At 39.0% G+C, this 204,351-nt stretch overlaps 4 protein-coding genes and 1 long non-coding RNA gene across 16 annotated transcripts; 4 read left to right on the top strand and 1 right to left on the bottom strand.

The window, feature by feature from the left end:
• The first annotated feature begins 5,897 nt into the window (after window positions 1-5,897).
• LOC106972286 (uncharacterized) lies at window positions 5,898-21,844 on the top strand. The gene is made up of 3 exons (XR_001429834.3): window positions 5,898-7,821; window positions 15,924-16,066; window positions 16,144-21,844. It is a non-coding gene; the product is annotated as an uncharacterized LOC106972286 (long non-coding RNA).
• Window positions 21,845-46,058: 24,214 nt separating this feature from the next.
• CCDC80 (coiled-coil domain containing 80) lies at window positions 46,059-80,700 on the top strand. The gene is made up of 8 exons (XM_015069200.3): window positions 46,059-46,199; window positions 46,628-48,534; window positions 56,436-56,592; window positions 68,512-68,648; window positions 70,323-70,471; window positions 75,998-76,101; window positions 78,583-78,663; window positions 80,197-80,700. Exons 2-8 carry the CDS (start codon window positions 46,639-46,641, stop codon window positions 80,541-80,543), a joined length of 2,871 nt encoding a protein of 956 aa, XP_014924686.3. The 5' UTR covers window positions 46,059-46,199; window positions 46,628-46,638; the 3' UTR covers window positions 80,544-80,700.
• An 11,165-nt stretch (window positions 80,701-91,865) lies between these two features.
• Window positions 91,866-112,695, bottom strand: SLC35A5 (solute carrier family 35 member A5). Of its 6 annotated transcripts, none has more exons than XM_015069198.3 (7): window positions 112,453-112,695; window positions 111,529-111,705; window positions 107,535-107,633; window positions 105,896-106,029; window positions 103,222-103,289; window positions 94,964-95,744; window positions 91,866-93,355 (listed from the first exon to the last, which is right to left on the bottom strand). In XM_015069198.3, the coding sequence occupies exons 2-7, from the start codon at window positions 111,689-111,691 to the stop codon at window positions 93,287-93,289; spliced, it is 1,314 nt and encodes a 437-aa protein (XP_014924684.1). In that variant the 5' UTR covers window positions 111,692-111,705; window positions 112,453-112,695; the 3' UTR covers window positions 91,866-93,286. The 6 variants fall into 6 exon arrangements, with proteins under 6 accessions (XP_014924684.1, XP_014924685.1, XP_014924682.1 ...); XM_015069199.3 differs by having other exon boundaries at window positions 111,529-111,677; window positions 112,484-112,695; XM_015069196.3 differs by having other exon boundaries at window positions 105,896-106,026; window positions 111,529-111,677; window positions 112,453-112,694.
• A 468-nt stretch (window positions 112,696-113,163) lies between these two features.
• Window positions 113,164-140,099, top strand: ATG3 (autophagy related 3). Its single transcript, XM_015069193.3, has 12 exons — window positions 113,164-113,296; window positions 115,999-116,040; window positions 119,952-120,001; window positions 122,921-122,991; window positions 124,557-124,664; window positions 129,352-129,401; window positions 131,690-131,771; window positions 134,973-135,007; window positions 135,258-135,413; window positions 136,408-136,535; window positions 138,214-138,282; window positions 139,830-140,099. Exons 1-12 carry the CDS (start codon window positions 113,225-113,227, stop codon window positions 139,909-139,911), a joined length of 945 nt encoding a protein of 314 aa, XP_014924679.2. The 5' UTR covers window positions 113,164-113,224; the 3' UTR covers window positions 139,912-140,099.
• Window positions 140,100-165,099: 25,000 nt separating this feature from the next.
• Window positions 165,100-203,984, top strand: BTLA (B and T lymphocyte associated). Of its 7 annotated transcripts, none has more exons than XM_053220850.1 (7): window positions 165,100-165,189; window positions 170,995-171,177; window positions 187,793-188,116; window positions 194,847-194,882; window positions 196,043-196,201; window positions 197,669-197,715; window positions 201,374-203,975. In XM_053220850.1, the coding sequence occupies exons 2-7, from the start codon at window positions 171,090-171,092 to the stop codon at window positions 201,647-201,649; spliced, it is 930 nt and encodes a 309-aa protein (XP_053076825.1). In that variant the 5' UTR covers window positions 165,100-165,189; window positions 170,995-171,089; the 3' UTR covers window positions 201,650-203,975. The 7 variants fall into 7 exon arrangements, with proteins under 7 accessions (XP_053076825.1, XP_053076827.1, XP_026933532.1 ...); XM_053220852.1 differs by lacking the exon at window positions 165,100-165,189 and adding an exon at window positions 186,544-186,667 and having other exon boundaries at window positions 169,542-171,177; window positions 201,374-203,984; XM_027077731.2 differs by lacking the exon at window positions 165,100-165,189 and having other exon boundaries at window positions 169,542-171,177; window positions 197,672-197,715; window positions 201,374-203,982.
• Window positions 203,985-204,351: the final 367 nt, after the last annotated feature.

The following is a 204,351-nucleotide window of genomic DNA, read 5'->3' as shown; positions in this document are numbered from 1 at the left end:
TGAAAATACTTAGAGGAATGTCTATCTAATTGGTTAGCCATTATATCCATGAAAACCTATCTGTCTTTTAACCCATTCCTACAAAGGACTCCTCAAAGCCGAAGTGGGAGACTAAAGGTGGAGACTTCTCTAGGTTGTAAGCCCTCTGTAGGTAGCACTGCTCAGTAGAACTTCCTGCAATGATGGAAATGTTCTATGTGTGGTCTAGTATGGTAGTCGTTAGCCACCCATTGCTACTGGAGACTTAAAGTATGGCTAGTATGAGAGACTGAAGTTTAGATTTTATTTATTTTAATTAATTCAAATTTAAATAAGTTTTGTGCCAGTTGCGACTGTATTGGACAATGCAGTTCTAGAATACAAGTTCCATGAGGCCAGGGAATTGTTCTGACTTGTCCTTTGTATCCTCAGTGCTCAGATTGGTCCTGGGACATAGTAACTGCTCAATTAATATACAGTGAATGAATTTTAGCCCATGAAGAAGAATGTTTTTTAGGGGATACCTGTTTCCACAAAATGTAATAAAAGCAAATTATTACCTGGATAAACCATTAATTTATTCCTCCTCATCCTCACTGAAGAGCTCTTTGTCTCAGATATGTGTTACATCACTGCTATTCTGGATCCCTAGAGTCCCTCACAATAGTATCTGTATAGAGAAATAAACTATTTTAACCTTGACTTTATTGCTGCCCCAGGTGCAAGATACATCTTCCAATGGGCCAGTCCTGAGGTAGGTGCCACTGACCTACTTTCTTCCCCTCCTGTACCTTCCGAGAGAATAGAGGAAGCACCTCTCAACATTAACACAAGAGAAACAGAGAAGATGGCAACTGCTTCCCAGTGTGAGCCTTCCTGATCTAGGCTAAGCAGGATCTCTGAAGCTATCTAGCCTTATTCAACACCAGTCGAAATCAAGATGATGGTCATTTGTCTACAATTGTCTGTAGGGAGGGCAGGAATGAAAACAATGGCAATGTGGCATCCCTGAAGACTGGAGTCCACAGGCCTAATGTGCTGCCAAGGTCGAGACCTGCTGATGCAGACCCTTGTTTATAAATATTAATAGATAGCATGGAATCATGCAGCATTTGAAGAAAACAACAACATGGGTGACATCAAAGATAGGAGAGCCAAACATTGAGAAAACATAAAGTTTTAGAAAAATGTAAGATCTTAAAAAATATATTCAGTTCCATTTAAGAATTTTGAGAGGCCATAACATCTATGAAATATGAAAGAAGAGAAAAACATTTGCATATAGCATCTAGGAGTGTTTTACATATTTCTCCCCACACTTTTTCTACCTCAGAATTTTTCAACCTTATTACTGACATTTTAGGTCATGTAGTTTTTGTACATTGTAAGATTTTAGAAGTATCCCTGACCTCTACTCACTAGATGCCAGTAGGAAGGCCCTGTCCCAGTTGACAACTAGAAGTGTCTCCAGATATCCTCAAATGGCGCTCACCCTGCCTCTGCTTCACAAGAATCAATTCTAAGAAAAAGGAAATAGCATTTAAAAAAAGAGAATCCCAAAGAGAAGGGCCAATCATCCATTTCACCTGGAAATCTCGCTTTGGATGAGCTTGCCAGCCCAAATTTTGGAGATGCTGGTTTTGTTTTAAGTTGTGTTCCTAGGTTATGTGGTTTTAATATAGACCTAAAGACTCTTCCTAAAAGTGATAATAAGAATAAATGTTTAGTGGTTGTCAAGGACTGAATTTTCTCATTTTGCCTGGATTATCTCATTTAATGCTTAAAACAGCAACCAGTCGGGGCGCCTGGGTGGCGCAGTCGGTTAAGCGTCTGACTTCGAGCCCCGCGTCGGGATCTGGGCGGATGGCTCAGAGCCTGGAGCCTGTTTCCGATTCTGTGTCTCCCTCTCTCTCTGCCCCTCCCCCGTTCGTGCTCTGTCTCTCTCTATCCCCAAAATAAATAAAAAACGTTGAAAAAAAATTAAAAAAAAAAAACAGCAACCAGCAAATAAATTGGATATTATTATTGGCATCTCACATAGGGGGAAACAGGCAAAGAGCTGTTAAGAAACATGGCTAAGATCAAGCAACTAGTAAGTGACAGAACTCCAATGAAAGACCAGGAGATCTGACTGAAGTTTGTGCATCGTTCACTGCATTCCCTTTCCAAAAGATTAATTTTAACGTAAAGACTGTCTAACCCTGGAACCTGAGGGTTGAAGTGAGATTGAGATAGTTGGTTCTCTCTTTACCCCTCCAACCACATCAGTACCCCATTGCCTAACCTACTCATGCCTTGGGCAGTCCTTTATATGAATGTATAGAAATGTGTGTAGGGAGTCTAGAGCAGCACCCATCTTTACACAACCATTGGACCATTTTTCCTTTGATAAGAGTATCCAGATCCAGATCATCAGAAGCCTATCCAGTAAAGGAAACCAACGGGAAGAGGATGGCTTATAGTCACTACACATTACCAAAGTGCCATGCGGCCAAGGAGCTTCCATTTCTGAGCTTTGGCATCTTCATCTGCACTTTAGAGATCAATAGGCTAAACCCTGCAGAGTTATGATGTGTATAAAGTCTCAAGCAGAGTGTCTGGTACATGGTAGGTGTTCAATTCAATGGTAGTTACTCTAGTAGCTGAAAGGACATTCCTTGTGAATTTACCTCTGAAATTGGGCTCATGGTTCTCTGTACTCCTACTTTGAACCCTGTCTTTAGCTTGTATTTTTTTTTTTTATTATTTGCTGTTTGTTCCTGGCTTTCTCATCTGGCCTATATTCTACGAATCTAGCTTAGTCACTTGCCTCATGCTCAACCCACCTCTGGGGCCTTTGTGTTTCGGGTCTTCCTGTTCCCGTGTGACCTCTGGACTCAGCTTGCCCTACATTTTTAGTTTTTGTTTGGTCCCAGGCTCCCCAAACCCGTCTAAGGCTGCCCCAAAGCTGGAGCAAGTAGAATTCAAAGGAGCAGGAAAGAGAAGGTACGAAGTGAAGAAAACTAGCTACAGAATTAGAGAGTCACAAAACGGAAGCAGAAAAACCACTAATGCAGAAACAACAAAAATGGAACAATTTTGGTGTGAAAGGAAGCCAAAGGTCTTTTCCTTCTGCCATCTATGTGGTTTCTGCTCTTAGGGATGATGCCTTACCGAGACCTCCATGGGTCGGAGAACTTGCACTGAATGAGGAATCAGAAGGAATCCTTTGAAGCATGTTGAGTTGCTGCTACCCAAGAGCAAACTGCTTGCCTCCTGAGGGCAGGAGCCTACAAAGCTTCGGGGACATGTGTTTGTAACGCAAATGCCGGCTTTTTGTTGGTTTGAAAGCTGCCAGGAACAAATTCTTCTCTCCTTTTGTACGAGGCTTCTTGCCAATACTTGCCAAGCAATTTCAGGTTTTAAAAACAAAAACAAAAAACCGCCTGTTTCAGGTTGGCCTTGCAATCTTCAGCCACCACCTGCAGGACCAGCTTCCTCCTTGAAGCTGACGGTTTTGAAACCCAAGGTGAGGAATGTCCCCTGTGATGGAGCATTTGGTACAAAGAAGTCAGGACGCAGTGCATTAAAACGGTTGACTAGAATAAAGGAAACTTTAGACCCAGGATTAACAGATGAGAAGTGATCAACATACTGCCGGCCCACAAGACTGGGTGCAGACCATTTATTTTATTTATCTGAAACAAAACCTAATCTGTTTAATTTGTGATACATTTTCACTGGAATGAGAAGAAAACACTTTAGGTTTTATTGGTGCTTATAAAGCAGATTGCCCCCTCAGGTCCAAAAGCACAAGGAAATAGGGCTCCTCAGCCCTCTCTGTTCCCATCATGCCTGTAAGAGAAGGAAATCCTGAGGAGAGAGGGAGAAGGGAATCAGGGGAAAAGAGTGAGGGCAATAAACACATAAGCATAAGTGTCTGCTTGTTGAGCATGATCTTTCACATCCTACCTGGAATGAGTCACAAGAGAGTTCCTGGCAACACTTGAGAGAAACCTTTATGTTTCAACTTTGGTGGGTTCAGTGTGCTAGAACTCCTGGTACAGCTGACTCTCAGAGGAAGAAGCACACAGAATTCACTTGCCCTGGACTTGACCCTTCACCTGTCTAATGCCCATCCTGTTCACAGTTGTGACCTCCCCAGACGTCTGGCTACCTTTGACTCCTATTTTCCAGCTGAGCTCTTATTTTTAGCATTAGTCTTGACCAGCCCTGTTACCACATCCAACTTCACCTACTCATAAATGCTCTTTCCTCTGGCTCTGGAAGTCTCCTTGTGTTAAGAGAAGCAGGAGTTGAGGATTAGGGATTGGTGAGTAGACGAAGCAAGGAAACACTCCTAACTTTATTCATGCAACAAATATTTATGATCTACCCTGTGTCAAGAGCTAGGACTTCTGTGATACATTGGGTAGTCACCAGCTAAACTTTAAGGATCTTGTTCTTATATGTGCTTGGGTTCCATGTGTTACCACATGCAGGTAACATCTACTGATGTTACGTGATCTATGCCAAGCACTGTGCAGAGACCTTTGTCCTACAAAGTACCCACAGAAGCACGATAAGGAGTAAACTTGTCAGTTCTGTTTTGTAAGCTGAACCTCCAGATGCTGAGTATATTGTCTAGGCTCATAAAGCCAGTAATGGGTGAAGCTAGGATTTTACCCAAGCTCTAACTCCTATTCCACTGCCCTTCTTTTCTGTGCTGCACTCTGCTGGCTTGGAATCATAGATCCTTGCACACTGTCACAGTTAAATGTTTGTAGAATTAGACTATTTGTTCAAGGAAGTCCTGCAGGGTTAACCCTGTGAGTGAGGAGAAGGTGGTGACATAGGTGATGATATGTGATTGATTGTACATAACTTTAACTGGTTTGGGGATTTACTGTGGGAGATGACTAATTACCTTCTTTTTAATTCCCTTCCAAAGACTGCATAACTCTGGGGTATGATGAAGGTTCACTTTCAGTGCTGAACATCGTAATGAGAATTATTTTATGTCTTCCCCCCACCCCCCAACCCCCAACCTGGAGATAATAAGCATCCTAAGAGAAGGGGAATTTGAAGAGTGTTTAGGATGCTTTGATGGCAGCACCATTCGAATCCCAGGGATGTCCCTAAGACTGTTAGATGGGTGTTTCACTTGAAGCCAACCAGACTCCTCTGAGACCTTATGTTTGGTGAGGCATCTATCTCAGATCATAGCATATCCCCTGGCAATTACTCAGCATTTCTGAGAAACTCTCCACCCATCTGAGTTTGCTTGTTTGGTGGAATTGCCAACAAAACAACATCACCATCCCTAGTCTGGCATGTTTTTCCTAGCAAGGTGGAGTCAGTTCCCACTGATGTCACACAGGGGTTTTAGAGGACTGTGATTATAGTTATCCACATTGTACTAGGCACTATGACAGGGAACCTACCTTCCCCATGTGGGGGAATTCTCTACTGTCAAGGGAAAGACACATCACAGTAAAGCAAAGACCTGAATGATTGGTTTCAAAGACACAGCCATTATATTGTCCAGGTCTGCAAAAATGAGCATGATCTCTTCTGGGACAGTGCCCTTGTAATTCAGCTATTGTCTACACTCCAAAGCCCTAGAAGTTTTGTTTGGGTTTGTGGCTCAGTGGTGACACAGTTGCAATCAATCCCTAGGCAGACACAATTCTGTCTGGTTGGCAGGGTAAAGCCCATCTTCACTGGGAAATATGGGCTAGTTCTAACACTGTTGGAACCAGTAAACCTCCGTAAGAGAAGGAAAATGTTAATTTCAGACCTCTCAGTTGCTTTCTTTCTTAAGCAAACCCAAGGGTAGAAAAAGAGAGGCACCTAGTGATTAGTAACCATTTGTGTTGAGTCTACTTTTTTTTCATGTCTTTTTTTTTTTTTCCATCCATAAAGAAGTAGGTAGCTACATCAGATGAAGTCCAGGGAGTAAAAGGATTAAAAATTCTCCAAGGAAATACATTCTAAGTCTGACAATCTTTTAAATAATCTATCCAAGGAATTTTATATCTTACCAGTGAATTTGCTCTTTCAAAGTTTGGTATAATAACAACTGATATTTACATAGTGCTTATTTGGGGCTAGGGACTAGTCTAAGTGCTTTTAAAAAATTATATATTAAATCCTCGAATTCTCATAGCAACTCTATTAAGTAGGTCCTATATTTACTCCTATTTTAAAAATGAGGCAACTAAGGCACAGAGAGAATCAGTAACTCACCTAAGTTTTCACAGTGAGTAAAGGCATAATCAGGAGTTGAATTCAAATAGTCTAGCTTTGAGGCTTAAGATACTTCACTTTCATCAGAAAAAAGAGAGAATTTAAAGGCAGATAAAGAAGGATCAGTCATTTTTGCCCAATGGTTTAGGTGACCACACTTCATGTCTCAGTGACAAAAATGAATCCAGTGTTCCAACCAGCACTAATACTCTGTGGCTCTGGAATCCACTTCTCCTTCCCTTTATTCTTACCATGGTCTCCTCACCTGACAGTCTGCTCCATATGCCTGCTGGTGTCTATGGGCTGATTATATTTGAAATGATGCTGAGGAGTGTGGCATAGGTCCAGTCATAAGAAAGCCACTCCATCAGAGTGGAGCCCTCAGCTGGGGTTTCTAGATGGGTTGGAACAAGTCACTTTCTTTTTAGATCTGTAAGGGGAACCCACACATGGACTCTGGTTAAGCAGTATGTCATTTTCCACAACTCAGCTCGTGATTGCCAAATTTCTATGCAAAGGCGACATTGTATGAAAAATCAGATGCTTTTTTGTCTGATTAAAGTTAAGCATAAAAATATTATGGATCCATAAGAATAGAATAACAGTGGTACCTGGGCGGTTGAGTTGGATAAGCGTCTGACTCTTGGTTTCAGCTCAGGTCATGATCTCACAGTTTGTGAGATTGAGCCTTGAGTCAGACTCTGCACTGACAGGTTGGAGCCTGCTTGGGATTCTCTTTCTCCCTCTTTCTCTGCCCCTCCCCCACTCAAGTTATCTCTCTCTCTCTCTCTCTCTCTCTCTCTCTCCAAATAAATAAGTGAACTTTATTTATTTTTTTTAATTTTTTTTAACGTTTATTTTTGAGACAGAGAGAGACAGAGCGTGAACAGGGGAGGGGCAGAGAGAGAGGGAGACACAGAATCTGAAACAGGCTCCAGGCTCTGAGCAGTCAGCACAGAGCCCGACGCGGGGCTCGAACTCACGGATCGTGAGATCACGACCTGAGCCGAAGTCAGACGCTTAACCGACCGAGCCACCCAGGCGCCCCTAAATAAGTAAACTTTAAAAAAAGAATAGAATAACAAACTTCAGGAAAATTTTCGATCTGAGATTACGGACTAATAACGGAGTTGAGCAACTCAACTAGATGATAGTGCTGCAGAGTGAAGAGAATAGACTATAACAGGAAGAGATACTAGCTAGCTGAGCTCATCCAGGTTGCAAAACAAATCTTTGTCATTAACTTGTTTATTTTCTGTTTCACTTTATGACTCTTTTTCTTACTATTTTAATAGTTTTTGTTTTGTATTCATTATTTAACATTTTGCATCATTGATTCATGGTGATTGTCTCTAGTTCTAAGATCTTTGGGTCTAAGACCTTGAACCAACATTAGGACCCCCTGGGCCAATCATCTTGTTTTGTGAGTGAAAGGGCTGAGACCAAATCAGTTAAGGGACTTTTCAAGTGTAGTGAGTGAGATGATGGGAGATGCCTGAGAGCTCTCGTGGTGGTTGGAGCTCAGCTTCCTCCAACCAAAATTGGTGTTGGGGCAGAGACAGAGGAGAGCAGCAGCTGTTTGATCCTGGCTTTATCCCTTCTCCAGACCCTGTGGTAAGTTTCCCTGTTATGAATACCAGGAGCCATACTGATGACTTTAGAAGTACAAGGGTGAGACAGGGTGGTATATGGTCTATTCATTGCAGAGTGACTACCTCCAGATGTTTTCTGCCTCCTCATGGTTTTCAGTTCTTCACTTCAGGTCATTTTTTACCTAATGCTTTTTGCCGTTGAGATACCTACACTATATCTTCCTCAAGGGCAAGGGATGGGGTAGAGGCTTACAATAAAACCTTCACAGGCTTGTTCACAGGCACAACAGATTTTTACTCTTTTCCTTATCATTTTGGTTAAGGGCAGCTAGTTTTTACTCAGAAACAGTTAAAGGATCTAAATGACATCTATAATTGCATATATTCTGTTATTTTCTTGTTCTTACCATAGGACACAGCCACTATGTGTGCATGTGTGTGCACATTTGTTTACTTGTATTTATATGACTGAATCTAGGATATCAGTTTCTGAATCTAGGAAGGAAATAGGGTGAGATTGATTTTTAGGCCTCAGAGTTTGAACTAAAGTTGGATTCAGTTAAATGCTTATTGCAACAGTTGAATTTACTGGTAAGCAACAGTCTACATGTAGTTGTAGTCATTTGTGTTTCTACTTTATACAAACCTTTCTGATGCAGTGTGTAACTAGGTATTAATTCCTTAACTTTATATTTAATAGAAAGTTAACTTTTCAGGAAACATTTAATTTATGTTCTTGGTTCATGAATTCAGGGAAGTACTATGGGTCAAACATAATCATAACTATGGTATTCCCATTTGCTGGGTGACAGCTGCTAAGGAAACACAGTGAAAAAAGAATAGGGTCTTTTTATCTGTGGCAAATGTTATACGACCCTTAGAAGCTGGGTTGGATTTTCCTGTTTCCAAGTAGTGAAAACAGAGCCTCTAAGAGTTCCTTTAACCTGACTATGATCATGTGGCATGCCAAAGGAGGAACCTGCAGACTATTCTAGGTACCAATGTGTTCTCCTTACCTAGTTTACTTCCCTTCTATTTGCCAAACTCAATTTGATCTCAACTTCATTGGCTTAGATTATTTCTCCAGATAAATAACCCCAAAGTAGACTCTAAATTGTACTTGCCTCAGCATATTTGAGTGCACTATTCTATGAACTCCTACATCTAAGGTCATCAAAGAATAAGGAAAAAAAAACACCCCCAAACATGCCAATGAGTTGGCAAAGTCCAGGAAATACAGCCTTGTTATGAAGGGAAATCTCATTGATACTTCTAAGGGAAAGGAATGTTTTATTGTTCTAATTTCAACACAGTCAGTGAAGAGGATGTTGGCTGGCTGCCAGGTATAGAAACAAAACCTGTAATGAAAAAAAAATTCAACATCAGAAATACAACCACATCTATCTTGACACACATTTAAATTTTGTAAAACACTCTTACAAAGTAACCTGGTAAGTTTAAATATGCCATTCATATCCACCTAGTGCTCAATATGTCTGGAATTGGGATGCCTTTTAGCTCCACCAACCAGAGAAAAAAGGACATTCCTAACTTTATCCCAGCCAAATGATTTGTGGTCTAAGCCAAGAGGAAACCCAGATAGGAAAGCTGAGCCCAGCCCTCATAGGCTACATGCTGCCTGCAAAAGCTGACTTTGCTTCGAAAGAAATTCCAAACAGCCAAGAGCAAAACTTGACAAAGTCCATAGGGTTATTGCAGGAACTTTAATTTAGACCTGCCTTAGTGGGTACACCCACTAATACACCCAGATCAAAAAAAATTTTAATAATTTATGTCATGCAAAATATAGTCTCTGACTACAGTGGAATAAAATTAGAAATCAATAAATTCTGGAAATTCTGGAAATTCGTAAATACGTGAAAATTAAAAAACATACTCCTAATTAACCAAAGGATCAAAAACTAGCAAATCTGACTCAAGAGGAAATCTGAATAAAACAAAATCTGAATAAATCTATAACAAGTAAAGAGATTGAGTCAGTGATTAAAAGCTTTCCAGTGAAGAAAAGCTCAGGATCAGATGGCTTCACAGGTGAGCCTACCAAATATTCAAAGAAAAATTAACACCAATCCTTCTCAAACTCTTTCAAAAAATAGAAGAGGAAGGACTTCTATTATCCTGATTCAAAAACCAGACAAAGACATTACATAAAAAAGAAAACCACAGAACAATATCCCTCATGAATACAGATGCAAAAATTCTAAGCAAAATTTTAGTAATACGAATCCAACAATAATAGAAATAATAAAAGAAATAATAGAAAAAGAAATAATATAATATATTATAACCAGGTTGTGTTTATCCCATGAATGTAATATTAGAATTAATATTAATTAATTAATCTATATTAATATTTAGAAATCAATTTATTAACCATATTAACAAATTAAAAAAAGAAAAACAAACCATGCTGTAACAATTGGATACCTTTATGCAAAACAAACAGAAAATGAAGTTTGATTCATATCTCATACCATATAAAAAATTAACTGAAGATGGATCATAGACCCAAATGCAAAACCAAGGCTATAGAACTTCTCAATAAAACATGGAAGAAAATCTTTGCTACCTTAGATTAGGTAAAATTTTCTTTTATCCAACACTAAAACCATAACCCATGGAGGATTAAAAAACCATAAATTGGCGTTAATAAAAATTAAGCGTTTTGTTCTTTGTAAAACACTGCTCAGAGAATGAAAGTTCAAGCCACACATTTGGATATAATATTTGCAAAGCACATATCTGAAAAAAACAACAATAACAACAAACTTGCATTTGGAATACATAAAGAATTCTCAAGCTAAGAATATGAAAGCCGACTACCCAATTTTTGGGTAGGGTGCCTGGGTGGCTCAGTCGGTTGAGCCTCTGACTCTTGATTTCAGCTCAGGTCATGATCCCAGTGTCTTGGGATTGAGCCCCATGTCAGGCTCTGCACTGAGCATGGAGCCTGCTTTAGATTTTTTTTTCCCTCTGCCTCTGTGCCCCATTTGTGATCCCTCTCTCTCTCTAAAATAAACATGAAAAATTTAAATAAAATAAAATAAAATAACATAAAAATAAAAAGCGGGAAAAATACTTGAATAAACCCTTCACTTCACCAAAGAATATAGGTGACAAGTAAGTAACTGGCAAGATTAAGTTGACATTTTTACTCATTAGGAGAATGTAAATAAAATCCTAATGAGATAATACTACATACCTAATAGAGTGGCTAAAGTTAAAAAGACTGACTATATCAAGTATTGATGAAGGTATAGAATGTAAAAGTGACACAGCTCTTTGGAAGAGTTTGGCAGTTTCTTAAAAAGTTAAACATGTCTGTACTTTATGATCTAGCCATTTGTCTCTTAGGTATTTACATTAGAGAAACAATGTCCGCACATAGATTTGTACCCACATACTCGAGTAGGTATACTTGTAGTAGCCCAAACGTAGAAACAATCCAAATGTCTATCCACAGGGGAATAGAGAAATCATGGTACCTCCATACAATGGAATGCTACTTACTCCGTAATACAAAGGAATGAACTACTGATACAAGCAGCAACATGGATAGACATCAAAATAATCATTCTGAGTGAAAGAAGACACAAAAAAGAGCTCCTAGTGTATGATTCTATTTATATAAAATTCTAGAAAATGCAAACTAAACTGTAGTGCAGAAAGCAAATCAGTAGTTTGCTGGTAACAGGAAGTGGAAGGGAGTGTGAAGGACTGGGAAGGAGAGACTACCAAGGACCACAAGGAAACTTTTTGTGGTGATGTATATGTTCACTTTCTTGATTTGGATGGTTGTCTTAGGGATGTATATTATATATATTCTCAAAATTTATCAAATTGCCTATTTTAAATATGTGTAGTTTATTATATGTCCATTATACCTCAGAAACAGATTTTTTTTAAATAAAAGAGAATTATGACTGTAGATTGAAATTTTAAAAAGGAATTCAGTGATCAAAAACATGAAAGTTTTTGTATTATGGCTAAACGTCCTTATTCCTCCCAGTATTAAGTAGTAATAAACAAGTATACTTAGTGAAAGCTTCCCACGAAGTAGGTATAATTTTAAGTACTTCACATATATTCACTTGTTTAATACAACATTCCTGTAAGCTATAGAACACATTATAACATTCTATAGTTGGGAAAACTGAGGCAGTGTTAGCCTTAATCAAAGGCTCACTGCCAAAACTAGCCAAGCCAGGATTTAAATCCAGACTATCTGGTCCTAGTATGTTTACTCTTGACCACTGCACTCTGTGACCTCTCAAACAAAATTCTCAAATGGTTGTGAACTGAGCTAACTAGCTAGAAGTAGAACTGTTAGGACAAGAGGGGAGACCTCCAGGGACCCAAGGGGAAGGTCTGCATGACGTCCGGAAACAAGGGCCCAAGACATCCAGATCTGGCTGTGTGCCTGTCCTGAGAGGGTCCACCTGGCTCTGTGCATGATATACCACCAAAGGGTTTAGCCAAGACCTTGACTCCTCCCTCATTTGTGCAGGTTGACTGTTTCTGTCCCAGGCCAACCTTGATAATCAAAGTCCCTCACCAGCTTTCACAAGAAATTCAATCACACTGTGAAAATCCAGAATTTTTTTTGTTTTGTTTTCAGGAAGATCTGGGGATTCGTGGGAAAGAGTGACACCTCCCGACACATAGCATTTCTTCAGTTCCTCACATCACACAACTACCCAACTTCTAAGCCTCTCCTTCCTTCCCTAGCCAGTCTCCTGTCCTTCCTCATCTCTGTTCTGCAACGCTTGGTCCCAGCTTTCCGTTTATTTTACTTCTCCACTTAAAACTTAATCCATGGCTCTTACCCTCCTCCCAAGCCTACCAAAGTCATTCTCATGTTAGTTGCTAAGAAGATAGCATCGTACCTGTATCCTGATAAGAACTCTTGGCCAACTTCCCGAGGCTGACGTGACTATGTGCTGCTGCTGTGACCATATCTAAAAGAAATGCATGGAGCACAGGCAAGGACCTTCTCCCAGATAAAACCTCAGCTCTTGGGTACTGCAGCAAAGGCCCAAGCTCAATGCAACCCTCAGGAATCTCACTGAGATTTTCTCAGACTGATACTGAATATCTCCTGGTGGCTAGTGGGCTTCAGTTTGTATGGTTCTGTTAAAGAGGAGATAAAAAGGCTTGGATAGTCCTCCCCTCTCCATAAGCTTTGGATGGCTGCCCTACTTGGGCTTACAAAACAGTCTGCAATGTGAAGGCAGCATTGAAAGAGGAAGCATTTATAACTCCCAATCTCAGGTCTCCAAGGGTGGGAAAAACAGAATGAGGAGGATCTCAGCCACTCCACCAATTTGGACTGCCCTGCCACCCCCCCCCCCCCCCCGTCTCCGTGACTGCATGTGGGAGAGTAAGGGGTGGAGAGGGAGGAAGAGAAAGCAGATGGGGCCTCTCTCCAACAGTATGTGCAGAGTGAGGTGTGGGAGCAGAATAAACACTGTGAAAGGAAGTGAAATCCCCGATGGGACAGTCATGCTATGCCTCTTCTTTGCTGTGTCGCCCCCTCACTCCAGCGATGACTAAGCTGATTCATTCAGGGCACATCCATTTTCAAATGGAGAGGAACAGTTAGGGCTTGGGAAAGAAGGAGAGAGTCACAGGCTGCAAGGTCCTGTCCTGTAAGAGCAGAGATGTGTGTGCAGGGCAGACGGACCTGTAGATATGTCTTTTGATTAGCGATCACAATGTTTTACAAAGGCCTGAACTAGTTGCCAATGTGCTATAACGGGGTGGCTATTTTATATGAAAAGTCAGAATTTGGAGCACCCGGGTGGCTCAGATAGTTGAGCAACAGACTCCTGATTTCAGCTCAGGTTATGATTTCATGGGTCGTGAGTTCAAGTCCCATGTCAGGCTCCATGCTGACAGTGCAGAGCCTGCTTGGGATTCTCACTCTCTCCCTCTCTCTCTATGCCCCTCCCCTGCTCGCGCACGCACTCTCTGTCTCAAAATAAATAAACAAACATTAAAAAAAAAATCTGAATTCATGAACATCAGCTCATCTGGGCAACCTCACCATATCACTTTAACAGCTTCCTAGCAGGTCTCTCTGCTTACAGTCTGTTTTAAACCCAGCAGCCAGAGGGATCCTTTTACAGTGTGAATCAAATCATGTCACTCCATTGATCAAATCTGCCCATGATGTCCCATCTCACTCAGAGTAAAAACCAGAACCCCCGAAATGCTCTGCAAGACCCTGCAGGGTGTGGCACCCCATTTCCTTTGTTCTCTCCTCTTCCTCTTTCTCCTCCTCCTCCTCCTCTCCCCACAGAGTACACAGATTCAAGTCCTGACTCTATTTTCTCTGTGTCTTTGGGCAAATAATGTAACTGGTCTGTGTCTCAGTTCCTCATCTGTAAATGAAGCTAATGATCATAGCTTGCTCACAGGAGTGTTGTGAGGACAAAATAAGTTAATATTTAAAAAGCCCTCACAGCAGCCTGACACATAGTAAGAACTGTGGCTCCTCTGCTCTAGCCGTGCTGGCTTCCTCGATTTTCCTCAAATGAGCCCCGTTTGTTCCTGCCTGAGTGCCTTTGCAAATGCTGCTTTCTCTGCATGGCCCTGCTTCCACAGGTACCCATGGGATTTGCCCCTTCACCAGCTTCAAGCCTTACTTACCAGTATTTGAGAGGAATCAAATTTTAACAAAAAATGGACCAAAAATAGAAGGGGGAGGGGGGAGCTAGTTCAGAGGAAATGAAATGAGTATTGATTGAATTTAGGAAAGAAATGGAAGAAAAAGACAATTATCTCAAAATGAGGATTCAATTGCAAGATGGCTAAAGGAGAAGAGATTCAAATAAAAATTTAACAAGGAGCATTGGAGAAAGACTGAGAACTCAAAAAGGCAATTAAAACGTGATATTTTTTTTCTAGAAAATCATGAGGACACCTAAAGTTATAAACTAGGTATGGATCAGCACTGTCTGGTTTAGGATTTACTAAACTATCATTCTAGATATTCTGTCTGAGCATCCAAGGCCAGCTTGTCACTACCCCTGGCTATCGAAAACTTTTTGCCGTAACTTCCACTCTGCTTCTTCTGCTAATCCAGGCTGAACTGTCTTGTCCGACCCTGTAGCCACCCAGGAAGCAGAGAGCTCTCACTCCATGTGCCCATGTCTGGGCCTTGCATCACAAAGCTCCCCAGAATCTCCAAGTGGCAAATTATGCCACATGCCCAGCTACCCTATCCCCCCTCCATTCTTCTCCTTCCTCTCTAGTCTCTGGGATCAGGGTTAGGGTTAAGGTTGGTTCCTGTTGACCCTTTCTCTTCTCTGGAGAATCAGTTTCCATTTCTATGTGGCATGCCAGCAGCAAAGACTTTCATTCATTCGTCAACAATATTTATGTTGAGCAATAAGGACTTAGTATTGCCTTTATTTCCAGAGAAATCTGAACAATTGTTTGGTTTTCTTTTCTTATTTCCAAAGAACTCTGAACCATTTTAAATGGAGACCTCAGTGTGAGTGCCTTAAATAAACATGACCTATTCAGAGACAGTAGAGGATGGGAGAGGGGCACTGTTCATATTCCTGCTTTTGTCCCAGGCAAGGGAGTCCCGGCTACAGAAAAGGGTCTCTTCTAGGCAGTTTGAAGATTGCTTGTAGCAATCCTGCCCTTGACGATGCCTCTTCTGGGCTCTCTGGCAGTGTGGGGCTCTGGAAGGAAGCCTTGTCTGAACTATAAGAGAAAAAGAGAAGTTTTCTCCCACTCCTGGCATGAGTCCCTCTGCACATTATCTGAAAGAAGCGAGGTTGACCTCTGGGAGAGCCAAGTGCACTAAAGTGCACTCGGACACATATGAGCTGTCAAAAGGGTGCCAATGAGTGCCATAGGATTGAAAACTTTTCAAAATACTAACAGCTCAGGGTGCGAAAGGGGAACAAAAATAGAAGGAAAAAAAAATCTCAATACATGTGTGAAGATTTTGTCTGATGTCCTTTGAAAGAGAGCTGGAGTTGGAGTGGAGACCCTAGTCCCTGGCCTTTCCCCCAAGAGACTTCTTTTAGGGGAAGAAGGCAGATTTCAGGATCTCAGATGTTGACTAATTGTTTTTTTTCTTTTCAGGAAGCTTGTCTGCTGGAGTCCTCATCTAACTGCTCTCTGCCCCTTGGAGTGAGATCATTGTTTTGCTAACAAGTTTTGGGGTGGAAAAGAGTCCTGTGGATTTGTCCCAGAATATTGTCCGTTTAACTGAGGCTCACTCATTGGTTAGTGTTTATCTTCCACCTGAAACAAAACCAACTTCCCCATTCTGCTCACCCCTCTTTTCTCCTTTCCTTTTTAGGAGAAACAGGGTGCTGTGGCCACACTGGGGAGGAAGTAACTGGCCCAGTGTTCTCACCTCAGCAGGACAGCACGGAATGACCCAGAATGACCCCGTTCGGGATGATCCTTGGCATCGCCCTCTGTTTCTGACCTGTGGCAGAGGAAAGAAGGAGCAAGAAACACGGTGTCAGAGAGAGGGATAAATTAAGAGGCCAAACATAAAGAACATGAAGAACACTCATGATTGTTTTGTTATTAGAATTTGGGTTTACATATGTGTATGTATCTCGGAAGGATATTGTAAGGAATAAAATCAATTTATATGTATAAAGTGCTGAGAATGGGACCTGGCAATCTGTGAATGTTAGCTATAGTTACTCTTTAATCCTAGACTTCACATTTTCTTTCGGTGAGCCCCTCCTGGCCCATTCCTCTCTGTGATAATCTGAACTCTTCCTGTTCCTTTTAATCTCAGATAAATCTCCTCTGTTTTATGAAACCAATGAAACCATTATGTGTACCATGCACTTAATCCATAGCAAGCCCTACTTTATTGTGTATTAGTTTTTCCTTATGTACCTTTTGTCTGCCTCAATTAGACTGAAGTCCTTAAGGACAGCAATGCTCCTGTATGAATTCTTGTGTCTTCTGTGTCTTATTCAGTGTTTTGTGCACATAGTTCCTCAAGTAATTTTTGTTACTGGGGCTATGAAAACAGTCACCAAGAAGAATTTGGAAAGAGCATGATGTAAAAGTAGAGAAATCATATTTGGGCTATGTTGGCTCCTACTCTGACCCTGAGGAAGGCAGAGCTTTCTTGGTTGGAAAGCTGGGATGATCACAGTGCTTTTTGTTGCTACCATGTGGCTTTTCTTTGAAATGTTATCTCTGGAAACCACATAGAAATTTTCACTTCTCTTCCAGTTTATCTGATAAGGAAAAGATGCTGACATGTATTTGCCAATGCAATTCCAAGGAAGTTTTTCTCCCACAATCATCTGCAAACCCCTCTGCAGAAAGTTCTGCAGGGTTTTGGCATGAGGGTTGCCCAGCGCCTCATCACCTCATCGCCACACATGGCTTATCTGGAAGGCGGGCACTCTACGTGGGTCAGCGTTCCTGTGGTTGGCATTCCTGCTTGGATCCTGGTGGTGAGATGGTTGCAGGAAGGTAAGTGCAGAGGGAGGGCAGAGAGAGAGATGCATGAATGCAGCCCCAGCTTCTCTCAGCCTCAGGTGGAAGAGTCTGTCTAGTCTGGCTTAGCTTAAAGGATGTGGGTTTGTCCTGAGGTGAACTTGATGGGAAAAGTTTGCTCTAGTTCTGAACTCAGTTCTTGGAAACTCATGCCAAATGAATATCTGTTGAATGAAGAAATGAGTCAGTGAGGGAGGGAATGGCCTTAAGAAAACCGAGGTTGGTTCAAGCCCTCAAATTGAAAATGTGAAAAATGGTCTGCGTGTCTATCATAGTGGCTCAAGCCACATCTTTAATGTCTCCCCAAGTTTTAGAATAAAATGGCATCATAAACTTACACAATCTTTCCATCCAGAGCTCTAAGCCTTATGCCATCCTCTAATCTATTTCTAGAGCTGTCTAAGATGCAAACGTGATCACGTTATGCTCACTCCTTCAATAGCTTTTTGCCACACTCAGAAAACATCCAAAGTCCTTGGGCATATCATGCAAAGCACTCCATGTTTCCCCCTCTACCTTTTTTCTTTTCTTTTCTCATCTTATCTATTGTTTTTCAATTCAGTAAAGTTCCATTTCTCCTCCTTTGACTGTGGAAAGCTATTTGTTGTCCTCCAATATGCAAGACACTCTCAAGCCTCCTCACCTTTGCATAAATGGCTCCTCTGCCAGGCATGCGCATCAGCTTTTATTCCTCGACTAATATCTATTCATCCCCCAAGGATTAACTCAAGACTTTCCTCCTGGATGAATCTTTCTCTGATCTCTTTCTAGGTAGAGTTAGGGGCTCTCTTCTCATATTATCCCAGCAACTTTTGCCAATTTCCATTATAACATACTTTCTTTTCTCCCAACACACCTAATCAATGAAAAGTATTCCATCATACACATGAGCATAATTTAGGTAGAGAGTGATTGTTGTCCATAAGTATAATTATGAAATTGTAATTTAGTATAATGATGATATTATGGACATTGAAGTTAATATTGCCTGAGTTTCCTTTACAGAGCCCCCATTTTTTGAATTGGGCTAGTTTGTAACCTCTTTAAGCCTCAATTTATCCATCTATGAAACCAAGATAATAATCATATTCACCCCTTAGCTTCATGTGAGTATTAAGTGAAATGTTGACGGCCAATGTCCCAGCACAATGCCTTGAACACAGTGTGTATTTAATATTGTCGTGCAGACACAGATGAAGATAAAATTTATTTTTGTGTTCCCTGCTTCCAGCAAGAAAGGAGCTAGAAAAGCAGTTTGAACTCACCGAGGCTAACCTTTCCTAGAAGGAGGTTGAGATGAGGGATATTCTTTAGAATCACTCTAGATGGCTATCCTTAGAAGGTTATTGCTTCATTATCTGGGGGAAACGGATGGCATAAGACTGTTTTGAGACCCAAACCCTGGGCTAGAAGGGAGAAGAGGAGGATGGGGTTCTGGGTGCCTGCACTGGCAGACTTCTGAGCCAAACCTAACTCTGTGCTCTAGGTCTGACATGCAGGTAGAGTGGGGTGTGTCCGTACAAGGAAGAAACACTGATGTAAAAATGCTGGAATTGAGAATTGGCCCTGACACAGAGTGCTGGGCTCAGGTCTCACAGCAAGCTTCTCCTTAGCTCTCAGTGGCTTACCACCCAGAGGTAGCACCCAAAGTGGAATGCCCCTGGGCTGGAATCCACCTCCTAGCCCAAGATACTCTTAAACTGGAACAAAATAGAGTCCACGATCTTAGATTGGTTCCCATTACTGGTAGGTAGAAGAATGGGCTTGTTCATCAGGTATCTGGATTGAAACTGGATTATATTAGTTGCATAAGGAAACTTAGAAAGGGCTTGGGGACCCTCACATTATGATATCACCATTAGTTATTAAATGAATGGACTCTGTAAGATGGAGTTGATTTTGAGTTCCCTTGCTGTGTCCAAAATGGGTTGGATACACCACAGGCTGTGCAAGACAGTTCACTGAAGTGTGGGAGGAAAATATTAGATCTTCTATTTGTAATTTTTAATATATGTATAAAAATGTATAAGTGTACTTACAATATATAGTGTTTGGTTTCACGCAGACAAACCCCAATAAAATAGATTAGTAGCACAAAAAATATTTTTGCAAAAAAAAAAAACACAACCCCCAAATCTCTGCAATGCTCCACATCCTGAAGATAACACTAACAGCATAAATACAAGAAAATCCTAAAACAGGTCAAAATTGACTCTTTTCTTAGTTTTAGTTGTTAAAAGATAAACTGAGGCATATTAAAAATGTTGAGTTTATTTGAACAAAACTTGATTTGCATTAGGCAGCACCCTAACAGATTGAAAGGAGCTCTGAGGAGCAGTACAAAATGAAAGACTTTGGTAGGAAGAAGAGAACAGGAATGAGGAAGTTGTACTAGGCAAAAGGCTGGGCTGGTTATTGCTGTTATTTTCCCTTAGGCAATGGCAGGAATCTATCAGGCAGATGACCCAACTAGTGTTGATCAAGTGGTTCCTGACCTACTGGTTTAGATTCCTTTCTGGGAAAGCTGAAACTGTAATTAGGTCTCGGTGTGATGATGGGGGGGAGGGATAAGCATCAGCAACCCCTTTTGGGGCCTGTTGTCTTGTTTTTAACATAGTATAAACTTGTCAACCATGAAATTGTATTAAAACAATGATGATCTAAGCAGATCTGACAGTATGCTACATTAAAGGTATTTTTTTGTGAAAGTAAATTCAGTATCTTCTTTCAAGGTCAAGAAAGTATTTGATCAGTGAGTGAGACAATAATTGCTTTTCAAAAGAAACCCATACTGTGAAAAATGCTTTATGAAAATGATGCTTCCATTAAATGTTGCTGTAAATGATTTTATGTTATCAAGTATTAATTATTCTTTCTCAGTACACCAACAAAATTAGAAAGTAGGGTTTTCTGAACTATTTTTCAAATCTTCCAAAAAGATTTAGTGTAGTTTTGACCCATTTGCTTAAAATACGTAAAAGTGCAACACCTTGCAATTCACTTACAAGAATAATTGATATCAGGACAGATGTTAATTTGCTAGTTAATTTCATTAAAAGTTTTAGCCTAATTTGTAATGACCTAACTACTCAAATTCTAGCAGCAAAGAAGAGTGAACAGAGGTGTTATTCCACTCCACTATCTTTACATTAGTAGGTATCTTTCAATGAGGCAAAACAGAGTCCATCTCCCAGGTGGAAGATAATTTTGTGTCTACATCAAATAATTTTTTCCCGACAGATATTAAGTCACATAGAAAGTATGACCACAACCGGTCATCCTGTTTTTTCCCAAATCGGAAGTTTGAGCCACAACTATATAAATATTTTTTTTTCTGGGACTCCATGTTTCTGGGGAATTTGCCTTCAAAAATAAATAAATGGCCATTATTCAGTTAAAATTGAACACAGACCCAGGGACTCAGGTTTTAGGATTTACTGTGGGTAAGTCATTTAAATGAAAAATACTAAAACTGACACTTTATTTAATCTTCATGAGAAAATCAGAACTGTGATATGCTCAAAATCATACACACACACACACACACACGTTTGGAATTAAGAGAAAAAAGGAAAAATTACACTGATATTATTTAACTATGTTTTTATTTATTTATTTATTTATTTATTTATTTTTATTTATTTTTGAGAGAGGGAGAGAGACAGAGCATGAGTGGGAGGGTCAGAGAGAGAGGGAGACACAGAATTTGAAGCAGGTTCCAGGTTCTGAGCCGTCAGCACAGAGCCCAGTGCAGGGCTCAAACTCACAAACCATGATATTATGACTTGAGCCAAAGTTGGATGCTTAACTGACTGAGCCAACCAGGCGCCCCTATGTCTTTTATTTAATAGGGTAACAGGGGCTATCTCAGCGGGTAATCCAGAAACTGCTTCAGTTTCTAGGTAAATTGCTTCTTGTTCAGTTTTTCTCCAGAGAATTGTGCCTATAGGTTGCAGCTCAAAAGAATGCCAAACCTTCCAACTATGGGCTGTCCTGATTACTGCCCCACTTACCTCCAGCTGTCCCCCAAATCCAACACACATTCCAGCAGAGTACTGGGGAGGGGAAAATAAAACCTATCAGTTAGGATTAGGTTCATCTGAGAATAAAATGGACCACTTTTCTTCCCATCCAACCTCCACAAACACAAAAAGTGCCTTAAAAAGATAGAGGTATCATTCTCTCATGTAAAACAATTTCAGAGATAATAAGTCCCGGAATGATGACAACCTCACAGTCATCAAAGAACCAGTCTTTCCCCAAGATTCTGCTTCAACATGCTTAAGAGTTGGTCCTTGTTTTTATGGTTCAACATGGCTGCTGGAGTTCAAACCATCACATCAGCAGGATGGAGGGAATGTAGGGGAGGGCTTTTTAATCTAAGGATTTGAAGTGTCCTGAAGTGTCACACAATGCTTCCACTTACATCATATGGCTCCAAATTAATCACATGGCTAGTCCTAGCTGAAAGGGAGATTGAAACATATTTTTTACTACATTCCAAGCTAAAAGGTATATTTCTTAATACTAAAAAAGGAGGGGGGAGGATAATGAATATCAAAAAACAAAGCCCTTCTCAATTGTGTAAATGGGACCCTTTTGTACTATGGAGTAGAATTCCTTTTATTCCATTTCCCAAAGAATTTTAAGTTATTGGCCCAGCAACCAAACTCCAGAAGGCTATACTTCCATATGTCTGTGGTCTTTCAATGCAACTCACACTTTTGCTCCAATCCAAAGCTCAGAGATTCTCCCAACCATTTTGTTTACTGATCCCACTCTCCCATCTTGTTATTAATAGCTAGAGAAACTAGAGCATCTCAAATATATTCAGATCCACAAGATGTACTCAGAAGTCTTGGAATTCTAAGTGGTCCTACTCAAATTATTTATTATTTTTTTTAAAAAAAGAGTGAAATTATAGGGCCAAGTATCCCAATATTACCAAATTTCTAGATATTAAGGCATTGTAAGATCCCAGCAACTGAGAAATCAATCACTTATCTCTTTATATGGATGTTTTGGCCTCTTTTTAAAAAATAGTATTTTCTTTTTGTCCAATTACAAATTTCGAAAAATAATCTTTTTGGTATTTTAGGTTCTTCTGTAAGGATTTTGTGACCTATTTAAGATATCTACTATCTTTCATTTGATACTTATTAAATCTACTCCTTTATCATCACTAACTTCCTAATTTATCTCCTTAATATTTTTAGTATTTTCTTAAAATCGTAAGCCTTCTTCTCAAAACTTCTCAAAATTTCTAGAAGAATTCCTGATAATGGAGAACACATTTGTATGAATAAACATACTTCTCCTGTTTCAATTCCCACAAGAAGATTTTTTTTTTGTACCAGTGAGAGATGGAAAGAGCATGGGGATTCCTAGGAAATCCCAATCCTACACTGTACTCAAATGTTTTCCTCACTTATAATTTGTACACAACATTTTTGATGTCGCCAAATGATCAAAGAAAAGTACAACGTTCTGTGCATGGTCTTTGCAAGATGTTTTATAAAACCCACATACTTTCCAGGCTCTGTGCTGACAGCTGAGAGCTCAGAGCCTGTTTTGGATTCTGTGTCTCCCTCTCTCTGCTCCTCCCCTGCTCATGCTCTGTTTATTAAAAAATAAAATATTTTTTAAAAAATTAAAAAAATAAAACCCACATATTTTCTGTTAAAATAGTTAGAGGAGTTAAATTAATTTACATGTTTGTATACAATTTGTTTATTATTCTCAACTGGTCCTCGTGGATTTTCTGGCTTCTTTCTTATCAGTTGAAGGTATCGGTATGTGCTTGTACTCTTGTCCTTGTGGTTTTGTATTATCTCTCCTCTTTCTTCATTTTTTTAACGTTTATTTATTTTTGAGAGAGAGAGAGAGACAAAGTGCAAGCAGGGGAGGGCAGAGAGAGAGAGGGAGATACAAAATCCAAAGCAGGCTCCAGGCTCTGAGCTGTCACCACAGAGCCCAATGCAGGGCTTGAACCAACGAACTGCAAGATCATGACCTGAGCCGAAGCTGGCTGCTTAACCGACTGAACCACCCAGGTGCTCCTATCTCCTCTTTAACTCATTCTGATTATATTCCCATGAAGAAGAAAAGTACAGCATAAAAGAGAGCTTGAGGCATATAAAGAATGAGAGAGAATGACAGAGGTTACAGGGAGTATAGGCTGTCATATCATATTGGTTAGGCAGCTAATTCCTTTAAAACCATCACCTCCATTCATTATGCATTATGTATTCATTACGCACTGGGTATGTCTTGCCAAAACCTGAAGGGTGAACTTCCCCTGGGAAAACCAGCTGGGAATATACCTGCTTGGAGCTGGAGGAGGCATTAAATAGCTATTCTGTGGGAGAACGGGACTAGAGGAATTTACAGGTGAGCAGTAGGGACTGAAGGTAGGCTGGAGCTCTACCATGATCAGAGTCAGACCCCTACAATGAAATAATGTTAAACTTCATGACAAAGAAAGAAATAACAGTTAACACCAAGGTGTATGATAGTTGTAAATCCCAAAGGGGTCAGGACTAAGGACTATGGTAAATAAAGGGAACTGTGTACAAGTGGCAGGTGAAATGGAAAGAGCTTTTGAGGCATTTGCAAGAATGCCTTCTCTTCTCTTACCTTGTTGTTCTTGAAGACTTCTGATCTCTCTGGATCTGGGAACTCTACAGAACTGACCTGGAACCCTGGAGTATATATGTGGATACAGGGGCTTATCAAAGAAAAGACTACTTACTTCCCTATCTTCAGAAGACAAACTTCTATTTCTATTTAAATTGATGCAATTATTTAGAAAACCCTATTTGGGAGGTGCATTTTAATTTTTTTTTAAAGTTTGTATTTCATTGTCCCTAAGTCCCTCTGCAGATATCTCTTTCGAGGAGGCCATGGCTGTAAAGGGGCCTGGCAACAAATTTGAAGTGAGACTATGAAGACAGTAGTAAGAAGAAATAGATATCTTTCCAATTGTTGTTTTCTTTTGAAAAGTTTGGGTTCACATAAATATGTTGCACCACAAGAGTAGCCACGAGAACAGAAATTTTTACAAAAGATTCTGTGTGATGTCAGTTTTGGATCACGTTGAGAGTAATGGTTCCATCCAAGGAATTTTAGATGTTACTAATCTGCTGTTTTTAAAAGCTTTCTTTAAATCCATATCACAATGATAGGAACATGCTGTGGGTAACAAGAAGGGCTCATGGGAATGGTATTGGAGCACAAAACTTTGGCCTTAAGGTGTTTTGTTTTGATCCAATACACTTTGTAAATGACTAACTGCATACCAGTAGTTTAGTATTGAGGTCTTCCCAGAAACAACACCAAAAAAACACATTGTTATTAAAGGCACAGTAAGTATTAAAGATGCAAATTAGATGATGAGTAGTAAAAACAGATTTACACAGATATATAAAATATTAATAAAACTGGACTCCCTCTTAGAAATCATGTTGAAACATGCTACATTTCAAATGAGGTAAGTAGTTTCATATTTGGCTTTCCAAAAGCATTTGAGAAAAAGAAGTCAAAAAATATATTGATCTTATTATAAAAAAAAATAGTTAATAATAATAGAGCTGGTCAACTTGGTGGAGAAGTAGGGGGACCTGAAGTTCTCTCGTCTCTCAAACACAGCAATGTTGAGGCCGGAGGACTTGGAATTCCAAGAGTCCAAGCTTCAGAGTGATGGAGACATCTCCAGGGTACCACTGGGACAACTTGGTTGGCCATAGGTGTGTGATTGAGAACTGGAAGAGATAAAACATGCAGCATAGGAATGGAGGGGAGGGATCCCCTTCTGTGGAGAGACAAACCGAAGAGAAAGAGAGGCTGTGGAAGTGTAGGATTACATATGAAGAAGAGAAAACCCACAGACCAGGGATTGGAAAAAATGGAGAAAGATCCAATTTCTAACTGTGGGGCTTTCTCTGGACTGGGGCCAGCTGCCCTGTTCATGCACCTGGGAAGGTGGGGAGCCAGTCCTGGGCTGGGTAACTAGCTCAGAGGCACAGTCTGCAGTGGGAGAAAGCAATCCCCTCTCTTGAGTGCTGTGGGAAGAAGGCAAAGAACCGTTCCAAGGACAAAAGACCCTGCTTGCAACCACCAGCCAGAGGCCTTTTGAGGGCAGGGTGGAGTGGCTCTAACCCAGAAGCGGGGTGCTCAGAGCAGAATCCTTTAAGACATCAGGGTTTGAATCCCAGTCGAGTGCCTGGGAGGCACAGGAGACTGTGGAGCAGGAAAAAACGGCCAGTTCACACCGGTGCAGCATTGTGAAGATGGACTGAATGCAGTGCTTTGGGACACCCAGTCTGGGGAGGAGATACTGGGGTGTCACAACTTTTCTCCCCATCATCAACAAGGTGGGGCTTCAGGGAATGGACAAGGGGCCCACAGTGGAGGCAGGATCCACCTATACCAAAGCATGCCCCTCTGTGCCTGGTAACTGTGTATCTACTAGAGGAAGACTGACACTGATCACCAGTGTTATATATATGTGATGTATATATGTACATCATATATATATATGGTATATTTTATATATACATATTTTTTTCCTGTCTTCTTTCTCTTCCTCTTATTTCTTCCCTGGTTATTCTGGTTGTTGGTTCATTTAAGTGGACATATTTAATCTATTCCTTTTACACCTCTTCTGTATCTTTTTCTTCTTTATTTTCCTCTCTCTTTCAATGGATTAAGTCATATAGTTTCTCTGCCTGGTCAATTTTCTTTGATTTTTCCCCACCCCTGTCATTTCTCTCTTTGTATGGGATAAGGCTTCTTTAACCACCACCCCCCTTTTTAAAAATTTTTCCAGAGTTATTTCAATGAACAAATCAAAGCACACCTGGTGGAAGGTCCAAACCACCACTACGAAGAGGGAGGTAAAACAACCAGAGTCACAACAACAGACAGAACATAACACACTCCAAAAACACCTCCTGTAGGGCCAGGCCCTGTACAGTGTATGACCCCTTTTTAATATAGTAGTGCTCGCAGGTGCAGGACACATAACAAGCTATTAAAACACATAAGGGACAGAAAACTAGCAAAATGATGAAATGGAAGAATTCTCCTCAGAAGAAATTCCAGGAAGAAATGACAGCTAGAAAATTGCTGAAAACATGTATAAACAATATATCTGATCAAGAATTTAGAATAATAGTCATAAGATCAATTGCTGGGCTTGAAAAAAGCATAGAAGACAGCAGAGAATCTATTGCTGCAGAGATCAAGGAACTAAAAAATAGTCATTATGAATTAAGAAATGCTGTAAATGAGGTGCAAAATAAACTAATGCAGTGACAGCAAGGATGGAAGAAGCAGAGGGGAGAATAAGTGAAATAGAAGATAAAATTATGGAAAATGATGAAGCCAAGAAAAAGAGAGATAAGAAAATAGTAGACCACGAGGGGAGAATTAGAGAACTAAGTGATTCATTAAAAAATAATATTCGTTGGGGCGCCTGGGTGGCTCAGTCGGTTAAGTGTCCGACTTCGGCTCAGGTCATGATCTCACAGGCCGTGAGTTCGAGCCCCGCATTGGGCTCTGTGCTGACTGCTCAGAGCCTGGAGCCTGTTTCAGATTCTGTGTCTCCCTCTCTCTGCCCCTCCCCTATTCATGCTCTGTCTCTCTCTGTCTCAAAAATAAATAAACGTTAAAAAAAATTTTAAAAATAATAATAATATTCGTATCATAGGAGTTCCAGAAGAAGAAGAGAGAGAGAAAGAGGCAGAAGGTTTACTTAAATTATAGCTGAGAACTTCCCTAATTTGAGGAAGGAAGCAGACATCCAAATCCAGGAGGCACAGAGAATTCCCTTCAGCTGTAACAGGAATATGTCTTCTCCATGGCATATCATAGTAAAACTGGCAAAATACAAAGATAAAGAGAGAATTCTGAAAGCAGCCAGGGACAAACAGGCCTTAACCTACAAGGGTAGACACATGAGGGTAGTAGCAGACCTGTCCACTGAAACTTGGCAAGTGAGAAGGGAGTGGTAGGAAAATATGCAGCCAAGAATCCTTTATCCAGCAAGGCTATCATTCAGAATAGAAGGAGAGATAAAGTCTTTCCCAGACAAACAAAAAATAAAGGAGTTTGTGACCACTAAACCAGCTCTGCAAGAGATCCTAAGGGGGACCCTGTGAGTTGAATGCTGCAAAGACTACAAAGAACCAGAGACATCACCACAAGCATGAAACCTACAGATAACAATGACACTAAATCTATATCTTTCAATAATCACTCTGAATGTAAATGGACTAAATGTCCCAATCAAAAGACATAGGGTATCAGGATGGATTAAAAAACAAGATCCATCTATATTCTGTCTACAAGAGACCATTTTAGACCTGAGGCCACCTTCAGATTGAAAATGAGGGGATGGAGAACCATCTATCATGCTACTGGAAGTCAAAAGAAAGCTGTAGTAGCCATACTTATATCAGACAAACTAGACTTTAAAGGCTGTAACAAGAGATGAAGAAGGGCATTATATAATAATTACAGGGTCTATCCATCAGGAAGAGCTAACAATTATAAATGTTTATGCCCCCAATTTGAAAGAATCCAAATATATAAATCAATTAATTGCAAACATAAGCAATCTTATTGATAAGAATATAGTAATTGCAGATGACTTTAATATTCTACTTACAACAATGGACAGATTATCAAGGCAGAAAATCAATAAAAAACAATGGCTCTGAATGATATACAGGATCAGATGGCCTCAACAGATAGATTCAGAACTTTTTATCTCAAAAGAACAGAATACACATTCTTCTCAAGTGCACATAGAACATTCTCCAAGATAGATCACATATTGGGTCACAAAACAGCCCTCAATAAATATAAAATAATTTAGATCACACCATGCATATTTTCAGATCACAATGCTATGAAACTTGAATCAACCACAAGAAAAAAATTGGAAAACCTCCAAATGCATGGAAGTTAAAGAACATCCTACTAGATAATGAATGGGTCAACCAGGGAATTAAAGAAGTAATTAAAAAATATATGGAAGCAAATGAAAAGGAAAACATGACAGCCCAAACCCTTTGAAATGCAATAAAGACAGTCCTAAGAGGAAAATACATTGCAATCCAGGCCTAACTCAAGAAACAAGAAAAATCCCAAACACAAAATCTCACAGCATACCTAAAGGAACTAGAAGCAGAACAGCAAAGAAACCCTGAAGCCAGCAGAAGAAGAAAAATACCAAAAATTAGAGCAGAAATAAACAATATAGAATCCAAAACAAACAAAAACAGTAGAACAGATCAATGAATCTAAGAGCTGGTTTTTTGAAAGAATAAACAAAACTGATAAACCCCTAGACAGACTTCTCAAAAAGAAAAGAGAGAGGACCTAAATAGATAAAATCACCAATGAAAATGGACAGATCATAACCAACACCACAGAAATACAAGCAATTATTAGAGAATACTATGAAAAATTATATACAAACAAACTGGACAACCTGGAAGAAACGGACAAATTCCTAGACACTTACACACTACCAAATCTCAAATGGGAAGAAATAGAAAATTTGAACAGACCCATAACCAGCGAAGAAATTGAATTGGTTATCAAAAATCTCCCAACAAATGAGAGTCCTGGGCCAGATGGATTTCCAGGGAAATTCTAGCAGACATTTAAAGCAGAGTTAATACCTATTCTTCTCAAGCTGTTCAAAAAAAAAAAAAAAAATAGAAATAGAAGGAAAGCTTCCAGACTCATTCTATGAAGACAGCATTACCTGATTCCCAAACCAGACAAAGACCCCACTAAAACGGAGAATTACACACCAATATCCCTGATGAACATGGATGCAAAAATTCTCAAGAAGATACTAGCAAATCAAATTCAATAGTATATTAAAAGAATTATTCACTATGACCAAGTGGGATTCATTCCTGGGCTGCAGGGCTGTTTCAATATTCACAAATCAAACAATGGGCTACATCACATTAACAGAAGAAAGGATAAAAACTTTATGATCCTGTCAATAGATACAGAAATAGCATTTGACAAAATACAGCATCCTTTTTTAATAAAAACCCTCAGCAGAGTTGAGATAGAAGGAACATACCTTAACATCATAAAAGCCATATATGAAAAGTCCACAGCTAATATCATCCTCAATGGGGAAAAATTGAAATCAGGAACACAGCAGGAATGTCCACTCTCACCACTGTTGTTTAACATAGTGTTAGAAGTCCTAGCCTCAGCAATCAGACAACAAAATGAAATAAAAGGCATCCAAATTGGCAAAGAAGAAGTCAAACTTTCACTTTTTACAGATGACAGGATACTCTACATGTAAAACCCGAAAGACTCCAAGAAGAAAACTGCTAGAACTAATACATGAATTCAGCAAAGTTGCAGGATACAAAAACCAATGTACAGAAATTGGTTGCATTTCTATACACCAATAATGAAGCAACAGAAAGATAAATCAAGAAATTGATCTCATTTACAACTGCACTAAGAACTATAAAATACCTCAGAATAAACCCAACCAAAGATGTAAAATATCTGTATGCTGAAAACCATAGAAAGCTTATGAAGGAAATTGAAGAAGACACAAAGAAATGGAAAAACATTCCATGCTCATGGATTAGAACAAATATTGTTAAAATGTCAATACTACCCAAAACAATCTACACGTTCAATGCAATCCCAATCAAAATTGCACTGGCATTCTTCTCAAAGCTAGAACAAACAATCCTAAAATGTGTATGGAACCACGACAGACCCCAAATAACCAAACTAATGCTGAAAAAGAAAACTAAAGCAGGAGGCATCACAATCCCAGACACTAGCCTCTACTACAAAGTTGTAATCATCAAGACAGTATGGTACTGGCACAAAAACATAGGCCAATAGAATAGAATAGAGACCCCAGAAGTAGACCCACAAATGTATGGCCAACTAATCTTCAACAAAGCAGGAAAGAGTACCCAATGGAAAAAAGACAGTCTCTTTAGCCAGTGGTCCTGGGAGAACTGGACAGCAACAGGCAGAAGAATGAAACTGGACCACTTCTGTACACCATACACAAAAATAAACTCAAAATGGATGAATGACCTAATGTGAGATAGGAAACCATCAAAACCCTAGAGGAGGAAACAGGCAACAACCTCTTCGACCTCGGCTACAGCAGTTTCTTGCTCAACACATCTCCAAACACAAGGGAAATAAAAACAAAAATGAACTATCGGGACCTCATCAAGATAAAAAGCTTCTACACTGCAAAGGAAACAATCAACAGAACTAAATGGCAACGGATGGAACTGGAGAAGATATTTGCAAATGACATATCGAATAAAGGGTTAGTATCCAAAATCTATAAAGAACTTACCAAACTCAACACCCAAAAAACAAATAATCTAGTGAAGAAATGGGCAGAAGATATGAATACACACTTTTCCAAAGAAGACATCCAGATGGCCAACAGACACATAAAAAGATGCTCAACATCACTCATCATCAAGGAAATACATATCAAAACCACATTGAGATACCACCTCACACCGATCAGAGCGGCTAAAATTAACAACTTAGGAAACAGCAGATGTTGGAAAGGATGTGAAGAAACAGAAACCCTCTTGCACTTTGGTGGGAATGCAAACTGGTGCAGTCGCTCTGGAAAAAAAGTGAGCAGGTTCCTCAAAAAAATAAAAATAGAACTACCCTATGACCCAGAAATAACACTATTAGGAATTTATCCAAAGGATAAAGGAGTGCTGATTCATAGAGGCACACACACCCCAATGTTTATAGCAGTGCTTTCAACAATAACCAAATTATGGGAAGAGCCCAAATGTTCATCAACTGATGAATGGATAAAGAAGATGTAGTTTATATATACAATGGACTACTACTTGGCAATGAGAAAGAATGGAATCCTGCCATTTGCAACAACGTGGATGGAAATGGAGTGTATTATGCCTAGTGAAATAAGTCAGAGAAAGATACCATACGTTTTCACTCATATGTGGAACTTGAGAAACTTAACAGAAGACCATGGTGGAACGGAAGGGAAAAAATAGTTTCAAACAGAGAGGGAGGCAAACCATAAGAGACTCTTAAATACAAAGAACAAACTGAGGGTTGATGGGGAGGGAGCGGGGGAGAGAGGAAAATGAGTGACGGGCATTGAGGAGGGCACTTGTTGGGATGAGCACTGGGTGTTGTATATAAGCAATGAATCATGGGAATCCACCCCCAAAACCAAGAGCACACTGTATACACTGTATGTTAGCTAACTTGACAATAAGTCATATTTAAAAATATAATAATAATAATAATAATAATAATAATTGGCATTATTTAACTTTCATTGTGGCATGCTTGTGTTAACCAAACACGACATATCAAGCCCAATGACTTGACCACCAACCACAGTAAGAAAACACTATGAACGAGGACTCAGAAAATTACAAAGTTAAAGGTTCCCCTTTTGACTTTAGATATGAAGAATTTGGTTAAATCAGAAGAAAATCTTTCCCCAAATTTCACATGAAGAAAAAGGAGAAGATTTGGACAATTCAAAGATACATTTTTCATTTCAAATTAAGTAGATGTAAAAAGAAGACATTCTTAAAAATAATGTCTTCCTCTGTAAAAAATTGATAATAATAATACCTACTCGTCAGATTATTCATCTACATAAGTCCTGACATGAGGAGATTGCTCTGTGTATGTTCATTTTCTCTCTTCAGAGACAGTGATCAAAATGTAACTATAAATATAACTATGATCATCTGGATCATTTAGGACAAAGTAAATTGTGATGGGAACTTAATTATTTTTTACTCTTAGATCAAAACAGCTCTTTCATTTCAAAGAAAGCAGGGAACTACAGTAGAGGTAGAGAAGTCCTTAGAAAATCATTTCCTCCCTTCCAAGAGTGCACCCCCATCTACCCTCACACAATGATACTGTTGGACTCTGTAACTATGACTATTAACTTATTCACTATTTTGTAACTATGTTATCTATAATTAACAGAGATAAATATTTAAAAGTTAAGGTAATTCTTGAAAATTTCTTCTTATAGAATTATAAAGCAATTAAAAGTGAAAAACAAATAAAGGAAAGACAAAGGCCCTTCATAGAAGGTTGATGGTGTGATGGAAAAGACATGATATCTGTAATCATGAAAACTGGGTTTCAATTTCAGCTACACACACAAGCACTGTGTGGCCTAGAGATTATATTTCCTTGCTTGTAAAAAAGAGATGACCCCAACTGTGAGAATAAAATAGTATACACAAAACATTCAGTCTACAGCTTATCTTGTAGTATTCACTCCATTCAGCAATGTTTAATGCTTTCTTACACTATGTTTGGCAATGTGCAAGCACTGGAAATACATCAGTGAAAAAACAGACATGGTTCCTGCTCTCATGGGGTTTCTAATATGGCAGAAAAGGCAGACATAAGAACGACACAAATAATGGTTTGATAAATAAGTAAAAGTTAATTCTGACTAAAAATTAGTTCCCTTTCCTTTCTCCTCATTTGTAATAAAAAGAACACCTGTTCTTTGTACTTTCATTTATGAGAATCAAGTGAATTAATGAATGTGAATCCACTTTGGACATTATAAAGCTCTCTACAAATGTCCATTGCTGTATTTATAACAAAAGTTGACCATGCACCTGATATTTGCAAGGCCCTACGGCAAGTACAAACATTAACTGGACACAGGTTTTGCCTGCCTGTGCTGGGGGAAGGTAGGACAACTGGGCACTGTGGGCTCTTATTCTGGGCAGAAAGTCCTAAAAAGTGCTTTGAGAGAGGGAGGAGAAAGTAATTGGGTATTTGGAGAGGGCAGAGGTGGGCTTGATTGAGAAGGCTCAGGGAAGACTTTATGGAGCAGGTGTATTTGAACTGGCCTTGACTGGGAGTATCTGGACTTGAGGAGATCAGGAAACAGAATAAATAAAAGCACAGAAGTGAGTGGACAAGGGGCAACAGAGAAACATCATGTGCTATATTTTGGCTAGATTGAAGGAAGTGTTAATGGCGGTAGTTGGCAATTAAGAGTTTTGACAAGTAGTTTGAAATCAGATCATAAAGGACCTTGAACGCCGAGCTATAGAGTAATGACCTGTATTTTTGACAGCTGCAAGCCATGAAAGCACTTTGAGTGAGATCATAACATGACTGGAGCTGTGAGTAAGGAAGAGTAATCATCTTGTAACAGCATGTCAGAAGGAGTGTTATGACTATTGATATAATTTTGCTGAATGGCTTGGAGAGAGAACTTTGAAGTCTTTTATTTTGTCTTGAAATCCAGGGTCCTGAAGCCATCAGAGTCAGAGTGGTCTAGGGAACTTGATGTATTCTTGTAGTTCATGGTACTGAGACAGGTAAAAAAATAAACTTCCTTCTCCAAGTAATATAGAACTCATAGATCCAAAGAACATTTTTCTTTGCTGAAAACAAAGCACTCTTTGCAACCACATTTCTCATTTGCCTTAGCATGGGTCACATTATCTATGATCTCATGTCATCGAAATAGATGAGAGAGACACCAGGAGGTAAAAACAATTGCTCCAAAAAATAAGCTGCTATGACTCACCATTCTAAAAGGTACACACCGGACCCTGTTTCACACCCACTCAGGGTTGTGAATTTAGCATTCAGTAATGGCTGATCAGAGCAACTTAATGAAATATCCCTGCTTCTGGAACTCCCATGGGGCTACGAGCACAGAACAAGCTGACCCTGATCCCCTCCCTCCACACCCAAGAGCCTTTCAGAGCCAAAACAGCTGTGGGAGATGAGTGGCAGCTGGTCAGCCAATCAACAAGCAGCTGACAGATGACAGGCTCCATGTGTGGCTCTGCAGAGGTGGTGGAGGCAGCCAAGCTGCCCTGCCCAGCTGGGTTCAGAACCTCTGGACTGAAAGAGAATAACAGATGTTCATTTAAAAAGTCCAACTGCAAACCCCAAACATAATTTTACTGCACAAATACATGCCAGCGAATATTTGGAGAATAAGAACATTTTTTGCCAGCCCTCACAGGGTGTTTGGAAGGCGGACACAGAGAAACGTCTGCATATTTCTAATCTTTATCACATTTCCATGATGAACTCCAGAGAGTGTGAGACACTGTCTTGGTATGTCCCACAGAGCTCTCAGAGCTTGCACTGGGTTTGTTCAGAGCCAGGGGCAAACATGGGGCTGAGCTTCCTATTCCCAAGGCAAGGAGAATTAATTGAGTAGGAGCAAGATAGGTAGCAAGAGGGTAATACTATTACTTCATACAAAAACTTTCACATTAAATTGACATGACTGGCATGAATTTACCAACATAGAAGAAAATGACACTAAGCCATCTACATAACCTTTTAAAGAATTTAAAAAGATTTAAAATTCTCTTCACCCAAATAAGCAACCAGCAGCTAGGGTTGGGCCTTGTGATGAACAGATTATGTAAGAAAGGGAGGCAGCCAGAGGTTAAGCCTTTCTCCCAATGGTGAGCAAGGAAGTGGAAATCTCCTACCATGGAGAAGACCACCTGAAGACCAGTTCTTCAAAAGCTTCACCTTGCTGCCTTGGTCCAAAGGCCAGTGTGTTTAGAGCCAAGGTGTGAAATTATGAGCTCTGTAAAGGTCAAGGAAGATGCCAGAAAAGTCTTAACAGGTTGTTTGGACTGGTCTTGAGGCTCTAGTCTATATTTGTGTCTCTTATCTTGTCTCAAACTGCCTCCAAAGTCTTTCTAGCTCAACTATGAGAAGACTTGAACCTCCATCTCAGTATCAGGATTACTTGACCTCCTGGATCTCTCCTGGGGCAATACTCTGTAGTGAGGGAAGGAGCAAGTTGGCTTTGAGTAAACGAGAGGTTGTGCATGTCCAGGACAACTTTTCCTGGCATTTCACTTGGGGTAGAGTTAATTTTACTTTAAAAAACAGATAATACCTGTGAGGACTTTTAGAGTGGAAATGGATTCCAATAGGCACTCAGACTTATGTGCTAGACCCCAAAACACTAGAAGTAGTTCAAGAGACCGAGGTATGATTCATGGAGCGGACATCACAGGCAGAGCTGGCATAGACCTCGTTTAGAAGCAAACACCTGAGTCTTGGTATGCTGAATCACCTAAAAATGTCACCCATAATTGCATTCAGTGACAGAGATCCCAGGGTATGCTTCCTGCCTTGTATAAACTGTTTTTTTTTTTTTTTTTGGTATAATTGATTAGTCGAATTATCTTAGACATCTACAGAAGCTTATGACACAACAGGCTTAGACTTTTTCCCTTTAAGTTGATATACCTCTGCTATTTCTACCATGGATTTGTGTAGGGTGGAAAAGTTTAAATAATTTCTTAAATTTTATTAATACAGCGCCTCTCATTGTATATGTTTGTTTTCAGATTCTTTTGAGGAGCTCCCTTTGAAAATACAAGAAGTCCTTATGGCTCAACAAAAATTTAATCCTGAAAGAAAATTAATCCACCCAAATTAATCTACCTCAACAAGTACTAAATGTCATAGCAAATAGTTCAAAGTTTGTTTGCAACCTTATCTTGAAATCTAAGAGAAAAAACATATAGTTTATTTCATTTTAGTTTTCAATTGAGTTACAATTGCAAATGTTCACTACATTCTTTGGATGATGAATGAATGACTCAGCCCTTGATTTGGGAGAGAGTAAAATTTCCCAACCAAACTGCATAACGTGACCTAGTACCCATCACTTCACAGTGGACTTTTATAGCACAGTCCCAATGAGGATCACACTTTTAAGTCTATTCAATGACTTTTAAATGGCTTAATTGATTTTCTGAAAGACCTATTTCCAAATAATTTTCATATGAAGTACCAATCATTTTTTCATGTTTGTTGATTTTGTCTTCTGCCAGATTCATTTATTAATATGTCTGCATGGAGCTTGAGTAGTTCTTCAGTATTTCTTGTTAGATAAAGATGGTAATTGATGGGCAAAGTTGTTATGTGGAGACGAACGTTTGGAAACTAACTTTGTAAGTGGACAGTCCACTACTTTTGTGTTATTATGACACTTCCTTCTCTACCTCGTGTCTTTAGATAACAATTCTGATCATAAGTATTTCACATAATTTTTTTCCCCAAAAAACAAGCCAGGGAAATTACTGCTTCAATTTATACATGGTCATTATAGTAACCATAGACTCCCAGAGTCTTCAAGGCTAAATATCCACCTGGGTTAGCCACTTACCTAATGTTTAAATGCTTGGCTAAGGAGCCCTTATTTTAACACTTTGTGCGGCAGGGAGCGTGCTGCCTCCCCAGGCATCTCTCTTCATGATTGAACAGCTCTTGTATTTAGAACATTTTCCTTATAGTAAGCTGAAATCTTATCTACTATTTGGGCATGTGAAAGTTCAGCTGTCAGGATGCTGGAAAAACACAGTGGGGAAAGGGAAGAAAAAACATCAACTGGGTTATTTTTTCCATGGACGTAAATTGAATAGTTGGGTGAACATTTAGCTGGCTATACTACAGTTGAAAACACAGAAAAAAAATTGTTCTTTTAAGCATCTGTTAGACTGTCATGCTCTGAATATCTACAAAACAAATAGTTTCAAATCTCTAAGTAATCGTGTCATTTCAATAAACTGGGTGAATATTAAACACTTAAATATAATAAAATATTTGTTTTTCAAAAAAACTCTTAAAAATAACCTCCGGATTTAGGGGTGCCTGGGTGGTTCAGTTGGATGAGCATCCACTTCGGCTCAGGTCATGATCTCACAATTCATGAGTTCGAGTCTCTCATTGGGCTCTCTGCTGTCAGCACAGAGCCCACTTTGGATCCTCTGTCTTCCTCTCTCACTGCCCCTTCCCCACTTGTGCATGCTATCTCTCAAAAATAAATAAACATTAAAAAAAATAACCTCTGGATTTGAAACATTTTTTTGCTGTATTTTCACTATAACCACTCACTGATACAGAAATCCTGGTAACTTAGACATATTACCATGGACAGGTGTACATGTGTCATGTTTTAATGCCCATCTATTTTGACACAATGTTTAAATTAAAGATAAATTGAAGCTACAATATTTTAAAAATCAAATAAATTATTTCCAAAAATAAAATTAAAGGCATAATTTTCTTTACTGCCTTTTTCCTCTTGTTAAGTTTTAAGTATAGCCAGGTTAATTTAGGTCCAACATAGTATAAAATTATTTCCATCTTATTCCAAGTTTACACTCAGGAATACTTTTTTATAATTTTAACCCTTAAGTAATGGAATCACTGCTCAATTTCCAGTGCAACTGCACTGGTCTTTAATTGGAAGCAGAGGCTCTGGGGCTCTTCTGTCCCTTCGTACATGGGGATATTGACTATTTACTGTCCTCTGTAAGATGTGTCTGGAGAGTTTCATAAATACTTGCATTTTGTGCAGCTCATATTCAAACCATCAAGTGGTTTTCTTCTGAAGACCATGGCCATGAGGTCATGCATTCCTCTTGCCCATGTAGGGCACCTTCATACTCATCTGTTGGTTAAAATTCAACACCTTATTTGCAAAAGGAAATCTCAGGGTCCCAAGCTCCACTCAGATATCATACTGCAGTCCATACAGTCTCACGACTGCCTCCAGCTTGATCAGATTTCACACCATTGGCAGATTTCCATTGATACTGCTAGAATCAGTGCCCATCAGCAGGTTTCTGTGGTTACTGCTAGAATAAGTGCCTATTTTTCAGCTCACTTGTAGGCCAGGGGAGGCTTGAGTTTTCTCACTAAAGTTCTCTGCTCACTGTGGAGGAATTTGCAGCAGAAATGAAATATTGATGCTTGAGGAAAATTATAGTTACAACCACTTATGGGATAGATTGGAAGGATGAACCTGGTGGCCAGAAAACCAACCAGAAGACTTTTGCTGCTGTAGAGGTGGAAGCCAACAGGAGACACAAAGTGTACAGGCTACTCTGGCTTCTGATTTCACAACAGATTGGCACAAAATAATGTGAGTCCTCTTCCAGTGTTTAACCATTTCTCTTTGTGTTTGGTCCTTAGCATTTCTGTCTGACCCTTTAATTCCTTTCCACATCGTTCTAGTAGCCCTTTGCCTTAGGCTAGAAGCCTGAGTTTATGGCTGTTCTTGTGTGGGCACCATTCCCTGTTCCCCCCAATTAGCTGAGTATTAGTATTGTGGTAGGCACATCTCATACATTAAAAGCCATCCACAGTTCAATTCATAGAGTCAGAAAGTAAAATAGTGGTTTCCAAGGACTGAGGAAAGAGGGGCAATGGAAAGCTATTGTTTAATGGGTAGAGTTGCAGTTTGGGAAGATGAAAAAGTTCTGAAGATGGACGGTGGTGATGGTTGCCCAACACCGTGAGTGCATTTAATGCTACTGAACTGTGCACTTAAAAATCGTAGCAATGGTAAATGTTATGTTGTCTATATGTTACCATAATGAACAAACAAACAAACAAAAAATTGAGAACTCCTGGGGCAAATCAACCCAGAAGATTGCCCTACTTTGAGATACTTTATTTGTGTGAGCTAACAAATTCTCTGTGGTTTACGGCAGTTAGCTATGGATTTTCTGTTATTTGAGCCACAAAGCATTCTAATAAAATCATTATTAGAAAAAAAATTAACCCCATTATTTATATAAAAAATAGCCTTTCACATTTTTATAGGTGAAGACACTGGGGTTCAGGGAGGTTGACAGCTTGTCCACATCACATGGTTAGTGAGCAGTGAACCAAGGATTCGAATCTAAGTTTTGTTTGGCTTCAAATTTTGTACTACATTTTCATAGGCAAAACAAATCTTATCCAATGAATGTATCAAATCTCCTTACACTCATACATTCATACATCTCCACCTAAGAACTGTTCTCCAACCAGGAATTTGGGGGTGAAAGGGGAATCTAAGTCATTTCTCTTGTTTTTGATGCAGTTGCTTACCAACATTTATTTGCACTGATTGAATTTTCCCCATAGTTATGCCAAGACTTCTGTCAAAATCCACCATTACAAATTACTTGTAAAGGGACCACACGCTTTTATTTTCCATACTTAACTTTTAAATAAAAATAACATGTAAAGCTTTGGAATTTTACCTATTAACATATTCAGAATGAATTTTGCTTTGAACTTTTTAACTCACTTTGAAGACCACATTGTATTTGATCTTTATCCTGAAATTTTTTGCAACAGACTTTGGTTAAAAATATTTAAGCCATAACAACATAATTTTTAAACAGAGATGTGACTAGAAACTAATGTGACTTTTTAGAAAACAGTGGAGTCCAAATTCATATTATTGACTTCAAAGCAAACATCTTGGGAGACTATAGATAGTGATATTTCAATTATTTATTCATTGAAACACATAAGAAATACTTATTCTATGTCAGACACTCAGAGAATTTTTAAAATTCCTTTTTTATATTTCTTCCAAATCCAGTTAATGAAGCACGAAGAAAACATTTCTTTTTTTTTTTTAATGTTTCTTTATTTGTTTTGAGAGAGAGACAGAGACAGAGAGCCGGGGAGGGGCAGAGAGAGAGGGAGAGAGAATCCCAAGCAGGCTCCACACTTTCAGTGCAGAGCCCAACACAGGGCTCCATTTCACAGACTGTGAGATCATGACCTGAGTCAAAGTCAAGAGTCAAACACTTAACTGAATGAGCTTCCCAGGTGCTCCAAAACTTACTTCTTTATAGTCATCTATTATTTTGACCCCAACCAGAAATATACAATTTGGTCATCTACCAAATAGACTATTCAATAGATTTGGCTTCTAGAATCTTCAGGCTATAACTAAAAGTCAATTCCAACTTCAGAGGCTGAAGAATTGATCAAGTTGAAGATATACTAAAGATTCCTTTATGTGTAGCATACAACCACTTCAATAAGGCTAGCAGTTGGTAATATCTGATCACCCCACCTTAAATAGTACCTTTTTTCCTTTATATGCTACTACTTTTCCCTACATTATTTTTCTCTACTTGAGAAAACTGAATAGAATCTCTCACTTAATAGAATGTGAGTTTCATGAGAGCAGAGACTTTGGCATGTTGCTGTATTCCTAACATTGGAATAATGTTTGACACATAAAAGGTGCTCCATAAACAGTTTTTGAATGAATAAATGAATGAATGAATGAATGAACAAATAAAATGAAGATTTATATTACTTCACATAAAATTTTGCTTTAATTTCACAATTCCATAAGTCAATGCAAGTATAAGGTTTCAATTAATGACTTATATAGTTCAATGTTTTCTGTTTCTTCTATTCTTATTCAATAAATAGAGATAAAGTGGTCCTCTGGTTCATTAGCAGTATAGATTATTTTCTTCTGTTCTTTCCTACTTCAAGGGGATAAGTTACCATTGGATTGCCTTCTGGAGTCTTGCTGTCTCTCCCTTTCACTGTATTATATTGGTACAATTTTTGTGCCATAACTACATGCAGGGTGCTAAGAAGGATGCAAAATAAGTGTAGGACTACTCCAGGTTTTCAGGAGCTTAAAGATGTGCTTGCAAGAACAAGAGCCCATATTTAAAGTAAAAAACAATGAGAAGAGTGACGTTCTATGGAATACCTTCTCAGAGAGAGGAGAGTGGTTTGTGTTGGAGCTTCTCAGAGGATGGTATAGAAGACAGAGTACAGCACCTTGACACTGAGAAATGAGCTGAATGTGGACACGTGAGGTGAGGACCTGTAGAGAAAGGGTCAGAGGCAACATGTGATTCAAGCTGTGGGGCAGCAGAAAACAGCACCTATCTATCAAATACAATGCCTTCCTCCTACAGCTGCCCCTCCTCTATGACCTTGACCCCTCATCTTTTAAACATTGTGCTCTGCCTGTTTCAGATTCTGTGTCTCCCTCTCTCTCTGCCCCTCCCCCGTTCATGCTCTGTCTCTCTCTGTCTCAAAAATAAATAAACATTAAAAAAATTTTTTTTAAATATATGCCAGAGAGGGTGATTTTTCTGCACCTGTACTCCTACCAGCAGCCTAATTTAAGTTACCACACCATCTACTTGCTCTAGCGCAGTATCTTCCTAACTGGTCTCCCTGCTGCCATTGTCTATTCGCCATGTAGCCCCCTAGTAATCACTTCATATTATATGTTCAGTTCTTGTGACATCCTTGCTTAAAAGCCTTCAAACATTGCTCTTCTGGGATACACTTGTGTAAGAGTCTGCTTCAGCGCCTGTGTACCTGCTGTTCCCTCCGCTTAGAATGTTCTTCCCCTCCCCCAACACTTGAGTGACTAGCTCCCCTAGCTTCCCTTAGGACCATTATCCTCGAGCCCTATTTAAAAATGGCCACGCTCCATTCATCACCTTTTACTCCCTTCTCTTTAAAAAAAAAAAAAATCTCTTCCAAGCACTTATCTGGGTACATGTTTGTTTATTTATTTATTTATTCATATCCTTATTGCCTGTTTCCTACCACTAGCATATAGGTTCCATGAGGTCAGGGAGTGCTCATTGCTATACCTCTTGTGACTAGAGCAATGCCTGGCATTGAATAAATATCTGTTGAATGAGTGCATTGCCATCCTCTTGGTTAGCCCCTCCTTATGTAAGGTGGTATCCTGAGTGATGTGATCAAAACCCAGAGTGCAGGCACAGTATAGAGAAAGTACAAGTGAAAGATGGGGCAATCTTAGCAGAGCCAGTGCAGAAGACAGAACTAAGATGGGGACTGGAAAACGAGGATGAAAGGGCGGTCAGGCAATCCAGCACCTCCTGCCACAGAGAGTATCTAGTATCTTGTAGACTCTAGGGGACTCTAGAGCCAGTGGAACATACCAAGCAAGATTTTCCAGTGGCTGCCATGGGAAGCCTCTTTCTGGGGGAACTGAAGGAGCAAAGTTTCCAACAGGAATGGACTCTGTGCATATTGGCTGTAGCCATAGTCAGCACTGAATCTTTACACGAAGAGGAAGTTGGTGGTATTGCTGTGCAAGTATAATTGAAAATTGTTTATCTTTTCCAACGGGCTGTGAGTTTCTAAGGGGAAGAGACTGCCTGGTCCTGTATCACTCCTGATACAAAGTCTACACTCTTGGCAAATATTTTAGAGAATAGCTGAAAGAAGGGAGAAAAAAAAAATGGATCACTGATCTCTTCTTCGCTATATACAAAGGTGTGAAGAGCAGCATAACTAGAATTTGCCTCTTTAAACCTGATTGCTAGAAATCTTTTACATGCATTACATGGCCAATGGTTAAGACTTTTAACAAGGTACTGTCTATCCCTTCCCAAGCAGCAAATTGATATGCCCACAAATTTACACCTCTTGCACAGACAGAATGACAATCAATATGGACCTAAATTTCAAATCATTGACCTCAAAGATTTAAAATGAGCCATTAGGTGATTCACATATTTCCTTAATCTTCCTTAATCTTCCTTAATAGCAAGATCTTTCTACTTGTTCTTATTAGGAGTTCAACATTCTCTTAATTAAATAACCTTCCACTTGGGGAAAAAAGTGCCTTTAAGTCTCCCCCAACAAACTCTAAAGCAATTTAAAAAAATGAATAAAAAGAATATTAATAACCGTTTCCCAATAGTTTGGGACATTATCTTATCAAATAATTATTTTTATTTTACTTTTTTAAATACACATATTCATCAATTTTGGATCAAACATGTGACCCTGTTGACATTCCAGGGACAATTTTAGAGTGTTTCTTTGTTGGGAATTACCCTGTCTCAGAGCCTCTCTGGACTGGCAGCATCCTGAATTAACACATCCCTGGCTTTCCCCTGGACCCTGTTGTTTATTTCTTTCATTGTCCTACCCTTTGAATACTGAGAAAGAGGAGAATTCCTTTGCATTCTGAAAGACACAAATGTGGTCTTCATTCTTAAGACTGAACATTTGATTAAGGTCTGCAAATAAAAACGAAAAACACCCAGCAGTAACCTCAACGTGCCATTCCATGCCTCTGACACAAAGATGTGATAAAACAGCTCTGCTATTTTCCCAAGTCTTGGTCCCAGGTTGCTGAAGCTTTAGGTCAGTGTGGGTCTGACCAGTTAGCACACCTTCTTCTGGATGCCTCCTTACATTCACTCCCACATTCATCAAAACACTACTCCCAACCCTGTGTCTCCAAAGCCATTCTGTTTTGCTCATTCATTTCCTTTCCTCCCTCCAAATTACTGTGCAACGGGTGTCAGGCAGTTTCAACACAGTGAATTCCCAAACTAGCATTTCTAAAGTCCACTTTAAACTTGTATTCCTTTTACCCCCGTCTGCCTCAGCATCCATCTCTTTCAAATCTCTCTTCTCAGTTAATGGGTCACTGTTTCTTTTTTAGATTATAGAAAAATGGAAATATCTCTGTGGAAGACTTTTTAATACAGAGCTCTTAAATCTTGGACTAGAAATTGAGAATCTTTGCAAACCACGTATCAGTACACGATTCTCCAGAAAGCTGTGGATTCTCACTTGTTTCCTAATTGCTTTTATTAAGTATGTGCTCCCTGGACTCTTAAGGTCTCAGGGAAGGCTTTAGGTATTGAGGTTGAAAACTTCCTAACAGGCAGGAGAAGCCCCACTCTGGCAGTGCGTCTGTGCGGGAATGTGGGGGGCAGATAGCTCTGGGGAGGCACGGAGTCGGTCCTCCTCCACCTACGTGGTTCGCGCGCCATCTAGTGGAGCTCACAGAAGGGAAGAAAGCCCCACGAAGACACACACACAGCTCAGGGTTGGGCTGGCTTCCCCTCTGGGTCAATTCCCCATGGCAAAACTGACTGTATTTCAACTTTACCAGTGCACAGGGGGCAAATGTGGTACACATCGTTAGGAGGTTGCTGAAAGGCATGGGATGTTTAAGGAAGAGGATAAAAGACTTTGAGAACCTATTAAGAAAGTCAAGAAGCACTGTTAGTTATTCCAGAAAGGGGGAGTCTTCCCCGACCCCAGTAGATACAGAGTCTCTGTCTGAAGTTCACCTTTGTTACTGTACTCACAAGTGTCAGAAAGGGCTTCACAGGAGAGCCTTCCCTCTTGGCACACCTTGGTCTTGAAGCTGTGGGCTGAGAACCCTACATTCAACCCCCTACAGGTCTTTAATTCAGTGCTGGGAGTTTGTGTGAAGGAAAGGTAAATGTGACCAGTCGGAGACGGGACTGATCAAGGGGGTGGCAATTAGGAACCAGTGAGGGTAACCATTAACACGACCTAGCTTGAAGGAGGCTTCTGAGAATCCTGGTTCACCACTGTCTATGGCCGTTAATCCCGATTGAATGGTGCTCTTTCAGAGACTGGGCTAAATATCTGTATACCCCGAGGCGCCTTCTCTCACCACCAAGAGCTAAATCCCCCTGGCAGGTCCAGGAGGTGGATGCACAGAGCTGTCTCAGTCTCTCCTTTGGAACCTGATATGACAACTTCTAAGGATTGCCTAAAACCCTCCAGACAGCAGAAGCCTCTGGGAGCACAATACTGCACTACATCCCCCCCCACACCCCCAGACACACGATCATGTTCTCCGAGGAAGCTCTCTCTTAGCCTAGCGTCTCTAGCCAGAGCCCAGAACTAGAGATCATAATGCCCTTCTCCTGATGTAATGACCAATCACAATCTCAGGAGAACAGCAGCCATTGCTTACATTTCTAACCTTTTACCAGCTTCCTTCCATGCCAAAGAGAAAACTAGGAACAAGAACTCAGTAATATGATCCCCAATTAGCATAAAATAAAAACAACCCAGTCATGTTTTCCACGGGCTTTTCCAACCTCAAACTAAACACATGAAACAGGGAGAAAGAGATAAAAATATACACATGGAACTATAAATATATATACTGTCTGTGGATGTGCAGCCAAGCACCCTGAGCCAAACGAGTATCTGTCTCTAGGAAAGCCAAGCAGCCAGATGCAGAAATCTGAGAATTTTCCCTTTCCAAAGGACAATGTGAGTACAGACAGGAAGGGAAACTATCCTTCCTGGCAAGGAAGGGGTTAAGTCCTCAGCCATCCTATTCTAAAGTGATTTATGATGATGGGTAGTGTTTCAAAACTCTCCCCCACCCCAAAGAGCAGCCCTCCCCTTCCCCACCGAGAGTCCACTCTCAACGTGCTGAAGTGAGAAGGAGGTGGTGTTTTGCTGATCTGTTAAATTCTTAGTGAAGTTTCCTTGATTTCCAGCGGCTGCTGTTGTTTGAGTTTGGTTTGGATCAAAACTGAGGTTGTCCTGGCATTTCTGGGACCGAGTCCAGGCAAGAGGAAGAAGAAAAGGAGAAGGAAAAGAGGAGGAAAAAAAAAAGGTGGGGAGAAATAAAGGGAGGAGAGAAGCGCAGGAAAAGAAAAAAAAGTCTTTTTCAACATCACATTCCTGTGTTTTCCCTCAGCCTGGAAAACATATTAATCCCAGTGCTTTTACGCTTGGAAACAAAGGGACTAAGCCAGACTGTGGGGGAAAGGGTGATAAGAAGGATCCTGGAACTCTAAAGAGAGAGCAAGATTCAGGACTAGCTGGGACTCCACTTCCAGGGGCGCCCTGTGTTGTCGGCACAGGGGACTGGCACACACAGACACACAAGACCGAGCAGAAACTACAGACAAATGGAGAAGCAAAGACTTACAAGGACAGCTCCTTTCACCTCATTCTACTTGTCAAGAAGGTGAAAAGACAGCCAGAGGAAAGAAGAAAGCAGCTCAGCCCTCAGGTCAGGACAGGCTGTGGGTCGGTGGCGCCTTTGGGAGCTGGAGTTGCAGCACACCCCCCTTTGTACCGCTCAGCCTGCAAAGGAGAAAGAGGCTTGGGAGGAAAAGTATTTCATCTAGAAAACTGTCCTGGGACCACACTTCAGATTGCCTTTTAAACCCTCTGCATTCCATCTCCATGAGCCACCATGTAAGTGTGTAATCTTTTCTGTCTTTGGTGTGTTTGTTTGTTTCTTTGTTGCTTATTTGAAGAAATGAAATAGGAATGTTGTCATCATTAGCGTGCTCAGTGTGCCTTTTCTCTGGAGCATCAGAGAGCCCGTGGAAACGGTGCACGCAGGCTGAATGGGGGAACTGAGCTGGGTTTCCTGCTTAATGGAACTGTCTCTGTTAAGCACTAACAAATTGCAGGGGTTTAAAAGCAACAGGATCTCATCCTATTTTCCATTCCCTGACCTCCTTCTTCTCTCACCATCCCTTCCCCCACCCCTTGGCCAAGATAGAGAAAGAAAAAATGCCCAGTTCTGTTTGCAATTAAATGATTTTCTTTTCTTTCTTTCTTTTTTTTTTCACTCCCCCTCCCCCCTCTCTGTCTTTTGACCCCGCTGCCTTTCAAAGTGGATTGCACAATGACATGGAGAATGGGACTCAGTGTTACCATGCTGCTGGCAATGTGGCTGGTGTGCGGATCAGAACCCCACCTCCATGCCATGCATAGAGGGAGCCACGGAGGGCGGAAGGTGCCCCTGGTCTCCCCCGTCCACAGAAGGCCAGCTCGGCTTCTGAGGCACACAGGGAAGGCTCAGGGACTTGAGAGAACCACTGTGGAAGAACCAAAGCTTCTGCCTCTCCAAAGAAGGAGGAGTGTGCCCGTGTTGAGGGTGGCCCCCGCAACAGCCCCGCCAGCCCGGCCGCGCGGCAGTGGAGCCCCGGCGAGACCGAAGCAGAGACCAGGAGCCCCGAGCTCTCCGCGTGACATGATCCGAGATGAGGGGTCCTCAGCCCGTTCCAGAGTGTTGCGCTTCCCCTCTGGGTCCAGCTCTCCCAACATCCTCGCCAGCTTCGCAGGGAAGAACAGGGTGTGGGTCATCTCGGCGCCGCACGCCTCGGAAGGCTACTACCGCCTGATGATGAGCCTCCTGAAGGACGATGTGTACTGCGAGCTGGCCGAGAGGCACATCCAGCAGATCGTGCTGTTCCACCAGGCCGGCGAGGAAGGAGGCAAGGTGCGCAGGATCACCAGCGAGGGCCGCGTCCTGGAGCAGCCCCTGGACCCCAACCTCGTCCCAAAGCTCATGAGCTTCTTGAAGCTGGAGAAGGGCAAGTTCGGCATGGTGCTGTTGAAGAAGACGCTGCAGGTGGAGGAGCGCTACCCGTATCCGGTCAGGCTGGAGGCCCTGTATGAGATCATCGACCAGGGCCCCATCCGCCGGATAGAGAAAATCAGGCAGAAGGGTTTTGTCCAAAAATGTAAGGCGTCTGGGGTAGAGGGCCAGGTGGTGGAGGAGGGGAACCATGGTGGAGGAGCCGGAAGGCCAGGCCTGAGCGGTGAGAAGAGAAAAGAAGACCAGAGGCGAGCACAAGTCCCGCCGACCAGAGAGACTCGGGGGAAGGTGCTCAGGAAGCCGGCCACCGCCACGGCCGCTGCTCCCCCCGCTCCTCCAACCCCAAGGGCCGCCACCACCCTGTCTCCTGCTGCAGTGCCAACAGTGACCCGGGCCACCTCTCGGGTGGTCACCGCGGCTGCAAGACCGACAACCACCACGGCCTTTCCCACCACCCAGAGGCCCTGGACCCCCAGGGCACACCCCTCCTCGGACGCCCACCGGCCCCCAGCAACTGCTGAAGTGGCCACGGCCAGGGAGCCCGGGGCCTCGGAGAATCTCTACCCCCAGCCCAGGAAGGAGCAGCACAGGGAGAGGCTGCAGGCCACCAGGAGGCCCAGCAAGGCCACCAGCTTGGAGAGCTTCACGGCGGCCCCTCCCACCACCGCCTCGGAGCACAGCACGCGTGCGGGCGCGGGCCGTCTCCGGGACAACCGCACCGACCGGCGGGAGCACGGCCACCGGGACCCAAACGTGGTGCCAGGTCCTCACAAGCCAGCGAAGGGGAAACCTCCCAAAAAGAAAGTCCAGGACAAAATCCTTAGCAATGAGTATGAGAGTAAATACGACCTCAGCAGGCCAACTGCCTCTCAGCTGGAGGACGAGTTGCAGGTGGGGAATATTCCCCCCCAGAAAGCAAAGGAATCCAAAAAGCACGAAAAGCTGGAGAAACCTGAGAAGGAGAAGAAAAAAAAGGTGAAAAATGAGAAAACAGACAAGTTACTCAAGAGTGAAAAGCAAGTGAAGAAGGATAAGGCTGAGAAAAAGAGCCGGCAGGAGAAAGAGAAGAGCAAGAAGAAAAAAGCAGGGAAAACAGAGCAGGATGGCTACCTGAAACCCACCACAAAACACTTCGCTCAGAGTCCCAGGAAGTCTGTGACCGATCTGCTGGGGTCCTTTGAAGGCAAACGACGACTTCTTGTAAGTAATCTCCCCAGCAGTGTTCTGTGGGCCGAAGCAGGGCACGTTAATGTTTGCTTTGTTATTTTCCTAAAATCATGTTGCTAGACGGCGGGCTGTGGCTGAACCCAGGCCATGTGGAGAAGATCAGGAGGTGTGCCAAGAGAGGGTGGCCAGGCCGGTGCTCTGTGAACCTCTGTCCACACAGATTCCTGGCCCTAACGTCCAGACTCAATGGCCAGAGGACCTCAGACCTTGTGCCTGGGGAGGCACCTATGCTCAGCTTCTTCCAAACCTGTCAGTGCCCACCCCCCACCCTTAGCTCTCTCTCAAGGGATAGTTCTGGGTATAGTTCCTAAAATGGCATGCTTTGACTCTGGTGACAACTTAGGAAAAGGACTTATCTCTTCATGAGCTTAGGAACTAGATGCATGTGTGTGGGGAATTGGTAAAGTTTTTCCTTTTCCCCCTAATTAGGTCTGTATCAACACATGGAAGCCTCAAAAAGGAAAGTAAGGCAGCCTGGGTGGGGAGTGAGTGTGACTGGGAGTGGGGGAGGGTCCTTGTTGGTGTGACCCTCACAAATACTTTAAAACCAGCTGAAGTCTTCTCCCCTTAAAGATTGCCTCCCTCGTCACTGCCCAGCTTCCAGTAAGAGGCCAAAAAGGTAGAGTGTGAGGAACTGGGTTGATTGTTCGAATTTCCAATACCCTAGAGACAGATGTCAGTTTCTCCTGAGCCCCTGTCAAATGAATGTGTGTGTGTGTGTGTGTGTGTGTGTGTGTGTGTGTGTGTGTGTGTAAGGAGACAAGCAGCTCTTTCTCCTACTTTGTGGGTGTTTCTGAAGCCACTGATGTTGAGCAAGCTGTAGGTCCATCTCAGGAGCTCTCTCTTTTGGCCATTACTTGCCTCCATCCAAAGAATGATAAAAGAATCTAGTCAAATCCAAGGAAGCCTTTGGACAGAAATGAATCCCATCCTAAATGTAAGGGCAGTTGTCATCAGCCGTGTGAGAATGGCTCCTTCCCCTCTCCATGTCTCCTTGCCCCTTCTTTCAGGGCCCTTCCAAGATTTCTACCCCTTCTTAATACTGTCATTTTACTCCAAGCTGTCAAGGAGGAGAAGGTACCATACAATCACTTCAGAGAAAAGGGTCAGAAATTAATGTTGGGCAATGTGGGTCAGGGATGAGTTTTTTCAGATACCCAGGTGGGAAGGAGACCTCTCATGCCACCGAGGACAGCATCTTTCCTACCGAAGGCACAAGGTGACTCTGCACCTTGCATTATCCCCACCAAAGGAGACAGGCACTCTTCTCTCAAGGCATCTCTCAAAGGGGCTTTTAGTTTTTCCAGACTAATGATGGATTAATTGGTCATTAATGGATTAAGAATCTGAGCAGCGGGACTCTGGTGTCCATTCATCTTTAGTGGTTTCAAAAAAGCTGAAAGACGCATTTGAGCAGAGTCCCTAGTGGTGTTTATCATGGGCGAGACATGTCCCAAAATTCTCTTAGCTGTTCCACAATAGTGTACCTATGTATTAGAACAAAACGTAAGTTTTCATTGATTGTACAGGTTTGTGTGGTGTGTGTATGTGTGTTGTTATGTGTTTTTTTTTTTTTTGGTATATTTTACTCATTTTTAACTGAGCCTTAAAGTATATAAATTAGCTAGTAGAGGATATGCTGTCTGCTAGAGTACTTTAACAGCTACTTGGTTATTTTCAGAGGACATAAATTTAAATGAGAATATTTTAGTCAGAACCAAAGAATCACTATTTCAGAGAAGAATTACCTGGTACTTAAATGTTTATTAGAGAACCCAAGGGAGTCAATTGCTGTCTTTGGGGCGTGGGCAAGCATTGGTCGTGTGCTCCTCCTGAGTACACAGCACTTAGTCCAGCCTGTGAAAGCACATCACCCAACCCTGGCCATTTAGCCAACAGGGCAGGCGAAGTGTTCCTCGTGGGCAGGGTTCAAGCAGGGGAGAAATAATCCTGGGTAAAATGTCAGGATTGTAATTGTGCACCCGGCTGGCAAATACTGCCATTGCCCCTGGTTTCTGAGTCAAAAGAAAGAGGTTTTCATACTCTATCCCTGATATTAGTCATGCCTTTCATTTCTCCCCCTTTCTCTCTACTCCCTTAGTCAGGGATTTGAAAGTCCAGCTGGCTATTTTCTGCTTTAAACAGTATCCCTGATCATAAATTTCTAGCAAATGAAAATCAAGCGACAGTTTGTGCTGATGTCATGTGAGGCAAAACAGAAACCAGCTGGGATTGCTCACGGCAGTGTTGCTCTTTGGGGCTGGTGAACGAACCAGGTTTGTTATTAGAAAGAAAGTAGCAAGAGGAGGCAGTTCAATCTTGCCATCCCACATGTGCCCAGCTGATGATCCTATCAGAAGTGTGTGTTCTGAAGAGCTAATATCTAAAATAGGAATGGGCGAGAAAAGACAAGATGAAATAAACGTGACAAAATAGCAAAAGATGGAGAGAAAAGAAATTCCATTTCACCAGGCAGAGAGGAGACTTGTGTTTCTGGGCGAAAGGGCTTGTTGGTGCCATTTGTCTTTTTCTACTCATTTTTCCCATTCGACACGCCGATGTTACTCGGGAGGTTCGGTGATTCAATTAATATTCACTAAGGCTCAGCACGCTCTGAGTTGTTAAAGACTGCTGACAACATATACCTCCAACTGGCCTCAACCTAACCCAGTGTGCTCGGACTGAAATAAGGTGTCACTCCCAGAAATCACGCAGGACTTTGAGCTCATCTTTCCAGTTTTTCCGTAACCTGGTGCCCAAGTACAATTTATCATAAAGCCCTAGTGCTTTTACACTTATTTATATCATTCTTTAGATGTGAAAACATCATGTAATCACTCCTTATCCAATTTTTTAGAGAAACGGTGGCTGCAGTGGTATGAGTGAACATCATAGTAGGGACCTTCAAAGGAGCTGCAAGTAAAAACAGGTTTCCTACTCTGAGGCCAGAGGTCAGCCCTTCCAAGCCCCTGCCTGTCAGCCTGTGAACAGAAAAGGGCACATCCTTTGGCAACGTAAGGTGCTTCACCAAAACCGTGTGGTTTAATTTTCACAACAACCCCATGAGAAAGGACTGATTAACTCTACCATACAGCCAAGAAAAGAAGCTCAGAGAGGTTGAGAAGTTTCCCAAGGTGTGCAGCTAATATGTGGCAGAGTCAGAGTTAGAACTCGGGTCTGTTTGATTTTTCTTAAGTTTATTTATTTATTTTGAGAGAGAGAGAAAAAACATGAGTCAGGGAGGGGCAGAGAGAGAGAGGGAGAAAAAAAATCAAGCAGGCTCCGCACTGTCAGCACAGAGCTGGTTGCGGGGCTCAAACCCACCAACTGTGAGATCTTGACCTGAGCCAAAGTTGAATGCTTAACTGACTGAGCCACCCAGGCACCCGGGCCTGTTTGATTTTAAAGCTCACATTCCAGCCTCTCCCTCTGTTCTGCCTTCCTATGGGTGTGAGCTTCTAGTGGGCATAAGCAGTAAAGTGAGGGGGAAACTAAGGATTCATCCTGTTAATCAATACAGATGTTTTAAAATTCACTTTCAACCTTAAATTACTCAGGTAAACAGCCAGGTATATCAATTGTCAACATTTTTTTGCTAAGCAACAATGTAGAGTTTCCGCCTTTAATGCCCAGGTAATTCTCTGCACCTTAGCTCTCTGGCTTTCCTGGCCCTCAGTCAGTGGAGAACAATAGACTGAATCCCTGTTAACCTAATCCCTCAGACCGGTTGGTGTCAGTTTGGGACTGACAACGTAAGAACACAGTTAAGCCTTTTATCACGAAAACATTGGAACTATGTGGAGCCAAGCTCTAAAGCCACCACTTTGTGCCCCAAGATGTCCCTACTTGTCAATTAGCAAGAGGCCTCATAATGTGGGACTGCATAGACTCGAGATCAAGTTTAAGTACTCTTTGGAGACTGAATCTCTTCTAATGCAACTGGGTTCACACTTTTAGCCTTACCTCAGAAATCTGGGTATTGGGACAACAAGCCACTTATTTGGTTTAATTTTAGAAAGGGATACAAAGCTCTGCTTTACTGAGACGACTAGCTTGAATGTCATTTTTCAGAATCCTGTAAAAATCTCGTGTTTTGATCCTAGCACAGCACTTAGAAGAAGCTGAGACTTAAAATATCTTCCCTCTGGCATCCTCCCATTCCTGTTTGCTCCCTTTACTTATGCAAACTGGCTTCATGACATTCTGAGGCTCCTTGTGCCAACACACCAGTTGGAAACAGAAATGTAAAAAAGAACACAACACAATTCTCTATTCATGACACATGCCCTGATTTATCACCACCAAACTGGAAAGAGGGCAAGTGTCAGACAATAATGTTTACCAAAAAGTTCTAGGATGCTCTTTTTAGGAAGAGGGGACTGGACACGGTTACCATTTTAAATACCGTTGGAAATACTGCCGAACTGAACAGTGAATGGGCTGGAGGTGTCAGTATACAGAGAAAGAGTCGCCAAAATATGTTCACATGATCAGCCTCCTCTGATACAAACTCGAGGAGCAGATTAAATGGGGGTGGGGGGGGAGGAGTGTCTTTATCAGCTGGTTTGCAGGCTGCATCTAGACATTCCTCAGCAGGGGACCACTTCCTCTCCTCTGGCTGGAGTAATCTGTGGGACCCAAGAAATGTGGGCCTGCATCTGAAGAGCAATTAAAAGAAGAAAGTGGCCATTGTGGGCCAGTAAAGGCATTAAGAAGGATCTTGCATTTGAAGACTACATGAGATGTGGATAAGGGGGAGGGGAGGGGAGAGCTTTCTGGGTGGAAAGAGTGATAGGGGCCAAGGCAGAGGAAGGAATGAGAGTGAACTCTTCAGAGGCAACATACATGTATGGTGTTTGTGTGCACACAGCCTGTAGATAGATAGATAGATAGATAGATAGATAGATAGATAGATAGAATTTTTTTCTTGATTTTCACTACTTGATGAGTGGCAGAGTTGTTCTGTTATAAAGATGCAAAAGGTAAGGTTCATAAGGTTTAAGTGGTCTTGTTGAGGCTGCAAGGTAGCCAACGGTTGAACTAGGAGAAAATTCAGGCCCTCCTGCTTTGGCTGCAGACACCCTTTCTCTGTGCCACTCTGCCCAGATTCCTTTCATTTCACCATTGAGAGCAGTCTGGCTGAAGAGTGAAGAGGTCTTGTAAGGGAGGAATAAGAGGAAAGGTTAGCAAGAGAGAGCCTGGGGCCAGGTTGCCGAGGGAGGGAGGAAATGAGTCATGCAAAATAAATGTCACCTCACTGGTGGGTTAAGGCATCCCTGGGCATAGGTCCTGAGATGCAAATAAACATCAGGGCTTTTTATTTACCTCTGTTGGATTCCCACTGGGTATCCAATGGCCTCAGGCTACGGTGTTCAGAGGTACCGAGAAAAGCTGCCAGGCAGGGGAGGATGAGGCTCTGTACGAGATTCTATATGGTCTGCAAACCCCAGTTATGCACAAGAAGGACAAAGGGACCAGAAGTAGTTTTGAGGAATCTGGAAATCCTGTCATTTCATGTCATATCATAGACTGTAATGGTTCATGGCAAAATATGTCAAGAATGAAATGTATGGATTTGAAGTTACAGTGGCAGGTAACTATCAGTCATCTAGCACATGGGCACTCCTCTAAATATATTCTAAATATAGAAAAAGGAATCCAAGATCATTACCAGTAGAACTTACCCTTGTTTTTGACGGTTTTGTGTTTTCACGTAAACATTCATTTATTTTAAAATAGTGTGTTTGTGAGCAAAGAATGGCCAGAAAGAAAAACCTAAAACATACCAACTGAAAATAAAACTCCAAGATTTGGGCCACCACCAAAGCTGAAGAAATGCTTTCAAATATCATAAAGCTAATTAAAAACTAACAAACAAAGCAAATATATCATCACCGTGTATTTTTTATAGCCACTTTAAATCTTTTTTTAAGGCTGAGTATGAATCAAGGAATACATTTGGGGAAATACTATTTTTCCTTTGGGAAATTACATTTCTAAAATAAGCATTTTCCACCCAACCCTGTCTGTCTGAACAGGCATATAAACATGAAATCAAAAATAAACAAAATCATGACTACTTAAAGTAAATAACAACCTGAGGGGAAAAAAATTTAATCCCAGAAAAATCTTTGTTAATGTTCCACTCAAAAGTGTTATTGAACACATTTTGATATCCACGAGTGATAGAATTTGGCAGACACAGGAAATCTTTAAAAGGGAAAGCCTACAGGCAACAATTAACACATCTGTGACAGAGAAAGATAAATACCAATATCAAGCTGGGAGCAGATTTAGTAACCATTTTCATAAAGTGTGAGGACGAGGTTTAGCAACATGGTGACTTCCTTTCTGAAAAATGCCAAGCTAATTAATAGTCACAAACTTCAGAAATATTTTGTAAGTTTAGATGGGCAAGTAGCAAAGTGGCTGATAAAAGCATAAGAGACTCTTAAAAACTGAGAACAAACTGAGGGTTGATGGGGGGTGGGAGGGAGGAGAGGGTGGGTGATGGGTATTGAGGAGGGCACCTTTTGGGATGAGCACTGGGTGTTGTATGGAAACCAATTTGACAATAAATTTCATATATTGAAAAAATAAAAGAAAAAGAAAGGAAAGGAAATACCAAAAAAAAAGAAAAAGAAAAAAGAAAAGTGGCTGATAAATTTGAATGTGGTCAAGTTCGAGAAATGTGTATAGAAGCTGGTCTCTAAGCTAAGTGACCAGTTAGCAAAAGATCAATAGAGAGCCTTCACTGCAGACACCAGCCTAGTGAGGTATGGGGGGTCAAAGAGCTCAACAAAGACCTGGTCATCCTCAGAATGAAATTTCACATCAGTGGGCCGGGTGAACACCACCACCCCACTCACTTGTGGAGTGAGGTATACAGTTCTGGTTTCTGCTCATGAAAAATGTGGTAGAATTGGAGAAGGCTCAGGAAAAGGCCACAAAAATAATCAAGGAAGGAGAAAAGCTTTTATATCCACTTAGATAGGAGCATTGAGACATTCTTAGAGCATTCAACATGAGCCCTAAAAATAAGGATATTCTCTTTTTCTACAAAATTACAACGTATGTTGTCCCAGATGGCTCCACTGACTACAGCATCTCTCTCTTTTGCTCTATTTTTCCTCTTTTTTCCCCAGAACTCAGGGGTTCAAAGTGAGCTTGAAAGACACAAGGAGTTAGGTGAAAAATACCAGGTCTGAATTAGAAAGAAGGCTGAAATGAAACAGTAAAAATCCATCCTGTTGGGGGATTCGAATGTCAAAGAAGTCTGCCACAAGCTCTGTATGGGCCCAGTGTGACAAAACATAGGCGAAAAGGCCATCCTAAAAACTTTCTGCAAGTTGCCTACTAAAGATACTGAGTCATTGAATGTTCTGTAGTGCCCCCAGCCTGGTTATGAAGCTCTCTCAACCCTATGGGACATGACACAAAAGAGTAAAAACCACTGAACTTACAAATGTGTGAGCTGCCAATTAGGATTATGAAGACCAAAAGGAAGGAAAGGAGATAGCATTTATTGAACAATAATGACATGTCAAGCATTCATGTAATGCTCGTAACAGCCTTGCAAAACAAGTATTCCTGTGCAGAGTTCACAGATGAGAAAACTAAGGCACATGGAGACTGGTGATAAAGATAACTGGTGGGAATAGAAAACTCTAAGGTGTCTGGAACCATTGAAATAAAGAGGGCCTTTCCGAATGGCCTGTTTTGGCCCTAACTATGCTAAGTGTCCAGGGGAGCGCTTTAGTTGACTTTAGTGCCAGTCACTGCCAGCCCTCTATTCCAAATGTTCCCTTTGGATTTTGCCTCTGTGTACAATCATCACTGTGAATTAATATTTGCTTGCCTCCGCCTGCCTTTAGCTGATCACCGCTCCTAAGGTTGAGAACAACATGTATGTGCAACAGCGAGATGAGTATCTGGAAAGCTTCTGCAAGATGGCCACCAGGAAAATCTCCGTGATCACCATCTTTGGCCCTGTCAACAACAGCACCATGAAAATCGACCACTTCCAGCTAGGTTCTCTTAAACATTTTAATTACATTATTGTTTTTCTCATACGTAAGGTGGGACAAACTTTTTGGGAGAGGTCAGTGGGAAGTTAAGAGGAAAATTCAGATATTCAGAGGGCTCTTTCCTTGTCGTAACAAAGGTCAGCTTACCTACCTACTTATGTTAAATGTTCCACATGGTTCTGGTGTAGGTTTTTGGCACTTTAAAATGAAAAAAAAAATATGCAAGAATTCTATGGTTTGCAGATCAATAAGGTAGAGGAAAATGTGAGAGGTAATACAGTGGTGGGGCAGCCAGAAAAGTATGTAGACAGTTTCTTCTGGATCTGGAGTCTTCTTGCCTGTGACTAATACCATCTGATCTTCCTGCTGCCTTCATGCTGCAGGTGACTCATTCACAGATGGGGACCTGCCAGGCCCTTGGAAGCACTTGACTCTGGCAAGACTGGGGAGGGCTGAGAGACGCTGTTCAGCTAAATGAAAAGTCACTGAAAGTGTGGACTGAACTGCACCCAAGTCCTTTTGGAGAGCAGAAGAATTTGGCTGAATGTAGAGTTTTCACAATTTTTCATATTAATGGTGCATGTGAGGCTCAGGAGGTGCACAGCTCAGTGCTGGGCAGCTGTCTAACTTCTTGCAATTCTCATGGGAATGTCGCAAGACTTACTGTGAGTAGTTCAGCCACAAAGTCAGAAGCCCCAGATCTGACCCACCCAGTTTCTTTTATAATTATTACATCTCTGGGGCTTTATCTTTAAAAAAAAAACTTTTACCCTTCATGTATTCTCGACTTCTCAAAGTTTTTATTTTAACTATAATGAAAGTCCTTCATATTTTACCATGTGCATATCCTGCCTATTTTTCATAAAATATATTTCCTCTGAAAGAATATAAAACATATTTTCCCCATTAGTTAACAGTTAGCTTCAATATATATAACACATTAGCTCACAGATTTTTCTGTCATGTGATCTTGATGTAATAGAACACATAGTAGTCATAATTATGTCATGAGAATGTCATTTGGTTTGAATATTGTCTGGCTTCTAAATCATATTTTTTAAATTGTGGTTAAAACACAACAGAAGACTGAACTTCTTAACTAATTTCTAAGTGCACGGTATAGTGTTTTTAACTAGAGGCACAATATTGTATAGCAGGTCTCTAGAATTCATTCAGATATGGAATTTCAGATATGCCTTCTCTCTTTTTATTAACTCACCTTCCACTGAGATAGCTCCAAAGGAAAATAAATTCCATCCTTTCCAATGTCCCATCATAAATCATTGTGGATTGGTGATTGGTTTGTGGACATTAATCCCTGTGCGGTGTGTGTTTGGGAGAGAAAACAACAACAAGGTCCTTTACCAAAACAACAATACTCATACATACAAACAGAAGATACGACAGAAGGTCTAGAGTCAAACAGACCAGTTCAAACCAACAGTCCCAACTTATTTCTTGTGTGACTTTGGGCAAATTACTTCCTAAGCCTCAGCCTTGAAAATAATTATATCTCTTTCACAGGCTATGGTGAGGATTTAGTAAGATAATGTGTATAAATATGTGCCATATAATAAGTACTATGGTGTGGTCATCATTACCACCATTTTTTCTGGCAGGCATCTGGAGATCAACGAACTGTCACAGGGACTAGAGCACCTATAATGAAAAGGGACTTGTAATTGCTTTCTGCTAATTACAGAATGTTAACAGTGAACCCTCATGACTGCCCTTCGAGGTCACAAGGTGCATTACTACTCCTGGTAATAAAACCAAAGCCCAAAAGACTAATACTACAAAGCCACATATTTAGTGTTTAACTGAGATTCAACCATTAGCTTCCTGGATTTTTAAATAGTAGCAAGATCCAGTAAGCTTAATTACAGCCCAGATGTCTAGAAAGGAAGTAGGTATTCAATCTAGTGCAGAAGCTGGTGCTGGCTGGTGATAAAAGGCCTCCTCCACCAGGTGTTTCCAGTGTCAAATGTGTTGCCCACCAACCCTTACACAAAGAAACCTCATTCCTTATTTCAGAGAAGTTTGGAAAAACCATTATATGTTCTACTTCAGTCTCTATGTGGTCCCAACTGTTATAAGCATCTGGTGTTGCCTTGGCAAATTTTTAGCATTAATCCTGCTGTTTTTTAGACATCTGGATTAAATATGAGCTGTAGAGGCACTGAGGGTTTTTTTCCCTGCCCTATTGGAAATCGGGTATTGTGCATTGGTGTTTGCCTCTCACTGAATGGCAGTTTGGACTTGATCTGGAGGGGGGGGCCTTTTATTTTGTTCCTCATTTAATTCCTGGAAGGCCTTTCTCTCCTCGTGTTATGTCCCAGCTTACCCTTATGGGAAAGGCCGTAGAACTTTCAGCCAAGACTGGGAGCCAGCCATGGGAAAACAGGAATTGGCATGCATCATGGGCTCAGTGAACCAAACTCTAGCCTTGACCAATTTTCAGCTGGAAATCTATCAGATGGCCTTACTTTCCTTAAAAATAAATCAAGTAGTCTCTCCTCTTCCAGACTTTTACTGGGCCTCAAAAACAGAGACCCACATCCAACTACACTGTGGGCTGTACTCACCAGCTGGTCCATCTTGCTAAGTGTATTTGAACTATAAATGATGGACCCACAAATTCCAGGAAATTTACCTTAAGATTTCTCAGTCGTTAGCCTAATGAAAGTCACTCATGCCTGAGCAAATTGCAATGCAGGATAAGCCCATCTGGTTTTCTCATCCAAGATAATATTATATGTGAGAGTTTAGAAAGACATGGTACATTAAAGCATTCCCAATTGTTAGTGGTATTTAAAATATCAATTGGGTAGAAAAATTTGTATCTATGTCAAGAGGAGGGATTACAGACTAAGTGTGCAGATGGGAAGAAGTTGCTGGCCTAAGACACTTTGTTGCAGAACTGAAAAGAGAAACTGAGGGGAAAGCACAGCAAACATGTTTCTTTCTTAGCAGAATAGAGGGCTGAAAAATATTTGACACTGATAGTCAATCACCGGATTTTAAGGGCCAGAACATACGGACATTTTTATGGGGCAAAGGAAGTTCTTTGATGGCCTCCTTTGAAGGAAGAAGACTCTAAGGGTAATTGATGAGAAAGGAGGTGGGGAAGTTGATGGGCTCATGGATGGAACATGACAACAGGAAAGAAAGTGATTCCATAGTCCCATGAATAAAGAATTCATGGGTGCATTTCTAAAATACCTTTGATAGGTGAAAATGATAGACTCCATTTCAGCCTAATATTCTCTTTCTGTCTTTGATCCTGTTGAAGAGAATTGTTCTTTATGGACAAGCCCCATAGGCTCCATAACAATGTAGAGTGTCACTTTTCCTCAGGAGCACCTGAAAATTTGACCCTTTGCCCCAACTCCTCCTTTCTTCCATCAGTAGTGACAGTGCCTGGCAGCTGCCTTCTTCAGACCCTGCCACTTTGTGCAGCGAGGCAAGGCTGGGGGAGTGATCACACTTCCAGACACTGGCTTGGCGTCCCTCTCTGTTTATTCCGTCTTTGATTATCAATCACGCTGTGTCCTCGAGGCGGGGGAGCCTGCCCCCAGCTTGTCCATCATCCCGTTTCACTGCCTTCTTGCCTTTCAAGTGTGTCAGTGTCAAGATCAACCTCTGATGATCAAGGAGTGAAAAGCACCTGATAAGCCAACCATACAAAACAAGTGCTTGGAGAATGTGGTGGAGGAATTAGCTCTTCCAGTTGCAGTCATTAGAGAAGGTGTAAATGTCAGAAAATTTCGAAAAGTGGGTTGATTCATTGGAGGAGCCTTGAAAATGGAGTAGATTTGTTGACAGATGATGATTCTATCAAAGTACTTTTTGTTTTTATTTATTTTTTTAAAGAGAATTGGATTTTTGGATTCCAAAGTCAAAGCTACACAAAAAGGTATCCACAGACAAATGTTACACCCATTCCTGACCCCTTTACCCTGTTGACCTCTGCCCCATAGGTATTTTTATGATTCCTTATTTATGAATTTAGTGCTTCTTTATGCAAATACAAATAAATATAAACATCTGTATTCCCTCCACACTTTTAGTACAAAATATAGTATATATAATACTCTGGACTCTGCTTTTTTCACCTAAAAAATATTTCCTGGAAATCTTCCCTTACGAGTATACAAAAATCGTCCTAATTCTTTATTAAGCCATTGTGAGATCCTATCATAGTTTGTTTAACTAGTACCCTTGTTAATAGACATTTAGATTGCTTTCACTATTTTGCTATTATAAATGGTTTCACAGTAAATCACCTTATACATATGTTACTCTATCTATGTGGGTATATCTTTACAATAGATTCTGAGAATCAGGATTATTGGGCCAAATGGAAAATGTATTTAATTTCATTAGATATCAGCAGATTTCTCTCCATACAAGTTGTATCATACTGCAATCCCACCAGTAATGTGTAAGTGTCTGTTTCCCTAAAGCTCTCCAAAAGACTGAACAACCAAGCTTGTGAATGTTTTCAGCCAATGTGGTAAAGAAAAATGAGATCTTAGCGTAGTGTGTTGGTGGGTTGCATTTTTCTTTCTATGAGTATGATTGGACATTTTTTCATGTGTTTGAGGAGCATTCATACTTTGTTTTTAGTGTCCTTTGCCTTTTTTTTTTCTTCTTAATATCAATTTCTTCTTAAGATTGTTCTTCTTAATATCAATTTATAGGTACTCTTTCTAAATTAGAATGAAAATTGAGACTCCAGTTCTCTTCCCAATTCCAAGATACTGACCCAGTTTGGGGATAAGGTCCAGGAATTTATATTTTTAAACTGTTGCTCAAGTGGTTCTGATTTGCAGCTAGGTTTGGTGGAGAGCAGACGGTTAAGTGTAGGACAGAGTGAAAGAGAGGTTGGCACCAGATTTTAAAGGATTTTAAATACCAGCACAGAGAAATCAAATTTTATTTGGTAAACCATGTGAAGTCACTAAAGATTTCTAAATATATTTTCAAATAAATTTTAAATAACTTCCCAGGTTTGGGGGAGTCAATCTGTAGGACAGAAAAGAATCTGGCAGGATGTTTTCTTCATAGATAGGACAAGTTGCTCTTTCTAGAGACCAAGAAAGCAGCAACTTTGTGATCAGGAATGGCCAGGTTAGTCTCCCCTATCAATTTGATCCAGACACTCATTTCACAATGGGTTGGTAGGCAGGCAACTGACCCATTCATATAGTAAAATAGGAGCAAGAGAATCAACTACAGAGTCCTTTAAATTAATCTGTTTCCAATCAAAAGAAAGTAAATCCCATAGCTGGAGGCCAGGGTATCGTCAGCAATCCCAGAAATATCATTAAAATAAAAGATTCAGCTTTTTATGGAGTCTTTGCCTTCAGATTTATCCATAACTTTGGCCTGTGCTGACTTCTTGAATAGGATAGTTATATTTTATTATTTAAAAAAAATGTTTTTAACATGTATTTATTTTTGAGAGACAAAGTGAGACAGAGCATAAGTGGGGGAGGAGCAGAGAGAGAAGGGAGACACAGAATCCAAAGCAGGCTCCAGGCTCTGAGCTGTCAGCACAGAGCGCGATGCGGGACTTGAACTCACAGAGCGCAAGATCATGACCTGAGCTGAAGTCAGGTGCTTAACCTACTGAACCACCCAGGCACCCCAGGATAGTTATATTTTAAATGCCATATAAATAGATTTTATCTGTGTTGTGTGTTACCCCTGGAAAGGGTTTATTAAGGTAGGTGATGAATGGTGCAGTGCAGTGGATGACACTCAAGAGATCAGAATGCCAAAGGAAAATAGAGTTTATTGCTCATGGGTCCCAGAGAGGAAATTGCAGCACGCCCCCTAGGCCCACAAGTGGAGCCAGGGTTGGGTCAGAAAGCAGCAGTAAGAGCAAGGAGGGGAGAGCCTAGGTCACTGTCTTTATTGGGGTTCCCAAGAGAAAGGTGAGGCAGGACAAAGTACATAGTTTCTGATTGGCTAGTTTGAATAATTTCACCAGGCTTTGGGTTATAGGACTGGTCCCTAGTTGCCTGGTACCTGACCCTGGATGATTAAGGAAGAGGAATATTGTTTCCTGGCGTGCACGTGTCAGAGAGAGGAGGTAGGGCATTGGGTTGGTTGGTTTGCATTTCAGAGAGCTATTGCAGGCTGCAGATTTGCTGTCTCTAAGAATTGGCTAGCTTTGGGAGAGGCAGTCTCTCCCTAGTCAGAAAGGGTTTTTAACATGTCAAAATATCATAATATATAGAAATTTTTAAATGTGGTTAATACAATTATAAGACCTCATATGTGAAAACCCAAATTTAGAAAATAAATCTATACGATGAGCTTTCTCAAATTATACTTAGACTGGCTGTGTTATAGACTCACAAGATACAGGAAGTGTAAGGGTTTGGTGATGCATTTTCTATGTGGACCCAGACTCGAGGACATAGTTTTTTCTCACGTGACATCTTTCTTAGGGGAGAGATGTCATGGTTGCCAAATCTGTACCTAGTGTCTATGTGTGCCAGGCTACAGGGATTTAGAAGACCATCAAAGGTTAGTCCTTGTTGATGAACTACTCGTATCTAGTGGAAAGATAGATGTGTAAACAACCTGTTTCAATGCAGGGTGATAAGCATTATTGCAGAAGCGGCTAAAAGTATTGTGAGTGCATAGGTGAGGTAAAGATAGGTTGCAGAAGTAATTAGGAATTCCCATGTAGACAGGGGTAGGGATAGCATTCCAGGAAGAGAAGGCATATTTCTAGAAACTGAAAATAGAAGCTGGAGCATATTGTATGGAAGAGTTAAGTGATCAGCTCGCTAAGATAGACTGAGTCCAGAGCAGAAATGGCGTTGGCTGCGATGCCTAGGATTTGGATTTTATCCTGTCCTTGTTCCCTGTCCTTAGATGGCAACATAGCGACCCAGAAAACTTGTTAACATGCAGATTCCTGAGCCTCACCTCTAGAAATTCTGATCAAATTGGTCTGGACCCAAGGATTGTAATTTTAACAAGTGCCCCAGGTGATTGTGCCCCACCTGTCTACCCAGGTGAGGGTAGACAGTGGATCATGCTTTGAAAAACTGTTCGAGGAGATAAAGAACTTCTGAAGCAGTGGGAGAGGCTGAAATGGTCCAGGAACATTGGCAGAATGCCTGAACTCAGGTGAGACAGAGTGGGAGTAGGAGATACCACAGATATCGTAGAGAAGGAGCCATCACAGATGGAAACTTCGAATGTAACGCCTGGCACACAGTTGGTGATTAGTAAGCTGTTGCTGGAGCTGAATTTTTCTGCAACGTCATTGCTGTCTGTGGTCAGACATGGAAGAACAAATACATGAAGAAATCTATTACCACCTCAACTTGGGAATTGAGATCCTTAAAGGATGGAAACCCAGGCCAATGCCCCACTTACAGGACCAGTCCCCACCAGGGTGTGACAGAGTTCAAGCTCCCTCCTGTCCCTCCTAAGTCATCTTAGGTCAAGGACAGGCTGTGTGGAATAACCAAATCCCACCACATGGGTTTGGATCTGTGAATCCATTTAGCTGGATCAAGACCATGCGGACTGTTTATAGGATTGCGTCCTCAAGAATGTTTGCTTCTAAGCCCTGCAAAGGACTAGAGAGCTTTGGCAAAACTGTTACAAAAATGTAACAAGAAGCTGCCAAATTGATGCTGCATTTTCAGACCGAGGAGAGCCCTGACTGAGACGGATCGTGGTACGTAATGGAGATCTGGGGCAGGGGCAGGCAGCTGGAGCTGGGAGCTGGCCTCACACATCCCTTCCTCCGAATTGGGCCAGAGGGGGACACTGTCTTATGGTAGAGCTGCTGTCATCCTTTGTAGGAACCACCGTTGATCAGTGCTTTCACTGTGATTTTCCACCTCAGCACAAACATTCATTTGGGATGTAGATACTCTGCAGTCTGGAAGTGTAAAATGTTTTATTTTTAATGTCAGGTCAAAATGTTTCAGAAGATCTTTTAGTTGAAAGGAGAAAACAGGCCATGAGATAGGTTTCTTGCTATATCCCAGTTAGAACGAAGGTTGGCTTAAATCTTGGTCCTAGGTCTTCTCTGTCCTTGGGTGGGATATGTTTTGGTCAAGTAGAGAGAATACTCAATAAGAATGAGGTCGTATTAACTGAGCCTTAACCCTCACTCTGTTATTAACTAGTAGGGTAAACTTGAGCCAGTTGCTCGTTTGTGGGCTCTGTGATGGGTTTGTTCTCTGGGAAGCAGGCTCTGAAACTGAGATTTGCATACATGCGGTTAATGGCGGAGTCATCTTCGGAATAATGCTTATGAGAGGGGAGGGATACGAGAGAACAGAGAGGGAGTTTTAGTTGTAATGCAATGAACCCTTCGGAGTAGTAGTTCACTTGGAGGCAATGGGGACGTTTTTTACATCTCCCCTACTGCATCAGCCACTGAATGTGGGCTGTCCCCTAGGAAGAGTGTGACTTGGCAGAAAGGCACCTCCTTTCTAAGGCCAGTGATTTGCAGAGAGGGAGTCAGCGGCTAACCTTCACAGCAGCCTTGCTTCTGAAGGCAGGATCTGGACAGTGCACCACAGTGTCTGCTTCAGTCCCTGTTTCATCTAATGCTCCATATATTATTGTTTCTCAGTAACGTGACTGGGTTCTGCTAGGTAATGTCCGTATCACTTCTCTGTTGCCACAATAAGGCTGTGTAATGACGACCCACACACTCCAGTGGCGTGTAATTATTAAACATTCAGTCATAAGCCTGTAGGGTTCAACTCACCTGGGCTGGGCTGGGCTGGGCTGGGCAAGCTTGGTGAGGCTGGCTTATGCATGTCCAGTCAGCTGCTGGTTGGCTGGGTGGTCCTGCTGATCTTGGCTGGGCTTGAACACTTTAGGGATCAACTGGTGTCAGCTGATCTCGAATCGCCCCGTCTGGGCTGAGGCCAGGGTAACTTGGTTTAGCTTATTCTTCAGAAGTCTAGCGTGCATATTGTTCTCATGGCGATGGTGGAGGAAAGAGCAATCCCAAATGTACAGGCTCATTTCTAGCCTCTATGTGACTTTTGCTAACATCACCTAGCACTGGCCGGAGCATGTGGTATAGATGAGCTCAGAATCGGGAGGCACAACAGTTTAACTCATCACTGTAAAGAGGAGCCACAGTCACTGGACAAAGAGTGTAGGTATGGGGAAAGGTGAAGAACTGGGGCCATTTTTTGAAATCTACTACATTCTCCAACTTCCTTCCATCTCAGCCATTTAGTGCTTTTTGTAACTTTCTCTGTGAGGTAGAGATAATGGTCTCATTTTGATTCTAATTAGGAATTTGAACTCTATCCAAATTACTCATTTCTGAATCCAGCACCCAGCATAGACTTAGCTCAGGACACTGGCTGCATTCCCAGTGTATTAACAGTGTGTAACAAATACTTTGTTATTTGTATTAACAGTGTATTAACAAATACTTTGTTATTACACTCCAGTGTATTAACAAATACTTTGTTATTACACTCCAGTGTATTAACAAATACTTTGTGGAATGAACAAAAGTATGCTGAGAATTAAAACTAGGAATCCTTAGATTCAAGAGAAAATCTTGCTTGTAAAGTTTCAGAATCATTAGTTATTAAAAACATTTTTAAATCAGTTTTTAACTATTTATTTTATTATTATTACTAATTGTAAAATATGCTCCTTGTTAAATTTTGCATAATATAGACATGTGTAAATAGTGGAAGTGTCCACTCACCTTTTCCATTCCCTAGAGGCGACCATTGTTACCAACTAGATGTCCTTCTGGACATTTTCCAGTGTCTATTCCTGTACAGATGTATTTTCTTTTATTTCCTTTTAAGCAAGAATATTGTCTACTATGCATTTTCTTCAGCAACTTGCTTTTTTAGCTCAATGAGACATAGTAAACAAAAACCAACAACATGAATCTGGCAATTTTTTAAAATTACTTTGTAATTAATTCATGACAGCAAAAATGTACATTTAAAAAACAGTTTAGGGATGCCTGGGTGCCTCGGTCAGTTAAGCTTCTGCCTCTGGATTTCGGCTCAGGTCATGATCTCACGGTTTGTGGCATCCACCCCCACGCTTAGGATTCTCTCTCTCCCTCTCTCTGTCTGCCCCTCCCCTGCTGTCTCTGTCTCTCTCTCTCAAAATAAATAAGTAAACATAACAAATAGTTTATATGGGGGCGCCTGGGTGGGTCAGTGGGTTAAGCATCCAACTTTGGCTCAGGTCACGATCTCGCGGTTTGTGAGTTCGAGCCCCGCATCGGGCTCTGTGCTGACAGCTCGGAGCCTGGAGCCTGCTTCAGATTCTGTGTCTCTCCATCTCTCGGCCCCTCCCCTGTTCATGCTCTGTGTCTCTCTGTCTTTCAATAATAAATAAACGTTTAAAAATTGTTTAAAAAGTAGTTTATATGTACGAAGCATATAATTTTTCACTTTGCAGAGCGCTTGGTCCTCATATAAGCTATGGGCTCCCATGCCTTTGAACTGCCTCTGTGAAGAACTGTCACAATTTGGGGGAAGAAAACAGATTCTTTGTCTTTGCATTTTGATCTGCTTTACAGGAAATCAAGTTCCTTGTTTGTGTACTTTCAGTGATCCTAGTCAAATAAACCAAAGTAATAGTTAAATTGTAATCATCCCCTTTTTATGAGTAAAAGAGCAATGGTCTGTGGTACTCAAGCCCTATAACCTCTGTATCTGTAAAACCATGGCTGTTTCTACTGTAGTACTATTCAGTGGGTAGCAATGTGGACAATAAGTGATAGAGTCTTAGTGAGATTATAGATATATCTATGATCACATCTTTGCTGACTTTATTTTTTTCACATTTTTTTTTTTAAATACAGGGAGTCATTTGGCAGATAAAATTTTTTGTAGGGTTGAGGGAAACACTGTGACCTGGGAGGAATGTAGCATTTTCATCTCAGAGATGTTAAACTGATTTCCAGACTTAAGAGTTGCCATATTCAAACTTCCCATCCACCTAGTGACATGTTCAAGAACCATTTTGAAGTATAATAATTTATTTTTAGGGCTTGATGTTTTAAAAATATATATAATGGTTAAAACCTTCTGTACATTTGGTAACACTTTGCTTGAAATTGTATTCACTTACAAAATTTGTATAATGAGGGCAGCTGGGTGGCTCAGTGGGTTAAGGTGTCTGACTCCTGATTTCAGTTCAGGTCACGATCTCATGGTTCATGAGATCAAGCCCGTCATCGGGCTTGGCACTGACAGCGCGGAGCCTGCTTGGGATTCCCTCTCTCTGCCCCTCCCCTGCTCATAGTGTCTCTCTCTCTCTCTCTCTCAAAATAAATAAATGAACTTAAAAAATTGTATTATGGAGAACTCTACATTTTTGGAGTTAAAATGAACCTGTTGGGCAGGTCTGAACATAGGCTTGTTTCTCTCTATAGCAGTGACATGGTTCACTGAGTCTCAAAGTGATTCTGTAATAAAAGTGAGGAAAAGACAGAGATTTTAGACTCAATAAATAATGAAAACTAAAAAAAAAAACCAAACATTTTTTTAAAAACAGAAACAAAAACTAAAATAAATTTAAAAGCTCCTTGGTGAGATGGGGTGATGACTCATTCCCAGGATAGAGTTGGCAGTCTTCTTCCAGGGGTGAGTCAGCAGCCTTCACTCTCACTTTGCTCCTTCTGATTCACTACCTACCATCAGGGTAGGCACAGATGGGGCTTGATTATCTGTAGAGAATTGACTTTCAAAATGAGTTTATTCATTTATTTCTACATTTACTTATTCACTTGGGGAACTTGTGTTCAAACAAAATGTTAGCTGAATGTGTGCAACTAATGAAAGCTGTTCTAATTAACTCAGGATGGAGACTCAGAGCTTCCCACTTATTTCAGTCTTGTCACACCCATATTCATTCACATTTCATTTCCTTGAAGATAATGAAAAACCCATGCGAGTGGTGGATGATGAGGACCTGGTAGACCAGCATCTCATTGGTGAGCTGAGGAAAGAGTATGGAATGACCTATAATGACTTCTTCATGGTGCTCACAGACGTGGACCTGAGAGTCAAGGTACAGGTTTCTGTTTTAGACAGTACAGTTCCATTCCTTAGAATAGCAACTTTGAATTTTTTGTCAATGAATCTATTAGACGTATGAATAAGCACAAATTATTTTATTAAGTGGGAAGGTTTTGAAAAGGTCCAGATATTCCACGTTATCTTACAGAATTTGTGCCTACAAATGTAGTCTATGGAAAGAACTGGGTTGGATGACCTCATATGGCCCAGCTGTTTGACTCAGACTAAACTCTTCTGTAACATCAATGTCATGCATTCATCACACACTGGTTGAGTAGCTATGATGTCCCAGGCCCTGGGGATAAAAGGTGAAAAGTAGTTGGCTTCTTCCTTCAGGAAGGTCAGATTTAACATGGACCCACTCTGGAAGGGCCTGGAAGTTTTACCTCTCAATCCCACATGGACAAGACAGTAGGGTTTTATACCTACTTTCTTCTTATGCTTAGGGACAGAAGTTCTGAACCATGAAAAATTGTGCCATGTAGTAATACTAATAATACTAATACTAATACTAATACTAATACTAACAAAAATAGCTAACTTTATTAAGTATCTTCCTTATACCAGGCACTTACCTCAGCCCTTTACAATCCCTATCTCAAATCTCTGAGATAAATAATGAGTATTATCTTCATGTCACAGAAGAACAAAGGCCCAGCGTGGTTAAGTAACATGCCCAAGTTTACCCACTTAGCATTGGGCTTGGTACCCACACAGGCTGACTCCAGATTGCACTGTCTTTACTATTCTAGTGCACCAATAGCATACCATGCTTACATGAAGATCATCAGGAGAAAGGTTATCTGGGCCATCAGAATAGGTCATTCAACCTGTAGTCTTCTTCTGGATCTGGAGAGAGTTCCCTTCTTTAATGCATTCCTCGCTTGCGTTGCCCCACCTATAACGTGAGGGGCTGAACTGGATGGGCCCAAAGGTCTCTGCCAGCTTTTACATTCTAGCTTACTGAATTCCCACTGGGGGCATATCTCCAAGCCATTTCCAGACTTCCCTGTAGTTTATGCTGACAATGCTCAGCCAGCCATCAAATCCATCTTAGGTTGCTGTTATAAGTGCAGGAAGCTCTGATCCAGGAAACTGAATTGCATTATCTTTAAGGTGGATTCCAACTTTTTTTCTAAGGATACCCCTAGAAACATGGTCTAATTTTAAGGTATGCTTGCTCAATAAAACAGCCTCTGGGAATCACAGAGTTTATCTAGATTCCTGATGGCCAGAGAACGGTGCTCCTTCTGGTGGAAAATTACCGTGATTGTTCAAGTCAGATATTCCAACAGGTTATTCCGTTTCCGTGTCAATTACAGCACTTCTCACCTTCTCCTCACTTGTGTAGCGAACAGGAACCAGCGTAGTCCCAGAGGTAGGGAAGTGAGCCTAGGATATGTGTGATAAGGAAGTCATGGACCCTTTCCCATAAAAGGCACACAGTTAAGAAATTCTCATTAAACATAAGGGGCAGTTGCTTCATGGATTCTGAACCCCAAAACATCAGCAGAGGTATTTTTGCAGTGGAGGATGTATAAATCAATGAACCCTCGAGACTCTGATTTCTCCAGCGCTCCCCTGAATTTTCCCAGGCCCTCTATCCTCTGAGCAGAGGGAAGAAACACCCTTAAACATTATATGCTTTCTATTCTTTCTTAAACAGCAATACTACGAGGTACCCATAGCAATGAAGTCTGTGTTCGATTTGATCGATACATTCCAGTCCCGAATCAAAGATATGGAAAAGCAGAAGAAGGAGGGCATTGTTTGCAAGGAAGACAAGAAGCAGTCATTGGAGAACTTCCTGTCCAGGTACCTCACCTTTGGAGTCCCTGAGGAAGCAGGTGGGGATGTGTTCTGAGTGAGTTAATGAAAAGGCTAAGGAAACACAAAGTAGGTGTGTGTGCAGACCTGCCCAGCTGAAAGGTCCGTCTGCCTCATGGTCCTCTGGCCACTGGACTTAGTCTTTTCCTGTCAAAAGGGCTCTGGTCACAAGGTTGACTGGGGTCAGCTCCAAGCTTGAATGTTGATTTGGTGGCTTTGGATAGGCCTTTTCTCTCTTTTCTGCTTCTTTCTTGGCACAGAATAAATAATTCTGACCTGTGAGGGTTAATTTATTCCATCAGTGAATTTGGAGGGCTTTATATACTGCATTTTTATTTTACATATTTATTTATTAGGCCCTTCTGGTTTCAAACAGGATTTGGAACACTCTGCTTGATTCTCTGCTTCCTTCCAGCTCTGAAGAAAACAATAAAAGCCCCTCTAGGACCTCAGAAGGAGAAATGCTCTTTAATCAGCTCCCTGATTCCCTGGGGAGGAGGGTTTATTGAAAACCATTGTAGGGAAACTTCAGTAAATACACAGAGAAGACTGTTAAAAAAAATTGCTCCACTTCCTCCCTTCTCCATCCCTTCCCCCATGCTGGATGGAAATTCTACAGGGCCTTTGGGGCCCTAGGAGATGCAAAACTACAGAAGTTCCACCTACAGCAAATAAATGCACAGAGATCTCTGTGTAACATCTCCCCTCCCCAACACCTCCCCCCCTCCCCCCCGCCCAGCTGCACTGTGTGGCCAAGAGGCTCCAGAAATGGAGCAAGCATTTACTTGGAGGCTCATTAACTTGGAGGCTGTGAACTTCCTTACTTGTGTCTATAAAGCATGTTCTCTAGGTGTGAGTCGGAGAATCAAGGATTCTCTGTTTAGTAAGTAGGTAGATAATCTGAACTCCTCTAGATTCAGGAGGCTTGGGTCTCTTAAAACATAACCTCATGATGTGTAAAGAGCACAGGACTTACTGTTCATCCAAGTTTGGGGTCTGCAGTTTACCAGCTATGTTGCCTCTATGGCCCTGACTCCATCCCAGGGTTTCTGGGATCACTTTTTGTATGCTCACCTCTGTGCCAAGCACTTCACCTTCCCAAGTTTAATCTTTACAACAATCCTATGAGCTGAATACTGTAACTATTGTTGAGTTGTAGAGGGGACAACTGAGGCTGACAGAGATCAAGTAACTAACTTTCGGTCATCACCCAGCTAGTGTCAGCTCTGGGACTCACGGCGCCACCCAAGGCCCGTATTCTTTTCGAATACTCCTTTTGAAAATATAACATGAATTATTTTTAGTCTTGGACCCAGGAGCCCAGAGTTTGAAGTGAAGAGAGATATCCCTAAAACCACAGGATTTCAGAGCTGAAAGTAACCTGAGGTTCTTCCTTCATCCCAATTTTCAGTGCAATGCAAGCATCTGGAATGGAGATGGAAGGTGCCTGACTTTATAAGGACTTGAGGCTCAACCCAGTCTTCAGTCCACTCTCTTAGCTGAGAAAGGGCTCTAACTCTCCACCTGACAGGTGGCTCCTTGTCTAGTCTTGGGGGCACTGAAACATCAACTTCTGATCCAAGGTCATCCCTCTCTATGGCAGTGACTTAGAAGATGGATGGTCAAAGCTTATTGTTGCCCTTGAGGTGTTTTTCTTCCTTTACCTTCCTTCCCCCGTTCTCCCCTACCCCTTCCTTCCCTTGCTTTCTTCCTTAGCTCTCTCTTAAACTTTTGAGTTAGGCTTTTTAATCTTATTATTCTATTTACAATCTAGCAAATTTTAGCCATCACTTTTCAAACGGTCATTTTATATTTAATATATATTTTTGAGTTGTTGAAATAAACAAACAAAATCTTTCTGAGTACTTTAATGATCCATAAGTTTAATTAGTTAATCTTGTAAATACAGTGAATCTAGAGTTTCTCAGGTGTTCCAATCACTTAAAACCACACATCTAAACCAATTACTCAATTATAAATTCTAATTTAAAGTTTCAAGGTTGTCATTTTATTGAGCCAAATTCTCTTAAGTTTCACAAGTACATATATTGTGTATATAAAGAAGACCAGGATCGTTCTTAGAAGTATAAATTATCACTATGATTGATTCTTTGAAAACTTGCTCTTCTTAATTCTAAATCTTCCAGGACTATAAGATGCATACCTGCTGAACCAACCTCATAAACTCAGGTTGCCCAACCTCTACAGCAGGCAGTTACCACCCAGTCCATTGATGTTATTTATAACCAAGGATTTGGGCCAGCTCTGAGAGCTGCAGCTACAGACATCCTGATTTTTCTTACCATCCCCAGGCAGGCTGCCTTTTTTATAATCACCGTGTCATGGGTTTCAAAACATGACAGGGAAAGCTTGACATTATCTCAATTTTGCTCACACCCGAAGCTTGCAGTGCTCATTCCAGTTGATAACTGACTTGAATTTGGCATATCTTTGATTTTTAAGACTTGTACCCACATTTTGCCTCTAAAGTCTTTTGTACTGGTTAGGGCACTGTGATGTGTAAATGTATCTCCTTTCTAATGTCAGAACCTTATGGGCTTTCATATTCCATACTATTTTAGGAACATGCATCTGTTGTGGATACTCAGGATGGATATGATTATAATTTAGATGTTCTGTAGCTATGCATGATTTGTGGTCACAACTCATGAAATCACTGTGCTGATGATTATCATTGATCTTAAAAATTAATGTGGAGTTGTGTATAACCTAAAGGTTTGAGTCAGACAGCCCTGAGTTTGATTCCTGGTTTCTTCATTTATTGACTGTGTGACCTTGGGCTGATTACTTAACTTCTCCAGGCTTTAGTTTTCTCGTTTGCGAAAGGCAGATAAGAAACGTATTTATTCTTAAGAGTTGTGAAAAGTAAATTCACAACAATGGCCCATGACCTAGTACAAAGTAAGTAATCAATAAATGCTGGCTATTAGTATTGGGACCAGTTAATCAGCTGCTAGTTAGAGAATTTTGTCATGAAGGAAGAGGTAGGAGGAAATTTAGTAAACACCTCAGGATTGAAACCCAGGCAAAGAGAACTGAAGGAAAAAAAAAAATTTAAATAGCAGTTCTATAAATAAATGAGTATCCAAATGGGAATTTTCCTTCAAATTTGCTGAGTTGTTGGTGAGTCTATACAGCCTGGTTTCAGCTGACCAGACTCTAAAGCCAGTCTGGTCTTTAGTGACACTCATCTGGTTCAGGCTATAATTACGTTCCTCTGAGACAGAAGCCCCAAAGACTGGCAAATGCACACTAATCTGGGAATGCCAGTTAAGGGAGTAAACACACACACAGCTCATAGAATTTTTATTTACTGATAAGTTAAAGTGACAGAAAAACTATTTGCCCGAAATAGGGATCTGGGCCACACTGACATCTCTTGTTACATCCTTTGGAAGTTATTTCCTTCAGTGTTGTGAGCTGGAGTCTTGTGTCTCAATGTGAAGATCCGTGGGAGAAAGAATCATTATTTAGGGGGAATGACCTTTGCCTGGTTCTGTCTGCGACAGGGAGTCTCAGATCCTGTCCCCATCCAATCAGGACAGCATTCAGTGGTGCACACAGGTAAACAAGCCAAACTATACCTCACCCAAAATAGCTCCTTCCAGGATACCCTACAGCTCTGTGTGAGGCCAGGAAGGCTGGCCTGGTTTGGATGCTGGCTGGGGGGCCAGAGCTGGGCTGGCATGCCTCCTAAGGAAGCCGGGAGAGTACAGGAAACCATGTTTGTGATCACTGTTCCCTTTCCCGGGAGACCTTGGACAATCTCAGACACTCCTCTCCCCTCCTCCGTGCCAGATACACTCATCTCCCTATCCTCAGTGGAGATTTTAGTTTTTCTTTCCCTTTGAAGAGAAACAAGCAGAGGAAGCAAATGTAATGTCACAGTAAGCAGTTCTTGGCGAGCCTTCCTACAGGCGTCCATTCAGAGGTTGTATTTCATCAGACTATCATTTTCTCTCATTCACCCAAACCACTCTTCCCCCAAGAGGCCATTTTCTTCGGGGTTGAAAACTCTCATGTTCACTGTGAGGCTAGAATGAGCGTAGGGAGAGAAGTCACGAATAAAATCGAGTGGCTTCCAGCTCAGTGAGTGTACTAACACCCCACAGGGGTCTGCACAGTAGGCAGAAAGCAAAACCCCTCCTCCAGTGAAGGTGGAGTTTGAGATAACTCCATACAGTTGCCCCTGGGATGCATTCCCTCTCTCCTTCGTATCTCCTTTGGGACCCTAACTGTATGAGCCAAGCCTCAGGATCCCTTAGGGGGATAAACTAGGCAAACCATTGGCCTGGGAGTCAGAGAAATCTTATTTTGGTACCACCTCTTAGATGTACTAGTTAGGCAGGTTACTTCTCTAAGCCCCATTTTGTCATCTGTACAATGAAGACAATAAGCTGTGCCTTCACTGACCTCTAATGTTGTCAGTATAGATGAACGTGAGCTGTGAAATGATACACAAACATGAGGATTGACTAAGTTATCATATGGCATGAGAGACAAACGTCCAAGGTCTATCAACGGACAAACGTCTACATCTAAGAAACCCACAGATTAAGCCACCATCTATGCCCACGTCATCACATGAATAACTTACACTGACAGATTTTAGCTTAAGTCTTATAATACCTCTTTGAAGCTGATGCTATTTTTCATTCTAGAGATAAGGAAAAACTGAGACTCAGATGAACTCAGCGATGTGCTCAAGGAACCCAAAAAGTAGCAGTGACAAAACATGAACTTGGGTTTCTAGGTTACAAGACAAAAGCTCTTTCTCCTACCCTACTGTGTTGGAGCAGCAAGTTTGTTATATATGCTACGGTCCTAGGCTCGAGATGTAGCCCCATCCCACTTCACAGAGGACTCTATAATGTTGGGTCTTACTAATGAGAGTAGGCTGTGTTTTAGGACTTGCATTTGCCTCTGGAAGAACAACTGGCTTCTGAGAAAGGCACACAGGGCTTTGTTTTCCCAGGAATTCTCCTTGGCCCTTGGAACCGCTTTGCCACTTTCCTTCTTCCTGTCACTGTCACCGCCTTAAAACTTAGTTCTCTTTTTTCTACTCTGTTTCCAATCCATACGTTTGATTCTTAACCCCCTCCAAGCCTGAGCAAACTCTATTAGATTGTGAGTTTTCTTCAGTTTTCTTTGGATTCCCTATTTCTGTGGCTACAACATAACATAACGATTTGGGCCAGTCCTCATTGCGTCTAAAACTCCGAGTCTCCGGAAGTGACTTCTTCGGGCACGGTGGCCAGACTCACGCCTGATGTTTCGTGCAAATGCCACAGTCAGCAGACCGTGAAGTTACAACGGAAAGAGAGCAAGAAATGTGGAAATGCAGTTTAATGACTTTGATGAGCTAGGAGATACTTCTAAGGGCCGGTGTTTTATATTCTGGGCACAGGAAAACCCGACAGCCGAAGCGAGCCTGCTTTCTTACACTAGCCTCTATTGTTTGAAGCAGTAAGCACGGCCTCCTGTCTGTTCCAGGTTCCGATGGAGGAGGCGGTTGCTGGTGATCTCTGCCCCTAATGATGAAGACTGGGCCTATTCACAGCAGCTCTCGGCCCTCAGTGGCCAGGCCTGCAATTTTGGTGAGTGGGAAGCTTCATCATCACCGTTTTCCCATACCACTCTCTTCCTGGTCAATTCTAAAATGGAACATAGAAGCTTAGATCATCCAAATATTCCTCAGTCCAGACTGGAGATTCCCAGACACTTACTCAATTGTGTTGAGTATAAAGTTGCTTTCAGACTCAAGCTTTAGTCCACTGGAGGTTTTTTTTTTTTTTTTTTTTTTGCTTTCTTTCTTTTTTTTTCTCAATATTTTCCCCCCTTGGATTCTTCACTGAAGTGTTTGAAAATAACTACTGTTTTACTTTCAGTGATCTGTGTTATGTGCCTTCTTGTTTGATTTGTTAAAACTTGTCTCAACATTATAAACCTCAGGTATCATCATTTACTTAGATAATACTTAGGTAAAAACATGGGGAGGGTACTTCTCCATAGATGAAATGCCTTTTGTAAAAACACGAATGGCTTTGAGAATTAATATATTAATGGAAGTAAACTGTACTATATTGCCATTCCCTCAGAAAGGATTTTGATCTATAATTGGGCATCAAAGACAGCAAGATCTCTTAAACAGAATCTTATTTTTAAGACAAGTAGGTCAAAGAGAAACATAGTTTATTATTTATTTATTTTTTTTTTTTTTGTAGTGAACTGCTTAGTGTTTCGAAAAGTAACATTTGCTTTCTTTACCAAAATGACTATCTTGGTGACCTAAAGTATCATTTTGAATATGGACACACAGAAAGGAAAATGAATGGTTATTATGCATAGACCTTATTACTAAGTTCAATGGTGAACCAAGGAGCTAAGGGCAATTTCGAAAGTGGAACTCACAACTGAAGTCTCATTTAAAATACACTTCTGCAGAGGAAGAATTTGAACAGTTCTTAGAGGGGTGGAAAAGTAGCTAGGAGCCACAGATTTTAAAAATTCCTAATTGGAACACAGGTGAATCAGCATTATTTTGATACTTCTGTTAGGAAGAAGAATCATTTATTAGTTACAAAACTGTGCCTGATTTATAAAAAGATGGGGGTGTAGGTTTTGTAAAGCATTAACAGAGCCTGGGTCCCTGCTATGACACAGTACCTAGAAATTATAAATACATTTCAATTTTAAGATGTGAAATAATAACACACACAAGCAAGCAGAAAACAAGTTCATAATAGTAAGAACAACTAGAAAAGTCGTGAATTTTTATGTATACTCCTATTATCAAATAATTTAAAATTTTATAACAATATATAAGATTTTTTTGTATTGTTAAGCATATTTTAAATTATTTAGAACCACCAATGTTGCTAGGTAAGACAGAAGTTCTTAGAGCAGTTGATGACGCTTCACAATAAGAATATAAATAAAATCGTGGATTATTAATTTTCTAAAGACATCTTTGGAGCAGTTATTAGGTGGTGTTTCATTTTTAATCTATGCACACAGAACCTAAATCACATTAGTGTAAGCAAACCCTTTTGTAATATACAGGAAATGTAAACAAGTCATATTTTCCGGGAATAATGAAATTCGTGATCTTCCCTTTAGAAAACATGACTCAACAACATGCAGAACAGAATGCTTCACTTCTCTGGGAGAAGAGCAAAGACCACAAACTCTTTTTTTTTTCTTTCTTTCTTTTTTTTTTTTTAGGAATAGCCTTTTGCTTGAATTTTAGCTCCTCCTTAAAACAGCCCTACCCCGACAGCTTTCAGTTTTCTCCCCTGAACAATGAGCACCATCAAAATTCATATTCATAGTCCCCAGTTATGACCCTGACAAGGTTGGCATTTTGTCTAACACCATGAAATCTTGATATGATGAACTGACAGCCCCCTTGTCCTCCTAGGTTTTCTCTCCTGAACCCCTTCACATGTACTTCATCTTCAAAAGAATTCCAACAAGCTACCAAGGCATGACCTTCTCTCCTTTCCTGAAACTTTAGCTGAGGGTGGGAAGCCAAGCTGTGCTTGCTTAAGCGCTTCTTTGAATCCTCTAAATAAGTGATAAGAAACTGCCCTTTAAGCTGACAAACTTCTGTGCGAGGAAGCCAGAACTCTTCCTCTGACACTCCCAATACATGGGTTCTGCAGTCTTTTCTCTAGGACAGTTGAATTATCCGTGTGAGTATTGAAACTTCAGGAATGACTCTTTTTCCAGAATGCTAATCGGCTCAGATTATCCCAGACGTTTTAATGTTCTGATGGCTTCATTTTTGTTTTGTTATTTAATAGAAGCACAGTTTAAGAGCAGATTCTTTTGTTTCAATCTACAAACCAAAGCAAACCAACCCACACCTGACCCTGTTGATAATCCTAAATCTGCAATTGGTCTTTTTCAAGGTTTTCAAAGTATCTGATTACTTTTTTATGGGGAAAGATGAATTGTTTTACCTAATCAGGTTATGTTCTATATTGTTTTTAAGGTAGAAATTTCTAATTCTCAGATGTTGGCCTTTGGAAGTAAAAGATGATTTACCAATTCTATGGCTTTCTTTTTTCTTTCAGGTCTGCGTCACATAACCATTCTGAAACTTTTAGGGGTTGGAGAGGAAATTGGGGGAGTTTTAGAACTGTTCCCAATTAACGGTAAAGTGCTGTTATTTTAAAACAGTATGAACTCCTTTTAAGTTCTGTTAGGGATGCCTGGGTGGCTCAGTCAGTTCAGCGTCCGACTTCAGTTCAGGTCCTGATCTCGCAGTCCATGAGTTTGAGCCCTGCATTAGGCTCTGTGCTGACAGCTCAGAGCCTGGAGCCTGCTTCAGATTCTGTGTCTCCCTCTCTCTCTGCCCCTCCTCTGCTTGTGTTCTCTCTCTCTCTCTTTTTCTGTCTCTCTCTCTCTCTTTCTCTCTCTCTCTCCAGTAAATAAGCAAATATTTAACAAATTTTAGGGGCACCTGGGTGGCTCAGTTGTTTAGGGGTCCGACTTCAGCTCAGGTCATGATCTCACAATCCGTGAGCTTGAGCCCCGCGTCAAGCTCTGTGCTGACAGCTCAGAGCCTGGAGCCCGCTTCAGATTCTGTGTCTCCCCCTCTCTCTCTGCCCCTCCCCTGCTCATGCTCTGTCTCTCTGTCTCAGAAATAAATAAAACCATTAAAAAAAAACTTTAAAAAAAATAAAAAATTTTAAGTTCTATTAAATTATATTAAACTATATGCAAGCAGTGGGTGTGCCTCTAAGGTGAACGCAGTTCACAAATCCACCTACCTCGTGTGTGTATGCACCTGTGTGTGCACGTGTGCACACAGGAAGTAGAGTGCACTCACTAATATTGTTCTTAATATAAAATAATTCAAAAATGACAGTAAAAATAATCCATTTTCTTGACTAGAATACTGCTTTCTGTCTGTATAGTACTTTATGATTTACAAAGCATTTTTATCTATGTAATCTCATTTAATTCCCACAATAATTTTATGAGGCACATGGGTCATATCTTACTGATTCCCTCTCAGCACATGAGGACAAATGCTTGAAAGGCTCAGAAACGCTGTAAAAAAAAATGACAAGCGATTAAAGTTTTCAGAAAGCAAATCAGTTCTTCTTTCCAAGATCAAGCTATTCACATGAGATAATGTGCATAAAGTCCTTGGCCCAGAAAGCCTCAGCACCCTCCCCATTCCCCCTCTTCTTTTCACTGACCATAATAGTTTAAATACATTTATTCACATCTTATATAATTGGTATTTTCCCCCTCTGACAAGAAAATAAGCTTTTTGTTATAAAAACCACAGTATCAAAAGGAAATCCATACTTGCAAAGAAGTAACTAAGCTAATTGGTAATAAACTTAGTAATACAAACAATATAATCTTTGTTCATGACAAACTTGAAAGAAGTTGATCTTGCCAGAATTAAATTAGAGGACTGGTTTTATATTTTGTAACATTCCTATAAAACAGACATCATGTGTCCTAAAGTTTGATGCTAATAATGTTGCAGAACATTAGGGACATTTAATTTCTAGTGGAAAACCCCGGCAACCTTCTTTAATTGGATTTTGAACCAAAGGGAATAGACTCATGTGTCCTCTGTCTATTTTCATAGTGATTTCTTCTCATTTAGATGTTTGCTTGAGTGGTGACTCTTCAATCTACTAACAACTTTTTTAACCCTCTTCTAGGGAGTTCTGTTGTGGAGCGAGAAGACATATCAGCCCATTTGGTGAAAGACATCCGTAACTATTTTCAAGTGAGCCCGGAGTACTTCTCCATGCTTCTAGTTGGAAAAGATGGAAATGTCAAATCCTGGTATCCTTCCCCAATGTGGTCCATGGTGATTGTGTATGATTTAATTGATTCGATGCAACTCCGGAGACAGGAAATGGCCATTCAGCAGTCACTGGGGATGCGCTGCCCAGAAGATGAGTACGCAGGCTACGGTTACCATAGCTACCACCAAGGATACCAGGATGGTTACCAGGATGACCACCGTCATCATGAGAGTTACCACCATGGCTATCCTTACTGAACAGAAACACGTAACCGTAGCCCCAGCCAGTTTCCCCTGCAGCTGTTAAAGCCACAAGTGGCCAGCTATGCAAAGGAGTTCTTCCACACTGCCTACATTCCCTGCCTTTTTCTTTCTGTGTTCTTCCAAGATTAAATAAATAGCAAACTTTTGCCTACTTGTGAGTTGTTATTGAAACCTTAAATCATAACGATGTTTAAAAGAATTGTTTGCTTCTCTAACTGGAGGGGACCTGGTGCTGAACGGACACTGCCCTTTTCTTACATGATAGACATTATTTGGAACACATAATTCTATATAAAAGTATTAATACCTCTTATTTACTTTTTAAAAGTATTAATTGGCAAGTAAAACTGATTGTTAAAGAAAATTAAGGACCACAGCACAGATGTTTTCAGGAAACATCTGATCACATGTAACAGAGGAAATAGCTTCTTAACACTTTTGGAAATGTCAGTCTAAAAGTGATTGAGATGGCCCTGCTTCCTATTGTTAGTTTCTTTCATAAAGCTTGATACCACAGGAGTCCAATGATATTGGCCACCAAAGCCAGGAAATGCACCAAACCCAGCTTTGCTATCAGAGCCATTTCCTGCCCTGTTTCTCTTATTGTCTTTTCAGAAATAGATGAGAGGGCCAGGAAAAGCAATCCCTGAATCACCACCAGAATCTGGCACGGCAGCCAGACATGATACTTCCAGAGTTTTAGCAGATGCCGTGAATTCCTGGCATGGAAAACCTTGACCCCCTCACACCTGACACCCCTGTACTTACTTGTTAAGGGGTCTATTACCATAGTGGCATCTCATATAAGAAAATTACAAAGAAGATTACACCCAAGGGTTCTTTCTGTTTTCAGAGAAAAAGGTTACTAAGTTACAACGGATACACGCGTAGCTGGGGTGAAAAATAGATTCTCTATCTTTGAAAAAGAGCATTTGTTTTTTAGATATGGCAATTCAAACTAAATATCCTCTCTTCCTCCTACCCTCTTTCCCCTCCTTCTTTTCTACTTTTTCTTTTTCAACAAATACAATAGTACCAACTAAGATCTATGAACTTGCCTTGAGGCAGTCAGTCTAATTCCCAGGCATTTAGCATCCTAACAGCCCCAGCCTCTATCAGTAGTGGGGATGCTTTTTTTTTTTTTTTTGCCACTGTTATTAATGACTAATCCTGCAAATCATCTTAGTATTGGTTGTTAACTCTAATGAGCATAGATATTAATAACCGCATTCAAGCCGCATGTGAATATTTGCTATTCATTTATCTGTGCCTATTTGCACAAAATCTGTCTTTACATCATCTGGACTCGGTTATTAATAATTATATTGTAAAAGTAGAATTTGTACCTCAATGAACTTGAGAAATTACTTGTTTTGCCCTTCCTTCTCCATGAAGATCCCATTCATTCTTACTTGTTTTATAGGCAACTGAGGCCCAGGCAGCTCAAGTGACTTTAGAACACAGTTCTCTTACTGTGTAAATTATGTTTCCACCTCCACCCCTCTCCCATGGTGAAGAGCTTTCTTCCTCTCTCCATTTATTTATATTTATTATTGTGTATTCCTTGTTTGAGAGAGAGACACACACAGAGCATGAGCAGGGGAGGGGCAGAGAGAGAGAGAGACACAGAATCTGAAGCAGGCTTCAGGCTCTGAGCTGTCAGCACAGAGCCCGACATGGGGCTCAAACTCATGAACCGTGAGATCATGACCTGAGCTGAAGTCGGACGCTCAACCTACTGAGCCACCCGGGTGCCCCACTTCCTCTCTCCCTTTAGAACAGTATATACCAGCTGCTTGAAGTGGGCAGGTGGGAGAAGCAGGATTATGTAATTGCTCTTAAATTTTTGCCAAGGTGATGGACAGTTTAAAATCCCCAATAAAAATGGGTGTCTTTGCCATTGCTTCTGAAATTACATAGGGACAAATTCTAAGTAAGGGGTCCACACAGTGTCAATTTCAGGAAATATAGCAAAGAGGGAGATTCAGCTCCCGAGGAAACTAAGTAGATAAGAATAATAGACAATTTACTTATATAATAATATTAATAAAGTTCTAGCTTCCACAACCAAAGAAAGACAACACTTTTTTAATTACCTGAGATTACTTTTCACTGGCACTGAAATAACAATTAACAATGTATCTAAACTTTTTCCTTTTGTGCACAGGCCAAGAAGCCATGAATCATCATTTGGAGTGTGGTAGAATAAGCCATAGCTCAGCAAAGGGACTGAGCCACGTGTAGAGGAAGATGCTGTTGGTAAATGTCCTCAAATCCCATAATCTGGAAAAACACAAAGTATATTTCAGTAAATGCGAGGATTAGAGAATTTGGTATCCTGAATCTCTGTCTTCAGGGCATATAGATCAGGTTGTTTGAAACCTGGGTGTTGTTTTTTGTTTGGTTTTGTTTGGTTTTGTTTTCATAAAAGCACTTCATTCCAAATAACAGCAACAAAGACAATATAGTTTTTGAGAATTATTATAGAATTATGGTATTTAGAAAGAAAAGCACCCAGTAGAGTTAGGGAAATCCGGAAGACTCTGAGGAAGACAAAGCTACTGGTTGTTACAATTCTTCCCTAAACTTCCAGGAATTGTTTTTCACTGGAGAAATCCCAAGGCTCTGAGGTGAATATTAATTCAGCAGAGAAATCCTTCCCCTGCTACAGGCAGTCCAGACACAGTAGAATCTGTAGAACCCAGCTGGTCTCATTTTCTGGAGTATGGTTAATATTGAAGTTTACACCTTTTCGACTTCTAGAGCCTTGGTGATAAAAACAACTCAAGACTAGGGTGAATAATGGCTCAATGGGCCGTGACTGATGATCTCAGTATTCAATAATGTGTGGAAATTCCAGAAAAAGAGAAGTGTCTTGAAAAGAACCTCTGTTTTTCAGCCATTAACTCCCATTTTCCTGCAGGATTGCTTTCCTTTCCCCCTTTCTTCTTTTTGGCTGCTCTGTACTAAATGGTTTGAGGTGTGCAGATAGTGGAGGTGGTTGATGAGTACTCTTAACTTCATGACGAAGTGAAGGACAGTTAAATGCTAACTACTTCTCTTTAGTTCTCTCAAAGCTGGTGCAAAGACCCAATGCCAGACTTTCTCTTAGTTTCAGATATGTTATTAGGAACTCAGGAACGAAGTTTAGGGCAGTGAGAGGCAAAGGGCCAGTTGTTATAGAATTCAGTAATGTCATAAAATGGCCACTGGACTTAGGAAAATAGCTGGTCCATGCTCTGCCATAGTCCGTGTGTGACCTGAGGCAAGTCACTTTACCTTTGTGACTCAGTGCCACATCTACAAAATGAGAGAGTAGGAATAGATTATATAAGTTCTTGTCTAACTCCATGGTATTTTGAATCTTCCTTTCACCTTTAGGAAGCAGGATGCTAAACTCAAGAGATTTAAACTCTTAGAGAATCCAGACTTCATAGTTCAGATTCCAGTTCCAGATTTTTATGGGAACAGGAAAACGTATTAACTTCTTTCCAGCATGGTGCACTTTTCCAGCTGAGACCCGAGGGGCTTATCACCTCTAACTGAGAAACCTTCATCATCTCTACACAGCCAGACTGGAGCTTCCAAGGACACTCAGGCTGGCAAAGACTGAGCATCCTGAACATTGAAGGAATCCCTCCAACAAAGCACACACTTGTTCTCCAACACAATTACCTAATGTGGTCACTGCATGCATCACCTCTCCGATATCCTGAAGCTTCTACAAACTGGGCAATCCCTGGACAAACTTCAGAGACCTTCAATATTACCACTTTCCTTCTAGAAAGCAAAAGAATGACCTTCCATCCTCCAATCCATGGGTTGATACATGTGGCAGAGATGCTGGGTGAAGGGGTGGGTGATTTTAAAGAGCTAAAAGTGACTCTGGGCAACATTTTCTTTGATTTTCCACCTCCAACATAAGAATTTTTTTCATCTCTCCCAGCCCTTTTCCGTTTCCCAGGCCACTTTCCCATGATCCATTCTGGCTCAGAGATGGCTACAATTGATTAGGCATAACTTATAGGTTAAAGGTGCCATCCATTCTAGGAATATCTACAGTGCAAAGGAAAATCCTTGAAGGAGAGAGGTAGGAAACAAACCACTTCTGGAAGATTGCCAATCCCTGGAAGCAAGCCTCACTTTTCTTCCCAAAAATGTAGAGAAAGAATTAAATTCTGCCTGCAGACTTCACCATCATTCCATTTGTCTCCTCCAGTCCTTTTTTCTATCTTTAGCTTACTTCTTTGTGATGAGCACTCTTTAGAGATCCAGAGTAGGCTAGGGTAAGCAGAGGCTGGAATACTCCCAAATTTGGCAACACCTGATCCACAATTGCTGAAATTCTTCATGTGTGCAAAGAACCATCTGGTCATTCTGGTTCTTAATCCAAGATACTAGCTTGTAAATTAGACTCAAGTTATATGATGATTCAAACATTTATTGTATTTTATACTATTTTCAGTGTAGTCTGCTAGAAATCAGGAACACAAAACTGAAAAAAAATTTTTTTCCCTGCACAGACGAGTAGAGAACAGTCATACACATTTAATTATATAACACTGTGTATGGATAATCGATGATAGGTCCTCATTTTGGGTGGGGGGGGGGTGGGTGAAGGGTGAATAAGAGACCAGGGAAAGATGAGTGATGATAGTTCTTCAGTCTTTTGGAGTCTAGAATTACAAATTGCTCTGTCAGTCAGGCTCCAAATGATGTGAGCAAGTGCCTCATATTGACTCTATTGTCACCAAGGTCAAGGGCTTTGGGTACTCACAGTGCTTCTCCTAGAAACTTCTTCCCTCTTCCAGATTTAAGAAGTTGTCTGGATATCCATGGGAAGATGGTGGCATTAATTCATTTGTCAACACCACCCTTTCCCTGAAATAAACCAAATGAACAAGCATCAGTGAATTTATAGAAGAAAACTTCCTCAAGATTGAAACTAGGTTAGGGAGGGAGGGAGGCAAACCATAAGAGACTCTTCAAAACTGAGAACAAACTGAGGATTGATGGGGGGTGGGAGGGAGGGGAAAGTGGGTGATGGGCATTGAGGAGGGCACCTGTTGGGATGAGCACTGGGTGTTGTATGGAAACCAATTTGACATAAATTTCGTATTAAAAAAAAAAAAGATTGAAACTAGGGAAGGGCCTTAATCTTATGCATGAACTTTGGTAATGTGTGCCTATTCACCATCCCCAACTTGGAGAAACAGGGCAGTAGGAAAGATAAGTAATACACTTGTAGTCCATTGCTCATGCAAAGGTCAGCTGTCTGAGAACCCAAAGATAGGTGATATGGCTGGGTCCTTTTTGTCCCCCTTCTGATTCACCTAGCTTCCGTGGGAGGAAGGTGGTTTGGAGGTGAGGGTGTATATAGATATGGAAGACAGAGTTGGTTTACAGCTAGGCTGGAAATGCTTTCTCTTTATCTCTGAGAACACGAGGATGTCTGTTTTTTGACTCTTGGCCAAGATTAGGGCAGTGGGATTTATGATGTGCTGTTTAAAGTCTGGAACACTCTGGTGATCCCTAGGGTTAGCTTCTTTAATGATGGTTTCCAACTGGCCTAAAGATTAAGAAAACCCAGCTGATTACATGGCCAGCGAGGCATAAAAGTGTTGGGAAATTCTGCTTTGAGCTCTCCCAAAGTCAAGATTCCTCACACAGATCTTGGTAGTTCAGGCAGGAGACAGGGGAGACAGTGTGGTCTGCATGAACAGATGAAAACCCTACAGAGCTTAGTCAAGAGCCCTCTTTTGGACTTCCAATATCTCTGCTCCCCTTTTCTTGCTACACCATATCCTTTGCCTTTAAATAAGTGTGTTCTGTGGAGTCTGATGAGTCCTTTGAAATATATGAATTTGGGAAATCTCTGCAGGGTGGTGTGCATATGTATATATGTGTATGTCTGTGTATATATATATATATATATATACACACACACACACACACACAGACATACACGTATATACATGTCTGTGTGTATATATATACACAGACATACACATATATACATATATATTTAAGTATATATATATTATATTATATATAAGTATTATAAGTATGCGTAATATTTGTATACATATGTGCCTATATATAAAACTTTACAAAATATAACATTTTATATAGCATAGAACATGTATATAAGATATAAAATAATATTAAATATTTTGTGATATAGAAGTCTGTAATATAAAAATTCTAGCAGTAAATTTCACAGCTGTAGAGAAAGTTTGTGTGCTACTTTCAAGGCACTTTGCTTAATCTGACTTTTTACCAAAGCAGGGCCTCCGTCTAAAGCAGAGGAACAAACTAAAGCTCCCCTCCTCACAGACAGGACACTTTTTGAAACTGGCCCTCAACGCAGACATTTCAACCAATACAGAAGAAAAGTACTCATCACAAAGGTCCCTTGTCGCAATTTTCTATGGTCCCTGCTTCCCAGTATTCAGGTAAAGAGCAAATAAGTAAAGGAGATTCTACCTACACCATTTTGTGGCAAGTACTTGGCTTGCTTGGAGTGTTAAATTTGTTTAAAGATGGGTACACAGAAACCTTGAAAAAGGGACTCATACAAAGGGCATTCAAGCACTTAGTCTAAGAAAACAACTCACCTACAAAAGGAGAAAAAATCCATGCATAATAAAAATAGCAGGGAAACATTTAACTTCTTGGCAACACTGAACAATAAAAAAGATTTCTGATAGAAAAAAACGGGTGACTCAAGAAATGTTTTCCAGGGGCACCTGGGTGGCTCAGGCAGTTAAGCATCCAACTCTTGATTTCGGCTCAGGTTATTATCTCACAGTTCATGAGTTCGAGCCCCGCATAAGGCTCTGCTCTGACAGAGCGAAGCCTGCTTGGGATTCTCCGTCTCCCTCTTGTTCTCTGCCCCTCCCCCACTCACTCTCTATCTCTCTAAAAAATTTAAAAAAATAGAAATATTTTCCAAGCAAGCTTTTCTTTATGTTAAATGACTATGTTTGAGCAATATGACAAGAAAAAGTGTGCAGTTAGTAAATAATTGCTAGATGCTAAAAAAAAAAAAAAAACAAAACCAAACAAACAAAAAAAACCAAGACCTCAAGAAGTGAATCAGCCAAAAACTCTTTCAGAAGAGAAAAACCTCTTTTGTGTCAGCTTTCAGCTGAGAGAAAAATCAGCATTAAAAAGTTATAAATGAGGAAATTATGTCATGAACAAATTAAGTTTAATTAGCTGTGATAATTTGGATTACAAACTAAAAGGCAAACTATGAATTCTTGAAAGAAGAGTTTTAGCCCAACAACAAAAAATTTAATAAACTTCCAAATTGCAACATGCCTATGACAGCTTCCAAAAGGAATCACTATTTTATGCTCCACTAAGAAAGCACACTGTCAAACATTCTTTTTCATGACTCAGGCGTTTTACTTTCATATTTCCTTAAAGAGCTTTTAAAGACAACATTTTATATTCTGGTTACATAACAAGGAAAGCTGTATGTTAAATACATTAATTAAGCTATTTCTAAAGAATCTTCCCATCTTGAGCCAACGATCTTTGAATCACTTTCTGGCGCAGAGCTGCAGATGTCTGAAGTTTTCCAGAGTTCTCTGCGCCCTTGAGAGAACTGATGATGATGTAGCATTCCTTAAGTTGCTCGACTGTCTCCAGGGTTTCCAAAAACTTTCAAGCTGTTGATAACCATTTTGCAAAATTCAGTGCTGACGTGTTCCTGATCTTACCAGGAGGGATCGTTGGAAGATTTTCAGACAACAAGCAGAGCTCTCACCCTCTCCTCAAATGGTTTTTAAGTGGTTTGCCGACTGAAATGTCATCTGGTCACACCAAATGCCCGCATACACAAGCAAAGACAACTTCATCACCACCGCCGCAAGGTGGCAGCTAGTTTAACCTGCCATTGTTTAAGGCATTCCAAGTTCAGAGATGCTAACGGGAAAACATGAATCTTAGAGTAGATGAAATACAGTTTAGCAGACCTAAAGAAAATTCTCGAGCTTATTAACAAAAACCGGGAATCGGGAGGACACAATATTCTATGTTCCTCAACTCTCAGTGAAAGGAGTCAATGACTGTATTTTAACTTTTGAAATTGATAAATGTGTAAATAAGGTTCTAAGGTGGCTTTTTTTTTAAGTTTATTTATTTTGAGACAGAAACAGTGTGAGCAAGGGAGGGGAAGAGAGAGGGAGAGAGAGAATCCCAAGCAGCCTCCACGCTGCCAGCACAAAGCCCGACTCAGGGCTCAAACTCATCAAACTGTGAGATCATGACCTGAGATGAAACCAAGAAGGGGACATTTAACCGAATGAGCCACCCAGGCACCCCTAAGTTTGTTTTTTTTTAACTGTAAAAGTAATTACTAGTGATGAAATAGATTAGAAAGGTGAGTGGAATAAATTTCAAATATTACAAGAAACTTTTGAACTGGTTCAAAATATCAAACCAATACCAACTTTCTCAAAAAAATTATTGCATACTAAAGGAGCAGCCAAAATATACTTAATAATACAATAAAAATATACATTTAACAATGGAAAGAATACTATTCTCACTTTCTAACCAAGTGTATGAAAACTAGAAAGTAACAAAAATACAAAAAAAAAAAAAATCCCTCAATCCCACAGCCCTTGGCTCAAAACAGATTAGTTAGAAAATAATCATAGTACCAAATTTTAAGTCTTTGGGGATTGGCCTAATATGTACTCATTCCAAGAGATGTTTCTACTAGTTATAAAAGTGTTCATTAATGAACAAGAAAGAATGAATGTATTTCAAATACATAAGATGGAAAAAGAACATAAAACAAATCTTAGAAAAATGGAACATAAAATAAACTTCAATAAAATGAAAATTAGAAACTGCTGGTTGACTTATTTAAAAAGACTCTAGAGAAACCATTCACACACACAATTAAGGAACAAAACAACTACAGTAACAGAGGAAATTAAAAGAATTCTGAGAATAATTCATAGATTCCTATGCAAGTAAATTTGAAAATCTGGATGAATGACTTTTTAGCAAAACATAAGTGACAGAGAGTAGACCCAGAAGGAGGACAAGGAATAAGTAGAGAATGTTGTGGGGGGAAAAAAGTGTTCCTCAAAAAGTGCCAAGCCTGGGCAATTCTGTGGGTGAGTTCTTTCAAAACTTTAGGGAACACATAAAGCTGACGTTTTAAATATCTTTCCAGGGCACCGAGGCCAATGGGAGTTGGCAGCTTGACCCACACCACATCCGTATGGGATTGTCAGGGACGTGGGCTGATAAATCCCGGCAGGATTAAGTGCATTACTAGCAATGTCAGCAGGCTTCAGTTATCTTGGCAAAGACGGGATGGAGCTTGAAGCAAATAAAATAGCAAGGGAGGGCAAAAGTTCTGCAGGTCTGGTGGGGGGGTTATTGTGACTTTATTTCAGCAGAGCAACACCTTCTCACTAAATTCATATTTGCATTGAAAGTTGGTTGGTTTTATAGCTACATTTCTATTTTAATGTATAAATTTGTTTTGGTTTTCATATAAAAACCATAAGCAAGTAAGTTTATACTTCATATTATGTTTGTATGAATTTAAATAACAGCAAAGGAGAAAAAAGCCAATGCTGATCTCTGTGAGAATTTTTTTTTCTTTTAAAAGAGGAGGATGTATTACTCAATTTCAGAAAGTCAGCTCTAGGGTGTTAGAAGGAGGAAAGCCAGTGTCTTTCCTTTGAGTCTGGCTTTCTCTGCCTCTTCTCCACGCTGGAGCAGTAAGAGTTGGTGGGAAAAATCAGCACAAACATAAAAAAGAACTGAGGAGGACCTGGGCTGTGTTTGGTCGAACCTGTTGGGCCCGTTCAGAAAAGTGAAGGGATTCCCTGTAGCTCCACATAGTCTAGTCCAGCTCATGCAACAGGGCTTCCACATGGGGATTTAGAGGCAAGCCTTGGAGTTATAAACAAAGTCGTTTAGTCCAGAGTCCCCTCCGCATGTGGACCATGAAAACCTACAGCAGCAGGACACAGCTGACCACAGATCTGGGATCCTGGCTTTAGGCCATCTTTCCCTCTACTACCGGCATCCACATCCTGCTTCCCCTCAGGACTCGGGTCCTAGGGCCAGTGACAGAGCTGGAACTAGGTCACTGCAAGCCACACTTGTGGTCCAACCAAAGGCTATTCAGAAACTATGAAGAAAGCAGATTCAGCGTATTAGCTGTAGGTCATAACTGCTTAGCAGAGAATCTAAAAATAAGAAGGGACTTCAGAAATCACTTAGGCCAACTTCTCTACCAATGACCGAACCTCTTCTAAAGCATCCTGATGGTACGATCTCTCCTGAAAACTTCAGAGATGGAGAATTTACTAGTACTCTCTACCACTCTTCAGGAGGGACTTTTGTACTGTTGAAGAGAGTCATTTGTTAGGAAAGTCTTCATATAAGGAAAGAATAGCTGTCAACCTATAATTTTCACTATAGTTTGGTTCTTTAGAGTAGGAAAGACTACTTTTTCCACGTGACAACTGTTCTTCTCCCCAGGTCATACACTTGACTCCAATAGCACCTGAGATGAAAGGATGTGGTTTCTGGACCTCTCACCTTCCAGTTATTCTCCTTTTAAAGCAGTAGTGCCCACAAAGTAGTACAGTGCATCCACACCAGAACCTCACATTTTAGTTCCAGCTCTTTCTCTCTCATTAACTGGTCAGTTAACACAAGTAAACCTATAATTACAGATAAAGTACTTGTAAATAAGAAAATCAAGCTCTGTGAACCAGTGACACCTACTTAATGTATTTAATGTAGGCAATAACTTTGAGAATAATGTTATAATTTTATCTGTTCCATAATATGATTCATATATTTCCCAAAAGTGAGGTCTTCCTATACTTGATTTCCTTACCTTTAAAATGAATTGCCACGAGGTGCCTGGGTGGCTCAGTCAGTTAAGCATCTGATTTCAGCTCAGGTCATGATCTCACAGGTCATGAGTTCGAGCCCCGCGTCAGGCTCTGTGCTGACAGCTCAGAGCCCGGAGCCTGGTTTGGATTCTGTGTCTCCCTCTCTCTCTGCCCCTCCACTGCTCATGCTCTCTCTCGTGCGTGCTCAAATATAAACATTAAAAAAATAAACAAATAAAATAAATTGCCATAATAGTGCAATCTCCTTCTTTGACACCATGGAGGGGTGTACTTATGATTATTCTCAGAGGTCAAGATCGACTGAAAAAGAAAGTCTTAAAAGTTGTTTGAATTTCTTGCCTCAGTACATTTTTTGTAATGAAAAGTATTCCATGTCCCATGTCCCATGACAGAGTGATGACTCAAGATATAGGTTTAATAATTATTTTATTTATAAATCTCCACCAACTCTTGCCTGTCATATTATTCCAGGTATCACAGATGGATTATATAACAGTATTTTCACATGTTCATCTGCATGAAAATTAGGGGAAAGAAGAGATGTACAGACTGCATGAAAATGACACCTTAAAGTTCACATCTATAGTGTAGTGTTCTGTAAACATAGGCCTGTGAGCTAGCTCTGTCCAATTGCCATCCAGCTGCATGATCGTGGGCAAGTCACTTCTGTTTTCTCACTTTTAAATGATCTATCATCTGGATTCTCTATCTCATACTCAATTGACTGCATGCAAAAATACCATGAAAATACCATGCACTTGAAGTATGAATATTACCATAAAGTACTTTACGTATTACTAGGCTTCCTCATTTTAGAGTAATACTATTCATAATCAGTGAAAGTCATTTGTTTGCAAGGTGATCTTTTTAAAAGGAATTCTTAGGCATTAGTCTTACTGACAATCTGTTATGATTCTGAACCAATGGCTTGATTCTTAGGGATAGGATATGATAGTAAGATATATAACAAACATGAGTTCTAATTGACAACTGATACAATGAAATGGCTCATTAGTTCTCTGAAATCTAATAATCTACGAGAAATGAGGTCAAATTGAGGGGAAAAAGTCCACCATGGCTTAAGTGACTTAAAATCCAAGTGAGAATCGTGGTAATTGGGAACAAACATTCACCTAAATTGAAGCTTATTTGTATAGAAAAATATATCAAAAAATAATCACTGAAAATCAAATTCCCTGTGAATTTTTAAAAATTAAAATTCTAACCTTTCAGTTCTGAAAAACTGCTTCTTCAGCAAAACATTCAGCATAGACTATATTGCCCTCAAATCAATGTTGTAGCCAGATAGATGGTAAGGTCCTTCCACCAAATTTTTTTAGAAAGAGTCACATTACTTTTTAATAGCAAAATGAGCTTCTCTTGGGCTTCAAAATTCAAGGGACAACCTAGGAGATATTTATAATGATAAATAAGGGAAGGCTTTGGCATGCAGAGTAGAACTACATCATTATGAATATCTGGCAAGCTGATCTATATTTGTACATGTCTATGGTACAGCTAACGTGATTATTACAGGTTTTTTTGGAACCCTGGAGGACAAGGAAAATAACCTGGGAGATAACTTGTAACTTATCAAGTACCATTAATGCAGTCTCCATACTATTTATTACTCTCGTGTCAGTTCCTTAGAACTTTTTAGCCTTTGGGTCCTCTAAGCCATGGATGGAACTGTTTAGGGAGTGGTTACACATATGCAAAGAATTTTCTACTTCAGAAATATTCGTGTTTATCAAAGTGAAAAGATAAATATGACACGTGCTGAAAGTGTGCAACAAAGTTTCTGTGAGCAGCCAATTATTTGGGTACTAATTAGAAAGTATCTTCATCTGAGTCAATATCACTTTTTGGTTTCGTAAGCCTTTCCAGTTCTTCTCCATCCTAAAAAGAAATATGAAATCAGTAATTAATTAAAACAAAACTAGAAATGTAGCATTTGTAATGATTACTAAGGAGGAGCCTTACTGGTAAATGTATTTCATTAAACTACAAATATAATCTAGTCAAATGAAATTCAATAAATACTTATGTTCTTAGAAAGTTCATTTTTGACACATAAGGAGATTCACAAAACATGGACAAGCAAGCATCTCAGGGCTTGAATTTTAAAGTTGACAACGGGAACACAGTAAAGCGCGCCCTCTGCTGGTCTTCAAGGGAAATAACTAGTGGTTAAAAAAATAGGTACAGTATAAATAAGCTAGGCTACTATCTAAATTGTTACTTTTTTTTACCTATAAAGTAGGGCAAGCAGTGTTATCAGACCACTGGAAAAGAATGCATGACTTTTGAAACTATACTCTGGCTGAGATAAGGGCATTTGGGACCCACAATTCTAATTTATTTTTTAAAGCACATTTATTTATTTTAAGAGAGTCAGCATGAAATGGGGAGGGGCAGAGAAAGAGGGAGAGAGAATCTCAAGCAAGGCTCCACGCTGTCAGCACAGACCCTGAAGTGGGGCTCGAACCCATGAATCGTGAGATCATGACCTGAGCTGAAACCAGGAGTGGGACGCAAAACTGACTGAGCCACCCAGGCGCTGCTGATTTTTTCACCTTAGGGATCTGTTGTGCCACCACCTCAGTGACATTGCTGATGGAAGCTCTGCCATGAACTCTAATGGGCAAGAGACTGTTTTCCCAAAGAGTGAAATGTTCATTTTGTGAAGTGCTTGGTATTTTGGGTGTACAGGAAAATTGTAAATTTAAAGCTAGAGGAGTTGGTTTCATCTTTTAAATATATATCTAACTCCTTACTTCAGTCTCCAAAAGATCACTGTTCATCTGTCAACACCATGCCTGACAGACCTTCCTAAAACAATTATAAGCAACTGGAAGAATAATGCTTATTCAGAATAACGACATAAGTAGGTTTCTAGAAAATATTTTTCTCTTACTTATGAAGATAGTTTTGAAAATCACCTTCATAGTGAGTTGAGGCCTACCCGTCTGGCACCGTGTGGTTTACAAGCAACTACAGATGGAAAATCAAGGAGCTTACATCTAACAAGACCCACTAATGTCGAAGATGGTCAACTTTTGTTGCCAATGAGGCATATTTCTCTGACTATGGCAGCGTGGAAAGAGTAATGGACTAGGAGTGAGACCTCATGGGTTGATCATAGTTTTTTACGTACTATCTATAACCCATTTAGCCTGTCCAAATCTGTTTATTCACTCCGCAAACCAGAAAGACTGGACAAGATAACCTGTGTGCTGTCTCCCAGCTCTGTGGCTCTATAATATTCTAAGATACAACTAACGGATAAGGTCCTCGAGGCTCTGATTCACACTCTTTCTCGACCACTGATGGCATTATCACGAGCCCTTGCACACGTTAAGTCCAGTGAATGTTTGCTGAATAATTTTTAAAAGTCACAGAAATCCAATACACCCTTTGATAAATAAGCACTGATCGACTTCTTTTCTATGAGCATGAACTGAATCTGGGAAGAACAGGAGAAAGGCAGCATCTCCATAGACTTACCCCACTGGAGCGCTCCCAAAGGCTGCCACTTAGATCTCGGATCCTTTCTTGCCTAGGTGCATATTCCAGACCTTGAGGCTTGCTGGCTTTGTAAATAAATATGGAGAGAAGAACCGATGGTGCTTCTAAGAAAAACTCCAGGGAGGGCCTGAAGTCAAAGACCAGGACAGACACCGCTGTGATGATGACAGTGGTGACCTGGGCCATCAAGACGTGGAACATGTTATCTAGGAACTTCAGAATAAAAGCCACTGAGAGGCCCTGGAATGCAGTCACAAAAATAAGGGTGACTGAAAACACATTGTGGCCATAGAAAACCCCACAGTTCTTAATCTGTTCACTGTTACTGCTCTGAAGGACCAGTGTCAGTCCATTAAAAAGAATGCCAAAGAAATAGAGTTTGCTATTCTGTATGAAGATGCTTTCAGTGAGCTGGTTCCCTTCCTTCAATATCTTTTCATTATAGATATTGGCCATTGAGGAAATAAAACACTGGACTATAATAAGCACATGGCCCAAGCCGAGACGGATGTGACTGAAAATCATAGCTGTGGTGTTCCACTTAGTTTCAGGAAAAGTCCATGCCTTTGCTGTGCAATTGACTTTTCCGGGACATTCGCTTCGGAAGAGAAGGCAGGAATTGGATGGGCTGAAGAAGGCATCATGATGAAATCCATGTCCTGCCAGGTTATGCTGTGAAGTTTCAGTCCCAGCAGTGAGAGCCACAATAGACAAGAACAGAATCAGGAGGGAAGCCCACTGTATCCAGTTCAGGTGCCTCCTGTTCAGAGAGGAAAAACAGGATATTACTACTTTTTCCCCTCCCTTCCCATATTGACTGTTTCTACTGAAAACTCTGACACGTAACTACTTGGCTGAATAAACTGTACCCAATTTTTGCTAGCATTCCCAATTCAAGTTCAAAGGAGACCTTTTGGTATCTCTGCTTCTTAAACTTGGTATTTTTATTCTTCTTTACAATAACTGTCTCTTAATACCATTGCCATTGTAAGTTTCCTTTTAACCTATAGGTTTAACTAAGTCTCTTTTCTACCTCCAGGGCTGATCTTAGATCTTTGTAAAATAACTTTTTATCTTGCTATAAAGTAAGTTATGGCAGGGATTCTCAACCTGGTTTCCCTGAACCTGAATGTGATGAGCTTCAGAAATCTGTGAGTCCTTGCAGTGGGTGCCACATCTATAGTTGAGTTCCTGTCTCTGCCCCTACCAATCCCATGAGACCCTTCAAAGCTCTGTCAAATTTCAAAGGTGTTCATGAACCAAAAAAGATTTAAGGAGGGAGCTAGCTCCTAGATCCATGGCCTAATCATAAACCATTTTATAGCAAACTCCTGTTTGGGAAGGCAAGGAAAAAATATTTTTAGTGTTTCAGTTTACAAAGTCTTAACAATGCTTTATTTCTTTATTTATTTTGTCTAACCACAAGCTTGTGTAATATAAATGACACACATTATTGTCAATCTATTTTGTGGGTTTATTTAGTTCAACAGACATTTAGTAAGCAGCTGCTGTGTGCCTGGGGAGATAAAGAAGACTTGATCTCCATTCCCAAGGAATTTTAATAGGAGAAGAGCCATGAAACTAAGTAATGACAATATAATGTGTGACAAGTGATACACAGAACAATTGGGATACAACAGGGGAGGGAACACTTAAATATGCAAATGGAGTCAGGTATTGTTTCCAAGACAAAAGGACACTTGAGTTGACACATGAAAAATAAACTGAAATTTGCCACATGAAAAGGGAGTTGGTGATATATCCAGGCAAAGGGAAGAGTCCCTAAAAAGGCAACAAGAATGTACAATGTTAACTAAGAAAAGAGGAGTAGCTGACTCAGATTGGGGTAGTCAAGGAATAAAATCTTCAAGTTTAAAGATCTATCAGGTGAAGGAGAGGGCGCTCGTGTGTGTGTGTGCGCGGCAGAAGCAAAGGCAGAAGTGTAAAGCAACAGGTAAGAAACAGAAGTTACAAGATTTTCGAGCATTTACTGAACGCCTACCATGGATCAGCAATTTCTGTTCCAAGGAAGGACTGACTTCCCTAAGGTCATGTACCTACAAAAGAGCAAAGAAGGGATCTGAGTGATGGTCTGCATGTTTCTTCCTGGACTAATGACCCTCTTAAGTATAATGAATTTTCAAGGTTCATATACAGGCAGATGTGTCTGATTTCACTAATGCTTCCATAGAGCTTCATGAGTGGAGACTGATAAATGCATAGACCATAGACCAGCCTAGATAGCAGCACCATGTGCACAGTATCATGCTTTCTCATGTACATACTTTCAAAAAGCCAGATCTAGCATTTAGTGATGGGGCTAGCATAGCCCGGAAGGTCCAAAATTGTGAACTAGTCACATAAATTTCTAAAGGTGTAGCTGGTACACATTAAGTGGAAGAAACCAAATTGATTGAAGACAGGAAAGACAGATGAAAAGTATATGCCCAATTTATAAATATCATCATGTAACTAATTATTGGACATCCAGACAAATGAGGCAATAACAATCTATAATTCCTATATTAGTTTTCAATTCTGATAGCTGTAGACTTTCCACTAACATGGACATTGAGAAAAAAATAATCTAATTAAACAGTCTTAAACAAGTTAATCAGTACCACTGCAAACATTCATTCAAGGTAATGTTCTAGAAGGTAAAAATTATTAAGGGTTAGGCTGAAAATGGTAGATTTTCAGCAAAGAAAATAAAGCTTAATAAATTATCCCATAAAGTCAGCTGAGGATAGGTGCTCTTACAAATGACAGTACGTGACAGTTTGCTCCTCAGTTTAGTGGATGAGACAGTAAAAAACTCACCTGATCCCTCCACTGCCCCAGTAAACCAACTGTAAACCGTTTGGATTGCTGCTCAGAGTGGAACATGTACAGCCAGAAGGCCCCTCTACCTGAGGGCCTCGACTCCCAAATGAACTGCTTGCCCACAGAGAGACCTGGTTCCTATGTTTTTGCCAGTGACCTCATTATTGTAATTAGATATTTTAATGAGTACATAAATGACAAATTATGAGTGAAGGGAAAGGACTGCTGTTTTTATGAAAAGTTGAATGCTCTGGGAAAATTAATTAAAGGCACACTACTCACAAGATAATCTGCCTTCAAACTGGGTACAGGTGAGCTAATTTTAAGATTAGGAAATTAAAATCTACAACAATCTACTTTAAAAGTATTTTGAAGAGCTTGCTCAATTTTTTTTTTTTTAGTTTATTTATTCATTTTGAGAAAGACAGAGAGAGTGAGCAGGGGAGGGGCAGAGAGAGAGGGAGAGAATCCCAAGCAGGCTTCACACTGTCAGCATGGAGACCAATGTGGGGCTCAAACTCACAAAACATGAGATCATGACCTGAGCTGAAGCCAAGAGTCGGACACTTAACCGACTGAGCCACCCAGGTGCCCCAAGAGCTTGCTCTATTTTAAAGAAACTAGAACCAGGAAGCTTGTATGATGTAGATTGAATGTAGCTTCAAGAAAGAAGCCAGAGCACTTGGGTGGCTCAGTAAGTTAAGCATCCAACTCTTGATTTTGGCTCAGGTCACGATCTCAGGGTTGTGAGACAGAACCCCCTTCCCCCAGCCTGCTTGGGATTCTCCCTCTCTTCCTATTGCCCTCCCCATGCTTGCATGTGCACATGCTCGCTCTTTCTCTCTCTCTCTCTCAAAATAAATAAATAAACATTTAAAAAGAAAGAAGCTAAAACACTCCAATCAGCAAATCCCACACATTCTCAAAGGCCTGAGCTCTTCAGAAGAATGATGAATGGACATTTACATATCTTAAACTGTTTAAAGTATGTATTTTTTAAACATGATTCACCACTTTGAGTACTCTTAGTAGCTCAACAATTAAATCCAAATTGTATCAGATAAGAGCATCCCTACCAAATTTGATGATAGTAAAACAGGGCACAACATGAAAATAATTAAATGGAAAGACTCAGATGACTTTTTAAAACAAAATTGTACACATTTCTTAGTAGCACAGAGTGACCAGTAGCAGATTTATAATGAGAAATTATAAAAAAGAATTATCAAATGAATGATTTTGGAGAAATGCTTGTACTACCGAGTGGCACTGTTATTTCTCTGCTGATTTTGAAGAGTAAATGTTACCATAACTTCTAAGACACCAATCATCTGTGCCAAAATGTTCTTCATTGATTTTTTCCAACAGCTTTCCTCTGAAGATATCAGAGAAACGTATATACATTTTTTTAGACAAAAATGGCTACCTTTTGCCCCCAGTTCTCAATGTTCAGGTTGATACGACCATTTCCTAAAGACTAATTAAACAATATTATACAACTTCACCAAGCCTTAAACAGCAAGCCAGCAAGGCTTTGAGGGATAATACCTGTGACCAGTCTCCACTGTGGACCAGTGGCTATTCCTCAAAGAGCAAATGCACACATTCACATGGGGTTTCTCTAGAACATATGGTAAGACATTTGGATGGTGATCTTTTGTGTACCGCTTCCAAATTCTTCCAGGTAATTCTTGCATTAGTCACTGGGCTTCTTTTTCCCTACCTTGTAGCCTTATACTATTTGTCTGCATGGGAAAGGTATTTGGAGGCTTCGCTAGAGTCGAGTATAAGACAATGGCTTTCATATTCATATTCACCATGAAAAATGAGTTACTTGTGGCAAACACATTAAGAATATGACAGAACTCGGGGCGCCTGGGTGGCTCAGTCGGTTAGGCGGCCGACTTCGGCTCAGGTCATGATCTCGCGGTCCGTGAGTTCGAGCCCCGCGTCGGGCTCTGTGCTGTCAGCTCAGAGCCTGGAGCCTGTTTCGGATTCTGTGTCTCCCTCTCTCTGACCCTCCCCTGTTCATGCTCTGTCTCTCTCTGTCTCAAAAATAAATAAAAAAAAAAACGTTAAAAAAAAAAAAAGAATATGACAGAACTCAAGCTTCTACTCCTGGGTCAAAACTTTATTGCTAAGGGCAAAAGAAGAGTAGACTGAATAACAAAAACCAAACAAACAATATATACCACCACCAACAAAAAGACCAAAATAGAACAAAGCTGATTTTAAAATATAATAATAGGGGCGCTTGGGTGATTCAGTCGGTTGAGTGTCCGACTCGTGGGATCAAGCCCTGCATCAGGCTCCCTGCTGAGTGTGAAATCCCCTTAAGATTCTCTCTCTCTCTCACTTTCACTGCCCCTCTGCCCTGCTTGTACATTCACTCTCTCTCTCTCTCTCTGAAAATAAAAAAGAAATTTTAATTAAGAAATAATAAAATAAAATAAACTGTAATAATAGATACTACAGTACTTGGAAGACATTCTCATAAAAGACAGTATTAATTATATTATTTTAGCACTATTAAGAGTAGCTTCGGTGCTAATTTGTGACTCAAATTAAGACTCCCTTTGGGAGCTAAGTTAGTGCTTGTAAAAATAGTAAAAAAAATAAATGATTTTATTGTTTGTTCAATATAAATAACTTCAAAGGATTCAAAACAGAGAGATATTAACAACAAAGCAAACACATGTCTAAGAATATTACTGTTCTATTAAGAGGTAAAATATGTGAAAAAGCTTTTTGGAACTTTAGTTCATAATGTTAATTATTATTAAAACTAGCAATAATATAATACTTATTATAACTAATAGTATCATAAAAGCAAACATTTAAAGTTTAAGTATAACTAGATTTAGATTACACTAGGAATTAATTTCCTTTTCCCCTTTCCTTCCTTCCATCCATCCATCCATCCTTTAGAGAGAGAGAGAGAGAGAGAGAAAGAGAGAATCCCAAGCAGGCTCCATGCTCTCAGCACACGGTCCAAAGCAGGGCTCATCTCATGAACTGTGAGATCACAACATGAGCTGAAATCGAGTCACTTAACTGATTGAGCCACAGGCACCCTTAACTTTCCTAATACAAATAGTTAAATGCTTAAAAATTTAATGGGCCATCTCTGCCCATATATTAGCTCTCTCAGCCTGACAGGGGCAGTTCTAGTTGGTCTCTGCCTCTAACCCTGCCACCCCACATACTCTCTTCTCCATGGTCAAAACCACCTATAAATGCTGCAAAATACCCAGTGGCTCTGCGCACAGACACCGCTTGGAACAAATCTACTTATGAATGGGGACAATAACTCCTACCTCCTGGGGTTGTTGTGGGGGTTAAGTCTAGATAGGCGAAAGGCCCTCGGATCAGCCCTTGGCTCTGAGGAGTCTTTGGTATGATTATCTTGTCACTGTCAGCTGAAAGCCTGCTCGCACTGTTGTCTACCAACCAGTAAGACCAGTCCTGGATAAGGCCTGAGAGGCCCTTCACCTCAACCTCAGAGCCACAGCTCAGGCTCTGGAGTAAACTTATAAAAAACAAAAACCAATAAAAAAAAAAACCAATAAAAAATATTATATACAACTACAGGCACAGCTAGAGCTATGGGTTAATTCCAAACCTAGCAATACATACTTTATATTTTTGCTTTGGAAAATTTCAATTTTAAATTGATACAATTTTGATCTAATACTTACGTCCTGTGTAACATAAGTACACCACTACGTGTACCCATAAACTGTCATTTCAAAGGAAAAAAATTTAAAAACCCAACATGTTTTTGAGACCTCTTTATGAGATGCCCTTATTAAATAATGAGCCTTTCATTATATGTCAGAGCCCATTTTTTTTCTTCCATGGACATGCATCTTTAATTTTATCACAGGAATAAATATAAAGATATTACTATCTATCTATCTATCTATATATATATACACACACACACACATATATGTATATATAGCTACTTAAGAATATATATATACATATATACACCTACTTATATTACTATATATATATATATATATACACACACACACACACACACATTTTTTTCCCTCAGAAATCAACTTTTTGTCCTATAAAGTGGCTTTTATGTTGATTTTAAAGACTTCAAAACATTTTTGGAATAGCATTCTTTCACTTGCTAGTTGAATTATTTTCACAATTCATAAATTAAATGAAGAACCTGATGCAGAAACAAATTTCAGGGGCACCTCAGTTGGTTAAGCGTCCAACTTCAGCTCAGGGCATGATCTCATGGTCCATGGGTTGGTTGGAGCCCTGTACTGGGCTCTCTGCTCTCACCTTTCAGAGCCTACTTCGAATCCTCTGTACCCCCATTTTCTCTGCCCCTCCCCAACTTGTGCTTTTTCTCTCAAAAAAAAAAAAAAATTCAGTGCACTCTAATATTTAACCTGGATGAAATATAATGTTCATTTTTTTCCCATCTCTCATATCAAGCATTAAATTGAATGCTTCCTCAGGGTAAAAGAAAGTCTTTCAAGAACTCCATATAATTAATGTACTGAATGCATCACGTATTCAACAAATATTTATTGAGTGCCTACATGCCAAGCCATTCACCCTTACATACACATAGATTATGAAAGCACATAGTATGACATGGCACATTGAGAATAAGAAATTAAAAGGGCAAAGTGAACGTAAAATTAAAAAAAAAAAAACAATCACAACAAATATAACAAGAAGTTAATTTTATTTTTATCATCAAGTAACAACTTAAACTGGAGTTAAGTGCCCAGATCCCATTACACCTTAGAATATTCTGGCCTTTATGTGGTGGCAGAGACTATTTACTTAAAAATGTTTACTATATTCAAAGGTCCTCCTGGCGACAGGAAACATTGGTGACAGCATTTTTAAAAGCAAAAATCTATCATTCTTATTTATTGTAATTTTGACTAGATATCTCATGTAAATCTTCTGCCAATTAGAGCTTAGATCATGTACTCAAGTAGTTTGATAAAGAATTTGCCACTCTTTACATCTCCAAACTACAAGTAACAAATGTACTAACAATATTTAGGAACTTCTTGGTTCCCTACTAAAGTATAGAGATTCTGAAAAAGATAAAAAAGAAAAGAAAAAAAAAAAACCTCATGAATTTGTTGAAAAGTTGGCACTGAAAATTAAAGTAACCTGGACAATTATTTATTTATTTATTTATTTTTGAGATACTAAGAAAAAACTTTTCATACATCTAGTTGCAATGATTTAGATAGGCCAGCACTGGAGCTGCTTTCCAGATGGGTTAAACAAGTTGCCCAAAGCCAATTAGGAATAAAATCCTGGCCTTGGGATTCAGAGGGTTCAGTGCTCCGGGTATATGATCTGAAACAAGGCTGTGCCGTTTTAAAGTATGATATATGCTTTCAGAGCAAGTTACTTACTTCAGCACTATCCTGAATAGAAGAGCTGTTGTTATAATGCTAAAATTTGAGAAGATAACAGCCATGGCCTAGAAAGAAGGAGAAGATAGAATTACAATCCAAACAAAGTAGTGACCTCAGAAATCTCCCAGCCTGCTGGTTCACCTGACAAAAAAAGCTTTTTGGTCAAAAACCTGAGGGGTTATTAGGGCAGCTACTTCACTAGAGGATGAAATTCCATTTTTATTGCTTGTTAAATTTATACAGATATGATCAAATTATTGGACAGACTTTGAAAACTTGTTTAAATTCAGCAAATGCCTGTGTAAATAATCTGTATGTGCAGATCAGGGAATACTTATCAACTCTAAATGTTTAGGTCTAAAAATAATAGTGACCTTACTTATGAAGCATACTTTTTCAGGCTCTTAAAGTGCTTTACAGACTTTTAACACCGTTTCCAGAGGTAGAGAGAAGGCGAGTACTATTAGGCCCATTTATACGTTAAGACAATAGAGGTAGAGGTTTTTAAGCATCTTTACTGTTACAGGAATTGAATCGGTTCTCTTGGTTGAACTGCAGTGATTCAATACCAGTGATTCAGTCCCAAACTCATACCTGACAGTCCCTGGATTTATTCACATTGCTCTACACACTTAGAAATGTGGTAGCCAGATTTCATAAAGATGGGTTTTTATGAAGTCAGTCATATTTCACATAGAGAGTATTAATCTGAACATGTATATAATTTGGTTCAAAAAGTATGAAATTTCATCAGTGCTCCTCCATATTTGGGTCTGACAACATTAAAATAAAATTAAAAACAAATCCTACTCATTTACTTCACTCTACCTTCTTCCTTGCTGTCAGTTTAAGTTCACTAAACTCCAAAGAGTATTTTTCACTAGTCTTATAAAACCAGCAAGCATGGCTACCATGCAGGTAAATTAAAGAAATAAGAGTGAATCCAATAAAAACCAGAATACCCTGTATTCTTGTATCCAAGAATACAACATTGTTGTTTTTCTACTGAATTTTTTATGAGAAGCACTGTTTTAGGAATTTCACTGTGTCCTCTGGAGACAAATGTTTGTGAACCCCTTGGTAAAAGCAGAGAAAAACATAAGGAGGAAAGTAAGTGGCTGGTAAGAAGAGGGAGGACACAGTAGCTCTGATCAACCACAATAATGGAGTGGATGCACCTAACCAAGCAGCCTGGCTGACCTGATGATGAATTTAGAACCTACTTTCCATGCAAGTGCACAGAATAAACAAAACACCAGAGCTCTTTGCCCCAAAATCTCTGTGCATCTCTATTTAATTCTTTCCAACTAGACTGGGCACAGCAATACACAGAAAATGCCATGTGATTTCTTTTGTAATATCTGTGGTTGTGCACAATCAGGAAGGAAGAGCAAAGTAATAAGGTGGAAGAACAAGGAAGCTGCAATCTTGCTTTCATGCTGGGGATATAGGAAAGGGATATAAATTTAGAGCTAATCTAAATAAAGTACAACAAATATGTACTCATTGATGCAAATAATTATGTTGTTGGGTACAGGAATTCTCAGATCTGAAAAACAAAGTGGAAGTAAGAATTTAAGGGAGAACACATTCTAACATTCAAAACACTTACTAATAACATGGATCACATAGCTGAAAGGAACTTCAGGTGATCGATCACCTGGCCCCAGTCCCTGCCTTTGGGTTAGTATGGTAATGTTATTCTATTTTACAGATGGTCATCTTAGAGTAGTTGGGCTTGCCTAGTTATACAGCTTCTAAACTGTGCAAAATAATCAAATACCTGTTGTCTAGTTAGTGCTCTACTGATCCTTTTCTTCTTGTCCCACTCTCAAACTGATTTCGCTATATGTAAAAGGCTTCACATGGAGAACTAGGACCAATAAAAATCCTATTTATTATCAAAATGCCTGAATTTATTCTTGAAACTTAAAATACATTTTGGCAACAATGGCAACAGAAATCTTCATTTTATAAATTAAGGGAAATAAATACACAAATTCCCCCAAACTGAGTAACAGGTAAAAGCAAAAGCCCAAATTTTAATTCTGATTACTAATGGATTCCTAAATTGGCATGGAGAACACCAAGAGAGATGAGCAACATCCCTAGTATTATCAGTCATAGATAGCATTTATCGTTGGGAGAATGTATTTTCTACCCTTAAAGAACTCGTTGGTTAAATGATAGGACTGACAGAAAAAGAAAATCATATAAACAGAATACATTTACTATATTAAAGCAGGTGCAGGAAAAAGTAGGGCACTGAGTATACAATTTTCTGAGAATGTGGGGCACCTGGGTGGCTCAGCTAGTTAAATATCCAACTTTTGACTTCTGCTTAGGTCATGATCTCATGATTTGTGGGATTAAGCCCTGCGTCGGGCTCTGTGCTGATAGCACAGAGCCTGCTTGGGATTCTGTCTGTCCCTTTCTCTTTGTCCCTCCCCCATCCCACTCACCCGTGCACTCTCTCTCAAAATAAATAAATAAACATTTTTGAAAAAACACAGTGAGCAGCAGATTGGTAACTCAGTATTCAGATGATTCTGGTGAAACCTCAGGGAGAGTAATGAGAAACTAACACTGATAAGGAAAATGATAAAAACATTAGTTTTGGGATTCATTTCTCTGTGTTTTTCTAATGCTATTTTCTATCATATTTACTTACAGGCTGAAGGTAGGAAATGACATAGAAGACAATTAAATTATCCAGGAAATAAAGAAAGGCAGGAATGGACCACTTCATGAAATTAGAGAATTCTTTCCAGGAAGCACATCTCAAGTTTCTACTTTGATGATCTTCTAAAGAAAGAAAGACAGCAATAAACAAAGAATATTGATGAGAATGCCCATATTTTTAGACAAAGCAAGTTGTATTTGATTACTGATACAATTCTTTGAAAGAGGTTTTATGAACTTACTTTTTATCAGTGACTATTAGCCTTAAGAAATTAAACACAATACAAGATTTCATTTATGGTCTCTCTTTCTTCAACTCCCCACCAGACCTCATCACTGGCAATCAGCAACACCCTGAGGAATACTGATTCTCTTAATTCCTGTTAACTTGAGATAGAAACACCACTTAGAACAACTCAGGATACTATGGTTTTATTTACTACTATGAGAGCCTAGAGCAAAGAAAGAAGTTAGAATCCAGAGAAAATAAATCAAGTATTTATGTTGGGATTTTCCCCCCCAGGGGGAATCAGGAAAAGGAGTACCAGGTGAAGATTTATAACATACAGGAGCAGAGAAAATTAAATTTTGCTAATCCCATCTCCAGAGTTCCAAGAACTCAGGAAGGTACTGTAACCAGAGAATGTAAAATAACATGCAAAAATAGAAAACAATTTAAGTCCTGCAAATTCATGAGATTAAAAAATATATTCCACCAACTAGAATCTTTGCACAAACTGACACTTTTAAGAATAAAACAGAAATCTTCTTGGAAAAGACTTTTAATACTTTGAATTCTGTTTACTTCATATGTGAAGGCAGATCACAGAACAGAGAAAGGTAAGGCTCAATAAATGGGGAACTAAGATGAAGAATTAATACACAGGAAGAGCCACAAAAGGCTAGATGCTTTAGATTTGAGGAAGGGATGAGTATCCCTGCTTGATAACTGATGAGACTGGAACTCAGAGAAGTTAAAATAATCCCGCCCTAGAATATAGTCTCCAATCCACTCTGCTACCTCCCTTGCAGGAAATGGGGGCTGTTTTTGCAATGTGCTACATATCAAATCAGACAGCAGTGATTTAGAAAATCCTGAATTTGAATAAAAATGAACTTGCTGTGTGCTCCAACAAAGGAACAAGTAACAAGGTAGAGCGATGGCCAAGACGTGAGGAAAACATGGGCTGGAGTCCTGGCTCTGCCCCCTCCTACCTACCACTACATAACATCTGTTCTTTTGAGCCTGTCCTTGCTTTTGCAAAACATGGGTAACTGTACGTATGTTTGTATCTTAGTGTCCTCATATATAAAATTACTGGGCTAGACTAAATGACATAAAATCTTCCTTTTAGTTTTCCTAAAATGTTTTGATTCTGTGATTTTTAACAAGTATGGGGCGCCTGGGTGGCTCAGTCGGTTAAGCGTCCGACTTCAGCTCAGGTCATGATCTCACAGTCCATGAGTTCGAGCCCCGCATCGGGCTCTGTGCTGACAGCTCGGAGCCTGGTGTCTGCTTCAGATTCTGTGTCTCCCTCTCTCTGACCCTCCTCCGTTCATGTTCTCAAAAATAAAAAAAATAAGAAAAAAAAATTAACAAGTATAGAGTTCAAGACTTCAAGACTCACCTTTCTTTAAAATCCATAATGACACAAGCACACAGAAAACCAGTTTCACCAATTCTGAGCACACGTTCACAGTAGTTGGAAGATAATCATACTTGTTCTCTGAAATGTAACAGGCATTTTTTAACTATAAATTTTGTGCTATATAATGCTTGTATACAGGTAACAATTTATATCTGTTTTTAAACTTAAAAGCTGGATTTTAATACTGGTTATATTAAACTTCATCCAATTGGCTTTCTTCTCTTGGATTTTTTTAATCAATTCACCTAATGTATTAGCTATCCCTACCACATTCAGTGTTTTATTATTCTTGAGTTTCTCATCTTTTCACTCAAGTTGCTGATAAATATGTTGAGGAGGCTAAGGCTATGGGCACAGAAGGCTTTGTGGTATGGCATTAGACATGACCATTATTTAGCACTGAGAGCCTGACTCATCAAAAAGCTATGAATTTAACTGGCAGAATTATGACCCAGCTTATGGTTCCTCTTGTGTCATTTGTTTGCTTTGCTACAATCAAAGTAAATGGTCTGTGATAGTCCCTTAACTTGGAATCTTCCTATCTGTTTTGCATCACGGCACATACAGAAAACAGTATTGGTCTGGCACTCTGGAATAAATGGTACGTTGGGGTAAAAGGAGCCAAGAGGCAACTGCCCAGAGCTCTGGCTACCTCTAGGGCTACCTCTAGGCAACTGCCCAGAGCTCTGGCTACCTCTAGGGCTGAGAGGAAATACTCTGATATATCAAAACCCACTGATGAGTTGGAAAGATCACTTATAAGTCAATCTAATCAGAAAATGAGGTTAGGTTTGTATGTCTTGGTCTTAGCTGTTATGTCTATTCCAAATGCTTACAAACAACTTGCTGTAAAATTTTGCCAAGGACAAACATAAACTTTAGTAGGTCCTATTTTAAGGAATGCATTTTTCCTATCATTTGAAACATTTCCTTATTTTCCTTGGCCATGATATGAAAAACCAAAACCGGCCAAGTACAGGGGGACAATGCCAACTCAACACTCTTTCTATCCAGAACACCTTTTTTCTTTTTTTTCCTGTGGTTTCCCTTGACCTTCTCAACCTAAACACAGTCAATTCTTTATTCATCTCTAATCCTTTTGTGCTACCTATAAACCTTTATAACAGTACCTGTCGCATTATATTATAGCTACTTCTTCTGTGTATGTCTTACCCTTGGAATGTAAGCTCCTTATGAGAAAGGGCCCATGTCAGTCATCTTGATAAAACTGGCAGTTAATGGTATTCTGCACTTGGTAGGCACTTGATAAATGTTCTCCTGAATTTAATATTTGCCTGTTAAACTTTCTCCATCATTCAAAGCCTAATTAAAACATCTCCTCCTCCCTTCTCTGAGCTTAAACCTAAACTGAAATCACACTCTACTATCTTCCACTAATACTTTGCATTGATCTCTATGATACACACGAGGGAACACACAAGAATGAAGGCAGAGGTCTTCAGATTAGAAGTCTCAAACTCTTACCACTGCTCCAGAACTCACTTTGACTTTTATTTACTTTTAAATCATATTTCTCTCATAGTAGATCCCAAACTATGATTCAGCATCATGTGGTACCTCCTTCCACTTAACCTTCTGCTGACACTCATACACTGAATCTACACTGCATTCATCCTTACTGATCTCTCATTAGTCCGAAGAAACAGGCCATAGCCCCAGGATGACCCATTCTCCCCTTTAAAACTTTCCTTTCTCTTCAGGAACTTTGCTTCAGTGAGTATTTCTTCTTCTGGCTTCAGTGTATCTCTTTTATCTTTCTATTAACTGGCTTGCTCCCCTTGGCCTTTAAGGATGCTCAAACTGTCCCATCCGAAAAACAAAATATACGATCCCACCCCTGCCCCAGCTACCATACTTTCTCCTTCTTTCCCTAAAACAGCATCAACATTCATTATCTCCATTGTACCTACTTTCCATTCAGGTCTTCTTCCCAAGCAATCAGGTTTCTGATCCCATCACTTTATTCAAACTACCTGGTCTCTGAGATTACCAAACATCTTTTAATTTCTAATTCCAAAGGGCATGCTTGAACCCCTATCTTACTATGATGTTGCAATTTCCTCTGTCTTCAAACTTATTTCCTTCCCTTCTATGAATCATGTGCATTTAGTTCTCTTATTTCTTTGATGATTCTATCCTAACATCTGAGTGTCAGCATGCCTCTTAAATGTTGGCTTCCTTGGAGTTGTATCCTTGGCTCTCATTTTCTCATTCTGTGTGCTTACCCTGAAAAAGCCCTCTGGCTCCTAGCAATTTAATATTCATGTCTCCAAATCTGTATTCTGGAATATTAACGCTCACTAAACATATCCACATGAAGTACTACTTCCTATTTATAAATTTAATTCGTATTTCCTTCATATATGTGATGTGCTAGATAGTGCAGAATATGGCAACGAACAAGGACATAGCTCCTGACTTCACGGAAGGTACCTAACTAAAACTGTTCAATCTTTCTGAATTCTGTCCTATCTGCTTATTCCTACTAATAGCTTCCATCTTAGCTGAGAGCATCATCAATCCACTTAGCACCCAAACAGGAAACCTCTGAGCTGTCCAATATTTCACGTCCTTTAGTCTCTACGTTCAATATTCTCTGAGTCCTGTCTTTTCTCATGTTTAGTATATTTCTTGAATCTATCCTCTCTTCTCTATTCCTACCTCCAAAGCCATGGTTAGTCTTCTTAATCTGTGGCTTGTATTTGCAATAACCCCAACTGGCTACTCTGCATCCAGTCTCTTCCCAAGTCCATCCTCTATTCAGCTAGTGTAACAGTCTCTCTTATTCTGTTTATAATCCTTCAAGCATTCCTTATTCCCCAGACTCTAGAGCCTAGAAAATAAAGTCCCAGTTCTTTAGCGTGGCATATGAAGTCCCTTAGTATCTGATCATTACTTCCCCTCTGGTCATATGCATGCGTTCCTTCCTCCTCTCCTTCAAGTCCTTAAACTTTTTGCTCAGTCATTCTGAAGTACATGTTCTTACAATCCATCCTGCTTTTCTTTTTTTTTTTTAAACATATCTATTTTATTCTATGGATTGTTGCTTCTGTTTTGAATACCACTGCCCACCTGTCCTCTTGTGGATCAACTTCACCTTCTTAGGGAAGTATTCCCTAATCCCTTTGCACTCCACATCCTCCTGTCCCAGAGAGAACATAGCACTTTCTACATAAAACTATCTCCACACCTTTGGTATAGGGCTGCATTTATTATACTGTACTTTCATGACGATTCAAATGTACAGCTCTCCTCTAATAAACTGAATTCTTGAGAACAACGACTATGTCTTATACACTTTGAATTTTGTTACTAATATTTAGCCTACTGCCCAAGACAGAAATGTTAACCGAAGTAGAGACTTATATACACATCTGACTCCCCAAGCAGACCATTAAGGGTCATGATGTCATACTTCTATGTGTCCTGAATAACTAGTGAGAGGCTCTCAATACAGCTTTGTAGAATTAAACTGTTTGTCTAAATCCAAATTCCTACATTAAAAAAACAAAACAAAACACAGAAGACTTCTTAGCTAATAATTTCAAAGATTTCAAAGCAAATAATCTGTACTGCCTCAATGATATAGTAATTAAGACTAACTCACAAATACCAAGTGACCAAATATATCCTCCTATTTCAAAGTAAGTTATAATTACACATATTGCTATAGGTCCAGAAATACCTGTTGATTAAAATAATAGTCAGATGTTATGATCTGTTCTGTAAAGGGTGTGACACTGTATTTAACCCAAATTTCACTCAGCATGAAAAATTTTTCTTGCTAAGGAATAAAAGGTTAAAGAATCAAACTTAAACACACTTTGCCCTTCACATGAAGCAGAGTACTTGCCAGGGTATTTTCTCTATTTTGCATACAAGGAGACCAGCGACAGGAGACGTAACGTGTGATTAGATGCAAGTGTTCCATATATTCCAAGTCTTCACTTACCTTCATTGGCTGAGTATTTTACCAGTAGGATTCGACTTGAGCTCAAAGCAATGAATATGGTGCCTAGTAGGAATGTATACATCGCTGACAAGGAGCACAATGTGGGATGATCACAGCACTTGCTTTCCATTCCACTGGTTTTTAATGGTCTTAAAGAGAACATATTCGTGAACAACACTGTTGGTAGATAAAGCATAGTACAAATACCACTGATTAGTGAGGAACAGAAAAGCAATTTTTTAGATGTTTGGCTACAGTTGTATCCAAACCAAGAAAATTGAGGAGAACCAGAGAAAAGGGAAAGAAAATGAAAGTGTCAAAAGCTGTTGGGGGAGGGGGAGGACTCCAAAGACAGAAAGGCAGCGCCAGACTAGAAGTGCTGCTAAAAGTAGCAAGTGAGCAACTGACATCTGGGGACTGCAGAATTTTGCAGAAAGCCAATTTTAACTTCCATTCCTATTAGCAAATTTGCCCTAGAGGAGAATTTCAGATTTCCCTTCACCTCAGTAGTAGCTCTTCCCTAGAAAGAGGGACAGTTCATTACAATAATGACCAAAAGGGGGAATATCTGAAAGTGTTGTGAATCTGCACCTAACTAGTGTTAAAAGTACAAGAGAGCTTAGAAATCAATGACTCTAGAGTCCTCTTCTGACATGTTGAGGACACTAAACTCTAGGCTGAGTAACTTGTCCAAAGCCTGCCTGTGTAAGGGATAGCGCACAGGGCCGGGAGGACTGGTGAGAGATGGGCTTGAAACGTCAACACCGACAGCCCACCAGCGCGCAAACGTAGAGGTAAAAGAGACACCTCCCCTACTGAAGGCAGGCAGGTTTCCCTCCAGGCACGGCGGGGGAGGGAGAAAAGCCTTCTTGTCACACATGCGCAGTAGGGATCTCGAGCGGCGCGCCCTCCCCTCATACGCACGCGCATTTCTTTGCCAGCCGGGCGAGGTTACCTCTGTCCTTCCAAAGGGTTTTTGGTGGAAGAGCGCACATCCTACAGCTGAAACAGTAACTGTGTAGCTCTGCAGAGGCAGCAATAGCTTTTAGGGTCCATGGTCGGGGAAGCTACGGGAGGGAAAGAAAGGCGAAAAACCCCAGCCCCTGAACCTCCTATTCCGGAACAAAAAAGCACAACTACGTCCAGACTAGGAAAGAGCGGACCTGGCACCCATTGCGCAGGCGCGCTCAGTGTTACGCTTCCGGAGGGAGGGGAGAAGAGGCCTGAGCCCGCCCCAGCGAGCCCTCTCTCGCGTCACGTGGCGGGAGAGTCCTGTGTCACGTGAGGCCCAGGTAGCGGCGGAGCTACGGCAAGAGAGAGAAGGGGAAGCCGGAAGGGGCGCGAGTGAAGCGAGGGGGAGAAGACAGCTCCCGAGGAGGCGAGGGGTGCGCGTGCGCCCGCCTCTCCCCCCAACTCTCCCCTCGTCCCCGCCGCCCTCCCTTGCGGCCGGGGAGACACCTAGGCCCGGTCTTCCGCGCGCTGCCTGGGTTGTGAGCAGCGTGCGCCCTGCCCTAGCGATTGGCGCAGCCGCCCCTCCCCCTCGTCCCGTCCGTCCCGTCGCGTCCCGTCCCCTCTGGTGCCGCCGGCTGGGTGCCGATGCGAGTCGGGGGCAGCGGGGATTTTTTCTGACTCCCGGTCCCTGCCCCCGCTGCCTTTCCCACCCCATCGCGGGGCCGGCCGCTTCTCCGGCCCCAGGATGCAGAATGTGATTAACACGGTGAAGGGAAAGGCACTGGAAGTGGCTGAGTACCTGACCCCGGTCCTCAAGGTAAGCCAGGCCGGGCTTGCCAGGGGCTGTCAGGTACACGCTCAACTCCGCAGGGACTGAGGACCCGGCGTCGGGAGGGACACCATGTTTTCCGGCGGGGGAAAGTGTAGGAAGGTGGTAAGGGTGGGATGGGACACAGGCAAAGGCGCAGCCCCACCGGAGGTGTTATCCAGCTGCTCTGTAGGGCTTTCGGGCTCTTCAGGTAAACTTGGAGCACTGCTGTCGCCACCCGTCAGAGCTCAGCGCGTCTGGGTACGTCAAGTTGGAAGGTGGTCCGCAGCTAAGTAGATTTGAGAATGTTAAATCTTAACATCGGAAGTCTTTTGAACTTTTTAAACGAGCGTATTGCTTATCTTTTTAAAAACGAAATCAGTATTTGGTATTAAAATGACATGTCACTATTCCTCAAATTTCATAGAAAGTCTCTTATGATTAGGAGTTTGAAATAGTAAATTGTGACTGAGGTCTCATCTTGTTAGATTTCAGAGAACACTGTGAAATGCAACGTTATCTCCAACAGTACCATTGAACCTACCAGGCAAAACCTCCCTTTCCTGAGTTTTTTAAATAGCCGAAAAACTATTTGTAAATCTTGGATTTAAGTGATAATAAGGAGCAGCTTGACGCTCCTAGATATACTTATTTTTTTGCATTGTCAGTACGGCGTTTTTAAAGTAAAATTTGTAGCATACTGGTTTTAAAGCAGTGACTTTATTTTCAAAGATAAATTTCTACAAGTGCGTTCAAGTTTTGATGTCTTAAAATTTAAGTTTGTTGTCATTGTTTTTCCTTTCTGAAAACTGAGCAATGAGAATAAATGAATAGGGAGTTCTTAAGTGTTTTTATTATTTTTTTAAGCTTTCAGTAAAAAGTTTACAAATCTTACGGTAGGGATGAAATACCCATGGAAATGGTTGGTCCTCTTTATTCAAGAAATTATTCTGGTATGCTAGGAATAGTGGGTAGCTTTATTTTGCTCCCTTTCCATGACAAAGGGAAATGTTAGCCCTGTACTTACTTTTTTAATATTTATTTCCAAGACTGATTTTACAATGATACCTTGTTGGGCCAAGTAAAAAAAAGGGGGGGGGGGATAAGTTTATAAATGGGAATTCTAACTCTTGCTATGCTTTTATATATGTTATATGATATATATATATTTTTTACAGTGAAATCCCTTGTAATTAAAATAACTCATTCAACTCTGAAATTGAAAATAATTTTGACATTTAAATCAAATGATTCTTTTGCATATTATGTCATTTTTCAGAAATATGTCTACCAAGGTATGTAGCATTGAAATAATACATATTCTTAAACTTTTTTTTTCCAAGGAAAAGAAAAAGCGTTCCCAAATTAAATATAAAACTACTGTTTTATTGGTCAGTTGTATTTTATTGAACTTAGAATTATATTTTGAAGAATCATTTTACTTAGTCTCCAAACTGAAAAGTGTTAACTTGTCAGAATGTACTTGTTAGTGTGTATTTTTAGTAATAAGGAAAGCAGAATTATTGATCCTTTCCTTGCCTGTCCCTGTTTACAGAGAGAATCCTGTAGTTTCCTACTAGACATAAGACGGCAAGGAAGAAAAACCAAATCCCTTGAAAGAAACAGTGACTTATCCTAGCAAGTAGAAATTAAGAAAAGTCATGGTACAGTAAAGGCCAAAGTCCTTTCAATGATCTTCAAGCCTCTACTTGATTGGGAGAGACCCTTATCTCAACTGCTACTTTATTCCTTGCTCACTTTGGCTTAAGCCAGTCTAGTCTGTCCTGTTTGTTTCTCCCTTTAATGCTCTCTTGCCTTGTGTTTTTGTATTTGCCACTCCATCTGCCTAAAATGCTCTTTTACAGCTGTGTGGCGTGTTCATTTTTTTTAAGGTCTCTGCTCAGTAGTCACCTATCAGGGAAGTCTTTGTTTTCTCACCATCCTATTTTAAATAGCCATCTCTTTTCCTCCACCCCTGACCAGTTTCCTCTCTGCCTCATTTTTCTTCGTGGTTTTCATTACCATTTGGCTTTTCTCCCTCCACTAGAGTTTAAATTCCTTATGAGGGCAAGGATCAGTTTGGTCTATTTTATTCACTCCTGTAGCCCCATTACTTCAAATAGTGCCTGGCACATATTGGTCATTCTAAAGACGTGTTGAATGAATAATGTTCATAAATGAATTCTTTCATTTTTGTAGACTGTACTACAAAATCTTACATTTAACTTAAAATTGAGAAACATTTGGTAAATAGCATCTTTGCTTTGGAGGAGAAAATATTGTATCGATATCTTGGTGATATAATAATGGGAAAGGACTAAATAATTTATGACCTCTAGATTTGGGTTCTAATATTACTCCATTGAAATGAGATGTTGGAGATGTTCACTAAATAGTAAAAAGTCTAAACATTTTTAAGACATCTTTATCGTTCTGTAAAATAAAGATGTGTACAAAATCATTGTAAGACTTAATGTATAAACCTTTGGATGCTTTTCCAAAGAGCTTTGCTCTATTATAGCACTGATCAAATTGTAATTATTTCATGTCAGTTTCCTTCATTAGACTTGTATATTCCTCTAGGTACCAGTGATACATTCTTTTTTGTATGTGCTCCTTTGCCTAGAAGGGTACCAGGCAAATAGTTGCCCACAAACATCTTTAATTTGAAAGCGAAAGTGTAATATGTTAATTCTTTTTGCTCTTTTTAGGAATCAAAATTTAAGGAAACAGGTGTAATCACACCAGAAGAGGTGAGTGTTAAAGATATTCTGAAGCTGTTATGTCTTACAATTATATTAAACTGTGTGGCTTTTTTTATAAGAAAATATCTTAAAGTTTAATTTTGATTTGATTAAAATTAGATTCTTTTGCCTATATTAGCAGTTTTATAGGGACTTCTACTTCCTATGTGAGAAGAAGATGTAACTTCCCTCTCAGTTTGCCACTTCTCATATTTCTCTGTAGTTCCTCTTGATTTAGAAATGGTGGGAGAGGGAATGGAAAATATTCTTGGTCACTTACCCCTCACTTATGTTTGTGTTATATTGAAGCTGTGCAGGGAGCTCTTGTGGTGTTTGCTGTGTCTTGCCTTTGTCTGCATCAAACATGAGATTTCATGGCTTTTCATTTGGAAACTTGGCTTACTGCTTGTATGTTTTCTTTCGGTATTTAGCTTAAATATTTTATTGCTACATACTTAAGGCTGACTTTTTTCTCACAATTCTTTAACTTTTTCTACTAACCAAGTAATGTTGAGTCTACCTAATGCTGAAACTGATGGCTATTTTATAGGCCAGTTGTGTTTTATTGAACTTTTAATATAGAATTAGGTTTTGAGGAATCATTTTACTTGTTCACCAAATCTATATAATAAAAATGTTCTCTTTTTTTAGGTAGTTTGTTTTGTTATCCTTTGAGAAATAAATACTGTCCTAAAAATCCTTTTACATTCCAGTTTCATGAATAGTTACAGTTGCATCAGACTTACTTTCTTGTCTTAATAAATGGCGAAAATTTTAAGCTTCACCTTTAACTTTCATTAAAAATACCACTCGTTGGCAATAGAACTTTACTTACTGTTTTGAAAGAAACATTTTGAATTGGGCCATGCTTTGTGATCTGGCTGTTGCTAGAAATTCTAAGACCACGCCGAAGAATTTATTGATCTTTCAGTTTTCAATTGTGATGGAATCTCTTGGGTTCCAAATCCTTGTGAGTTCTGAGAATGGTGTGCTGAACTGATCTTTTTATCTAAAATTGTCTTTATTTTTAGTGAAGACAGATGGCGGTATAGAAAGAACCTGGGAGATTGACCTTCTAGACCCATTTCTCTTAATTTCTCCTTTTCTGACTTGGGCGAATCAGTTAAGCTACTAGACACAGGCCTCATGTTTTCTCGTCTATAAAATGAGGGGTTTTGGCTAGACATTCTCTAAAGGATCGATTCTACCTTAGGCACCAAGAGTTTAATATTTTGAATACCACATAAAATTAAGTTTTGATATTCTTAACTTTTTTGCCAGACAAACGTATAATTTAGACATAGCTCTTAAAACTATCTGAAATCAAGAGCAGGAATGAAAGTATGCTATTCTTCTTCCACTCTTTGGCTTTATATATGGGAAGATGACTAATTGGTAAATAGTTGGAGTGAGAGATGCAAGTCTGTGGTCATTGGATAGACTTAAGCTAACTGTTTTAAAACAGCTACTCACCATAGAATGAATAACTAACAGTTATACTCCAACAGAGTTGTATCATTAAGTGGTTTATAAATTTCCTCCTTTAAAAAAAAAATGCAAAGCAAAACTAGGTCAGCTGGGTACCAACCACATAATGCTGGATTGAGATAGAACACAGTTACAGAGTTCAGTTTGATTAGAATGAGTCTCCAGGAGGAAAATAAGACATAATTTACTTCGGATAAATGATATACTGAGTTGATCTATGTATTTGTTTTCTCTTACTGTTTCTGGGCTTCTGGCTGTTAGTCTCCAGCTCTCTTTTGTTTTCATTGAGAGGTATTGGAAGTACTGTGTTTAAAAAGAGAGGTAGACATTATCTAATACAGAATTGTCTGACTAAAATTAATATATATATATATATATATGTGACTGGATTATCAGTAATACAATAGCTTGAAGGATAAAGTTGCTGACTAAAATGTTAATATTGGTTCCGTCTTGTTGGAATTATTCAGTACAGTGCAATTTTTTTTTTAATTTTTTTTTTTAACGTTTATTTATTTTTGAGACAGAGAGAGACAGAGCATGAATGGGGGAGGGTCAGAGAGAGAGGGAGACACAGACTCTGAAACAGGCTCCAGGCTCTGAGCGGTCAGCACAGAGCCCGACGCAGGGCTCGAACTCAAAGACCGCGAGATTGTGACCTGAGCCGAAGTCGGCCGCTTAACTGACTGAGCCACCCAGGCGCCCCAAGTACAGTGCAATTTTTAATCACTGAGAGAAACTACAGCTTGAGAAACTCGAGTCTGCCTTGCATTTTGTTTCATTTGAGCATATAAACCATGCAATAAAGGCCATTGCTAATGAGGATAAATGTGTACCTATATTAGCTATCGTACAATTCTTTGTTCCTTTATAATTTTTCTTCTAGTGTTTTTTAGTTTTTTTAATTTCTAAAAAATTTTTTAATCTCTACACCCAATGTGGGGCTCAAACTCACAAACCCAAGATCAAAAGTTGCATGCTCTACCAACTAAGCCAGCTAGGTGCCCCTGTTGTTTTTCAATAGATGCTACTGGAGGTGCCATGGAATAAAATACTAGAGTCAAGGCAATATCATTAAAGAATTAAGTTTTTGACTGTTTTTGTATTTTTGTTGAGTTAATACTTTTTCAGTAATAAATTAGTTTCTGATAACCACAGAGTTAATGGTAGCATTGATTACAGTGAACTAAAATGCTTAAAACTTTGGGGAGAGAGTATTGTTTTCATTTGGGTTTTTTGTCTTTACCTAACTAGTTTAAATAATAAAAAGATTCTTTGAAATGAAAGAACAGAAACATTTGAAAAGTTGCTGTTGGGAATATGCTGCTAAATCTTATCTTGTTAATGTATCTTCTCTAAAGAAATTACTCTTAGAATTCTTATTTTATAAAATTTTACTTTCTTAAACGAAGATAGAGTATTAATGTAGACATTGTTTTCTCAGAAAAGCACTGGAAGATTAAAGGTAACTTTTTTTTTTTGGCGTGTAATAACCCATGAACAATGATTTTAAGTTAGAGCTGTTGTGAAACAGAAGTAATTGGGAAAATATGTGCATGTGTATTGCTTGAGTTGGGACACTGCAGTTACGCTTAACAGACTTTCATTTTCTGCTCTCAAGAATAAGCCTGATTCCTATCTTATAGTAAGATCAGTTCATGCTCATGTATAATGGAAATTCTCAAAAGCTTAAACTCTTTTCTTTCTCAGTTTTTTATTTCTGAAGAAAAACAAAAACTTGTGCAGTGTTCAACCTGCCCAGAAAGTCCAAGGTGTTAGAGGATTCAATTTCTTAACTGTGTTGGTGTTTTCTGAGTCAATCTAAAAGCTTCTAACTTCTTCTGCATTGTTTGGCATTGCGTTTCTCACTCTTGTTAACATGAAAAAGCTTTCAAAATAGGCTGTTATCTGAATTTTAAAAAAGAACAAAAAAAGAGAAGTGTACACTGTGATGTAATAAACTATTCTTACATTGTAGGCCTGTGTCTATTTAGTAATTTTTCACAAAGATCTTCTTTGAGTTTTCAACCACTAGCAAGAATCTCTCTTCATCTTATTTATCCATAAAATGGTTTTGACATTTTAAATCCTGCAGTGTTACCTTTGTTCATTTCATGATACAGTATCCTTTTGGCATTATTTAATCCGAAGATAAAAATTGAATTTAAAATAAATAAAGAATAAAAAATAACACTCAATACTTTTTTTCTTCCAAAATTTAAACTTTATGGATGTAAAAATTTTGCAGTTTTAGTAATAATAAAAAATAAATCACCAGACTGGTAGAGCAGGTTTGGTGTTGTTTGCATTTATGTGATTATTGTGTAACAAGATTACACAGATGGTCACTTTGGTATTTTACCATCTAATATTCAGTGATGTTCAATTTTTCTTTTTCCTTTTTCTTTATATTCCTTCTAAATCCTAAATAGTTTGTGGCAGCTGGAGATCACTTAGTCCACCACTGTCCAACATGGCAATGGTAAGTAATCTTGAGTGAGAAATCGAAAATTAGTAAAAGGTATGACTTCATAATCACGGCAATTGGCAGAATAAATTAGGGCATGAACTTTAGAATGACCAGTTTAACCCTCTTCTAATAGATTTCTTTGTTAAGCAGTGTGCCCATGATACTTAAAGTAAAATAAAGGCTGACAAATTGGGTGTTATACCTATTTTGTTTTGCTCCATTAGAATAAAAGATATTTTTGAGATAAATGTCTTCCTTTATTAGTATTCACTTTCTTTGTAGTGTCTAGGTCTGATCTTATGGTGGATCTTTAAAAATTAATGTTCAAGAGTTCAATAAATATGACCAGCTCACTTTTTTTTTTAACTAAAATGTTTATTGAATATTTTTATAACATTAATAAACGCAGACATTTTACAGTCTTATGTTTTTTAATCATAAAACTTTGTATTCACGTTCAAAAGTATGTTCCCATTTTAGGAATTAGCCGAAAAGAAGGTTCATGATACTCATTAAGGTCTTAACTGGAAATTTGCTGGTAATAGGCTTTTTACATTTTAATTTTTTTATTAACATTTTTAATTATAAAATTAATTTAAGCAACTTAGCAGATCTCATAACATATTTTAAATATTCTGAATAACAATGTTTTAAAACAAATGCTGTTTCAGTACTTTCAAGTACTTACAGTAAAACTACCTGACTGTGGCTGAAAAAGTGATCCCAATACTGGCAAAGCTGTTTTATTTATTTATTTATTTTTTATTTTTTCCAACGTTTTTTATTTATTTTTGGGACAGAGAGAGACAGAGCATGAACGGGGGAGGGGCAGAGAGAGAGGGAGACACAGAATCGGAAACAGGCTCCAGGCTCCGAGCCATCAGCCCAGAGCCCGACGCGGGGCTCGAACTCACGGACCACGAGATCGTGACCTGGCTGAAGTCGGACGCTTAACCGACTGCGCCACCCAGGCGCCCCTGGCAGAGCTGTTTTAATTTAAAGGCTAGAATTGTTTTGGAATTACCATCTTGTTTGGATATAAGTGGCTCAACTCCGTCTCCCCCCGCCCCCCCCTTTTTTTTTTCCCCCAATGACACTTTTACAATTGTTGTTGAAAGGTGTAGTTTTGATTTAGGAGCAGGGGTTCTAAAATTAATAAAGTTAGAACTGATACTGTTTCCTTCATATCTAAAGAGCTTAAATAGTTAAAACTGTTTTAAGCCAAAGTTGAAACTCTCTTTTATCTGTGGCCTATTCTCTTCTTAATTTTTATATTTGCACATACCCAAAATAGTTGTTACTGCTCTTTGTCAATTGCTCTTTTAGAACACTGTTTCTTAATGTACAAAAAAAGGCCAAAATGTCAGGTTTATTTTTATGTCCTTGTCTTCCTTACGTGTATTTGTTTTGTATTTAGAATTGAGTTAATATCATAGCAGTTGTCTGATGTAGTAAGGGTGATTGATTTTTTTAGATTACAAATTGTCTGTTAAAACTATATTTAGCTTGGTTCTAGCCTACAATTTTTTATATTTCAAGTCAAATAGGTATATAAAATTTAAAATAATATACATTTTATAAAAGGAAGTAATTTAGGATTTTCTTTAATAGGTATACATTTTCTTTAGGTTTCTTAGTCATAGTCTTTATTTGTCTAATTAGTTCAAACATGTGATTAATAGTAGTATTATGGAGGTTTGGTATATGGTCAGGCTCTTTAGCAGGTAGTTTATAGTTTCACTTTATGAAATGTGATAGTTGAAATAATTTTATTGTAACTTAGAAGTTAGTTACTCCAGTGTCCATACTGGCCGAACAGCTGGAGCCAAAGGAGCAATTCATTTTAAACCTGTGCTAGAAAAAGATAATTTGTATGTTACAGTTTCGTGTCTGCAGGCACCATCATGACCTTGTTGTATATTCTTCACTCAGAACTTAAGGCATTGCCATTTCATTGTTGAATTTGACAGTTGAGAATGGTCTAAAGAAGCCTAGGTGGCTACTAAAAGATAGTAGGTCATTTCCTGGCTTTATTTTGTGCTCAAATGTATTAAACTTTAGACTGAAGCTCTAATAAGGCAGCAGACTCTCAGTTTTTGCAGTAAACCACATGCCGCTCCAGCTCTGGCCAATTCCATTATGAGACCCACAGAAGAATCTTTGAACCAATTCTTGATAGTCCAAAGTAGCTATGAAAAATCAGAAATGGTTATAGCTGGCTCTGACCCACAGAGGGAATAGTGTTGAAGAGCAGGAGCCCTGCTGTTCTGTGTTTTGGTTTTATGACTGTGAGCCATCTGACTTCTTTATGCTAAAATAGAGATGTTAATATTACCTCTTTGAGTTCTGAGGAGTAAATAAAAGTTATTAAGTCTTACAGTTAATAAATACTTGATAAAAGGATTTTTTCTGTTTTCACTCATTATTTTTAACATTATCATCTTGTGACTCAAAGCATCTTTTTTCTCTTAGTTCCAATTTTAATAGAGTGGAAGAAACAAGGATCTTGCCAACCACCTACTTTGTTATGTAATGTCATGCAACTATTTTTCTGGCCTCCTCTTGGTCTGAAGATGAACAATACTTTTAGAACTTAAAGTCTGAGATTATGCTCACTAAGAAACAACATTTTCTTTTTGTTTGAGGCAAACATAATAGTTGTTTAGTAATTCTGTATTGTTGTCTTTTTTGTCTCATGTGTAATATAAATTCTGTTAGGTCTGTCTGTGTCTCTTAGTACATTTTACTTAAAATGCTGTGTCTTTCCGGGCCCTAACATACATCACTTAACAACATCCTTCCCAAACCAGTCCTGAGACCGTTTTGTCAAGAGTGTGGATTGTGTAGTTTTGGTATTTAGATGTGATAGCTTCTGTTCTGTCTTTGCCTGTTAAAATAGTTCTCATATTTGGTCCTTTTTACTCTTTAAAGGGCTACAGGGGAAGAATTGAAAGTGAAGGCATATCTACCAACAGGCAAACAATTTTTGGTCACCAAAAATGGTAAGAATTACATTGTGTATATCAGTAAATCTTGCACAAAGAGTTATATTTAAAAAAATAAAACTTAATTTATGCTTGAAGCCATACTTACAGCGTCTCTCAGACAGAAATTTAAAAATTTGATGAAGTGCTGTGTTTTCTGTTGCTAGAGTATTTTTTCCTTATTTGATTTTTACCCTCTTCCTTTTTGTTAACTTCTTTTTGCCAAAAAGATCCACTTGTAAGGTGTGGAGGAAAAGGACCCGAGCAGAGTTGGAATTTTAATGGCCTTTTTTAAAAGTTGACTTCATAGTCATAATTTTTTTAGCTGTTTGATTCTGATCTCCTTTAGACTTAAACATTTGTCATGAAAAATGAAATTGATACTACCTTTGACATCTAAAAGCTCCAAGCTAAAGATTTTATTATCCATTGTGTCTTTTAAAGATTGCCTTTAGGAACAAAATTGTTTTTTGAAACAAGTGGTTTCTTATTTATGAAAACAGCCTCAGAAGGTTGTTATAGTCCCTATCTAGTCACAAAACAGCACATTGATTTTTGTTCTGGTTTATCTATTACAGCAAATGAAAATATGTATAACATACCAGGTTTTTTTTCTTTCCTACAGCATATGTTTTATTAGAGTTGATCATTTATATCCTGCTTGTTTTTTAAAGAAATCAGGAGATGAATAGCAATTTCTCGACTCTACATCATGTTTTTACCTTATAATTGTTCAGTTCTAGGTTTGTGTGAATAAAAATAACTGTTCACACATATGCTATATGAAAAACTTGGCTCCGATATTATAGAAGATAGTAAAATTTAGCAGTTAGTGACTTTTACACTAGCTTATCCTTTATGAATAGCTGGAACTTAGGTATAAATTATGAAATACATATTGAAAGTTACTGCAGCATTGCAAACTGGAGGTCACCTCTACCACCTCTGAGAATGCCAGGTGGTGCCTTCATGTTTTGAGAGTAAAGCCATTAAAATAAGGTATTATTATTCATTAGCCTGAAATTGTACAGTGTCATCTCTGGCTTTAGCTTGCTGTTCTTCACAGACCATCAGGGTAAAGAATACATAGAAACTTTCAAGTAGAGAGGCACTTGGATGGCTCAGTGAGTTAAGCATTGGACTCTTGATATTGGCTTAGGTCATGATCTCATAGTTTGTGGGATTGAGCCCCATGTCAGGTTCTGTGCTGACCGTGTGGATCCTGCCTGGGATTCTCTCTCTCCCTCTCTCTCTGCCCCTCTACCTCTTGTGCTCTCTCTTGCTCTCGCCCTCGCCCTCGCCCTCTCCCTCTCCCTCTCCCCCTTTCCCTCTCTGTCAAAATAAGTAAATAAACAAACAAAAAAAATTTTCAGTAGAACTTTTCTACCTGTGTTCTGACAGAGCTATTTAGGGAAAGATAAGTGTGATCAAGCTGAATATAATTCTTTAAACACTTACTTAAGCACTTATTAGAAATGAAATACAGTATTTCCTTAAAATGGAATAAATTTTCACTTTTTTTCTAATGGATTCATAGGAAGCAGATTATGTGCTAGTAACTGTATTTGCCACTTGTTTAATAGTGCCATGCTACAAGCGGTGCAAACAGATGGAATATTCAGATGAATTGGAAGCTATCATTGAAGAAGATGATGGTGATGGGGGATGGGTAGATACTTACCATAACACAGGTAAGAGGAGAATAAAATACTGTATTTTAGTCTAAATTGTTTTAAACTCTTCTACAATCTTTTATAACAGCATTGATTTTATAAAACAACAGCAACAAAGGATACATAAGGCACAGTTGTCCCAATACACTTTTACCTGAAAAATAGCAGGAAGACAAATTGGAAAAAAAAAGAAAAAGTGCCTTTGGAGAATACCAAATTTCTATAGTATTGCTACTTCAGTAGCAATTTGAAAATATCCATATCATTTTCTTTATTTCTAAAGAAAGAAAAAACAATTAGTATTGCTGAGTATGCATACTGCTTTGCTTTAGAGTTCCTTATTTACGTGTCATTCCATTGCTGTGTGACGAACTTTAGGACAGGAACTACGCTTGTATTTATTGTACTCAGAGACCCACATTTAAAATTATTTAATAATTATTTGTTCAGTGACAAACATTGTATACTCTGTGGAGGTAGAGATTCATTGCTGAATCCTCAGTATCTAACATAGTATCTGATACACAAGTTGATCAATAGATTTTTGTTAAAGAAATTGACTAAATTTAAGCCTTTCATAAGTGTGTTTGCAGAAGTTGTAAATCTGAATATGATTTTTTATTCCAAGTCCTAAACACCGATTTTGCTACTGTATTTAACTATGTAAACGTAGATTAGTATATGCTGCTATAGCTAACTACCATTTATGATAGGGACAGCAGCATATACTAATGTGCATTTGTGTAGTTGTATGTAGTTACATAATATACAGTTACATGAATTAATTAATGTTAGTTAATAGTTAACAATTAGTTAATTTACACAGTTATATAAGTGCCATTTTTGGCTTAGTTTTAACGGAGAAAATGTGTTCTGAGTTTAAATCTAGGTACTAAAAATAAATTTTCTAAGTCCTAGAGAGTAGCAGCTGTATCAAAAGTAGTACTAGCACAGGGTTTCTCAGTCTTAGCACTACTAACGTTTTGGGCTGCGTGATTCTTTGTTGTAGCATTTCCTGTACATTGCAGAATATTTAGCAGTATCTCTGGTACTAGATGCCCACTAGATGCCAATAGTACTTACCCAACTGTGGTAATTAAGAATGCCTCCAGACAGTACCAAGTGTTCTGTGAAGGACATATTGCTGCCATCTGTTGAGACCCATACAGTGGTCAGAGGGCTAAGTAATCTGCACAGGAAAAAGTACCTTGTTAGGTCAGTTTTTCTCTACCCTTAAAAAGGGACACTGCCATGTGTTTCTTCATGGTGATAGAAGCATAGATTCAGTGCTTGGGCTTCTTCATTTGAAACCTGTTTCTTTTTCTTTCTTCCAGGATTTTATTTAAATTCAAGTTAGTCAACATATGGTGCAGTATTGGTTTCAGGAGTAGAATTTAATGATTCATCACTTAAAAAAAAAAAAAAAAAGAGGTTAGAGTGGGAGAGAGCCAAAGCATAAGAGACTCTTAAAAACTGAGAACAAACTGAGGGTTGATGGGGGTGGGAGGGAGGGTAGGGTGGGTGATGGGTATCGAGGAGGGCACCTTTTGGGATGAGCACTGGGTGTTGTATGGAAACCAATTTGGCAGTAAATTTCATATATTGAAAAAAAAATATATATATATATAAAACAAAAATAATGATTCATCACTTAATATATAACACCCAGTGCTCATCCCAAGTGCCCTCTTTCGTGCCCATCACCCATCTAGTCCATCCCCTAACCCACCTCCCCTCCAGCAGCCTTCAGTTCTCTATAATTAAGAGTCTCTTATGGTTTGCCTCCCTCTCTGTTTTTATCTTATTTTGCCTTGCCTTCCCCTGTGTTCATCTGTTTTATTTCTTAAATTCTACATAGGAGTGAAATCATATATTTGTCTTTCCCTGACTGATTTATTTCACTTAGCATAATATACTCTAGTTCCATCCATGTTGTTGTAAATGGCAAGATTTCATTCTTTTTGATGGCTGAATAATATTCTGAAACTTGTTTCTTAACGTGTTGAGTGTTAGTCAAGGCCTTAAGAAAATGTGGTTTGAAAACCTTTATTTTTTGACCTTTCCAAAGTTGTTCAGCTGCTCTGCTTTAGTTTTCCTGTGTCTGGATGACATGAGCAGGACCTCTATAGGCAATTGTTGACTAACCAAAGCCATTAGTTGTATCAGTATGTTTCTGATGTGAAGTAAATGAGCTATTCTGTTGTCTGATTGTATTCTATTCCATAATCACTAGCTCAAAATTTGGTGCTATTTACAAAGGCATTCATTACAGAGGTAAGTAGGTATTAGTACAATTGGATTGATGAAAGTCTATTAAAGAAATTCAACAACTGAAAAAATGTTTGCCCTGCTGGAGAGATATCCTTAGAATTTTAGTTTAAACTCTGTCCTGATCTGATTAAAACACTACTTCCGATGGACTCAAAAGGCCATGTGCCTGGTTCCTTAGTTACCTCAGTTCTCTTTGCTTCATCCTTGCTTCTCATAGGTTTCTTTTATTTCTTTTAGCCCTTGTATTAGTCATGGTTCTCAGAGAAACAGAAACAATAGAATGTATATATATAGATATAGATTATAGAGGTAGATACAGGTATAGATATATAGGTATACATAGATTTATTTTGAGAAATTGGCTTACATGATTGTGGTAGCTAGCAAGATTGCAGTTTATAGGATGGACTGGCCAGCAGGCCGAAGACCCAGGTAAGGGTTGATTGCTTCCGCCTGAGTGTGAAGATAGTCTGAAAGCAGAATTCTTTCCTTCTGAGCACTTCAGTCTTTTCTTATAAGGCCTTCAACTGATTGGATGAGGCCCACCTACATTATGGGGAGTGATCTACCTTACTCAAAGTCTACTGATTTAAATGTTAGAGTCTACAAAAATCTAAAAACCACCTTCAGAGCTACATCTAGACTGGTGTTTGACCAGGCATCTGGACACAGTAACGTAGCCAAGGTGACATAAAATTAACCATCACAGTCTTTGAGAATGTTACCCTCATTAGAGTCATTTGAGCTTTTTTTTTTCTTTGTCAGTCCTACATTTAGAAGAGTCTAGTGGCATACTACTGCATTATTATATATAAATGAATTGAAGAGGTTTATTTTCTTTGTATCTATGTATTGGATTCAGGGAATCATTTTGTAATACCAATTCAGTATGTTAAGATTTGGGTCTTAATGTTATGAAATAATCGTATCTATTATATAATAATTTCTAAAAAAGGATGAAGTAAAAGCATTGTGCTAGAGCTGTGGATTGTGATATTTTCTATTAGTAAAAAGTGAGTTATTCTTTGGACATGTTGAACAGATTTCTCAAAGTTTTAGAAGATTAAAAAGGGAGCAAAGCATATTTTGTATGTAGAGTTTTTTCTCTAGTGTATCTCATCCTTCTTAAACTATCAAATTAGGGGGGCACCTGGGTGGCTCAGTTGGCTAAGTGTCCGACTTCAGCTCAGGTCATGATCTTGCGTATCATGAGTTCAAGCCCCGCATCGGGCTCTGTGCTGACAGCTCAGAGCCTGGAGCCTGCTTCGGATTGTGTCTCCCCCTCTCTCTGCCCCTCCCCTGCTTGTGCTCTCTCTCTGTCTCTCAAAAAATGAATAAATGTTTAAAAAAAATTTTTTTTAAATTATCAAATTAGAAACATTGACATGTTCTCTCTCTCCCTGTCTTTCTGCCCCTCCCCCACTCATGTTCCCTCCCTGTCTCTGTCTCTCTTTCTCAAAATAAATAAAGAAGCTTTTAAAAAAGTGGTGGTGGGGGCGCCTGGGTGGCTCAGTTGGTTAAGCAGCTGACTCTTGATTTCAGTTCAGGTCATGATCTCATGATTTGTGAGTTTGAGCCCTGCATCAGGCTCCACACTGACAAAATGAGGCCTGCTTGGGATTCTCTGTCTCTCCCTGTGTGTCTGCCCCTCCCATGCTTGTTCTCTAAATGAATAAATAAATAAACTTAAAATAAATAAACTGACATGTATTTTAAATGAAAATGTACTTAGCTGACTTGTGGTGCTGCCATCTGCTTAGTGCCACCTTCATTGAGACAAGTATGTTCAAGGTAGTTGCTTAATGGGGTGCAGTAGACAGAGCATTGAACTAAAAGGTAGCACATATGGATTCGAATCCCAGTTTCTTCACTGTGAGACTCAGCAAGTCTCATTCGTTTCTTTATAAGGAGAAATGATTACCTAATTATCTCAAAGGATAGTGTTTATAAGGATCAAATAACCTATGGAAACAATAAAATAGAAAGGTCCATGTAAGTGTGGTATGGTATTACTACTTCTGGCTCTCCTAGATTTCTGAAACAAATAACATTAATATCTTCTTGGGAAAATTTTAATGCAGGTTTAAATGAAATATGAATATGAATCCTATAGTCTTCTAATGTGTTCACTCTGAGAATGAATATATATTTGATAAAGACTCACACAGGGAAAGTAAATGAGGAATGGTAAATGAGTGATAGAATAATTCATGGTAAAATATCAAATTGGTATATTTTTTAATTTGAGAAGTGCTTTTGGCATTATTTATTCCTATTAGAGTTTATTTGTAAAAATACTGCTAACATTGCCTCCTTATTTCAGAGGAGTTGTGAGAATTTAGGTAATTTTAAGTGTTAATTTATATGTTGTTTGAATCTGGGAAATGGTAGATGTTTACACTTTAATTCAGGTATTTTTTTGAATTTTAAACAGGTATTGCAGGAATAACTGAAGCAGTTAAGGAGATTACATTGGAGAGCAAGGTACTGGTTAATTAGTTACATTTCTAAATTCAGTGTTGTAATTATTTGCATATATATATTCTTATTCAAGCTTTTTAAAATTCGAGTTATTTTTTTCTCCTCTCACTTTTTTATATGATCATATCAAAACTACTCCTTCTCAGTGCTTATCTTCCTAAATCTGTGTATGATAAAAATTTTTTTTCAGATTGTAACTGGTAAAAACAACTAATTTTCACTAATTGGGAAGGCTACTATGCTAGTTTAAAAGAAATTTTTTTTATTTTTAAGTACAAAAGTTTCTGTGAATAGAAGTTTTTGAAGAGGTTTATGTACTTAGTGATTAGTAGCTACTAATTTCAAATTTTGTAGTTTAAACATTGTCTTAAGCAATTTACTCATTCCCTCTGTAATCTCTTAATTTACTGTTGTTTTCAGTGGAAGTTTTTGTTTTTGAAAATTTTGTTTTTGAAAATTTAAAGGTAAATTTTAACATCATCCAGAATGGATTTTGACTGAGTGGGAGCTAAATCAGTTGGGTTTTATTGTATGGTTTATTGTGGGGAGAGGGGATAAAAATCTGTAACGGGGTGGAATTTTTCTGCCTGAAAATTTTCAGTTAATTCAAGCTAACTTTATTATAGAAGCTTTTCATTTCTAAAGAGAGGATGATTGAAGCTGTCTTCATATTTTTATATTTGAAATAATATGAAAAATACAAAATGCCTTTATTCTCATCTTTTCTTTATTATTTTGTTAATAGTCAGATCTCTTAGAGAGCAGAATGTTTGGACAGAATAATTGCATTTCTTTTGTCCTTAGGAAACACTTGATACAACATTTGCTACAAGTTTAAGATACTGTTTTTTGTGTGTTTTTATCATTTAGATCTTTTGGGATTCATAACTGAGTCTTAACAGGAAGGGTTAGAAACTAAAACAAGTTTTCTTTTTGTTTTGTTTTGTTTTGTTTTTTTAATGTACAGTTTTATGCTTGCTAGGGATTAAGGTTCAGTTCATTGGCCTGAAAATTCAGCCTTTTGAAATTCTGTTTTTTGGAGAGTTTGAATGACTGAAAAACCCCAAAATGGCTTTGGCTACTTTAGAAAATCTTGTTTACTCTGGCTGTTAATTATGTATCCTTCAGCCTTTGGGAATGATGAATGGCAGTGTAGTGTGGGGTAGCATTTTATGATAGGTTGATGATAATTCTTGAAAGAATTTTTTATAAATGCAGTAGTGGTTAATATGGTACTTGATATCCCATCTAACATCCTTATGTCCTACTAAAGTGTGACTACTTAGAATAATGGACAACTGGAATGTATCTTTCCTGTCATTTCCTATTTAATATAGAATTTATATTATTTTTCATAATTTAGTGCTTAGAATATTTGTTGTCCAGACCCAAATATTAATCTTTCTTGTTGATTTCTACTGTATTCTGTTTCAAGTATGATCACCATGACATCAACATGATTAAAATTTCCCTTAACAATCACTTTGTCAGATATTGGCTCTTCTAATAATTACCCAGATATTATCTTTCTTCTCTGGTTTCACATTTTGAGTGTAGTAATTATACATACAATTTAAGCTTCTAGTGGTAAATAAAATCTTCCCTAAGTAAAATTACAAATTAGGTGAAACTAGATATCCAGGATTTTTTTTTTTTTTACTTTACTACATTGACTTCACTTTTTTAGAATATTGATTTTGTGAAATAATTCTATATTAGGCTTGTCTTTGGTTAGCATTATTCTTTTATTCTAGTGCAAATATAGGTTAAAAATTGAACTGAAATCTTACATATTATAGTAACTGTAGAGTCTGATAATTTTACTAAATTCAACTGAAGATATTGTTAACAAATTAGAACATAATGTTTGATTTCTAATAAGTTTAACTTATAAATGTATTGTGATTTATAAAATATACCTTTTTTTTCTTTTAAATTATGTGTGTAAGTAAGTTATAACTATGAACCAGTTTCCTAATACTAATGAATTGGTTAAATAAAAATACAGTTTTTTGGAAGTGCAACTGACAACTATTTTTAAATGGAGAGCTTAGGTGATTCTTGGTCCTTCTATAATACTTTTATATTTTTCAGTCACAGCACTTAGCATATCATTTTTAATGTTTGGCTTATGGGTTTGTCATCTCCAGTGGAGTAGGAGTTTCTTGAGGATAAGAACTATCTTTACCACTCTTATTTTCATGGTGGTTTGCACTGTGCTGATGCATGAGTGCTCAGTGTGTGAACTAATGGACATACTTAAGTGACTTTAAATATACTTATTTTCAAAGGACAGTATAAAACTTCAAGATTGCTCAGCAATATGTGAGGAGGAAGAAGAGGAAGATGAAGGAGAAGCTGCAGATATGGAAGGTATTTGTGTTCTAGATTTGCTTTAATCACACTAGAATATGGATTTTGGAGTATTTGTAGTTGAGGTGGACAAGAATTCTACTCCATTGTGTTCTAGGTTTTAACATTTAACAGCCTACAGAGGCTTTTATTTAAACTTAAGTAGTGCAGAACTTACCTTATCTTGGACTCTTCTACTTTACCTAAGGCATAGCCTTGATAGCATTATTTCTAGTGGGATACATCTTAGTCATAAATCTTTAACACTGGGGACAGCCCTAATTCTTTTTTTTTTCTTTAATGTTTATTTCTGAGAGAGAGAGAGAGCGAGAGCCTACAATGTGGGCACATGCTTGAACAGGGGAGGGGCAGAGAGAGAGGGAGACAGAGAATCCCAAGCAGGCTCCATGCTGTCAGTGCAGAGCTGGATGCAGGGTTCAAACTCACAGACCAAGAGATCATGACCTGAGCCAAAATCAAGAGTTGGACACTTAACCCATTAAGCCACCCAGGTGCCCACTTAAAAGCTAATTCTTGAAAACTATTTCAGAGCAGAGCAAAGTGTGCTCTTGTATCATGCATTTACTTTTCTTCTTTTGACCAAATACATAGAATTTATGGTGAGATAGAAATGTTTTGTAGCACGCAGAAGTGGAAGATGGTGCCAGGGAGAGTCGAGGTGCTGTTAATAACAAGTGGCGTTTGCTCATGAGGAGATGACGCGTAGCTGAATTACCAGCATAGTCTTGACTCAAAGTACTTTTCTGTTTTGTTTTCTAAATTACTTTTGAGTCTTCATGAAACCTAGCTGTATATCTGTTACTGAATTCTAGTGAGAGTTCTGTCCTTATTTTTGTGGCAAACACCCATTCTTGGAAGAAATCTGTATGAGTTACTTGTAACCAGAATTGCTCACAGCAACCTCACATACCAATCATCCCAGTGATCGACTTCTGTATCTAAACCTCCAGTCCAGATCTCCTGAACTTCAGAGGTCCTTGTGTAGTTTCCTTTGTACCTGGATGTCTCATAATTGTCAGAACCACCTTCTTGCACAAATACTTTTGCGCATTCCATCTGTCTGAATGGTGTACAGTTATCCAGGCTGGGGTAGAGGGTAGGAAGAAAACAGTGAAGAAAGCACTGTTTTTAGAGTACAAGTTGTGGGACTGCCTTAAATATCTGACCGACAGCCTTTTAGTGTGTTTGTGACATTTCCCTTGGATAGAGCTGAAGAAAAAATTTCTGTGTGTGGAATTTTGCTTAAAAAACTGTGTTGATGGTATAGGAGGTAATATAATAATTAATATAACAGGCAGTTTTCATTAGTCAGCAAATGTTTATTGGACAATATAGTATCTATGTAGCAGGCACTGTTCTTGGTGCTAGAGATAAAGCAGTAGACATCTTATGGAGCTTATATTCTAGTTATGGGAGACAAAAAAAATAGATAAGCAATATACTTTATTAGGTGGTTATAAGTATTAGAAAATAAAGGAGGGGGAGGGGACAGAGTCTTGGGGAGGGATGAGTACTATTTAAAATAGGTTGGTCAAGAAATTCATTGAGAACATGAATTTTAAGTAAAGCCTGGCAGGAGGTGAGTGAGCAAGCTATTTGGATATCTGAGGCCCTGAGGAAGGAGCTTGTGTGGCTTATATAAAATACTGTGAGCAGGGGCACCTAGCTGGCTCGGTCGGTAGGGCATGTGACTCTTGATCTCGAGGTCATAAGTTCAAGCCCCACATTGGGTATAGAACTTACTTTAAAAAAAAAAAATCCTGTGTCCAGAGATGAGCGAGGGCAGAGAAGTAAGGCATGGAGTCAATGAGGTAACCTTGGGACCAGATCATGTAGGGCCCTGGCTTTAATTCAGTGAGATGAGAAGCCATTGGAAGGTTTTTCTAACTAGAAGAGCAACTTAGAATAAGATTTACTATTTTAACAGAATCACTGTAATTGTTGTATTGAGAACAGGCTGAAGGGGATTAGGGACAACAGGACGCTGTTTGGATAATCTAGGCAAGAAATGATAAGAGGTTGGGCTCGAGTGGCAACACTGAAAGTGATGAGAAATAGACTTCTGGACATATTTTGAGGGTAGGGTCAAAGGGATTTGCTGCTGAGTGGGAAGTGGCATGGGAGAGACAAAGTAGCCAAAGATTTTTGGTGTGAGTGTCTGGCAAGGTGTCTTGAACTGAGATGAGGAAAATTGTAGGACCAAATAGCTTTGGAGGGGGAGTTTAGGAGTTCAGTTTTAGATGTGTGCTGTTTGCCATGTACATTAGTCATTCCATTGGAGCCATAAGTAAAGAGTTAGATATTGTGAGCAGGGGTAAATTTGGGGATCAGTAGCATTTAAAGCTATTCAGACTGGATGAAATCATCAAGGGAGTAAGGGTAGATAGAGAAAAGACAAAGTCCAAAAACTGAGCCCTTGGTTACTATAGAGTTTTTTTAAAAGAAAAGAAAGAAAAAAAAGGAAATAAAGTTGAGATGAAGAAGAACCAAGCATAGAAGTTAGTAAAGGAGAAGCCACTGAGATGAGAGGCAAAGCCAAGGAAAGTGTTCAGGAAGGTGGGAATAAATCATCCAGATGGTCTTGGAAGGTCAGTTAAGATGAAACCTGGGAATTTACCCCTGGATTCAGCAAAGAGGAAGTCACTGATGATTTTAATAAGCACACTTTATGCAATTATATAAACAGCCTTATGTTATACAGTGGAGTCACTGAGGGTTCTACAGTATCATGCCATTTGGTATTGCTAATAGACAGTAGTGTGGACCAAGCCTTGCCATGCTAATGTTCTCTGGCTTTGTCAGGTATAGTGCTGCTTTGGAAGTGTGGAATTAGCCCACTCATACCTATTCAGTATCTTCAGTTAAAAACAAAAGCAGGGGTGCCTGGGTGGCTCAGTCGGTTAAGCGTTCGACTCTTGGTTTTGGCTCAGGTCTTGATCTCATGGTTTCGTGAGTTTAAGCCCTGTGTCAGGCTCTGTGCTGACAGTGCAGAGCCTGCTTGGGACTCTCTCTCCCCCTCTCTTTCTGCCCCTCTCCTGCTCATGCTGTCTCTGTCTCTCAAAATAAAAAAGTCAATAAATAAGTAAATAAAGTAAAAACAAAAGCAAAAACCCAGGTTTTGAATGATACTCTGAAGTAATATATGTTATTTGGTTTAAGAAATCTTGTACTTGATTAATCTTTTGTTGCTTTTTATAACAGAATATGAAGAGAGTGGATTGTTGGAAACAGATGAGGTTTGTAAATTGAGTTTTTAGTTAACTTTTACTGAATAAACTTGCTGATTAATATTTCTAATAGTATCTTGATCTTTCCAGTAAACTTTTATTTATATGTTTACATTGGTTATAGAGTATAACATTTTAGCTTTGACTTTTAAGTTCTATTTGTTTTTGGAAAAAAATATAAGGTGGGAAAATTACCTTTTCTAAATTGTTACATTCATACTAATTTTAATGGCTGTAAATTTTTCTCCATTATTGCTAGGCTACCCTAGACACAAGGAAAATGGTAGAAGCTTGTAAAGCTAAAACTGATGCTGGAGGTGAAGATGCTATTTTGCAAACGCGAACTTACGACCTTTATATCACTTATGATAAATATTACCAGACACCACGGCTATGGTTGTTCGGCTATGATGAGGTACAAACAGAAAATATATTTAAAATTTTTGGATTTAATTCCTTTGTCATTAGGTCCATGTGTATATACTGTGACCTTTTAAATTTTAGAAATCATTTGTTTTATAATTTCATGATTAATACTGAACTTGATTCTTATTTTAAAGAAACTATGAATTATTCAGTGTGACAATAACACTACTAAGAATTAAACAGAAATAATCTGCTACATATTTATTGCTTTGTTCTTGAGGTTATTCATTCAAAATATAAGAGAAATTGAACTTAGTTTCTTGTATTAAATTTTGGGGGTATTACATTTGTTGCGTACATAAGACATTTACAAAATGATCATGTTGCGTGTGTTTTTTTTCCTTAAGACGGAAAACCTTTTTTTTTTTTAAACTTGTTTACGTAATTGAATTAAGGGATAACTGAAATAAAATCAACTTGTTTTAACATGTATGTCATTCTTATGACTATAAATGGGAAAATAAAAAAGTAAAACAAAATAGGCCCCAAAGCTGAATTATAAAGTTATAAAATTGTTTCGACAGCTATGAACTTACTTTTTTGTGGAATCTTTACTGTAGCTGAAGTTATATAACCTTGGTGTACAGACTCCTTCCTCCTTTCCCTAGTATAAATAAATTGTAATTTCTTCCCCAAAGAGTCTGGTGATTCGAAATAGTCTGTAATAGTGTATTGCAGGTGATATGGGAGGGAGGGATATATCTATTTTAAACATTGAAGTTTAGGCCTGAAATTTTTTAAGTGTTTTTTGTTTGTTTGTTTTTGTTTTTGTTTTTTGAGAGAGAGCGCAAGCAGGGGGTGGAAAGAGGATCTGAAACAGGCTCTGTGCTGACAGCAGCCAGCCCAGCGTGGGGCTTGAACTTCTGAACCATGCGAGATCATGACCTGAGCCAAAGTTCAATGCTCAATTGACTGAGCCACCCAGGTGCCCCAGGCTTAAAAGATTTTAAACAGTGATTTCAAAACATTTTTTATCATTTCAGCAAAGGCAGCCTTTAACAGTTGAACACATGTATGAAGACATCAGTCAAGATCATGTGAAGAAAACAGTGACCATTGAAAATCACCCTCATCTCCCACCTCCTCCTATGTGTTCAGTTCACCCGTGCAGGTGTGTGTAGGTGTGTGTGTGTGTGTGTGTGTTGTGTGTGTTGTGTGTCCATAAGGATTTATTACTTGAGAGTCTGTAAACAAAGTGTCCTAACAGAAAAGTTTAATAAGCAAGTAAAATTCTCTTTTGTCTTTTTTAGAAAGGTTCTTGTGCTTAAATATGTAAGAACAAAGGAAAAAGACCCAATTTATTTTAAGTTTAATTAATAAGACTATTTTTTGTTCTTTGTATGTTTAGCTATAGTGTAGTATAGATCTTTGTGGTTTTACTGTTTTCAGCTCCAAGAATAATTTAGAAGATGCTCTTTAGATTAAAAAGTACTCATCATTTAGACATGGTTTGCCCTATTGTGATAAATCTTGCTATGAATGTGGAGTATAAAGTTATCCTTGTGTTTTTTATTTATCTCCTTTTATTGGTTAGTGAAGGAAGATGTATTCAGAGTTTCTATTTTCCTTTAGTCTCCAGTTAAGAGATATTCAGCCCTACTATTTGGGATTTTCTTTGCATCATTGTGTTTTCGTAGGGCCAAGTAAGTGAAGCGGGCTCTATATGCACAATTTACTCTGTTATTTCTAATGGGTAACTCTTACAAATCACTGAGAAATTCTGGTAACAATATTTTTTGGATGAAAACTTTGGTATTCCATTGACTAATTAGATGCAGCATTCTAGTTTTTAAAAATTCTTAGTATTCTCTTCTTATTTTTTGCAACCTCTTTGTCCTCATACTTTATCCAATAGAAAGCCTAGTTCATTTTTCCAGTTCATGTATGTCAAGAGTTGTTAATATTGCTAACTGAAAAGTAATTCAAGAGTCCTTAGTTTTAGTTTTGGATTATCTGAAAGGTTTTCATTTTATTTTGTTGCCTTCTCTGATGGTTTGAGGTTTTAGGATGGTGCTTATAAAACTGAGGCATGTCTCTTTCTTAGCTGTGTTAGGGAAAAGAGATAAGTAATTTAACTGGTAATTAATGTTAAACGTTTTAATAAATGGCTGTATTATACAATGTAATGTAAGTAGCAAAAAGTTGGGGGCCTATAAGGTAAGATTTCAAGTACATTTTAGGCCTGGCCATGGGCCACCTCAGATTATGTTTTTGGATCCTCAGGACTCTGAGAATCTTTTTTTTTTTTTTTTTAACTGTATTTTATTTTTATTTTGAGAGAGAGTGAGCAGGGGCTTATTCTCAGCTAAATATTTGAGCAGCTGAAATCCCAGCATTGTAAATATGTCTTTGTTTTTTTTGTTTGTTTGTTTGTTTTTGTTTTTTTTTTTTGATTAGCTGTTACCATGTAGGTTTTTTGAATTTGCCTGATATAATTCTTGTTTCTTAGAGCACACAGCCCTTGCTCTGCAATTATACCCTGGCATGGTTTCCCTTATCTCTAGTTTTCTGCTGCACTATCCCCCAAACTCCTTCAGCCCGCATTGTAGGATAGCTAACTAGTGCCATTGTGTTTGTGACTACCATAGCTTTTAAAATTTAGCCTGAGCTCCAGTAAAATATTCTACATGACTCAACAATCTGATTTGTTTGGGAATAGGAAGGAGAATATTTTATAATATAACTATTACATTAAAATTAATTCACTGACACTAATAAGGTAGATTCCTTGCTTCTCCTATTTTGATCTAATCTATGCTGATAAGATTTATTTATTCTTTTGCTTTTAGGCATGCGGAGGTGATGAAGAAAATCATTGAGACTGTTGCAGAAGGAGGGGGAGAACTTGGTGTTCATATGTATCCTTACCTGTGTATGTCATTAGTGGCACATTGGCTCCTAGGATTGTTTTCCTCTTTGGGACATGTAGTATAATGTTAATGACACAGTACCTATAACTTGTTTTAGCCCCTCATATCTGGAAGTCTTAATGGGAGTCTTTATTTAGAAAATGCCATATTGTGATAGTTATGCTTTGTCCAGATGATGAGCACATGTTCCTTTGTGCTCCCATCAGCCCTGCCTTATGACAGAACCTCGGTCAGTGTGTTTGTCTAGGTAGCAGCTTGCTAGTTGCTTTTGTTTGTGGAAGAGGCAATGTTAAAGAGTATGTGAATATAGAACCATTGCTCTTAATGGAAAAAAATGGGCAAAAAGAAGACTAATTTAAAGGATAACACATGAGTATCTTTTCCCTAAGTATATTTCCAGCTTAACTGTTATTAAAAAATGTGCTTCCCATCAGGTAAAAGTAAAGTTAGGTTGTGTCATTCTGAGGTCTCTGAAACAGAATTCAGCTTAATAGGTTAGTAAAAAGTAAAGCACACGAAGTATATTTCATATATTCTTAAAATATAGTATCTTTTTTATTTTAAGAGCACCCTTCTTATATCTTACTATGGTTTTCCTACTTCTGGGGTTGACAAGAATAAACTAAGTAAACTGCTGGATCCTGAAATACATGTACCCATAGCATGGATTTGGCAAAAGCAGCCAAAGTCAATAATGTAGATGCCAAATAGTTTACATAAGTTTGGTGCTAGATTGATATAACACTTGGTTCTTGCCACTCAGTGTTAGATGTAGACTGTGAGGGGTCACCCCTGTCTTAGAACTGTAAAGGACCTAAAAATTGCTAACAAAGTGTGTCCCTCAGAGGAACACTGGGCTTATTTGACACTGAAACAAACCTGGAACCCTCGGACCAAGCCAGTCTGATTCCTGAAACCCTATTGCCTATAACTTGAGCATTCATCTCTGTGTTGGAGACTGGGTAGCGACTTGTAAGACTCTGTTTAATAATTGAGTCATCCGTTCCCCCAATAAAAATTAAGTCTTAATATTTTCAGGTGCAGTGGAACATAGAAAAAAAATTCAGGATTTTATTAAACACAGTCTAGTGTAGCACAAGTACATACACTAACTACAATCAGTCCTTATGGAGGGTTTCCACTTATTTTTTTCTCTTTTGCTTCAGTGCTTTTATATTTTTTACCCTATCTTATTTTCTAACAAACTAATAGGCAGTAAAGGAACCATTTCCCACTCATTTAAACATGAACAACCTTGTTCTCACTTTTATATAAAAAAAAAAAGGGTTCATGCAAACTCATACTTATTAGGAAGTTTCACATTTAAATACTAAATGGGAGTAGGTCAAGCAGTCTTCAAGTTACAGAGAACCTCATGTTGAATAGACACAAACTTCCATGAATTATTTTTTAATATACCTAAGATTTTGTCTTATGTATTTTTTCTGAGAAATTGTTTAATAAGGATAATTACAATGTTAGCTTAAATCCTAGTATTATTTACCAATCAGTTTTCCTTAGCTAAAGACCTTTAGGTATCTTCTAATTTTCTTGAAGTTCGTACAAGCTGTCATTCCAACAATAGAATATGACTACACAAGACACTTCACAATGTAACGAAGAGAGCATAGAATTTATCCTAATTACTGGTTCTGATTTTTAAAGAATTAACCCATAGATGTGACATTGACCATATACACCAATATGTACAATTTCTCTAATAAAGGGACTTATATGTTTATGCATTAAATAAAAAAAGTTCCACTACCAGCCTTATTTGTTTAATAAAAATGAGTGTAAAGAGACTGTTTTTCTTGCTTCTTATCAAAAGATGATAGTAGTATTTTAGAACTCTGGAAATGGGGGGTACCTGCGTGGCTCAATGGGTTAAGCAGCTGACTCTTGATGTCGGCTCAGGTCGTGATCTCACGGTTCCTAAGATCGAGCCCAACGAGCTGTCAGTGCACAGCCTGCTTGGGTTCCTCTCTCCTTGCCTCTCCCCTAATTGTGCTCATTCTCTCTCTCTCTGTCTCTCTCTCTCTCTCTCTCTCTCTCTCTCTCTCTGTCTCTCTCATCTCCCTCTCTCAAAATAAACATTAAAAAAAAAATCTCTGGAAATTGCATGGTAGAATATTAGAATTTAAAGGGATCTCTTGGTTGTATCACATCAGTGTATAGATCTGGGTGTAGAAGTTCAGAAAGGTCAAATGCATTGTACTGTGGGACAACTAGGGAGAAGGACCAGAATGCCCATTAGGATATTCTCTTTGTACTTTGCCTCTTGGCTCTGTTCTTTCCATTCTGCATATAATGGAATGGCTAACCCTGCCTCTAAGGAACTTTCCTTGTTTTGTTGTTGCTGTTTTCTCATCATTCAAGAATACTCTCCTTTCTTTCAGCGCCCCTTTACTTTTCTCCTTTTCCCATTTGTAGTTCAGTTCTTTTATTGCAAGGAAATCTCCATTATAAAGATAATGTTTTGGTAGAGTTAAGATGCTGTCTGATAGGGTGTCATATGGAGATACAAAAATGAGCATCATGAATACACTTCAGATATCCTGCTTGCTCATAAAGCCAGCCAGCTCTTTTCCTTTGTTAATCTTCCTAACTGATTTTACTGAAGTGTTCTATTTTTGAATACCTTTAATCTAAATTATGTCCATTATTAGATATTATCACATAGCACTTTTTCCCAATTAGTCTTATCAATAATATAGATAACCTCAAATCTTTTCAAGTAAAGGTCATATTTATTTCAGTCACCACTAGGTGGCATAAGCCATTTTGTTGGTCAAACCTTTTTAGTTTCAGTAATTTTTTCCAATTGAAATCTTTGTATCGATCCGTAATACATACAAAATGGATGTGTTAATGGTATGAATGTGTTTTTAAACTCATGAATTTTATGAGAACAATAATTGTTTTGATGAAATTTGGATCATGGATGACAGACAGTCTTAAAGCCTTTGCACCTAATTTACTTTTTATATTAGCTTCGTGGTGGTATTTTTAAACTCTGATTTGTATAAATAGTAGCAAATGGCAATAGTTTTCTTTATTTTTTAACTTTATTTTGAAATAATTTTATATTTACAGAAGCATTACAAGTCCTGTATACCCTTCACCCAGCATCCTCTGTTGTAACATCTTATGTAACCATGTTTATCAAAACTAAGAAATTAACATTGATATCATACTATTAACTGCAGATTTTATTCACACTCCCCCGAGTTTTTTTTACTTAATGTCTTTTTTCTGTTCCAGAATCCAATCTAGGATACACTGTATTTAGTTGTCTTAAGTCTCTTCCAATCTGTGATCGTTTCTGTCTTTATCTTTCATGATCCTGATAGTTCTAAAGAGTAATAGTCAGAAATTTTGTACAATACCCCTCAATCTGGATTTATCTGATGTTTTCTCATGATGAGACTGAGGTTAAAAAATTTGGGAAAGAATACCACAGAGCTGGTGTGCCCTTTTAACATTATGTTAGGAAACAGTTGATTAAGATGGTGTCTGCTAGGTTTCTTTCTTTTTTTTTTTTTTTTTTTTAATGTTTACTATTTATTTTTGAAAGCAAGACAGAGCACGAGCAGGGGAGGGGCAAAGAGCGAGGGAGACACCATCCAGAGCAGGCTCAGGCTCCGAACTACCAGCACAGAGCCCGACGTTGGGGCCCAAACCCATGAGCTTAGATAATGAACTGAGCTGAAGTCAGACTAGGTTTCTTAATTTCAAATTCCAATTGTTTATTGCTTGCAATACAACAAACTTTCATATACTGATGTGTTCTGTATCCTTGCTAAATTCATTTTCAATTCCTGTTTATTGCAGGTCCTATAGATTTTTTATATAGACAATCATATCATCTGCATATATAGATAATTTTACTTTTTTGTTTCCCATCTATGTGTCTTGTATTCTTCTTACCTAATTGAACAGTACAGTGTTGATTAGGAGTAATGTGAGTGGACATCCTTTCCTGTTCCTGATCTTTGGGAGAAAGCACTCAGTTTCTCACCATTAAGTAGGATGTTAGTTGTAGCTTTTTGTGTTATGCCTTTATTAGGTTAAGGAATCTCCCTTCTATCCCTAGTTTGCTGAATTTTTGTTATAAATGTTAAATTTGGTCAAATTTGTCTTCTGTATCTATTGAAACAGTCATATAGTGTTTTGTATTATGCCTGTAAAAAAGGATTACGTTGATTATTGAGATAGCCTTGCATTCCTCAGATGAACCACATATTTTTATTATGGCTGGATTCAAATTTGCTGAAATTTTATTGATGAGTTTTACATTTATGTTCATAAGGGATATTGCCAATGGTTTTCTTCTAATGTCTTTAATTTTGATTTTGGTTTTCCAGTAATGTTAGCCCAATAGTATGAGTTGGGAAGTGTTGCCTCTCTATTTTCTTGAAGATATTGTGTACAAATAGAATTTTCCTGTGAAATCATCTATTTGGGCCTGGAGATTTGGGGGGAAGTTTTTTTTTGTTTTTTTGTTTTTTAATTTTTTTTTTAATGTTTATTCTTGAGACAGAGAGAGACAGAGCATGAACGGGGGAGGGTCAGAGAAAGAGGGAGACACAATCTGAAGCAGGCTCCAGGCTCTGAGCTGTCAGCACAGAGCCCGACGTGGGGCTCAAACTCACAGACCATGAGATCATGACCTGAGCCAAAGTCGGATGCCCAACTGATTGAGCCACCCAGGCACCCCTGGGGAAGTTTTAAATACAAATTCAGTTACTTTGTTTATGACATAACTATTCTTGAGTTTGGTAATCTGTATTTTTTGGAGGGATTTTGTTCTATAGTAGAGATAGAGGGGAACAATCTTGGTGGAGTTTCTGCCCCCCCCCCCCCCCGCCCGTGCATAGCTGCTGTTCCCCCACCCCGGGTCAGCACCACAGCAGATGCTTTTTAAGGCTCCTTCTGATCTCTTCTGTGAGTGCCACATGGAGTCCATGGAAGAAGAGGGTGTGGACTCCCCCCAGTATGTTTGGCCCCAAAGGTTTCACAGTATTCTGCATTCTGGAGTCTGCCTTCACTGCTTCCCAGCCATACCAGTTTACTCCCTCTGGTGGGCTTGTGCCACCCTTCTTTCTTCCTGGAGGGAAGCTTTTGGACCAGGTGTTTTCTCTGCAACCTCAGGTCTCCTGTGGGTTTACATAAATTCTTAAATTTGAAGCTAGTTTTCTTTTTTTGCCGCAAGGACGGAAGAAATACTTTTTTCAGCTCTCTACATCTTGAGGCAGAGGTCTTTATGTTTTTTACAACATCAATTTCTGGGGTGCCTGGGTGGTTCTTTTGGTTAAGCATCTGACTCTTGATTTCAGTTCAGGTCATGATCTAACAGCTCCATGAGATTGAACCCCACATGGGGCTCTGTGCTGAGCATGGCGCCTGCTTGGGATTCCCTCTCTCCCTCTCTCTCTGCCCTTCCTCTACTCATGTGTGCCCTCTATCTCTCTCTCTCTCAAATAAACTTTAAAACACTAGCTTCAAAATATACTCCTCAGCTAAGCCAAATAGAAGAATGTTTATTCTGACCTCTGCACATGAATGATTTATTCTGGAAATACATGATGATGTGATAATGACTTGAGAGCTCCTAAATAACTCTGTGAAGCTCACTTACCTAAATAATGTTTGATTTATTTTTTAGGATGTAGACTTCTATTTGAAGTAAGGACAGACAACCAAGCAACTCAAGCCTAGATTTTCCTAAAATATTAGGTAAGAATAACAGCTTGTTAGAAGGAACTCTTAAAGGCACGTGAGTTTTATAGGTAAAGCTTATTACTTGTTAAGCTACAGAATGGAAAATGCTTTGAATTTATAACTTATACTCTTTCTACTTGCAAAGATTTGAAGGGGCATATTCTTGCAGCAAAAAATTACATATGCCTGAATTGAGGTAAACCTTCCCTGAAGAGAGGATGAAGTAGGCCAGAACAGCCATCACAGGTAAAATTAAAAACTTTCTAGAAGAAAATATAGGAAATACCTTGTGACCTAGTATGTAGAAGTCTCCTTGAAAACCAGTCCTTCCCCCTACCCAGCATGAACCGTAATTCAGCAAATAAATGAATTTTACTATATCAAAATTATGAATTTGTTTTAAAAAGATAATACAGACAAATTTTCTATTAAACGGTAGTCTGGAAAAGGATATTTATAAAGTCTAAAACTGACAGGAGACTCATCTTTTTAGACTATCCAAGGAAATCCTACAAATCAACAACAGAAAAATCAGGGTGTCCGTCCATTGCATAACAAATTGCCCCAAAATGTTAGTGGCTTAAAACAGTAATAATCACTTATTATCTCACAGTCTCTGTAGATCAGGAATTTGGGAGTGGCTTAGCTGTGTTTCTGGGCAAGGTCTTAGTGGTGTTGCCAGTCAGCATGTTGGCCATGGTTGCAGGTGCTTGAAGGTTTGATTGGACCTGGAGGATCCACTTCTAAGATGACTGTCTTGGCAGATGACCAGCAGGTTGGTGCTGACTAGTGATTATTTTTCACCTTGTGGACCTCTCCATCTGGTTTCTTGAGTGTCCTCGCGACATGATGGGGCTTTTCCAAGAGCAAGTCATCGAGAGAGTATGGCAGAAACCACAGTATATTTTATGACCTAGTCTGAGAATTCACACAGCGTGGTTTCCCTAGTATCCAACTGTATCTAGTGTGGTTTCACAGGTCAACCCTATCCAGTGTGGTTACACAGGTCAGCCCTATCCGGTGTGGTTACACAGGTCAGCCTTATCCGGTGTGGTTACACAGGTCAGCCCTATCCGGTGTGGTTGCACAGGTCAGCCCTATCCAGTGTGGAAGGCAACTATACAAAGATGTGAATGCTGTGAGGCAAGGATCGTTGTGGGCCACTTTATAGACTCAAAGTCCACAGCCAGCAATTCTAAATTTTTTTTTAAAAAGATGAAATATGAATAGGCAGTTTATAGAAGAAAAACTCAAAAAGCTAAGATGTGTAGATATTCACACTTGGAGTATCTGGGCGATTCCATTGGTAAAGTGTTTAACTCTTGATTGCTGCTCAGGTCTTGATCTCACAGCTTGTGAGTTCAAGCCCCATGTCAGGCTCTGCACTGATGGAGACGAGCCTGCTTGAGATTCTCCCCACCCCCACCTTTTTCAAAAATAAACAAACAATAAAAAATAGAAAAAAAGATAGTCAAACTTACCAGAAAGATGTTAAAACAAGATGCTTCTTTGTACCTATTCAGTTGGCAAACATTTTGTTGGATAATGGCAGGCATTCAAAGACATGTGAAGATATTGGAACCAACCCTTGTGCACTGCTGGAGTGTAGACTGACACAGCCATTTCAGGGATGAATCTGGTAATACCTGGTCAAATTAAGAATGTCTCACTCTTGAGTGTATAATACAAAGGAATAGATGCAGAAGATCTTATAGGGATATATTTTTCACCTGTGTTTCTCCTTTACTACTTGTGTAGAACATTTTGCTTCTAGTCACCAAATGTGTGGAGGTTTTTCCCCACGTCAAGCAATTTTCTGTGACACCAGTTAGGCGTCCTGTAATTCAACTCAGTTCTCACTACCTGGAGATGGTATCAGTCCCAAAGTTTAAGATCTCAGTCCCATAAGACTTATCCACCCTACTTCAGATCCCAGTTCCAAGTAATAGGTCCCCAGTTTACTCACAACTTAGTCCAATTTGGCTACAAATTATAGGTTCCCACAATGCCCTCCTCGGTCTCAATTTTCTAGAGTGGCTCACAGAACTCAGAGAAACACTTAATGTTTTACCGGTTTATTAAAAGATATGATAAAGGATACAGATGAACAGCCAGATGAAGAGATCTATATAGCATGAGGTCCGGGAGGGTCCTGAGTGCGGGAGCTTTTGTCCCTGTGGAATTGGGATGCTTCACCCTCCCGGTGTGACTGTTTGGCCAACTGAAAGTAACCCTGTACTATTGAGATTTTATGAAGACTTCCTCACATAGGCATAATCAATCATTAACTATTTCTAGCCCCTCTCTCTCTGGAGGATGATGGGTGGGATTGAAAATTCCAAGCTTCTAATCATGGCTTGGTCTTCCTGGTTACCAGCAGCCAACCAAGAACCTACCCAGAATCACCTCAGTAGAACAAAAGATGCTCTTAGTGTTCTTATCACTTAGGAATTTCTAAGAGGTTTAGGAGCCTTGTGTTAAGAGCTGAGGGCAAGGATCAATATATATTTATTATTATTTTACAGGGAACAGATAGGAGGATGCCATTGCTATATTGTTTGTGGTAACAGAAGTTGGAAGCAATCTGGCTATTTTCATTGGTAGGGTTACGAGGTACTACATGGCTATTAGAAACAGATAAACATAACACAACATGGATCGATCTTACACGGTTTTGAATTTAAAAAAGTAAGTCTCAGTTATTTCCTTTGTAGTTTCCTCTGTTTTCCATTTTTATTTGGCTGTCTGTTAGACATTACAAACTTAACATGTCAAAATCAAAGCTCCCAGTTTTGTATCCACTGCCAAACACCCACCTATCACAAGTGAACTGCTAAAAACCCATTCTCTTCTTCCAATTTTCCCCATCTCAATTAATGTCATTACTACCAATCCTGTTGCCGAGCCAAAAGTCCTAGGAATCATCTTTGATTTTTCTTTCTGTCCATCCCTACACTAGTAACACATGATGCCATAGTAACGTTCTGTCCTCTCTACCTCCAATAGTACATCTGGATGCCTGGGATTCTGTGTACTGAATAAGTAATTCACATGATTCTGATGCAGGAGATTCATGGATCACACGTGAGAACCCCTAAGAAACACTCTCCTGCTCTTGATTGAGGAGTAAACTTTTCCTTTTTGAATAATTTGGGGGCTTCCTAAGAGGGAAAACTTAGAAGATATACATTTGGGCTTTTAGAATAAAGGTCATATTCTCGATTCCATTGTTAGTGAATAAACAGGTCTCAAATGAAAATACCTTTCCAGGTTTATTTCTAATACAGTTGATAGTATGAAAGTTTTGTATTTAGTGAACAAGAGGTAGCTGAGAGCTGGGTTCTAGAGCCAGTATTTAATTCTCAGTTCCCTTTCTTTAGTTATATAAACTTAGTTTGCTTGCCTTTGAACCTCCAGGTTCCTCACCTACAAAATGAGAATAGCATTTTCTAGCTATAGAGTTATTAAGAGGATTGAATTCAATAGTGCATGTAAAGCACTTAGCACAGTGCTTGACCTTTAATGCTGCTGCTAATATGATAATGAGCACTATTGCCACCACTCTAGACCTAGTTTTGAGTATCACATACGTCCAGCAGAGGGCAGTAGAATAGCACAAGAATTAAGTATTTAAGCATACTGGAGATGTCAGTTACCAAAAATCACTACCTCTCTCTCCTGGTATTTCTTGTGGTGATGGAGGAAGGAAATTGATGATGTTGGTGAACATCCTTTGCGTTTGAGATTCTCATCCGTCCATTTATTGAATAACAGTGATGCATCCAGTTTATTTTGGTTATTAACCCTTTATCAAATACGTGGTTTGCAAATATTTGTGGTTCTGTTTTTGTAATTATTTGCAGTTTCAATCTCATAACACCTTTGCTACCCTTCATATTTATCCTTCTAAAATTAGGAAAATGGACTCAAATTATTTTTGTCTTATCAAAGTATAATTGTGTTTACTGTGTACAAAGTGATTATTTGATATATAAATAAACTGTAAAAGGATTCTTAGACTTAACACATCCATCACACCCATCACCACATATTTCCCTTTTTTTGGGTGAGGGTAGGTGGGTGAGAACACTTAAAATCCATTCAAGTATTGGCAACTGTAGTCACCATACAATTCATTAGATCTTGATACCTTATTCATCTCATAACTAAAAGTTAATGTACCTTTTTACCAACCCCTCCCTATTTCCTCCAGCCTCTGATAACCACCATTCTACTCTCTAGTTCTATGAGTTTGGCTTTTTTTTTTTTTTTTTTTTAAGACTCTACATATAAGTGATAATGTGTGGTATTTGTCTTCTATCTGGCTGATTTCACTTGGTGAAATGCCCTCCAGAGTCATCCACGTTATTGCAAATGACAAGATTTTCTTGTTTTTAAAGGCTGAATAATATTCTATTGTGTATATGATGTGTGTGGGTGTCACATTTTCTTTATCCATTATCTTTCGAAGGACAATTAGGTTGTTCAATATCTTGTCTATCATATATAATGCTGCAATGACCATGGGAGTGTAGATATCTCCTTGAGATAATGATTTCATTTCCTTGAGATACACATCCAGAAGTGAGGTATCGGGATCATATGGTAGTTCCGGTTTTAATTTCTTGAGGAAACATCCGTGTTGTTTTTCATACCATCTATACCAGTCTCATACCAGTTTCATACCAGTTTACATTCCCACTGGCAGTGTATCAAGTCCTTTTTCTTCACATTCTCACCAGCACTTGTTATCTCTTTTTGACAATAGCCATCCCAACAGATGTGAGGTGATATTTTATTACTGTATTGATTTGCATCTCCCTCATGATTAGTGAGTGAAGTTGAACATCTTTTCATGTATCTGTTAGCCATTTGTATGTCTTATTTGGAAAAAAATGTCTATTCAAGTCCTTTGCCCATTTTTTAATTGGGTCATGTGGGGTTTTTTGCTATTGAAGTGTGGGAGTTCCTATATAATTTGGATATTAACCCTTTTTTGAATATGTGGTTGTAAATATTTTCTCCTACTCCATAGGTTGCCCTTTATTTTGTTGATCGTTTCCTTTGCTGTACAGAAGTTTTTTAGTTTGATGTAGTCCCATTTGTTTATTTTTGCTTTTGTTGCCTTAGATTTTGTTGGCAAATCCAAAAAAAAATCATTGCCTAACCAATGCCAATGGTCTGCTATGTTCTCCTCTAGGAGCTTAATGGTTTTAGGTCTTATCTGCAAGTCTTTAATACACTTTAGTAGATTTTTGTGTGTGGTATAAGGTAGGGGTCCCAAATTTCATTCCTCTGCATGTGTATATCCAGTTTCCCCAACATTATTTATTGAAGCAACTCTCCTTTCCGCACTGTTTATTCTTGACACCTTTGTTGAAAATTAATTGACCATGTATGTGTGGGTTTCTTTCTGGGCTCTGGATTCTGTTCCATTTGTCTGTATGTTTGATTTTATGTCAATACCATACTTTGTATGTATTACTACAGTTTGTATTACTACAGTTTTATAATACAGTTTGAAAGCAGGTAGTGTGATGTCTCTAGTTTGTTCTTCCCCAAGATTGCTTTGGCTGTTGAAGGTGTTTTGTGCTTCCATATGAATTTTAGGATTGATTTTTCTATTTCTGTGAAAAATACCATTGGAATTCTGATAGGGATTGCATTGAATCTGTGGATTGCTTTGAGTAGTATGGACATTTTCACAATATTCTTTCAATCCATAAACATGGAATATCTTTCCATTTGTATCATCTTCAGTTTCTCTCATCAATATTTTATAGTTTTTGTGGGAACAGATCTTTCACCCCCTTGGTTAAATTTATTACTGGATATTTTATTGGTTTTGAATCTATTATAAATAGGGTTGTTTTATTAATTTCTTTTTTGAATAGTGCACTATTAGTATATAGAAGAACAACTAGTTTTTGTGTATTGATTTTGTATCCTGAAATTTTACTAAATTTATTAGCCTAATAGTTTTTGACAGACACTAGGCTGTTCTATATATAATATTATCTACAGACAAAGAAGATTTAACTTCTTCCTTTACTATTTCCATGCCCCCCCCTTTTTTTTTTGTCTGATTTCTTGGGCTAGGACTTCCACTACAATGTTGAATAGAAGTGATGAGAGTGGGGATTCTTGACTTGTTTCTGCTCTTAGAGGAAAACTTTTCAGCTTTTCACCATTGAGTATGATGTTAGCTGTGGGCTTATCATAGATAGCCTTTATTATGTTGAGATGCAGTCCATCTGTACCTAACTTGTTGAGAGTTTTTATCATGAAAGAATGTTGAATTTTGTCCAAAATTTTTTCTTCATACATTGGGATGCTCATATTCTTTTTATCCTTAATTGTATTAATGTGCTGTAACATATTTGTTGACTTGCATATTTTGAAACATTCAGGGATAAATCTCTCTTGATCATGTGTATGATTCCTTTTTAAAAATTTTAATATTTATTTTTTTAAATTTTTTAATGTTTATTTTTGAGAGAGAGAGAGAGAGAGACAGAGCATGAGTGGGGGAGGGGCAGAGAGAGAGGAGACAGAGAATCCGAAGCAGGCTTCAGGCTCCGAGCTGTCAGCACAGAGCCCAACGTGGGGCTTGAACTCACGAACTGCAAGATCATGACCTGAGTTGAAGTCAGATGCTTAACTGACTGAACCACCCAGGCACCCGTTAACATTCATTTTTTGAGAGAGAGCATTTGCAGGGGAGGGACAGAGAGAGAGGGAGACACAGAATCTGAAGTAGGGTCTAGGCTCCAAGCTGTCAGCACAGAGCCCGACAAGGGGCTCGAACTCACAAACTGTGAGATCATGACCTGAGCCAAAGTTGGATACCCAATCGACTGAGACACCGAGGTGCCCCAGATTCCTTTAATGTACTACTAAATTTGGTTTGTTGAGGATTTTTTGCATTTATGTTCATCAGAGATATTGACCTGTAATTTTCTTGTAGTGCCCTTGTCTGTCTTTAATACCAGGATATTGTTGGTCTTGTAAAATGAATTTAGAAGTGTTTCCTCCTTTTTTTTTATTTTTTGGAAGAATTTGAAAAGGATTGGTATTAATTCTTCTTTAAATGTTTGGTAGAATTCACCAGTGAAGCCAGATAGTCCTTGAGTTTTCTTTGTTGAGAGAGATGTTTTGGTTACTGATGCAATTTCGTTATTTGTTATCAGTCTGTTCACATTTTCTATTTCTTCCTGCTTCAATCTTGATAAATTATATGCCTCCAGTAATTTATCCATTTCTTCTAGTTTATCTAATTTGTTGGCACATAATTGTTCATAGTAGTTTCCTATGATCCTTAGTATTTCTGTGTTATCAGCTATAATGTCTCCTTTTATTTGTGATTTTGAGTCTTCCCTGTTTTTTTTCTTAGTGTAAATAAAGATTTTTCTATTTTGTTTATCCTCTTAGTTTCATTGATCTTTATAATTGTCTTTCTAGTCTCTTTCATTTTTTTTTTTTCTGCTCTGATACTTGTTTTGCCTTTCTTCTGCCAATGTTGAGCCTAGTTTATTCTTTTTCCGGTTCTTTGAGGTGTAAAGTTACTATTTGTGATCTTGCTTCTTTTTTAATATAGCTATTTATCATCATAAACATCCATATTGCTACTTTTCCTGCATCCCATAGGTTTGGATATGTTTTGTTTTCATTTGTGTTTGTCTTGAGATGTTTTTTAATTTTCTTCTGATTTCCTTTTTGACTCAATAGTTGTTCAAGAGTTAATTTTCATGTATTTGTGAATAGTCCTGTTTTCTTGCTTTTATGGAACTAGTTTCATTCGATCATCTGATGCATGCATGGGAGAAATCAGGAAAGGGTATTGTATTAGTCTGCTTGGCCCGCCATAACAAAATACCACAGACTAGGTGGCTTAAGCAATGTCTCACAGTTCATGATCAAGATACTGGCAAATTCTGTTTCTGGCGGGGACTTTTTTCTTGGTTTACAGATGGCTGTCTTCTCACTGTCTCTTCATATGGCTTTTCCTCTGCGATGTGCAGGGAGAGTGAGAGAGATTTCTTCTTCATATAAGGATGCCAGCCCTAACATATCAAGGCCTCATTGTTATTATTTCTCCTAACCTTTATTACCCTCTTACAGATCCTATCTCCAAATACAGTCACATTGAGAGGTAGGGCTTTAACATATGAATTTGGAGAAAGGGGAGGGACACAGTTCAGTCCAGACAGGCATTTTTCAGAGATGTGAGTCACAATTCCTACAGCAAATGACAGGAAACAGGTAATTTCTTCACGGAATAAGTGCTAGGGAAACACTGAATAAAGAGAAACTTAATGTCACCCTGGGGTGTGGAAGGCTTTTGTAGGACATGAAGCATTCACCTTCATTCATTTATTTACTTGGGAAAGAGCTGTTGGGCATTTACTGTATGCCTGTTAGCAAGAAGATAAACAGGATATGATAAATGCCACTGACCATCTCAAATCGACTGGGGCATGTGGAAACGTGCACACCCTCAGCCCGGGGTTCAGGGTGCTGGTAGCCTGGAATCCTGAGTAGGTGAATCATGGATCCTGTTATGTAAACTGGCTCTGTGATTCAGATTAAGGTTTTTGTTTTAGATTTCCTGTGGTTTTGATGTACCATGATTAGAGACAACTAGACATTAGTTCAGAATAGTTTTGCAGAAAATCTGGCTCCCTGAGCCTCCTAGCCTCAAAATACAACAATACACTTTAAAATATTAGGAGGTGGGCGCCTGGGAGGCGCAGTCGGTTAAGCGTCCTACTTCAGCCAGGTCACTATCTCGCGGTCCGTGAGTTCGAGCCCCACGTCAGGCTCTGGGCTGATGGCTCGGAGGCTGGAGCCTGTTTCCGATTCTGTGTCTCCCTCTCTCTCTGCCCCTCCCCCGTTCATGCTCTGTCTCTCTCTGTCCCAAAAATAAATAAACGTTGAAAAATATTTTTTTTTAATAAATAAATAAATAAAATATTAGGAGGGGGGAAATACTCCAGGAGATGAAAACACTTCCCACTTAGGCACGGAAGTGAGAATGGGCAGAATGATAATTTAATAAGGCCATTGTGGTTTCAACTAACATTTAAACACCATACAATCTAGACTTTATAGGACAGATTTAATCCTCTTACTTTACAAACAAGGGACTGTAAGCTCAAAGAAGTTAAAAGGGTTGTCAGTAGTGACAGTGGTAATAACAGAACTAGAAACAGCATCCTGTCTTGGTGTCAGTTCCTCTTACACTACTTGGATATGTCGGTGTTTATATTTACCACGGTGTAAGTACAGAAATTGAAAGTAAGCTTTCAAAAACTTTCACAGCAATTTATATTGCCAAAACATCGAAGCACTTGATCATTTTTTTTTTTTTTAGTGATTAACTTCTATTGATTTTATACAAGTATTGATTCTAACAAATCGAAAAGGAAAAATGGGTCTTTCGTCACAGGTTGTGAAGTGCTACTCTACAGTGTGCCTTCTGTTGGGTAGTGAGTGTCTAGTGGAACGGGTAGGTTGATGTAATCAACCCAGGGTAGGCGGCGCAAGCCCTGGGAGACTATGCCGGAGAATTTGCACTGGGTCTACCCTACTCTCCATTGATTGCTTCCGCCCTCCCTCACCAAATACCAGTCTTTCCCAAGAGCCTGTCATTGATTCCCTTCTTTTCTTCCTCTGCACTTCCTTGAGTGCTCATTTACTCTCCCAGAGTTGCATTTTGGGCCTGTCTCATAAAACTGTTTCCTGCCCCAGCTCTTCTCTGATTCCAGTTTCTCATTTCAATTGTCCTGCTTCTCCCACTCAACATACTGCAAGTTGAGAAGACACAAAATTCTCTCCTCTCCAATCGTAACTCTTTCTGATCATGTAGTTTCAGTTAACCTCATCTGCTTCAAGTTTCTCAACTCCGTATCTAGTCATTCATTAAAAATCTATTTTGAGATTTCATTCAAAATATTTCTGGCACCTCTTTCTTCCTTTCCATCCCCACTGCCACCATGGCAGCCCGGTTCTTTAATGACAGCCATGGCCTCCTCACTGGTCCCTCTGTTTCTGCATGCTCTTTCTTTGAGCCTATCCTTCATGTACTCTAAAATGCTTTTTAGTTGGTAGGACTTTTATTTCATTTGAAAACTTTCAGTGACTCTCTATTATGGGATAAATTCCAGGCTTTTACACTGATGATGCAGGCCTGTGCAGCTGCCTGTTCCCAAATCATCTTTCCAGCCTTGTCTCTCACTTCTTCATCACATACCTTCTCTCCAGACAGTTGGAATTTCCTATTGCAATTCAAGACAGTCCCTGTACTTTCCTATCCTGCATTTCTGTTCAATCTATTTCCTTAGACTAGCATGATTTCCCTGTCATCTCTGCCTACTAGATGCCACTCATCCTTGAAAGACCAGCTCTGATCCTACTTTTCTCTCTCACCATTGTCAGAAGTGATATTTCTGCCTACTGAACTATACAATTTTGATTGTGCCTCTATTGTGGCACAAATTTCATACTATTTTGCATTATTGTTATTTGTATGCATGTAAAATCTTTCTAGATTGTCTGCTCCATGGGAACGGAGTTATATTTTATGCATGTAACTGATATGTTGAATAAACAAGTCACATGGATTATAATCAAAACATCACTTTTTTTTTTTTTTTTTTTTTTTTTTAATCCTTCACCATTCTTTGAAACTTTATTCAGTAGGAATAATCCTTCCCTGACTCTGGGTAAAGGCTCCAGCAGGTCCATGGCTGTTCTGATTTTTCTTGAGTAATAGATTGTCCTAGAATCATGTCTGCAAACACAGTCATGATTCAGTATCACTGTGCTCAATCCACCTAGAAGACAAACCCCACAAACTGACATGAGGTTTTCTGTCTTGGTCTTGCTGGGATAAGCACCCTGCTTTCTGTTTTCTTCCTGCTCACTTATTTCCTCACACTTGATAGATTTTAATAAATTGCAGTTATCTATTTAAATGCTCTATTGTTCCACCTTTGGCCATTAGGATCCTCTTCAAGTTTTCTTCAAACCCTTTTGATATAACCTAGTAATATTTCATAACTTCCTTGCTATCTTTCGGACAAGATGTTCTAGGTTTATTTTGTATATTTCCTGCCCTATGCACTGAATTAACTTTCTCCAACAGGCCCTGGTGTTTGGTTGTTGTCTTTGTTTGCTTTGTTTTGTTTTCAAGTGGAAAATGTTAAGACCACACAGTTCAGTACTAGAGATGCTTATTGCTACTGGGTTGGTCAGTTTTTAGGCCTCTTGGGTGGATAGATCTTAAAAGATCTCCCTCCCTCCTTCTCCTTCTGTCTTCTCTCCCTCCTTCCTTCCCTCCTTTCTTTCCTTTTTTTTTTTTTTTCTATCCAACTATCTCCTAGTTCCATGTTTAAAAATATATTTATACATACTTTAGGGTAAAATATTTAATACCACCAACCAAAATTTGAGGATGCTACAGTCTTTGACCTCTATGTTACATCTTTATCTCCTTTCTTTCATTGGGACTCATGGTTCTTAGAGACACAGGAATTGGTAGAATTATACTATTCTATAAATACATACTTACTTTATCCCACATTACACACATAATAGTCTGGATGCCAATATTTTGTTTGTTTTCAGGAAAACTTTTTAATTATATTTTTAAGTATTTTTATTCTCTTGCTTTTTTTCTTCACCAAGGATTTATATTAATCCCATATTGCGTCTTCTGTTTTGGTTTGTTTTTTGTTTTTTAATTTTAATTTAATTTAGTTTAATTCCACTTTAGTTAACATACAGTGATATATTAGTTTCAGATGTAGTGATTCAGCAATTCTATACATTACTCAGTTCTCATCAAGATAAGTATACTCTTACTCTTAATCCCCCTCACCTATTTCACCCATCCCTCTACCCACCTCCCCTCTGGTAACCATCTATTTATTCTCTGTAGTTAAGAATTTGTTTTTTGGTTTGCCTCCTTTTTCTAAATTCCACATATGAGTGAAACCATATGGTATTTGTCTTTCTCTGACTGAATTATTTCACTCAACATTATACTCTCTAAATGCATCCAGGTTGTTGCAAATGGCAAGATTTCATTCATAGCTGAAATAATATTCCATTGTATATATATTCCACGTCTTCTTTAACCATTCACCTATTGATGGACATTTGGACTGCTTCCATAACTTGGCTATTGTAAATAATACCACAATAAACCTAGAGGTGCATATATTCTTTCTTTAAAAAAAAATTTTTTTTAATGTTTATTCTTTTTTGAGAGACAGATAGAGACAGAGTATGAGTGGGGGAGGGGCAGAGAGAGAGGGAGACACAGAATCTGAAACAGGCTCCAGGCTCCAAGCTGTCAGCACAGAGCCCGACACGGGGCTCAAACTCACAAACCGTGAGATCATGACCTGAGCCGAAGTCAGACGCTTAACCGACTGAGCCCCCCAGGCACCCCATAGAGGTGTATATATTCTTCCAAATTAGTATTCTCATATTCTTTGAGTAAATACCTAGTAGTGCAATTACTAGGTCAAATGGTAGTTCTAATTTTATTTTTTAAATTAAATTAAAATTTAATACTGTCTTCCACAGTGGCCACACCAGTTTGCATTGGCACCAACAGTGCATGAGGGTTCCTTTTTCTCCACGTCCTTACCAACACTTACTGTTTATTATGGTTTTGACTTAGCCATTCTGACAGGTGTGAGGTGATATCTCATTGTGGCTTTGATTTTAATTTCCCTGATAATAAGTGATGTTGAGCATCTTTTCATGTGTCTGTTTGCCATCTGTATGTCATCTTTGCAGAAATGTCTGTTCCTGTCTTCTGCCCATTTTTTAATTGGATTATTTGGGGGCTTTTGGTGTTGAGTTGTATAAGTTCTTTATATGTTTTATATACTAATCCTTTATCAAATATGTTATTCTTCCTTTCAGTAGGTTGTCTTTTAGTTTTGCTGATTGTTTCCTTTGCTGTGCAGATTTTTATTTTGATATAGTCTCTATAGTTTATTTTTGTTTTTTTTTGCATTGCTTCTGGAGACCTATCTAGAAAAAAGTTGTTATATGGCTGGCTGATGTAAGAGAAATTACTGCCTGTGCTTTCTTCTAGGATTTGTATCAGTTCAGGTCTCATATTTAGGTTCTTTTCTTAAAATTTTTTTAATGTTTATTTTTGAGAGAGAGAGAGAGAGAGATGGAGCGTGAGCAGGGGAGGGCAGAGAGAGAGGGAGACACAGAACTCGCAACAGGCTCTAGGCTCTGAGCCGTCAGCACAGAGCCCAGTGAGGGGCTCGGACTCACGAACTGCGAAATCATGACCAGAGCCGAAGTTGGATGCTTAACCGACTGAGCCACCCAGGCGCCCCACATATTTAGGTTCTTAATCCATTCTGATTTTATTTCTGTGTCTTATATAAGAACGTGGTCCAGTTTCATTCTTTCACATATTTCTGACCAGTTTTCCCGAAGCCATTTGTTGAGGACACTGTCTTTTTCCCATTGCATATTCTTGTCTCATTTGTCAAAGATTAATTGACCATAGGGGCGCCTGAGTGGCTCAATCGGTTGAGCGTCCGACTTCAGCTCAGGTCATGATCTCACGGTTCGTGAGTTCTAGCCCCGCGTCAGGCTCTGTGCTGATGGCTCAGAGCCTGGAGCCTGCTTTGGATTCTGTGTCTCCCTCTCTCTCTGCCCCTCCCCCACTCATATTCTGTCTCTCTCTCTCAAAAATAAATAAACATTTGAAAAAGTTTAAAAAAAAAGGTTAATTGACCATATAATTACAGGTTTATTTCTGGGCTTTCTGGTCTGTTCTGTTGATCTGTGTGTCTACTTTTGTGCTATTACCATACTGTTTTGATGACTACAGCTTTATAATATAATGTGAAATCTGTAATCATGATACCTACAGCTTTGTTTTCCTTTTTCAAAATTGCTTTTGCTATTCAGGGTCTTTTGTAGTTCCATGAAAAATTTAGGATTGTTTCTTCTAATTCTGTGAAAAATGCTATTTGTATTTTGATAGGGATTACATTAAATCTGTAGATTGCTTTGGATAGTATGGACATTTAAAAATATTTGTTCATCCAATCCATGAGCATGGAACATCTTCAGTTTCTTTCCTAAATGTTTTATAGTTTTCAGAATCCAGGTCTTTCACCTCCTTGGTTAAGTTTATTCTTAGGTATGTTATTATTTTTGATGCAATTAGAAATGAGATTGCTTTCTTAATTTCTTTCTGCTGCTTCATTATTAGTGTATAGAAATGCAAGGATTTCTGTACATTGATTTTGTATCCTGTGACCTTACTAAATTTGTTTATCAGTTCTAGTAGTTTTTTGGTGGAGTCTTTAGGGTTTTCTGTTTACAGTGTCATGTCAAAGAGTGAAAGTTTTATTTTTTCCTTACCGATATGGATGAGTTTTACTTCTTTTTCGCATCTGATTGCTGTGGGTAGGACTTCCAGTACTATGTTGAATAAAACTGATGAGAATGGACATCCTTGTCTTATTCCTGACTTGAGGGGAAAAGCTCTCAGTTTTTCATTACTGAGTATGATGTTAGCTGTGAGTTTTTCATATATGGCCTTTATTTAGTTAAGGTATGTTCCCTCTAAACCTACTTTGTTGAGGGTTTTTATCATGAATGGATGTTGTACTTTGTGAAATGCTTTTTTCTGTATCTATTGAAATGATCATATAGTTCTTATTGTTTCTCTTTTTGATGTAATGTGTCACACTGATTGATTTGCAAATATTGAACTACCCTTACTTCCTGGGAATAAATCCCATTTGATCCTGGTGAGTGATTTTTTTAGATGTATTGTTGGATTCAGTTTGCTAATATTTTGTTGAGGATTTTTGCACCTTTGTTTGTCAGAAGTATTGGCCTCTAGTTCTCTTTTTTGTAGTGTCTTTTCTGGTTTTGGTATCAGAGTAATGCTGGTCTCATAGAATAAATTTGGAAGCTTTCTGTCCTCTTTGAGTTTTTGGAATAGTTTGAGAAGAATAGGTATTAACTCTTCTTTAAATGGTTGGTTGAATTCACCTGTGAAGCTGTCTGGTCCTGGAGTTTTGTTTGTTAGTATTACTGATTCAATTCAATTACTGCTAGTAATTGGTCTGTTCAAATTTCCTATTTATTTCTGATTGAGTTTTTGGAAGTTATATGTTTCTAGGAATTTATCCATTTCTTCTAGTTGTCCAATCTTTGTGGCATATAATTTTTCACAATATTTTGTTACAATCCTTTGTATTTCTGTGGTGTCAGTTGTTATTTCTCCTTTTTCATTCCTGATTTGGTTTATTTGAGTCTTCTCGATGTTTTTGTTTTTGTTTTTTTTTACAAGTCTGGCCTAAGGTTTATCAATTCTGTTGATCTTTTCAAAGAATCGGCTCCTAGTTTCATTAATCTATTCTATTCTTTTTTTAGTATCTATTTTGTTTATTTCTGCTCTAATCTTTATTATTTTCTTCCTTCTACTGGTTTGGGGTTTTGTTTGTTCTTTTTTTAGCTCCTTAAATGTAAGGTTAAGTCGTTTGAGATTTTTCTTGCTTCATGAGATAGGATGCATTGCTATAAACTTTGCTCTTAGAAACACTTTTGCTATATCCCAAAGATTTTGGACCATTGTGTTTTCATTTTCATTTTTCTCCATATATTTTTTTTTCCTCTTTGATTTATTGGTCAACCCATTCATTGTTTGGCAGTGTATTATTTAACCTCCATATGTATCTGTTCTTTCTAGATTTTTTCTTGTGGTTGATTTCTAGGTTCATAATATGTGGTCAGAAAAGATGCCTATTTCAATCTTTTTGAGTTTGTTGAGACTTGTTTTGTGGCCTAATATGTGGTTTATTCTGGAGAAAGTTCCATGTACACTTAAAAGAATATGCATTCTATTTTAGGATGAAATATTCTGAATATATCTGTTAAGGCCCATCTGGTCCAATGTGTCATTCAAAGCAACCGTTGCCTTGTTGATTTTCTGCCTGGATTATCTGTCCATTGATGTAAGTGGTGTATTATAGCCACCTATTATTATTGTATTACTGTTGATTACTTCCTTTATGTTTGTCTTTGTATTTGGGTTCTTCCATGTTGGGTGCATAAATATTTATTCTTATGTCTTCTTGTTGGATTGTTCCCTTTATGATTATATAATGTCCTTATTTGTCTCTTGTTACGGTCTTTGTTTTAAAGTCTATCTTGTCTGATGTAAGTATTGCCACTTCTGGCTTTCTTTTTACATTTATTTGCATGCTAAATGTTTCTTTATCCCTTCACTTTCAGTCTGCATGTGTCTTTAGGTCTGAATTGAATCTCTTGTAGGCAACATATAGATGAGTCTTGTGTTTTTATCCATTGCATCATCCTATGTCCTTTGATTGAAGCATTTACTCCATTACATTCAAAGTAATTATTTATAGGTATGTACTTATTGCCATTTTGTTACTTGTTTTGTGGTTGTATTTGTAGTTCTTCTGTGTTGCATATTGGATCTTTGCCTACTTTCAATTCTTGTTTACAAATCCTTTTTACTTATTTCTTTAGAATTTAAAAATTTGTTTCATGTTCACTTTGTATTTCATTAAGGCATTCTATTGTGCTAATCCACTCCTGTGTTCCTTCTAATTTAGTCTTTGTTTTGAAATAAGTTTTGTTATTTTATTTCTAATTCTTTTTTGAATTATCACTTCATTTTGAATTTCTCTGATCTAAATTATATTGTTCTTTCATGTATTGTGTTAATTAATTTCTTTTAGATCTTTTTTGAATCTCTTCTGCAAACATGTCTTTCTTTTATGCAATGCTTTCATTGTTTGTAGGGAAGCTATTCTTTTTATTCTCTTTCCTTTAATAATTTCATATGGGACTTGACATCAATACTTTCCTGTTTTTTAGTTTTTCCAGATTTTTAAAAGGAAGAATGATTCACTATAACTTTTATAACTTCAGAAAGCTCTATTTTCTTTCTTTCTGTTTTTTATATACAGTTCAAAAATATTGTGGCTCACTTTTTGAACTCTGTTTCCCTTCCCCACCTTTATATGAACCTTTTTTTTTTCTCTTCATCTTTATCATCTCTATTCTATTTTGCTCTGATGTCACTCCTAATAGTTACTACTCAGAATAGGGCCCTGTTCTGGGAGGGACCATGAGGCTCCATTTTGAAGGTTCATGGGGACTAGGCTTTTCCAGCCCTCTGACAGTGGGCTTTTGTGATTACCTTCTGATTGAGTGGGCACTGTCATCCCAGTTTCAGCTGCTGTTTTCCATTTGGCCTTCTATATGCTGCAGTGATTTAGTCCTCTTAGCTATTTGGTGGTTCTCTTATTCTCATATCTGAGAGATACCTGTTACATGCCTCTTATTCCTCTAGCACGGAGTTGACATCATGCAGATTTTTTTTATTTTTTTTATTATTATTTTTTTAAATGTTTATTTATTTTTGAGAGAGAGAAAAAGAGGCAGAGCACGAGCAGGGGAGGGACAGATTGAGAGAGGGAGACACAGAATCCGGAGCAGGCTCCAGGCTCTGAGCTGTCAGCACAGAGCCCGACTCAGGGCTCAAACCCATGAACTGCGAGATCATGACCTGACATCATGCAGATTTATGCCTATTGGTAGTCTGTCTTCCTCTGTGATCTGTTGGACAGTGCATTATCTGGGTTTTGTGTGTGTGTGTGTGTGTGTGTGTGTGTGTGTGTGTGTGTGTTTGGTGAATGTTATTTGTGAGCACTATATAGTTGCTCTATTTGTTTTGATGTGGAGATTTGGAAAGATTCAAAAAGCATGCTGCTCAACTTCCCAAAATGAACGATGAATTCCTGAATCATATTGAACATAAAATTTTCCAAAATTTATTGTTTCTCTTAATAAATCTCTTTCAAAAGGAAGTTTCCTTGGATTTTCCAAGCTATCTTTTTTTTTAACGGTGTTTTTAAAATATTGTATTTTATTTGGGAGTAGGGACAGCAGGAGAGTGTCACAGAGGGAGAGAGAGAATCTTAAGTGTAGGGCTTAATCCCACAACTCTTGGATCATAACCCGAACTGAAATCAAGAGTCAGATACTTAACCAACTGAGCCACCCATGTGCCCCTTAACAGTGTTAAAAAAATATGGTGGCTTGAGTTTTGAATTCTGTGTCTCTCCTCCACCTTTATGTAAACATTTTCTTACATATAGACATTATCTTTACATAGATTCCTATGATTTTTAATCATCTCACCCTCCCTCCCTTTTTTTCCCTCTTAAACCAAAACAAAAACTAACAAAATGGTTGTGCTTTCTGATTATTGGCTTGTATCCAAGAGGAATTGCAGCATAGGGTGTCTGGGCCCCACCTATATTCCTTACCCTCAGCCACTTTTGTGGACATTGCCCAACTTCCAATTGCTGGCACCTGTATTTCACTGCTTACAAGCTTTCCCTGGCCACCAGAGTCTGGTTGGTTTACCTGAGCAGCAGGCTAGAAATGCTAATGCCCCTCTTGGGAGCAGTCTTTAATGACTGATAAGAGCATATGTATATAATTGGACAATGGCCCACTCAACGATGTCCATATCCTAATCCCCTAAATCTACAAATATGTTATCTTACTTGGCAAAAGTTATTCTGTAGAAGTGACTATGTTCATGATCTTTAGAAGGAAGATTATCCTGAATTATCCAGGTGTGGCCAGTTTTACTACATAATCCTTATAACTGAAAGAAGGAAGTCACAGAGAACAATTTGTAGATCCTATGCTGCTGGCTTTAAAGATGGAGGAAGGGGACACTAGCCAAGGGATACAGGTCATGTTTAGAAGATGAAAAGGCAAGGAAACAAACTCGCCTCTAGAACCTCCAGATGCAGCCCAGCTGTCTCCATGATTTTAGCCTAGTATGATCTGTTTTTTACTTTTGACCTTCAGAACTGTAAAATAATAAATTTGTATTATTTTAAGCCACCATGTTTGTTATAGTAGCAATAGGAAACTAATAAAATGGTTAAATGCCCCAACTTCCTCAGTCTTTGAGTGGGATGACTGAGGCATCTGTTCATTGTTGGCTTTCAGCGTTCCTGAGGTGAGGATTAAGTACGTTATTCACAGCAATAACTTGCTAGAAAGCACACTGCCTATTAGCCTTCTTCTCCTTCCTGTGTTCTTCACTCCCCTACTGTATTGGGAACATCTCAAAATAAACTGCTTGCACTCGAGTCCTTGAATTGGGGTTTTCTTTTAGGGGGAACCCATCTAAAATGGAACTTGAGATGGCTTTGGTAAAAGACTGATATAGGTACTTCTTCAAATTCTTCAAGTTTGAATTGAAGGAGTAGAGAGTTGTATATTTATCATAAATTTTCATCAGTTCCAAGATGCAGTAATGCAGAGGCCTTGCAAAGTGGGATGGAAGCCTGAAACTCAAGTGGTCACAAAACATAGTCCCTATATTTGTTACAAAGCTTTTTTTTTTTTTTTTTTTTTTTCCTTTTTGGACATGATCATTGTGTGGTTCTTTAGTACTTAGTGTAAGACTCTGCTTTCTGAGTCTCCAGAAATGACTTCTAGGGCCTCCACTGCCACCAGGGAATGTGAATCTAGAGAAGTTTGAGGCAGATACTGCATATTGGTTCATTCTACACCAGAATTTCTCAATCTTAGCACCATTGACATTTTGAGCTGGATAATTCTTTGTTATGAGTTCTGTCCTGTGCATTGTAGGATGTTGAGCCACATGTCTGGCCTCTACCCACTAGATGCTACTATGTTGGACAATTGAGAATCACAGTTGACCCTTGGACAACATGGGTTTGAATTGAGCAGGTTCACTTACACATGGGTTTTTTTTTCAATAAATATTTTGGAAAATGTTTTGGAGATTTGCAACAATTTGAAGAACTTCGCAGATGAACCCCATAGCCTGGAAGTATAGAAAAAAGTTAGGAAAAAGGTATGTCATAAATGCATAGATAGTAGTCTAGTTTATTATTTACTACCATAAAACGTACACTAATATACATAAAATACACACAAAATATAGAAAGTTAAAATTTATCAAATCTCACAAACACAAACACTTAATGGACTATATATGGTGGCATGCACAGTTGAGAGAAATGTAAACAAACATAGACCTAGTATTAAATTGTAACTTCATAAAATGTACCATAGTATATACTGTAGTGTTGTAGTAATTTCATAGCCACCTGCTATTGCTACTGCAGTGACCTTGAGTGTCACCAGTATCCACTTAAAATGCCCTGTGAGATTAATCATCTCTTGTGTGAGCAGTTCCTTTCTCCAGCAAGTTGTAGATCACAGTAAAAAGTGATCTCTCCTTACTCTATTTTTTTTTTAATTTTTTTTCAACGTTTATTTATTTTTGGGACAGAGAGAGACAGAGCATGAGCGGGGGAGGGGCAGAGAGAGAGGGAGACACAGAATCGGAAACAGGCTCCAGGCTCTGAACCATCAGCCCAGAGCCTGACGCGGGGCTCGAACTCACGGGCCGCGAGATCGTGACCTGGCTGAAGTCGGACGCTTAACCGACTGCGCCACCCAGGTGCCCCTAGCTCTCACTATTAATACTTAAGTTTTGAGAGCGTCAAAAGTTATGTTCAGATTTTGACTGTGTGGGGGAGTCGGGGCCTCTAACCCTCATGTTGTTCAAGGGTCAGCTGTGTAATTTGGATTTATTAACACTGACTAATCAATATTAAAGGGATAAGCAACTGAAAGGTAGTCAGTTACCATTGGCACAGCTCTACCAGACATTAAAATATGAATGCTGCACTTCCAGACCAGTTGGTGAATGGCAACTAGTTGCTATCCTGAGCCCTCAAGTAGTCCCTGCTTACCTGACTTCCTGGGACCCTTCCTTGGGGTCTCTCAATTAGGATCTCCTAATTATTGACCAAGTAAGATGACTGGCACATTTGGGGCCTTCAGAAAGCTTTTCTAGCTCTGTGGCCAGCATGTGATCTGACTGGTACCATACTGGTTGTTAAATGTGTATATATTTCATTTCAGGACAACTTCTTCCAAATTATTTCTTTAACCTTACTCCAAACCAAGCTAACTCCATTGTGTTTTGTTTCAAATTACAGTTTACTTCATCTGCATTTTTTTCTCCTCATAAAGCCATATAAATAAGAAGAGGACTCTGCCGTGAAGACAAATGTGAGTGAGCATGAGCGGTGAAGCTCTGAAAAAGCCTTTCACTTTTTTTGGTCAAATTCCCACAGTGCTCTTAGCTACCATCACTGTTATAGTTAAAATACTGTGACTTTTCCATGTCTCTATCTCTTTTCTCTGCCTGTGTTTTCACTATTTTCTCCATGATTTGGCTGATCTTTACAGTTTCTCCCAAATTGACTAATTTAATCCTGGTATTTTTACTAACTAGCTGTCATGCCTTCCTACCTTCTAAAAAAAATTTCCCCCCTATGAAGATTACTACCCACTGAACAAGAGGAAAGGGGAAGCAAGATAAGAAATTGTATATTCTATGTTGTTGTAACTATGAAAAATTAACGTGTTAGACTGGGTTCTCCAAATGCAGGCTCCAAACTGTTCAAGGATTAGATTAGGAGAAATGCCTGTGAGAAAAAGTGGGGAGGTATGAGAGAAAAATGGGGAGAAGGGAGAAAGACCACAAAGCAACCCTGATCCATAGTGATGGGGAGCAGGAAGTAGGTTAGGGGGAAGTATCCTAGACTAATATGAACTCTAAGGAAGGTTTGGCAAGGCTATAAGGGAGTTCTTAAGCCAAAGTCTGTCATTAGAGGAGTCCTGTGTCTCAGAAATGGACCTGCCTTGGTATTTCCATTTTCTTTAGTCACTGGCTAAAAAGCATGGCCTCTTTCACAAAGTGGATGATGGATTTGGGGGCACAGAACCTGGGGCTCCTGGTCCTTTATACTGCTTGTAGCTGGAAATCTATAAGGTATGCCACCCTTCTTTTCCATGTAGCCCCCATAATTCCTCCTGAAAGAACAAGTTCATGGCTTCAGACTATAACATTTTGCTGAGACCTGAAGCTGCAAATACATCAAAGCATGTACACATCCACAAAAGTAAAAGATAAAAAACAATTTGTAAAGCTATGATGCATCCAAAGCTATGGATGCAACCATAGTTGGTTTCATGAGGAAAGCAATGCGATAAACATACACAATAGCACAAAAGTATAGTACAAGTAAGTACTATAAACACATACAAATTTGGTACACACAGGTGCATAGGATATAAGAGAAGTCAACTTTATGTCCGTATCTGAATGGGAAGAAAGAAAGGAAAATGCATTTGTCAGGATCCTAGTTTTGAGTAAGGCACTGTGGTAGGTGGTTTCATGTATAGTAACTTAAAATATATAGCACTATTTAAGCCCCTTATTGAACACTTATAGCAACCTTTCAGTAGGTGTTATTATTCCCGAGGTAATAGATTCAAAGTTAAGTAATTTGTCTAAGGCCACACATCTAGTAAATGATAGAACCAGAATACACTTCAAGTCTGCCAGTAGGGAAGTAAGGGGAGAAGGGCATTCTTGGGCATTCTCTGTGTATACATCTGCCTGCCCAAAGCATCTTCAGTCTTCTAAGTTTTGCAGCTGAGGGTATTTTATACCATGTTTTGGGTCAACCTTCTCCACCTCAGAGTGTGGGACCAATCCTTTCACCCAAGGGATACTTTAAGGAGCAAAGGAAAAGGGCTCAATATCAAATTGGCCTCTTTGCCCATCTTGGGGTGTGGATCCTTTTTTTGTATTCCAGTTTTGATGAATGGTCCCTCCCTGCCTTGGTTACCTACCCAGCCCTCTAGTTCTACTGTGATAGCACCCCTGCTTTGACTCCTTCCAGTCTTATGTATGGGTTGGAGAGTTTTCTCGATATAGGCCCTTCTTTAGATCTCCTGCCCTCAGGCTTCTAATTCTTTCTGCCCTTTACTTCTGAGGCCTCCTGGCATGACCGATCCATCCTTGTAAATTTGGGGGGGAATTCAGACCATCCTTAATCTGCTACATTTATTTGCTAATCAAAGCTTTTTTACGATGCTTATTCACAGTCTCAATCTCCATGCAACAGTGACTCCCATTAGCAAATAAACATATTCAAATTGTTCTGCCACCATTGTATTTTGACTTATTAACACGGGGTTTCCTGGTATCCATCTTGTCCAAATTAAGCCCATCGTTGACTCAGGAATAATTATAGATACAATTTAATGATCACTTTGCATACATTATCGCAGTTCACCAACATGACAGATTGATGTTATTACCATCTGTGTTCTACAGAACATAAAATCAAGATGTGGAACAAATTTGATTTTCTGGAAGCAGACACTGAGATAAATTAGGGATTAGCACCTGTGAAAATAAGAGGGCAGAAGCAAGACTAGGCAGAGGAAGAAGTTAAACTGATATAGGCCTGCCATAACCTTGGCTGACAACCAGCACCTCTGGATCAAGTATGGCCCATCAACATCGCATGGGAGGCTGAAATGGCCAGCCTTTTACGCATTTTCCCTGCTCCATCACTAGATGCAGGCTGTCCTGGAAAATCACGACCTTGGACAGTGTGAGTCTCAACCGGGCAGTCCCTAAAGAAGTTTATACCTGGAAGCTGTCTACTGACTGCATTCCCCACAGCTAAGAAAAATGTCTTTGAAGGGGTACCCACGTGGTACATTTCTGTGTCTACTATGGACTCTAAGAATCTAGGAAATTTATGAAAGGTTCTATAGCTAATAAGTGGCAAAGATTTGGTACCAAGTCTTTTGTGACTCAAAAGTCCATGTATCCCACAAATTCATACTTGGTTTCCAAGTATCCATTCAGATCAGCTAACAGAATCACTTTGGGAGATTTCTTTAAAATAGGGGTATGTGGCCTCAATCCTGTGAGATTCTCATCCAATGGATGTAGATGGGATCTGGGAATCCCACCCACTATATAAAAAATGCCCAGACTGATTCTAAAGTACAGGCATATTTGGAAACCAATGCTATCAAGAATATTGATGAGGAGAGGACAACAAGCAGAAGAATGGAAAAAGTTTTAAATGCTGTACTACTTTTGTGGTAGTGTTGGAAAAATGAATAAGGTTTTACATGGGACTAAAACATGCTCTGGTCTCTAGCTTAGAGACCCCTCTTCCGGGTTCTCCTTGCCCTGTTTGCCGCACGTGAAAACCCCCACAGATATGGAAGCTGATAACTACAAATTACCATTCCCACTTGCATTTGGTGCTCAGATCTTTGGAGAAATGATCTCCTCTGAGCCCGCCGGTGTTAAATAAATCTCCAATCCACCAAAATCTCTGAGTGTCACTTGGTTTTTCTGCCAGCGTTCCAGCCTGGTTCCGTAACAGTAGAAGCTATGCAGTGTTTTTCAGGGTGCTAAAATTTTTTAATTTTTTTAATGTTTATTTATTTTTGAGAGAGACAGAATGTGAGCAGGAGAGGGGCAGAGAGAGAGAGGGAGACACAGAATACGATGTCAGTGCTAAGACCTCTCTAGGGTCTGGCATCTGTTTTGTGATTCCTGTTTTTCTGACCCCACCCCTGGGGTAAAAATCTTGGAGAAAGTACAGCTGCTTCATGATTCAAGAAAGCAACTGAATCTGTAAGTGAACTGAAGAATTTGCCCTCTATGTACCTCCTAAGAAGTTTGCAAAATGAATTTTATTTAGTATTTTATTTTAGAGAGAGAGAGCATGGGAGAGGGACAGAAGAAAGAGAGAGAGAATCTTAAGCAGGCTCCATGTTCAGTGCAGAGCCCAATGCGGGATCCAATCCTATGACCCTGGGATCATGACCTGAGCTGAAATCAAGACTCAGATGCTCAACTGACTGAGCCACCCAAGTGCCACTGTTTGCAAAATGAATTTTAAGAAACCAAATTCTACTTTGATTTTTGTCTTTCACAATAAAATTGGAGATAGACGCATATTTTTAAAATTGTTTCTAAAATACAATACAATTCCTTTTTTAAAATGTACTAAATTCTTTAAATTTTCACATTTAAGTAAAAAGTTTTTTTTTATGTATTTATTTATTTGGAGAGAGAGAGTGTGTGTGAGGGAGAGGCAGAGAGAAAAGGAGAGAGAGAATCCCAAGCAGTCTTTGCACTGTCAGTGCAGAGCCCGATGCAGGGCTTGAACTCACGAACCATCAGATCATGACCTGAGCTGAAACCAAGGGTCGAACACTTAACTGACTGAATGACCCAAGTACCTCCAAGTTAGGGCACCTGGGTTGTTTTAAATCAAAAATTACATGGTTATAACGAGGGGAGGGTCAGGATAGAAACGTAAATACTAGATGAGGTAGAGATGTAAAGCAAAATTGACTTGTAGCTGAGCTAACAAACTTTGAAGCTAGGCTTCTTTCCATTCTTCTTCACTAGAAGGAAGACAGGAGTGAGATTTTGAGGGAGAGTTCTGTCTACAGCGGGTAGGACCGCAGCAGTGGAGGGGTAAAGGGCAAGTAACAAAATAGATATCTTAAAAAATACACTAGATGTTGCCTAACATCTTTTCCAAATTTTATCTAGTCAACTTGGGCTTTTTTAATATGGAAAAACGTTTTTAAAATAGTGGATCATAAAGGATTTATGCTGAGATAAACAAAGCATATATGACTTCTCTCTGATTTGGGACAATATTCTGAGATCTTTGGCTTATGGTTTATGGCTTTTCACTTCGGGGACCATTTCAAAGACATAATGAGCCTTGCCTCAGCTGTCACCGAAAGTTTGCATTCCACCTTGAGCACCGGAAAAAAAGTTTATAAATGCTGCATAAATATTTCACAGGATGTTTACTTAGTAAGTAATGGATGCTCTAAGACGACAGGTACAGTTGCTGTATGTTAAACTGTGGTGGTTGAAATGCATGAATGTTTCAGTTCCCACACTAAAGACAGATATGAGGAGATTACAGTACTCATTCACTGAGCTCTTTAAAATGAGGAACAATGGCTCATTCATCTTGGTTTCTCCAACCATCACACAATATCTGTTTAAATTAATATAACTATTTTTTTTTAACTTGTTTAAAACCATTGAAGTTTGGTCTTGTTAGAAAATCACCAGCCTCTGGGAGAAAGACTTACAACGTCAATTTCTGCCAATGACCAGAGATGTCACATGTCTCAGTTTCTCATTTGGAATCTCAAATGGGTGAATTTAATTAGCTTCTATAATTAGAAGCACAGCTAACTTGGAGAAAACAGTCCTACCTCCACCCTGAGCTATCTGATCTTAAACTTTTCCATTTCTTCCTCTTATTTCTATTCTGTTTCATCCAGACAATAACCACATGAAGAATGTTGAAAATGGAAGTTTCCTTTAATTGATATTCAAGATGTCATTTAGCTCGGAACTTTATTATTTAGAGAGAACATGTAGCTAATATTAACGATGGTCTTGTTCCATTGATATCTAACTACAGATTAAAGACACTTGCCCTTCCCTCATCTGTTGAGGAAGTGCTTCCTGTCACTCATATTCTCCATAACCTCAGATAAATCACTGGTGTAATGACAATAAGCATTCTCATCTTGCTATGACATGATGTTTGGGAAGAAAAATCTAAGACCTTTTACATAAAAGAAGTTTCATAATCTAAAGCTATGAAATGGGAAAAGGCATACTTACCATAGGTACTTTTTACCATGAATTGTGATTGAAATCTCAACCTAAAGATTGCAACACTATAGACTTCTTTAAAGTTTGATTTTTCATGTCACTGAACATGAAAAAACCTCAGTGTGGGGCAAAAAGGGTGGTAAGCGGAAGGAGAAGTTAAGGACTGAGCTGCTTTGCAGATCATAGTGTTTGAAAGTGAGAAGCCGATTTGACAAGAAGCAAAAACCACACAATAGAGTACCACGTAATCTTTCTGCTCACTTTGTTTTACAAATTTATTCAAGCTCTTCCTACTATCTTCTGCTGCCTCCTTGCTCTTCTGTATCTCACAGATGTCACTGAGGTAGGTAACGTGGTCCAAGCCTGAGGAATTCAAGGAAAGAAGAGAAGTCTACTGGACTTTTTCCATCCCTGATATGCACAGGAAATGAAGAGATCACCTGGCATGCTTGGAATTGAGAAAATGTCCTGGGTGCTCTTCCTAATCCCACATCTGGGCATCTGGAGTATCAACGGTAAGGCACTTACTTAAATAATGTCTTGTTTTATTTCCCAGGGGGTGTTGGAGGGAATAATTTTGCTTGCCGATGTTAGCAGGATGTATTATTTATGTCAAGTGGATAATGGTAGATGAAACCGTAGAGTGAGGTTTGCTCAGTGAGCACATTTTAGAACATAAACTAAGTAACATCGTTTTCAAGTCATGGCATGGCTGATTTTCTTAAAAACATGTTCTGATGGGGGGCACTTGGGCAGGTCAGTTGGTTGAGTGTCCGACTCTTAATTTCGGCTCAGGTCATGATCTCACAGTTCATGGGATTGAATCCCGCATTGGGATCTGTGCTGACAGTGTGGAGCCTGCTTGGGATTCTCTCTCTCTCCCTCTCTCTGCCCCTCCCCCACTCACACACCCTCTCTCTCTCTCTCTCTCTCTCTCTCTCTCAAAATAAATAAAACTAAAAAAAAAAAAAAACATGTTCTGATAGTAAGGACAGAGAATTGGGCGGATGTTTAAATAAAGTACAAATTTATCACTATTTCTGGCAAAAATGCTCTGGATGCCATCTTGATGGTGACTAAATAGCTGGTCTTTTCCAAACTGAAGCAAGCAGAGTGCTATAGTGTTCCGTTGGGTAGGTGTTTGATAACTGAGGTTATATCTGACTCTGGTTACTCTTGAATAGTGTCACTAAATAAAGTCGTATTATTTGCTTCAGTGGGGTGTGCACCTGGAGAATACTGAAAGAGAAAATGCTCAGAAATCTAGGATTGGAGCATTCTGTCATTGCCTCTATTAGGCTGAAAGAGGATGGTTCCTACTTGGGTGTCATATGATATAGAAAACAGCTTGGGTTCTGCATAGATGGTGTTCTTCTGCAAAGATTTTATGCAGGCAAAAAAGCAATTTCTTCCTCTGGTGAGTTCCTTTGCTCCCTTACACTGATATAGGAGAGCATATATTGGAAAGGCTATAAATAGCTAGCAGGTGTTTCTGATGTTCGCAGGTCTGATTGCAAATATCCTGCCTTGTTATCCCTGCAAATACACATACTCATATTAGTTTGTGTGCTGTGGTTTTAAATCAGAAAATATGGTTGCTGAAATCCTATAGAACGTCATCTTAAATTCTGGAACAGTGTGGTTCGGAATTTGTCTTCATGATGCAAGGATGGCTCACAACCAGGTGCAAAGTAAGAATTCCCAGTCACCTAAACATTTTCATGTGTGCAAATATTTGGTATTACGTTGATGGGGTGCTTAGGTGGCTGGCTAGGTTTTTCACTTTCCATCAGATGCCTAAAATCCCAGTTATAACTGGAGTCAAATATTAAACAGAATTCTGGGGTGCCTGTGTGGCTCAGTCAGTTAAGCATCTGACTTTGGCTCAGGTCATCATCTCACATTTAGTGGGTTCAAGCCCCGCATCGGGCTCTGTGCTGACAGCTCAGAGCCTGGAGCCTGCCTTGGATTCTGTCTCCCTCTCTCTCTGACCTTCCCCTACTCATGCTCTGTCTCTCTCTCTCTGTCTCTCTCTGTCTCTCTCTCTCTCTCTCAAAAATAAATAAACATTAAAAAACAGAATTCATACCAAGTTGAAGAACACATAAACTATCCTGTGTGAAATGGAGTAAAAGAATTTTCAGTGCTATTTCACCCTGGAGGTGGGGTACAACTTTTATTCCTTTCCCAATATGCTTATAAAACCATACATGGGTGTTAGGCCCGAGTTTGTTTACTGGCTCTGCCCATTGCTGTGTGACCTTGGTTAAGTTTCTTCTTCTCTCTTATTCTTCATTTCCTCATTTGTAAGATAGAGATAACAATTGTACCTAAATTATGGGCCTATTGTGAAGACTATAAATGCAATAATATGGGTGAAGTGCCTGGTATAAAAAGTGCACATAATAAAAGCTGACAAATGTTAACGGTGTTTTTGCTAAGCAAAACCAAGCAAACCTCCCAAAAATTCAGTTAAATGGGAAATAAGCATTAACATTATCATTTAAAATAGTTGAGCTTTTAAAGCTAAACAAAATGAAAAAATGAAATATGTTGCACAATATGTTTAGTCCCAACTATAGTGGATCGAGTTATTTGGAAAATTAAACAGAAAGCATCAGATAAAGTGCCAGCCAGGTATATTATAAAGCAGTTGATAGATTGCAACATGACTTGCATTACATTTAAGATACAGGTTGAGATAAATGTTTGGTGAAATTTGTTCCTCCAGACAGAGCTGAAGGCTCTGTTCCTTAAAACCACATTCATGTTAACCTACATATCTTGGGGGTTTCCTATGTTACACTTAACTACTGAATTCTTTACACTGGCAGAGTTTCAAAAGGCTTAAAAATAATTTTTATAGATTTCTTTCCATCCACTTAAAAGCAATGTGAGATCTGTGCGCCTCTTCCTAGGAATGAATCTGTGTCTGTAATAAGGTTGGAAAAATGTTATGTTCTCTACAAACTTCTTGTTTAAAATTGTTCCTTAAAATTATGCTTGCTTGCTTTTTGTGTTTCTCAAAAAAGTCAGAGGGAACTCTGCCTCTTGGTATCTGGGTATGACTTCTGTCCTGATGAAAGTAATAAAGGTGTCATCACCTTCCCTTCATGCACAGATGGGCAGATTATACCAAAAAGAACTAGGCTGCAGGTGAAGACGCATCACCATGGAGCAGGTCCAGCTACAAGGCTTTGGACCAAGGATTCTGTCTTCAAGCAGGCAGGAATACTGCAATTAATATGTGGGTATTTCTTAGCACTATATATGGTCTGAAATGAAGACAGTAGTAAATCTTTGATTGCTGCTTACTGTGATTAAAAAAAAAATTTCTAGTCTAGTACCAGTGGACACTTATAGTTCCACTGAGAACGCAGTAGTTAGGGCCACTCTCCACTTGGCTCCTGCCTGTGTCCTTTCTCCTTCGTTGTGATAGTTCAGTACGGCCCATGGATCCGTACCCCACATCCCACACAGGGTATGCCGCTCCACCACAAACTGGCCATGTCCTTGTGTCTGGGCAGAAACAGGGAAGAAGGTGTCCCGTGCCTGTCTATCATTTTTTAAGTTTCTGTTTTGTAACACGGCGTCTTTTTCAGACTTATTTCTATGGCTCTAGCTATCTGTTCCTATTGAAATGTGTACATGGTATGCTAGAGATAGAACTCCGTCTTCTGCCAAGTGCCTGTGCTTTGTTATTATCAAAATGTCTGCCACAAAATATGATTACTTTTTACGTAAATGTCTAGGAATATATTCTGCAGCTAAAGGACTTTGTGGATTAAGGCGTGAAAAGATGAACTCCTGTGCTGATAAGAGCCTTGAGTAGACTTTCCTAACACTGATAATTCTTTAATTAATAGTTCCTTTATCTGTTCCACTATCAAAATTTTCTCTATTGTCGTACTGAAGACAAATGCTGGTTATCTTGCTTCACTGGGGCTTTCCTACTTAATTTTCCTTATTTGTAAGTTTTATCTTAAGAGTTCAGAATTGTTGGGGCTCCTGGGTGGATCAGTTGGTTGAGAATCCAACTTCAGCTGAGGTCATGAGCTCGATGTTCATGAGTTAGAGCCCTGCATAAGCCTTGCTGCTGTGAGTTCAGAGTCCACTTGGGATCCTCTGTCCCCCTCTCTCTCTGTGCCCCCGCCCCCCGCCCACTGCCATTCACACACTCTCTCTCAAAAGTAAATTAAAAAAAAAAAAGAGTTCAAAATTATTGAACGCAAAATGTTCACAGGCATTCATAATCAGGCCCAAAACTTAAGTCAGTCTTTTCCTATGTTTCTTGGAAAGGTAGTGGCAGAATGGTTAGGATCAGGGACTTTAGAACCAGACCATCTGGATTACTGTCCCATCTCTGCCATTTCCTGGTCCTGTAACTATAATCTTTCTGGTTCTGTTTCCCCATCTAAGTGATGGGACAATATTGACACTGATCCAATATAGGAATTTTGTGAGTATTAAGTGAATTAATTCTGTAAAACACTTAGAACATATTAATTTTAACCTTTATATCTTGAGGATTTCCCATGACTTACTTGATGCATCACTAAGTGTTGTGTAAATTCAGCTAATAATGTTGTTTTTTTTTTTTCCTTTAGTTCAAAATGTAATTAGCTTGATAATTCCCTTAAAGTAGTATTGGGAGACCATCTCTCATTTGGGGTTGAGAAAAGTTGCCTATAAATTCCATATCATCGTCTAAGATCATCCACAGTTACCAATAAATAACAATAAGAGTTTGGTAGTCATGTGACTTGAGTTACATTGTGTCAGCAACCTGTTCTGTCATATGTAATTTGCATCACTTTTGTAATATTCCTCACTCCCTTGCTTCCAAATAAGCTCAATATTATCCACCTATCCTCTCATGGTTATAGGCTCTGATTTACATGCTTATCTCTGTGGAAGAAATTATTGTGTGCGTGTGTCTTTTTGTACACCTGCAGGGCTATCATTTTCATATGCTCAGAATCTAAACATGTATAATTTGAGGTTCACTTTGAACAGAGTCCATGAGAATGTTGGAGGGGTCATCTGGGTCAGTCATAGGGAAACCTCAGGTTTAGCTGGTGTAGCTAACTTCTCCTTTTCTCCTTCCTGTTAGCCATATTTATGTTGTGAGATCAACCTGGAACTCACATATGTCACAAATAGCTCATTGTCCAGAAGTGGCTATAAGGCAGGCTGGGGTATTTAGGTTCTAGCTGAGTGGTCATGGCCCTATTTCATTTTCTTCAACCATATTAAAGGAAGATAATTAATGTTGGGGGACAATTGGCAGTTTCTGCTCACATGGATATTGTTAAGTATCTTCTTCGGTTTTGAAAAAGCCAGTGAATCTCATTGTGATCTCTGTGGTAGGGTGCATTAGGAAGGTGAGGAAGTACCTGGCAAAGAAGTCAAGATGGACGTTCCCTGGGTCTTTGGAGTAACACATAACCCACACTTACTCTGAGCTCACAAGTAACTACATTATCACTGAAGGCAATATATAGAAATACTTTTGTTGGTTTCTGATACAATGACAAAGCTCTCTTTGATACTACTGGACATGGCTTCTAAGGTATGCTCTAGGCTTTTTCTGCACTGATTTTCTTCCAGAAGGCACTGTGATCAAGGTGGAGGGCCTAGCATTTCTGAAGGAAAGGGCCCATCTATATAGCAGGCAGTCAAAGTCTTCCAGAACTATTCTTTAAATTGTCAGTATGAGTCATTGTTCTTTACAGCCCATTAAACTGGCTAAAAACATTTGCTACTCCATTGAGAAGATTGCAGAATTGGCCAACGAACACTGCATTAGATACTCATTCTTGTCAAATAGGGTGGGCAGGACTCTGCAGAAATGGAACACACACGAATCCTTTGGCTGGAGAGACAGTCCGTGACAAAGAGACATTTATCACTTGGTAGAGACGTAATGGGGAAGTACTGAGAGAAATCTTAGAAAAATATCCAAAGTCAAAGGTAGTTTTACTTCCCAGTTTTGGCCAAGGCTGGCTTTGCTGGTTAGTGTAATCCAGTAGGAGTTCATCTCTCACACAAAAGGACATTTTCCTATGGGATACACTGCCTTTTCTATGTCTATTATATCTGTATGCCCAATGTATATACCAGTCATTATGCATCACTGCTGATCCTTGAACACAGTTGGGAATAACTGCTCAGAGCAGAGGCGCTTAGGGCAGGCCTTCTGGTTTCTATCTTGTCTCTGCCACCCGTAGGCTTTGCTCAACTGCTGTGTCCCTTCCCTAAACAAATAATAATACCTGGTACTTATTGTTGTTTATTACAAACCAAGCACAGTGCTAAGAACTCTTCCTGTGTGTTCTCATTTCCTTCCACAACTATCCTGGCAGGTAAGGGCTCGTGCTGTGGAGTTAGCCAGGCCTAGACTCAATCCTGGTCCTGGCTCTGCCTCCCACCAGCTGGTTGTCTTAAGAAAGTGGCTTAGCTTCTCTAATACTTGGTTTCTCCCACTTAAATATAAAGATACTAATTTTAAGGATCAAATGAAACGATATATGCAAGGTACCTAAAAGTGAATAGCACATAATAAGAATTCAAAAATATTAGCTATATCCCTATCTCCCTCCCATCTGGAGGATGAGTCTGCAGCACTTTGATAACGCAAGGTGCCATGTGCTTGTGCGCAAGCAGCAATGAATGTGAAGCAGTGATTCTGGAGGTGGCTTCCACTATCCGGGTGCTGTCTGACCTGATGATCACTAAAGCTCTCTGTGGGTCCTGTCCTCTCAGGGAGAGGGAATGACACAGGTGCTTTGTAAGTTTTGCTAACTTACAAAGCTATGGCAAATACTAAAATGACTATTTTAAGACAAAACAATTTTAGAATTATCCCAGACTGGATAAAACCAAGAGATATATGGCATAAAGTCTCAAATTGCTCAATAAAACTAGGTTGAAGAGATAGACTTCAAATTTTCCTTCAAATAGTCATATCGCACAATGAGAAATTCTAGGCCTAGAAGAAATTGCCTCAAAGTGTGCTGAATAAATACCACATGAAAGCAAACTTAAAGAATGTTTTCACATACCAGTATAACAAAAATTTTCAAGAGGAAATAGTAGGGGCATCTGGGTGGCTCAATTGGGTAAGCGTCCAACTTCAGCTCAGGTCATGATCTCGCAGTCTGTGAGTTCAAGGCCCGCTTTGGGCTCTGTGCTAATAGCTCAAAGCATGGAGCCTGTTTCAGATTCTGTGTCTCCCTCTCTCTTGGCCCCTCCCCCACTCATGCTCTGTCTCTCTCTGTCTCTTAACAATGAATAAATGTTAAAAAATGAAAAAAGAATGAAAATAAAGAGGAAACAATAATGGAGATGATTGTGAAAATTCAATTTTCTCATTTCTTTTGTTTTTTTAAGCAAAGGGAATAAATATGGATTTGTACTATGCATACTCTTGTTGTGAAGTTAATTCCTTAATTCTTTCCAGTTCCCTTTTTGCTATAGAAACTTTATATTATATGAGTTTCTTCCTCTCTCTCTCTCTCTCTCTCTCTCTCTCTCTCTCTGTATGTGTGCATGTTTGCATGTGTGTGTTTGGACAGGGAACAGATGCCTATCCCCATCTGAAGACCAGTATCACACAATAATCACAGAGAAGAAGAAACATCTGAACTACTATTTCATACTACTTCTATGTCTTTGATCTCTATTACATTGTTGTTTGTAAGGTAGATATATGTGAGTGAGTAGCTTTCATCTTGTGGTAGGGACTGAGGCTCGGTCAGTTTTCATTGTACCCCTGAGATCATGTTACAAGGTTTTGCTTAGATTACCGATGTTCTCTTTACAATAGGAGCCCTGTTTTAACATTGCACGCATACAATAAATTTCCCAGGTATTCCTAGAACTTCTGGGGATACCTGACATATGTATTGGGTGTGTTTACCAGAGAGTTAAAGTAATAAGTATAATCAACACTACGTGATACAACATTAAAACAGTGGCATCTGTATGAGGTGGAACTTCATCTCACGTCACCACATTTGTGATTTTCCGAGGCTATGCCAGCCAGCTAGCTTATGATGAGAACTATGCCACGTGGGCTTTCTGATGCTGTTCATGGGATTCCTTAAGGTGTCCAGGTGGATGTCCTTCAGAATCTTTGATGTGTGATCACATGGCTGCTGTTGCTGTGCATGAATTGGCCTTGACTTTGTTCATTCCGCTGCCTCAGGGGACCCCTAAGCCCATACCAATTTATAAGGGAAGAAGCACTTGTTTCCCTTCCCTGGTGGTCATCAGACCTCCCCTGCCATCCATCACACAGGCCCTCGAAAGTAAGGCAAATTGTACCACCATGACCCTCTGAAGGCTTGTTTTCCTCTTAAGTCTGAAGACTTTTCTCCTTTTGTAGCTCCCACCCCCACCCTGTGTCCGAAGTTTTTGTTTTTTCGTGTTTGTCTATCACAATATCTTCTGACAGAAACTAAAATCCTGCTTCATGACACAGAAAATTATTGATGTATTATACCTTTCATAACCATTGTAGTTTTCAAAAATTATTTGCACTTTTATGTTTAACTCTGTCTTATCTCAAATTAAGGCAGCCTGCGTTTGTTACAGTCATTCATTTCTTTCAGTACATGTAACCATTTTGAACCTTCCATATGTAAAAATTTTTCTATGGAGAAAGAGTGAATCGTAGTTGGGATTTTCCTCATAGTGATACTTATAATCAAGGTACGTGGTCTTTAAAAATAAGAAATAATTACTTCACATAAAATTCATAATCACAAAACTCTTTTTTTTTTTTTTTTTAAGAGCTAACATATTTATCTACCCTCCCTGGCTCCTGATGGTATTCATACCTGCAAATACACTTGCTCAGCTGGAAGGTACTGGCCCGTGTAGTTGTTTGTGGCTGGCACGCCTTTCTGATTGGCTGGATCCAGGTATCTAAATGACCACAGAGTATCACTTGCTAAGTACTTTGAATATCACCCCTGAGTGGACATAAATCAGGCCTTCCCACACTGTATACTTGTAAGGTCTAATTTTTCTTTAGTGGTTATAACTTAACCACTTTAGGGTATATTGAGATGCATATATTCTTCACCTCAGTGCCTTGTAGGCCACCTTTGTAAGAACTCAGAGGTGTCTACTCTGCACCCTTAGTGCATAGAAAGCATTAGTCAGAGTTGTGAACAGGAAATTTTTCTCTTCCTGAGCTCTCTTTGTTCAGTCTCGGGCTACATCATGCCTTCTTCCTTTCATACGTTTTCTAAGGCCACCTCCTCCTGCAGAGACAGGTAGTAGCTCATCAAGAAAGTTGTGGCCCTGATAGGAAGACAGATGCACACACACATTTAATTATAAAAGAATGCTGCCTGTCACACAGAACAGCCTGAGACGTTCGTGGAGTAGGGGGATGTCAAGTGGGCTTGGGTGGCTGGAGGATGGGGGTGCAGTGAGTTCGCATAAGGAAGCAGGGGCCAAATTTCATTTGATGAAGTCTGGACATTTCTTACAGGTGTTGAAGAGTCTCTGGAGGGTTTTAGACACAAATCTTACAACTGGATTTTACTTTCAAGAATACAAACTGTGGGGCACCTGGGTGGTTCAGTCGGTTAAGCGACCGATTCTTGGTTTCATGATCACAGTTTGTGGGTTTGAACCCAACATCAGGCTCTGTGCTCACACTGCAGACCTGCTTGGACTTCTCTCTCACTCCCTCTCTCTGCTCTCCCCCACCCATCTTAAGTAATAAATAAACTTAAAAAAAAAAAAGAATGCAAACTGTGACAATGATGTGGAAAATAAATGGGGTGGGGGAGGGGAACAAGGCCAAGTTTGGGCTGTAGTAGACTAGTTGGTGGGCTATGACAATCAATCCACATGAAACAAAATAAAACCCAAATTAAGACAGTGTCATGGAAACAAATTTGAAAGATATTTCGGATGCTGAATCAACTTAACCTTATGACTGATGGAATGGGGCAGGAAGGAGGAAAGAACCAAGAGGGGTCCCAGGTTCAGACCATGTCATAGGTAGGTGAAGGTATCATACTGTGATAATAGAAGGTGGGCTAGCTTTGCCCCAGGGTGGGTTTGAGGCTGGAGGGGATTCAACCTCCTCCTTGAAGCCTTTCATGACTGACCCGGCCAGAAGTCTCCCTCCTTGGAAATTTGAAAGCTCTGAGGGATTGTATCTTGTGTAGGATAACCAAAAAAAAAAAAAAAAAAACTGAAGGGAAAATTGAAGAGCAATGGAAGTCTCTTTGCATTACTTTTGCACTAGAAACTGTCACGTTACTAAGTAGTCATAGACAGGGTTTGCCCACACCCCTGGGTGTGGGCATTAAGGGGACATTATCTGTACAGAATTTAAAAACAAATAAAGGTACTTCTAATTATCACCATATACCAGCAACTCTGAACAATATGAGTGATAAAATATTCTTCCCCCTCATAATATCTTTGGTCTAAATTCTGAATAATTACTCTAAATAGTATGTATGTAAATTTCAAATTAGCACATTTTTAGGACTTCCCTTTTGATAAACATTGCATTCTACATGAAAGCTAACTCAAAGAACTTCCTCATGTTGGAGTTGGCTCTGGACGCATACAAATTCGTGTGTTCGTTTCATGAGTAAATTTATAACATTCAAAATCGCTGGAGCTTGCTCTAGGCAGCTTGTGTCTCTGATCCCTGTGACACTACATATTCCTTCATTTCCAGAGTAGATTTTAAATAAACAACAATACCACTGTGATTATGAAACCAAAGAAACAGAATGTGAGCCATTTCATTGCTTTCATCCTATCCAACCACTTTGAATATTTATTTATTTAAAATCTAGAACAGTGAGGGGAGCCTGGATGGCTCAGTCGGTTGAATGTCTCACTCTTGATTTTGGCTCAGGTCATGACCCCAGTTTGGGATCTGATTTTGGCTCAGGTTATGGGATTGGGCCCCGGGTTGGGCTTCTCTTTTTCCTTCTTTCTCTTCCCCTGCCCCACTCATGTTCTCTTTCTTTCTTAAAATTAATTAATTAATTAATTAAATCTAAAACAATGAGTTCCAACTGTGCAGTGTAATTTGTTTCCAAGTATGAACTTTAGTTTCAAAGTTTAAGACTTCATGTTTTATTATTATCTATACAACTTCAATGTATTCTTCTCCTCCAAGTGTTGTTATACTTATTTTAAAAAAGTTTTTTTTAAGTGTTTATTTTTGAGACACATAGAGAAACAGAGCACCAGTGAGGAAAAGGCAAAGAGGGAGACACAGAATCCAAAGCAGGCTCCAGGCTCCAGGCTCCAAGCTGTCAGCACAGAGCCTGACATGGGGCTCAAACCCATGAACCAGGAGACCATGACCTGAACCAAAGTTGGTTGCTTAACTGACTGAGCCCCCCAGATGCCCCCCTTCAAGTGTTGTTTTAAACTTAAAGAATGAATCAAAATAAAACTTCACATTCAGGGTACAATTGAGTAATTGCCTAAATTGTATCTTTTGTAGAATTTTAGTTTTAATAAAATTCATTTGTTAGTCACTGGAAAATTACTTACATAAACTATATCAGACTGTATCAAAGTTCACACTGTTTATTAAATAAATTTAATTATTTTAAATTTAATTTATTTAATAAAATTATTAAATAAATAGCTGTGCATTTTTTCTTTTTTTGTATTCTAATATTTTAAAAGTATTTTTTAATTTGCATGATTTTATATATGAAATTGAATGAATATTTATTTTTTGGCCATTTTATGGTTTGTTTCATTTCATGATTTCTGAATACATTTTTCCATATAGAGGAAGAGATTGTTAAAAATAATGCACTCTCAGGGGCACCTGGGTGGCTCAGTCAGTTAAGTGTCCGACTTCGGCTCAGGTCATGATCTCACAGTTTGTGAGTCTGAGCCCCTCATCGGACTCTGTGCTGGCAGCTCAGAACCTGGAGCCTGCTCAGATTCTGTGTCTCCCCACCCCCCCCCCCCAGCCCTCCCCTGCTCATGCTCTCTCTCTCTCTCTCTCTCTCTCCTTCAAAAATAAATTAAAACATTAAAAAAATTTTTTTTAAATGATGCACTCTGGACATCAAATATGCTAGGCATACCCTGGTCATGGAATATGCATGCTGTGCTAAACAGTCATGGTTTTCATAAGGATTTTTTAAATGTAAGTCTTCCTAAACCTACAGTTACTTAAAAAGAGATACTTCATCACAGGAAACACTGAGGATGGTAGAAATTTCATTCTTTTACTGCATATGTTTATTTGAATTATTTTTAGCGTTGAAAATTCCCTATGCATTAGTATGAATGTTTGAGAATAACAGCAGGAACAATTAATGTTAGCTGATACATCCCAAACAAAAACAACTGCAATCTTCACCTCTCTTTAGAAAATAATTGTTTCACAAGACAAGCCCCTTGGGTACAGCTTTTGATTTCCTAAATGCCGTGAACTAGCTATTCATAATTCAGGACAAGCAGCAAAGTGTCCACGTGCCTGTCCGATGGAGACTTGCAATGGTGCCATTTAGCTCTGTGCAGTATTGCTGTGCTACAAACATCCGCTTGAGTCTCAGGGAGATGGGAAGTGTTAATACTTTCTTTGTACGAAAAGTGAATATTCTTGATGATTTTTAGTGCCTGTTGGCAAGTCTTCATTTGTCTATTCATTCCTCCATTCAAGAAAAATCCCTGTGCCAGTCAATGTGACAGTCAGTGATCCTTGCCCTGCTGATAAGAGTATGCAGGAACCACCGTGATGTTTCTGTAATCCCATTGGGAGAGTCAGTGACGTGGTTGGGACCATCAGCTGGCTCTCCTTGCCTACCCTGCTCTGTGCACTCCCCTCAACCACATAACCACACAGGTTGGGACTAGAAGGGATATTCACTTGTGCTACTAGCATTGGGTGAGAGCTGATGGCTAAATGGAAAGGTAACGTACTGTAGTAAAAAGAGAGACTTAGAGCTGGTTTTATCACATCGGTCACACACTGAGGGAGATGAAGTTGTGTATGTGTTTGTGTAGGAGAGGATGGTGGGTAAGAATTTTCCTATTTTCATCCTGTTTTACAGAGATTGAGGACCAGAGAGACTGGGTGGCTATCTCACCATCACACAATGTGTTAGTATTTGAACAACCATGTTTGAATAAATATTCCAATTTTTAGCTATTTACATGACTTTTATAAATATCCCAAAAGAATCAGGCTCTGTATTTTCTCATGGTGAATAAGCAAACTTTTAGTGTGTTCTTCCTAACGCTATTGCATTTATTCTGAAACAACCAGTGGTTTCCATGTCACTATTTGAGAAAAGCATGATCGAAATGAGTTTCGATTCCTTGAATTTGCCATGAGATTCCTAGCTTCTCTGCCTTTGCCCTTCCGTGTGCTCAGTCTTAAAATACCTCCCCTGTCCCATTCACTGCTGATTATCAAAGGGCTATTCATTCACTAAGGTTCAGCTCAAAGTATGTAACCTTTCCGTCAAGCCTTATCCCAATAGTCCCAGCTGAAGTTAAGCCTCTGTACACACAAGCGAAGTTACACCTCTTTATAGTGTTATTTCATTCTCTCGTTTGTCAAACATCTTTATTTCCCATTAGAAGGCAAGCCCCTTGAAGGAAGACACCTTGCCTTATTTATTTCTCTACCCCCTAACAACTAACGTACAAGGACACACAAGCTCTCTCTGAGCCCTTCTTTCAACTCAGATCAATTTGAAGATTAAAAAAATGGAAGATAGTAAATTTATTCTGGGAAAGTGGCATTGTTAGTTAACCTTGTCTCATCAATTAAATGCTAAGCTTCTTGAGGGCAGGAGGAGTCTTTGTCTAAAACTACCTTATTGTTTTCCACAATGTTGACACCAAGTCCTAGGCTCCATACGCTATGACTGATTTATCCAAGTGCATGAAAAGGGAAGTGAGGAGGTTGAGATAATCTATTAACTTTAGGGGGGATGGAGTTCTGGAAACGTGAGTTTCACTTGGCTTTTCAGATTCTGGCCTCTTTGCTTTTTTGTTGTAAGTCTAACCACATCCAGGTGTTATATTGTTAGGCACTTCCTTTTGGTAGATTACCTTACCCTTTCTCTTCAAGTTTTTGAAAACTTCATGCTCATAACTTGGCTTTTAGTTTGCTTTCATTTTTATTTTGAATTTTTGGAAGCAACTGAATTAGTAAGTCTTAAAGTGAACTTGTTTGAGGTGTCAATACATTTATAAATATATAATAAATACTACAAGTTTCTAAATGTTCTCTGCAGGGCCCTTCTCTCAATCTGGTTCCTGGAAACTCAACCAAGTGTCTGAACAGAGGTTGACAAGATGTGAGCAGAAATTACAGTGAGAGGTTTTTTTGGAGGTTAGGAAATAACTAAAAATGAGAATATTTATGCTGGCAAAGGTGTCGAAATAAAGTGGAGCAGTAAGATAAGTAAAGCAGCATGTGCAATGCAGGGCCAAAAGCTGTCTCCCACTTCAACATTGGAGTAGCCCTTAGCCTGCTTTGTCTTTAAAAGAGAATTTAGGTTGGGGCCCCTGGGTGGCTCAGTCAGTGAAGCGTTAGACTTCGGCTCAGGTCACAACCTTATGGTTTGTGAGTTCAAGCCCCGCGTTGGGCTCTGTGCTGACAGTTCTGAGCCTGGAGCCTGCTTCAGATTCTGTGTCTCATTCTCTCTTTGCCCCTCCCCCACTTGTGCTCTGTCTCTCTCTGTCTCTCAAAAATAAATAAATGTAAAAAAAAATTTTTTTAAGAGAGTTTAGGCTATCATCTTGGTTATGCTTATGTCATTTTAACTTGTGAGACAGTACATCTATTCAGAATGGTGCTTGAAGATGAGTGAAATAAATTAGGCAGATGTATTGTATGTATTGCTGAGAGAATAGTTCAAAACAGGGAAAGATGCTCAAGATAAAAACTATCAGGATGTAGGAAAAGGAATTTAAAGAGAAAACACTTTCAAGACCTTAGCTCTAATGGAAAAATAGAAAGGTATGGACCTCTACAGAGTTCTTAACTAAAAGGAGTCTGGCCTATTTTAGTTATTTTGATTTGCCAACACAGAGAGTCAGTTCAGTAGTGGAATATTCTATGATTTATATACACTTATCATGTAACTGATGCTAAAAATATTAAGTGGTTGTTGTAAACTGGTGCCATTTCTCTTGCTCACGTGCATGAGTCTTCAGAGGGACAATATAATCCAACAATTATCAGAGAATGAATATATATGTTCTAAGTAACTGACATTTGTCCCTTTGGAGGCCAAAACATTTTTTGCAGTGACTATTTCTGATGAAATTCTTTTGAATAAAATGGGTTGAATTCTTTGCTTCAAAAAAATGGATATATTAAACCTAATTGAAAGTTTTGCTGTGGATTCAATCTTCTCATTATGAGCATAGTTATTACTCTGTTATATAACACAATCATTCCCTCTGGCTAATTAGGAAATGATCATGAAGTTATGAGGATTATGTATCAAGTGAGAGGAGTTTGGGATCTTGCCATATTTATTTTGCTTGTTTAGAGAACATTTCTTCATCATGTATCTTGGTTCTAAGTTGCGTCCTAGATATTGAGGTTACAAGGTAAATGCTTTCATGATAGGTTAAAGGTAGTAGAACTTGCTCAATAATGTTGATAATTTAAGAAATTATTTTTCTTGGGGCGCCTGGGTGGCTCAGTGGGTTAAACGTTCAACTCTTGTTTTTAGCTCAGGTCATGACTCATGGTTTGGGAATTCAAGCCCTCTATTCAAGTCCTGCTTGGGATTCTCTGTCTCCTTCTCTCCCTCTGCCCCTCCCCTCTCACTCTATCTCTCTCAAAAAATAAACTTTAAAAAATAATAAAAATAAATTATTTCTCTTGGCTTTAGATTTTATGTACAATTGACAATTACTAACAGAAGGTTTGTAGAAGATAACAGAAAACCTGATTCCAAGAAAAAACTCTCCCACCAAAACAAAGGGAGGCAATTTCCTGTATGCAGACCAAAAGAGGTACATTGTGTTCCTCCTCCCACTTTGGAAGACAAAACATTCAGGTTATGTCAGAACATCCTATCTTTCAACAATTATCTTGAGCTGCATGTGTCCTACATAGAAAAAGGCATGGAAAAAATTACAAAGCAGTACTAAAGCCTTTGAGAAACAAGTAAAGAAAATTTCTAATGCCAGGTACTACAGGGAAATAGTTGTTAACAAAAGTTCCTCTCTCCCACTTATTAGAATATATCAGAGCTAGTAATAGAAAATGTGGTTACTCCTCAAGACACAATAACAGAGTAATGGTTAATGAATTATAGAATAATGGACTCTAGTATGAGTTTGAGTTGTGATTCCCCTAATTATTAGCATATAACACTAGACAAATTTCAGCACATCAATTTCCTTATCTGTAAAATAGGTTTCATAATAATATATATTTTATTGTGAAGATGAAATGAGTTAAGATATTTGATGTGTTTTGAACAGCCCTTGGAATATAATAAAATAATTGAACAGAAATTGTTATTATTTGCTACTATTGAAGTAGCTACCAGATAATAAAATAAAATATTTTATAATAATGGCCAACTTGACAATAAATTATATTTAATAAAATAAAAAAATAAAAAAGAATATGGTAAGTGCAAAATATAATAATAAAAATATCAGTAATAGTTAAATTTTTTTTTAATGTTTATTTATTTTTGAGAGGAGAGACAGATTGCGAGCAGGGGAAGGGCAGAAAGGGAGGGAGACACAGAATCCGAAGCAGGCTCCAGGCTGTGAGCTGTCAGCATAGAACCCGACGTGGAACTCGAACTCACGGACCATGAGATCATGACCTGAGCCAAAGTCGGACACTTAACCAACTGACCCACCCAGGCACCCCTAAAAATATCAGTAATAGTTAAGAAATTGAGGAAGTTATTGAACAATTGAGGAAAATTTTTTTCGACAAATACTTATTATGTGTCTACCATGTACCAGACACTTTGTTACTAGGGGTTAATATACTGAGAATGTTATCTGGGAAAATTGTAAGATCATATTTGAGAAATCTTTGGCAGAAACTGTTGAGTCGCAAATATCTGGTCCTTCCGGAGCATATTTGATTTTAATTTTGTTTTCATCTTTCAGGGCAAAGATCATGTAATGAACAACTGTATGTAAAGAGATATTCCACATACACTGTGTCAGCAGGGCATCCATTTAATCTGGAGTGCCCTGTGAAATACTGTACTAAGAGGCCTATTGTGACCTGGTGCAAGCTCAAAGGAAAAAACTGTTTACCTCTTGCATATAAACTTCTGGGATACACAACTTGGAAAGAAGGGGAGAATATTTCAGTTTTTAGTCTTCATTTTAATCACGCGCTGGCTAGTGATTCTGGTTCATACCGCTGTTCTGCGAATTTTACATCCGGAGTTATTGAAAGCCATTCAGTAACCATTAATGTGACAGGTGAGTTCTGCACTCCAGGGCTATATGATATTTTTTCAACATGTTTCAAGGAAAAGGAGGACCCAGATTCTCAAGTGATTATGTTAGACACTGAACTCATGTAAATGAGAAGGTTGCCACACTCCTCAGATGGTTATCTGTGTGAGCACGTGTGTATGTAATTTTGAGGTGAGTGAGATAAAAAAGAATAGAGAAAAAAATACAATAAAAGTTCTTGTTCTTGCCTTTAGGGGGTATAGCATTTATTTGATAAATCCAAAAGTAGATCACTGAAATATGGAAAAAATTACAAAGTGAATACCAATAGTAGTAGATAGCTGTCTATTCTTTGTCCTCTTTTCCTTCTATTTTTTCGTCCACTTACCAGTCCTTGACTTTTGTTGATAACAAATCCTTGAAGTTACATTTGTGGTGCTCAGACAATTATAAGCTTGTTAATAATTCACAGTTTGCACAGAGAGCAAACAGCACACAAATAAACCTGACTCCCTGATGTGATTTGAGGACGTTCATGGTTTTAGCTGCCTCCCCAGTCCCTCCCAGAGGTCCTCAAATAGGCTCAAATATCAGGAGAACAGGTTGAAGTTAAAAATCTAGAATAAAAAATGGAAAGCAAAGAGAGAAGTAGAGGAAAATTTTTTTTAAAAGTTTGATTTACGAAAATCTCACATCATACTCAATGGTAAAAGATTGAAAGCTTTTCCTCTAAGAACAGGAAGAAGACAAGAATGTCTGCTTTTGTCACTTCTATTCAACACTGAACTGGAAGTTCCAGCCAGAGCACTTAGACAAGAAAAAAGAAATAAAAGGCATCCAAATTGAACAAGAAGAAGTGAAACTATCTCTATTCACAGATGATATGATTATATATATAGAAAATCATTAAAAATCCACAAAAGCTACTAGAGTGAATAGATGAATTCAACAAGGTTGTATGATCAACTAAAAAAGTCAGTGGTATTTCTATACGTTACCAATGAACAATCTGAGAAGGAAATTAAAAACAAAAACAATTCTATTTATAATAGCATCAAAAAGAATAAAATACTTACAAATTAATCTAACCTGGGAGACTCAACACTTGTACACTGAACAAAATATGGCTAAAAGACTTAAAATTGTTAATGTGGCAATATTTCCCAAAGTGATCTATGGACTCAATACAATTCCCATCAAAATCCCAACAAACGTTTTTTTTCTTTTTTTGCGTAGATGAAAAAGCTGATCCTAAAATTCACATAAAGTTGCAACAAATACAAAATAGCTGAAAAAAATCTTGAAAAAGAAGAGCAAAGTTAGAGGACTCACACTCCTTTATTTTAAAATGTACTACAAAACTACAATAATCAAAACAGTGTGGTGCTGACATAGTATAGATATAAAGATCAATAGAATAGAATTGAGAGTCCGTAATAAATCCACACATCTTTGGTCAATTGACTTTTTTTGTTTTTGATAATTTATCATCAAGTTAGCTAACATAGAGTGTATACAGTGTACTCTTGGCTTTGGGAGTAGATTCCTGTGATTCATCACTTATATAAAACACCCAGTGCTCATCCCAAGAGCCCTCCTCAATGCCCATCACCCATTTTCCCTGCCCCCCACCCCTTTCTACCCTCAGTTTGTTCTCTGTATTTAAAAGTCTCTTATGGTTTGCCTTCCTCTCTGTTTGTAACTATATATTTTTGTTTCTTTCCCTTCCCATATGGTCTTCTGTTAAGTTTCTCAACTTCCACATATGAATGAAACCATGATATCTTTCTCTGACTTATTTTACTTAGCATAATACCCTCCAGTTCCATCCAAGTTGTTGCAAATGGCAAGATTTCATTCTTTTTAATTGCCAAGTAGTATTCCATTGTGTATATAAAACACATCTTCTTTATCCATTCATCAGTCAATGGACACTTAGGCTCTTTCCATAATTTGGCTATTGTTGAAAGTGCTGCTATAAACATTGGGGTATATGTGCCCCTATGAATCAGCACTCCTGTATCCTTTGGATAAACTCCTAGTAGTGCCATTTCTGGGTCATAGGGTAATCAATCTTTAATTTTTTGAGGAACCTCCACACTGTTTTCCAGAGTGGCTGCACCAGTTTGAATTCCCCAACAGTGCAAGAGGGTTGCCCTTTCTCCACATCTTCACTAACATCTGTTGTTCCCTGAGTTTTTAATTTTAGCCACTCTGACCAATCTGAGGTGGTATCTCATTGTAGTTTTGATTTGTATTTCCCTGATTATGAATGATAGTGAGCATCTTTTCATGGGTCTCTTAGCCATTTGGATGTCTTCTTTTGGCCAATTGACTTTTAGCAAGCTTTCCAAACCCATTCAATGGAAAAATGATAGTTTCTTCAGTAAATAGTGCTGAGGCAATTGGATATACATACACAGAAAAATGAATTTGGACCTCTACCTCATACAACATGTAAAAATAAGTAAAAATGGATCAGATATTTAATATAAGAACTAAAACAATAGAATCTATGTTTGTATAAAATTTTAATACTATTTTTCCTTAGAGGAAAACACAGGAGTAGATCTTCATGATCTTGGATTTGTCAATATTATTTTGCTACAGCATCAAAAGCATATATACATAAATACATGAATAAATAAATTATACTTCATAAAAATTAAAAACTTTTGTACATCAAAGGACACTATAAAGAGAATGAAAAGACAACATATAGAATGTGAGAAAATATTTGCAAATCATATATCTGATAAGGGACTAGTACCCAGAATATATAAAGAAGTCTTACAACTCAACAACAGATAAGCAACTCAATTAAAATGGGCAAAAGACTGAATAGACATTCCTTCAAAGAAAATATATAAATGGCCAATAAGCACATGAAGAAATGCTCGATGTCATTAGTTATTAGAGGAACGCAAATCAAAATCACAATGAGACACCACTCACACACACTAAGATTACTAGAATTTTTTTTAATGGAAAATAACAAGTGATAGCAAAGATGTGGACAAATTGAACTCCTTGTACTGTGCTGGTGGGAATGTAAAATGTTGCAGTTGCTTTGGAAAAGGTCTGGCAACCTTTCTTCAAAAGGTTAAACATAGTTTCCACAAGACCCAGCAATACCCAAGTGAAATAAAAGTATATGTCCACATTAAAACTTGTACATGAATGCTTATAACCATACTATTCACAAAAGTCAAAAAGTCGAAACAATCCAAATGTTTGTCAAACTGATAAAGGAAATGTGTTATATTCATACAGTGGAATATTATTCAGGCAAAAGAGGAATGAAGTACTGATATGTTACAAAACCGTTGAACTTCAAAAACATTGTGCTAAGTAAAAGAAGCCAGATATAAAAGATTACGTATTATAATCTTGATTCTGTTTGCATGAAATACGAAGAACAGAAAAATCTGTGGAGATAGAAAGTGACTAATGGCTGCCAGAGGCTGGCAGAAAGGGTTAATGGGAGTAACTACTAAATGTATATGGAATTTCCTTTGGGGATGATGAAAATGTTCTGAAAGTAGATAGTGCACAACACTAGAGAGTTGTACAACATTACACTAAGTTGTATGCTTTAAAATATTAAAATAATAATATTTATGTTAAATTGACCATGAAGATTACTGCAAAGAGAAATTTCAAAGAGTTCTGGTGCAATAGTAATGTCTGAAATCTAGATGCAGACATATGCAGTCACTTCCTCTATGGACACCATTCATTTGAATGCATACACTTTGTGTTTGTAAAAATTAATTTATTACTATATATGCACACTTTGGAGCATCTTTTAACTCCCTTAAAGTAACCCAATGAAGGAATCCACTTAAATTCCTTAAAAATCTTTTAAGTTATTTTAAGACCTCTGAAAGCAGCCTGGTAAAGGAATGCACAACAATCTAGCGCTGGTTACAACCTCTATCATCAAGCACAGAAGTGTAGAAGGGATTTAAGGCAGAGTTGGAGACCCTGCTTTTGCAAATTTGTTATCAAACTCAATGCTAATTGCCTGTGACGATCCGTGCATTGGCTTATAAACCTCTTTGGAATGGAAGCTGTGTCTTAAACATCTTTGCTTCTCTACGAATAGATGGCACAGTGTGTAGCACATAGTAGGTGTTCAATAAATATTTCTTTATAATTCTTAAATGAATTAAATAACATCATCTATGCAAAGTGAAACAATTGCCTTTAACAACCTGGAGAAGCTTATACTATAGATTATGGAATGAATCCTTTCTGGAGAAAATTGCACATTCACATAATGAGGTAAAATATTGAATTTTTTAAGAAGCAGTACTCTTTTAACTGGCAAAATAAAATGATAAAAATAAGCAAAACTTGCAAAACATTACTTCCAGGATATTAATGATACTATGAAATAGTAATTCAGTGCTATTAGATTATTTATATAATGTATATTAATATAATGTATAATAAAATTAAATGCAGTGGCATTGAGTCCACTCTCCTTGGAAGAGGGACTGTCTTGTGTAATTCAGTCTTCTTTTGTGGGAATTAACCCCCTTCTGTGCAAGAGGGAGGAATTCAGCCAAGGTCAGAGGCAACCCAAAAATGACTTATGACATGGCAGTGTCCCAGGGGTATTATTGTGTCTCCTCTGTCCCATTTTGGGGTCATCCCACAGCCACTACAGATGGTTGCACAGTTTGTAAAGTGCATGAAGGTTCCTGTTCTAGGAAAAAGTCGGAGCTGAAATTAGGATCAACAATCTGTCTCCCTTGGGGAGGAAGGGGCCAAAGGGAAGAGAGGCAGCTTCTCTCTTGAACCCTGTGCCTGTGGGGTGGGGGGGGGGAGTGTGGGGGTGACGGGGGGCGATGTGCTTATTAGGATCACACTGGGGATGAGCAAGAAAGATGGAGATGTGAGAAGGAAAAGCTACCTAGAAGACAGGAAGGGCTTTTTAAATTTCCCTTTGGAGATTCCTATTCTAATTTGTACTCTCCTGACTTTCTTATCACTTTTGAATCAGTGCTCCTGCCCTAAGGGGAGGTCCCCAGGACTTTGCTTTGGCTGTCTACTCGTGTCTGGCAGCAACCTTCACTCTGGAATTGCTTCCTTCCTGTAGCTTCATGAGCATCTCAAACTTTCATTATCTTCCTTCCAAATCTTCCAATCAGCCGTATGGACTCTTTGTCTTTAGTGTTTCCTGTTTTAGTCCATTTCAGCCAAACATCTTCCTAATACACTTCACTTGCCTAATAAATGTCTTCCATAATGCCGCTCCTTTACTGAGTCCCCGCAGAGCATCTGCGGTGCTTCCCATGTTGGGCTCACATTTAACCAAAATTCAAGGCCTTCCACAGTCCACCCACACCTACCTTCCTTGATTGCTTCTGGACTCCACCAGGAACCTCTACTCCAGCCCCACAGCCTTACCTGCCATCGCATGTCTTCACCCTATGCTGCTCTCTCCACTCATAGGGCAACCACTCATCTGCCTCCACTTACCACAATTCTGGCCTTCCTGTCAAGCCCAGCCCATTTCCCACATTCTTAAGGAAGCTTTCCATGTTCACCCTAGGGGAAGTGATTTCTCTTTTCTAGCAAATTTTATGCCATTTAAGGTCTGTGCCTCTCATTTATCAGACATTTCCTTGCACTGTAGTAATGTATGGAAATGTTCTTTATCCCGTGAAGAATTATAATGTCTGGAAAGCAGGAACTGTGTCATATTTTTCTGGGTCATCCTTGCTTCCTTCACAAAAGTCAAATGAATTATTTCAGAATTGGCTTTGAAATGGGTGTGAATTTGCCTTTTATGAAGTGATGAAAGCAAACATAATAGGGAAAGAGTTCAAGAAAAATTCCTTTTCCTTCTGTATGTGGGAGTACTCAGTGAGCTGAGTACCGAAGGAGAAAAATATACTATAAAATTATATTTAAAAACAATGCTTTGCATAAAAATGATGTGGAGGTGTGACACAAAAAATATTTCTCCCCTTCAAATATCTTTCTTTGGCGCTATTGGGAATTTTCCTGTTTTGCATCTGACTCTCTTTCTTTGTCCAAGTTAAGAATTGGTCCATGTAAGAACAGGGCTGTGGCAGAGTCAGGGCTTGGACGCTGCTGGGAAAGCAGTATTCTCCCAGAATGAGGAAAAGTGCTTTGCAAAGCCCCAGAAGAAAAGGTGACAGAGCTGGGGAACAATCCCTGGAATGCACATGGGCCTGTACATCCTCCCCAACCTCCCTTGGTCAGTCCGTGATTAGGAACTTCACAAAGTCAAGTGGTCATTCTCTTAGCAGAAAAGTGAGAGTGGTATGAGTAGGCAGGAAGTGAAAGGCACAATCTCTGTTTCAGAGTGAGTAGTCAGCATGGCCTCCAAAGCATCCTTTCCTTGTGGCCCTCCACACTCACTTGGAGCACCTGCTGAATGAGCATCCTGTTTTTCCAAGTGCCGGAAGGTGTCATACAGGCTGTATTCTGTCCTTATACTTAAGTAATAGGGAAAAGGGAATCAACGCAGACAGATGACGTTTGTGTTGTATTTAGGGTAATTTTTCAAGCCTCAAAATAAATCTAGGGACTTAACTTTGTGTCCGTGATCTTTGAGGTGGTGATGTGCACATCATGCAAACTCCTTTGATCTGGGTTACTGGGATCGGTTAGTGTGCAAATGCAGGAGTCCTCTCAGACTAACTCTGACTCTAGATACACATAAGTATTGTTTTTGCAACCAGTTTCAATTCTTTATCTTGCTTTTCTATTTCAGAACAGACTCAAAATAATTCAGAATACCCTCTAATAAGTAAGTATCAAACTAGTCAAATAAAAATAAGGAAATAAGATTGTTTCATGGTTGAAGAAAGGATAAATTTGGATTTTCCTAATGGAGTGAATTTTTTTTTGTATTAGGTTTTCTATGTGGGAACCCTTGTCCCTATTTCTATTCATACCCTCCCCCCAGACAGCTGTGTCTGTTGTTGGTAATGACTTGGCTGCTGTCCTAACCTAAGCAGCAGCTGCAGCATGGATAATGAAGACTTTGTTACCACTCTGTTGTTATCTAAGCACTATTTGCCCAGCTTCAGTAGCTCCTGACCACCTTTACCTTGAACCAAGCATATGAGGAAGAAGGTAGATAACCATGTTAATATATTTAGAAATAAAAATTTGCTGCATAAAATACTTAACATATATACAAAATTAATGCTGTGTGATGCATTCTGATTTTTTTCTATCCTGTTGTGATTCTTATTTTTAATGTTTTTTGTGGTCTATTAAATTGTTTCACGATCGGTCGATTAGTTGCAACCTATCATGGACAAACAGAACATTAACGCATGTTAACATTGATCATAGCAATGAGTATAAGCTGTATGCCCAGCAGAGCATATTTGGAGATAACAAGGCTATCTGTAGATAACAAAATTATATAGTATATGGAGATACCAAAGAGTTACGAGACAACAAAAAGACCTTTGTGTTAAAGAAACTGGAATTTAGTATCAAAAACATGTTGGCTTGGGTCCCAACTACAACTCACTAGCTATCTGACCTTGGGTAAGAGTCTGGGAACAATAACCCTTTTATCAAGGCATGGAACTAGATAAAAATAACAGTTTCCTTACTTTTCTTTAGTGGTGAATATGAGAGTTAAGTAAGACAATGTCAATGAAAGGGCTTGGTGAAGTGCTTTCTGAGAGCTGTTATGGGTATTCTTTTAGAGGGGATCAATCCTAGCAGAATTACAAATTCTTACAAAAGATGAATTTTAACCCAGAGCCACCCACATATGCTCATCAATAAAGCAAGAGGTGGGTCAGAATACTGAGGCCAGGGGTTCTGTGGGAATGCATCCCGGAAGGGAAATAGAGGCATCAGCTGGAAATCTCCTTCATTCAAGTTCTGATGATGCAGGAGGTATTACCGATCCTATTATATCTGAAATTTCCTAACTGTCTTTAGCATTGACTCACATTTCAGATACAACTGGTGCCTCAGGACCACCCTCTCAGGAAGTGACGGCTGACAAACGATGGATGCTTTATAGTTTGCTTCCTTTGGGGGCATTGCCTCTGCTCATTACCTGTTTGTGCCTGTTCTTCTGCCTTAGAAGGCACCAAGGTGGGTTCTACCTTCCATCTGCTGCTTATATGCTACACATTTGGGGGTCAGTTACTAGGGCTGTTTGATTTTTAGTTGGTTCTTGTTTTCTTTCCCATATTCTGCAAGGAGCCATGGATAATGATTTCCTCAGGGACAACATCCAAAAAGACAAATGGATTAATTCAGGTCCCCTCCAGTCATAGAGAGGCATGTTCTCCACAGCACAGTGCTCCAGGCAGGGCCTGTGCTAAAGAGGGCATGTGGCTGGGACTGACCCATTCCACTTGTGTCTGTCTTAAGTTTATGTGACAAGCAGCTCTTCTAAACTTTAAGGGTAGTGAAAGGGAGGTTGACATAATCTCTCAGGCCAACAAGTCTGCTTTGAGTTAGTTTGTCTCATCCTCTTTTTCAGAGCCACACCACATCATACCACTCATACACGCCCTTGCCTAAATGAAGACTGTATTTCCCAGAAGGAAATTCCTATGTCTGTACTTTCTTTTGCCACCACAAACACAGGCCTGAACTGAACTCTCACCCAAAAGTAATGCATTTGAAAAAATGTGGGTTTGGCTAGGACAAGAGAGGTGTGAAATCTTGGAAACAATTCCCTCTGCTTGTTTAAGAATTCCTTTGGTGTCGGGAGCAAACACTTAAACATAGTAAGAAAGAGATGTGTAGAGAATTCTGATGCAACTCTGTTCCAAAACATCCCTGTTCTCTCTCTCTTTACTTTTCCCGCTCTGCCATCTCCTCCCATCCCAGCTCCCATATTGGCAGCCTCAGGGTAGCTACAGAAACAGAGCTAGACAGAGCAACCCTTTTCTCTGCCACAAGAGAAAGCTTTGTCTGGGCAAAAGTACTTTCGGTGTTTTGTGGTAAGGACTTCCGGAGCCCAGAACATTCTCAGAATACTGAAGGAATCCTCTGTAACCCCCACTTCACATGTGCAACTCCAAGTCTCTTTCGATAGTCCCTCCCTAGCTTTCACCATCTTTCTTGAGGCTGCTTTAGAAAACTTTAGAAAAAGAGGCAGGAATAAATGCTTTGATCTACTATATCTGAAGTGAACTGGGCCATAGGAGATCCTGGCCTTTGTGGGTGAGGGGACAGCAGTGTGTCTGGCATCAGGTATAGAATGTCCCCAGAACAGGATTTCCAGCCTGTTTAAAGTGATACAGTACATCCTGCCCCTTCCTCTTGGATATGCCATAGGACTCTCCGGAGTCAGAAGGGCAGAGCCAGTGAATGTACACAAACCGAAGTGTATGTGCCTTGTTGGTTCCAGCAAATAAACACATCAAAACAAATAGCAACGCTGCCACTGGCCTGGGAGGCATCCTACCTCTGCCCCAGAATTTCAACCTAGCAATCTGATTCCAAAACACATATTCTTACCACAACCTTAACTTACAGGGAATTGGGAAAGAATTTGGTGTCGTTCTTTACTCTTCTTGGTTTCTTATTTGTCTTTTTGAATTCTAGCAGGAAAAAAGGAGCCTTCTGACACAGCAGGAAGGGAAATTAACCTGGTATGTTCCATGCATCTGCTAAAACAAATGCAATCTATGTTATACCATCTTAATCTTGATATAATATTTTAAATTTAATAAGTCTATGTAACATTTACCCTGTCCCAGGAACTGTTCTAAATGCTATATATAGACTTACTTCTAAAAATGTGTTTATTTTTTTAATGTTTATTTATTGGAGAGAGAGAGAGAGAGCAGAGGAGGGGCAGAGAGAGAGGGAGACACAGAATCCGAAGCAGGTTCCAGGCTCTGAGCTGTCAGCACAGAGCCCGACACGGGGCTCGAACTCAACAAACTGTGAGATCATGACTTGAGCCGAAGTCAGACACTTAACCGACTGAGCCACCCAGGATGTGTTTATTTTACATTAATCTCCATCTGCAGTAAAGATTCTTCAGAATTCACAAGTCTCACAATAAGTGGCCTTTTGGAAGGGCATTAGTGTCAGGGTAGACCTGAAGCAGAAAAGTCAGAGAGTAGCTTGTACAGCCTTGGCTTGCTGTTGGCCTGTTATGTGACTTCAGGCTATTTAAATATTCTCACAAAAACACCTTAAAGTCTTTTGGTAGAGAATTGAGAGTTAATGAAAGAATGAACCATAAATAATCTTGTAAATGACATGTGATTTCTTCACAGACTCCCAGCAGCTAAAGAAACATGACCCTAAGTCTAGTTATTATGCAAAAACTCTCATAATGGGTGTGGGCTCATCAAGGAAGAGACCTCTCAGACAAAGCCAAGGGCATTTTGGAAGCAGTGTCGTTTCCCTACAAGTTCTTGGAATCTAAACATAGGCTTTTTATTTGGGGCTCAATGTTGTGTAAATATTGGAACTCAAAAAAAATGGAAGATGAGGCAATACATTTCTGAAAAAAATTTTATGAGGGTCTTCAGTTAAAAACAAATAATCGTAAATGAGGTACTGCAAAGGAACGTGTCTGTGTGTGTGTGTGTAGTGTGTGTGTGTGTGTGTGTGTGTGTGTGCATGTTTCACTGTGGAAGGGTAGAGATAAAGTTGTAGTAACCTTCTCAAAAGTTCCAGAAATACCAAAGGCAGATACAGCCAATGATTTTATGTATAATATTAAATGACACTCAGCATTCCTCACCAGGTTGCCCAATTTTAAATCAAACCAAATACGTTCAACTTTGTAAACTCGTATTAAGTTTTTAGTAAGCAGCAGTAGGCATCATTGTGTTGTGTGCTGAAGTTTTGTTTTTTCAAGTAGGAAAATTTTCTTAAATGTTGTTTTCTTTCTTCCTATAGTGAACAACAACGAACTACATTCTGTTACTATCAAGACTGAGATCTATGAAACTATCTAAAACAATAATCTAAATAGTTTCTTGTTTAGATAAAGCCCAGCTTGGTTAAAATGTAGTCATATGTCTTCCTGTGTAGGCTGAACAAATTATTTATGATCTGAAGTTGAATTGAACGGGCTTCTCTATGTGTGCAATTATTTAGGAATTTTGTTTTAAGATGCCTGTGTCTTTTGCAGGAACTCACAGCTTTGGCCCATTTGAGTTGGCCAACATTTCAGAAAATATAGTAATGCCATATTAGATCTTTGAGATTAAAGATTTCTTAGGAAGGGACTTGTATTGAAATCAGTGGAATAGAAATCCAACGGAGAGAAAGGAACTGGTAAAATTATGGCAGGTACATATAAAAGCCGAAATTCTCATCTTATTTCACAATGGTCCCTGGAGTATATAAAAATAGTTAAAATACTGAAAACCCGGAACTGTGTATTTTTTAAAGTGCTTTGTAAACTGTAAAATGGCATTACAAATATAGAGTAGGATAGTGGCTTTGGCGTTTGTCATCTCTATCCACAGATAGAGCCTTATGGCCTCCACCCACTTTCCTGAGGTCCTACAGGATAGGCTCAGCCACAGGACACCGTGTTTTCTTTTACATCATTCATTCTAACCAAGTTTTCCACAGAAACCAGCCATCTTTTGGGAAGGGAGCCAGGTAACTGAGTTGACAGACTTTTATACAATTGTAAAAGTACAACAGGGATCTTGTTGCTATATTGAGGACTTATGGCTATTTATTAGGTCACATGACAGTTTTCTTCTTCAAAGCTTCTTTGGAGAAATTACCCAGGTTCCTTCGAATGGGGGTTGGGACACTTTTCAGCTGAGCTAAGAGACTGAGGGGGGTAAAGCTATTCCTGCCTCATTCAATCATCCTGCCTTAGAGCTATTTCCTGGGCAGCCACCTCATTGAAGGGTAGCGGTGTACTCAGCATCTAATGCTTAGTTTCTCAGGATAGGGCCAGACATGCACGTGTGGTAGAATTCTGCCAGGAAGGGGTAGGATATGGGTTACTTCACATACAAAATAAGGACGATAAAGGACCAGACAGGCATGTAGACTGTCAAAGACTGTGGATCTGATACCTTCACGGAGTTAGACCAAACTTCATGTATGTAAATTGACTGGCAAAATTGTGATTAAAAATTGAATTAACAACTCTTAGAGTTAAAATAATATCTTCATTTTTACCTGGTAATGTCCTTGTATAGTTAGGAGTGGGTAACAAATAACTGAAAAGAGTGAGAAGCATCAGGACACATTTTATTTTAGTTTTTGTAAGTTCACCTCTTTTCCCCTTTCTTTTTCTTAATTTTTAAAAATATTTATTTATTTTTGAGAGAGAGAAAGCACGAGTAGGGGAGGGGCAGAGAGACGGGGAACAGAGGATCTGAAGCAGGCTCTATGCTTACAGCAGAAAGCCTGATGTGGGGCTCGAACTCACAAACAGTGAGATCATGAGCCCAAGTTGGATGCTTAACCGATTGAGCCACCCAGGTGTCCCTCTCTTTTTTTTTTTTTTAAGTTCACCTCTTTCTCAGAAGCTTTAAGATATTTGAATTATTTGGAAGTATAATAATTTTCTTGTGATAATCCAAATATTGTAAAATTTTTCCTGCAGTTAGGCCCTCCTTTTCCAAAATTGAAAGCAATTTCTAATTCCAGGTTTTAAATCATAATAATGTATCTTGGATAACTCATCATATTTATTCTTTCTGACCCCTTAGAGGGCATCTGTTCTATTTTATTTTTAATCATTTACTTCTAAGCTGTGTTAATGCTATCCATTATCTTATAAGCTGTCTGAAGTTTCTTGTGGTATATTTATGCTTTTCTTATTAATTTGGGCTGAGAGATTGAAAAGTATTCTGTTGGGGCACTTGGGTGGCTCATTTGGTTAAACATGTAGCTCTTGATTTTGGCTCAGGTCATGATCTCATGGTTCGTGGGATGGAGCACCATTTTGGGCTCTGTGCTGACAGTGCTAAGCCTGCTTGGGGTTCTCTCTCCCTCTCTCTACCCGTCCCCAGCTTATGCTCTGTCTCTCCCTAAATAAATAAATAAAACTTAAAGAAAAGTGTTCTGTGACCTCAAAAGTGAACAATAACAAAGCACAAAATAAGTACTTGGGAGGAACATAGTGTTCCTAAGACTTTCATCTTTTAACAAATAAGAATATGCTAAAAATGTGGATGTCAGCAGCAAATGTGAGGAAGAATAAATTATTTCTGGTGATGTGTTGACTCCATTTAGCATATACTAATAGTTTTCTAATTGTATGCACTACCACATCCTTAAATGGTAGTTAAAACAATCTTTTTTCTCTTATAGGTTGATATTCCCCAGCCCTTTCGGAGTGAGGAAACTGAAGTGGGAACCGGGCAAAATCCCCAAACACTGCTATCAGAAACTGGTACTTATGACAATGACCCCTGGTTCAGGGTCCAGGAAGAGTCTGAAGTTTATTCTAACCCATGTCTGGAGGAAAACAAGCAGGGCATTGTTTACGCTTCTTTGAACCATTCTGTCATTGGAATAAACCCAAGACAATCAAGGAATGTGAAAGAAACACCTACAGAATATGCGGCCATATGTGTGAGGAGTTAAATTCGATCTTGATCTCCAACTGGTGATCACTGAAAGATATGCATGTCAACACCATTACCAAGCCCAACAAAAGGTTAAATAACATTCCTTGACCTGAGAAGCTTCACTTTAAGGAGGTTCATGTTGGTGCTCGGGTCTTAAGGGTTCATAGGACAAATGACTAAAATTTCTCCCCCCAAATTCTGAGGGAACTTTTTATATGACCCCCTTGAACAACAACACAAAAACCTTTCCCTCCAAGACTAAGTGATATTATGAGTAGCAGAGTGGCAGAATATTTAAACGTAGCTACATTTTACCCAATGTACAAAGCTAATATATTTTTTGGAGGATAAGAGACACATGTAAGTAAGAGAGGTTTGTGTTATCTGGATCAGTTCACTACACTCTCTTGACAAAGAAAGGATGTCCCAATTTGACTAACTAACCATCAACACAGTCATGATAATATGTTTATTTCTGGTCATTCTTCCATGATGAGAAATATTCCTCTGTCCCTCTAATACTGTTTTTTTTTAATGTAAAGAAGTAACTTTAGACTTGATATAAGAAAAGAATGGAAAGCATAAATGGTTCAGTAAAGATGTGGGCTACACCGACTACCGTAGAGCAGATGCTCCCCATACCTGACACGCAAATGGTTTTACATTGTTGAGCAAATATAGGTAGTAATGGAGCAATTAATGTGTGGTGCATTTATAAACAAAGTTGTGACTCAGTGGTTAGGTCACATGGACTAATGTATATGAATGTGATATAATGCTGCTGAATTAATATACTCGTGGTTGTTTAAATAAACTTAAAAATAAGCATCATCGAGCAAATGCAGATTAATGACTTAAACTGCTTCATAGTTGATCTGATAGCAAATGAAAAGAACTATTAATGGAATGGAGAGGGGTGCCTGGGTGGCTCAGTCAGTTGAGCGCCCAACTGCAGCTCAGGTCATGATCTTGCGGTTCATGAGTTCGGGCCCCACGTCGGGCTCTGTGCTAACAAACAGCTCAGAGCCTGGAGCCTCCTTCGGATTCTGTGTGTGTGTCTCTCTCCCCCTCCCCTGCTCATGCTCTGCCTCTCTCTGTCTCTCAAAAATAAATAAATGTTAAAAAAAAATGGAATGGAGAAAAGTCTTGAATATTTAGTTGGCCAGCCCAGGTCACCATACTTTCACTAACTACATCTGTATCTTGCTGTTGTTCTTACTCCTTTCTAGGGAAGTCAGGGCAAATCATCCAGAGTGAAGTGGTATAGCTTCATAACAATTCATTAAAAATTTTGTAGTTGCAGCCACTTGAGTAGAGCAAAAAGAGATGGGTTCAAACTTTCTGAATTTCCAGAGTACTTGAGTCTAATTATGTCAAAAATAGCCTACAACTTCAGTCAACAGCATGAGTCTATTAGGCTTCTCAAGTGCTGCCACTGAAGAATGCAGTAGACCTCTTACAAAGTGGACAGCAAACGTTGGGATCCATTTGCACAAATATGTGAGCTGCTGCACAAATGAATGCGGGATGTGTGTGTGTGTGTGTGTGTGTGTGTGTGTGTAAGGGAGGATAGATGACTTACAGAAGTGGTAAAAAAGACAAACTGACAAAACTGACATTCCATTTCAGTTTCCTAAAAAGTTTAAAATACTACAGCAAATGGATCATTAAAGAAAATGTATGAAAGTAATGTATGAAGTTGCGGGGACAGGAGTATGACATCCCATACAATTTTTTATGCCATGAAGATAAAACTGGGACTTTGTGGTGGAGCTTTCTTCATGTAACACTGGCATTAAGATTTTGCCCATTAGATTGAGATTGTGAGTCACTGTTATCTAGCCAGTGTGATATGGCTATACCCGAAATTTTGAGCAATCAGTTCCAGGTAGGCTCTTTCAGCCAAGCTGCATTTATGGGCAATTACGTACAAAGGATATATTAGAATAACTGTTTGTGGTATTCTTAAATATAGAAACAGGAAGTATGGGGAGGATACATTTAGCTGTCCTTATCAGATAAACACACAATGCTGAACAGTTCCTTCATAATTTTTTAAAAATTTAAACAAAATATGTCTGTGTATTATTGAGGATATTCTTAGCATGTCTTATAGTAAAAATAATGTTGGTAAAGATTTCACTTCTATAAATGATTTATTCTTACATTTGTACCATGCTGCCAAAATTCCAAATCATTGATGTTTTTATTCCTTCTTAATAAAAGCTATCAGAGTTATACATGTATTTCCCCCAACAAATCTACTCAGTATTATTTACATGGTGTATTTAATTAAGGAAATATGAGAAAAAGAATATGTATATAATTTAATGATTTTTCATGAATTTTTTTTGACAATTCAGGAGTATTTATTATTAATAGATACAAACGTCTTATTTCTTTTTTTTTAATTTATGCAGATTTTCTTTTCTTTTTATTTTTTTTCAATATATGAAATTTATTGTCAAATTGGTTTCCATACAACACCCAGTGCTCATCCCAAAAGGTGCCCTCTTCAATACCCATCACCCACCCTCCCCTCCCTCCCACCCCCCATCAACCCTCAGTTTGTTCTGTTTTTAAGAGTCTCTTATGCTTTGGCTCTCTCCCACTCTAACCTCTTTTTTTTTTTTTTTCCTTCCCCTCCCCCATGGGTTTCTGTTAAGTTTCTCAGGATCCACATAAGAGTGAAAACAGATTTTTCATGAATTTTAAGCT

This window comes from Acinonyx jubatus, chromosome C2, assembly GCF_027475565.1.
Source record: "Acinonyx jubatus isolate Ajub_Pintada_27869175 chromosome C2, VMU_Ajub_asm_v1.0, whole genome shotgun sequence".
Classification (NCBI taxonomy): Eukaryota; Metazoa; Chordata; class Mammalia; order Carnivora; family Felidae; genus Acinonyx; species Acinonyx jubatus.
This window is presented reverse-complemented; position numbering and strand designations above follow the sequence as displayed.

Bases quoted from the DNA above. Each gene is read 5' to 3' on its own strand.
- CCDC80 (XM_015069200.3), top strand. From the start codon at position 46,639: ATGACATGGAGAATGGGACTCAGTGTTACCATGCTGCTGGCAATGTGG. The intron at 56,593-68,511 runs GTTCTCTTAAAC...ATTTCCTTGAAG, and splicing joins AATCGACCACTTCCAGCTAG to ATAATGAAAAACCCATGCGA. The intron at 70,472-75,997 runs GTACCTCACCTT...TGTCTGTTCCAG, and splicing joins TTGGAGAACTTCCTGTCCAG to GTTCCGATGGAGGAGGCGGT.
- SLC35A5 (XM_015069194.3), bottom strand. From the start codon at position 112,523: ATGTGCGCTCTTCCACCAAAAACCCTTTGGAAGGACAGAGGTAACCTC. The intron at 107,634-111,528 runs GTAAGTGAAGAC...GTTACATTTCAG, and splicing joins AAAATACTCAGCCAATGAAG to AGAACAAGTATGATTATCTT. The intron at 93,356-94,963 runs GTAAGTCTATGG...ATTTCTTTTTAG, and splicing joins TTTGGGAGCGCTCCAGTGGG to GATGGAGAAGAACTGGAAAG.
- ATG3 (XM_015069193.3), top strand. From the start codon at position 113,225: ATGCAGAATGTGATTAACACGGTGAAGGGAAAGGCACTGGAAGTGGCT. The intron at 116,041-119,951 runs GTGAGTGTTAAA...AATCCTAAATAG, and splicing joins GTGTAATCACACCAGAAGAG to TTTGTGGCAGCTGGAGATCA. The intron at 136,536-138,213 runs GTGTGTGTAGGT...TTTTGCTTTTAG, and splicing joins TGTTCAGTTCACCCGTGCAG to GCATGCGGAGGTGATGAAGA.
- BTLA (XM_053220850.1), top strand. From the start codon at position 171,090: ATGAAGAGATCACCTGGCATGCTTGGAATTGAGAAAATGTCCTGGGTG. The intron at 194,883-196,042 runs GTAAGTATCAAA...AACTGTCTTTAG, and splicing joins TTCAGAATACCCTCTAATAA to CATTGACTCACATTTCAGAT. The intron at 196,202-197,668 runs GTGGGTTCTACC...TTTGAATTCTAG, and splicing joins CTGCCTTAGAAGGCACCAAG to CAGGAAAAAAGGAGCCTTCT.